This window comes from Neolamprologus multifasciatus, chromosome 3, assembly GCF_963576455.1.
Source record: "Neolamprologus multifasciatus chromosome 3, fNeoMul1.2, whole genome shotgun sequence".
Taxonomy (NCBI): domain Eukaryota; kingdom Metazoa; phylum Chordata; class Actinopteri; order Cichliformes; family Cichlidae; genus Neolamprologus; species Neolamprologus multifasciatus.
This window is the reverse complement of record NC_140441.1, coordinates 28,249,259-28,521,073: the sequence shown is the minus strand read 5'-3', so window position 1 is coordinate 28,521,073 and position 271,815 is coordinate 28,249,259. Positions and strand designations below refer to the sequence as shown.

The 271,815-nt window shown below is 41.2% G+C and overlaps 14 protein-coding genes, 2 long non-coding RNA genes and 1 pseudogene across 23 annotated transcripts; 9 read left to right on the top strand and 8 right to left on the bottom strand.

Annotated features, from left to right (window-relative positions):
- Positions 1 to 18,948: 18,948 nt before the first annotated feature.
- Positions 18,949 to 21,617, bottom strand: LOC146522453 (uncharacterized). The gene is made up of 3 exons (XR_014871316.1): positions 21,370 to 21,617; positions 20,644 to 20,732; positions 18,949 to 19,733 (listed from the first exon to the last, which is right to left on the bottom strand). It is a non-coding gene; the product is annotated as an uncharacterized LOC146522453 (long non-coding RNA).
- A 1,801-nt stretch (positions 21,618 to 23,418) lies between these two features.
- Positions 23,419 to 30,798, bottom strand: LOC146522452 (scavenger receptor cysteine-rich domain-containing protein DMBT1-like). The gene is made up of 6 exons (XM_085154141.1): positions 30,414 to 30,798; positions 30,164 to 30,277; positions 25,801 to 26,112; positions 24,944 to 25,255; positions 24,413 to 24,510; positions 23,419 to 24,157 (listed from the first exon to the last, which is right to left on the bottom strand). Exons 1-6 carry the CDS (start codon positions 30,796 to 30,798, stop codon positions 24,062 to 24,064), a joined length of 1,317 nt encoding a protein of 438 aa, XP_085010267.1. The 3' UTR covers positions 23,419 to 24,061.
- Positions 30,799 to 38,732: 7,934 nt separating this feature from the next.
- On the top strand, positions 38,733 to 42,658 carry LOC146522451 (uncharacterized; annotated as a pseudogene). The gene is made up of 2 exons (XR_014871309.1): positions 38,733 to 41,283; positions 41,375 to 42,658. The product of XR_014871309.1 is annotated as an uncharacterized LOC146522451 (transcript).
- A 28,079-nt stretch (positions 42,659 to 70,737) lies between these two features.
- On the bottom strand, positions 70,738 to 73,828 carry LOC146522450 (uncharacterized). Its single transcript, XM_085154140.1, has 5 exons — positions 73,822 to 73,828; positions 73,522 to 73,707; positions 72,828 to 73,175; positions 72,095 to 72,183; positions 70,738 to 71,230 (listed from the first exon to the last, which is right to left on the bottom strand). The coding sequence occupies exons 1-5, from the start codon at positions 73,826 to 73,828 to the stop codon at positions 71,129 to 71,131; spliced, it is 732 nt and encodes a 243-aa protein (XP_085010266.1). The 3' UTR covers positions 70,738 to 71,128.
- Positions 73,829 to 76,709: 2,881 nt separating this feature from the next.
- LOC146522449 (C-type mannose receptor 2-like) lies at positions 76,710 to 81,380 on the bottom strand. Its single transcript, XM_085154737.1, has 5 exons — positions 81,024 to 81,380; positions 80,526 to 80,891; positions 79,828 to 80,175; positions 79,104 to 79,192; positions 76,710 to 78,016 (listed from the first exon to the last, which is right to left on the bottom strand). The coding sequence occupies exons 1-5, from the start codon at positions 81,058 to 81,060 to the stop codon at positions 77,915 to 77,917; spliced, it is 942 nt and encodes a 313-aa protein (XP_085010863.1). The 5' UTR covers positions 81,061 to 81,380; the 3' UTR covers positions 76,710 to 77,914.
- Positions 81,381 to 82,074: 694 nt separating this feature from the next.
- Positions 82,075 to 93,666, bottom strand: LOC146522448 (E3 ubiquitin-protein ligase TRIM39-like). The gene is made up of 8 exons (XM_085154736.1): positions 93,117 to 93,666; positions 89,975 to 90,567; positions 89,692 to 89,787; positions 84,810 to 85,043; positions 84,440 to 84,587; positions 84,317 to 84,343; positions 83,810 to 83,985; positions 82,075 to 83,719 (listed from the first exon to the last, which is right to left on the bottom strand). The coding sequence occupies exons 2-8, from the start codon at positions 90,554 to 90,556 to the stop codon at positions 83,348 to 83,350; spliced, it is 1,635 nt and encodes a 544-aa protein (XP_085010862.1). The 5' UTR covers positions 90,557 to 90,567; positions 93,117 to 93,666; the 3' UTR covers positions 82,075 to 83,347.
- Positions 93,667 to 98,142: 4,476 nt separating this feature from the next.
- LOC146522447 (CMRF35-like molecule 8) lies at positions 98,143 to 99,259 on the bottom strand. The gene is made up of 3 exons (XM_085141378.1): positions 98,921 to 99,259; positions 98,753 to 98,834; positions 98,143 to 98,569 (listed from the first exon to the last, which is right to left on the bottom strand). Exons 1-3 carry the CDS (start codon positions 99,036 to 99,038, stop codon positions 98,302 to 98,304), a joined length of 468 nt encoding a protein of 155 aa, XP_084997504.1. The 5' UTR covers positions 99,039 to 99,259; the 3' UTR covers positions 98,143 to 98,301.
- A 5,355-nt stretch (positions 99,260 to 104,614) lies between these two features.
- LOC146522446 (nuclear factor 7, ovary-like) lies at positions 104,615 to 111,096 on the top strand. Of its 2 annotated transcripts, XM_085140012.1 has the most exons (10): positions 104,615 to 104,863; positions 105,884 to 106,114; positions 106,204 to 106,297; positions 106,393 to 106,488; positions 107,266 to 107,499; positions 107,654 to 107,801; positions 108,095 to 108,121; positions 108,445 to 108,509; positions 108,922 to 109,044; positions 109,408 to 111,096. In XM_085140012.1, exons 2-10 carry the CDS (start codon positions 105,888 to 105,890, stop codon positions 109,792 to 109,794), a joined length of 1,401 nt encoding a protein of 466 aa, XP_084996138.1. In that variant the 5' UTR covers positions 104,615 to 104,863; positions 105,884 to 105,887; the 3' UTR covers positions 109,795 to 111,096. The 2 variants fall into 2 exon arrangements, with proteins under 2 accessions (XP_084996138.1, XP_084996128.1); XM_085140002.1 differs by lacking the exon at positions 104,615 to 104,863 and having other exon boundaries at positions 104,871 to 106,114.
- A 16,760-nt stretch (positions 111,097 to 127,856) lies between these two features.
- Positions 127,857 to 143,849, top strand: LOC146522445 (GTPase IMAP family member 8-like). Its single transcript, XM_085154139.1, has 4 exons — positions 127,857 to 128,052; positions 131,829 to 132,606; positions 141,351 to 141,466; positions 142,960 to 143,849. Exons 1-4 carry the CDS (start codon positions 128,046 to 128,048, stop codon positions 143,841 to 143,843), a joined length of 1,785 nt encoding a protein of 594 aa, XP_085010265.1. The 5' UTR covers positions 127,857 to 128,045; the 3' UTR covers positions 143,844 to 143,849.
- Positions 143,850 to 156,024: 12,175 nt separating this feature from the next.
- LOC146522444 (E3 ubiquitin-protein ligase TRIM39-like) lies at positions 156,025 to 161,118 on the top strand. The gene is made up of 10 exons (XM_085150425.1): positions 156,025 to 156,309; positions 157,370 to 157,604; positions 158,204 to 158,570; positions 158,711 to 158,806; positions 158,901 to 159,134; positions 159,223 to 159,370; positions 159,454 to 159,480; positions 159,575 to 159,639; positions 159,788 to 159,910; positions 160,630 to 161,118. Exons 1-10 carry the CDS (start codon positions 156,294 to 156,296, stop codon positions 161,029 to 161,031), a joined length of 1,713 nt encoding a protein of 570 aa, XP_085006551.1. The 5' UTR covers positions 156,025 to 156,293; the 3' UTR covers positions 161,032 to 161,118.
- Positions 161,119 to 164,580: 3,462 nt separating this feature from the next.
- Positions 164,581 to 168,655, top strand: LOC146522443 (cerebellin-1). Its single transcript, XM_085150441.1, has 3 exons — positions 164,581 to 164,895; positions 166,768 to 166,887; positions 168,123 to 168,655. Exons 1-3 carry the CDS (start codon positions 164,590 to 164,592, stop codon positions 168,318 to 168,320), a joined length of 624 nt encoding a protein of 207 aa, XP_085006567.1. The 5' UTR covers positions 164,581 to 164,589; the 3' UTR covers positions 168,321 to 168,655.
- A 2,028-nt stretch (positions 168,656 to 170,683) lies between these two features.
- ripk3 (receptor-interacting serine-threonine kinase 3) lies at positions 170,684 to 188,634 on the bottom strand. Its single transcript, XM_085150434.1, has 13 exons — positions 188,521 to 188,634; positions 187,292 to 187,455; positions 187,050 to 187,215; positions 185,912 to 186,067; positions 184,127 to 184,278; positions 183,674 to 183,723; positions 181,522 to 181,683; positions 180,736 to 180,818; positions 180,233 to 180,296; positions 179,089 to 179,153; positions 176,847 to 176,898; positions 176,533 to 176,723; positions 170,684 to 174,035 (listed from the first exon to the last, which is right to left on the bottom strand). Exons 2-13 carry the CDS (start codon positions 187,447 to 187,449, stop codon positions 173,814 to 173,816), a joined length of 1,521 nt encoding a protein of 506 aa, XP_085006560.1. The 5' UTR covers positions 187,450 to 187,455; positions 188,521 to 188,634; the 3' UTR covers positions 170,684 to 173,813.
- Positions 170,684 to 193,021, bottom strand: LOC146522441 (uncharacterized). The gene is made up of 2 exons (XR_014872262.1): positions 190,320 to 193,021; positions 170,684 to 172,875 (listed from the first exon to the last, which is right to left on the bottom strand). It is a non-coding gene; the product is annotated as an uncharacterized LOC146522441 (long non-coding RNA).
- Positions 193,022 to 193,513: 492 nt separating this feature from the next.
- On the top strand, positions 193,514 to 211,379 carry khnyn (KH and NYN domain containing). 3 transcript variants are annotated; one of them, XM_085150398.1, is made up of 9 exons: positions 193,514 to 193,780; positions 195,606 to 195,864; positions 198,364 to 198,498; positions 200,468 to 202,284; positions 204,709 to 204,839; positions 207,283 to 207,379; positions 207,518 to 207,625; positions 207,843 to 207,944; positions 208,031 to 211,379. In XM_085150398.1, the coding sequence occupies exons 2-9, from the start codon at positions 195,643 to 195,645 to the stop codon at positions 208,422 to 208,424; spliced, it is 3,006 nt and encodes a 1,001-aa protein (XP_085006524.1). In that variant the 5' UTR covers positions 193,514 to 193,780; positions 195,606 to 195,642; the 3' UTR covers positions 208,425 to 211,379. The 3 variants fall into 3 exon arrangements, with proteins under 3 accessions (XP_085006524.1, XP_085006537.1, XP_085006527.1); XM_085150411.1 differs by lacking the exon at positions 193,514 to 193,780 and adding an exon at positions 194,425 to 195,131; XM_085150401.1 differs by lacking the exon at positions 193,514 to 193,780 and having other exon boundaries at positions 194,425 to 195,864.
- A 10,629-nt stretch (positions 211,380 to 222,008) lies between these two features.
- Positions 222,009 to 246,981, top strand: LOC146522439 (adenylate cyclase type 2). The gene is made up of 27 exons (XM_085155485.1): positions 222,009 to 222,298; positions 223,899 to 225,125; positions 227,191 to 227,388; positions 227,578 to 227,739; positions 229,778 to 229,927; positions 230,647 to 230,801; positions 232,152 to 232,263; positions 232,381 to 232,508; positions 234,064 to 234,222; positions 234,304 to 234,463; positions 235,291 to 235,428; positions 235,612 to 235,637; positions 235,783 to 235,836; positions 236,553 to 236,616; positions 236,705 to 236,802; positions 236,903 to 236,987; positions 237,581 to 237,718; positions 238,754 to 238,831; positions 239,149 to 239,324; positions 241,064 to 241,148; positions 241,256 to 241,414; positions 242,831 to 242,977; positions 243,094 to 243,201; positions 243,413 to 243,527; positions 243,760 to 243,884; positions 245,140 to 246,814; positions 246,917 to 246,981. The coding sequence occupies exons 2-26, from the start codon at positions 224,244 to 224,246 to the stop codon at positions 245,272 to 245,274; spliced, it is 3,837 nt and encodes a 1,278-aa protein (XP_085011611.1). The 5' UTR covers positions 222,009 to 222,298; positions 223,899 to 224,243; the 3' UTR covers positions 245,275 to 246,814; positions 246,917 to 246,981.
- Positions 246,716 to 262,303, top strand: cyld3 (cylindromatosis (turban tumor syndrome) 3). 3 transcript variants are annotated; one of them, XM_085155499.1, is made up of 17 exons: positions 246,716 to 246,814; positions 247,052 to 247,274; positions 247,764 to 247,881; positions 248,226 to 248,383; positions 251,131 to 251,634; positions 251,831 to 251,936; positions 253,085 to 253,545; positions 254,960 to 255,125; positions 255,279 to 255,420; positions 256,452 to 256,574; positions 257,027 to 257,118; positions 258,348 to 258,411; positions 259,776 to 259,974; positions 260,063 to 260,171; positions 260,257 to 260,375; positions 260,799 to 261,006; positions 261,090 to 262,303. In XM_085155499.1, the coding sequence occupies exons 2-17, from the start codon at positions 247,107 to 247,109 to the stop codon at positions 261,272 to 261,274; spliced, it is 2,922 nt and encodes a 973-aa protein (XP_085011625.1). In that variant the 5' UTR covers positions 246,716 to 246,814; positions 247,052 to 247,106; the 3' UTR covers positions 261,275 to 262,303. The 3 variants fall into 3 exon arrangements, with proteins under 3 accessions (XP_085011625.1, XP_085011623.1, XP_085011624.1); XM_085155497.1 differs by having other exon boundaries at positions 251,831 to 251,984; XM_085155498.1 differs by lacking the exon at positions 246,716 to 246,814 and adding an exon at positions 246,869 to 246,981 and having other exon boundaries at positions 251,831 to 251,984.
- A 719-nt stretch (positions 262,304 to 263,022) lies between these two features.
- On the top strand, positions 263,023 to 269,087 carry emc4 (ER membrane protein complex subunit 4). Of its 2 annotated transcripts, none has more exons than XM_085155507.1 (6): positions 263,023 to 263,180; positions 264,488 to 264,632; positions 265,276 to 265,390; positions 266,016 to 266,169; positions 266,246 to 266,406; positions 268,366 to 269,087. In XM_085155507.1, exons 2-6 carry the CDS (start codon positions 264,529 to 264,531, stop codon positions 268,399 to 268,401), a joined length of 570 nt encoding a protein of 189 aa, XP_085011633.1. In that variant the 5' UTR covers positions 263,023 to 263,180; positions 264,488 to 264,528; the 3' UTR covers positions 268,402 to 269,087. The 2 variants fall into 2 exon arrangements, with proteins under 2 accessions (XP_085011633.1, XP_085011634.1); XM_085155508.1 differs by having other exon boundaries at positions 263,075 to 263,096.
- The last annotated feature ends 2,728 nt before the right edge of the window (positions 269,088 to 271,815 follow it).

The following is a 271,815-nucleotide window of genomic DNA, read 5'->3' as shown; positions in this document are numbered from 1 at the left end:
CCTGACCTGTGGGGTTCCACAGGGTTCAATTTTAGGTCCATTATTATTTTCTTTTTATATGCTTCCTTTAGCTGGTATCATTCAATCTTTTAGCGACCTGCCTTATCATTTTTATGCTGATGACATTCAGCTGCATATGTCTTTTAAGCCTCATCAGCTGGATAGGCTGTTCACCCTAGTCCAGTGTCCAGCCGGCGAGAGCAGCAGACTCCCGGCTTCATCGTTTTCAGACCCCCGCTCTTTCACTACTCAGGTTAAACATGAGTCACTCGGATAACTTAAAAATGTAATTGCTTGCCTTTTTTCGGTGTTTTATTTGTTCCGGAGTAAATCGGTTTGGCTGAGATCAAAGTTATTAGATTATTAGATTAAATAAAACTTGAGATGGTCGAGAATTTACGCCAGTGTCCTGTTATATTTTAGATAGCAAGGAGCAGACAGCCAAGTTTATTAAACTCCACCGAGACAGCGGTGATGCAAATCTGAAGGCTAAACCGTCCCATTTCACAGCCTCGCACTTCCAGGCTTCTCAGTCTTTGAAGGACCCGGCCCACGTAGACCGCGAAGGCTGGGTCCTCCGAAGGATGCAGCCGACGTTTTGGGACACAGCAATGGAAAGGGTTTAAAAAGAGGGGATTATGTTTTTGACCGGTTGCCTGTCTACCAGAGGTCTGCTGTAGAGTTGTCATGGTGATGACTAGACCTCGCGTTTTGGGGGTATACTGTGCCTTTAAGAGCCGCTGTAAGCTAGAGCACGCATGCACTCAAGTTTGTGTCACACACTGAGCGCTGTGAGCGGTAGCACTGGAGAGTTAGAGACTGCAAAAGATTCTGTGGCTAGCTACACAAGAGGTAAATGTGCTAAAAAGTGTAGCATACTGCAAAATATTGTCACCAGTGTTGTAGTAGACTGTAATTAGCTAAGTTTCTTTAGCGAGGACTCCATGTTTGTGACCATTTCTGTAGAGTTCTTAACGCGCGACAGGTGTATGTTTAATGGTCACATGCTGTGAGAGGGACTGAAGAGCGGGTTGGCGTGAGTAGTGATAGTGTCCTAACAGATTTCAAAGTTGTTAAGTTTATACTGTTATTCACTTTGCATAACTCTGTATGTTTCTGTTTGATTCAGAGGGGAGATCACTTGCTGTGTGATTCCTGCGTGTGTACTTGTCCTAGCACAGTAGCTGTGTGGAGAAACCGAAGTGAGTTCATGATGTTCTCCCATAGAAATGTATGTTTAAAAGTACGGAGCCCCGCAAGGGACATGGGAGAAAAAAATTTTTAAGACGGACTTTTGCGAGATCTCGCAAAACTAACTCGGGATCTCGCAAAACAAACTCGGGATCTCGCAAAACTTTTGCGAGATCTCGCAAAAGTTTTAGCCACAGTTTTAGCTCGAAGTTTTAGCTCGAAGCTAACGGGAGGTCGAGACCTACTACAGTCGGGAGGAACACCGCTTTCCCGGCACATCGTGCCTCGACCTCCTGGTCGGCTTCGAGCCAGCGTCCGAAGAATGCGGCTAAAACGTTTGCGAGATCTCGCAAAAGTTTTGCGAGATCCCGAAATGTTTTGCGAGATCTCGCAAAAGTTTTGCGAGATCCCGAGTTGGTTTTGCGAGATCCCGAGTTAGTTTTGCGGGATCTCGCGAAACTTTTGCGAGATCTCGCAAAAGTCTGTCTTAATTTTTTTTTTCTCCCATGTCCCCTGCGGGGCTCCGTATAAAAGAGAGTTTACAGTGTACTTTATTGCCAGTTGAACTGCGAAATTGTGGGATGTAAACAATGTGTTTATTTGTTTTGTTTTCTCTTTTTTTTGTATTTGTTTCTTGACAGGTCACTACTGTTGTCTATACTGTTTGAATTTAACGTGTACATATGATAGTTACTGTTGTCTCAGACCATGAAAGACAGTTTTAGGCTGAGCCAGTGGAATAGTTAAATTTTGCCATATCACTCAAAACTACAGAATTAAAACTGTGCTCCTCTGAGTACAGTCGGAGAATAAAAAAGCCCACAAAAGAGTATTTCCTGTGTCCTGTCTCATTCCCCATGACCGGGCCACATAGTTTGGTGTCAGAAGTGGGATTCTCAGTTTAGTTTTGAGTTTCAGTATAGAGAGACACAGTGAGTGGGGCTTAGAGCAAGAAGCGGGGTACACCCTGAACAGGTTGCCAGTCTGTCGCAGGGCTAACACACAGAGACAGACAACCATTTGCGCTCACATTCACTCCACATTCATACCTATGGGCAATTTGGAATAATCAATTAACCTATCCCCACAAACTGCATGTCTTTGGACGGTGGGAGGAAGCTGGAGTACCCGGATGGAACCAACGCAAACACAGGGAGAACATGCAAACTCCACACAGAAAGACCCTAGACTGATGGTGGAATTGAACTCAGGACCTACTTGCTGTGCGCCAACAGTGCTAACCACCGTGCCACCGTGCTGCCAAACAGCTTTATGACAGTGAAAAGTAAGCAAAATTAGATGTATTACAGACAGCCCTGCTAATATGGAGGAACTACACCAGGAGCAAACAAGACTGGGGTAACAGAAAGAGTCACTCATACAGGATGTTTCCACATGGTGGAATTCAACGCTGGATGTGGTTTCTCATCTACTAAAGAATCAAGAGGCTTATTTTGCTGCTTTAGGCAAACAAAATCACAAGCTGGTTATTTTAACTAGTGATGTGCGATACCACTGATTTCCTTTTCGATCCGATACCAAGTAATATTCAGGGTGGTATCGACGATACTGATCTGATACCGATACTTTGTACAAAAACGAATTTTACTTATTGTATCTCAAATTATAGCATCATAATGATTACAGGACATCAGATTACTTGTTCTTATCACTTAATAATGCAGAGTTCATCACATAGAAATAAAATAACTGAAGTTGTGCACTATTTGAACACCTTGCCTGCCTGCAGCACTAAAGGACTCCGTGAGAGACATCTGTCTGTTTGTGGAGGTAAAATACGTCCGCACATGACTCCAATTACGCTCAGCCATTGTTGTGAGTGCGCACGCCAAGGGGCTGTGAGACATTTACATTATTAATCCCTCGGGTGGGTTCCTCTGGGAAATTCGGTTATTTCGATGGGTCAGGGTCATGGAAAGACTTTCTCTATCAGTTCGAGACCTGTGCAAAGGCCAACTGCTGGACAGAGAAGACCATGGCTGTCCAACTCAGATTCAGCCTGAGGGGCGCAGCTGGAGCCATAATCCACAAAAACCCCAAATCTGCTCTCTGGAGTTACCAGAGGATTGTGGAGGAGGTGGAGGCTGCCTATGGGCCATGTTCAGAGCATGCAGCAGCCATTGGTATTGAGCTACGGCAGAGAATCAGGTGAGGCTCTGCGCACCCTCAGAGATGATATATATGAGAAGGTTTCCATTGTGTATGCCAACACAATACAGTCCTGTTCCTGCTGGAACAGGACTGTATTTCTGTGGAGATCTTCACTAATGCTTTGGCAGATGCTGAAATGGTCCAGAAATTATTGGAAGAACAACCACGCACCCTGGCAACAGCCCATGAAATTGCCCACAAATTCGAGACAACGAAAAGGGCTGCCAGGGCAGTCACGCAGTTATGCAGCCAGGCACACGAGTCTCTGCAGCACAGGGGGCCCCGGCAGCTGCATTACGGGAGAATGTTCATATGCTAAGCTATGAACCACCAGAGAGAGCTCAAAGAGCTTACCAGCGTGGGCGCAAAAGCTGGAGTACATTTAACAAGTCAAGCAGGAAGGAGGCTGTTTGCCATAACTGCTCCGGCATAGGGCATCTAAAGAGGAAATGCCCCTCTCCTCGCTCACCTGCCCAAAGGCCTGTAAAAACCACTAGAGGCCCAGCCCCTGACCCAGGCACAGTGTTCCATAACGGAGGTCAAGATGTGATGTGTGTCCAGATAGTAATACAGGGACGGGAAATACGGGCCTTGCTGCACCCCAGGTGCAGGCATCCATTGCTCAGGCTCTACAAGGCATTGGTCCGGAGGGATTGGCCATCCTGGGGGAGGTCACCCTGCCTGTACATGTGGGGAGCAGTGTTAACAACGTGAATTTTCTCTTGGCCGACATGGCTGATGGCACTGAAGTTGTCCTGGGGCACCCTTTCCTGCAACAATCATGCGCCTGCTTAGATTATGGCCACCAAGAGATAACCCTATTTGATGAAAAGATACCGTGCTTGGGCTTGAGCCCTCAATCCCAGGTGCTTGTTGTTAGGGTGGCACGCACTAAGGTTTTGGAACCAGTATGTGGTCCCCGGATTTTCCAGCTTCCATTGTGCCACTCATAGAGACGTGATGCTAAGCCCCACAAAGGGCTTTGTGGAGAAGCACCAAGTGTTGGTGGCTCAAGCAGTTGTGCAGCCTGGACCTGGAGCTGCAGCTGTTAACTTAAAGTGGGGTGCCGTGGCAGGGGTTCAAGTCCTGGAGGGGTCGGGGAGTCACCCACCAAGGGTCTTGGCAGCCCGCGAGTTTAATAGCACTCCCCCTTCTTCTGTGCCAAGCCATTTGCAGGCCCTTTATGCTGAGAGCAGCCTCGATTTGACTCACGTTGCCCGTTGCGAACTGGCAGGCCTGCTGTGGTCCTATGGTGATGCCTTCTTCACTGGCCCAAATGACCTTGGTCGCACCAGTGTTGTCCAGCATGACATCCTGACCACGCCAGGGCCACCAGTTAAGCACCCACAGCGCAGGATGGCAGGGGACAAACAAATAGCGGCCGACCAGCAAGTACAGCAGAGCTTGGAGGCTGGGCTAGCTCAACCTAGCAATAGCGGCTGGGCTGCTCCAATTGAGATGGTGAAAAAGAAAGATCAGAGTCCCAGACCGTGTGTGGACTGTAGACCACCAAATGAGCGAACTCTTAAAGATGCTTATCCCCTGCAACGCATCCAGGACACCCTTGACACGCTTTCCACTGCCAAGTACTTCAGTACACAAGACCTGACATCAGGGTACTGGCAGGTAGAGAGGACCCCCAGAGCCTGAAAAGCACCTGCATTTTGTACCCTTAAGGGGTCGTTTGAGTGGAATGTGATGCCGTTTGGACTGTGCAATGCACCGGCCACATTCCAAAGGCTTATGGACAGAGTGCTGGCTGGGCTGCAGTGGGAGACGTGCTTAGTGTACCTTGATGACATTATTGTCCTGGGTCAGGATAGCATCCATATGCTGGAGCGGCTGGAGCAAGTGTTCATCAGATTGCGTGGAGCAACCTAAAACTGAAGCCATCTAAATGCTGCCTGTTTCGGGAGCAGGTGGCCTATCTGGGCCTTATCGTCTCTGCTGGAGGTATTTCCACAGATCCCCAGAAAGTCCAGCAGGTGACGAGATGGCCTGCACCACGGACCGTCACAGAAGTGCGTCAGTTTGTTGGCTTAGCCTCATACTACCGCCGTTTTGTGGAGAACTTTGCCACAATAGCCAAACCCCTCCCCGAACTCACTAAGAAGTATGCCCATTTTAACTGGACTGCTGAGTGCCAGGAAGCATTCCAGGAATTAAAAAAGCGGCTTACAGCAGCCCCTGTCTGGGTTACCCACTGGACCAGGGTGACTTGTTCCTCGACACTGATGCCAGCGATTGTGGGATCGGAGCAATTCTCTCCCAAGTGCAAGGGGGCGAGGAGCGGGTCCTGGCTTATGGGAGCAGGCGGCTGTCAGCTACCGAACAAAACTATTGTACGACCCGACGAGAGCTTCTGGCAGTTGTGGCATTCACTTCCCACTTCAGACAGTACCTGCTGGGTAGGCCATTCACTCTCCGGACTGACCATAGCAGCCTCCGCTGGCTGACAAGGCTAAGGAAACCTGAGGGCCAGCTGGCCCGCTGGTTGGAGAAGCTGGCAGAGTATAACTTCCAGGTGCTGCACTGACCTGGGAAGAACCACCAGAATGCAGATGCACTTTCCAGGAGACCCTGCTGTACTTCATGCCCATGCACAGTTCCAGAGCCCACCATCAACAGCGGCCAGTTTGAGCATAAAGGTGTGCAGTGTAACTTAGGGGACTGTCGTACCAGCATAACTCCCCCAGGGCAGCTCCTAGTGGGGGTAGTGGGGCCCGATGGTAGCAATGGGAAAAGCTTGGTAGCAGGACCAGAGTGTGCACCTGTAGCACCTGAGCTTTCCCACCAACTGGTATGGGAGGCTCTTGGTAAATCTGTCGAGTGTGCTAAGAGACAGTACGATAAGAACATCTGCCAAGTTCAGTATCAAGTCGGCGCTGCAGTGTGGCATGTGATCAAAGGAACCAAGAGAGTGCGGCACAAGGTTTGCAAGTTCTTGCCTTCCTATGAGGGCCCCTACTTCGTAGTAGACCTGCTGGATGATTTGGTCTACTGCATTAAAAAGGAGCCCCACGCAAAGGCTAAAGTGGTTCATCATGACAGACTCGAGCCTTATCACTCAAGGACGCCACTGGACAACAGCTAGGTCTTCCAAGACTCCGACCAGGCAGCACCTATCGAGGTGCCTCCTCCACGAAAGTGATTCTTACATCGACTTCGGTCCCCTCGACTTGTGGGAGGCCCCGTCCAGAGCAGATCACCCAGATACCAGCGCTTCCCTGAGGACTGGCTCTCCACCACCCGCTCTGGGAGATGGTAGTGGGTTGCCAGCCAGCCCTGTTTGGCCTTACGTGGATGAGGCTAAAAGACCAGAACATCACCCTTCCTCCAGTTCCACACCACAGCGTGTATGGCAGATGCCGAACATGTTTGGTGACTGGGTCAGTCACTAGGGCTAGTATGCCCACACTGAGTCGGGGTGAAGGCGGATCGCTGCCCTGCTCAGTCATTCGAACATAAAAAAGAAAAAAAGAGAAAAAAAATTGTCCATGCTACAAATGGTAAGTGATATAAGACTGTTGTAGATTGAGTTGTTACAGGGGGCTATTCTTACGTATACTGTTGGGCTTGTTTGTTTTGCTGTTTGCTGGTAATATAGCTGTTGATGGGCTGCAAGTTATTGTTTGAACCATTTATACTAACGAAGTAAAGCTGGACATGGGGGCAAATCGTGTAAGAGAGGGGCAAAAGTTCAGCTGTAACACCTTAATGTCGTAGCACATGGTAAATGGCCTGTATTTGTATAGTGCTTTAATAATCCCTAAGGACCCCAAAGCGCTTTACATATCCAGTCATCCACCCATTCACGCACACATTCACACACTGGTGATGGCAAGCTACACCTCTGAACGCTCATGGGATCAGTGTGATTATTGTTTGTTTTTCTTTCTTTATAAATACAGCATATGTGAAGCACGGAATGTGTACAATGACTTGCACCCTCCTCGGAGTGGACCCGGTGCATTAATTTTTTTGTGCAAGGTATGGACAGTTGTCTACTTGTGTCCTCCTAAGGATCGCCATTTACGGACTGTGGGGGGCGGCGTGAGCGGCATGACTGCTGTCCTGTATAGAATGCTGTATGTTTCCTTGTTAATGGGGTTCATGTGCTGGAATGATGTTAGAGGTTTAATCATTATCCAGAGTGGGGGTAGTGTTACAGGCATGGCCCTTTAAGGGTGAAGCCTGATGGGAAATGTATTCTGGGGTGTGTGTGTGTGTGTGTGTGGAGAGAGAGAGAGAGAGAGAAAGAGGGGAGAAGAAAAAAGTAACAGTTAGCTACAGAAGAGACGGAAAGAAAAGTATTAAAAGAAATATAATAACTCCCTCGGCAGCCAGAGTTGTGTCAGCGATGTTCATTACTGTAAACTGTTTAAGCCCACTGTACACGGTGTTCGTGCCTTGGAGAAGAAATAAAGTTCGGTGAAGCAGTTTTCCTACGCCTCATTCGATCTTTTTTACTAGCGGAGTTGACCTGTACAGTAAGCTAGTTGCCGGCTACGAGCCAGTCACGGAACCTGAAACCAGAGGTTTCCTTACTACGGTTTGGGGCCGTGGATCTGGCGAGGCAACAACAGGCTAGTTTGTCTATGTAACGGGCTGAAAGAGACAAACAGTAAATGAGCATGAAGGTATTGTGAGTCCACAACAATACACATCCTTATAAATTTGGAAAGGTATAGTCATGAAAAAATTATATAATTTGATGAAGTTATTTAATTGTACTGTCTATTATCTCTATGTGTGATATATGGCTGGGAGGAGGAACCTGCAAAACTGGATTCTTACCAGGTTGCTGTGAATCACCATCTGAAAATTGGAAGACAAAGATACATTTGGTAAACCACTGTACTACATATCATGATTTGTATTCCTGATCAAGGAAATATGTGAAAGTTCAACTACTTTTTTGTAGCTAAATATTTCTTCCAACTTTTGGAATTACAGAACAGAATTTTTTGGAAAAACCCAGTCCAGATTGTGGAACAGTTGACTTTTTTTATTAATAATTTTTGCTAGTTTGCTAGTCAAAAAAGCAAATGAAAGCACAACTAAACAGAAAGAGAAAACAGGCATGTTCAGTTTCTTAAAATGAGTATTATAATGATCAGTCTTTAATACTCAAAGTTTTATAAATGGATTTGCCATATTTAAGCACTCTAACTTTATAACCATTTTATAAATACCAGGAATAATTTTTAAATAATCATCCCAATAATGTCATTGATTTACAAACCTAGGTACAGTAAGTAAACTCAAATGAAGTTTAGCCATAAATTTACCCTTTATTAAGAGAGGTTGTTATTCTATTAGTGAATGCAGCACTGACAAAGGAACATGTAGTTATTATGCTGATTTTCCACTTGTGCATATAAAAGTTGTCAAAATGAAATCAAAAGAAAAAAACTACCCTTAAATGTCTGTACTTTTTAAAAATTACTTTCAAATATATGATTTGATCAACTTTGACTCTGATTTCCTAGTGCCAGTGTAGATTTTTTAAAATTTAGACTACTAAAACTTATAGAATGGTAAAAGGTTGTCATATAAATGAGGTAATTAAAAAGTGTCTAATACTACAAATAAAAATCAAACATTCTTTCTCACCTTTGAATAAGAAAATGATCACCACAGAGAAACAGCACACAAACTGTTCAAGAGCCATTTTTAACTACACCCGCTTTGAATTTACTTCAGCTATTAAATTCTGAAAACCCGCTCAGCTCCACCCACAAACTCATGTGTCATAATATGACTTTCCCTTCCCTAAACATATGAGCTACAAAACCAAGACAATAAGTTAAAAGTATATACACACAAAAGCTGCAAACACAAAGAATGCATTAATAGAAATAATCCATTAGTGCTGATAGCAAAATACAAGACCTTAAAAGACAAAATCTGTGAGACAGAACTTTCCACAGTTTCTTTCTTCAGCTGATAATACTACGCTGATGACCTTCTTAATACTTCCCCCAATTTATTTCTGAGTCACATTATTTAAATATATTTATTTACTGCTACTTTGAATCTGCATTGGCAGCACAAAAGTCAAAATTTCAGTGATGTCATGGATGATGTAAGATCCTGCTGCTTGGTGAGCATACTAAAATTTTGATTTACTTCTCAGTGACTTAAAAACTAGTCAGTGCATGGTTATATTTACAAAGTATTGTAAATATAGTTGTACTATCTATTGAGGACATCGAAGACATCTACCTATTTGGAACCATGATAACGGGGTTCTTGCTGATCTGAGCTGACTTGGCCCTGGCTTATTGGAAATTGAAGAAAGCGGTCACAGCTGTTCAAAACCCCACAAGGCTAGCTGCTATGATCAAAATGCTGGGCTGTGAGTACTCAGACTGTTCTTATGGAACGCAATATGGGAAAGATCTTGGAGAAGCTCACGGCTCCTGAACAGGAATTTGATACACCTGCGGACCAGTGACATTAAGAACAACTGTAAAATTCAGATGCAGTCTGTTCGTCGTAAACAACCTAACCACCATCATGCGGACTGTTGATCTTTGCTTAATTGGGCAAACGAACACTTTCTCAGGCTGAATACAGGACACACACCCTCACACACACACGTGCACTGACACAGACACGCGCGCACTGAAAAATAAGGTTTTTGCCTGTGTAAGGGCTCAGATGGTTACAACTGTGAAAGAACAGTAAATCAGATATCAAGGTTGAGGTAGTAAATCTCCTAAAGACCATATTAAAATACACAACTTCTTTCCAATTTTTTGACATTACCCATTTGTTGTGTGACACTGAAAGTAAGCTTGAAAAAAAGTCATTCTTATATTAGCAAATGAAACTGTTATCATCTTGGCCCACAGTAGCACCCTGTTAGTATGCAAATTATGGTAAATTCAAATCCAGTAGAATCGATACCGTAGTAAAGAAAGAGACTTTCTCATGAACCAGACCTTCCAGATATTTTTAGAGGTGTATTGACTAGCAAATGTTTTGAATTTGCATGTTTTTTCCTGGTAACCTAACAAAATACCAAAGCAAGTTGAGGAATATTCTGAGCCTCATGTTTTCCTCTTCATGCACAAGATGAATGTGCCCGAATTAAATCTCTCTTCCAGTTAGTGCTATTTGGTGAGCTGTTCCCTTTAAATTCTGCATTTCTTAAAAGCAGAAAATGAGATTGTAGTTGTTGTTGGCTGAGAAACGCAAAACCTTTTTCCTATGATTATTTTTGATCTACAATGTAAATTTTGTTTCTTTTTTGTTTTTTTTCCCACTACGATAGCTGGTGACCTGCAGAATCACCTGCTCTCACAGTTGGAGACAATTACTTTTACACAGCGCACACACACACACACAGCGACGTCAGGCACATTCACACTCATTTTTTTCATCTGCATAAATCATATGGCCAATGGTATGTGCCATGGTGATCCAAAGGTATGATCACAAGTTTATTTAGTTATTTTTCAACCCAACAACACAAATAAGCAAAAACATGATGCTGATGCTATGAACACTCTACACACATGAGTCAAGATACAGGAAACCTGCTGTGCATCTGAGTTGTGAGGAAGAAGCTGAACTCACGGATAGCTGCATGTTTGAGTTATCATAGTTCTGTTTCCTTCTCTTTGATGAGTTCTCAGCCAGCTCCCAATCTGATAATGTGTAGCTTGCTCATCAGCCCAGAAGAGACCGCAATGCAACCTCACACAGCGGTTGCGTGCTTTGCCCGCAGTGGCAAAGACTTGCACTTTCATATTCAATTCAGCTTCTCCATCATGTAGTTTTCAGCTGTTTTATACAGGGTTCAGCATATTAGTTATTTTTATAGGTGTTCTCTATATATAGCAATGGCTCATAATAGGATGACAGTTTTTCAAAGAGGTCAAGTGCCTCTATGCACTTCATTAGTTTAGCTATTCTTCTCGTGATAGGTTTGTAGCATAAACCTATTCGCTGGAACGTTGATGACAATTCTACTACACAGCAAAAGCAAGACACAAGTCACCAAAGTTCTTTGTGTTACTCATGCATGAGGGAGAGGACTGGACGAGCGCCGTTCCTTTGCTTGACCCCATAAACGACTTCCCTAAACCTGCTGGTCTGGAAGTCCAGCAGTTCATCTAAACAAAAGGCACTTAGACTAAAACAGATATAAATGTGTTTGCTGTACTATATGTCAGCAAGAGAAGATATGACCTCTTCCCGTGACTCTAGGATCTGAGTGTATATGCCAGAACACTCTGGAATGCACACAAAGTCTTTGCAGACTACTAAAGATCACACATCCTATCACTACACAATCGATTATACACCTCTAAGAATATATGGTTATATATTTCTAAGCATAAATGACAATCCAATAATATAAACCTGACACCTTGTTTACTGCATCTCATATGTCATTGCACTGGATTTGAGCAACCCTAAGCTTAATGCAGATTACTTTTAACAATTGGTTAAATCTATGGTCTGGAGCACAGGCTGTTGTTGATCAGGGCAATCTAAACATGTGTGTGTATACTAGTCATTTATTACAGTTGGGGTTACTCAGGCTTGCGGTTAGGGCACTCTCTAGCATAGTGACCCCCCAGACTCCCCAAAGCTGGTGCTAGGAGTCTAGCGGTCCATTTAAACAAAAGGCTCTTATACTTAACCAGATACAGAGTAGGTGTATCTGGTGTTCTGGCATGAGCTTAAGTGTGTGTGCATGCCAGAACACTCTGGAATTTTCTGTTATAATCAAGTATCACCTAATGTGTGTGGGGTCCTTGTAGCAATCCAGCCAAGTGTCCCATGGCATCATTTGTATGCGAAACAAATGCCACAAACATGGAGGATGTTAAAGCAATGGTATACATGCTGCTCAGTGTATGGCTTTTAGTCAGATTCAGGGACCACAATATTGATTTTTGTAGCAATTGTAGCAAAATCCGAGCTCCTCTTGGTCGGCACTAAGTCAACATTATCCAGAACCCACAGTTTCTCTGTTACTATCAATAACTCACCGATCTCCATTTCTTCCTCTGTGAAAAGTTTGGGTGTCATCCTATACAGTACTCTGTTTCTCAATTCACACATTAATAATGTCACTCGGTCTGCATATTTTTAATTGTGCAACATTAATCGTCTCCGTCCTTTGCTCACCCCACATGCCACTGCCATTCTTGTCCACAGCCTTGTTACGTCCCGGATCGATTACTGTAATTCACTTCTTTTTGGTGTTACTCAAAAGTCCATCCACAAGCTTCAACACGTCCAGAACTCTGCTGCCTGTATCATCACCAGGACCCCTTCTATCCACCACATCACTCCTGTCTTGCAGCAGCTTCATTGGCTCCCGGTCAAATATCGTATCAATTTCAAAATACTCTTGTACACATTTAAGACCATTCATCATCTCTCTCCTCCATATCTCTGATGTGGTTCAGATCACCGCCCCATCTCGGTGCCTCAGATCTTCGTCTTCCCTTTCTCTCTCTGTCCCCTCTCCCCATCTTGCCACCATGGGGAGCAGGGCTTTTCAGCTGAACTCACTTGTTCAAAATAGCTTATCCCACATAACCTCTCCACTCTGCTATTTTAAATTTGTTTTATGTCTTATGCTTTTATGATTGTGTAAACTGCTTGCTTTTATGTTGCTTTTATTATTCTACTGTGTACAGTGTCCTTGAGTGTTCTGAAAGGCGCTTTCAAATAAAATGTATTATTATTATTAATATTATTATTATTAGTTTCCCTCATTGCCAGGTTTCAAAAATGGCAGTTTTTATTTTTGTGAAGGAGAGGCTCTCATGACTGATCGAGTGATGCCACTGACCAGCCAGTCGGTGGCATGTAGTCTTTTGACTTCACATTTTCAGGTCACCTGGAACCCTGGCTGAGTAGGTACTAAAAAAGTATCTGGTACCAGGTACTACCACCTAAAGGTAACCCCTAAAAACCATGCCGAACCAACCCGAATCGGTACTAAGAGAAAGGGGCTAAAACTGTCTCAAGATGGGAGAAAAAGACTCTGCTGCCCCACTTGGTCACATGGTCTAACTGTGGATGCTCTTTGTCCTACCAATGCTATAGCAACATTTTCATCAGCGATTTAGAAAAGGTCATCTATGAGGTAATTCAGGGGATGCAAACTACATGGAAATTATCTTTCCTTGGACTTAAATTAAAAATAGTCACAAAGTTTCCTATTTGATTGATCAATATTCCTCTCTGCTTTTCTCAGGTTCATTTCCCTATGACAGAAGACGAACAAACTCAAAGTATGAGTTTTCACAATTTATTATTAAACGGTTGTAGTTATGTGTTTCTATGACATCCTTGTCCCTGTTCATTTCTGTTTGTTTCTATAGGTTGTGGGCAGATCAGGAATATTATGCATATATTTTGGGATTGTCCTCGAGGACGTCAGAATCTCCCAGTGCAAAAGGAGTCTTTGCTATGAACAAAATTACTTATAACTACAGTTAAAAACAGACAGATTTATGGATGAATGGTCACCGGTGATAAGACAATATAAGAAACATAGTTGCCATCTTTTTGCCTTCTTGCCATCTTTTTTGTGTTCTTTTTTTGTCTTTCCTTTCTTCCCTTGGTGATGAACCTTATGAAAAGAAGCCGTCATTAACTATTCAAATGAGGAGAAACAATTATTTATATATAGATTTATATAAAAAGAAGGTTTATGTCACGGACAACAGGCGGAGTAGACTCAATGGCAGGATTTAGAGTTCAGGTTTAGTGTGTTTATTTACAGTGACAAAAACACCAGGGTGATAGATACAGGTAATGGTGAGGAAACAGGGGCTCCATGAATCTGGGGGAAAGGGGGCATCCAAACAATCCAACACTCTCTTCACTCACTCAGCTCAGGCAGTCTCTCCAAATACTCCAGAGAAAGGAAACCAGAGAAGGTCTGTACACAAGAAGAGGGATGACAGTCACAGGTTAAAGGAGCTGGTTTCTACTAACTGCATAGTTTAACAATCCGGCTAAGAATGAGTCTCAGCCACCACCATATGTAGTGGCTTCCTGATGAGGTGATCTGGGACAGGTGGTTGACTACTACAGGTGTGTATAGCCAGAGGTGGGGACCCGTAGTGGGTCTACGAGACTACGGGGCCGCTACAGTTTAATGGCTATCCATCTGACTTAAAACAATTATGATATGTCAAGATTTTCTCACCCAGTAAAGGAATATTTAATACTCTGCACCAGGTTTCTCTCTGCCCTGTCTGGGTCTTGACAGAATGTATGAGGCACACTCAGAACGTTAGGAGGACCAGCTCTTTGTCTGTTGTAATCCTGGGGTGTGGGCAGTGCCTTGTCAATACCAAGGCTCTCCCACTTGGTCATAGATGCCATTCAGCAGGCATATGCATTTTTTGGTACTCCCCTCCCATCCAGAGTATGGGCCCACATGACCTGAAGTGTGATAACTTGATTGGGCTTATGCAGGGGTGCTTCCCTCTTGGGCATCTGTGTGGCTACAACATGGTCACCTCCACCTGATTCTACAGTATTCAGCCAGTTTCTACCACCTTAATGTGTCAGCTAACTCCACCTTCAGAGACTAGATGTTGGGTGCATCTCGATTAAACAGACAACATCATCTGTACAGTTCCTGCACCAAAGTGAGCTGACTGAGGAACATCTAGTGCCATCCCACAGTTTAACTGTCTGCAAACCACCTCAACATCATTTAAGTCCCAGCCATCATCGCAGACTGTTCCCCAGATGTTACTGTGATAAACTTCAACTCTGCCAGAACATGAAGTTGATCCAGATCCAGTTAATCTGATGGTGGGCTTACCTTAATTCAGAACATAAAGATACTGTTAGGATTGGGGCATGCTGGTGTGTTTTACTTTTAGCTTTCAGATGGATATTTGCGTGAATCCTGTGGAACTGCCGATTAGTGATGTGGCATTTTGTGCACACCTGCACTCTATTATCAAGACTGTGTATTTAAGGATTGGCAGTGTTGTGTTTCTCTTCCAGACTGTCTCATTAACTATGCTTTGTTTTGTAAAAACTCTCTTTTGCTTTAGTTGTTTGTCTGGTATACACATCACCTACTTATTCACTTGACCTCATCACTTCACCCGGGTGGCTGTAGCTCAGGAGGTAGAGCAGGTCACCTACTGATCGGAAGGTCGGTGGTTTGATCCCTGGCTCCTCCAGTCTGCATGTCAAGTATCCTTGGGCAAGATACTAACCCCAACTTGCTCTCCGATGCATACATCGGAGTATGAATGTGTATGAATGTCATTAGAACGCACTAAGTATAGATAAAGTGCTTGTGAGAATGGGTGTGATTGGGTGAATGAGGCATGTTGTATACAGCGCTTTGAGTACTCCGGGAGAGTAGAAAAGCGCTATATAAGAATCAGTCCATTTACCATTTACCATTTACCCGCAATCCTGCTGGTGAAGCGATGAGCTGGAGCTGAATTCTCACTGAATTACAATCCAAGCCAGAGAGAACTATCTGGATATCAGTATTGATCTGTAACCTACTGGCCTGCTCACTCTCCACCACAAAGACCTCAGCCTGCCTGCCTATAGATCCTCTCTCAGCCATTCTCCAACACCACTCAATGTCTCTGGGGCGGGGTGGGTGAGGGGTTAGGGCGTGTCCGTCTCAAACCTGCAGTAGAATGCATTCAACTCGTCCGCCAGGTCTTTGTTTACTTCAACAGTGGGTGGGGGGCATCTGTAGCTGGTCATTTCCCGCAGGCCCCTCCACACTGACGGGTCGTTGGCTGAGAGCTGTTCTTTCAGCTTCTGGGAGTAGGTCCTTTTAGCTGCTTTGATCTCCTTGGTCAGTGTGTTCCTGACCTGCTTGTACAGGGCCCTGTCACGGCTTCTGTAGGCATCCTTTTTGGCCTCACGAAGATGTTGGAGTTTAGGAGTGAACCATGGTTTATTGTTGTTGTATTTTCAAGAGGTCTTGGTTGGCACTCACACATCTTCACAAAGACTGATATATGATGTCCCAGTGTCCGTCAGCTCAACCAGATTCTCAGATGCAGCTTAAAAAACAGTCCAATCAGTGCATTCAAAACAGTCCTGCGGTTCCTTCTTTGCTGTGTTAGTCCACTAGTTCACAGTTTTGACTAGAGGCTTGGCATGTTTGAGTTGTTGGCTGTAAACTGGAATAACATGGACCAGGCAGTGATCAGAATGTCCCAAAGCTGCCCGGAGGACAGAGCGATAGGCATCTTTTAAAGTGGTGTAACAGTGGTCCAGTGTGATGTTGTCCCTGGTGGGGCAGTCTATATGCTGTCTATATTTAGGAAGTTTGTGGTTTAGATTTGCTCTGTTAAAATCCCCAAGGACAACTGTCCAAGGAATCAGGGAATTTTCTTTCCAGGGTGGTGATCTGGTCAGCCAGCTCCCACCGTGCATTGTCCGGGTTGGTCTGAGGGGACTTGTAAACTTTGACCAGGATGAAAGAAGAAATCTCCCGCCATGAATAAAATGGTTTGAAGTTAATGAAAAAAACTTCAGGTTCAGGCTGCAATATTTCTGTAACACTGTGACATCACTACACCAACCTTCGTTAATGTAGAAGTAGACTCCACCAACCTTTGTTTTCCCTGAGAGCTCCGTTTCGTGGCCCGCCCGGTGAAGTTGGAAGCCTGGCAGATTTAAGACAGCCCTTTGCTTCAGTGAAGCAAAGAGCTGCAGAGCGTGCAAAGTCCTTGTTAATCCAGTTTAAAAGCAGCAGTTCGTCGACTTTGTTTGGAAGAGAGCGGAGATTCTCGAGGTGAATGAAGGAGAGTGCGGTGCGGAATCCCCGCCGACGTAATTTCACCAGCGCGCCTGCTTTGAGTCCCCTATCTGTGTCTACTCTAACAAAGAGCCGCTGCGCCTCCGACTAAAATCTCCAAAAAACGTTCTGGGTTTATGAAAAAATCGTGTAATATCTACATGTTGCTTGTACTGGGATAGAATGTCAGATTGGGATATGATGAAGGTGGTCATAAAAGTGCAGTTAACTCTTTGTGAGGCTCAAGAAACCAGTGTAAGATCGTTTGAGCTTTGAGACGTTGATAGAAGGCACGGATGGATCCATGGTTTCATGTTGTTTACTCCAAATTCTGACCCTACAATCTGAGTGTGTAGCAGGCCAGTTAATGTTTCCTCAATCTATTGCCATCCAGGTTTGGTGAGCCTATGTAAACTGTATAAGGAGTGGCACCACATGTTGTCACGATCCTGGGTCTTATGACCCAGCGTTTTGAGTTTTAGTTCATTTTGATGTTTATAGTGTATGTTTAAGCTCATTAGATTTCTATGTTCATTTGCTTATTATATTCCCCTTGTGTTTTCAACCCTTGCGTTAAGTCTCCCTTATCCTTCATGTGTTTCATGTCTGTTTCTTATGTTGTCAAGTCCATGTAGTCATGTCAGTGTTTCATTGTTTCCTATTTTATTTTGAAAGAGGTCCTATGCTTCGGTGGTCTGTTTTGCTCTTTCCCTGTGGGCGTCGTTATGTTCATGTTGTGTCTACTTTGCCTTTCTGTCCCATGTTTCAGCTCCGTATGTTCTGTCTCAGTTGCTGTTAAGTTTACATGTTTTGAGTTCAGTCAGTGTGTTTCCTGTTTTACTTTGAAGGTCCATGTCTCATGTGAGTGTTTCTAGTTTTGCTTCCCTTGTCTCGTCCAGCCTGATTACTCCCAGCTGTGCTCTCCTTCTGTGTCTCATTCCCTCGTTATCCCTCTGTGTATTTAAGCCCTGTGTTTCTCTTTGTCAGTGTCGTAGTCTCCCTCATGGCTGTGTTTCCTTGCGTTTTAGTTTACCCATGTCCCAGTTTAGTTTTCCATGCCATCCTGCAATAAAGCAGCTTTTTGAGTTTAATTTCGTTGTCGTGAGTTTTGCGTTTGGGTCCTTCTCCTGCCTGGACACAGCCGAAACATGACACATGTGGCCTTCTGCTGTAGCTCAACATATTGTGCATTCAGAGATGCAAATGAGTTTTTATTTGGTTTACTCACTTATCTGTAAACCCTAGAAAATATCCTGTGTAACAATGCAGGTGTTCCTCACAAAATGACCAGTGATTAAATATAGTGGAGACTGTGTGTTGAATTATATGTTATTGTACCACCAGGTGGTGCCAAAATGAAGCTACAGAAGCAAATCCTTACAGGCCTGTTTGTCAGCAGAAAATAATTGAGCATGTTACTCTGCAGCAGGGCCTGCATAAAGCAACGAAAACAACCAAGGAGATTGTTGAAACTACTAAAACTGGATTAAAAATAGTCCCATGCATCATTAAAACCTGTAAGAATAGCCTGGAGAAATCATCTCTTCCATTTTTTTTAAATCCTTGAATTGTTGTGATGAAAGATCACTTAAATGTTTGGTGAAATCAAATCATTAAAAAAAATCACTCTTTATTATTATTGTTTCATTAAAGAAAGAACATTAAAGAAAGAACTTTTCCTCAAATTACTGGAAACTGATGTCACTAACAGGACGAATCGGAGTGGAAGTGAGCAGCCACCCAACCTGCACACACAGGTTGGGTGGCTCAATAATATATAAATAAAAGGAAATCTGTCCAAGTTGAATCACACCAAAGAATAACTGTATGTACCACACTCTTAATAAGAGAGCAATCTTCATATGATTTAAATACAATAATGAATGAACAAAATGTTAAACCTGGAAAGCTTGTCCTCACCTACTGTTACACAAATTTGTTCTTTTCATTAAAAAGGATTAAATGATTTGAAGGGTCTCGAATTAACATGCAGATTTACACCAAAATGGGCCCGAGTAGCATAATCTCATTGTTAGCTTTAGCATGGCATTAGCCCAGCAGTCAGTTCTAAATGTTCCCTATAGAATGGCTTGTACTTTAATTCTAACTTCACCTCATGACCAATTTAGAAAAAGTCCTCTAAGGCCTGCTTCGATGTATGCAAACTACATGGAAATCCAGTTCCAAGCTCGATTCAAAGTAGATGCTAATTTTCAGATCTGATATTTCTCTCTGATGAGACAAACACAACTCGTCTTCTTTAGTCGTTCATCACCTTAAATAACCCTGAAAGTTTGCATCCCTTCATGTTTATTTATGCACTCCAACAGAAAAAGGAAATATACAAATATAACCTAAGAAATAAAGAACAAATCAATCATGTTTGGTTTCACTTTTGCAAATGATAAAAGTAATATACCAAAGGTATATTAGGTACATTTATGATATTGAGCCTCTTTTATGCAGATATAGAAACAAACAGTGGTAACTATGGGGGGCATTTCTGATGCTTTAAGAGGTATTTCTTTTCTGGAGGTTTCCACCAGCTCACGTTTAGGTCATCAGATGTACCGCCCAGCTTATCTTTAACCTGTGTAAGAGAAACAAAAATGTAATGGTTATATCGGAACTTAAACACTCATTAGCCACTTAATTAGGTACAGTTATTCAGCTAGTAAAGCAAATCTAATAATCCAGTTACATCTGTTAGCTAAGAACAAGAATCCGAGGCTACAGTTCACGCAGGCTCACCAAATTAGGCCAAAAGAAGAATAGAAAAATATTTTCTGGTTTGATTTGTCTCAGTTTCTGATGCGATATTCAGAAAGTGTAAGAATCTGAGACTTTCCGGGAACACCCTGGAAATTTTAGTGCTAGGTAGCATCATTTAAACACCGCATTGTCCCTAAATGTTGTTGCTGACTGTGCCTATCTACTGTACTGCGACATTCAGAAAGTGTAAGAATCTGAGACTTTCCGGGAACAGTTCACTGTATTCAAATGGCCTCTACAGCATGGGTCCCCAATCCCTGTCCAAAAGGGCCGGTGTCCCTGCAGGTTTTAGATGTGTCCTTGATCCAACACAGCTGATTTAAATGGACAAATTACCTTCTCAACATGTCTTGAAGTTCTCCAGAGGCCTGGTAATGAACTAATCATGTGATTCAGGTGTGTTGACCCAGGGTGAGATCTAAAACCTGCAGGGATACCGTCCCTCGTGGACTGGGATTGGGGACCCCTGCCATAAAGAATCCAAACTCCCTGAAGGCAAAAGAGTCCAGCTGAGTACTCCTACTCTGTATGTGATAAACTGTCCAGTGAGAATAGATGGTCACCTTTAAATTTTGTACAAAAGAGTGTAATAAAGTTGTGTCCATTTAAAATGTATGTTGACGTTACAGTGACCTACAGAGTTGATATTCAATCCACCTCAAAAACGTCTGGCAGATGTTCTCATTGCATAAACTTTACTTGGCATTTTATGACTCTTCACAACTTACCCATTTCAAGACAGACTCCCTCACACCCGGGTCTGTCATGTCCACATCAGCACTGAGCTGCATTTGCACCAATGTCTTCTTCCGCAGAGCTGGTAAGATTTTAAATTCCTCTTTAATTTTAGTTCATCATCATTTCAAATGCTAACAGTTGTAATTATACAATTATACACTAATTTTTAAATGAAACTTTTTGTAATTTCTTGTTCTCTACATTTTGATAAACTACACTGTAATATAAGTGTAAAACCTCAACAGTGCTTTCCAGTTATATCTGCCTTTAATTTTCTTTCTCTAATCACCAGAAATCTTTTTACGTGTACAATAAGAGTGAATTTTTTGGGGGGTCAATTTAAAATCAAGCTCCCAAACACCTTTTATTTTTTAATAACAGGAACTGGTCCTTCCAACTTTCTGCCACTACATTGCACTGCAGATCCCACAAGGTTTACACACACTCTTTGAAAATGATTATAAGTAATGTTTATAAATAATAATAATAATAATAATAATAATAATAATAATAATAATAATAATAATAATAAACCTGATATATACCTTAATGGATAACATTTTCTTCGATTTAGGAAAACAAATTTAAAAAGTGATCAAAATTACTACAGTACAGGGTTAGTCATCACTGATAATGATTTTGACTTCAGAGCATTTTTAAAAGGTTATCATACAAATCACGGTTTGTGGTTTATGACAGAAGAAAGAAATGATTACCTGTGTAGCAAATAAAGGGCTGTTTTTCAGCATAGCGCCTTTGGACCATCCCAAGAGGATTGCTGCTGACCTCAAGCACACCACAATCGCTGAGTTGAGCTGACGTTAACACAGAGAGTCCCCAGGGTATGAACGAGGGTTCGCTTCCATCAGACCACCTCCAGGACATCCTCGTCAGGCCGATCCACACCTGCTGGTTTGTCACCAAGGCTTGCAGCAAGTCATTTTCCTGCTGGTTCCGCACTCGGGCCAGACCTGTGTGCGTAGTCCTGCAGTAGCTCTGAGCAGAGAGCCAGTCCATGGTGTTGGTGACCAGGACAAACCTTTCAGAAACGTCAGTGGCAAGTGCTACAGAAAAAAACAGATGTTTGGGGGAATAAATGCTCAGTTAGTCAGGAGAATAATTTTAATATCTCAAATTACATAATGATTATGATCCCGGGGTGCACAATGTTAGATCAAAGGTTTCCAGAATATTATAAAACAAAGTGCAAAAAGTTGCTGGGTTTTTTTTTGCTTGTAATTGCTTCTAATGTGCTTGTTTGGTGTCATAATTTCTGATTTGGTTCTTTATAATTTTCTCACTTTAAGGTTTAAAAGAGTGACTCTCGTTTCAAAGCGGGGGGGGACTGTGGTATGGACTGTGGCTCACACAAAAGGTAAAAAGCACAGAAAAGTGTTAAAAATCTTACCAGTGTAGCAAAAGAAGCTTAAAGTGGAGTTGCACGGTGTAGCAAAACTGCTGGAATTTCCAGACCAGCAGTTTTAGGGAAGTCTTTATGGGGTCACACTCTGACCCCCCCTCACACACACACACCACACAAGCACCCACTGAAGTGTATAAATAAAGGACCAGGGCAAGTCCTTGGGGCAGGTCTCTGAGTCTCACTCTAGGCTGCCCTTGCTAGCAAGAAAATCTGTGTGTTTCTCCTCTCTGATTCTCTGCTGAAGAAGTGTTTTAGAATATATCTCTTAACAAGTTATCATAACATAATTGTTGATGTAGGTTACAATATGTGCCGAAGGGTTGTATTGAAGCAATCAAGTGATGAATAACTGTTTTCCAGTATGTTGTTTTGATATGTTTTTTTTTTTTTTTTGCATTATTGATTTGTTTTTCACTGAAGCAGCTAATACAGCCTAATGGAATCCAATTTTGCCTCTTTCTTGTAAGATTCTATGATAGAATGAAACAATAATGCCAGTTATAGATAAATACAAAAAATTGAATGAATTACAAAACACTCATTTTTTTTCTATTAGATCTGAAAATGTTGTGTAATACTACAACCTGAAACGACAAATAGATTGCGTTGGCCTGTACAGGAGATAAAGGGAAAAAATTTAACAACAGCGGTGAAATGGAATAGTCCAAATCACCAAAGTACACTGGTTCAATCCCCGGTCTCTCTGTCCTGGTCGTTGTGTCCTTGGGCAAGACACTTCACCTACCGCCTACTGGTGATGGCCAGAGGGGCCGATGGCGCGATATGGCAGAAAGTCACGTGGTCTGTCAATCTCCATAGATACCAAAATTTGCTGGTAGCACTTTAGTCATATTCATGGCACATTGCAGCATTTCAGTTTTGCTCAAGCAAAGCATAGGATAAATTAAAAATCATTTTTCATTCTTTACTGTTCTTTGGCGTTACTGTATCCAAGTTCCTATGCGAAGGTCTTAGTAAATGCTGTAGCTCATTAAAGCCTCTGTATTTATTGCGAAATAGGACCATAAGATTTTAAGCAGTAATGCACTTATTCTTGCAGCACTGGTTGTGTGTGTCAACACAACTAGTTATATAAATAAATTACCTGATTCGGTGTTACACGAAAACCATGATTTGTAAATTATTACTGTTAAAATGGGTAGAACTAAACAACTGTAAACTTCATCCTTCTGCTTTTTGAGAATATTTAAAGATATTTGTTGCAACTGTATTATTTTTTAACTTTTTTTTCCTAAACTGTTTACAGTGTACTTTGTTATATTTTTTTATTTCAAGTTCAAAATAAAATAGTCAATCTATCAATTAATTAATCTTTAATAATTCATAAAATGCAGTACAATACATAATTTATATGAATTCACAATAATTAATAATTGATCATTACTGAATCCAAGTAAGTAAAATAAGGGCAAAAAACAAAGCAGAACTACACACTCTCATGAAAAACAAACACAAAGGGAAGAGAAATCATTATCTAACTTAAACACATTATTGAAGAAGACAAAGGTCTCCTGCTATGTGTGTCCTATTTAAGTATTGGTCTCATAAAAAGAAGCGTTTTTCATTAATAAAGACAAAATAATTTGAGGCTTCTTGAATTAATATGCAGGTTTATATTGAAATGGATCCTAACAGAATGATCTTGCTGTTGTGTCTAATATATAGACTTCAATTATAAAGTAAAGTCAAGTAAAATCTAAATTTGATAGTCACTCTCTTTACTGAGACAAACCAAACTCATCACTGTTGAAAATTCATCACAGAAAATATTTGCTAAATCCATTGAAGTTAGCACTCTTTAACAGGTTACGTTTAGCTTACAACTAAATGCAGCACAACAGTAAACAAGCACAAAAAGCAGATATACTTTATAAAAATGTGGAATGAATCAATAAGGTGCTTTTTAAAGGTTTGATATAACATTAGGTCTTTTTTTATACAGTTTTGGAAACAAACAGACAGAACTATGGAGGAGACTTCTCTTTGAGCCTTTTCTTTTCTGGAAGTTTCTGCCAGCTCACTTTTACGTCATCAAATATACCTCCCAACGTCTTTTCAACCTGTGTAACAGAAACGAGGATTTAATTGTTGCCCTGTATTTTACAGATTCTCTGGGTGAAGATTAGAAAGTTGTCTCAGTGGAAAAGTAAGCTGTGTGTTTAAAAATTTGACTGTTTAGAGAAATAAGCATGTCTGTCTGGGAATTAGGCAAGTAAATTACCTTACTTGAACAGTACAGAGAAATCTCCATCAACAAATACGAACATCTTGAAGATGAAACTTTACTCTGCATTTAAGAATTCTATAGACGTTACCCATTTCAAGATGTTCTCCCTCACAACGGGGTCTGTCATGTCCACTTGGGAGTTGACATCAGCCAGATTCAGTTTCACCGAGAACTTTTTTCGTGAAGCTGGTGAGATCATAAAATTCTCTTTAATTTTAGTTCATATCTATACAGTTTATATTACAGTCACCACCAACATTGGCAATATTTCTAACAGTGGTGTTTATGTGGGTGTCTCAGGTTCAAAACTGGTTTGCACTCATTCTTATGTCAAACTGGCAGCATGTTCTTGTTCTATACAACTTACTGAACAACTACATTACAGTGTAATTGATTGTAATGATGACCCGATGGGATGTGAAAGGAAGTGAGCTGAGAGGTGATTGAACATAACTGTAGTAAAGTCTGTGTCAAAGCTGATTGTATTATTTCTCTTTCTCTGTGGATAGAGGTGCATTATAGACAAAATGATTTTCCCAAATGAGATATATGATGAAGCAATGAAATAGCTATAATTACTATTTTTAACATTCTGTGGATGATCCAAAGTTTTTCTCACCTGAACAGATGACAGTAGCGCTCTGACCACGTTCACATTTTTTTATTCCAAATCCACTGTGTTTACAGTCAGTTAGAGAACTTTCATTTCCTGAACAGGTCACATTATCAAGCCAAATCTGTCCAGTTCCTGCACCAAAGTGAGCTGATCGAGGAGCCTGTAGTGCCGTCCCACAGTTTAACTCTCTGCAAACCACCTCAGCATCATTTAAGTCCCAGCCATTATTACAGACTGTTCCCCAGCTGTTATTGTGATAAACTTCAACTCTGCCAGAGCACCGAGTTGATCCAGGCCCAGCTAATCTGATCGGACCTATCAGTTAAATGACAAGAACTATGGTTTGATAGTTTATTTAAATTAAAAAAAAAAAGGAATGTACGAGATACAAGAACAGACTGCATTGCAATTTTTCACTATCTAAAAATGTATCTCACCTGAACAGATGACACCAGCATCCTCCCTGTGATCACAGTCGTGTGATCCAAATTGATTGTGTACACATGTAGTTAGCGAAGTTTCATTTCCTGAACAGGTCACATCATCAAGCCAAATCTGTCCAGTTCCTTGACCAAAGTGAGCTGATCGAGGAGCTTGTAGTGCAGACCCACAGTTTATCTGTCTGCAAACCACCTCAGCATCATTTAAGTCCCAGCCATCATCACAGACTGTTCCCCAGAAGTTATTGTAATAAATTTCAACTCTTCCAGAGCATAGAGTTGAACGAGACCCACCTAATCTGACCAGATCTATGACACAGAGATGAACTGTTTTTTAATCTTTTTATTTCTGTAAATCGTGGATCATACACAAAATCAGATATGGTGGCAATGTCTTCAGGATCAAAACAAATGTCTCACCTGAACAGATGACACCAGCATCCTGACCATGTCCACAGCTGTTTATTCCAAATTCACTGTGTTGACAATCAGTTAGAGAACTTTCATTTCCCAAACAAGCCACATTATCAAGCCAAATCTGACCAGTTCCTGCACCAAAGCGAGCTGATCGAGGAGCCTCCATTGTCGTACCACAGTTTAACTGTCTGCAAACCACCTCAGCATCATTTAAGTCCCAGCCATCATCACAGACTGTTCCCCAGCTGTTATTGTGGTAAACTTCAACTCTGCCAGAGCATCGAGTCGATCCAGATCCAACTAATCTGATCAGATCTATCAAGGAAAGACATGAGGAAAATTTTAATCATATTTACATGAAAAAAATGTTTAAGAAACATGAACAGACTGACTTCCACTTGATTCCATAGCCAAATTTTGCTTACCTGAACAAATGACACCAGCAGTCTGATAATATCCACAGCTGTGCACTCCAAATCCAAGATGTTGACACTGAGTTAGAGAACTTTCACTTCCTGAACAGGCCACATTATCAAGCCAAATATATCCACCTACTGCACCAAAGTAAGCTGAATGAGGAGCCTGTAGTGCAGGTCCACAGTTTATCTGTTTGCAAACCACCTCAGCATCATTTAAGTCCCAGCCATCATCACAGACTGTTCCCCAGATGTTATTGTGATAAACTTCAACCCTGCCAGAGCATCGATTCGATCCAGATCTACCTAATCTGATAAGATCTATTGGGGAAAAGACATGAACAATATTTTTGTTAAGTTAAATATGAGCACACTACGCTGAAATATAGTGGTGTGCAGATCAATATTGAAATATCATTTCCTCCGATACCGGATGTTTATGTTTTAGAATCGATTCTCATTTCAAAGTATCAATATTTTAGTAATTTGGGGAAAACGCATGCTTCTTTACTCAGCTGATAATAATTGCTGATTGTAAGCGGAATCATGTAAAGAACCAAGACACTGTATTTGACACATTTGAAAAGACCACAAACCTTGTTAAACACAAAAAAAAGTAAATCACAACTCATAATATTATGATGAGCTTATGATAAGGCAAATTGGAGAGAAGGAGATGGACAGATGCTGCTAGAGTGAGACAGACTTGACTGGTGGAGTGCTTCGGTGCTAGAGGATGGCACTATCGAGGTAGAGAGGAAGAACATATGGAGCTGTTAGTAATGTGTAGTTCTGGTGCTGAATTTTGGAAAGTGACTTTCATCTAGGATAAAGTTTTTGTGTTGATATTTAAATGGCGGCAATTTCCCACATCCTTGAAACAAAAACATTCCAAATTGTTCAAATGTACATGAATAAATATGTTATGAATGAAAGTAACAAAATAAATACATGCTACAATAAATTTGGCTTGGAGTAATATCTGAGATTACCTCAGATCAATTCAGTTAGGCTAGATTTACTCAGGTATTTTTGTAGAGGAGAGCTTTTAAAATGAATTATAAGCATTAGGTATCATTAACATATTCAGCGTACTTGTAGTAAAATAGTCACTGTAGGCTTTAAAAAATAAAAATACATTTTCAAAATATTTCATAAGTAAGATGGCTAGATAATAACATGTATCTAACAAATGCTTCTCATATGGATTGTTTTTTTTAAGTCATTCACATTTGTTTTGAGTGATTGTTATTCCAAGATTTGTTACCTGAACAGTTAACACCAGCATCCTGGTAATGATCACAGCTGTGCAGTCCAAATCCATTATGTTGACACTGACTAAGAGAACTTTCATATCCTGAACAGCCCACATTATCAAGCCAAATATGTCCAGTTCCTGCACCAAAGTAAGCGTTCTGATGAGCTTTTAGTGCCGTCCCACAGTTTAACTGTCTGCAAACCACCTCAGCATCATTTAAGTCCCAGCCATCATTACAGACTGTTCCCCAGATGTTATTGTGATAAACTTCAACTCTGCCAGAGCATCGAGTTGATCCAGACCCAGCTAATCTGATGGACACACCTGAAAATTAAATACAGAGAATACACATTATGAATACAACATCCAGTATTTTTAATGCTTTCATCACCCATCTTAATTATGCTGTGAAATCATGTAGTAAAAATAATCTTTGAGGTCAAACATTCTTACAAAGTGTTTAACATGGTAATCTGTAATCCTGTAAGTTCCTACAATACAGTAGCTGCTTTGGCTGCTTTGCAGGTTTACAAATCCCAGTCAGTGATCTGCAAGTTAGTCTATAGTGAGCAATCTTCTGCCAAGCCTTGTTAAAATGTTTCTTAATAGTAATTCTATAGCAGGATATTGTTGTAATATACAGTTTTGTTGTTGATGTTGTTAATGATAGAGTAGAAAGTGATCCATGGTCCTTATTTTGTTAGCTTGTCAGGTAACAAACATGTGTCAGTCATTTGAACTTGAAGCATTTGTAAAGTTGTTCTTGGATGCTTACCGGATATCTGTGAATGAGCACCTGAAAAGTGAATCACAAAGATAAACAGGTTAAAACAGTGTGTTGCACATTATGATTCACATCCCTCAACATGTGGCAGAGAGAAAGGAAATATGTGAAAGTTCAACCAGGGCCTAGTCCCACCCATCCATCCATTCATCTTTTTCCGCTTAACTGGGACCGGGTCACAGGGGCAGCAGCCTCAGCAGAGAAGCCCAGACCTCCCTCTCCCCTGCCACCTCCTCCAGCTTGTCCGGGGGAACACCAAGGCATTCCCAGGCCAGCCGAGAAATATAACCTCTCCAGCATGTTCTGGGTCTGCCCCGGGGCCTCCGCCCGCTGGGACATGCACAGAACACCTCACCCAGGAGGCGCCCAGGAGGCATCCTTGCCAGATGCCCAAATCACCTTAACTGGCTCCTTTCGATGGCTCCCTCCCGGATGGCCAAACCTCACCCTATGTCTAAGGTAGAGGCCAGCCACCCTTCAGAGGAAGCCCATTTCCTCCACTTGTATACATGATCTCGTTCTTTCGGTCACTACCCACAGCTCGTGACGATAGGTGAGGGTAGGGACGTAGATCGACCGGTAAATTGAGAGCTTCGCTTTTACACTCAGCTCTCTCTTCACCACAACAGACCGGTACAGCGTCCGCATCACTGCAGCCGCAGCACCAATCTGTCTGTCGATCTCCCGCTCCCTTCTCCTGTCACTCGTGAACAAGACCCCGAGATACTTAAACTGCTCCACTTTGGGCAGGAACTCGTCCCTGACCCGGATTGGACACTCCACCCTTTTTTGGCTGAGGACCATGGCCTCAGATTTGGAGGTGCTGATTTTCATTCCCACCGTGTCACACTCAGCTGCGAACCGTTCTATTGCGTGCTGGAGGCCATCACCCGATGAAGGCAACAGAACCACATCATCCACAGAAAGCAGAGACGAGATTCTGAGACCACCCACGTATAAGATTATTTCTTGAACTTAAAGAATGGCTGAACAAACATTTTGGACAAACCCAGTCCAGGTTGTAGTGACGCTATTTCAAAAATCTGAATGTAAAAAATTATAAATCATTTTTACTGGCTTGCTTATCAAATAGCAAGTTAAAAAAAACCTGAACATTAGCAAATAACAGTATACTAATCAGTTTCAAGTATTATAGTGTTGATCACAACAATCTACTCATTGATTCCCTTTTGATTGTGTTTTTATAGCCTGAGGCTGGAGGGGGCGTGAAGGAGGAGTGGTCCCGCTCCTTAAATTCAGATAATATCTCCACTTCACTAGCAGGGACCACTTCCTTGGTAACGATGGGCGATGAGGGATGAGGAAGTGTGAATAGTGCTGCGGTTTGGGGAAGGTTTTGAAGAAGGCATCCCCTACAGGAGCGAAGACTGGGCATTACGGAGGTCTTGGAGATTGTTGTGAATGTATAACAGGTAGGCTTGTGATGACCATCGAACCCAGGAGCTTGATTAAGTGTTCGGGGATTCCTTTGCGGGAGGCAGAAGTCGCGGCGCCGATGTGGAAAGAATGGCCAGAGAACAGATTTGGAGGAATCGAGAGCACTTGGCGAAAATGTGAGAGGAACCATGTCCTTGTTGGGGCGTGGCCAGATTCGGTGATGAACAGAAGATTTGAAGGTAAGGCGTGCTGAGATTATCTGAGCTGTGAGGCAAAGGAATGCTGGGGGTGGAGATTGTGGGTTTAGAAGGTTCTGGTACAGGCCCTGGTATTGGGTCAAGAGGGAGAGAACAGGAGGACGGCGCAAGGGCTGTGGATCGTTTTGGGCTGGGACTATGCAGGCGGAAGCGGGATGTGATGGGGCGCCGCACAACTTGCAGGAGAGAGAAGAATGGGCGGTGAAGACGTGAAGACTTAAAAACTTAAAAACTTAGGATGCCAAGCTCTCACTTGCTGCCGGTCCCTGCGTGCGCATGCGCCCTTTTCGTAACACGAGGTCGAAAATAATGATCAGATAGGAGTCGAACTCTTGTCTTCGGAAGGGAAGGGGTGCAGAGCACGTCTCTGTATAACGAGAAGGCTAGAGCAAACGGGGCAGCACCACGTATAATAATGGGACCGTCGTGGCCATCTATCACCCTAGGTAGAGCAGGTTGCGTGAGAAGAGGAAGAATGAGCTCAGCTAAATCTATGTATTTACCAGCGATGATTAGTTGGCGAAGGTTAGCAGATACAGGAGAAGGCTTTAGGGCTGGTGGGTTGGGAGGAAGGATTGCCATGGCCAGCGAAAACTTGGCGGTGTTAGCTTGGAGAAATGGAGCCTGGGCAAAAATGCTAGGCCAGGTGCACCTCTGAACTTCACCGATGGGAGGAGGAAAGGCTGCTTGGTAGGAGGGAGGAACAGTCGGACGGCTGGTTGTAGGAATGTTAGCTGAAATACGGTGGGAAGTAGCAGAGGTGAGAGGACCTGGCAACGCTGTGCAGGTGTTAGCTGTGGTGTTTAACAGGGAGGAATGAGTGAGCTGAGGAGGGAGCATGTGGAGTGGTGGCGGGCTGTGGCTGTAGCCGGTGTTCTGGGAATCCATCCTACCTGACAAACCATCCTACCGGATGTTTCTGCGCATGCACACAACACGACATTCAGTGGCGAACCGTCCTACCTTTGTGAATATTGGCTAGAAAAATACTCTGACGGGTAAAATTAGGCAGCACGGTGGCAAGGTGGTTAGCACTGTTGCCGCACAGCAAGAAGGTCCTGAGTTCAATTCCAACATCAGGCCGGGGTTTTTCTGTGTGGAGTTTGCATGTTCTCCCCGTGTTTGCGTGGGTTCCCTCCGGGTACTCCGGCTTCCTCCCACCGTCCAAAGACATGCGACTTGTGGGGATAGGTTAATTGGATAATCCAAATTACCACTAGGTGTGAATGTGCAAATGAATGTGAGTGCGAATGGTTGTCTGTCCCTGTGTGTTGGCCCTGCAACAGACTGGCGACCTGTCCAGGGTGTACCCTGCCTCTCGCCCTATGACAGCTGGGATAGGCTCCAGCGCCCCCCGCGACCCTGAAAAGGATAAGCGGAAGCGAATGGATGGATGGATGGGTAAAATTAAGTGCCAAACCATGCTACCCTTGTGAATGTTACCTACAAGCATACTTTAACGGGTAAAGTGAAGTGGCAAACCGTCATACCTGCTTAAATTGGTGCTGGAATTACTCTGTGACAGCAGAAATGTGCATAAACTACTTACGGTAGGACATTTTGCAAAAGTAGGATGGTTTGTCAGAACACCGGCTGGGTGAGGCTGAAAGGAGCAAGGAAGCGTTGGTAATGGAAGTGCTAGCTTCATTTGTGCCCGGAAGAGAATTAACTCTGTTCGGTGTTAAGAAGAAATGGAATAATGTAGCCTTGTTATCGGATCGACGAAAGCGGATCCCTCTCTCTTTCAGAACGCATTGGAGACGGGCAACAGTCCAGTCGGAGATCTTCGTGTGCAAAGAAGCTTCGGAAGACCTCACCAGAGCGTGGGAACGGCGGCACGACCTCGGAGTTGAACACTGAGATTGATCGTGTTTCCGGGAAACTCTGCGGGGCTGGAGACGTGCCTCAGGGCGATCCGAGTGGAGCTCGCCGAGAACTTTTACTGGGAGGGGATCATCCTCTAGTAGCTGATCGGAGGTTAAAGTTTGGTGGGAAAGGGGGGCGACTGGAGCCGCTGTATTGTTGAATGGAGCGGAGAGAGGTGTTCCGTGGAATGTGAATGACAGAACTGACGGCTGCGTGGCGAGTACGGCTGCTGGAAGGCGCGCCGGACGGGCCGGCTGTAATAGGGCACTCCGCGGCGGCTCCACTAGGAAGATCAGTTTGCAGATCCCGAGCTCCCAGTGGAAAATCAGGTGGAAAGGAATGAGGTCTTGGTACGATGGGCTGAGCCATGGGGAATCCATGGTGATGAGCTGAAGGGTGAGTAGGAATCAAGCTCTTAGAATTTGCGAGGCATCTAGCGACGAGGAGTGTTCGCATGAAAATGAGAACGGCAGCCTGAGGGGGCGTGAAGGAGGAGTGGTCCCACTCCTGAAATTCAGATGATATCTCCACTATAAAATCAAATGTAACGCTATCTTCACCTAGCATGTAGCTCTAGTCAGTAGAATTTTCCATTATGGCTCTACTTCAATTCATTTTAACTCTCCCATCTTGAAGTAATCTAGAGGCAGAATGCCAGCAGGGTTATTTCCAGAAGTGGGAGGCAACAAAGTACAAATACTTCATTAATGTACTTAAGTAGAATTTTTAGACATTTGTACTTTACTTTAGCATTCATTTTTCTGACCACTTTTTAACTTTTACTCTCTTTATTTTAACACAAATATATGTACTGTACTTTCTACGCCTTACATTTTCAAAACTCTATCATTTGTAGCGCACATACTCGACGATTAAAGTGGGCTGGAAGGAGTGCAGGTGTCCACAAGTCCTAGTCAGCAAATAGCTAATGGTACAGAAGAGGAATGAGCATAAAGGGACTAACACTTCTACACAACATAATGTTTCTACAACATTTCTATCAGCTTAACAAACATCAGCAATCACAGTTTGCCTCGGAGTGTGTTGCCAGCTAAGGTCCAGCTGCTGTATTTCACAGGGAGAGAAAAGAAAGAGCTAACTTCACTCAGAGAGAGAGAAAGATGCAAGAAGACATGACAGGAGAGGAAGCAGAGAGGTTAGATTTAAAGGGAAGGACTGATCAGTGATACACAAGTGTAACAGAGAAGACTTTACATTTAAGTTGATGACACTTATTCATTCACTGAATTCAATCATTATACTAACTTTATACAGTCTAGTTTAATGACAACATACAGTGCACTGCTAGTGTAGGAAATGGAAACCAGGCAGGATCACTGTGAAATTGCCACATTTTGTTGAATTCAGTTCTGTAAATCAGCAGAGCAGCAGTTGAGCTGATCACAGCTTGTGTGATAAGAAAGCCTAATGGATCTCTAGCAATGATTGGGAGTTATTAGTATTTTTCCCCTAACGAATCTTAGTGTTCCCCCACCTGCTGAATCCCTCTTTAACGCCTATTTTACACTTTTTCCGGGTGTGGAGGTAAACTCACCCTCTAAGATGTATTTTTTTTAAATAATCGTTTACTGCTTGTGTCCTAAAAAACAGATTCAAGCTGAGTGTATTCATTTCAATTCAAATTTAGATTTGAATAGCATTGGTATTTTTGTATTATATTAAAATATCAGAAGGTTCAGTTACCTGTGCCTAAAAATGGTTAGTATAATTGTATAATTATAAATAATATAAAGGAGTATAATTATAAAGGAGCTACTTTTTTACTTTCTTACTCTGAGTACATTTTTAGACACAAGTATATTTCTACTTAACCTCAGGTTATTTCACAGTATCCAGATAGAGCTTTAAAATAATTTACAGTAGTTTTAAAGAGCTAGGTAATAAGAAAATGTGTACTCCAAATAAAAATCTGACTTTCTCACCTTTATATAAGAGAATGGTCATCACAGAGACGCAGTAGACAAACTGTTGGACAGCCATGCTTAACTACACCTGTTTTAATTTGACTTCAGATATTAGATACTGAAATTTGCCCCACCCAATCCACAGGCTCATGTGTCCTAACTTGGCTTTCCTCTCACTGACTACAGAACTAACACGAGCAACAAAAAGAAGACAGCAAATCTTTTCTGTATAAACATACAGTTTAATATAAAATATATAGCATATACACACAAATACAAAATAGCAGGACAGTATATATATGACCAAATTCCTGAGACAGAATTTTCCACAAACACTTTCTTCAGCCAGTAATCAGATGTTGGTGTGAATTTAATTAAATGAGAAGAAAAATAAGGAGAACATTTTTATTCATTAATGAAAATGTTCTGTTTTATAAATACGGGGCAGTCTGCACAGTGGGCTGCCAGAACATTTTCTGTAATTTTGTGTATTTATTATGTAGAAAAGCTGAGATGTGTTGTTGAAATTCCATTTGAGATATAAGATGTTTCAGGGATTGATGGGTAGTTAAATGTTTTTTACACTGACAGAAAGGGGAGTTTCAGTCATGTGGTCCACTTAAAATTAAAGCCTCTTAATTTCTTGTTAGAGGTCATGATTGAGTATATCTAGTAGTTTCTCTTTGCGGCATAAAAACGATTGCTTGACAACACTAGCTGGATAAAGTACTCAGAACAGTGGAACTCAGTGAAGATCTACGAATGAGTTTTCAAGATTTACACATCGTAAATGTCTGTTGTAGCCAATTCCAAACTACTGCAAATTCCAAGACATCAGTTCAACCAAGTAGTACTGGATATACAGTGGCAAACGCTGTCCATCTAATCTGACTGAGCTGGAGCTGTTTTGCAAAGAAGAATGGGCAAGGATTTCAGTCTCTAGATGTGCAAAGCTGGTAGAGACATACCCTAAAAGACTGACAGCTGTAATTGCAGCAAGAGGTGGTTCTACAAAATATTGACTCAGGGGGCTGAATAATTACGCACACCCCACTTTGCAGTTAGTTATTTGTAAAAAATGTTTGGGATCATGAATGATTTTCGTTCCACTTCTCACGTGTACACCACTTTGTATTGGTCTTTCATGTGGAATTCCAATAAAATTGATTCATGTTTGTGGCTGTAATGTGACAAAATGTGGGAAAGTTCAAGGGGGCCGAAGTAAAATACTTTGCAAGCCACTGTATAAATGTGTGGACTGCACAATTTAAAGGAACTTGTAAAAGAAACAGAATTTCTACCAAAAGAGCAGTCAAATATTCAGCCAGAATTATCGCAAAATATGGTTGATGGATAGCAAAAAACTCTGGTTGAGGTGCAGCCAGCAAAATATTTCTTGGGGTGTCTGCATATATTTGCATGTATATATCTGAGGCTGCATGTATACTTTTGACCCTGTGTGTATTAGAGCCAATCCAAAATAAATTCAGTCGTGTAAATCCAAAATAAAGATGTATGTCGTACAATCATTGCACCCTGAAAGAAGAAAAGTTCAAAGAAATATATTAAAAGCCACAAATTACCATGTTATTCATGTTCATGATCAGTGCATGGAAAGTTCTAACCACAGTTGTAGTCAAAACTAGAGTTTTTGCTCTAAAAGAGTAGTGCTTAGTGGCTCATTTAAAACTCAAAATGGAACAGGATCCAGTATCACCTACAGAGTCAACTCTCACTGATCACTGAGTTGTCAAAGTAAGTTTCTGAATTAATTGTTGTTTGAGCTCTAGACTGTTGTTGTAGCCATTAAAACACACTGAAAAATGGAGACTGGCCATCTCTTGGATTTACCTAAGCATCTTTGGTGTATTTAGAACAATGGCCTGATGTGGGACACACCAGTATATTTATGGAACAGGCCCGTTTATTTGGCTGAAAACAAAACATGAACACAAAACAAGGTAAGGCGAATAGGAGCTAGAACTAAAGTAAAACCTAAACTGGGAAAACCAAACCACATAAACAAAAACACTAGCAGTGATGAACTGAAAAAAACCAACCATTAATAATAACGCAAAACACAAAACAGTGGGTCTCAGACCCAGCCCCTGACAAGGTTTAATTTAACTCAGTTGTTTAAGTTGCTGCAAAAGCAAAACGTCTGTGTTCAACCAATGTCCACTACTGAATTAAGTAAATCCAACACCGAACATTTTTTCGGTGCAGAATTGGGGAAGAATTTTTATTTATTTTCATTGCTATCAAGGATAAAAATAATTTATCAGAGAGGGATTCATGTGAAATCAGACAGGGGGAAATCCCACTTCTTTCCTGGAAGAATTGCTTCCTCTGTACAATTAATACCTGTGCATCACTGAATTTAAATCCATCACAGGCTCATTCATGAGTAGGGATGGGTATTGATAAGATTTTCATGATTCCAATTCCATTTTCGATTCTGTTTAACGATTCGATTCTTTATCGATTCTCTTATCGATTATTTTTTTTTAAAAAAAGGAGAACACTAAGGTCAATTAGCTTAGAACTTTGTTTTATATCTTCTCTTTGAACAAGATAGAAATTTAGGAGTAACATGGCCTTACAAACCCAACAGTGAGATCTTAACAGATCCAACCTACGGCTCTTCAATGGGGTGTCACAGGGTCCCCAGGAAAAAAATTGTGAATGTAAAATAATAAAATAAATATTCTTCTGTAGCAATTACACAAGAATATCCAATAATGTCCCTGCCTACAATTAAACACATTCACTTACCGAAAATCGGGGGCATCTGCTGTGGCAAATGGGTGCAAGCCTTTTACCACAAACTTAGTCACTGCTCGGTGACATTCGTCTATCCTGGCCTGAAAGGAGACGCTACCGGTAGACTGCAGCGAGAACTGCCAGCATCTGAGCCAGACTCTGTCTGTCTCATCATGATCACCTAAATGCACAGTAATGGCAGGTTTTGTAATAAGCAGTGTTGGGACTAACGCGTTATTAAGTAACGCGTTACAGTAACTACGTTATTATTGCGGTAACGCGCACGGTAACTAGTTATTATGCCAAAACCAGGAACGCGTTACTCGTTACTGGGATTTAGATAGGCTCGTTATTCGTTACTTCGTGTGGTGGCTATCGCGGAGCTTCCACAGATTCAATAACATTAGCAAGTGGTGGAAGCCAGCAGGTGGATGAAGGAAAAGGGAGGCAAGAGGAGAGACCCGAAGCGGCCGCTGGTCCGAGAGTGTCAGGTGAACTGAACTTCAGGTAAGAAGTTATAACCTGCAGTCCATCTGGGTCAGATATGAACCAAGTTTAGGTGGAGTTTATTTTCGTTATGCTGACTTTTTCGTACTGCGTGCTAGCTAGCATGACGGAGTTTCTATACAGCTGGGTGGGTGAGCTGAAAAGGAACCCAGTTTGTCCCGGACTTCAGCTACAATGAAAAAGACACAAAGTTGGAGTTATTCTGTGTTTACGCTGCACAGCTGCCTCTTCTTCTCTCATCCTCTCACCCCCCCCCCCCTCTCCTGTTTGTACTTCAATCATGAAACTGATCAATGATCAGCTGATCGGCTTTTCTCTCTTGTTTATTTATCGCCCACTTTGCGCCAGAAAGAGGAAACCAGCGGATGTCACGGTAAACAACAGCAGCACTTTTAAGCTTGATCAGCTGTTGTTAGAATTTATTTAATATTAATTAAGTATCAGCTGATGTTTGCTGGAGCCACAGCTGTAAACCTGCTGGTCATGATATCGGTTTGAATATGTGGTGAGAGGGAAACATGAAGATGAAACCAGGAGATGACAGCTGGTAACTGTGCAGGGGCAGGTCTAGCAAAGTGTTGCCAGGGTTCCATGTAGGGCATTAAAAGGGAAAGGGGGGCACAAGGAAATACTTTTCTTATTCTCATTTAAAATGTCTCACTTTAAAAAAAAAAAAATTATCTGAGTCTTACAACAAACGTTGATAGATTGATACATATATACCATCAGAACAGTGTACATCACTGTCACAACAGTGTTTATTTTCATTCAAAGGCTTTATGATTTTTCCTATAATGGTGGGCCGGTCTCTAGCCAAAATGCCCGGGACGATTTTTTTTGTCCCAGTCCAGCCCTGTATGCAGCTCATCTGCAGTCTGGTGTTGCCTACATCTTCATATTCAGAAGGCAGAATTTCCGAGTTCTGAGTACAATCGAAAACACCATGACTGCAGTTTTTGTGTTGGATGTAAAAAGCGGGCTAGGATAGACTCAGGCGTGGGATTTCTCTCGTGGAAATGTGCACATTATTTTTTCCTTTCTATTGGTAGGTGGCACAGTGCACTTGTGGCAAGTAAGCAAGCTAGAAGACTGGCAATCTTGCTGGGTATCCAGTTACGGAAGCAACACATTAACAAGAGAATTCTGAGTAAAACCAAAGTTACTTTCCCTAGTAACTAGTTACTCTGAAAGTAACGAGTAACTTGAAGTAACTGAGTTACTTTTGATAGAAGTAACTAGTAATGTAACTAAGTTACTAATTTAAAGTAACTTACCCAACACTGGTAATAAGGCAGATCGCGCTAACATAATATGCACTGTTAGTTGATTATTTACCTGCCGTATTAACGGGAGAGGACGTGCAAACGTTACCGCTGCTGCTGGGTTGAGATTCACGAGTCCGGAGCGGAATTAAAAACACGACATTTATTTAAGGTTATCGCGTGTTTTGTGAGCAAATGCTTTTGCATATTCGTAGTGTTTCCTCCATTAAATGAAATATCTACTTTGCAAGTATTGCAAGTTGCCCTGTTGTCATCCGTTCTCGTAAAGTATAACCAAACTTTTTAGCGTTTGAGCCGCCATGTTTCCTGCCAGGTAAATGACGCTCCGCAACGTGGTGACGTCATTCGGGGCGACTGGAATCGATAAGGGAATCGTTTGCAAAAATGGCAAACGATTCCAAGGAATTGAAACAGTGGGAACCGGTTCTCAACAAGAACCGGTTTTCGATACCCATCATTCATGAGACAAACAAAAAAGCCTCTGTTTGCACCTCATGCCATGAAGTCACATATGAGTGTGGAAAGTTTGTTGATTTATATCCAGCAGTAGCCACATAATAATAATGCGGAAGTAGCAAGGGCATAAAAGACCGTTTGAGAAACTTTCAGAGGTGTTGAATTTCATGTAGATGAATTTGCATGTTTTTTCCTGTTAGGAAAACAAAACAAATGAAAGACTATCACCTCTTTTTAAATCTATGTAAACATTAAAAAAGAGAGAGAAAAATACAGTTTGAAAATAAATGTGAGCGGTATCTGTATCCTAGAAGACATGAAAAACTGCATAAGTAAAAAAGAAAAGAGTAAAATAATTACCGTTGCTTGCTTGCTAGCTCAGAGTGCTTTAACAAGTTGAGGGATTTCACCCACTGCCATTCCAACTGGTAAACAAGACACTCTCCTACGCACACCTGGTCTGGTCTTGGCTGTTGGTGATATTTCATTTTTATGGGCTGATGTTTTTTTGTTTGTTCAATTCAATTCAATTTTATTTATATAGCGCCAAATCACAACAAAAGTCGCCTCATATGACCCCCTATGAGCAAGCACTTTGGCGACAGTGGGAAGGAAAAACTCCCTTTTAACAGGAAGAAACCTCCGGCAGAACCAGGCTCAGGGAGGGGCGGCCATCTGCTGCGACCGGTTGGGGTGAGAGAAGGAAGACAGGATAAAAGACATGCTGTGGAAGAGAGACAGAGATTAATAACAGATATGATTCAATGCAGAGAGGTCTATTAACACATAGTGAGTGAGAAAGGTGACTGGAAAGAAAAAACTCAATGCATCATGGGAATCCCCGGCAGCCTACATCTATTGCAGCATAACTAAGGGAGGATTCAGGGTCACCTGGTCCAGCCCTAACTATATGCTTTAGCAAAAAGGAAAGTTTTAAGCTTAATCTTGAAAGTAGAGATAGTTTCTGTCTCCCGAATCCAAACTGGAAGCTGGTTCCACAGAAGAGGGGCCTGAAAGCTGAAGGCTCTCCCTCTCATTCTACTTTTAAATACTCTAGGACAGCGGTCCCCAACCCCCGGGCCTCGGACCGGTACCGGTCCGTGAGTCGTTTGGTACCGGGCCGCGAGAGTTGAGGCTCAGGTGTGAAATGTATGGTTTTCAGGGTTTTTATCTGTTTTCAGCGTTATTTTGTTATCGTTTTTATCGTTAACTCGGTTTTCTGTATAATGAAGAAGGACTACTTCCAATTCTTCAACTTCACTTCAAACCAACAGCTAGACAGTTGAAAATTGTACAGAATTGGGTGTTCTAGCAGGACAATGATCCCAGAATCAGAAACATTAAGTTTCTGGAATGACCTTCCCAACATCTCAAGCTTAACCACATTGAAAATGTGTGGACTGCACAATTTAAAGGAACTTTTACAGTTTTTTCTGATGGCTTTAACCCTAACTGTGATTCTTATAGCACAATTCCTAAAACTATTAATACTTATAGCAAAGCCACTCACTGAGTTTGCAAAACTAAAAGCACAAACACTGCTTTGCACTCAGTTTGCAATTTTGTAACACACACTTTGCAAAACTGTAGGCACAATTCACTGCACAACACTCTTTTTGCAGAACTTTAAACACAACTCACTGCTTACACTCAATTACCAAATTTCCAACACACTCCTAGCAAAACTATACACATTTATGGCTATTATTAACACTATTTTGCCAACTGTCTGGCACACTTTCACATGTGAAAACTGTTTTAGATAATTAGTCCACTTTGCAATCAGCCTAAGCACTATAAACAGGTCACAGGTAAGCTGTCTATGTGGAGTACAATGGAAGGAGCAGTAAGAGTGAGAAGAGTGAGAATCAGAGGAGGCCGAGGGAGAGGACGTGGAGGTGAAGAAGTTGGAGGAAGAGGACGTGGAGGTGAAGAAGTTGGAGGAAGAGGATGTGGAGGTGAAGAAGCAAGAGGGTTAGAGGAAGTTAGAGGAAGAGGACAAGGAGGAGCAAGAAGAGGACGAGGAGGGGAAAGAGGAAGGGTAAGAAGAGTAAGAAACAGAATAACTGATGACATCAGAGCTACAATAGTGGACCATGTCATCAACCATGGGATGACCCTGAGGGAAGTTGGCCAATGGGTTCAGCCTAAACTGAGCCGCTACACTGTGGCAAGCATCATTAGGACATTTCGAAATGAGAATCGGTAAGTACTTTGTAGCACTGCCATGCTCTGATGAGAAACACAACAGTACCATACATGCAAAAATACTGAAATTGTTACTTTACAGAATTGCTTGACGTCCAGATGTTGGGGGCAGAGGCTGAATGTTCACTCCAGAGCAAGAGACCCATATAGTGAACATGGTGATTGCCAATAATGCAATAAGACTGCGCGAAATACAGCAGCGCATAATTGATAATGACACCATCTTTCAAAATATACACAGTGCAAGCATTTCTGCACTAAGTCGTGTACTTGCGCGCCACAGAATAAGAATGAAGCAAATTTACAGAGTTCCTTTCGAGAGAAACACAGAACGTGTAAAGCAACTGCGATATGACTATGTGCAGGTAAGCTAGTGTCATTGGTTCTGAATTTGGAAGTGCATACTGTAGTGCTGTGCATGGGCCTGATGTGTTGCATTTGTTTTGTCTTGTCCAGAGAGTGATGGAACTAGAAGCAGATGCAACGGGACATGAGCTACTTTTTGTAGATGAGGCCGGTTTTAACCTCAGTAAAACCAGGAGACGTGGCAGGAACATTATTGGACACCGTGCCATCATCAATGTCCCAGGACAACGTGGTGGTAACATAACCATGTGTGCAGCTATAAGCCAAAATGGTGTTGTTCACCATCATGCAACCAACGGCCAATACAACACTGCACACATTATTGCATTCCTGGACACCTTGCATGACATGCTCACTGTTCAGAGACCAGAGCAGACCCGATATGTCATCATATGGGACAATGTTAGTTTCCATAGGGCTGCTTTGGTCCGCAACTGGTTTACAGACCACCCATCCTTCATGGCACTCAACCTCCCTCCATACTCTCCATTCTTAAATCCCATCGAGGAGTTCTTCTCTGCCTGGTGCTGGAAAGTGTACGACCGTCATCCTCATCAACAGGTAGCCCTTTTACAGGCAATGGAGGAGGCATGTGGAGATATTGACCAGGCATCATGTCAGGCCTGGATACGGCATTCAAGGAGATATTTTCCCCGGTGCCTTGGACTGGAGGATATCGCATGCGATGTGGACGAAATTTTGTGGCCGGACCCAGCAAGACGACATGATGTAGGCTGATTGTCTTTTTTTTTTTGAAATTCCTATTTTGTGTTCTGACTTTGTCTTGGTTTTGATGAGTGTGAATAAACACCAATACTTGAAGTTTGGATCCTTGTATGTTTACATGACACTATGACAAAAGTGTGACCTCAAATTGACATCTGTACACAGAGAAAGCAAAAGCCAGATGTGTTTTGTATTCATACCATCAGTGTGCAGTTGGCGCATTGTGTGCTTAGTAGATGATGGCTTGTGTGTACTGTTTGATACGAAAACACAATTTTTACGAAGGTGTGAAGAGTTAATCTAGCTGTGTTCGCTTTTGCAAGAGAACTACAATGTTTTGATAATTGGGTGACAGGTTTTCTTATTTGTGTGTAGAGTTTGCAAAAATAGCCAATAGTTACAAAAAATGTGCTTAAGCAATCAGAAAAAACTGTAAAATACACAACTTCTTTCCAATTTTTTGATATTACCCATTTGTTGTGTGACACTGAAAGTAAGCTTGAAAAAGTCATTCTTATATTAGCAAATGAAACTGTTATCATCTTGTCCCACAGTAGCACCCTGTTAGTATGCAAATTATGGTAAATTCAAGTCCAGTAGAATCGATACCGTAGTAAAGAAAGAGACTTTCTCATGAACCAGACCTTCCAGATATTTTTAGAGGTGTATTGACTAGCAAATGTTTTGAATTTGCATGTTTTTTCCTGGTAACCTAACAAAATACCAAAGCAAGTCCTCTTCATGGACAAGATGAATGTGCCCGAATTAAATCTCTCTTCCACTTAGTGCTATTTGGTGAGCTGTTCCCTTTAAATTCTGCATTTCTTAAAAGCAGAAAATGAGATTGTAGTTGTTGTTGGCTGAGAAACGCAAAACCTTTTTCCTATGATTATTTTTGATCTACAATGTAAATTTTGTTTCTTTTTTGTTTTTTTCCCCACTACGATAGCTGGTGACCTGCAGAATCACCTGCTCTCACAGTTGGAGACAATTACTTTTACACAGCGCACACACACACAGCGACGTCAGGCACATTCACACTCATTTTTTTCATCTGCATAAATCATATGGCCAGTGGTATGTGCCATGGTGATCCAAAGGTATGATCACAAGTTTATTTAGTTATTTTTCAACCCAACAACACAAATAAGCAAAAACATGATGCTGATGCTATGAACACTCTACACACATGAGTCAAGATACAGGAAACCTGCTGTGCATCTGAGTTGTGAGGAAGAAGCTGAACTCACGGATAGCTGCATGTTTGAGTTATCATAGTTCTGTTTCCCTCTCTTTGATGAGTTCTCAGCCAGCTCCCAATCTGATAATGTGTAGCTTGCTCATCAGCCCAGAAGAGACCGCAACGCAACCTCACACAGCGGTTGCGTGCTTTGCCCGCAGTGGCAAAGACTTGCACTTTCATATTCAATTCAGCTTCTCCATCATGTAGTTTTCAGCTGTTTTATACAGGGTTCAGCATATTAGTTATTTTTATAGGCGTGCTCTATATATAGCAATGGCTCATAATAGGATGACAGTTTTTCAAAGAGGTCAAGTGCCTCTATGCACTTCATTAGTTTAGCTATTTTTCTTGTGATAGGTTTGTAGCATAAACCTATTCGCTGGAACGTTGATGACAATTCTACTACACAGCAAAAGCAAGACACAAGTCACCAAAGTTCTTTGTGTTACTCATGCATGAGGGAGAGGACTGGACGAGCGCCGTTCCTTTGCTTGACCGCAGTCGCTCTCGTCCGCTCCCTCGTAACACTGCTCTTTTATTGAGGTTACATGAATATACATGGGTTCATTAACACATGACGTCTTACATAGGTATACTTGTGAACAAAGAGTACCGTGTGTGTGTCTGTAAGTATGCGTGTGTGTGTGTGTGTGTGTGTGTGTGTGTGTGTGTGTGTGTGTGTGTGTGTGTGTGTGTGTGTGTGTGTGTGGGGGGTCAGAATGTGACCCCATAAACGACTTCCCTAAACCTGCTGGTCTGGAAGTCCAGCAGTTCATCTAAACAAAAGGCACTTAGACTAAAACAGATATAAATGTGTTTGCTATACTATATATCAGCAAGAGAAGATATGACCTCTTCCCGTGACTCTAGGATCTGAGTGTGTATGCCAGAACACTCTGGAATGCACACAAAGTCTTTGCAGACTACTAAAGATCACACATCCTATCACTACACAATCGATTATACACCTCTAAGAATATATGGTTATATATTTCTAAGCATAAATGACAATCCAATAATATAAACCTGACACCTTGTTTACTGCATCTCATATGTCATTGCACTGGATTTGAGCAACCCTAAGCTTAATGCAGATTACTTTTAACAATTGGTTAAATCTATGGTCTGGAGCACAGGCTGTTGTTGATCAGGGCAATCTAAACATGTGTGTGTATACTAGTCATTTATTACAGTTGGGGTTACTCAGGCTTGCGGTTAGGGCACTCTCTAGCATAGTGACCCCCCGGACTCCCCAAAGCTGGTGCTAGGAGTCTAGCGGTCCATTTAAACAAAAGGCTCTTATACTTAACCAGATACAGAGTAGGTGTATCTGGTGTTCTGGCATGAGCTTAAGTGTGTCTGCATGCCAGAACACTCTGGAATTTTCTGTTATAATCAAGTATCACCTAATGTGTGTGGGGTCCTTGTAGCAATCCAGCCAAGTGTCCCATGGCATCATTTGTATGCGAAACAAATGCCACAACCATGGAGGATGTTAAAGCAATGGTATACATGCTGCTCAGTGTATGGCTTTTAGTCAGATTCAGGGACCACAATATTGATTTTTGTAGCAATTGTAGCAAAATCCGAGCTCCTCTTGGTCGGCACTAAGTCAACATTATCCAGAACCAACAGTTTCTCTGTTACTATCAATAACTCACCGATCTCCATTTATTCCTCTGTGAAAAGTTTGGGTGTCATCCTCGACAGTACTCTGTTTCTCAATTCACACATTAATAATGTCACTCGGTCTGCATATTTTTAATTGTGCAACATTAATCGTCTCCGTCCTTTGCTCACCCCACATGCCACTGCCATTCTTGTCCACAGCCTTGTTACGTCCCGGATCGATTACTGTAATTCACTTCTTTTTGGTCTTACTCAAAAGTCCATCCACAAGCTTCAACGCGTCCAGAACTCTGCTGCCTGTATCATCACCAGGACCCCTTCTATCCACCACATCACTCCTGTCTTGCAGCAGCTTCATTGGTTCCTGGTCAAATATCGTATCAATGTCAAAATACTCTTGTATTCATCATCTCTCTCCTCCATATCTCTCTGATGTGGTTCAGATCACCGCCCCATATCGGTGTCTCAGATCTTCGTCTTCCCTTTCTCTCTCTGTCCCCTCTCCCCATCTTGCCACCATGGGGAGCAGGGCTTTTCAGCTGAACTCACTTGTTCAAAATAGCTTATCCCACATAACCTCTCCACTCTGCTATTTTAAATTTGTTTTATGTCTTATGCTTTTATGATTGTGTAAACTGCTTGCTTTTATGTTGCTTTTATTATTCTACTGTGTACAGTGTCCTTGAGTGTTCTGAAAGGCGCTTTCAAATAAAATGTATTATTATTATTAATATTATTATTATTAGTTTCCCTCATTGCCAGGTTTCAAAAATGGCAGTTTTTATTTTTGTGAAGGAGAGGCTCTCATGACTGATCGAGTGATGCCACTGACCAGCCAGTCGGTGGCATGTAGTCTTTTGACTTCACATTTTCAGATCAACTGGAACCCTGGCTGAGTAGGTACTAAAAAAGTATCTGGTACCAGGTACTACCACCTAAAGGTAACCCCTAAAAACCATGCCGAACCAACCCGAATCGGTACTAAGAGAAAGGGGCTAAAACTGTCTCAAGATGGGAGAAAAAGACTCTGCTGCCCCACTTGGTCACATGGTCTAACTGTGGATGCTCTTTGTCCTACCAATGCTATAGCAACATTTTCATCAGCGATTTAGAAAAGGTCATCTATGAGGTAATTCAGGGGATGCAAACTACATGGAAATTATCTTTCCTTGGACTTAAATTAAAAATAGTCACAAAGTTTCCTATTTGATTGATCAATATTCCTCTCTGCTTTTCTCAGGTTCATTTCCCTATGACAGAAGACGAACAAACTCAAAGTATGAGTTTTCACAATTTATTATTAAACAGTTGTAGTTATGTGTTTCTATGACATCCTTGTCCCTGTTCATTTCTGTTTGTTTCTATAGGTTGTGGGCAGATCAGGAATATTATGCATATATTTTGGGATTGTCCTCGAGGACGTCAGAATCTCCCAGTGCAAAAGGAGTGTTTGCTATGAACAAAATTACTTAAAACTACAGTTAAAAACAGACAGATTTATGGATGAATGGTCACCGGTGATAAGACAATATAAGAAACATAGTTGCCATCTTTTTGCCTTCTTGCCATCTTTTTTGTGTTCTTTTTTTGTCTTTCCTTTCTTCCCTTGGTGATGAACCTTATGAAAAGAAGCCGTCATTAACTATTCAAATGAGGAGAAACAATTATTTATATATAGATTTATATAAAAAGAAGGTTTATGTCACGGACAACAGGCGGAGTAGACTCAATGGCAGGATTTAGAGTTCAGGTTTAGTGTGTTTATTTACAGTGACAAAAACACCAGGGTGATAGATACAGGTAATGGTGAGGAAACAGGGGCTCCATGAATCTGGGGGAAAGGGGGCATCCAAACAATCCAACACTCTCTTCACTCACTCAGCTCAGGCAGTCTCTCCAAATACTCCAGAGAAAGGAAACCAGAGAAGGTCTGTACACAAGAAGAGGGATGACAGTCACAGGTTAAAGGAGCTGGTTTCTACTAACTGCATAGTTTAACAATCCGGCTAAGAATGAGTCTCAGCCACCACCATATGTAGTGGCTTCCTGATGAGGTGATCTGGGACAGGTGGTTGACTACTACAGGTGTGTATAGCCAGAGGTGGGGACCCGTAGTGGGTCTACGAGACTACGGGGCCGCTACAGTTTAATGGCTATCCATCTGATTTAAAACAATTATGATATGTCAAGATTTTCTCACCCATTAAAGGAATATTTAATACTCTGCACCAGGTTTCTCTCTGCCCTGTCTGGGTCTTGACAGAATGTATGAGGCACACTCAGAACGTTAGGAGGACCAGCTCTTTGTCTGTTGTAATCCTGGGGTGTGGGCAGTGCCTTGTCAATACCAAGGCTCTCCCACTTGGTCATAGATGCCATTCAGCAGGCATATGCATTTTTTGATACTCCCCTCCCATCCAGAGTATGGGCCCACGTGACCTGAAGTGTGATAACTTGATTGGGCTTATGCAGGGGTGCTTCCCTCTTGGGCATCTGTGTGGCTACAACATGGTCACCTCCACCTGATTCTACAGTATTCAGCCAGATTCTACCACCTTAATTTGTCAGCTAACTCCACCTTCAGAGACTAGATGTTGGGTGCATCTCGATTGAACAGACAACATCATCAAGCCATATCTGTACAGTTCCTGCACCAAAGTGAGCTGACTGAGGAACATCTAGTGCCATCCCACAGTTTAACTGTCTGCAAACCACCTCAGCATCATTTAAGTCCCAGCCATCATCACAGACTGTTCCCCAGCTGTTATTGTGATAAACTTCAACTCTGCCAGAACATGAAGTTGATCCAGATCCAGTTAATCTGATGGTGGGCTTACCTTAATTCAGAACATAAAGATACTGTTAGGATTGGGGCATGCTGGTGTGTTTTACTTTTAGCTTTCAGATGGATATTTGCGTGAATCCTGTGGAACTGCCGATTAGTGATGTGGCATTTTGTGCACACCTGCACTCTATTATCAAGACTGTGTATTTAAGGATTGGCAGTGTTGTGTTTCTCTTCCAGACTGTCTCATTAACTATGCTTTGTTTTGTAAAAACTCTCTTTTGCTTTAGTTGTTTGTCTGGTATACACATCACCTACTTATTCACTTGACCTCATCACTTCACCCGCTATCCTGCTGGTAAAGCGATGAGCTGGAGCTGAATTCTCACTGAATTACAATCCAAGCCAGAGAGAACTATCTGGATATCAGTATTGATCTGTAACCTACTGGCCTGCTCACTCTCCACCACAAAGACCTCAGCCTGCCTGCCTATAGATCCTCTCTCAGCCATTCTCCAACACCACTCAATGTCTCTGGGGCGGGGTGGGTGAGGGGTTAGGGCGTGTCCGTCTCAAACCTGCAGTAGAATGCATTCAACTCGTCCGCCAGGTCTTTGTTTACTTCAACAGTGGGTGGGGGGTGTCTGTAGCTGGTCATTTCCCGCAGGCCCCTCCACACTGACGGGTCGTTGGCTGAGAGCTGTTCTTTCAGCTTCTGGGAGTAGGTCTTTTTAGCTGCTTTGATCTCCTTGGTCAGTGTGTTCCTGACCTGCTTGTACAGGGCCCTGTCACGGCTTCTTTAGGCATCCTTTTTGGCCTCATGGTTCAGTTTAGGAGTGAACCATGGTTTATTGTTGTTGTATGTGCCAGAGGTCTTGGTTGGCACTCACACATCTTCACAAAGACTGATATATGATGTCCCAGTGTCCGTCAGCTCAACCAGATTCTCAGATGCAGCTTAAAAAACAGTCCAATCAGTGCATTCAAAACAGTCCTGCGGTTCCTTCTTTGCTGTGTTAGTCCACTAGTTCACAGTTTTGACTAGAGGCTTGGCATGTTTGAGTTGTTGGCTGTAAACTGGAATAACATGGACCAGGCAGTGATCAGAATGTCCCAAAGCTGCCCGGAGGACAGAGCGATAGGCATCTTTTTTTTTTTTTTTTTACTTTTTATTTTATTTATTTGAACAACTCACCTGTCCATTACACATACAGTTTCTTCAGAACAACAGAATACAAAGAGAGTCAAACTCAAGACAGTGAGATTAGAAAGAAAAAGGAACAAACAAATATATATATATGTATAAAAATATAAATACATATAGAATAATAATTAGCAAAATAAGATAAAGTAAAACAAAAGAAAAAAAAAAAAAAAAAAAGAGGAAACATGCCTGTGGTGTCAAACATTTCCATTGTTCATTTCACATTCTTTTTTTTTTTTTTTTTCCCTCCCCTTGTATGCCCATCTTCATTCAGTTCAGTCTTTTTCCCTTTTTCTTCCGTTGTACGTCAACCATTTTCCCCAGTCCTTCAAAAAGCGTTCTTCCTTTAATTTCAGTTTATATGTAAGGTTCTCCATCTCCATAATGTCCTCCACAATTGCTACCCACTGCTGTTTTCCTGGTGTTTCTGTCTTAAGCCAGTTTTTGGTGATGGCCTTCTTTGCTGCCAAAAGGAGAATCTTAGCCAAGTAACGATCCTTTACATCTACAGTACCTTCCAAGTACCCTAGATACAAAACAAGGCAGGTTCTAGGAATTATATAACCTAATATATCACAGAGAGCTGAGTGAACTTTAACCCAGAAAGTGTGAATTTTTCTGCATTTCCAGAAAATGTGTGTATGGTCTGGTTCATCCCATCCACACAGCCTCCAACATTGTTGTTGTGTAGTGGTTTGTTTATTTTTAATCTTAGGTGTGATAAAATAGCGAATTTGATTTTTCCAGAGGAATTCTCTCCACCTCAATGAGTGAGTTGTATTCTTATGTTCTTTCCATGTTTCATACCACACCCTCTCAGTGATTTCTTCACTCAGCTCTCTTTCCCATTTTACTTTAACATAGACAGTTGATTCCTGTCTTGATTCCATCAAACATTTGTATAGGGTAGACACCGTTCTTGGAATAACACTTTTATATGCCAGTATAATTATTTTTATAATAGGGTGGATTTTATCTTCCTTTATTTTTATGTTTTTATTAAAGTAATCTCTCACCTGTAAGTATCTGAAAAAATCCTTGTTTTTTAAGTTGTATTCCCGTTTTAATTCTTCAAAACTTTTAATTTCTCCTTTTTTGATTAATAAACAAATTGCTGTGATTCCCTTTTCATTCCAATTTTTAAAACCAAGATCCAATTTTCCTGGTCTAAATTCTTCGTCGAAGGCTATCCATTTTAGCAAACCAAGCTCTTTACCAATTCTGAACTCCTTTACTGTATCATACCATACATTTAATGTAAAGGATATTATCGGGTTCCTATCTTGGTCTTTAGTTATGTATTCAGGGATCTTTTTTAAACCCATGTTTGTTTGAATTGGGACATTGAGTGTGGAGAGCTCCACATCCTTCCAGCGAGCCCCGTAATCATCACCACACCAATATGTTATCTGGCGTATCTGTGCAGCACGAAAATATTCTTTTAAATTAGGAAACGACATTCCTCCTTTCTCCTTAGTAAGCTGTAAAGTAGTGTATCGTACCCTTGGCCGCTTGCCTTCCCAGACAAATCTAGATATATACTTATCCCATTCTGAGAATTGGGTTTGAGGTATGCTTATCGGAAGAGAGAGGAATAAATATAGCAATCGTGGTAAGATATTCATCTTTATCACATTTATCCTGTCACTAAATCCTAACGAATATGTATTCCATCTTTCCATATCCTGCCTTATCCTGTTATTTATATGTCCATAGTTACTTTGATATAGTTTGGCATAGTTTTTGGTTATATTTATACCTAAATATTTAAGGGTTTTTGCCTCCCACTTTATTTCCCATTCCTTAAGATTTTGAGTTGGTGTACAATTAAACATTAGAACTTGAGTTTTAAGTATATTTACTTTGTAGCCAGAAAGGGTACCAAATTTTCCTAACATTTCTGTAAGCTGCATAAAAGAGTTTGTGGGGTTTTTGAGGGCTATCAACACGTCATCAGCAAACAGACTAATTACATGCTCTTGTTTATTGATTTCTATTCCTGTTATTAGGGAGTCTTGTCTAATCATTTGTGCCAATGGCTCAATATACAAGGCAAATAAGGTTGGACTTAAACAACAACCCTGTCTAGTTCCTCTCTCTAGTTGAAATGTCTTTGTCAATGAGCCGTTAACTTTTAGTCTTGCAGTCGGTTTGTCATAGAGAGATTTAATACATTGGATTGATTTTGTAGTGAACCCGAACTTTGCCATGGTTAGGTACAGGAAGTCCCAGCTGACTCGATCGAAGGCTTTTTCTGCGTCTAAACTTATCAATGCAGCCGGTATCTTGTCTTTATGTATTTGGTGTATGATGTGTAGGGTCCTTCTAATATTGTCTTGTGCCTGTCTATTTTTGACAAAACCTGCTTGGTCCTCATCTATCAGGTCTGGTATAAACGACTGGAGCCTATTTGATAGGATTGTAGTATAGATTTTATAATCAACATTTAACACTGATATAGGCCTGTAATTTTGGCAGTATTCTCTTTGTTTTTGTGGTTTTGGCAGCACCGTGATAATTGCCTCCCTCCAAGAGGGGGGAATCACATGTTTAGTGTGAGTCCAATTAAGAGTCTGGTGGAGTAAGGGTATCAATTCTTTTCCACATTTCTTGTACCATTCGGCAGGAAACCCATCACTGCCTGGTGCCTTGTTTGTTCGTAATTTTCCAATCGCTTTCTGAATCTCCTCTATCGTTATTGGTGCTGTCATGCGATCATTTTGTATTGTTCCAATAGAGGGTAGATCTAAGGAGTCTAAAAATGTTTTAATATCATTTAGGCCATTATTAGTAGGTGCATTTTGTAGATACAGGGCTTTATAATAATCGGTAAAGATACTTTCTATCTCTTCTAGGTTATGTGTCATTTGTTCTGTCTTAGAATTATACAATTTATTGACTGTTGTTTCTGCCTGTTGTTTTTGTAAACGTCTTGCCAATAGCCGTGCAGCTTTAGGGCCTGATTCATAGTAGCTCTGTTTTACATACCTTGCTTTTACTTCCATTTCATATAAGAGTAAATTATTAATTTTCTTCTTAATATCTTTCATTTGTTGTTGTATCTTGACATCTACCTTGCGTTTGTGTTTATTCTCCAATTGTGACAATTCATCCACATATTCATTCATTGCTTCATTCTTTCTCTTTTAAGGTTACTTGATATTGCGATTAGTTTCCCACGTATAACTGCCTTCAAACAGTCCCATAGAATACTTGGATCGGTTTCACCATTGTCATTTTCTTCTAAATAAGTTTTGACATCTTTTTGTATTTGTTCTACCACAGATTTATTGTTTAATAGCCCCACATTTAGTCTCCATATTGTGTTTTTTGGTCTACCTTTAAGATAGATTTTTAAGTAGATAGCACTATGGTCCGACACATCTGCCACTCCAATCCAACAATCTGTTATTATATCTCTATTCCCTTTTTGCATAAAGAAGTAATCTATTCTTGAATATACATAATGTGTTGCTGAATAATGACTATAATTCCTCTGTAGCGGATGCAAAGCTCTCCAGACATCAAAATAGTTAATGTCTTCCAATGTATATCTTACTAATTTTGAAATTGAATTTTTATTTTTCTTCAGGCTGGTTGTGTCCAAGTCACTATCTAATATCACATTGAAATCTCCTCCACATATGCATATACCTTCTGCTTCTAGCACAAGAATATCAAAAATTAATTTAAAGAATTCCTTATTACTTTCAGGAGGGGCATACACATTCATCAATGTGACCATTGTTTGATTAATCACACCCTTCACAATGACATATCTACCTTCCTTATCCTTTATTTCTTTGTGGGATTGAAACTTAAGGGAATTAGTTATGAGAATTGCAACCCCTCTTTTACTAGAGTTTGTATGAGAGCTGTAAAAGGTGTTTTTGAACCCAAATTTCCTCAATTTTTCGTGTTCTATTTTTGATAAATGAGTTTCTTGTAGGCAAGTTATCTGTGTCTTCTCCTTTTTCAGTTTACTCATAATCTTGGCTCTTTTAACTGGGTTGCAAATTCCATTAACATTTAAGGACATACACTTTATTTCTTCATGTGTAGTGAGCATTATCCTTTTGTGATCTACCGGCTATCTTTTGAGACCCCCACAGGTACCCCATTGAACCCTTGTTTAAACAAAACATTTTCATCAACAAGTTACAACTTAGTTTAACTATGTACAGATAAGAGGACTTCAATAAAGAGGTACCAGCCACCTTCCCCACTTGTTGTTCCTCTCTTTGTTTTTGGGGGGTATGTCTCTCATATTGAAAGGGCCCCCCTCCAGTAATGAGATATGACTCACGAAAGATTGTCACACTCACACTAGTCATTATTGTGTACTATCCATCCCTAGCCAACTTTGTGTTTCCATATAGCCCTACCAGACACACCTTGAATCCATCTTGTTGTTATACGTCTCCATATACGCCTTTCATGCATTGTTATCGTTATGCTGAAATTCTTGAAGTCTCTCTCGAGCTCGCCTGCTAGCCACCCCAGCATACGTGGGCCGGACCGGTTTCCATGTCGCTGCCCCGATTGACTGACGTCCCTCGGTGCTCTCTCTCTCCCGGCTGTTTATCCCTTTTTCCACGTTGTATCCTCTCGCTTACAGGTCGTTAGCAGCCTCCTCCGCGTTGCCATAAGTTTTCACTCCATTTGGCCAGTGGATTCGCATCTTGCTGAGAGGAGTCTGGAAACGGATGCCTTCTTTCTTTAGTACCTTTTTGATATTCACGTATGCTTTACGTTCTTGCACCATTCTCGCCGAGTAGTCGTGGTCAAAATAAACCCTGCTTCCGTCCAGAGTGACTATTTTCTTTTCCCATGCCTTTTTAAGTATCATCTCTTTAGTTGTGAATTGTTGGAAATTGACAACGACTGACCTTGGGGGGAGACCCGCTGCCGGTTTCGGGGTTAGTGCTCGGTGTGCGCGTTGAATCTGGAGGTTGATGTTAATATTAAGCTCCTCTCTGAGCCAGGCTTCCAGAAACTGGGCCAGCGATTCTTCCTTAGATTCGGCTCCCTCTTGTATTCCGTAGATCCGCAGATTGTTACGTCTGGATCGCAGTTCCAAGTCATCCAATTTGGTCATCATCGTTTTTTGTTCTCTCATTATTTCTGTCAGGGTTTGATTGGCCTCGTGGCTCCACGTCTCTATTTCCTCCGTGCGCGTCAGCGCAGCTTCTAATTTCCCTTCTTGTTCTTTAAGTTCTGTAGTCATGCTCTTAAACTTCTGGTCAATATCTTCTTTGAATTTAGACAGTTCGTGTCTCATTTGGCCAGTAATTTCTTCTTTGAACGTCGTGAAGTCTGATTTCAATTCATTTTGGAGGGATTGAATTTGTTTGCTAATACAGTCCAGCCCGTTTTGAAACGCGGCCATATTAGCTTCAGGTGCTAGCTTGTCCTCGTTGTTCGGATGTTTTATGTCTTTACCTTGGGTGTCCGTAGTTTTTTTATTCTTTGTTTTTGTTGTCCCTCCGCTCATCTTCCAAAGTTGTTTTGTCTCACGCTTCAATTCGTGTTTTAGCGGAGTTTATCTACTTGGCTTGCGGGAGCTCTGTACTTATGCGACCATACTGCTCTACCGTCACACCGGAAGTCGAGCGATAGGCATCTTTTAAAGTGGTGTAACAGTGGTCCAGTGTGATGTTGTCCCTGGTGGGGCAATCTATATGCTGTCTATATTTAGGAAGTTTGTGGTTTAGATTTGCTCTGTTAAAATCCCCAAGGACAACTGTCCAAGGAATCAGGGAATTTTCTTTCCAGGGTGGTGATCTGGTCAGCCAGCTCCCACAGTGCATTGTTCAGTTTGGTCTGAGGGGATTTGTAAACTTTGACCAGGATGAAAGAAGAAATCTCCCGCCATGAATAAAATGGTTTGAAGTTAATGAAAAAAACTTCAGGTTCAGGCTGCAATATTTCTGTAACACTGTGACATCACTACACCAACCTTCGTTAATGTAGAAGTAGACTCCACCAACCTTTGTTTTCCCTGAGAGCTCCGTTTCGTGGCCCGCCCGGTGAAGTTGGAAGCCTGGCAGATTTAAGACAGCCCTTTGCTTCAGTGAAGCAAAGAGCTGCAGAGCGTGCAAAGTCCTTGTTAATCCGGTTTAAAAGCAGCAGTTCGTCGACTTTGTTTGGAAGAGAGCGGAGATTCTCGAGGTGAATGAAGGAGAGTGCGGTGCGGAATCCCCGCCGACGTAATTTCACCAGCGCGCCTGCTTTGAGTCCCCATCTGTGTCTACTCTAACAAAGAGCCGCTGCGCCTCCAACTAAAATCTCCAAAAAACGTTCTGGGTTTATGAAAAAATTATGTAATATCTACATGTTGCTTGTACTGGGATAGAATGTCAGATTGGGATATGATGAAGGTGGTCATAAAAGTGCAGTTAACTCTTTGTGAGGCTCAAGAAACCAGTGTAAGATCGTTTGAGCTTTGAGACGTTGATAGAAGGCACAGATGGATCCATGGTTTCATGTTGTTTACTCCAAATTCTGACCCTACAATCTGAGTGTGTAGCAGGCCAGTTAATGTTTCCTCAATCTATTGCCATCCAGGTTTGGTGAGCCTATGTAAACTGTATAAGGAGTGGCACCACATGTGGCCTTCTGCTGTAGCTCAACATATCGTGCATTCAGAGATGCAAATGAGTTTTTATTTGGTTTACTCACTTATCTGTAAACCCTAGAAAATATCCTGTGTAACAATGCAGGTGTTCCTCACAAAATGACCAGTGATTAACATAACTATGCCTGTAATGTTTTTATTGAAAAAAGGGTCACTAATTACCACGACAAACTGACACTGCAATTTCCACAAGGATGACGTCCATACTTAACCATAAAACTCATAAAATTGACACTAGTCAAACATGGGAAGAATTTCACCCTGTCTCAGCAACAACAGGAGTTTGAAGCCATCTGAAACCATCGAACTCCCAAATTTAAATTATGACAAAGTTTGTGATGACTGCAGTGCCCCCACTATGACAAGGTTGACTGAAGGTTGAGGGACACGAAAAAAATAACAAAGAATCCTCTGTGTTTTATAATATATTGGTAAAAAGCAGTCTTTACATTGTTTGACCTGTAGAATGAGCAAGGAAGTTAATGTCCTGGCCTCTGTCATGGTACATTTCAGTGTCCTTTGTAACATAATAAAAAATTCATTTGCATCACAAACAACTGAAGCTGTATTGGCACCTCATAAAGCCATAAAGTAGCATAAAATACTACTTTGCATGCAGTTTGTTGATTCAGACACAGCAGAGGCTGAATGGTAATAAGTAACAAGTTCTACTCATGGACAGAACTGACCATTAACTTCAACTCAATTTTAACTCAACTCAGTCAAAGAAATTCCAGCAAAAACTTCTTGAATACATAAAACACTAACACGACCTCTAATTTCCTGCTTCTAAATTCAGATAAAACTGAGGTTATTGTACTCAACCATAATTACCCTGGAAACATGGTGTCTAGCCACATGCTTACTCTGGGCATGTAGTATTACATTGGCCTCCAGTAACACTGTGAGGATTCTTGGGGTCGTTTTTGACTTCAGTGCACATATTAAACAAATATATAGGATTGCTTTCTTCCATTTGCACAATATCTCTAAAATTACAAATATTGCATCTCAGAGTGACGCTGAAAAACGAATACATGCATTTATGACTTTGAGGTTGGACTATTGCAAATCATTATTATTCATTATTCAGGATGTCCTAAAATCTCCCTGAAAAACCTTCAGTTAATTCAAAATGCAAGAGTACTGACAGGGACTAGAAAGAGAGAGCATATTTCTCCTATATAGGCTTCCTTTACTGGCTCCCTGTTAAATCCAGAATCAAATTTTAAATCTTTCACCTCACACACAAGGTCTTGAATAATCAGGCCCCATCTTATCTTAAAGACCGTATAGTACAGTATCACCCCATTAGAGCACTTCGCTCTTGCATTGCAGGCTTACTTGTGGTTCCTAGAGTATTTAAAAGTAGAATGGAAGGCCCCTCTTCTGTGGAACCAGATCTCAGTTTGAACTTGACAGACAGACACACAGGGATTATACTTTCTGCGTCCACAAGTCTAATCTTTGATCCCAGTTACATAAATTCAGTCATCAGACAGTTAGCACGAGGGTCTTTGGGGACGCCTGTGTACCTGCCTGCTTTTTGTGATAGTATAGTATAACAGGAATGAGATCTCTACCATTGGGTCTCTAGCAATGTTCCCTCTAATTTTTCATGTGTCTGAGCGAACACACAAACTCCCTGAGCGGTCCCTTGGACCACTGTGAGCGACATCAGACGTGTGCACTGTGGTCACGCCACCATCGAATCCATGGTTTATTAAAATAATCAAATTACAGCATTTACATTTGTGTTAGGCTACTTTTAATTAACTGCTTTAGCCCACTTACAATGAAAATGTAAAACAAAAATGTAGTCATTGACCTGTGTAGTATGTTAACACTATTGGAAGTAAAAATAGCTTGAACTCCAATTTTGAAAACACAACTTTCTTCTTGAATTTCTTTTTTTTTTTTTGTAAAGCCCTGACTTGTATTACGAGTATGAGTCTGTAGTCTGTGAGAGAGTCTGTAACTCTCTGTCTGCAAAATACAGTATATAATGACCAATGTTGGGCAATTAATTATATAGTTACTTCTTCAAAAAAGTAACTCAGTTTGGCAAACAGCAAAGTTTTTTGCACCTATTTTTTTTTAATGCAGTCAAGGCGTTTTTTAAATAAACATTTCAAAATATTTACAGAACAATCAGCTGTTCTGCATCAAACTTGATGCCACACAAATTATTTGTGCCATTCCAAAAAATAATTTCTGTCCACTATGAGATAAAGGTACGGTGGCCCTGAGAGGCCAAACGGACTGCAACTTCAGAAAACACTTGCAAAAAGAAAAATGCTGCAAAAAGAAAAATGCTGCAAAAAGAAAAACGCTGCAAAAAGAAAAACGCTGCAAAAAGAAAAACGCTGCAAAAAGAAAAACACTTGCAAAAAGAAAAATCGCTGCAAAAAGAAAAATCGCTGCAAAAAGAAAAATCGCTGCAAAAAGAAAAACACTTGCAAAAAGAAAAATGCTGCAAAAAGAAAAAACACTTGCTAAAAGAAAAATGCTGCAAAAAGAAAAACACTTGCAAAAAGAAAAACACTTGCAAAAAGAAAAACACTTGCAAAAAGAAAAACACTTGCAAAAAGAAAAAACGCTGCAAAAAGAAAAATGCTGCAAAAAGAAAAAACGCTGCAAAAAGAAAAATGCTGCAAAAAGAAAAATGCTGCAAAAAGAAAAAACACTTGCAAAAAGAAAAATGCTGCAAAAAGAAAAACACTTGCAAAAAGAAAAATGCTGCAAAAAGAAAAACACTTGCAAAAAGAAAAATGCTGCAAAAAGAAAAACACTTGCAAAAAGAAAAATGCTGCAAAAAGAAAAACACTTGCAAAAAGAAAAGCGCTGCAAAAAGAAAAACACTTGCAAAAAGAAAAGCGCTGCAAAAAGAAAAGCCATGTGTGACGACTGCAAGTGTCCAGAGTGAGGACAGACTGAGGGACCCACTGCTGCACATCATCTGTGAGGCTTTGCACCCCCAATGATCCACCAGGACACACTCAGCAGTGTGTGAGGAAGAGGAGGAGGAAGAGCCAGCAGCAGCTGACAGATGGAGAGAATAGACAGACTGTTCCCTGTTTGTGAAGGACTGCTAGGAAAGTTTAGAATAACTAATTGTCTGTCCTGAATCAGTCTTATTAGGTAATGTTCAAATAATGTTATCATCCCAGTGTTTGCAGTGTGGGAGAAAGTACTCAGGGCCTTCAAGTTACACACTATGAAAGGCAGCAACAAGTTTAATGTTCAGAAACCTAAAGTATGTATCAGCAGCTGAATGGAGCTAAAAATAATTGTTTGTTTCAGTTCTATGAAGCTTTGAGTATTTTGGATCAGTAGCACTGCTGTGTTTGTTGCATCATATTGCTGTAATTGTTTATATGCTTTATATATTCTGAGGTAAGTTGATCTATAGTGTTACATCATATTCTATAAGGATGTTATGTGTTTGTAGACTTTCTGCCCAGTTTGACCCATTTAGCAGAAGTCAGCCTGTTTAAGGCTCTGATATCTATTCTGTATGACTTAAAGCAGTTATGACATCTGATTTTCTCACCCAATAAAGGAATATTTCATATATCAGTCTACTCTTCATTCTATCATAAACAGTTATCACAGCTCGTACATTTGCTTCTTCCACACATATATGTAAGCATTGAGCCAAATTTAGTAATGCCAACATATTAAAAGAACAATATTTGTCTCTTATTATTATATACATCTATATATACACTGTCACAGATACTTGTCTTTGAGTGAAGATTTAAGGTGATAGGAAATATAAATAAATGCAACTTGAATCTTTACTGAAGCTCAGTGTTTGACACAGAGTTCACTCACATGTGCTGTACCAGTGTACCTGCACATGTGATGTGACAATAGAAGTGATTTAATTTGAGAGTTCAAGCTCACTGCTGTAATAACTTATAATGATTAATATAATAACTATAATATTGGCCATCTCATATTTACACTGACTTTAGTCTCATGAACAACATTAGCTAATTGTTATTTACTAACTAATCTTAAATGACTGTTCAGTACAGAAATGAAGCCCAACAATCATGTTTTACAGTCCTGTGGTCTCAGCCTCAGATACTTATTAAATCACACAAAGCTCGTGTAGAAACAAACAAACGAACAAAATATGTTAGAGCCTGTGACGTTGTAAGAGTCCAAATCTCGAGATGACATTACTCTGTAAACACTTTAATAAACAAGCAAACAATTCCACCTCTCGCATTATTGCTAAAGTTGACAGCGCGTCAGGCAAATAGGCGGGCTCCATCCCCGGGCTCTAGCGACTGTGGAAGTCGCTACAATGAGTGAACCGTCAGCTCGTTCAAACCCACGTTAAAGTCCGTTTGGCTCAACACCACCGAACAGAGGCAGCAATATAACATAGTTAACATTAACAGTGCAGTGAATCCTGCTTGTGCCGTGATATTCAGGACTGCAAACAGAGCAGCATCACTGACTTTCAGCCTGTTGTGTTTGTGGATATATGACTGACTTTAATTATCCACAAAATCATCACATTCTCTGTAAGTGTCATGGTCCTGGGTCGGTGACCCAGCGCTTTCAGTTCATTATTGTCACTTTTCTAGTTTGTTCTGATTTTGTATTTGTTCTTAGGGTTTGAGTTGTGTGTTCTATCATCCCTACCTGTGTCTCTCCTCTGCGTTCTGATCCTGTCCCCAGTTGGTTGTGTAAAACAGTCTGTGTGTTTCCTGTTTTACTTTGTAGGTTTGTGTCTCGTTATGTCCATTAGTTCCAGCTGTGTCCCCGCCTGTCTGCCATTTCCTAATTACCTGGTGTGTGTATTTATAGTGCGTGTCTGCCTGTGCTCCTTGTCGGCTCGTCTCGAGTTTCGGGAGGAATTGATTGACTCCGTTTCGAAGTTGGTTAATCTGTGGCTTGAGCATGAGGGAGAGGAATTTCACCGCGCTGTAGAAGCCAGGCTACAGCAGCTTATTTCTGCTCACCCCTGGTTACTGGACTCTCTTCACCCGCTCGCACAGGACTTCATTCTGCACGAACTTCACCTTCACCCTCCAGCTGCTACCGCTTCCCGACCCAGCCCGGCGGTGAATGTGTTGCACTGCCCGCCGGGGAATCTGCGGCCCGGCCCGCCGGATGTGGAATTACCCGGCCGGTCGGAGCTATCCCTGAGAAGGAAGCGACGTTCACGCCGCCGCCGCCCATCGCCACAGCCGGGTCCCGAGACCTCTGAGTTGCCGGCTGTGGTGAGTGGAAAAGTCACTCTTTCTGTTTCGCCAGAACTTGTGACTGTTTATACCGGGACTGTGTTTTTTGAGCCAGCTGCCCAGCTGGTAGCTCGGTTAGCTGCCCAGCAGCCACTAGCTCAGTTAGCCGCTCAGTCGTCACCTCCATCACATTCAGCCTCACGACCCATAGCCCAGTCATTACCACAGCCAGACCGACTACAAACTACGTTGCAGTCCATAGCCCGGTCAATAGCTCAGTTGGTAGAAGACTCATCAGCTCAGCCACCTATTCAGCCATCATCTTCACCAACTCCTCTGGTACAGCAAGCCATAACAGTTCAACCCATAAAGGACAGTTCAACAACTTCTTATTCCAAGCAGAGAGACAAACCTAACAACCATGAAAACATTCCTCAAGAGCTGGCCAGTTCTGAGACTGAGACGCACTCCAGGGCCTCCCCAGAGGCTGGGTTTCAGCCCCCAGCAGACTCTGGACCCCTGGAGGTAAAGAAGCCAGCTGAGGACTGCACCCGGCTGTCACTGCCTGAGCTGAGTCAATGCTCGGTGCAGCTGCAGTCAGCTTTGTGTTTGCCAGAGGCCACCGTGCCTGCTGGTTCTGATCTGTTCCTGCCAGAGGCCCGTGCGCCTGCTGGTTCTGATTTGTTCCTGCCAGAGGCCCGTGCGCCTGCTGGTCCTGTTCTGCGCCCGCCAGAGGTCCCCGCGCCTGCTGGTTCTGTTCTGCGCCCGCCAGAGGTCTCCGCGCCTGCTGGTTCTGTTCTGCGCCCGCCAGAGGTCTCCGCGCCTGCTGGTTCTGTTCTGCGCCCGCCAGAGGTCTCCGCGCCTGCTGGTTCTGTTCTGTGCCTGCCAGGGGCCCCTGTGCCCGCTGGTCCTGCGACTGTTCTCGCTGGAGGGCCCGAGGAGCCCGTCCAGCCTCCTGTCTCGTCCGCTGGAGGGCCCGAGGAGCCCGTCCAGCCGCCTGTCTCGTCCGCTGGAGGGCCCGAGGAGCCCGTCCAGCCACAAGACTCGTCAGCTGGAGGTTCAGGAGAACCCAGCCAGCTTCCTGCCTCGTCAGCTGGAGGGCCTGAGGAGCCCGTCCAGTCTTCTGCCTCGTCAGCTGGAGGGCCCGAGGAGCCCGTCCAGCCGCCAGCTGCAGCCTCATCATCCTCGCCGGCTGCCGCTCCATCCACGCCACCGGCAGCAACAGCCTCATCATCCTCGCCGGCTGCCGCTTCATCCACGCCGCCGGCAGCAACAGCGGCTTCATCCACACCGCCGGCAGCAGCGGCGGCTTCATCCTCGCCAGCTGCAGCCTCCGTGTCTTCACCCTCGCCAGCTGCAGCCTCATCATCCTCGCCGGCTGCCGCTCCATCCACGCCGCCGGCAGCAGCAGCGGCTTCATCCTCGCCAGCTGCAGCCTCCGTGTCTTCACCCTCGCCAGCTGCAGCCTCAGCTTCACCCACGCCGTCGCCTGGTCCAGCTCCGGCTTCACCCACGCCGTCGCCTGGTCCAGCTCCGGCTTCACCCACGCCGTCGCCTGGTCCAGCCTCTGCTTCCGCCTCGCCTGGTCCAGCCTCTGCATCAGCTTCGCCTGGTCCAGCCTCAGCTTCCGCCTGGCCTGGTCCAGCCTCAGCTTCCGCCTCGCCTGGTCCGCGGCCGTGTGCACGGTCGGCCCCCTGAACTGTTTCCACTTCGCCACCGCTGCCTTCCGCGCGGTCGGCTTTTGGATCTGAGTTGTCAGCCTCCGGGCCGGCCTCCTGAACTATGTTTTGGGACCCTGTTTGGGAACTCCAGTCTGTGTTGTGTTTTGGACAATTCGTTTGGCCCACTGCAGCTTGTTTTTTGTTTGGTTGTGGTCCCTCCGTCCTGGATCCCCCGCCGCCCGCCCTGGGTTGGTCGTCTGTTTTTGTTTTGGGCTGTCTGGAGCCAGCCCTTGGAGGGGGGGTACTGTCATGGTCCTGGGTCAGTGACCCAGCGCTTTCAGTTCATTATTGTCACTTTTCTAGTTTGTTCTGATTTTGTATTTGTTCTTAGGGTTTGAGTTGTGTGTTCTATCATCCCTACCTGTGTCTCTCCTCTGCGTTCTGATCCTGTCCCCAGTTGGTTGTGTAAAACAGTCTGTGTGTTTCCTGTTTTACTTTGTAGGTTTGTGTCTCGTTATGTCCATTAGTTCCAGCTGTGTCCCCGCCTGTCTGCCATTTCCTAATTACCTGGTGTGTGTATTTATAGTGCGTGTCTGCCTGTGCTCCTCGTCGGCTCGTCTGTGTTTCATGGTGTCCTGTTCCTCGTCTGCGTCTCTCTGCCTCCCACCCCATTCGTATGATCTCAGGTTTGTTATTTAGCTCACCCAGTTTAGGTTTATGTTCTGTCCTGCCCTCAGTTCTGTTATTTGTGCACTGTAAATAAAACCCACTTGCACCTCCGCCACTGCCTGCATTTTGGGTCCTCCTTTTCCTCCACACCACACGGCTCACCCCGCCAGCCGTGACAGTAAGATTAAGGTAGACTATCTAACGGCGTATAAAGTAAAGACTTTAAAACAAAGTAAACGCTGAAAGTACAAACATCGCTAATGTCACATAACTTTGCCGGCATGTGGCCAACAGTAATGTTTTAATGTTCCTCGTTATTAAACATTTGCACATAAATAAGTGACATAATATTCAGAACTTACTTTTGAAAGTTTACTCTTTGGCCGCTCTGCTTCCACTTCGTTGAAGTGTCTCCCAGTCCCAGTGCACTTGTTAGCATGTTTTGGTCAACTGGTCCGTCCGGTTATTGTCTCCCCAGAAACATTTCCGTTGTGTTTTTTCCTATTTCCGTTGTGTTGTGTGTGCTTTTGCAGCGTTTTTGTTTTTGCAAGTGTTTTTGCTTTTGCAAGCGTTTTTGCTTTTGCCAGCGTTTTTGCTTTTGCCAGCGTTTTTTCTGAAGTTGCAGTCCGTTTGGCCTCTCAGGGCCACCGTATAAAGGAGAACAACAGCCTGATACCTGCAGGCCTGACAACAGGAGATGTATCACTCCTGTAACACCTGTAACATTCAGCAGTCGCCTCATTGTTCTGACTGTTGAGCTAGTTAATAGGTATGCCCTCATTGTCATCTGTTGTGATTTTATTTTGAAAGGATGCTTCCTGTTATGCTGCAGAGTGTACGCGAGAGTTCAATAAACAAAGTCACCTTTTGGTGTGATGTTCCGGTGAAAGCCGATGCCCCACGTGTGATTATTCCTCTGACTAAATAATAAGTATCTTCAATATTCATGCAGAGTCTGCTGGAAGACTCGTCTCTGCTAACAGGTTATGGGCCCAGGAAAATATTGAAGCTACTCCAGGGGAAAGTTTACCACCAGAAAAGTTGCAAAGTACAGCATGTTCGGTGAGGACTAGCATGCTAAGTTAGCACCATGAGTAAGCGTGCTGGTGAACCCAGTGGCCGATGGGCAAGGTTGGTTTTTGACGGAGATGAGAAGAATTATGAACTGTGGGAGACAAAATGTTTGGGACATCTTAGATTACAAGGTCTAAAAGACACAATATTGAAAAGTGATGACGAAGATGAGGACGACGAAGATAAGAATGCCCAGGCCTATGCAGAGTTAATACAGTTCCTGGATGATAAGAGTTTATCGCTCGTGATGAGAGAAGCTGCCGATGATGGACGCGAGGCACTGAAAATTTTAAGAGACTATTATGCGGGAAAAGGTAAACCGAGAATTATCAGCCTTTATACTGAACTGACTTCTCTGAAGAAAGCAAGCAGTGAGAGCGTCACCGAGTACATCATACGCGCAGAGACATTTATTACACCCCTGAGAAATGCTGGAGAGACACTTAGTGATGGTCTGCTTGTAGCGATGGTGTTAAAAGGTTTACCAGAAGCATTTAAACCTTTTTCTGTTCACATTACACAAAGTGAATCAGAAATCAAGTTTGCGGAATTTAAAACAAAACTCCGCAGCTATGAGGACACTGAGAAAATGCGCTTAGTGGAACAAGAGGATAACATCATGAAGGCGAGAGTGCAACCTAGCGCGAGACCCGCAGCAGCTGCTAATGACCACAGGAGAGACATGTCAGACATAGTCTGTTTTAAGTGTGGCCAGCAGGGACACAAGGCCAGAGCATGCCACTACAGACAGTGGTGCGGTCACTGTAGAAGCAACACCCATCAAGAGTCGACTTGCAGGAGATGACAACGGAATGATGAAGCGCGCACAGCCTCGGAGGAGGGCGGCAACGCAGAGAGCGACGACACCTATGTCTTCCGGATGAGCGATGACTACGCAGAACCTCAACAGCGACAGGACATCAGGACCAAAGGCCTGATGGTGGATACTGGCGCAACATCACACATCCTGAATGATAAAACAGCGTTCAAGAAATTTAATGAAGACTTCCAGCAGGGAACACACTGTGTGGAATTAGCTGATGGCACCAGGTGTAAAGGAGTGGCTGAAGGCAGAGGAGATGCAGAGGTGTGCTTGATTGACAGCAGAGGGAGACAGTGTAAAACAACACTGAAAGACGCTCTATACATTCCCTCATTTCCACAGAATATCTTCTCTGTGAGAGCGGCCACCGCGAATGGAGCTACTATCATCTTTAAGAAAGGAAGGAACGTCCTTCAACACAGAGACGGTACAAAGTTCTACATCCATGAGCACAACAGACTTTATTACCTTGAAACTGTAAGTGAGTATGATGATAAGTGTAATAATTGTTTTGATGTGCAGACATGGCACGAAATTTTGGGACATTGCAATCATAGTGACATTCTGAAGTTACAAATGTTGTTGAAGGTATGAAAATCAAGGGGAAAACAGACAACCAAAGTTTGAACTGTGAGGTGTGTATCCAGGGAAAATTTGTCCAGACTAGGAATAGAAACCCTGACAGAAGAGCCGAGAAACCTCTCGAGCTGGTACATACGGATCTAGCAGGGCCGATAGATCCAGAATCACGAGATGGACACAGATATGCATTATTGTTTACTGATGATTTTTCCGGGGCAGTATTTGTATATTTTCTCAAAACCAAAAGTGAAACAATGCAAGCAACTGAAATCTTTTTGGCCGATACAGCCCCACACGGGAAGGTAAAGTGTATCAGGTCAGACAACGGCACAGAGTTTATGGCAAAGAGTTACCAGGCATTGTTAAACAAACATGGAATAAGACATGAAACTTCAGCCCCATATTCCCCTCACCATAATGGTACAGCAGAACGTGGCTGGAGAACACTTTTTGATATGGGAAGGTGCATGCTTATTGAAAGTGCCGTACCAAAGGAATTATGGACGTATGCAGTTCAAACAGCGGCTATTGTGAGAAACAGGTGCTTTAACAACCGGACAGGACAGACACCTTACTTTTTGCTGACTGGGCGGAAGCCCAATTTATCCAGAATGCGAAAGTTTGGGTGTGAGTGTTATGCTTACAAGCAAGACAAGGGTAAGCTGGATTCTAGGTGTACAAAAGGGATTTTTGTAGGCTACGACAAAAACAGTCCAGCATACAAGGTTTATTTCCCAGACAGCGCTAAAGTGCAAAGGTTTAGGCTGGTTACGTTTGTAACCAAACGCAATGAGGAAAAGCAAACACAAACTGACATGACATCTAAGGATGAGGACATACAGGTGATGGAGAGACCAAACATGAACAGGGAAAGCCCCAGTACCAGTTCACAGGAACCAGGTACTGACAACCAACCAGAAGTGAACAGTCAGATGCCACTTAGAGATGAGACTGAAAACTCCAAAAAGTATCCTTCTAGAACAAGAAAGAAACCAGATTATCTAAATGAATATGAGTCAGGAGAAGACATTGATGATCAAGTGCTGACTAACATAGACTACTGTTACAGACTGATAAGTAACTCACCCGTGACATTCAGTGAAGCTGTAAAGTCACCCAACTCTAAAGAGTGGAAAGCAGCTATGGATGAGGAAATGCAATCCTTAAAAGAGAACAACACCTTTACCCTAACGAGCTTACCTGAGGGCAAGAAAGCAGTGGGGGGTAGATGGGTATATGTGAAGAAAAACAGTGGTGATGGATCAGAAAAATATAAAGCACAGTACGTAGCTAAAGGTTACAACCAGTGTTTTGGGATAGACTATGATGAAACTTTTTCTCCGACTGCTAACCTGACAAGCATAAGAGTATTGATGCAGTGTGCGATACAAGAAAACCTGATTTTGCATCAGATGGATGTAAAAACTGCATACTTGCATGCACCAATAGATTTTGAAGTTTATGTTGAGCAGCCAGAAGGCTATGAAGTAAAAGGAAAAACAGATGAGAAACTGGTCTATAAGCTGGAAAAAACACTTTATGGGCTTAAACAGTCAGTCCGAAACTGGAACAGGACATTACATGACTATTTGATAGAGAACGGTTTCATGCAGAGTCCTGTAGATAATTGTGTTTACACAAGGAAAACAGGAAAAGACAAAGTGATCATGATCATATGGGTTGATGATATTATTATTGCAGCCAGTGATGAAAGGGTTTTGAAAACTGTGAAGGGAATGCTAACTGCAAGGTTCAAAATGAAAGATATGGGGAAACTCAAACATTTTCTTGGTATTGATTTTGAGCAAACCAAAGATTGTGTAAAAATATCACAAGAGAGATATGTAGAAAACATACTGGAAAGATTTCAAATGCAAGACTGTAAACCAAGATCAACTCCTTGTGAACAAAAGTTGAACTACAATGATGATGCTGAGAAAATGGACAATGTCAGAATGTACAGAGAGGCAGTAGGTAGCCTTATTTACTTGACCTCTTGCACACGACCAGATTTGTGTTTTGTTGTAAGTAAGCTGTCACAGCACTTTAAAGAACCAACTGTGGAACATTGGACTACTGTGAAACATGTTTTAAGGTATTTGAAACAATCAAAAGACAAGACATTGTGCTACAGGAAAAGTGACAAAGATTTGAGAGTACAAGGTCACAGTGACTCAGACTGGGCTGCAGATGTGACTGACAGGAGGAGTACTACAGGTTACTGCATAAGCCTGAATGAAGAAGGTACTTTAGTGTCATGGCGAACAAAGAAGCAGCCAACTGTTGCCTTGTCAACTTGTGAAGCAGAGTACATAGCTTTGGCAGCAACAACACAAGAATGTTTGTACTTGACACAACTGTTGCAAAGCATGTATGAGCATCAAAAGAGACCACCAAAGATTTTTGAGGACAATCAAGGGACTATCGCATTGGCAAAGAATCCTGTTAACAGACAAAGGTGTAAGCATATCGATATCAAGTATCATTTTGTAAGATCAACAGTTAATGCTGAAAATTTGATGTTGGAATATTGTTCGACAGGTCTGATGGTGGCCGATGTTATGACAAAGCCAGCAACAAAGGGGAAGTTATTGAAGTTTGAGAAATATATGTTTGGAGTGTAAACAAATAGTAAAGAAAACCTTTTTCTTTTGGAATGCATGTAAAGCTGACAACGTGAGTGCAAGTGGGGGTGTTGAGCTAGTTAATAGGTATGCCCTCATTGTCATCTGTTGTGATTTTATTTTGAAAGGATGCTTCCTGTTATGCTGCAGAGTGCACGCGAGAGTTCAATAAACAAAGTCACCTTTTGGTGTGATGTTCCGGTGAAAGCCGATGCCCCACGTGTGATTATTCCTCCGACTAAATAATAAGTATCTTCAATATTCATGCAGAGTCTGCTGGAAGACTCGTCTCTGCTAACACTGACACACACAACAAAACTATTGACTACACTACACACTAACTACACAAGATTTGTGCTAAACGTCGCAAATCTCTCACATCTCAAACCACCGCCGTCACTCCTAAAACTTCCCCCCGTTTCTTAACAACTTGCCATATCATTTTTTGATTGGTCAACATGGTACTTTTTTCGACCAATAGGAAAGGGTGGCGGTGTTTTTGGTTTTGCTTTTGCTCACAGGCGGAGAGCGCTTTCGAGCGTTTTTTCTTATAAAACGTTTCTTACGCAGTAAATATAAACAACGATAGTATTCGGGAAAAAAACAAACATTGCATATCTTTTTATCATAACGTGGCCTATCAACACAATTTAAAAACTGGTATAAAGTCCACACTTTTTCCGTCAATTGTTCCGTCTGTCCTGCTCACATCTCCAATGGTTGCACACGTTGTCATTAACGTGGCTTCACTCCACATCAGCCACGCCGCTTTGCTAGCTAAAACACCGGCACATAAGGACGCTGTCATAGCCTGTCAACGACTAGCTGCGTATATACGAGCAGCCAGTCACTTACTGACTAGCACTGCAAAACAGAATAGTAGAAGTTTTCATTTTAATTTCAATTCAGGTTAGATTTTTTCTTTGTGCGCAACGCAGATTTTCTGTGCGCAGAGACCGTGCCAGCAGTGCGCAATTGCGCACGTGCGCAGCTTAGAGGGAACATTGGTCTTTAGCTCTCCGTGTCAGGAGATGAGTATAACTTATGCTTTAGTTACAGTGCAACAGGCCTAGTCTGCTGGGGGCTTCCCATGATGCACTGGGTGTTTCTTCTTCACTCTCCCATCTCCAACTGGTCACAGCACATGGCCGTCCCCACCGATCCAGGTTTTGCAGGAGGTTTCTGCCTGTTAAAAAGGAGTTTTTTCTTCCCACTGTTGCCAAGTGCTTGCTCATAGGGTTTTTTATTTGATTGTTATTGTGTTGTTGTTTTTTGCTTTACAGTATAAGCATCTTGAGATCACTGCTGTTGTGATTTGGTGCTATATAAATACAACTGAATTGAACATGCTCCCTAGCAGTGAACGGACTCTTCCAGCCGTCTGTCAGATCGTTAACAGACTACGTAAGTTAACGAGTCTTACTCCAGGGTATCATGTAGCTCAACAGAATATTGAATTTACAAACACATACTTAGAACTCTAAAACGTTTACAATAGATAAGCCACCAAATAAGTCTAATGAGTTTTGTCTATGCAATGAGTGGTCACCTGGGGTTGCCACTGAAGAACACGCTGACAGGCAGACTATGATGGGGTTCTGGCACGTGCTACAGCATCAGGCCAGAGTAGACCTGGAAGCCGGCAAGGAGTAACTCCATACTCTTACAATGGCTACCTCTCTCTGAATTTTTATTAGCTGTGATATAGTTAGAAAATTATAGCATCACAGCTTAGTTGAAAGCAATTTCAGATTATGTTTCAATAAAACAGTTGCTCAAAAAAGAAGGCATAATCTCAGTTAAATATAGTGGAGACTGTGTGTTGAATTATATGTTATTGTACCACCAGGTGGTGCCAAAATGAAGCTACAGAAGCAAATCCTTACAAGCCTGTTTGTCAGCAGAAAATAATTGAGCATGTTACTCTGCAGCAGGGCCTGCATAAAGCAACGAAAACAACCAAGGAGATTGTTGAAACTACTAAAACTGGATTAAAAATAGTCCCATGCATCATTAAAACCTGTAAGAATAGCCTGGAGAAATCATCTCTTCCATTTTTTTTAAATCCTTGAATTGTTGTGATGAAAGATCACTTAAATGTTTGGTGAAATCAAATCATTAAAAAAAATCACTCTTTATTATTATTGTTTCATTAAAGAAAGAACATTAAAGAAAGAACTTTTCCTCAAATTACTGGAAACTGATGTCACTAAGAGGAAGAATCGGAGTGGAAGTGAGCAGCCACCCAACCTGCACACACAGCAGGATCAATAATATATAAATAAAAGGAAATCTGTCCAAGTTGAATCACACCAAAGAATAACTGTATGTACCACACTCTTAATAAGAGAGCAATCTTCATATGATTTAAATACAATAATGAATGAACAAAATGTTAAACCTGGAAAGCTTGTCCTCACCTACTGTTACACAAATTTGTTCTTTTCATTAAAAAGGATTAAATGATTTGAAGGGTCTCGAATTAACATGCAGATTTACACCAAAATGGGCCCGAGTAGCATAATCTCATTGTTAGCTTTAGCATGGCATTAGCCCAGCAGTCAGTTCTAAATGTTCCCTATAGAATGTACTTTAATTCTAACTTCATCTCATGACCAATTTAGAAAAAGTCCTCTAAGGCCTGCTTCGATGTATGCAAACTACATGGAAATCCAGTTCCAAGCTCGATTCAAAGTAGATGCTAATTTTCAGATCTGATATTTCTCTCTGATGAGACAAACACAACTCGTCTTCTTTAGTCGTTCATCACCTTAAATAACCCTGAAAGTTTGCATCCCTTCATGTTTATTTATGCACTCCAACAGAAAAAGGAAATATACAAATATAATCTAAGAAATAAAGAACAAATCAATCATGTTTGGTTTCACTTTTGCAAATGATAAAAGTAATATACCAAAGGTATATTAGGTACATTTATGATATTGAGCCTCTTTTATGCAGATATAGAAACAAAGAGTGGTAACTATGGGGGGCATTTCTGATGCTTTAAGAGGTATTTCTTTTCTGGAGGTTTCCACCAGCTCACGTTTAGGTCATCAGATGTACCGCCCAGGTTATTTGTAATCTGTGTAAGAGAAACAAAAATGTAATGGTTATATCGAAACTTAAACACTCATTAGCCACTTAATTAGGTACAGTTATTCAGCTAGTAAAGCAAATCTAATAATCCAGTTACATCTGTTAGCTAAGAACAAGAATCCGAGGCTACAGTTCACGCAGGCTCACCAAATTAGGCCAAAAGAAGATTAGAAAAATGTTTTCTGGTTTGATTTGTCTCAGTTTCTGATGCGATATTCAGAAAGTGTAAGAATCTGAGACTTTCCGGGAACACCCTGGAAATTTTAGTGCTAGGTAGCATCATTTAAACACCGCATTGTCCCTAAATGTTGTTGCTGACTGTGCCTATCTACTGTATCCACAGTTCACTGTATTCAAATGGCCTCTACAGCATGGGTCCCAATCCCAAGAGGGCCGGTGTCCTGCAGGTTTTAGATGTGTCCTTGATCCAACACAGCTGATTTAAATGGACAAATTACCTTCTCAACATGTCTTGAAGTTCTTCAGAGGCCTGGTAATGAACTAATCATGTGATTCAGGTGTGTTGACCCAGGGTGAGATCTAAAACCTGCAGGGATACCGTCCCTCGTGGACTAGGATTGGGGACCCCTGCCATAAAGAATTAAAACTCCCTGAAGGCAAAAGAGTCCAGCTGAGTACTCCTACTCTGTATGTGATAAACTGTCCAGTGAGAATAGATGGTCACCTTTAAATTTTGTACAAAAGAGTGTAATAAAGTTGTGTCCATTTAAAATGTATGTTGACGTTACAGTGACCTACAGAGTTGATATTCAATCCACCTCAAAAACGTCTGGCAGATGTTTTCATTGCATAAACTTTACTTGGCATTTTATGACTCTTCACAACTTACCCATTTCAAGACAGACTCCCTCACACCCGGGTCTGTCATGTCCACATCAGCACTGAGCTGCATTTGCACCAATGTCTTCTTTCGCGGAGCTGGTAAGGTTATAAATTCCTCTTTAATTTTAGTTCATCATCATTTCAAATGCTAACAGTTGTAATTATACAATTATACACTAATTTTTAAATGAAACTTTTTGTAATTTCTTGTTCTCTACATTTTGATAAACTACACTGTAATATAAGTGTAAAACCTCAACAGTGCTTTCCAGTTATGTCTGCCTTTAATTTTCTTTCTCTAATCACCAGAAATCTTTTTACGTGTACAATAAGAGTGAATTTTTTGGGGGGTCAATTTAAAATCAAGCTCCCAAACACCTTTTATTTTTTAATAACAGGAACTGGTCCTTCCAACTTTCTGCCACTACATTGCACTGCAGATCCCACAAGGTTTACACACACTCTTTGAAAATGATTATAAGTAATGTTTATAAATAATAATAATAATAATAATAACAATAATAATAATAATAATAATAATAATAATAAACCCAATATATACCTTGATAGATAACATTTTCTTCGATTTAGGAAAACAAATTTAAAAAGTGATCAAAATTACTTATTTTGATAGTACAGGGTTAGTCATCACTGATAATGATTTTGACGTCAGAAAATTTTTAAAAGGTTATCATACAAATCACGGTTTGTGGTTTATGACAGAAGAAAGAAATGATTACCTGTGTAGCAAATAAAGGGCTGTTTTTCAGCATAGCGCCTTTGGACCATCCCAAGAAGATTGCTGCTGACCTCAAGCACACCACAATCGCTGAGTTGAGCTGACGTTAACACAGAGAGTCCCCAGGGTATGAACGAGGGTTCGCTTCCATCAGACCACCTCCAGGACATCCTCGTCAGGCCGTTCCACACCTGCTGGTTTGTCACCAAGGCTTGCAGCAAGTCATTTTCCTGCTGGTTCCGCACTCGGGCCAGATCTGTGTGCGTAGTCCTGCAGTAGCTCTGAGCAGAGAGCCAGTCCATGGTGTTGGTGACCAGGACAAACCTTTCAGAAACGTCAGTGGCAAGTGCTACAGAAAAAAACAGATGTTTGGGGAAAAAAATGCTCAGTTAGTCAGCAGAATAATTTTAATATCTTGAATTACATAATGATTATGATCCCGGGGTGCACAATGTTAGATCAAAGGTTTCCAGAATATTATAAAACAAAGTGCAAAAAGTTGCTGTTTTGTTTTTTTTGCTTGTAATTGCTTCTAATGTGCTTGTTTGGTGTCATAATTTCTGATTTGGTTCTTTATAATTTTCTCACTTTAAGGTTTAAAAGAGTGACTCTCGTTTCAAAGCGGGGGGAGACTGTGGTATGGACTGTGGCTCACACAAAAGGTAAAAAGCACAGAAAAGTGTTAAAAATCTTACCAGTGTAGCAGAAGAAGCTTAAAGTGGAGTTGCACGGTGTAGCATACCATCCCCCTGTTGCTGACATGCTTGCACAGGACTGAACACTGGGCTCACCACTTGCCCAGTTCCAGTATGCAGGTTCTCCTTCTTTGTAGTCATCATTTTCACACAACTGCCCATCTCTGCTTATGTCAGACTCATTAACTGACGTAGTTTGTTACTCCAGGGTATCATAGTTGAGAGGGCACGCGTGCCACAGCTGGCAGGCGAAGGGTTAACTGATGGCACGACCATAACTGGACTGGCCATCGGGCATACGGGCCATTTGCCCGGTGGCCCGATGGTGATTTTTCATTTTTATGGGCCGATGGTTTTTTTTTTTCTTGTTGTTTTTGTTGCTGTAGTTGTTGTTTTTTTGTAACGGTGTAAACAGTGAAAGGTGGTGGATTGGCCGGTGGATGAGGGAAAGGGGAGGCAGGAGGAGGAGAGACCCGAAGTGGCTGCCGGTCCGAGCGTCAGGTGAACTGAACTTCAGGTAAGAAGTTATGACCTGCAGTCTATCTGGCTCAGATATAAAGTTTAGGTGGCGTTTATTTTGTGCTAACTTTTTACAGTCAGTTACAATCACTCATACTGCGCACTAGCTAGCATGCACGGAGTTTCTATACAGCTGGGTGGGTGCTATGATGTTACTGATAGTGAACTTTATTCTATTAATAAGGTTAGTTAGTAGAGTTGCCAACCGTCCCGTAAAAAACAGAATCGTCCTGCATTCAGAGAAAATATTACGCGTTTCGTATTGAGCTGAAAAGGAACACAGTTTGTCCCGGACTTCAGCTAGAATGGAAAAAGACACAAAGTTATTCTGTCTTTACGCTGTCAGCTGCCTCTTCTTCTCTCATTCTCACCTGCTCCCTCTCCTGTTTCTACTTCAATCATGAAACTGATCAATGATCAGCTGATCGTCTCTCTTGTTTGTTTATCGCCCACTTTGCACCAGAAAGAGGAAACCAGCGGATGTCGCGCTAAACAACAGCAGCATGTTTAAGCTTGATCAGCTGTTGTTAGAATTTATTTAATATTAATTTCTAGTATCAGCTGATGTTTGCTGGAGCCACAGCTGTAAAAGCTGCTGGTCATGATATTGGTTTGGTTATCTGGTGAGAGGGAAACATGAAGATGAAACCAGGAGATGTTCTTACTGAATCATCAGAGCTGAACAGGTGATGGAGAAACAGGTTTACCTTTTAGGTGACATGAATGAGTTGAAGGGAAGTTATGAACTGTTTCTGAGAGACAAATAACACCAGGATCCTTTTCTACGTACACATTAAGATGTGTATCTCTGTATTAACAAACATGCAATATTGGCCCAGTTTATTTTTCTTATTATTGTTGTGATGAGACCATAAAGAGCATTTGCATTTTCTGTTGTACAGTTCATTTGCTGTTATGGAGTTCGTTTTATGGATAAAAGTTTCTTTTTTTTGTTTCAAAATAGCTGATAACTATTCGCTGATAGCTGCCAACATCTGCAAACAAATGTAATTCTGTCACGGTTCGCGAGGCAAGCCGTGTGATGTTATTAAAGGACCCAAGATGCGGCACCACTGAGGTGAGGAAGCTTTATTGACAGTGAGATAATAAACAAAGAAAAGGGCGGTGAGAAACAGAATTGAAAACACTCTAAACTGGGAAAACTAAAACTTAAACAGCAAAACCTGCACATGAGTGAGGGTACCTTGCAGGGAGAACAACGCGGGGAGAATGCACAGGAAGACGGAGGAAGATACACAGACAAACCAGCAATGAGGACGAGGTAACACACACTATAAATACACACACCAGGAATCAGGGGATGGGAAACAGGAGGGGAACACACCTGGGAGACATCACAGCTGACGAGGCAGGGGAAACGTAAAGAGAACACACTGACATCAGATAGGGACCTTCAAAGTAAAACAGGAAACACAAAGACACGCAAATACACCGACTCAGAGACTTCGATTAAACACAGAGACCTGACTACACAAGAGGGGATACACAGGCAGGGGTGACACCAAACAGAGAGAGCATAAACTAAACCCTGGGAAACCAAAACACAACAGTCATAATTAGGGAAGGGTACCGGTATCCGGTGCCATGATGGCACCGGTTCTGACATAAACGGTAGTAGCCAGACCGAAAAGCAGCGCACATTTCCAGGTACGTACGTTCTTTTAGAGCAGAGCTACAGATTAAAATGCCCAAGGCAAAGCGGTCAAAAGTCTGGCTGTACTTCACAGCAAAATATGCAAACTCAGCAGCCTGCAACAAGTGCTTTAAGGTGATACTGTGATACTGTCAAAGGAAGTAACACCTCAAATCCAATGAAACACCTGGCGATGCATAGCGTTTTTTTTAAAGCCGAGAAATGCGCCGTATTTGATAACTTGCTGCGAGACCTCACACCGTGCACATCTACTGCGGGTGTGGTGCCTGTTATCGGACCCGGAGTTAGCAACGTCCCCCAAAAACCCAAAGAGTAGAGTCCTGGCCCCTAGCCCTGCCAGTGTAGCAGAAATGATGACGGATGATGATGGCAGCAGCAGCCGTTCTTCTCTGCGTGAGTAGCTTAATGTTGTTCGTGTGTAATTTACGTTGAGTAAGCTAACCACGTTATTACATTAATGCATGTAAGGTGAACTAGCAAACATCATCATAGTTACATGCGGCTGTCTTCTTGTTTGATGGCAGATACTCCCTTCACCCTGGCCAAAAAGGCTAAAATGACCAAAGAAAAAGTGGAAAACAGCTAAACATAAGAGGTTTTTGGACAACGTTTGTGTTTTTTTCCATTGATTAAGCACTGCTTCCACCCAAGAGTGATACCATATATGCCCTATAGCTGCAGAAAAGGCTAACATTGTTATCTTTTAAAAAAAAAAAAAAAAACAGCTGAACATGAGAGGTTTTGGACCAATTTTGTGTTTTCCATTCTTTAAGCACCGGTTTAAGCACCAGCACCGTTTCAAAAGTACCGGTTTGGCACCAGTATCGGATAAAACCTAAACGATACCCATCCCTAGTCATAATACATAACAATGTCAAAAGTAAAAGTACAAAAACCAAAAACACTGGGTCACCAACCCAGGACCCTGACAAATTCTATAAAGTTGTTCTATATAGTGTGTAACTGTTAATATAGAGTGTTTATTTATTTATTTATAAATTTATTGCTAATGCAATTATATGTTATTGTACCACCAGGTGGTGCCAAAATGACGCTATAAAAGCAATCCTTTCAGGCGTGTTTGTCAGTAGAAAATAATTGTAATGGCATGTAACTCTGCAGCAGGGCCTACAAGAAGCAATGAAAACAACCAAGGAGATTGTTGAAACTACTAAAACTGGATTAAAAATAATCCCATGCATCATTAAAACCTGTAAGAATAGCCTGGAGAAATCATCTTCAATTAAGAAATTTGATTTAAGACGTCCTTGAATTGTTGTGATGAAAGATCACTTAAATGCTTGGTAAAATCAAATCATAAAATATCTCCAACAGAATTCACTCTTTATTATTATTGTTTCATTAAAGAAAGAACATTTCCACAGAAATCTGGGAATTTTTGTACTTTTCCTCAAATTACTGGAAACTGATGTCGCTGAGAGGAAGAAGCCAAGTGGAAGCGAGCAGCCACTCAACCTGCACACACAGCAGGATCAGTAATAAATAAATAAAAGGAAATCTGTCAAGCTAAAGTTGAATCACACCAAAGAATTATTGTATGTACCACAGTCTTAACACAAGAGAACAATCTTCATATAATGTAAATACAATAATGAATTAACAAAATCTATTCCTCAACTACTGTTACACAGATTTGTTCTTTTTATTAATAAAGATCATTTGAAAGATCCCCAATTAACATGCAGATTTACACCAAAATGGGCCTGAGTAGCATAATCTCATTGTTAGCTTTAGCATGGCATTAGCCCAGCAGTCAGTTCTAAATGTTCCCTATAGAATGTACTTTAATTCTAACTTCACCTCATGACCAATTTAGAAAAAGTCCTCTAAGGCCTGCTTCGATGTATGCAAACTACATGGAAATCCAGTTTACTTGAGCTCGATTCAAAGTAGATGCTAATTTTCAGATCTGATATTTCTCTCTGATGAGACAAACACAACTCGTCTTCTTTAGTCGTTCATCACCTTAAATAACCCTGAAAGTTTGCATCCCTTCATGTTTATTTATGCACTCCAACAGAAAAAGGAAATATACAAATATAACCTAAGAAATAAAGAACAAATCAATCATGTTTGGTTTCACTTTTGCAAATGATAAAAGTAATATACCAAAGGTATATTAGGTACATTTATGATATTGAGCCTCTTTTTTGCAGATATAGAAACAAACAGTGGTAACTAGGGGGGGCATTTCTGATGCTTTAAGAGGTATTTCTTTTCTGGAGGTTTCCACCAGCTCACGTTTAGGTCATCAGATGTACCGCCCAGGTTATTTGTAATCTGTGTAAGAGAAACAAAAATGTAATGGTTATATCGGAACTTAAACACTCATTAGCAAATCTAATAATCCAGTTACATGGCTGGAACTCAGCGCATTCAGGCATGTAGTTCAAACTGAGCATGAGAATGAGGAAGAAAGGGGGTTTAAATGACACTGAGCGTGGCATTGTTGGTGGTGACAGACAGTCTGGTCTTAGTATTTCAGGAGCTGCTGATCTGCTGGGATTTTCCAACAATCCATAGCTAAGCTTTACAGGGAATGCTCTGAAAACGAGAAAATATCCAGTGAGCTGAAGTGCTCTGGTTGAAAATACCTTGATGTCAGGGGTCAGAGAAGAATGAAAAGACTGCCTTGTTACATCAAGTTATGCAGAAGAGCATCTCTAATATATTAAAGCAGCAGAAGACAACACTGGGTGCCCCATCTGTTAGCTAAGAACAAGAATCCGAGGCTACAGTTCACGCAGGCTCACCAAATTAGGCCAAAAGAAGATTAATAAAATGTTTTCTGGTTTGATTTGTCTCAGTTTCTGATGCGACATTCAGAAAGTGTAAGAATCTGAGACTTTCCGGGAACAGTTCACTGTATTCAAATGGCCTCTACAGCATGGGTCCCAATCCCAAGAGGGCCGGTGTCCCTGCAGGTTTTAGATGTGTCCTTGATCCATCACAGCTGATTTAAATGGACAAATTACCTTCTCAACATGTCTTGAAGTTCTTCAGAGGCCTGGTAATGAACTAATCATGTGATTCAGGTGTGTTGACCCAGGGTGAGATCTAAAACCTGCAGGGACACCGGCCCTCGTGGACTGGGATTGGGGACCCCTGCCATAAAGAATTAAAACTCCCTGAAGGCAAAAGAGTCCAGCTGAGTACTCCTACTCTGTATGTGATAAACTGTCCAGTGAGAATAGATGGTCACCTTTAAATTTTGTACAAAAGAGTGTAATAAAGTTGTGTCCATTTAAAATGTATGTTGACGTTACAGTGACCTACAGAGTTGATATTCAGTCCACCTCAAAAACGTCTGGCGGATGTTCTCATTGCATAAACTTTACTTGGCATTTTATGACTCTTCACAACTTACCCATTTCAAGACAGACTCCCTCACACCCGGGTCTGTCATGTCCACATCAGCACTGAGCTGCATTTGCACCAATGTCTTCTTCCGTGGAGCTGGTAAGATTTTAAATTCCTCTTTAATTTTAGTTCATCATCATTTCAAATGCTAACAGTTGTAATTATACAATTATACACTAATTTTTAAATGAAACTTTTTGTAATTTCTTGTTCTCTACATTTTGATAAACTACACTGTAATATAAGTGTAAAACCTCAACAGTGCTTTCCAGTTATATCTGCCTTTAATTTTCTTTCTCTAATCACCAGAAATCTTTTTACGTGTACAATAAGAGTGAATTTTTTGGGGGGTCAATTTAAAATCAAGCTCCCAAACACCTTTTATTTTTTAATAACAGGAACTGGTCCTTCCAACTTTCTGCCACTACATTGCACTGCAGATCCCACAAGGTTTACACACACTCTTTGAAAATGATTATAAGTAATGTTTATAAATAATAATAATAATAATAACAATAATAATAATAATAATAATAATAAACCCAATATATACCTTGATTGATAACATTTTCTTCGATTTAGGAAAACAAATTTAAAAAGTGATCAAAATTACTTATTTTGATAGTACAGGGTTAGTCATCACTGATAATGATTTTGACCTCAGAAAATTTTTAAAAGGTTATCATACAAATCACGGTTTGTGGTTTATGACAGAAGAAAGAAATGATTACCTGTGTAGCAAATAAAGGGCTGTTTTTCAGCATAGCGCCTTTGGACCATCCCAAGAGGATTGCTGCTGACCTCAAGCACACCACAATCGCTGAGTTGAGCTGACGTTAACACAGAGAGTCCCCAGGGTATGAACGAGGGTTCGCTTCCATCAGACCACCTCCAGGACATCCTCGTCAGGCCGATCCACACCTGCTGGTTTGTCACCAAGGCTTGCAGCAAGTCATTTTCCTGCTGGTTCCGCACTCGGGCCAGATCTGTGTGCGTAGTCCTGCAGTAGCTCTGAGCAGAGAGCCAGTCCATGGTGTTGGTGACCAGGACAAACCTTTCAGAAACGTCAGTGGCAAGTGCTACAGAAAAAAACAGATGTTTGGGGAAAAAAATGCTCAGTTAGTCAGCAGAATAATTTTAATATCTTGAATTACATAATGATTATGATCCCGGGGTGCACAATGTTAGATCAAAGGTTTCCAGAATATTATAAAACAAAGTGCAAAAAGTTGCTGTTTTGTTTTTTTTTTTTGCTTGTAATTGCTTCTAATGTGCTTGTTTGGTGTCATAATTTCTGATTTGGTTCTTTATAATTTTCTCACTTTAAGGTTTAAAAGAGTGACTCTCGTTTCAAAGCGGGGGGAGACTGTGGTATGGACTGTGGCTCACACAAAAGGTAAAAAGCACAGAAAAGTGTTAAAAATCTTACCAGTGTAGCAGAAGAAGCTTAAAGTGGAGTTGCACGGTGTAGCATACCATCCCCCTGTTGCTGACATGCTTGCACAGGACTGAACACTGGGCTCACCACTTGCCCAGTTCCAGTATGCAGGTTCTCCTTCTTTGTAGTCATCATTTTCAGACACTGACCAGCCCCAATCTCTGTACAAACCTAAGTACACAAAGGGACCACCAGACCCCACCAGACCTGCTAAATCCTCCAAGTCCTGCTCATCAGTTACGGTTGCCAAATCAGTGTACATGTCTCTACAGTACTGCTGGGCAGTGAGCCAGTCTTTAGGGTTGTTGATAAAGTGGTACAGAGGACGTTGGTAAGAGAAGGTGAAATGGCACAGACCTGTGTGTAATGCCAAAGATTAAAAAAAAAACTTTTGTATCACAGCTTTTATGCCTTCTACATCCGTCCTTCAACACTTCAGTATTGATGTAGATCAATTAACTTTAAAGGCAAGAGAGAAAATGTACTCACCAGAGAATAGAAAGATGCAAAACATCTTCTTCTCCATGGTCTCTGCTTTAAGAGAGCTTAAAGTATACTCATAAAAACACAAAAAGGTGGATTACATTCAAATGTCAGGCAAAAGATACACAATAATCTAAGCCGTCAATAACTCCAACCTGTGAAGGAGACAGCTCTGATGTGAAAAGCTGGATGCAGCCTTCTCTTGAATCTGCAAATTCAAAGCAGGTGTCTGCCTGGATTTGCGGCTCTTATGTCCTTGCAGGTAGATGCAAAAATCTACTTTTGTTCAAGAAAAAGAGTTTTGCATGTCTGTGACCTCTAGCAAACTCGGACACGTCTCAAACATAAAAGGATTATATTTAACAGTAAGAATTCATAAACAAACTAATTCCACAGTTTTCATCATCTCCACTGAGAGATTGATTGATTGATTGAATCTTTATTTTGAACATGTTAAAAAAGTACAACAACATAGAATTAAAAGAGACAAATAAACAAAGCAAAACAAAAAAGAAAACGAGCAACCACAACTACAAATATCTGTCATGTTCAAAAAGGAGCAGGAAGAAGCATGAGCTTATTTAATCCCACCCCTTTTCCACTATCTAGTAATTTATAGACTCCAGAAATACCTCCTTGCAATCACATTATATGTAATGTGTATTTTTTTTTACTGCTTAAACTGACAAGACTCTATCTCATTAAGTGTTCTTGATAATCTTTTATATTTTCCTTAAGACTGGATTATATCCATCATGTCGAGGAAGAAAGATGACTCGAAATACTGAATGCTTTCATAAGCAGTAACTTTGCCGTAACACCTGTACAAGATAAGAAAGTTTGAATATTGTGCTTTGCATTTGTTCAACATGTGCCAAGCATAACGCTGCAGAGACAATAACTTATCATAGATTTTCCTATAAGCATTTTTTCATATCAGAAGCAGGAGGACATAACTCAGAAGTCCTCGCTCTCTCATACAGGACAAATAATCCCTCCTGCAGCATTTAGCCTTAGTCAGAAGGCCTCTGTGAATGCAAAGCACATGGAAAAACACGTAGTCCTGCTGGGGATGACGCAAACATTTATTTAAAAAACAAATCACCACAAAACACTGATCAAAACATAGTCACAGCCTTAATCTGGCAATTTCTCTCTTTTTTTTTAAATTAACTAACAACAACCATAATAAATAAGCACTAGTAAACAAGTGAAGTAGGGTCAGACTCAAAGGCGTATGTCTCTCCATCACTGTACTGAATTAGTGAGCACCATTAAACATTATAACATTAATTACATTGTGTAACTAAAATACAATTTATATACAAATTCAGGTGTGGCAGCAGTGTTCTGGATCACTGCTGCGTTATGAAAAGGGCAGGATATACAATAAGACACTTTTGTCAAGCATTTAAGTGCATTAAGTTTGTCGCTCATTTAACATTAAAGATGTTTTTGTGCTTTTTGACATTTTTTGCCTCAATTCTTTTTTTTTACATAATTTTAACCCTGTAAAGCCTGAAACATGAAATAATTGCCAGCAAATTCTAATGTTTTGAGGCTGAAGTGTTCATTAAATTTAAAAATAAATAAATTAAATATCAAAGTTTTAATTTTTACTACATTTGGCATTTTTGTCTACAGTTTGTTTATCTTGAAAACTTAAATAAAGAGGGTTAGGGTTCAAAAATCATACTGATGTCTTAAAATGGTATGGACCAAATATAATACATTTGACTTTACAGGGTTAGTGTTGCATGTTTTTGAATGTGTCCCTGTATCTTCATCTCATCTGGCATTTCTGCACCTTATACTCCAATCTGCGTATTAAAATGTTTTATATTTCTTTAAAAAATTATGATTTGATTATGTTCTAAAATACACTCATCAAGCTAAAAAGAACCCGAACACTTTCTGTTCAAAGATGCAAAGATGAAGCTTAGTCAGGGCCAATTAATCCCAAATAGCTAGAAGAAATTAAAAATTGCATCTGAAACAGGAGATTGTGTTTTATTGTGGCTTCTTTCACGTCATGGATGATGATTGGTTAAAAAGACAATATAAAAAAAAAGAAGCATTTCTTGCTGTTAGTGCAACTTTTTTGTAGAGTCCCAAAAAAACATTTTAGAACAACAGCAAATGTATTAGAGAAAGGCTCTTCATTTAAGCACCACTGTCACCATTCACATCAATACTTCAAACCGTGAAACATTCAGATTTATATGTTACATAGAACCCAAATACCAAGAAAGCTTTAATATTAATATTCGAGTTTAGTAAAGATAAAACATCCCTTGCATCTTTAAAAAGCAGGTATAGGCTCTTCCAGTCTATGACTCATGATTGACAGTTGTGATAATCAATGGCCCTTTGTTTTTTCCTTCGTCGCAAACGCCCGGGCTGAAGAAGGGGTAAACTTTCTCAGAGAAAAGGCACCCAGTAAAGGTGTAGATGTGAGATCTGGCCTCCACGTCGAAGAACGACACGGTTCCCTCGTCGTAATCCGTAAAGACCCCCACAATCTCCGGTTTCTCCTTGAGAGGAAGACGGACCGAAGGGGAGTCTAAAGCTCGATACTCATCGCCGTTCCTCAAGCGCACTGTCCAGTAGCCGTTCTCTGGCTTGGAGGTGATCATGCCCTTCCTGTTGACAGACCCTTTGACCACGCCCAGATCCCAGAAGGTCTTTTGACCGACTGAAACCTGATTAAAAACCAAATATGAGAATGAGAGAGATCAAAAACGTGTTTTGCATTTCTAGGATTACTAGGATTTTATAATTAAGTAGTTCACCTGGAAGTAGAACCTCCCCGAGATGTAGCCTTGCTTGGCCAAAACACAGATGACAGGGTCGAAGCGTTGGGGGTTGTCTGGAACAACGTGAAGAAGCTCACCACGACCCGCTTGCTTCCCGTCAGCTGTTAAGACGATGTTTGGATGGGCAGTGTCCGGATCTAAAACCACGTCAACTAGAAGGTAAAATGAAAATAACTTTAGTTTATACAACTTCTAATGGTTGGTATGCAAATCAGACCTGATTGGCTTGCATATAATTAAGGTTTGTTCGCCAAAATCAGCTGAGAAATGCACCAGTCATCCTGCACCCATAATTTGAATAGAATAGAAGAATAGATACAAAAGTTAAGAAAGTTAAGAAAGCGTCTCTAAGCATATGACTAAAAGTATCTTTACAAGCATTCCTATACATAAGCACGCAAAACATGCATTTGCCTAAATATGACAGAATAAGACAGAAAGCAATGCAGTGCTATTTATTTATGCATTTAAATGTGTGCATACCTGCATATTTCTGCATCCTCTTCATCTCTGTCATAAGAAAAGTAAGATGATGAGTTCTGACATTTTTAAGAAGAGCTCCAGCTCAAAAATAAAAGGCTGTTTTTCCTGCTAAGCTTGTGTCACCTTCTTTCTTCAAATTTTCCATTTCATTCATGAGGGTCCGTTCAACTTTAGACAACGCTCTCCACACAGTCCCCACACAGAGCTCAGGTGGTATGTTGATCTCCATCCACTCTTTTGTGGGTGGAGGTGATGTAATAGAGGGCAAATGCTTTATAAGAGAGAAATAGAGCATAGAAAGTTTAATGCTGGCATTTAAAATTTAGTATTTTTATATAACAAAATGACAAAAACTAAATGAATTCCCTTAACACACATTCAATATTTCCTACATATAAAGATGAGATTTTTTTAAAATGTAATTAAGTGATGCCAAAGCCAAAAAAGTTTCAACCGTCATCAGTCTAACTCAAAGTCCTAGTTTAATGTTAACCTGCAGGAGGTGCAGGTGATCCTCAGTATTCTTCAGCTCCTCCATCTCCGTGTTTCTCCTCTGCAGCTCAGTGATCTCCTGCTGCAGCTCACTGATGAGCTCTTCCGCCCTCCTCTCCACTGCCTTCTGCTTCTCCTTTATCTCTGCATTCACTTCGGTCTGTCTCTCCTTGATGGTATGAATCAGAGACGTAAAGAGACGATCGCTCTCCTTCACCTCCATCTCTCCACTTACCTGAATGAAAAAGAAAAGATTAAGTTATGTGTTACATTTGCTGCTGTGTGATCATCTTGGTCTTTTCGATGGTCTGTTTCTGAAATCCTTCCCTGCTTTTCCTTGACAGCTCCACCATGACATTGAAACCACTGCCTGTCTTGTTGTATTACAACGACCTTTGGGTCCTTGAATTTTCATATGCATGTTCCTTTAATACAAGCAGCCCCTCTAAAACTGCTCTCTGGGACAGCTCTGGTCTGTCCTGCTGCACTATGTAGCCCATCACACTCCAAAAACTACACAGGAATGTCTCAAGAAGCCACATGGACTTAAGTCAGTAAATCAATCCCATTACGTGACTGTGCCATAGATAGTATAAAAGATGTGGGGGAAAAAATAGGACCTGAACCTAGAGACTAAGCCCATAGTCTCATCAGGAACGTGCCTACTAAGGTCACAGAGAAAGGGGGGGAAGCTGAAGGCTATATTTGCATAGACCTAAATGCAATCTGATGTCATGGGCCGTGTAGCCGAGGTTGTCTCTATTATGATTAATTATGTATCCTGGCGTTAAGTCTTCAAATAAAGGACCTGGAGGGAACCAACACAGAAACGGGCAGAACAGTTCCAGAGGGTTTCATACTGTGACTATTGTCTACATTATACATGCTTCTCTAAACCCTAACGCTTAGTTACGCTGCAATAGATGTAGGCTGCTGCAGACTTTCCATGATGCACTGACTGTTTCTACTTCACTCACCTTTTTCACTCCCTAAGTGTTTATGCACCACTCTGTATTTAGTCAACAATTTCCCCTAGGGATCAATAAATTGTTCTGATTCTGATTAAGCAGTATCATTCCAAGGCATTGCATACATTTTCACTGCTATGTACAGTGGGGCAAAAAAGTATTTAGTCAGCCACCGATTGTGCAAGTTCCCCCACTTAAAATGATGACAGAGGTCAGTAATTTGCACCAGAGGTACACTTCAACTGTGAGAGACAGAATGTGAAAAAAAAATCCATGAATTCACATGGTAGGATTTGTAAAGAATTTATTCGTAAATCAGGGTGGAAAATAAGTATTTGGTCACCTCAAACAAGGAAAATCCCTGGCTCTCACAGACCTGTAACGTCTTCTGTAAGAAGCTTTTCTGTCCCCCACTCGTTACCTGTATGAATGGCACCTGTTTGACCTCATCATCTGTATAAAAGACACCTGTCCACAGCCTCAACCAGTCAGACTCCAAACTCCGCCATGGCCAAGACCAAAGAGCTTTCGAAGGACACCAGGAAAAGAATTGTAGACCTGCACCAGACTGGGAAGAGTGAATCTACAATAGGCAAGCAGCTTGGTGTGAAAAAATCAACTGTGGGAGCAATCATCAGAAAATGGAAGACATACAAGACCACTGATAATCTCCCTCGATCTGGGGCTCCACGCAAGATCTCATCCCGTGGGGTCAAAATGATCATGAGAACGGTGAGCAAAGATCCCAGAACCACACGGGGGGACCTGGTGAATGACCTGCAGAGAGCTGGGACCAAAGTAACAAAGGTCACCATCAGTAACACACTACAACGGCAGGGAATCAAATCCCGCAGTGCCAGACGTGTTCCGCTGCTGAAGCCAGTGCATGTCCAGGCCCGTCTGAAGTTTGCCAGAGAGCACATGGATGATACAGCAGAGGATTGGGAGAATGTCATGTGGTCAGATGAAACCAAAGTAGAACTTTTTGGTATAAACTCAACTCGTCGTGTTTGGAGGAAGAAGAATACTGAGTTGCATCCCAAGAACACCATACCTACTGTGAAGCATGGGGGTGGAAACATCATGCTATGGGGCTGTTTTTCTGCCAAGGGGACAGGACGACTGATCCGTGTTAAGGACAGAATGAATGGGGCCAAGTATCGTGAGATTTTGAGCCAAAACCTCCTTCCATCAGTGAGAACTTTGAAGATGAAACGAGGCTGGGTCTTCCAACATGACAATGATCCAAAACACACCGCCCGGGCAACAAAGGAGTGGCTCCGTAAGAAGCATTTGAAAGTCCTGGAGTGGCCTAGCCAGTCTCCAGACCTCAACCCCATAGAAAATCTGTGGCGGGAGTTGAAAGTCCGTGTTGCTCGGCGACAGCCCCAAAACATCACTGCTCTTGAGAAGATCTGCATGGAGGAATGGGCCAAAATACCAGCTACTGTGTGTGCAAACCTGGTAAAGACCTATAGTAAACGTTTGACCTCTGTTATTGCCAACAAAGGTTATGTTACAAAGTATTGAGTTGTATTTTTGTTATTGACCAAATACTTATTTTCCACCCTGATTTATGAATAAATTCTTTACAAATCCTACCATGTGAATTCATGGATTTTTTTTTCACATTCTGTCTCTCACAGTTGAAGTGTACCTCTGGTGCAAATTACTGACCTCTGTCATCATTTTAAGTGGGGGAACTTGCACAATCGGTGGCTGACTAAATACTTTTTTGCCCCACTGTAGATGTGTAGATGTGTAGATGTTACTGAGCTTTATCTATCCAACAGTTAGTTAAGCTGAAGGAATATCTTACAGACATGAAGACCTGGCTGACCTCCAATTTGTTGCTTCCAAATTGAGATAAAACTGAGGTTATTGTACTCGGACCTAAAAATCGTGTGTTTTCATGTTGTCTAACCAGATTCTTAATCTGGATGGCACAACCTTGGAGTTGCTTTTGACCAGCATATGTCCTTCAATGCACATTGTGGCGGAGGTGTGGTCCCGGGCGCGGCTGCAGGGGAGGAGTGGTGCAGTGAGCTCAACGGGGCGGTGCTGGAGACGCAGGTGAGAACAGCTGATGGCGTTTTGAACTGATGATGGTTTCCTTCCCCTTTATAGTGACACAGGAGAGGAGCGGAGGGGGGCTGGAGATCAGCTGAGACCGACAGCTGTCAGACTGTGGTCGGTCATAACAAACAACAATAAATAAACTTGGCATCTGAAGACAAAGACCTGGGCGTGTGTGTGCCTGTGTGTAGTGCATTTCACACACATATTAAACACATATGTAAGACTGCTTTGTAGCATTTCCACAATATCTCTAAAATGACAAACATCTTGTCTCAGAGCGATGCTGAAAAACTAGTTCATGCTTTTCTTAAATCATACCCTAAACCAGGGGTGCTGAACTCCAGGCCTCGAGGGCCGGTGTCCTGCAGGTTTTAGATCTCACCCTGGGCCACCTGAATCAAATGACTAGTTCATTACCAGGCCTCTGGAGAACTTCAAGACATGTTTAGGAGGAATTTAGCCATTTAAATCAGCTGTGTTAGATAAAGGATACATTTAAAACCTGCAGGACACCGGCCCTTGAGGCTTGGATTTGGAAACCCCTGACCTAAATCCTCTCTTAGTTATGCTGCAATATGTGTAGGCTGCTGCACACTTTCCATGATGCAAGAAATGTTTCTTCTTCACTCACCGTTTTCACTCCCTATGTGTTTATACACCACTCTGCATTTAGTCATGTGTAATTATTCTCTGGTTTTCTTCCACAGAGTGCCTTTTGTCCTCTCTCCCTTCTCCCACGTGCCTCGTTTCCTCTATATATGTTATTCTCTCATTTGAGTTTTGCATGTGTGCAACATGCTGCATATGCTTGTCTGTGTTCTTCTCCGTGTTGTTCTCTGTGGTTTTGCATCTTCATTTTTGCACACTTTAAATACACCACCTTGCAACGGCAAGGGCTGCCCCTGGTGGCTGTTCAAAAATAAAGCAGGTTCCTCACTCGCTCCACATTTAGGAATGTGAATCTGTCCTATATACGGTCTATGGATTATACATCTTCAAGAACAAATTAGATCCACCAAGGTCCTACAACAGGGGTCACGTACCAGAATCAAGAAAAATAAATCTTTTCTAGTAACTTTATTTTATTCTGATCCACTGAGCCTCTTCTTGTGGTGAAGTCAGTGTCCCCGACTCATTTACTAGTCAAGTATTTCTCAGTTTGAACACTCAAAGCACTTCCTACTATAAATCTCACTCTCTCATTCACACATGCATTGATACAGTGGTTTTATCTATGCTTCATCTAACATTCACACTTTTACACTCTGATAGATCTATTAGGGCAGCGGTCTCAAACCTTTTTTGCGCCACGGACCGGTTTATGCCCGACAATATTTTCACCTTTAAGGTGTCGCGGATAAATACAACAAAATAAAACTAGAACCGGTACCGAAAAAAAGAAGATTTATTCATAACACACGTGAAAAGACCCAGGAAAACCGAGTAAACGATAAAAACGATAACAAAATAACGCTGAAAACCGATAAAAACCCTGAAAACCTTACATTTCACCTCAACTCTCGCAGCCCGGTACCAAACGACTCACGGACCAGTACTGGTCCGAGGCCCAGGGGTTGGGGACCGCTGTATTAGGGGACATTTGGGGTTTGGTATTCCACTCTACAAGTCAAGATTAATTCTACTCTTGGTCTAATTTCTGAACTATTTATACGCCTAGCCTCCTAAAGAAGTGGTGTTTGTGTAAAAGTCTCTCTAAGCTTTTACCAAACTCATGTCACACTTTCTAAACACATTTTTTGACTTTGACCAAAACAAGAAATCAGTAAGAGAGAATCCAACAAACCACATGACAGAAATATTTGCGTCGTGGCTCACCGTGCTGAGCTTCAAACAGTTTTTGATCTCCTCCCCTTTCTTCAGTCGCTCCTGGATCATCTGCTGAAAATCGCTCTCACTCTTCTTAATAAGGACCTAATCAGGCACAAAATAAATGAAAAGGCATTGCTGATTGGCATGACTACAGGAAGTTGAATCATTATTCATTTCCTCGATTCCTCTATTCCTATGGTCAAGTGTTTAAGTGTGTGTAAGAGGAACTATAGATTTATAAGTATACATAAAAAAAATGTTCTGACAGTTTAGAAAGTTCACCACACACCTTCCTCTCCGTGCTCTCGTCCTCTACAGAAACAACCTTGTGATCTCTGTGCTCAGTCTCAGTGCAGAACTGGCACACACACTTCTGCTCATCCCTGCAGAACATCTCCAGCAGCCGCTCGTGCTTCTTACACATCCTGTCCTGCAGGTTCTTCACCGGCTCCATGAGCTTGTGCAGCTTCAGGGTGACCACCCTCTTGTGAGGCTCCAGGTGGGATTCACAGTACGATGTCAGACACACCAGGCAGGATTTCAGTGCTTTCACCTGCAGGGACGTGGCGGCACAGACATCACACACCACCTCACCAGGCTGGGCTGAAGACAGCGGCGCGGCCGATGAGCAGACTATCATCTGTTTGAATGTGTCTGCGAGCTCTTTGAAAGCTATATTTATGCTTATTTCAGGCCTTGAAGGGAACGACCTGTCACACGCAGGGCACTGGCAGACATTAGTGCCTTCCCACTTGCTCTGAATGCAGGCTTGGCAGAAGTTGTGTCCGCAGGGAGTCGTCACCGGGTCTGTGAACACCTGCTCACAGACGGGACAGTAGAACTGTTTTTCTGGTAGCATGTTGGAGGCCATGACCTGCAGAACTGTAAATGAGGAAGTCAAATGATAAGCTGCAGGCAGAGGGAGTAAATGCAAATGTCTGAATGTCGTGATGAGAGGAGAGCTCGATAAAACGTATTGTTCATGCCCGTAAACACTACCAGAAAAAAATTATTTTAGCAACCTTGAGGCAACAAAAGGACTTTATTAACAAACGTTTAGCACTCTTGTGACTTCTGCTTGTGTGCTTGTGTGCTTGTGTGCTTGTGTGCGTGTGTGCGCGTGTCTGTGTAATTGTGTAAATATGTTGAAGCATGCACTTCTTGAAATTCAGGCTGCATACACCCTGCACTCTTCAGTGTGCTTAATGAATGAGTCATTGTTTCCCAAACTGACACACCCATTCTTTCCACATGTTATTACTGTAATATAATAATAGTCTACTCTTCCACCAAAATATCTTACTTAGAGATCAGAGGTATAATTATAATGACTTGCTACAAAAAGCACTTCTGAACTCATAAGTGTGAGACTAGTTTCACAAAGCATGAAAGCAGCAATTTAACCCAAGAAACATTAAAGACTTTTGTAATTTGTTTTTATTTTAAAGGCAAGACTGGAAAAATACATATGCAAAGTCATTTAAGGTGAATCCGGATATTTGGAAATTCTGCAATGAAATGGGTACATTTGATATTAATGGTTAAAATGAATACGTTTTTAATTATTTTGTTTAAGATAAAATGTATCAATTGAAATATGGTATTAAGTTACACAAGTTAACTGCTGTCATTTATGAGCAGTTACTCCGACAAGTCAGCTCTGACAAGTGTTCAGGTTTTTTTGTGGTTTGTTTGTTTTGGGTTTTTAGTCCACGTTGTTTCAGTTTCTTCATGAACGTTGCCAACTTGTCACCATCTCATTGGTTGGTCCTGCTTTGAAGCTTTACTCTTAGTGCTTTTTTGCCTCTATCATCATCTTGGTGTTTCCATAGTGAATGTGAGAAGTGTGATGACAGTCTGAGAAACCAAGGGTGACTTTTCTAGTAGAAATTGGCTCTTTAGAAATCAGAAAGATCATGTCCATCATTTATATACAGTATATGTTTCTGTCTTAACCTTCTGAGGTGTGAGTCCCTATTTGAGCCGACTTTTGTTGTGATTTGGCGCTATATAAATAAAATTGAATTGAATTGAATTATTTCTAACCCTTGTTGACCCTAATTTCACCCTTGCTCTATAATTCGGAGAAAGCAAAAACAGGCTTTGTTCCCTCTCTTGGTTCACATTTGTTGCCTAATGGACAAAATTGAAGAGAACAATTTAATAAAAAGTCCATTTTCTGATTGTCCCAGTTCAGAGTTGGGGTTAGACGTTAATAGCAGGTGGTGAGGGGCAAGGGCTGTGTGTTTTTTTGGGCTTCCCCAATCCGATCTGATATTAATTTGGCAAAGAGGGGAATAAAAGCAATGCACAGGCCATCATATGTCACTACTGGGCCTTGAGTTATAGGTATTGTTGCACTCAAGTTCTTCTTGTGTGTTAAGCAATTAGGGTTGGGGTCCTGATGTAGGCTAGTAGACGGGTTTAATCTAATGACTTAGATGTTAAAGGGTTAAATGCTCACAAACATAGTGGTGTTAGAAGAACTCCTACCACAGGAGAATATGAGGAAAGCAGCTCCTGAAGAAAACCCAACCCAGCAGTTATTACCAAATAACTACGATTAGTAAAAACTGAACTTTACACCCTTTGTTAAAGAACCAGTTTAGCTAAATTTGTGGTAAACAAATGAAAGTTTATTGCCCTTAGCTTTGCATAATTACTGCTTCTCTCCAGAAGTACCAGAATCAGCCAGCCAGCTCACTAATGTAAACTTTTCATATTATTTGTTTAACCTACTCCATAAACCAAGGTGTAAAAACAGCAGTGGTGGTTTCTTATCCAAGTAATGTGAAGCCACAGCGAGACACAGCCAACTTTTTACACCTTTTTAAAATCTTTATAGTGAGCTAAGTTTGACAACTGCTACGCAGTCACTACACAAAGGGATTTATATGAATCTCCCCAGCCAAGAACAGGCATTTTACTCCAAACTCCCTTAAGAACACATTCCAGCGCACACACAGTGAAGGCTTTTAGGCCATATACAGATCTAACTGGGTCAATCATTACAAACTTCAGTCATCATAAAGATTTATTCCATACTTGGAACAAGCTGATCGGGCAGTGAGTGGATTTTAACTACGCTGAAAGCTACAAAACTAAAGAGGAAGCAGCTTATGTAAAGGCACCAATTAAATGCATTCAGTTAACAAGTGCACAAACAAGCGGCTGTTTCTTTTTTAGAGGATAGTCTTAAGCACACAAGTGAAGCTTGTTACATTTCAAATGCAAACAACTAGCAACATTTTACATGTGTTATTACTATACTCTTTGAATACTCAGGATTTAGCTTTGTGCAGCCTATCTAAACAACTGTCCAATAAGGGGTGCACATGTGCTGTTCCTCTTTTGAATTAATTGATGCTCCTTGACCTGATCTGTTTCACAGTTTAAGAATTAAATAAAAAAAACTTTCTGCTCATACTTACAGCTTTTCTTCTGTAATGGAAGTTATCCAACCACTCCTGTGTTCTTACTGACAGCAGATCAGGTGACTCCTGCTGCATAAATTGGCATGAATAGATAACAGGACTAGCTGTTAAACAGGAAAATGTAACGTCACAACTGTTATTCATCAGCCCGGCCCTCCCACTCCTGAGCCCTGCTCCGGTTTCTCTTTACTTCCTAATCTTAAAACGGCAGCATTCTCAGCACAGCCCAGCATTAGTTACATACCACATGAATGTGCACGTTTAGCACATACTTTGTGTGCACAGGAGTGTGTAATAATAGTTTTCATACTAGCAAGGAGTGTGTTTACCTCATGGGTGTGGTGTTTAAGTCCAATGGTTGTCCAATGTTTTCTCCTCACGAAGGCCTTAGACAGCAGAATACTCTGAGGAACGCTGCAGAGCTTTGCACTGGTTAAAAGGACATGTTCATCTTTCATAATCAAACTTGAATAAAAGCCATGAGGAAGAACAGATGGGTACAGGCAAGGCTGGCTGATATCATCTCTGAATGGAGTTACAGTAGCTGTTTCACACCCACTGGGGCTCTTAGATAAAAACTGGAGCCAAACTGGGTGGTTTGAGCTCATTTTCAGATTAGTGATCATGTGACTGGCGTGTGATGGAGCTCCGACTTTAGAACACATTTACTGAGTGGTACAGTTTCATGAAGTTTCTTCTTCTACTCCATTTCAATTTTAACTCTATATTTATCCTACATATTTACTGCTTTATTATTTTAAATTGTTTCATGCAGATGATAAGAAGTGATGAGTACATATCCCATATGAAATATTTTAAAAGTACAGGGTACAGCTGCAAAGTATTGACAGCATTGTTAACTAGTAGAAGGATTTTAAAGGTGTAATGTACTGTGAAGTGATTTTAATACTTGCCTAATACGGTCAAATTTCTGCATAGCTCTAAGGTGTCTGGCTGCTGAATTTCCAATAAGCTGAAGCCATCCTGCTGATGATTTAGATCAGCGGTCCCCAACCCCCGGGTTGTTGAGGCTTGGGTGTGAAATTTATGGTTTTCAGGGTTTTTATCGGTTTTTAGCATTATTTTTTTAATCGTTTTTATCATTAACTGCTTCCCTGGGTCTTTTCCCGTGTGTTGTGAATAAATCTTCTTTTTTGGTACCAGTACTGGTTTTATTTTGTTGTTTTTATCCGCGACACCTTAAAAGCCGGTCCGTGGAAATATTGTTGGACAAAAACCAGCATGTGGCGCAAAAAAAGGTTAGATAATCTGGTATACAGAACGTTTAACATGTTCGATATGTTAAACATTCTCTAAAAGATTTAAAGGTTACAAAATACTTATGTAACTTTTGATATATTTTTAAGCAATAAAAAGCATTTGTGTTAACCTTATTGACATGATTATCAAAACTGAAATCACAGTCCAAAATGATGCCAAGCATCCTGATTTGCTCACAGTGTTTCAGAGAAACTGATGATAAATATGAACCAATTTTTTATCTTTGACTTTCTGGACCATCAACAAATATTTCTGTCTTGTCTCTGTTCAGTTCTTAAAAGTTTCCAGCAGTTCACATTTCATCAAGACACCTCATTACTTTGTGAACAGAGGTTAGATCATTAAAGGAAAGTGATAAGTACAGCTGTGTGTCATCTGCATTAGAACGCTACGATATGTTTTGATTCATTATGACAGTACCAAGTGGGACCATGTAAAAGTTAAAGAGTAATGGACCAAGGACTGACCCTTGAGGAACTCCTGATTGATTTTTTATTTTTGCAGATCTAAAACTGCTAATTGCACCATAAAAACGTTTGCTCTTTAGATACAATGAGAGCTAGTCAAGAACCTGACCTGTTAAACCAACTGAGTCATGAAGCTTTTGAATTAAAATGTCACGATGCACGGTGTCAAAAGCAGCAATGAGATCACCTAAGAATGAGACTTTCTGTCACCGTTGATCTTTAGATCACTGAGCTGTTTCTATGCTATGATTCAATCTGAACCCTAACTGGCACTTATAAAGTCAATAAGTTGAAAATTGCTTATTTAGTTGTTTGTAAGCATTTTTCAAATATTCCACTGAGGAATGACAGATTAGAAATAGGTTTATAATTGCTAATTATAAATAAATCTAGGCTGAGATTGCAGCACATTTGAGAGAAACAGGGAATGCAGTCTGGTTCTGCTGGAAGTTTCTTCCTGTTACAAGGGAGTTTTTCCTTCCTACTGTTGCCAAGTGCTCAAAGGCGGGGTTGTCTGATTGTCTGGTTTTCCTCTGTACTATTTTACCTTACAGTATAATGTACAATATAATAATAAGGGCCTTGAGGTGACTGTTGTTGTGATTTGGAGCGATATAAACAAAACTTAATGGAATTAAACTGAGTAGATTTGAAAAGTTTGGTGGTGTGCATCCGAAATCAGAAAAAGGTTGTATCCACACTGGACTCAAAATACACCCATGTATATACGGTTTCACATTCAATAAGAAAAAAAACATAATTGATGCCTTCTGTCTTAATGTGACTATTTACCTGCATGCAAAGCACACGCAGAACCTTGTGCTGCTGTCATTTACATGCCTGCAGGCATGCTCACATCAACAACTGCTGACATGAGTTGTGAGTTGTGTAGCCTACAGGAGTCATACCACACCCATATTAAAACCATTTAAAATCCTCTTTTTCCAGATGTCATCCGCATTACCATAAATGTATAAGAGTTGGACTAGATGTTTGGTCCTCCTGGTGTCTGTCCTGTTATGGAATATGTTTGAAGTTGATAAAAAAAATGTAAATATCATGATTTGCAAAGCCTTGAGGGAGTCACAGCTCCTTTTTATCTCGCTCTCTCTTTTGTTAGGCAAAGCATTTCAGTGGAAGGTTTATCACTTCATATGACATGTGAAAATTAAGTGAGAGAGAAGTAACACCACTTGATGCTCAAGGCCTTAAAGATACAAAAATAAGAATAAAATATTGAATATAAAGCTCGTTACACTTTAAGTAAGAAAGCACACTTATAAATGTTAAATACAGATAGATTTCCTCTCAAAGGTCACATTTATTGTGCTTTCCTCCTTTCATTCAAAAGGTCACAGAAAACAGACACTGGAAGAAAATATTTATTATTACAGAGAATTATTATGATTGAGAATGCAACAACAAACAAAACAAGTAAATGACCAGAGGTTCAAACACAACACATGTAATGATATCATATAAAACAGGGCTCCTGCACACCTACTGGTCTAACAGAGCTAAGGCTGCTGACTGCATCTTATGGGGCCGACATCTCTGCTTTGTAGCTTTAAACACACACAGTGTCAGCTTGCTGCTATAATAAATGTGTGGAAGACTATTTAATTGATTGATTGATTGGTTGGTAATTTATTTCAACATGTGAACAATATACAAGTACATTTAGAAAAGAAAATAAGAAAGAAAAAAAAAACTTTTTTCATGTGTTGGCTTCAAATTTGGAATTCAAATCCGAAACTGGCAAATTTTTAATCTACTGGTTCAGCAGTCCAGTTCGCAGTTACAATAGCACAACTGCTTTGGTACACAAAACAAATCCATTGCTCATTATTGCTGAACCACAGCTAATGAGTCCATTTGAATAAGAACATTTTAAGCAAAACCATAGCTATGAAAACATTGCTCAATTATAGCTTTTTAAACACTTAAAGCACAGCTCCAGCAGAGACATGATCAGGTTTAGCAAAGCGTCCATGCAGGGAGTGAAATACTGTGCCTGTTCTCGGTCAAGTTTTTTGAATATTGTCTAATTTATTTATTTTTTTAATATGCATTTATACAAAAGGAAAGAGTACCCAGATGTCAGCAAACTGTTTGCATCAGGCATGAAACTTTGCATGTGTTTGCATGGCTGAACGCAGCTCTGCACCACAATCTATGACCTCATACCTCTGCTTTGATCGCTTTTTGCCTATCAAGATTCTTCATAAATGGTTCAAATGACTCAGTCAGATCTGCAGTTTGAAGAAAGAAAATAAACAAATGAACACGCTATCACTCCAGCTTCAGCTCCGAGTTCAACACAAGGTGATTTAAAAGCTTGGCATCGCTGCCCTTTAAAGCACTGCATACATCACTGAGCATAGGCTGTACCTAGTGATGGTGAGATGAAGCCTTGTGGTGAACTGAAGCTTTCCATCCAACTGGTCGACTCCTGGTTTGAAGCATTGTGATGATTCATTTGCTCTACTGCGCCATCAAGTGGACAATTCAAGTGAAACAGGCTCTGTGACTTTAATGATGTGTAAACCTCTAAACTGAATAAATAAATTGTTTTCATGGTTATTTATCATGAATATTGTCTCAGTATGTCTGATACGAAAGAGAAAGTGGAAACTATCAGGACAGAGTTTTGGTATGATTGTGTAACTGTGTAATCATGACACAAACTAGTGTGTGGCGCTTCACTCTTTAATAAACTGAAAGACAGAAATCAGATAATAGGAATCTGTGGTGTTGTTTATTTATATTATGGTACTTATCATTCGTGATATTTATTACTGTGCGCATACTTTATTAGGAGAGATGAGATGAAAATGTTGCCAGACAGGGGAAAATCTTCTCTTCCTTGCTTGTTCCATCAAGTAGAATTGCTCAAGTAACTATGTAGCACGTACGTAATCCAATTCCACAAAACAAAGTGATGGGGAATCTGCTGTGTTTTGCTGCCCATTTTATGTCTAATCTGGCGCGAACCGGCAAGCCAGTTCCTAAATCAGTCACATGCTACGGACTGCCCGCGAGGCCTCGAACGTCACTGTATACGTAATCAAAGCAAGCCTCACAAAAACTTCCCCGAGATTACTCGACAGACGCTTCAAAGCTTCAACACACAGGACACATCACTATCTGTCACTTACTATAGAAATCTCTGCATTGAATCACACTTGTTATTAATCTCTGACTATCTTCCACAGCATGTTTCTTCCTGTTAAAAGGCTGCAGTTCATAAACAAAAGTATCACTTGTAGCCACAGGTGCCCCGGGGCGCACTGACAGAGGCGAGGCTGCCGGACACTGGCGCCACCGGGCCCTCTGACCACCACCAGTAGGCAAACATGGGGTTAGTATCTTGCCCAAGGATATTTGGTATTGCAGCCAGGAGGCAGCCTGGGATTGAACCACCGACCTTCTGATTAGTAGCTGACCTGCTCTGCCACCTGAGCTACAGCCACCCCAGTAGAAGCATGTGGTCTGACCTGAACCTGCACGGCTACTTGCTGCTGCCCTGCAGAACATAAATACCAGCCAGCCTCTCTCATCTGCAGCTTCTTTAAGGTTACAGTGAAAGCCCCAGTTCTGTCATCGCTGATGGTCACTGAAGTATCTGCGTAACTCCCTTCAGAACCTGTCGACAGACAGGAGCTCAGGTCTCCGCTCCGACACCACTTCTTCTCACTTAGTCTGTTGACAGGCAGTCACAGGAGAATCAGTGAATGCTCACTGTCCACCAGCGTTTGATACCAATGAAAGTTTCTGGACAAATTCACACATTTACTGAAGTGTGATCAGTGCTTCTTTAAGGACAGTTCTAAGGGTTTTAAAGGATAAAATGTGGATAAAATCCTCCAAAGGAAAACCAAATACCTCAGTCTCTGAGTGTAAAGGCACTGAACTGTGAGACTACTTCCTTCTTCCCCACTCACAATGCTGTTCACAACTGACACACCTGCAGAGATCATGAAAATGCAACAAACTTCTTTAAAACTGTGGGTCAATGAATGTTTATCATTTCAAAATTTCTCCATTACTCACCATAAAACACTTTCACTTCAGTGTAAGCAATGTCATCAGCCCCTGATGCTAATTCCACACCACATGAGTACCACCCAGAGTCTGTCTCTTTCAGGTCGTTCATGGTCACTGTGAACATCAACCCGGCCGGGTCGTCAAAAATGCTCACTTTGTCTTCACTTGGATTGGCCGAGAAGGTCTCGTCAGTTCAAGCCAAGATCGCGCAGGAAATTCTCGTCCCCCCATGACACCAGTATTTGACATGGTCAGCACAGTGAGAACCATATTGACATTGGACAGTGAGGGATCCACCCTCCGGGCCAATAAACTCCTTCTTAGTGTTCACTCAGCAGAGAACAGCTGACAAGAAGTGGAAATGATTAAATGTTAAACACCAATTTGAAATTTAATTTTTAGTCATGACACAACTTTAACAGAGCAGTTGCTCACATCGGACACCTGTTATCTATAAATAAAAGGTGTGGCCTTTGGCAACACTTGCACCATATTAACCCGCTTCAGTTTCCTTTGTTACAAAGCACAGTTTCCTGCTTTAGTCTAAGGACTCATCCGAGAAGCTTCTTCAGTTCCAGGGTCAAATGGTGGGGAGTCCCAGATTTAAACCCAGTGGGAGTATCCCCCCAAAGAGGGACAAAAGGACCCCCTGATGATCCTCTACCTAATCACCCAAGCCAAGGTGTGGAAACGGGTGTGGGTCACAATCAGCCAGGGTTTTGGGTGAGCTCATTGTGAAACCTGGCCCCACCCTATCATGTGACTTCCTGAGGTCAGATGGCCCAGGATGTGAGTGGGCGTTAAGGTCATCTGGGAAGGGAACTCAAAACTGGATTATAGATGGCAGACAGTTGGTGTCGTAAACCACCACCTCTGTTCAAAGATGGTCGCTATCTTTTCACACCTTGGCTCGCCACCATCTTTCATTGTTTATACCGTTACTAAAAGAAAAAAGAAAAAAAGCTCATTACCCATAACAACGAAAAATCACCATCGATGGTGGGCTGGACTCAAATGTTACTGAACTTCTCCAGCTATGGTCGTGCCATCAGTTAACCCTTTGCGTGCCAGCTGTGGCACGAGTGCCCAGGGTTGCCGACCCCTGACGTATCATAAAAGAGTTACTAATTTATTTTATTACTACCTGTAATTTATTGCAGTTTACTTGTATTTGCTTAATTTTTTACTAAATGTTTGAGGTGTGAAATAAACTGCAATGGAGTTTGAAAGCAAAATATGGGTGTGTGTGGTTAGAGGATGTGTTTGTGTGGGGGGTGTTTAGGTGGTGGTGGTGGTGGGGGGGGGGGGGGGGGGGGGGCAACATTTTTCTTTTAAAACAAAGGGGGCCTAGCAAAAAAAGTTTGGGAACCACTGTCTCAACCTGTGAGAGAAACTTCAGTTCTTACATGTCAGCAGGAAGGGGACTGATCCTGCATGGATCTTTTACTTGAAAGTTTAAAGCGGGAAGTGAAAAATAAATGTTGTTGTTTATGTTTGTTTGTTTCTTGGCTGTTTCTTATCATGCTTGTTCACTTTCAGTACTTGTACCTGACCATCTTCAGAGGAATGTGTTTTTATTTTTGTTAGGTCACCTAACAATGAGCTGTGACTCATTTTTTAATGAGTCATTCACTCATTAAACAATATTGACGTCACCTAGTAAGAATACGTAGTTGATTGTTGTTCATTTGCTGTATCATATGTTTGAAAACCCACTTTTATTCCTTGGCTTTTAAATCAGAATGAGTTTGTATTACTTTTATTTATCTTATTTCTCACTCAAATCTTCTAATTTTATGATTCTTTTTCTTAACTCTTGTCATATGTTTTTATTTCTTTTAATTATCTTAATTGTACAGCACCTTGGTCAACGGTTGTTGTTGTAAATGTGCTATATAAAGAAATTTGACTTTGACTATATGCTATCATTTTTTTTAAATGCAGTTGCGAACTTTCAGAAGAGGTTCAGTAACATTTGAGTCCGCTGATTTAATTGATGGTTTTGATTAGAAAGAAGTAAATACAATATTTTAGCTCTTTCTTGTTTTCTAAATTCTGTCTACTGCCTTTTATCCACAGAGTCCAACATTGTTCATTTTGGGACAAATACTGGCGTCCAAAGTGATGGAAGAGTGTTTGCTTTTGTTGTTCTTGTGTTTTTTCTTTGATGAGCATAACCAATATGTATAATAATAATGAAAGTACTTTGTTGTGTCTCTTTTTCCATGTCAATTGCTTTAATCATGTAAAATCCCTTTTTATCTACTTGCATTTTTTTGTCCATTCTGGGTTTCCTTTTTTAATCATTTATAGTTATTAATATTGAATCGTTGCTTCCTTTTACACAATCACACTGGCATAATGTTGACAGGAAGCAGGTTTGAACTGATTTCACGGGCATCACTTTTACAAAGACTTTTTTAATTTAACTCAAAAATCTGTTCTGTATTTTATCAGGTGCTTTTCACATCAGTTAGGGAGGACGCCTCAGTGTTTGAAGTCATATCAACCATTAACTTGACCCAAACTAGTTGAGACTGGAATATTTGGAGTTATCATAATAGCTTTCTTAACAAAACAGGCAGGTTGTACTCCTTATTCCAGAATGGAGATAGTATATTGTTTGTTATGTCAGGTTAGTCTGCTTTGAAAATCAACAAAGAAAGTTTGTTAGCGTGTTGAACACCGAGAATTCCAGACTTTATATTTAAGTGTGTTACACGTAAATAAGGCTTGCATATTTGTGAGCAGCACAACAGGAACAGTTAGCAAGGCTAAAAACATGGGCGTAACAGCCACGTGAGAAAACATTTACAAGATGATTTATCATTCTGTCATCGTTCCTGACAGCTGTGTTGTGGATCAGGGGAACACGTGTGGAGTTTCACTTTAGGCCTTTCAGAGTACCAGGAAGTACTTTAACACCAAACTGTGATTTTTTTCTGGTAGTTGTAAGGGAAGTAAGTCAACTAAGCCAAATAAAACTTCACTAAAAACTGAAAAATTAATACTAATAGCTCAAACAAATAAAACTGTGTCATCCAACTGGAAGTGAACTTTGACGTCCACATGAGCTAATCCTTGTGTTTGTCACTCTTTTCACTACGTGGCCTAAATTCCCAAAGCCTCATTCTTCCTTCTCGTCAAGGATTTGGTAAGCATGTCTGTCATGTTTTGTCTGGTGAGCGTAGGAGGAGCCTAACCAGAAAGGCAGGATTAAAGAACCTGTCTCCTACACAGTGCCAGGAAGAGTCAGTTGCTGAAGGAGCTGCTCAGGGCCTCTGCAGTATCATGCAGGGGGTTAGCAGTGTTGTCCATAATAAACCTTTGCTTGGCTAACATCCTCCTCTTTGGAGTCTAGGGGACTGGCCAAGACAGAGCTGGCCCTCTTTACCAGTCTGTTATACCCACAGCACTGTTCAGTATATTTATAGATAGCACGTGAAGAGCTGAATAACAAAAAAATACCAGGAAGTTTTACACTAGCAGTTTCACCTGTCATCTCTGTTGGGGTAACTGTTTTAGAAAATTACTGGAAACCAAAATTGTCATTGTAAAAATGACTTGCACCTTCCTAGTTCAAAGTGCAATGCTGTGACAGCGTGCCAGCTTTACACACGTGCATATTGGCAACACTCGTGCAGAGAACAAGCAAGAACAATAGAATTAATACTTATTGTACTGGAAGTGTGAAACACGTGAGTTTGGTGTGGCATTCAGCTGAAAGGTTAAACAGGACGCGTCCAGCGGGAACCTGAATGAGTCATGACACAGTATGAGTGTGACCCAGTGAAACAAAACAGAGCAGAGTAGGAACAGTGATATTTCTAACAGAAGCAGGAGCTGTAGCACCTCATTTCTTCTTCTACATAAACTAGGAACAATTTAAGCTTTAACAGATGCTGGTATCAGGGAGCCAGTCTGTGTGCTGGCTGCTGATGGTGTTTACTGTCTTTATTTGGGTGTGTTTATACCGATATGCCACTACCTAATGCAATTACTGTAAATGACCTGAAAAGCATTCCTGCATATTTTTAGCTGGCTATGTGTCACACAGGATGGATTAGAAAAATCCAGCTCTGACCTGGGAATGATTCATCCCAACAACCATGGGTGTGTTCATCAAGGCCTCTGTGACACAGAGCTTCCTCGAATGAATTACTCTGTTTGCAGATTTAAAATTACTACAAACTTAACAATGAAAGATTTTACCATTTGTGGCATCTCGCAGCAACATTACTTAACACCCTGGATCATGTCTACAGCAACATACACGGTGCATACAGGGCTGCACCACATCCCCACTTTGGACAGTCTGACTACATCTCTCTGTTCATGTACCCGGCTTACAGACAGAAACTGAAACAATCGAACCCTGTCATCACACCTGTTAAACTGTGGGCCCCAGAGTCTGAGAGCATCCTACAGGACTGTTTTGCCCAAACAGACTGTTTCAAACTGCAGCCACCAAGGAGATCTGCTCTGTCAATATACAGGACTATGCTGAATATGTGACCGGGTACATCAGCACCTGTGTTGACAATATTGTGCCCACCACAGATGTCACAAAGTTCCCCTGTTGACTGGATCAGCAGTCAGGTACGACACATGCTGCGTACTCGGTCTCTCGCATTTAGATCAGGCAATGAGACCGAGTACAAAGCTGCGAGGTATGGACTGAGGAAAGCCATTACAGCGGCCAAGAGGCAGTACAGAGAGAAACTGGATGGCTTCTATTCTTCTGCTGACCTCGGGCGGATGTGGCAAGGCTTGCAGCACATCACAGAGTTTAGGACCACCATCAGCACCATCAGCTCTGCAGGCAGTCTGTTAGCAGCTAGATGACCTCAATGTATTGAGGCAGCAGGACCAGATAGCATCCCAGGACGGGTCCTTGAAGCATGTGCTAACGAGTTGGCTGATGTTCTCACTCCCATATTCAACCTCTCCCTCAGCCAGAGTACCGTCCCCATATGCTTCAAGACCACAACCATCATCCCTCTTTTGCGCACAAATCTATTTAACACTTCAATTTGTGTCTCCATTTATTTATTTATACTATTTGTATTTCCATTGTTCTAGTTCTATTTGTACATTTTAACCGGCATCTGTGTGTGGACAGCAGAGAAAGAATTTCATTGCACAGAGAAATGCTTTTCTTCATACACATGACAATAAACGCTTTGAATCTCTTGAATCTTGAACTGCTTAGTACAGGGACAAAGTTGACAACAGGGTCCAAAGACTCTGGCAGGGGTGGGGATATGAATTTTCCCACGGGGTCACATGAGAAGCTGGGACAGTTGTTGAGGTCTGCACTAATAAGCTTTAGACAGCGGCCCTCCACAACAGTCCCAGCTACTCATGTGACCCCGTGGGACTATTCACTCCCCATCCCTGCTCTGGAGACTGTGCCATTGACCTCCTTTGGGTTTTGTCTTAAACTATATTATTTACATTAAGGAATTATATACCTGATCCCTCAAAGCATTGTTTTTTATACTCTAATTAAGTTTATATTGCTGAATTTAGGCCTATTTTTGTAGCCCATAAATAAATATTTTCTGTTTGAACCCTTTTCATGTTGATCATAAAAGGAAACGTATGTCCAATGAAAGACAATAGGAAGGTCGATTATTTCTGCACCAAAGCACACGTTGTTGTCATTCCCAGCCTGTATTTATTAATTGCTTGGATTTAATCTGTAGTTAAATTGATAACTGCATACAAAAACATTTGCAACAGCGAACAGCAATTAAAATGTAGAGTAAATGCAAGGAAAAGCTAACAGGGAGAACAAGAATAACCGGTATAACTCGTTGGGAATTTCCACTGTGGGAGGAACTTTGTACCGTGTTTTACTTTTTAGAGAGACGAGCGTGTTTTTGTGGGCATTCGTTCTGCGTTCATCACGTCTTTCAAGACCGTCTGCTTGCATGACCTAAACAAGTAAGTGATTATTTATACCAAGCAGACAGCGTAGAGAATAAAAATACATGAAACAAGACATCAGCTGCCTTTTCTTCAAGATAGACTGACTTTTGATCCAAATATTGACAGCAATATTTTTAAATAGAGGCACAGAAATAGTAAAAGTGGATATCTCAGAGATGATGTGTAAAATGTAGGTGTGTGTATTGTGGATGTAATCTCAGGTTTCAATCTTTAAATTAGAGCAACAACTACTACTACTTTTACATTTTTAACACGTTGACTGGAGTGTTAGAGAGAACTCAGGGAGAGCAGTGGCTAAATAAAATGCATTAATAAAGAGCTGAGGGCTGATTTATTGGGCAAAAATTCAAGTAAGTGAGTAAAATAGTTAACATAGTGATGAAATTGTAAGAAAAGGTTCAGAAACAATTTCTCTTTATATTGTTTTCATTTGAATTTTACCCATTGTCTCAAAATTTCTTTCTTTTAATTTAGTTAATCTACGCTGAAATAATGAGCATTTCTTTGATTTTAAATTTGACTACAAAGAAAATTATTGTAGTCAATAATTCAGTCAATGAAAAGTCTGAGATTTTCTCCTTCTATTGCCTCTTTCACAGCCATTTTTTGATCTGATTTACTGGTAAATCCATTAGATTCATAAAAATGTAACAGTATGTTTCCACTAGGACTTTCAGACTCTGTTTGTGAACCCTTGTATATTTGCAGTCTGCAGATTAAACTTAAACATAGTTGTTGTCTTAGAAGCATCTGAAATAAATCTGTCCACTTTTCTCTGTGCTACAGCATGATGAGCTTTCATGTGTTTTGCCCTTTTCTGTGAAATACACTGGACGCTTTACTTTGATCTTATGTTTAAAAATATCCTTTAGTCTTCTTGGTTTGCCATTTAGATTTTTTTAAACTTAGATTTATAAACCTGCATCTTTACAATCTGACCTAAAGAGTTTAAATCCCAGAGTGTACAGAAGAATTTCAACATGTGTGGGTAACAAAATGTTATTTCTCTGTCAGAAACATGGCCTCCACATTGTCTGAGGAGCAATTTCAGTGCAGCATCTGTTTGTACAGCTTCAAAAACCCTGTCTCTATCCCGTGTGGGCACAATTTCTGCCTGGAGTGCATCAAACGTTATTGGGATGTGGCGCATAAGTCGGATTGTCCGCTGTGCAAAGAATCCTTCAGAAGTCGCCCCGAACTCAGGGTGAATTGGGCCTTAAAAGAAATCACTGAAAGATTTCAAAGGTTGGTTGACTAACTATACTATAGTGCTTTATTTCAACGTTTTAGCACATTTGATTGAAACTAATCATATGTACATCATCATCTTAAAGCTTGTTAAAGGAAATGCCAGGATTCAAACCAAAGAGACCCATCATTCCACAACAGCCATCCACGTCTGGAGAAGAGAAGGACATCAAGATCAAGGTGGGAGAAAGATAACGATGCTGATGGATTATCTTGTAAGGAACTCCAGATAATCCAAGATGTAAAATACATGTTTTCAACTTCAACCTCTGCAGACTCGGATAAAGAAGACCCAAGAGCAGTATCAACAGATGATCCAGATCCGAATCAGAAAGACCGAGGAGATCAAACAGTCAATGGAGCTGAGCAAAGTGAGCATTGCTTTTTAATCATTTACAGACATGAACATTTCTCGGCCTCTTTGCTCTCTAAGAAACAAAAGTTCAACTAATTTGTTTGGAGAAGCTCACACCAGAAGAAAAACAGCAGTGTTGTTCTGCTTCATGTAGACTTTATTTAAAAAGAGGAGACTCCCCCTGCTGGTCATTTTAAAAAATGCATTAGCTTCACTTTTCAAGCCTGGAATCCACTTTTGGCTTTTATTTGCAGTTTATCCTGCTATTATATCCATGCAGAGTGTAAGTAACCTTGTGCACAAAAGACTCTGATTACAGGGCAGAGTAACTATAGAAACTCAAAAGCTAAAATCCTTGCATATCTTCTAAAGTCAGGATTACTTCAGGCAAAGTATTTTTCCATCTTTAGTAATTCATATATGGCAGCGTGGCTCTGTTTTAAGAGCTCTTTTAAACTTTTATTAGTTGTTTTTATTGATATAATAAACCTTCATTATGTAGACATAAAGAGACATGGAAAAGCAGGGCTGGAGGTGGGTTGGGACAATAGATCCACTGTTATCAGAGGTCTGCAGGCTGGTCTCACTGAGATCATCTTCTTTTTGAAGTTATGTCTTCTTTTGGGGGGAAATGTGTCAAATTATGGGCATATTAATAAGAATCATCATACATAAGCAGTTTTTCCCTAAGTTTAATTTGTTTTGCGTTTCATTGAAGAAGGGGTAGCAAAGTACAAAGGTGGTGCATTTTAACATATTTCACATATTAATTAAACTCTTTTCATATCTGCAGAGAAATAAAGAAAGAGAGATACAGGCCAGCGTTCAGGCTGCCACAATGATGGTAAGTGCCATTGAGAGAAACCAGGCTTTGCTCATCGAGGAGATCGAACGGAAGCAGGAGGTGGCTGAGAAGAGAGCAGAGGAGCTTCTCAAGGAGATCAGCCAGGAGATCAATGAGCTGCAGAAGAGACGCAGTGAGCTGCACCTCCTGGAGCACATTGAGAACCCAGTTCAACTCCAGCAGGTCAGAATCAGTATTTATGTTTAATATTTCTGCGCAGCCAAGCAAGTTTAAAGCATCTAAAGCGATTGTAATATGATATGAATACACACCGGCCTGTCTGCTTGTTAGTGAAATCTTTTATTTGTGCTCATTTCTGTCACTGATGCTGTTTTAGAACTTTTTACATCTGGATGCTCCGATGTCCGTCAAGCACTGGGCAGACGTCAGAGTCCAATCGGAGAGCTACGCACGGACTGTGAGGAGAAATTTCTCCAAACTGGTCGACATCTGCCAGGAACTGGAGAGGAAGCTGTGTGCAGAGGGTCTGTAATCCTTATGATGACATGACATTATAGTCTCTGATTTTAGAACACAAAACTTTCTTTGCATCACCAGTTCCTTTGGTTTTATCATAATCCTGCCATTTTTTGTATTGCATATATATTTATATCATATTTTACACTATAAGTCTGCACATAACTAACTTTAGTGATACACTTAGGGTGCAAAAATAAATCTTGTAACATTCGCTAAAATATTAGTGAATATTTTAATTGTTCTACGTTAATGTTTAATGAAACTAAAATGACACAGTTTCTTTTCTGATCTTTTGCAGAGGTAAACAAGATGAATAAATATGCAGGTATGTGTATGGATATGATATTTATATTGTGATTACGTTATATGGATTACACAAGATTGAAAATTTGTCACCACCATGTCTAATAAAGACTGTTACTGATGTCAGTAGAAAGAAAGTGGCTCTTCACACTTATTCAAATAATCTTTATACATGTACATGATTCAGAATACAGATACTCTGTTGCCAAAAAAGGTGACTTCAGTAACAATATGCTTCAAAACAACGGGGTTATTTTTTCATATTATTTCTTTAATCCTGAAAATTTGAATAAATATGAAATAGCAAATCTTTTTATGTGTTTTTTTTTCTGTCTCTGTCTCCAGTGGATGTAACTCTGGATCCTGCTACTGCTGCTGGCTGGGTGGTCCTGTCCCCGGATAATAAAAAGGTGAGCTGTAATTATCAGCTGCATGATTCCTGACTGTAACACCTTAACAAGAGCTCAGAGTTAAACAAAGTCTTGTCCTGCTGTAAAAAATGATCCAACAAAGTGTTGATACATGTGCAGCTGTTTGTATAATTAAGTGTAAAGTCATTTGCTTAGTTAGTTATACACACCAGTTCAGTTTAGCCCTGTAATATTATTGGGAAAACACTTATTACAATACCTATTATTGGGAAATTGCATTCCTTGTCTGTGAAATTAGAGTCTGTGAATTACAGACAACAGCTAATGGATGACAAATATTATGCAGGAACTAAAATGACGGAAAGTGGATCAGAAGTCAGGAAGATGCAAAATAATGACAAGTACGGCATCAGTAGTTGTTGTGAATGAATGTGATCGTGGCAATTCACAGGTGAGCATGAGCTACCAGCAGTGGACGACCCCGCTACCTGACGACCCCCGCAGGTTCAACTCCTGCGTCGCCGTGCTGGGAAAACAAAGCTTCACATCTGGGAAACGTTACTGGGTGGTTCAGGTAGGATAAAAGGATAAAATAAATAACTGCTAAACAGCTTATAGTTGTGATCAGTGTGAATATTATCCAAAGTGGAACACAACAGCTTTATTTAGAGTAAGATTTGGGTTAAAATACACCAAAGAAAATTACACATGAACACCAACACACAACCTGTGACTAGGACTGTATAATGTATATGAAATAAATAAGCAGGAAAATAAAACTCTTTACGCCCCCTGGTGGCTACATGATGTTCACTTCTGATTTTATATCTGCTGTGTTTACTGTCAGTAAAAATTTATTATCATTTAAAAAGCAACCTAAAGAAATGAAGCTCTACTCTGCAGTTTAGCATCATTTTTGTCCTTCTTTGTGTTTCAGGTTGGGGATAAAAGAGACTGGGATCTTGGGGTGGCCCGGGAGTCCATCAACAGGAAGGGCGCCATCACAGTTCGCCCTGATAACGGTTACTGGGCAATATGCCGACGCAACGGTGGTAGCCTGTGTGCCTGCGCTGGGCCCGCCGTCACTCTTCACCTTAAAGAAATTCCTCAGAAAGTCGGTATATTCCTGGACTATGAAGAAGGCTCGGTGTCCTTCTACAACACAGAGGCAAAGACTCACATTTATACTTACAGCGGGCTCACTTTCACTGAGCCGCTGTATCCGTACTTTAACCCCTGCATAAATGACAACGGGAAGAACACGGGCCAGCTGGTTATCTGCCCGATCGAGGCTGGGATCACTGTAGACACTTCAGCACATTGAGCGAGAGACTCGGAGGATCCTTTTTAAAACCTTGAGAGCATCCACATTCATTGTCTGGATAAGTTGTAATCTGTAAATGCAAACAAAAGGCACTGGGAGCAGAACGAAAGACCAAGCTTAGCTCCTGCAAGGTGTTTGGACATATTATTTATTTATTCCAGTCAAAAGCTATAAGTTAACCACAAGGTTTGCTAATGTCTCTTAATCTTCCTAATGATATCTATAAAGAGTTTTTTTAAAAAGAGCTAAAGACCCAAGCAAGGGTTCATCTGAACCATCCACTTATGTCTACTAAGGTAGGACAAATGTATGTAAATGAGGATAAAACTTCCACTGATAAGTCCACAGTTATCTGACAATGACACATTAGTGATGGTTTAGGAACTATAAGATGCACCTATACACGATCACTACGGTGGATAGCACTGCATGAATCCTGCCTACATTTTTACACTACTCATTCTTTGGTAATTTATTAATATGGTATAACTTAGATTATAGCTCAAGACCTGATTTAAAATAACTTTATGACTCCAACCAGACGCCTCTATCAAGGCGCTTTATATTGTAAGGTAGACCCTACAATAATACATACAAAGAAAACCCAACAATCATATGACCCCCTATAAGCAAGCACTTTGGCGACAGTGGGAAGGAAAAACTCCCTTTTAACAGGAAGAAACCTCCGGCAGAACCAGGCTTGGGGAGGGTCGGCACATAGCACCACAGTAGTATATTAACATCAGTATAGCTTGTGTGTTGTTACGATATAAATATATATTCTTAATGCTTATTTTTTGTTTATATTGTTTTAGAGAGCCCAGTGTAGGAATACGCCCTTTTGAGTTAGAATGTATGCCAAAAGTCACAGAGTAGACTGCACGTCTTGTGCAGAAAACAGGAAGTATAGAAAAAGCGGAACTAAATAAACTGTGTGTGTGTGTGTGACGTGCAGCAGAACTATATAACCATGCTGGCTTCTAATGCTTTCAGATCTGAGCTTGTGTGTTCGTGTGGCGGGTCTCCATTTGCGGAAGTGTAAAATAAAGATTCTTTTTTGAGCTTGACCACTCCAGTCCAGTCTTTCTCTGTCGCCAAAAGAATTCAAAAGTACGGAATTTAATAGCGCCTAAGATATCAAGTATATATAATTACTTCTCATTATTGTAAAAATTTTAATTATTGTGACGTATTTAAGCTGAAATAAATGTGAACGGAATCCCTGAGAGTCTGCTGTGTTCTTTTAACTTGCAGTTTTTATCCCAACGCAGAGTTTAGACAAATTCTAAAGGTAGAATTAACCCTTGTGCGGCCTGGATAAAAGAAGGGGGGGGGGGGGGGGGGGGGGGTCACGCAGACCCCGGCAGCACGGACCCAGGTCTCGTCGCGAAACGGGGCTCTGGCTCGGGGTCTGGAGGGACCCCCAAGCGCCACGGCAACAACTCTCAACTTCACATCATCATCATCATCATCATCATCACCGTCTCCTTCTCAAGAGTGTTTGCATAAACCGGCCTAAGTGAGGACCTCGGACTCTCCCTGCCTCCCCGTCCTCTTTCCTCCTTCTTCTTGGATCTCCTGCTCCTAGCTTGCGATTGATTAGCCGGATGGGCCCCAGGTTATGCGTAAACCGGCCTAAGTGGGGACCGCGGGCGCTCCGTCCTCCGTTGGTACTCTGTGACCCTTTAGTGATCGCAATGGGGTATTTCGCCACCCCAACCCACATTCATAAGTTATGATGGCAAACACTGGAGTCTGGAGGGACCCCGAACCGCCGGAGCAAACAACTCACAACTTCACATCATCATCATCGTCGTCTCCTTCTTGGCAGTGTTCGCGTAAACCGGCCTAAGTGATGACCTCGGACTCTCCCTGCCTCCCAGTCCTCCTTCTTCTCGGTTCTCCTGCTTCTCGCTGGCGAGCGCTTAGGCGGATGAGCCCCGAGTTATGCGTAAACAGGCCTAAGTTGGGACCTCGGGCGCTCTGTGTTCCGTGGGTACTCTGTGATCCCTTAGTAATCGCGATGGGGTATTTCACCACCCCAACCCACATTCGATCGTAGGGTGATCGTGGCTCAAGAGTTGGGGAGTTCGCCTTGTAATTGGAAGGCTGCCGGTTCGAGCCCCGGCTCCGACAGTCTCGTTCGTTGTGTCCTTGGGCAAGACACTTCACCTGCCGCCTACTGGTGTCGGCCAGTAGGGCCGATAGCACGATATGGCAGCCTCGCTTCTGTCAGTCTGCCCCAGGGCCGCTGTGGCTACAACTGTAGCTTGCCTCCACCAGTGTGTGAATGTGTGTGTGAATGGGTGGATGACTGGGTGTGTAAAGCGCTTTGGGGTCCCTAGGGGGGACTAGTAAAAGCACTATACAAATACAGGCCATTTACCATTTACATTCGTAAGTTACGATGGCAAACACTGGGGTCTGGAGAGACCGCCGGAGCAAACAACTCTCAACTTCACATCATCATCATCGTCTCCTTCTCGTCCTCATATTTCTCCTGTTTTGGCTTCCCTTCATTGGCTTCCTGTTAAATCCAGAATTGAATTCAAAATCCTGCTCCTCACATACAAGGTCTTAAATAATCAGGCCCCATCTTATCTTAATGACCTTGTAGTACCATATCACCCTATTAGAGCACTTCGCTCTCGCTCTGCAGGCCTACTTGTTGTTCCTAGAGTATTTAAAAGTAGAATGGGAGGGAGAGCCTTCAGTTTTCAGGCCCCTCTTCTGTGGAACCAGCTTCCAGTTTGGATTCGGGAGACAGACACTATCTCTACTTTTAAGATTAGGCTTAAAACTTTCCTTTTTTCTAAAGCATATAGTTAGGGCTGGACCAGGTGACCCTGAATCCTCCCTTAGTTATGCTGCAATAGATGTAGGCTGCCGGGGGATTCCCATGATGCATTGAGTTTTTCCTTTCCAGTCACCTTTCTCACTCACTATGTGTTAATAGACCTCTCTGTATTGAATCATATCTGTTATTAATCTCTGTCTCTCTTCCACAGCATGTCTTTTATCCTGTCTTCCTTCTCTCACCCCAACCGGTCGCAGCAGATGGCCGCCCCTCCCTGAGCCTGGTTCTGCCGGAGGTTTCTTCCTGTTAAAAGGGAGTTTTTCCTTCCCACTGTCGCCAAAGTGCTTGCTCATAGGGGGTCATATGATTGTTGGGCTTTTCTCTGTATCTATGAAGCGCCTTGAGGCGACATTTGTTGTGATTTGGCGCTATATAAATAAAATTGAATTGAATTGAATTGAATTGAATTGAATTGAATTCTTCTCCTCAGTCCTTCTGCCGAGGGCAGTGTTCGCGTAAACCGGCCTAAGTGAGGACCTCGGACACTCCCTGCCTCCTAGCCCTCCTGCTCCTCGCAGGCGAGCGCTTAGGCAGATGGGTCCAAGGTTACGCGTAAACCGGCCTCCATGAGGAGCCCGGACTCTCCGTGCCCCCTAGTCCTCCTACCTCCTTTTCCTCGGTTCTCCTTCTCCTCGCAGGTGAGCTCTTAGCCGGATGGGCCCTGGGTTACACGTAAACGGACACGTAAGGAACTCTGGCTCTCCGTTGCTCCTCGTCTTCCTTGCTCCTTCTCCATCGTTCTCCTGCACCTCCCTAGTGAAAGAGCAGCTGCTTGGCCTGCCTATTACGCGAACACTGCTCTCCGTTTGGACTTCAGACACTCCTTGCCTCCTCCTCATCCTTGCTCCCTCTACATTGTTCTCATGCTCCTCGCTAGCATACGCTTAGGTCTGCGGAGGGCGGGTTTCGCAAACACCCCCGTCTGTGAGGACCTCGGGCTCTGCGTTGCTCCTCGTCCTCCTTGCTCCGTCTCCACCGTCGTCATGCACCTTGCTCGTGTAAGAGCAGCCGTGTAGCCTGCCTATTTTGTAAATACCGCCCTCCAGTTGGACCTCGGGCACCCTGTGTCTCCCCGTACTCCTTGCTCCCTCTACATTGTTCTCAAGTGCCTCGCTAGCGTACGCTTAGGTCTGAGGAGGGTGGGTTTCGCGAAAACCCCCATCGGTGAGGACATCGATCCCTCCGTTGCTCCTCGTCTTCCTTGCTCCTTCTCCATCATTCTCATGCGCCTCGCTAGTGAAAGAGCAGCTGTGTGGCCTGCCTATTACGCGAACACTGCCCTCCAGTTGGACCTGGGGCTCTCCATGCCCTCGTCCTCCTTGCTCCCTCTCCTTCGTTCTCATGTGCCCCGATAGTGAAAGAGCAGCTGTTGGGCCTGCCTATTATGCGAACACCGTCCCCCAGTTGGACATCGGGCTCTGCGTTGCTCCTCGTACTCCTTGCTCCCTCTACATCATTCTCAAGTGCCTCGCTACTGAAATAGCAGCTGTTTGGCCTGCCTATTACGTAATCACCACCCTCTTTTTATGCTTCTCACTAGCATACGCTTAGGTCTGCGGAGGGCCGGTTTTGCGAACACCCCCTTCGATGAGGACCTCGGGCTCTCTGTTGCACCTCATCCTCCTTGCTCCTTCTCTACCGTTGTCAAGCGCCTAGCTAGTGAAAGAGCAGCTGTTTCGCTTGCCTATTACGCGAACACCGCCCTCCAGTTGGACCTCGGGCTCTCCATGCCTCCTCATCCTCCTTGCTCCCTCTAAATCATTCTCATGCTCCTCGCTAGCGTACGCTTATGTCTGCGGAGGGCGGGTTTCGCGAACACCCCCTTTGGTCAGCACCTCGGGCTCTCCGTGCCTCCTCGTCCTCCTTGCTGCCTCTACATCCTTGTCATGCTCCTCGCTAGCGTACACTTAGTTCCGCGGAGGGCAGGTTTCGCGAACACCGCCCTCCAGTTGGACCTCGGGCTCTCCGTGCCTCCTCGTCCTCCTTGCTCCTTCTCCACCGTTCTCATGCACCTCGCTAGTGAAAGAGCAGCTGTTTGGCCTGCCTATTACGTGAACACCACCCCCCAGTTGGACCTCGGGCTCTACGTTGCTCCTCGTCTTCCTTGCTCCATCTGCATCATTCTCAAGTGCCTCGCTAATGAAAGAGCAGCTGTTTGGCCTGCCTATTACGTGAACACCGCCCTCCAGTTAGACCTCGGGCTCTCCATGCCTCCTTGTCCTCCTTGCTCCCTCTACATCGTTCTCATGCTCCTCTCTAGCATACGCTTATGTCTGCGGAGGGCGGGTTTCGCGAACACCCCCTTCGGTGAGGACCTCGGGCTCTCCGTGCCTTCTTGTCCTCCTTGCTCCCTCTCCTTCGTTCTCAAGTGCCTCTCTACTGAAATAGCAGCTGTTTGGCCTGCCTATTACGTGATCACCACCCTCTGTTTATGCTTCTCGCTAGCATACGCTTAGGTCTGCGGAGGGCGGGTTTCACGAACACCCCCTTCGGTGAGGACCTCAGGCTCTCCGTGCCTTCTTGTCCTCCTTGCTCCCTCTACATCCTTGTCATGCTCCTCGCTAGTGTACGCTTAGTTCCGCGGAGGGCGGGTTTTGCCAACACTGCCCCCCAGTTGGACCTCGGGCCCTGCGTTGCTCCTCGTACTCCTTGCTCCCTCTACTTCATTATCAAGTGCCTCGCTAGTGAAAGAGCAGCTGTGTGGCCTGCCTATTACGCGAACACTGCCCTCCAGTTGGACCTTGGGCTCTCCATGCCCCTCGTCCTCCTTGCTCCTTCTCCTTTGTTCTCAAGCGCCTCGCTGGCATGCGCTCAGGTCTGTGGAAGGCAGGTTTCGCAAACACTCCCTTCGGTGTGGACCTCGGACCCTCCGTGCCTCCTCATCTTCCTTTCTCTTTTTCTCTTTGTTCCTCGCTCTCACACGCCTCGCTGGCGAGCCCTTAGCTTTGCGGAGGGCGGGTTTTGCAGCCACCACCGTCTGTGAGGTCCCCAGTACCTCCTACACACACACACACACACAGGAGGCAGTCGCGAAACCAGGGCTCGTTGTGTGTGCGCCCGGAGCAGCTACGGGGGAAACACATGGGACAGCCAACCAGTTTGGGGCCATGGTTTATTCAATGTGTATTTTCAGTGTCGTTTAACTTGCTAATCTGATCTGAAAGAATTCCCTTGGATGTCCTTTAATTTCACTTCTTTTTTCTTTCTTCTTTTCTTAGCTTACTAAAAATGTTGGCGACCAAAGGCCGGATCCAGGGTGTGCTGCTTGTGATACTCGCATTATGTGGGCAAACTGCTCGCTGTCAACATCGATACAAAGATAACAAAAGAATAACCTAGTGTAACGTAGTGCTTTTTTTTTTTTTTTCTTTTCTCGAATGATTCAAATGTTACCGTCATTTCCCCAACCCCACAGGCTCTGCGACCCGTGAAGAACTGAGACTCCTTCTGGTCAGTAAAACAGGATCGGGAAAGAGTCCGTCCAGAAACACCATCCTGGGGGGATGCAACGCTTTCAAAGAGGACGTTTTGCCCAAGTCTGTCACCGACGGCTGTCTAAGAAAAGAGGTAGAGGGCGAAGACGGAAGAAAAATCGCTGTGATCGACACTCTGGGGCTGTTTGACACGACCAAAACGCGAGACGAGGTGAAAACAAAAATCGAGGAGTGCGTCGAACTGTCGGCTCCCGGACCCCACGCTTTTCTTTTAGCGGTGAGCCACAAGTCGAGGTTCACGCAAGAGGAACGTGATGCTGTGAAGGGGATTCGAGACAACTTTGGTGAAGATGCCTCCACCTACGTCGTAGTTCTGTTTACGCACAGGGACCTGCTGTGGGATAACAAGTCAGTGAAAGACTACATGAAAGAAAGTAAACATCTACAACGACTGATAAACCAGTGCGGAGGAAGGTACCGTTCACTCATCAACAATCGTTATGATACACCCCAGCCCAGGGAAAACCGGCGTGCAACATAAGGAAAATAAAAATAAGGAGAAATGGCCCCACACTCCCTGCTCTCAAGGAAGACAAACCAAAAAGACAACTGCCACGGATTTCACAACAGCCAGTCAATTTATTAAGGCCCAAAAGGTAGCGGGCGTCAGGGTGAGCATGGCCAAAACAATAAACATAAAATAAAACTCTAGAAAACCCCAAAAGAAAATTACAGGTGTCTTACCTAACTACCCCTAACCAAAAACAGGAGAAAAGGTTCCCAAAGAAAAATGGCTTCTCACCCCTACAGCTACCAAGTAAAAAAAAAATATATCGACAACTATTTACAACACGGCAAAAGCTTCCAGAATACAAATTCACATGCAGCCACATGCACAGTTTGTTGGGAACAGGAAGTAGATAGCGTGCCGGTTGACAAGGGTCCTCATTTATAGCCGGCCTCTCCCAGTCCTCCACCAATGGTCAGCCTCCACCCAGAACTCAGATAGCAGCAATAACACAGGACACAAACTATGCTACAGTACAACAAAAATATCCATAAGACTGAATCATAACACAAAGTAGAAACCAAGTCAAAAGTCTTCTGGATGAAATAGATGACATGGTGGATTTCAATGGAGGAAACCACTACACCAACAAGATGTGTAAGAAACTCAAAGGAGAAAGGCTAAAGAGAAGAAAGGAGGAAGAACAAAGAAAAGGGGAAGTGAGAGGCCTCGCTTCCCTGGGATTATTTGGCGCAGGAGCGTACTTTACATCTTATGTTCTCATGGGGCTCGGTGGAGCCCGTGGATATTCTCAGTTAAATTGTACACTGGCAATGTTCGCTTAGCTAAACCCCACCCCCGTTTCGCCTTGTTACACTATGAAGGTTGAGTTTTATTTCACCTGTTTTCTAGGATTTCTATTTCTAATGCAATCTATGTATTACTTACTTACTCACTGAATGTTTGCCTATGCTGTAGCTGTTCTATGAAGTCGCTATAAAACAAAGAAAAAAAACTAAGCCCCCTTTCTAGTATTTTCAAAAGAAGGCGATTGTCTCGTTCATTCTGAAACTTTTTTTTTTGTCAAAACCATCTCCCTCGCTCAAAACCGAGGGAGAGAAAGAAAAAGATGGACTCTGCATCTGAATTGGTGATCCCCTGACTCTTGGTGGCGCTGTCATTTGGTGTTCGTGGTTCTTGGTATTCTGATTCTGATTCTGATTCATTGTGTCAGATGTTTAGTTACTCCTCGGCCTCCTTTAGTAGCAAACAAATGTAGCATATTTGCAGCTCTGGAGGCCAGGATTACTGAATTGGAGACTCGCCTTCATTCACCCGTAGCTAGCCAGGCCCCTGTAGCTGGTGCAGCCGAAGATAGCGTAGGCCCCGCTAGCTGTTCCCCGGCAGACCCCAAGCAGCTGGGGAAAGAGGGCAGCTGGGTGACGGTGAGGAGGAAGCATAGTCTTAAACAGAAGCCCCAGGTACACCACCAACCTGTTCATGTGTCTAACCGTTTTTAAAATCACCCACAATAAATAACTTCGTTACGTCCCCACATGAAAGCTAGGCAAAGAGGGTGGGGGACAGTAACAGTTGGATCCAGGTTGAAATGAAAAGAACGCCAGGCAGAGGTATTTAACACAAAATAAATCTTTATTATAATCAATTAACTCAATATTCATATAAACAGTAACAACAAAAATTTAATGATGAGATGGTGACCCCTTCAACAAAGAAAACAACTATAAGGCTCCAACAGAAAAAGACAGCAATGCTGCTATTAGCAATAACTCGGCAGGCCAAACATAATAATGGAGGCCACCGACACTTAAGGAAAACCACTGCTCAGTTAAGAGCTACTCACAAAGAGCCACGCACGGTGGGGCTGGTCACACACAGCAGGCCTTTTCCACACCTAGACCAGTATCACACACTGACCAGCACAGAGGAAAACCACCAGAAGCCTCTCCCACCTGCTCCTACCACTCCACGCTGTAGGCAGGACAATCACACACCTAGCACTCAAAGCGGAGACACCAGAGAAAGCCACCCTCTTCTCCAACAACCCAGACACCAGAGCGGCCTTCAGCTCCGCTTTGCGTAGACCAGCGGAGACACTGATCCCGTAATATGTTGCCACCTCATGCAGATCCCTCTTCCTACATCCAGCAGGGCAAGCGACGGCTTTGCCGTAAATCCAGCAATATCAAAAGTGCCCATGAAACACAAAACACAAGCAAACCACTAAAGGGCCACACAACACCTTCACTACACAACCAAAAACAGGCGAAAGAAAATGTGTTGTGTCAAGTCAACCATTAACTAAAATTCTACCCACACTCCCCCAGTCCTGCCTACTCAGAATTTAGCCTGACTTAGCTTCTGGAGCGTACCAGGCTCGAGGCCACTTTAAAGGCAAATCATCAAGTGCCAAAGGCACCGAAAAGCCTACCCCCAACAGAAAATTAATCTCCACCTGGGTTTGCTCTGAAAATAACAAAGGCAAAACAAAAAACGAGTGTCCGAAGGAAGAGCAAACGCTCAACTAGACACTCCCCTGTGCTAGCCGGGGAGAGCAGCAGCTAGTCAAATGACCCTCACACAACACACAAACACCTGTTCACACTCGTAATCAACTCAATTCCTTTCATTCAAATCCCGTACGAGCCTCCACTTGCTAGGACCAATTCTGTTTACATTATACATGCTTCCCTTAGGCAGCATCATTAGAAGACATAGTATACATTTTCACTGCTATGCAGATGACACGCAGCTCTATCTATCCATGAAGCCAGGTAAAACACACCAATTAGTTAAACTGCAGGAATGTCTTAAAGACATAAAGACCTGAATGACCTCTAACTTTCTGCTTCTAAATTCAGATAAAACTGAGGTTATTGTACTCGGCCCTGAAAATCTTAAAAATATGGTATCTAACCAGATTCTTACTCTGGATGGCATTAATTTGGCCTGAAATCAAATCAAATCACTTTTATTATCACATCACATGTGCAGGTACACTAGTACAGTACATGCGAGTGAAATTCTTGTGTGCGAGCTTCACAAGCAACAGAGGTGTGCAAAAGTACAATAACATAAGAACAAGCAATAATATAAGAATGGCTAAATCTGAGAATTATATGAATAAATATATGTACAATATAAGAGTGTATGCATATTACTGAATGTGTATACTATGTGTGTGTATATATATGTGTGTGTGTGTGTGTGTGTGTGTATACATATTTTGCAAATTACATTGAGTAAAACAATAAAATAAATATATAAAATATACAGAGGTTGGTAGTTGGACATGTGCAAAACAAGTGGCATTTATATACATGAAGCGCCAAATCACAACAAAAGTTGCCTCAAGGCACTTTATGCTGTAAAGTAGATACAGAGAAAAACCCAAAAAATCATATGACCTCCTATGAGCAAGCACTTTGGCGACAGTGGGAAGGAAAAACTCCCTTTTAACAGGAAGAAACCTCTGGCAGAACCAGGCTCAGGGAGGGGCGGCCATCTGCTGTGACCGGTTGGGGTGAGAGAAGAAAAACAGGATAAAGACATGCTGTGGAAGAGAGACAGAGATTAATAACAGATATGATTCAATGCAGAGAGGCCTGTTAACACATACTGAGTGAGAAAGGTGACTGGAAAGGAAAAACTCAGTGCATCATGGGAATCCCCCGGCAGCCTACGTCTATTGCAGCATAACTAAGGGAGGATTCAGGGTCACCTGGTCCAGCCCTAACTATATGCTTTAGCAAAATGGATGGTTTGAAGCCTAATCTTGAAAGTAGAGATAGTGTCTGTCTCCCGAATCCAAACTGGAAGCTGGTTCCACAGAAGAGGGGGAGAGCCTGAAAACTGGAGGCTCTCCCTCCCATTCTACTTTTAAATACTCTAGGAACAACAAGTAGGCCTGCAGTGCAAGAGCGAAGTGCTCTAATAGGGTGATATGGTACTACAAGGTCATTAAGATAAGATGGGGCCTGATTATTTAAGACCTACAAGTAATGTAACTTGCAAAACAACGTTGTGGAAAGCCTAAACTGAAGTTCATAATAAATTAAATCCAAGACTTTGTGTCACTGTAAGATTATAACAATGATGGCAGTATAATTGTTTGTTGTTCAGCAACAGTGTCCAGTATGTTGGCTGATATACTTTTTGCTGTGTGATATTTTACACTGTCTTATGTTACATTATACCTCTGATTTAAGCTTATAAAATCATTATATTATTTTAGGTTGCATTATACTCCTGAGTTAGAAGAAGGTGAAATTATTAGATTTATTAGACTGATTTGTATTACATTATACTGCTGACTTACTGTGAATGAATTACACTGTTTAATGATGCATTATTCTGCATTATACACATTGGGTCTCGTTAGGACAACTTATTCACTGAATAGAATGACGCTCCTGGCGGTAACACACATTCCAGCTGAGAATTCCAGCCCTAACCCTAACCCTATTCCTAAACTTAACCATAATCTTAATCATATTAGACTGTCTGAACCATTAGGGTGGCACATGCCACCCCAAGCCACCCTTCTAGATCCACCCCTGTTTTAGACTATTAGTGAAGAAAACCGCACTTGCCTGACAACTGATTAAGCTGCTGTTCCGTTTCACTGTGTTTCCATGTTCTACCACGTAACAATCAAGAGGAAAACCACTCTGACAGATTAATTTTTTTTTTTAAATCCTCTATGCTCTTTATACAGAGTTTGTGGGGTGCAAAGTGACCTTCAACAACAACTCAGAATCAGAATCTTTATTGTCATTGTTACAGGTACAATGAAATTAAAAATGGTCCCAGATCATTGCATCATCTCTAACAATATCAAAATAGAAATAAAACAATAAAATTCAATAAGTAAAATCCGTCTTCCGTGGACCGGTTTGCTCTGTAGGCAAACTGGTGTGGATCCAGGCTGCGAGGTAGGGCTGCTTTGATGTGTCTGCGGACCAGCTTCTCAAAGCATTTCATTACCACTGTGTTGAGTGCCACTGGTTTATAGTCATTCAGGCTGGTGATGTGGGGCTTCTTAGGCAACGGGACTATGGTGGAGGACTGGGACAGTCGCCTGTGCGAGGGATTTGTTGAAGATTCTGGTGAAGATCCCAGCCAGCTGTTCTGCACAATCCCTCAATATTCGACCTGGCACACCATCTGGACCCGCCACCTTCCTTGAGTTAACGGCCCGCAGCGTACGCCTCACCTCGTGCTCTTCCACCACCCTGGTGGGGTGGAAATGGACAAGTTAACTAGGTTTTTATCGGACATGAGTTGCTGTGTTGCATTATTGTTAATATTTTAATATTCTATAGTGTTTTATTTTTGTTTTATTGCATGCTTTTATTGTATTTATTGTTGACTTGTCCTGGAGAGACTCCACCCCTCCCTGATTACAACTTGGCACACCTGGGAGGTCACATAGGCCCAATAAGAGGGCCTGGCTGGTCAGGAGCAGGAGAGCAGCAGAGATTGCGGAGTAGATAGTGGCAGGCAGTGGCGGCCACAAGCGGAGCGCGGCGTTGGTGCGGGTTGGTCTACCAGTACGCGGCGAAGACATACAACGGCCAGTGCGTGGAGAGTCAGCGAGAGCTGTGCTGTTGCTGGACTAGCTTGAGGCCAGAGGATTAGTTAGCAGCAGGACAGCACCCTACCTCCTACGGTGAGACCATAGTGCTTTTGTGCCACAGAAAAGCGTCAGGCAGAGTTAGGAGCTCTGCCCATCCGGGGAAAGTACCACTTGTTAAGATTCATGCTGGATGCCCTGCCACACCTGCCGGCTGTTGTTACTCTCCAGATGGTCCTCCTCCTCCTATAGTCCACCTTCGCCTCTCTGATGCATCTCTTCTGGTTGGATCGTGCTGCGGTGTAGTGGTCCCTGTTGCCAGACCTGAACGCGATGTTCCTCTCCTTCAGCAGCTGTTTGACCTCCCGGGTCATCCAGGGCTTTTGGTTGGGATAAGCCTCTATACATTTGTCTACTGTAACAGTGTCTATGCAGTGTTTTATGTAGCAGAGAACACTGTATGTGAACATTTCCAGGTCCTGATGTTCAAAGATATCCCATTTAGTCCTGTCAAAACAGTCCTGCAGCTGCTGAGAGGCAGCCTATGGCCATATGGTAATATTCTTTGTGATGATAGGAGCAGTTTTCTTGAGAGGGGCATATGCAGGTATTAGCAACAGTGACAAGTGGTCAGACTGACCCAGATGTGGCAGAGGTCTGGCCCTGTAGCCCATTTTGATGTTGGAATAAACTTTTTCCAGAATCGTGTCACCCCTGGTGGCACACTTGATGTGCTGGTGGAGTTTGGTGATTGCTGTTTTTAAGTCTGCGTGATTGAAGTCGCCTGCTACGATATGTACAGCATCAGGGTAAATGCTCTGTTTATTATTGATGTTTGCGTGCAGAAGTGTGATCGCCGAGTTAGCATTAGCATCTGGTGGTATGTAAACAGCTTTTATTATGACAACGGTGAACTCCCTAAGTAGGTAGATGGGCCTGCATTTGACAGTCAGATATTCAATGTCCGGTGAACAGTGACGGTCTGTTATCACTGCTTCCGTTGCTGATTGGAAATGACATCATCCAACCTGTAGCTTTGATTAAATAAAATAATAGAATTGCCGTATTGACAAGAGAAAAGATAGGTTTACTACATCAGTGTCTCAGATGTCCTGTGAGTCAATGTCTTTATTTAATTAATTTAGCACAGTAATAAACCAAAGCTTCCAAATTTTAAGTTTTTGATGTCCTGTTATTATTACGCAATTGTCATTTCATTTGATAACATCCAGTGATTTATTAGTAGTAAACATAAGTATGTTCTCTTTCTTTCCTTTTTTTGTTTAGCTCATCGGCAGGAAACAGCCACCTGATGATGTTAAAAACTGATGAACAGTTTTTAACATCTTCAGGCTTGGCCAGTCATGATGTACGTTTCCATTTTTCATCAATCTCTTCTTTTTCCCTCTGTAATGGCTTCAGATTGACATTGTTTTCTCTGCTTTTTTTATATTTTGGGGCTCAGTTGGACCAGATAATATTCAAGGATGCAAAGCAGTACAGAATATGACAGATTTATTTAAATTAAAATACTAGAGTCTTGTCTTGTCAAAAGGAGTGTGTTGATATAATTTATGTATGTGAGTGTTTGTCTGAATATGAGAAGAAATGAACCATATACCATCAATGACACAACTCAACTTCCCAAATGGAGATTCAGGGCCACAAACATCACTGTTTCACTTGGAGAGTACAAAACAATGCTCATAATTTGTAGAATATGACATTAAGCTATTGTATAAATACTTTGTACACTGATGCCTCTTAATAATATGAACCTTTATTCAACAAAGAAGTTACACTCTTTTTTCCTGGGCTGGGCTGACATTGACAGCATTAACATTTTCATGGGTTTTATTACAATTGCAGATGCCCAGCACAGTGGCCTGACTCTAATCGTGTGTGTGAAGCCTTTTTTGTCAAACTCTGTGAGGAGTATAAGGGACCCCAGCAACTGGCTCCATTTCCTTGCTGTCATTTTCTGGTTCTTGAACCCACCCAGCTCCACAACCTCTCCTGCCAGTACCATAAACTACACTTCCTTCCTCCTGTTCTCTTCCTCACCAACCTGCATGTGCTTTGCTGGTAGATGTGCCTCACACCACCTAGCAGTTTTATAAAAGGAAATAAAGGATAAGAAACACATTGGGTAAACGAAGAGGAGTTGTGTAAGGAAGACTAATACAATCATGTGTAAACAGTGTCAGCAGGAGAGGGACCCTACCACACACCAGCAGTACTTTGCCCATTGGTACTGCCAAACCACAGCTGCCATGATTCTGGAGGGATGGACTTGAAGCCCGGGGTTATGGCAAGAAAAAAGATGCTCCACACTTGATTGCACAGCATAATTATTGTAAGTTAGTTATATTTTATCTTAGTGACAATAGAAGTATTTTTTGTGTTGTGTGTTTGTGTACACCCACAACCTAGATTTTTTTTACTGTTCAATTTAACCATTTCTTTGTTTGCGTCTGTATTTATCTGTCACGGACCGGCTCTGGAGGACTCAGAGGTCCGTGAGCAATGGTTATTATTATTATTATTATTACGACTATTATTTGGGGTCTGTGTCATCTATTATTCTGTCACGGTCTGGCTGGCAGACCGTGGGGATGAGGAAAGTAGGACCCAAAACGCAGGACTCTGCGATGCCACAGTGCACTTTAATTACAGTGAATAGACAGGTAAGTCCAACAATTAACTCAGAGATGTAATTTGCCAATGGTGCTCATCCCTTGCTCCCAGTGCGTCCCGTGCTGTAGCTCCCTTAGTTTGTGTGCTCCCCAACTCGCTTCTTCGCTCGACTTTCCTGGAGGAAGAAGGAAAAACCACAATTAGCCACACACGCTAGCCGACTACCAAGACCACACGCCTAGCACAGACTATACCGGTCAAGAGTAATAATCCCACGTCGACTGTCGCCGCGAGTCCAGGTTAAATACCTCTTCCTAGCCGGCAGGGATGATTACCACCAGCTGGTCAAGTAATCAGCTGCAACAGCAAAGAGGGACTCCCAGTGACGACAGTCGCCCGGACACGCCTCTCCCACGACGCGCGCTTCCGTCAACAGCCCCGAGGACCGGGGGGAGAGAGAGAAGCAGACACACGCACTCTACATACAAACGTGGACAGAACAGTAGACGACACAGACCCCAAATAATAGTCGTAATAATAATAACAACAACAATAATAACCACTGCTCACGGACCCCTGAGTCCTCCAGAGCCGGGTCCGTGACAGTATCGGTGTTTTTAATGCTAAAAATGTAAATTTTAAATACAACAAAGTAATACTAAATAACTACTTCTGTTCTGTTACATTTTATATTCCTGTTTGTTTATTGTATACATTTCAATATAGTTATATCATTCCAATCAACAACTACTGTTTTTTTTTTACCGCATTTGATATATTTGATTGTAATAACGTTTTTGAAAACAAACAAGTTGAACAGAGAGATTTTTATAAGAAAAGGTATATGTTATAACACTGGTGTAACCATTTCAAATAAATGTGTTCCATTTTACAGAACGACAAAATAAAATGAGACAACATTAAAGCGGAGAAAAAGCTAAATAAAAGAAAGATAATAACAGTTTATGGTTTAATTTTTTTAACTGGTAGAAATAGAGATTTGATTATCTAGCTTAATTAATATGTTTAATTGCTCCAGGATAACAATTATAATAATAAAGGTAACAAGTGAAGCAGAAAATACAGTTATGAAAATGAAGACGTCAACAGCCATAAAAGATCAAATGCATTGCACTACTTAAGGGAATTTTAATGTTTTCTCAGGTTATCTATATTACAGTCACACGTGTTTTACAGGTGTAGCATTACTGTACGGTAGAACCATTTTTCCTATAAAGTTTGCAAACCTTTAATTGAACACGCTTGGACAAGATGAGATTCAAATCACTGATTTCAGATTGGGTTTGTGGTGCTCGATACATATATAGATACGACCAGGGGCGATTTTAGCCCATTTTTGGGGGTGCTTCAAAGCACCCCCAAACTTGAAATTTATACAGCCTATTTAAAATCTAAAACTTAAAATTGTCCGTAGCCTGCTGTTGTTACCACTGTCCTGTTTGAAATGGAATGAAAGAAGCTGGTTATTTTGTCATTTGTGCCGATATTAAACCCAGGAGCCACATTCAGGTAAAAGTGTAAGAACAAATGATCCGTTAATAAAGGATAATGTTGGATCAATGCTTCAATATTTATATCTTTTATTAGATGTTCATGTGGTTTGGTTATTTAACTTTTGGTTGAAAGTACACAGAGAGAACTTTTTTATTAGTGATCTTAATAATATTTTTTTCATATTAATGTAATTTTTTCATCTAATTGAATACAATCTATTTGTGTATGATTATCAGTCCAAAGAGGGAGAGAGGAAAGAGGGGAACATGAGGAGAAAGTGCAAGGTCAGGAAGAACCAGGTAAGAAAACAGACAAGGAACAGTGACAGGCAAAACAGAAACTGTTAAACTGCTTGAGAGAGTTGACCACCAAAAGTATTTGCCAACTTCAAGGTGAGGCGACACAGGTTAAAATGAAAGGAATAAATCTGCAGATCCATAGTAGTATCTGCAGTAAAGATATTTTTCATACATTGTACCATAGGCAAAGTTGCCTCCATTTCTATAATTTTTTTTTTATCAATAATTTGTAGATTTCAAGGACTCTGTTTTTGGAGTCTATTTTCATATATCTGTATTGTATTATACATACACATTAAAAGTGAATCTCTGTCCAAAAAATGCACTCAGTTTACTTCTTACTTACTATGATCACCATTCATCATTTTCCACCAGTAAAGTAATTAAGGTTAGGATGTGTGTGTTGTTTTTTTTTGTTTTTTGTTTTTTAATTCCAATCCATTCTTCTTTTGCAGCATTTAAATAACCTTGATCATTTTTGATGGTTTTGTTACAGACTTTTAAAAAAAAGTGTTTTGCTTTTCTTTCACAAATGTGGGGATTAAATTGTGTTAAAATGTACAAAACAATGATATCATGTTTTGTGACGAGGACCCAGGCACAGAGAGACTTGATGAATTTAAGAATCTTATGATTTAATAAAGAAATTTGCAGACTTGCATAGAGATGGTAAAATTATGATGACTAATAACGGAGATGAAGACAACAGATGATGAGGCCAGGGAGGAACAGGGGTTTAAATGCACCAAGGAGACAGCCAGAGGGAACTCAGGACAACTGGAGACATTTAAGGATGCAGGGACTAACAGAGACAGGGAAGAAGTCTCATCGTGACGAGTAAAGTTTGTCTTGCCCGGCTGAGCAGCTCTGGGTGCTCAGCACCCTCAAAGCTCTGATCCTAGAATCGCCCCTGGATATGACAATATTAGTACAACAAACAGCCTGCTCCCTCATCTTATAAAACCTCGTGGACTCAAGGCCACTGAAGCAATAAAAACCACAGATTTGCAAACATAAATGAAACTCCTGACTATGTGAATCAAGTCTTTTATTATGAAACACATCAATCCAGTGTATTTTTGTACAGCAGCAGTACAAAGATAAGAATAATATGAAAGTTGTACTCTATTTTGCAGACATGAACTGTTGAATAAACTTTGGAAACCTAACAAGAAAGACAATAAACGAGTGGAAAAAAACAGCCTGTTCCTCTTTTTTTATCTGTGGGTGGTTCACTGACTTCACTTGTGGAGTGCAGTCAAAACGAAAGTGAAACAAAATTGTCATTGAGCCAGTTTAACCGTGGAGCGCACAAGAGCAGACAACAAGAAGCAACAAATAAACAAAGGACGACACAAAACCTGAAGTCAACCTGATTCGTCTGCATACTGTATTTCTTTTCATCATGGATGGTGAGTTTTCAGTGATTTACTCCTTTGTGTCGTTCTCTGCTAACACTCAACGCTTACTCTGGACATGAGAATCAATAACGGAGACTTCTGGGTTCTCATAATCTTTCATATCTCTTACTTTGACTAAAGTTGCGCATACAGTGTGCGATTTTTTTCAGTCGCGTTATTCAGCTCCTGCTCAAACTGCACGATTGACTCGCAGGGGTTAGAAGTTCATAGGTCACGATGCATGGTCTCACACTATATGGCCCGATGCTCTGATGCGATCTGAGTGCTCACACTGTGCGTCCATAACATGAAGATTATAACACAAAATCTGTCCCTCGCTCTCCCTCTCTGTCTTTCACTCACACAGACACACACACACTAGTGATGGGTCGTTCGCGAACGAAATGGCTCTTAGAGCCGGGTCTTTGAAGTGAACGACGCGATCCGGCTCCGTGAGGGTTTTTTTTTCTTTCTCTCACCCTCTCTCTCGCCCTTTTTTCCGCTAAAGTCCGCAGGCGCGGCCTGTACTTTGCGCTGGGCAGAGGGGGGAGGGGCGTTAGTTACATTTGCAGTAGCACAGGAACAGAGCCAGAGAGAAAGAGAGTGAGGGACAACAACATCACAGTAGAAAGGTATAGTAACCATCCACTATTTTCAGTTGCAGGTGATAAAGGATTCAGAAATCATGCAGGCCCATATGACAGAGAATGTGCATCTTCTTTTTGTTTTAATATTTTAATTTATATTTAATTGTGTTGTGGTTTGCAGTGTTTTGTGTTGTTTCACGTTAAATTTGTTTAAAAGGAAAAAGCTGAAAATTTAAATAGTTAAAAATTTAAAATGTAAATATTTGTTTTTTGTATTATATGATTTATTTATTACATTTTATATGGAGTGAATAAATAAAGTATATTTATGTTGGCCCTTAGAGACAAAGCACGTACAAACTCCAAAACACGTACAAACTCCAAAACACGTAAAAACTCAGAAGCACGTACAAAAGACAACCAAAGTGCTCCAGGATGCTACGGCGCAGTGTTGAGCTTTTGTTTCCTAGTGGCTACACAAGACAGCAAGTACCAACAACCGGATTTGGTGTGTGGTAGTAACAGGTAAATGAACTTTTTTTTAAATTATTTGAATAAATATGAGTGCTTGTCTATAAATACACAAACAATACACACATGCTTTCAATTGTGTAATTTAAGTGATCTGGGTAGCTCTGTTTTGGAAGTTCAGTAAACGCTAGAAATGTGTTTTGGAGTTTGTATATGCTTTAGAGTTTGTACGTACTTTGTCTCTAGGGGCCATATATAAACATATATAAATAAAACCACTTTTTTAAACATTAGTAATTCCTTTTCTGCATAATTTTATATTATTGTTAATGATTAAATAATTAAAGCAACAAAACAACCTGAAGAGCTGGTTCGGAGCCGAAAGAGCCAGCTCTTTTTAGTGAGCCGAGTCGAAAGAGCCGGATCTCTAAAAAGAGCCGGAAATCCCATCACTAACACACACACACCACCACCATCAACTTTGCTAAATTGCTAATGAAAAACATTGATCAGGCAGCTGTGATTGAGCAGCAATGTAAATCCAACTATTTTCACGGTTGTTGCGGTCGTGATAATTTTGTGAGGCCACATCGGAAAGGCTCGGATGAGCTTTCCAAAGTTCTACAAGTGCCTCCATCGCTTGTGTCCAGATCACACGCTGCACTACCGTGCTACTCGTCTTTTTCACAGGCGTTTATGTGTTTGCGCGTGCGCAGTGTGAAAGGCTGCGTTGACACCCTCACGTGGGCTGACAGGATTTCAAACAGGTTTGATTTTCTTGCGACCAAGCGATTGATGATCAGGAGCTGGTCGTGAGGTGTTAATTGCTTGTCGTTACCTCAAGTATACTACACGATGCACGACACAAGATTAAGGCAAAACTCGGGCCGATCCCCAAAACGGTCATACGACTGAAAAATCGGCTCAAATGGGCCAAAAATTGCACTGTGTATGCCCAGCTTTAAGCTGGGCACAAGCATGGAGGCACAACTTGTAGAACTTTGGCAAGCTCATCCGAGCCTTTTTGATGTGGCCTCACAAAATTATCACAACCGCAACAACCGTGAAAATAGTTGGATGGACATTGCTACTCAATTGAAGCCGGCTGGTCAATGATTTTCATTAGCAATTTAGCAAAGTTGATGGTATGAGTGTGTCTGTGTGAGTGAAAGACAGAGAAGGAGAGCGAGAGACAGATTTTGTGTTATAAGCTTCATGTTATGGACGCACAGTATGAGCTCTCAGGTCGCATCAGAGCATCAGGCCGTATAGTGTGAGACCCTGCATCGTGACCTACGAATTTCCTAAGCAGAAGCTGAATAATGCGACTGAAAAAATTGCACAGTGTATGCCCAGCATAAGAAGGTAGATCGTTGAAACACATTTTTACAGAGGATTATCTTTGAAACTGAACATCATAATATTCTTCCTGACAATCTTATTAGTATTAGCCTATTTAATGTCTTTCTTTTGACTTGGGCTCTATTGTTAGTGCCGCCATTTTGTAAAATGAGCCACTCTGTTCATATGTCTGTACCTCGTCAATGATCCTCAGACAGGTTTATCGAAACAGTCTGAATAAAATGGTTTGATCCTCTTTAAATCTCTCACGTCCTGTTTACAAAGCAGCATTAAACTAACAAGTGTGTGAAATACCATCTGATCACTAAAAACACCTTATTTTCAATGATCCACAACACTAAACTCTGAAATAAATATTGATTCAAAACATATTTTCTATTCTGATTTGCTAATTTTTAAATGTATTTCTCATATTTTCTAATCTATGATAGCCCACCCTGCCACCACCACTATTCCTTTGTTTCTAACTAAAACAGTTTCTAGCATACTATAAAATTGCCCTCTCATGCTTGAGTAAGACAACTCAAAGGTCATACATTCAAAATTCATAACTGACCTGTAACAACAGCAGCTGCAATAGCAGGAAACAAACGTATCTCTCATTTACTCTCTGAAAAATGTCAAAATAAAATGTGAAAATATAAGTTACACCTACATTTTACAATCTTTGAGGTTTCCATTTTTACTAATAGAGTTTAAGGTATATTTTAGGATGATCACTTGTTATATTAAGTAACAATTGTACTTCTTTATCTTCTTATTAAATATCTTGTACAGGAAGTCACAACCTTTGTTGTGTAAAATTTGTATTTATAACACAATTTATTTACAATAAGAAAATGACAAAAATCCAAGCAAATGTTTTCCAGTTAGTGCAGTTGCAGGTCCACACACATAGTTCCATATCAAGTCCTTCCACAACATGTCGCCTCTCAGTTCCTCCTCCAGAAAATCACCAGGTAATCTGTAACAGAAGAAGACACAGGTAAAAGTTTCACAGAGAATTTAACTGGCTGCCCTTTCATATTTGTCATTAACCATTTAAGTGAATTATTCAGTCAGGATAAAATGAAAAACATGAAATTCGGGTATTAACACTTTAAACTCTGTACTGTGAGTGGTGTTATATATGATGGCATTTCTGTTTCTGAATGTTTTCTCTTCTAATGAATACTTATGTGTGTCTGTACACAGAGGATATGATTTTTGGTACTAATTACCCTAAAGTAGTTCACAAAGCAAATTTCACAAAGCAGAGTTTTCGTGCTGGTTTTTGAACAGCACAGTTAAGAACAGTGACATTCATGAAGAATAAGAAAATGCACATTGTTGATAATAGTGATTTTTGTGTGTGTGTCTTATTGCCAGACACAATGAGGATCGTCTTGCTGGGAAAAACTGGAATTGGGAAGAGCAGCCTGGCTAACACCATATTTGGAAAGAATGTGTTCAAAGTCAAATATTTTTCAGACTCACAAGCAGTTTGTGAAGCAGCAACATCTGGATCTGTCAGCGGGAGACACCTCACTGTGATCGACACTCCTGGTTTCTTCAGTCCAGAAATGTCAGAGTGGGAGCTGAAGCGTGAGATACAGAGGAGCATCGCAGAGTGCCCTCCTGGTCCTCACGCTTTTCTCATCGTGCTCAGAGTGGAGAAATTCACAGAGCAGGAGATGGCTGTCATTAGAAAGATTGAAGAATATTTTTCTGCAGAGGTTTTTAAATATTCTGCAGTTGTCTTCACATGTGGCTCCCAGTTATCTGAAGGAATGAAAATTGAGGCATTCATCAAAAAAGAAAAGCATCTGAAAGATCTGGTGGAGAAGTGTGGCGGTCGGTGTCACGTCGTCGATAATCAATACTGGAACAACAGCAACCAGCAGCATGAATATGAGAACAACCGCTTCCAGGTGACACAGCTGCTCAACACAATAGAGAACATGGTGAAGGGAAATGAAGGAGGCTGCTACACCTCTGAGGTCCTGAAGAGACACATACAGTCAACAGCCTTTCTCCCCAGGGTCATCACATTTATTAAAAGAAATGCAAGGAGAACATCAGTGAAAGTCTTTTGCAATGTAGCGCTGCTCATAGGAGCATACTTCTTTTATAGAAGCTTCATAACTGTAGCAGTTATGATTCAGTAGCTTCAGAAGTACAAACACCTTTCTGAGTCACTGGAGCAAAAACATTAAACTATTTTAAGTTATTTTACTGACATCACGTGCTTTGCTGCCATCTGTCATCAGCTAATGCCTCCTTACAAATAAAGTCATTATTTGATATCAGACATTGTTGAGGACATCCAAATGTTTAAAATGCATCACTTTTAAATTTTTGCAGCTCTGGGTTCTCTGCAGTCAGTCTCAAATGTGAACATATAGTTTACTTCTTGACAATGCCCACTGGTTTTAAAATCCACAGTCACAAGAGATTTCAATATGTAGCCCAGTGTAGAGTTAGATGATTTCACAACTTTGTGTGCATTTGTGGTGTGTTGTTTTTCCACAGTGACTTAAATCTTTCTGTGCGAGTAGTCACATGATTAAAAAAATGTCCATTTTTCTGCAATAAAGGCTGAAATAAACTGAGCTGATGCTGTTGTGTGTTTTCTGAAACTGGCTGTTGTGAAATCAGACTGAAGTGTTGGAAAATCAGTCAAATGTAAGATTAAAAGGTTGTCCATTACAAAGTTTACTTTAAAAAACAATATTTTCCTTTCACTAAAATAATGCAGCTTAAAGTCAGTGATGCCACAAGGACTGAGTTATTGCAATGAATTTGTTAATGCACTGAAAATCTCTCGATATCAGGAGGTTTATTGTGATTGCACACACAGTAAGTGCACTTAGTACTCAGATTTTATACAATCCGTTGAATTAAAAGACTGAAATTCTTGTGTCTCCAAGTGTTTCATATCAGCTGATTTTATTTGTATTATGCTGTAAAATAAACCTGGTGTTCCCATAATTTTAAAAGAAAAAGAAAATAAGACACCTATCTAACAAAGAAAAAACATCCTGTTCAAAAAGGAAGCTGAGTTTTTTTTACTCATCAGGTCCAACTAATCACGGATAGCTAGGAGAATGTCATGTACATACCAATGAATGCATGACTCGAGGTAATCGCAGTCAGTGCGCATTTATTTACAGTATAAATACCACAATATGGTATATACAAAAGTTATTTTTCACAAACTAATTTTTCAATACTTCATTGATGCTTTGTGTTTGTTCCAGTAGCACATGTTAAAATTACAAGTGGACATACTAAACATTCTATTGATATAAATTGCAGCATTTTACGGGATTATCTTTCGTGTCCCTTCTTTGGTGTTGGTATCACTGCTGGTTAGACTATTTTAGTTTCATCTTTGATTTGTCCACAAATCAAAGATGCAAACTATCACCATCACCGTTAACTGACAGAAGGGCTGAATCACGAGAAGTTTGATTGGCTTGACAACATTTTTCAAGGGCAACTTTCATGAGGCAAAGACCAGAGGTTATTACAGCTGCCGAATAACCTGCAAGTTGCTGCTTTGACTCTTTCTATACACTATTATCCAAAGATTTGAATAATAAACATCTCAAACTAAATTAATATTGAAAACAGCAATTTTGTTCTATTTCATCTGCAAGATTTAACACATGACAATAAAACACTGAAATACAGCACTCACTGTTCTTTATCTTGAATAAATGTCCAGATCAGGAATCAAGATTTAGACTACAACTATTCTCTATAAGAATAACATAGTTAGACACACACACACACACACACACACACAAATTCCTTTTTCAGGAAATGGTGAGCTAAAAAAGTTATTTTGTGAGCTACACAGTCAGCAGATTACTGTCTGGATTTTTACAGGGCAAGGATTCTTCTCAAAAGAGCCTCTCCACATTACAAATACAGATAAATTAAAATTTGTTACTGAAAGGAGTTTGAAATGGGTTTACCCAGTGGGTTATTATGAAGCTGCTTTGCAAAGGTAAACACAAAATAAATATCATGAGATGCCATTTGGTATCCGGACTTGAGCTGGAAAACTCAAACTGTTTAAACCAAGTTTCCATTTTAACAAACGGCAACAAGGACAATATTTTTTTAAATGCCCTGATACTCATTTGTAATTGCGGGTGTTTCACTGACTGGTGGAGTGCAGCTAAAGCAGAAGTGAAACAGAAAGTCCAGCCAGTTGTGATGCAGACAAAAAAACAGCAGAACTCAATGAGCAGTAAATAATCAGAGAACGACACAAAACCTTTCATCAAACTTAATAATTTGCACACTGTATTTCTTGTCACCATGGATGGTGAATTAGTTTTACTTCTTCTCATCATTTGGTGTGAGCGCTATATATTAAACTTTGTATCCTGAATTTTTCCTCTGAGCTCACATGTGGACATGAGAATCAGAAAGAGTCTTTTACTCAAATTAAACAAGACCCATGATTGCCAGAACCTAAGAGTGTAGAGTGATTAAATGTGTTATTATAGAGAACTATCTATCTATCTATGTGGAAATGTTCTTCCTCAGCTCGCAACTGTTCAAAGTCTTGGGCTGAAGGGTTAGTGCCACCATTTTGGGAAATACACCACTCTGCTCATTTCTCTACGAAGGAGAATTGTGGCCATATTGATCATTTTGTGAATAAAGTCAAAATGTCAAGAATAAAGTCTTAATTCTAGTTCGAGAAAAAAAAGTTGAAATGCACAGATTATGGTTGTTGTTTCAAGACAAACTTCCACGTTTGACATATCCTCTACAAAATGCCTCGTGGGGATGACTTAATGAAACAGACTGACTTGTGATACAACATATATCCTCTGTTTTGCACGACGGTGTAACCATCAATAATCTTACATCTGTCCATTACCATCCATTTCATTTTGTTCAAATCCACTGTTATGGAAATTTCAACAATAAATTGCAACACACCCAGTGAGCTCGATTTGAAGTGGTTTAATTAACACATTGCAATGTGGAGAAAACATTCAAATAAAGGAACACTATTAGAGTTTATTATTTTAAGATTGTCATTTCTACAAAGTCATGTGACCATTACTTTTATGTGTCCTAATATGGTTGTTATTGGGCAGGAAGAGCGAGATGATTAGAAGCTTTATTTTCAGCTTTAGAAAAGTTCCATTGCTTGTATTTGTGCTGATTAAAATGTTTAATGCACCTTTGTGAGACAGGAAGCTGTGTAGTCGCTATAATTCTACGTTGCACACAAGTTCCTGTTTTCATAAGTTTAGCAGCACTGCCTACTTCTGCTTTTGCACATGTTGGGGTGTTAAAAGGGGTCATAATTCTCCCTCACAGAGGGAGACCTTGACCTTGTTTTCTGCTTAGCCATCACCTAAGGATTTACATCCCTGATAAGGAGAAGGAGTCCCACTATCTGTTTAACGTCTCCCATTACAATGGCCTCACTGTGTGTGTAGAGCATAAGACCCATCTGTAGTGCACATGCATACAACTAAGTGACAGGAGTTCTCTTGCTATAATAAAGTGATATGATTAAAATATGTGGTCAATACATGAGAAAATAAATCTGCTTCCATGCCACTCTTCCAAGTTTGTGTGTGTTTCCATCTGATCAGATGCAACTTTGTGCACCATCTTTATACTCATCACTACAATGACTTTATGCGCTAACAGAGAAATCATTTCCTTCGTTGTTACTAAAAATCATTCTGAAATAAAAACAGTTTCACTTACTCGGAGGATATAGCAACCATGGTAGTTTGTCTTGAAACAACAAATGTAATTTGTAGATTTAAACTTTTTTCTCAAAGTAGATTTTCAACTTTAATCTGTAAATGTTGACTTTATTCTCAAAATGATCAATTAATGTGGCCCTAACACTCAGTTGTATTTCCTTCTCTCCATCATTAGTAATCCTCAGTCATGCTGATCAAGACAGTCTAAATGAACCACTTGTCCCCCTTCTTAAATGTATCATTGTCTGCTGTTTACAAAGCAGCATTAAACTGACTAATGAAGAAAAAAAGTTTATACACTAAAGCTCATCCTTTTCACTGTATGAGAAGTCCTTAGTCAAACATTAATAGTTATTCATAAATACCCTATGCTCCCTATACTTTGTATTTTGTAGTCTTAATGCAGTCTTACTATAAGTTACACTTTTTTAAACATTAATTCATGAACATGTTAGATATGTGAGTCTAAAAAGACTTTAATTAATTTAATAGTGACTTCATTGATAGCATTATAATCCTTGAATGCATACCTAAATAACAGGAAAAAAAGACCTGGGAGACCCAACTTTGTGTCAACTTATTGCTTTGCGTGGAGCGCAGATGTGTCTCCTGTAGAAAGACAATGTCTGGTTTGAAAGTTGACAGATGAGTGAATATCCTTTTACGTTTTTTATAATTGCTTAGACCTTTCACATTCCATGTAATAAATGTAGCAGAATGAGGTGTAGTTGCCGCATATTTGGTAACATAGTTAGCCATAATCACACTTTCAAGACAATCATGAAAAGCAAGCTGAACAATAATTTGGGTTAAGTATACACAAAACTGCAGCCAACAAGGGGGAAAAAAAGTAAAAGTAAAAACCCAGAGTAACTACAAACGTAACTCCCACAAACCGGGAGCAAGATACACCTTCCCCCCCAAAAGAGCTTATATCCAACATGTCTCTTCACTCCCTAAAACAGAAGTTGCCCCTAACAGGGAATGGCAACTATAACATAACGTTTAGACAGAGTTGATAGGGCACGTCCCAGTCTCAAAGTGATCCCTCACGCTAAGTATTCGAATGTTGCATCTGCGCTCCCCTCAAGGTCTTCAGTCTTGTCCGAAGGAACTGATACAATTTCTTTCAGATCGTGAACTTGCTTCTCCAAGTCCACAACCCGGTCCAAATACGTGTTTGCAGCTTCTTCCAGGCTAGTTAGCCAGCTATGGTGGTCAGTGCAGGTAGTAGCTAGAGCAGTGGTTCTTAACCTGGGTTCAATCGAACCCTAGGGTTTCGGTGAGTCGGTCTCAAGGGTTCGGCAGAGCCTCCGCCGTGACATGCACGGCTCATTTTGTGCACCAGTAAAAAACATATCTATGTCTTGAATTTGAAAAAAAAAATCAATCAAATATTTTATTTTTCTCTAAAGAGGGGTTCAGTCACTGCGCATATGAAACTGGTGGGGTTCAGTACCTCCAACAAGGTTAAGAACCACTGAGCTAGAGCATCAATCTTAGCACAAAGTTCAGTCCGCACTTCATCTTTTTGATCAGAAACATTGCTGCGAATCGATCAGGTCATTAAGAGCTTGGCACTTGGTCTCAACTTTTGCTTCCAGTGTAGAAATTTTTGAAAATTTCTCCGAGCTAGCTATGGCAGCCATTAGCGCAGCCGTGTCTGGGGATGTAGCATTGCTATCAGTGGCCTTGGCTCCATCAGTCTTTCTGGTATTTTTAGATCCTGACATTGTTTCAAAGTTCCCTTGAGTGATGCGCACGTTTGCAGCGGTAACTCAGCTGATGACAGATAACGCCCAATGTCACAGTATTTATATGGAAAAATAGCATACCGATGCAGGACAAAGACGTCTCTTCTTCATTAGATGTCAAAAAGCTGACAGTAAATACTGCAACAACATCTGCAATAATACCAGTCCTGGTGGAGTAATCAGTTACAAGTGAAACAGCTTCTCAACAAGCTACTACAGCAAATAAATGCTTCAGGCAGTGTGGAAAAATAAAAGTCAGTGGGGCACTGAAATGCTTTTGATCACTTTTGCTAGTATTACAGCAAGAGTACTGCTGGGAGGATTCCTTGTACCAGTAGGTGGTGGGATTGTTGCTTTTGTTGTTGCTTATAGGTCATGAAAAATAAGGATGGTGACCGTTTACATTGCCATAATATTAAAATCAGCAAATGACCTTTGTGAAAGTTGAGATTCAAGGCAAAATCCTGTCAAAAAACTATTGGTCATTCTGGATGGCTGAATTTGAATGTAATGTGCGGTGTTTAAGAGTGTATGAAGCAAGGGATTTGGTTTTGAAGGGTTTTGAAAGGATTAGGCAAAGATTCTGGTTTTCTTTTAGATGTTAAATAACAGTCAGTAAAAAGTCAGTTATTCCAGTTCAGACTGTCTGAGTGATTATCTGTATTTTACCAAACATTTATCTTTTCTCTTTATCAATCTTTGTTTGATATTTTTCATTTTCAAACAGCCAAAACTAACAACAGACATAGTGATTTTATTTTGGTTGTTATTACTGAACGTTAAAAACTGTATACTTTACATTCTCTGAAATTAGGCTGATAATGCAGGCAAAGTTTATCTCTTGTATTATTGCTGTCACTTTCTTAAAATCTGTAGCCTGTGGGAGAATTGTAGATTCAAACCTTGAAACAGCGAGAGAGAAAAAAGTTTGATCTTTTGTGTTTTTCTGATTGATAGTTTAAAATTCTTTGATGTGTGTTAGTTGAATGTGTCTTCATATAGTATGTTTATACAGAGTATCATGTACATTGTCTGATAACGCATTAGCATTATGGCAGCAAAACGTAAGAAAACTGATATAAACAAGTGTTTTTTTCCTGTTGCTTAATAAAAGAAATAACTTGCCAAAAGCAAATCCTGCTCTATTATATTTGTTACTTTATTTATTTGGATTCCAATAATCATTTCAAAAACAACAAAAGTAAATAACTGAAAAGTTTCAAAGGATTATTTGTTAAACAGGTAATTACTCAAAAGTGTGATTTTTATTTCATCTGTGCATATGTGTGTACTACACTGATACTGATGATATTAACACTGAATACTAGGTTCTTTATTTTATTATTTATGTCACAAGTCGTGCAAAAGCACACGTAGTCATTACCACACGTATGTGAATTCAACACGTAGAACTCAGCAGCCAGGAGCACAATGAAGCCAATGCACACGTCAGAGTGAGCATTGTGCACGCAGCTGCAGTTTCACACTCTTAGATGAACACTGCTCATCAAATCAACTGACTTGTGACTATTTGGAGGGAAAGCACACACAAAGGAAAGAGGGTGGGGGTTTCCTGTGCAGCAGTAAAAAATACTGACAACTGTCTCTGGATTACTTTACTGCTGAAGAAATCTTTAAACCAGAGGATTCTAAGGGAAGTTCTGAAGCCTCTGCACTGCTGTCCCAATAATCTATTTTACACCATCACTAATCGGTCATGGTCCTGAGTCTTTGACCCAATTTTGAGTTGATTATGGTTTTGTGCCTTAGTCTTTTGAGTTGGAGGTTTTCATATTCTAGTTTCATATCTGTTCTTTGTATTAGTTGGCCAAAAATATGAAGAGCAACTTTAATCCACAACTTGAAATGAACTGCTTCATTATCATTGCCCACTTTACAGATCTTAATTGACAGCTTCTGTTTAATATACTGTGAGAGTTCTGTATAATATTGGGCCACCATTGTGGTGCTTTGAACATAACAAAAATAATGTTATGTTTGTTTGATAATACATTTAGTTGATAATACATTTTGAAATTTTTGAATAGACCTTCCTTGGTTTAACATCTCCCTTTGCTTGTGACTTTTGTATTTAAAAAAACAATATTATATATAATATTCAGGGGTTGAAATTTAACATGTTAATAGTGATTAATGAACTTGAAAAAAAATTAACACATTTAATCGCACTTTGCATTCCAAGCAAAGGGGAACTTTTGTCAATGCACAATTTCCTGGTATATCAATTACACAAACGTACAAATTCTCTCGTAAACTGGATTGCTCTGGGCTGTAGACTACTATCATTGGTAAAGATAGGGGGTTAGAAAATGTGCTACAGTTGGCGTCAGGTGATCCAACTTTCCATCTGCCGTGCAGAAGGACTATTTCAAGTAAAATTCAACAGCTTTATGACCTCGAAAAACAATCAAAATTAGATGCATTACAGAAAGCACCGTTTTTGGTTTTGACTGGAGATCAATGGACTTCCGTTAGTAATTCTAATTACATGGGAGTCACAGCACATATTGTTGATTTAAAAGACGTGAGGTGGATTCTAGAGTCTTTTGCCCTGACTGTGGAGAAGCCAAACACCAGAAACCACGCCGAAAACTGAACTGAGCAGTTTCTCTCTGTGGCAGGAAAATGGGAAATTCAACAAAAGGTCACCACAATTGGAACAGACAGTGCACGATCCATGGTGGCTGCAGCGAGACACCTACCATTCCAACACATGCTTTGTGTTGCTCACATCTTGCAAAGAACCATCACTGTTAGCCTTGCTGATAGTAGGTTTAGTGATGCATTAGCAAAATGTCGCAAGATAGCGGGTCACTTTAAACACAGCCCTGCTAATATGGAGGAACTACACGAGGAGCAACCAAGACTGTCGGTCTGTGAATGTCCGGATTACAAGTTTGGACGAATTTCCAGGAGATTTTGTCTGTCATAGCGAACATAAGAAAACACAAAGTTGAGAAGGACACTGAACAACAGGAGTCATCTTTTATATGTGTTCAAAGATGCTCTCCATGCAAGTGAAACAAGCCATCCTTAAGCTGCGAAAGCAGAAAAAACCTCCAAGGACTTGCTACACTAGATCTAAATCTACACTTTGGAACATCCTGAGAAATAAAAAAAATGCCATGGTGAGCTCAGCAACACAAAAAGACCTGGATGTCACTGGGCACTGAAGCAATAAAACCACAGATCACAACAACAGATTTACAAATGTAAATGAAACTCCAGACTAGGGAATCAGTTTTGTAGACAACCTGGAAGTTGTTGAAACCTGGCAACAAAGACAATAAGTCAACAACAAGCCTCTTCCTCTTTTTTATCTGTGGGTGGTTCACTGACTTGACAGTCAAAACAAAAGTGAAACAAAATTGTCATTGAGCCAGTTTAACCGTGACGAGCATAAGAGCAGACAACAAGAAGCAACAAATAAACAAGGACAACATAAAACCTGAAGTCAAACCTATTCATCTGTGTACTGCATTTCTTTTCATCATGGATGGTGAGTTTTCAGTGATTTAATCCTTTGTGTTGTTCTCTGCTAACACTCAACGCTTACTCTGGACATGACAATCAGTAATGGAGACTTCTGGGTTCTCATAATCTTACTTTGACTAAGAGTGTAGAGCGTTGAAACGCATTTTTACAGAGGATTATCTTTGAAACTGAACATCATAATATTCTTCCTGACAGTCTTATTAGTATTACCCTATTTATTTGCCTCTCTTTTGACTTTTTCTGTATGGTTAGTGCCACCATTTTGTAAAATGAGCCACTCTGTTCACATGTCTGTACCACGTCAATGATCCTCAGACAGGTTTATCAAAACAGTCTGAATAAAATGATCCTCTTTAAATCGCTCACGTCCTGTTTACGAAGCAGCGTTAAACTAACTAGTGTGTGAAATAACATCTGATCACTAAAAACACATTATTTTCAACGATCCACAACACTAAACTCTGAAATAAATAGTGATTCAAAACATATTTTCTATTTCTTTTTTATTGTTTTTCACATTTTAAATCATATATTTAATTTTTTTTTCAATTTTAATTTTTAAATAAAAATACTTCAAAAAGTAGTTAAACATGTCAATTTACAAACAGGTCAGATATTTTAGAATGCTTTTAGTTAATCATGCATTTAATTTTTATCTAAATTGTCATGAAAGGCTGTGTGCCGGAGGCAGGAAAGAACCCAAATGCAGACTCGTAGGCGAAATGTAAACTTAAAAAACACAGCTTCATTTGCTGAATGAATAAACAATACACAATTAAACTGGGAACCTCATGAACTGAACACACGGGGAAACACACGGATTATCACACAGCCACGAGGGAGATCACGACACAGAACCCAAGGAGACGCTGACATAAATACACAGGAGGATAACGAAGGACGTGAGAACAAACAGGGAACACAGCTGACACAAATTAACATGACGCCACAGGGGAAGCACACCGAACATGAAAACATGAGACCTTCACAATAAAACAGGAAATGGAGGGACATGACACAGGAGCAGATGAGAGGGAGCAAGGGAACATGAGGGAGCATGGGAGGGAGAGAGAGAGAGAAGACTAGAGGGACATCTAGGGGGAGATAAAACATCATAACATGATATGGGGACTGGGAGGATAGAAAACTCAGAGAAACAGGAACATCTAGGGAGATAAATAAACACAATAGATGGGGAAACATGGAATGGCACACACAAGAAGGGGAACACAGGCACAGAAGAGGGAAATAAGGCACAAGGACTAACACACCTAAACACATACACACAGCAGGGGGAAAACACAAGGGGAGCCTAAATATACAAAAGCTAACATAGAATAAACTCAGGATCACCTATATGAACCTTAAATAATAAACCACAACACAAAATGTCATAAAAACACAAGAATATGACATAACCATGACATAAATAAGAAAGAAAGAGAAAAAAATCTGTAAACAAAGAAAAAAAAGTTAATCTGTTTGGTTCTTTTCTAGGCTCAGATGAAAGAAGGATTGTCATCCTGGGAAAAACAGGCAGTGGGAAGAGCAGCCTGGGAAACACTATACTGGGAGACAGTCTGCTGAAGGCGAAAGCGTGTCCAGAGTCTGAAACAAGTTGGTGTCAAAGTGAATCCAAAACTGTTGACGGCATACGCACCACTGTGATCGACACTCCTGGCTTCTTTGATACAAACATGTCTGAAGAGGAGCTGAAGTGCGAGACGGTTAAATGTATTAAAGAGTGCGCCCCAGGTCCTCATGCTTTTCTCATTGTGCTCCAAGTGGGCAGATACTCACCTCAGGAGAAAGACGTCATCAACAAAATACTTGGATGTTTCTCAGAGGAAGCTCTGAAACATGCTGTGATTGTCTTCACGCATGGTGGTGACCTCCCTGAGGGAGTGAAAATCAAGGACTTTGTTAGTAAAAGTAAGGATCTAAGTGATCTGGTGAAGAAGTGTGGTGACAGGTGTCATGTTTTTGATAATAAATACTGGAACAACAACAATCCTGGTGACTACAGGAATAACCAGTACCAAGTGAAGCAGCTCCTCAACACTGTGGATAAGATGAAAGAAAGAGGATGCTACACCAATGAAATGCTTCAGGCAGTGTACAAAAATAAGTGGGACTTTAAAACACTTATGAAAATCTTTGCTGGTGCCACAGTAGGAGCAGTGTTGGGAGCATTGTTGGGAGGACTGTTTGGTGCAATAAAATGTCCAGACAATGTTGTCTTATCTGCCGTCGTGGGAGGGATAGCTGGATGTGTTGTTGGTGTTGCTGCTGGATATAATGCATCAACACCTATGGAAGCTGTAACACAAACAACTGACATTGCCATAAAAATAAAACCATTTATTACTGATATTGGTTAAACTGGAGATTCAAAGCAGAATCCCCCCAAAAAACACGAGTAATTCTTGATAAGTTGAGTTATTTGAATCTGCTCTGTGGTGTGTTTAAGAGTAAATGAAAGAAAAAGCTGGGCTTAGGAAGTCGAGTGCTTTACTTCTACACCTTATTAGATGTTAAATAGCTGTAAGTAATCTTTTGCTTTGCTTCTTTTCTCTCATTTCAGGCTCATGCTGTTTTATTTTGAAAACGTGCAGTTAGAGGGAGAGTTGCAGATTCAAGCCTTTCCCATTGTCAATAGCAGATTTCAGCTCTCAGCCTGTTGCACTGATCATTTCTGTAATATATGAAACTCAACATGACATGCTGAATTTGAATTGTGTTTTTTCAGTGAAACTTTCTGTAAGCAATCAAGGCTTTGTGTGTTCATCACCAAATTCATCATCAAAGATCTCAAAATGTCCTGGACTATGATAGTTCATGTCAACACTGATGAATAGATGATTTAAGTCTGTATGTAGAATTTTCTCAGGCTTCTTTATGTGTGATTAGACAGAGGTGTTGGAAAATCTTTTTAAAATTCTTGTGTGTATTATGTTTATAAATCATGTAAACTGATTGAAGGATCAAGGAAGCAACACTTTAATGAGTTGATCTGAACAAGGTTCTTTCCTGTTATTTAACAATAGAAATACTTTGTTAAATTTACTTCTGCTAATTGAATTATATTTGTTTATTTGTATTCAAATAACCACTTGAAATGCAATAAAACAAATAACTGACACATTTCACAGCTTGTAATTTTTCAGCACTGTGAATTTTGTTGAATTTGTTTAAAGTTCATCTGTGAACTGACATATACATGTCCACAACATAATAAATAATAACTCAAACACAGAGAGACCTTAAATTAAACACAGGTGTATTGTCGTACTCCAAGAAGAGACACTTCCTGGCTCAAATTGCCATGATAAGGACTATGGTGTCATCATGCGGCCAAATAAAATTACACCATGGCGGCAGTGTAACCCAGTGTGTCCAATTATGAATCGAGATATTATTGTCTCCTCTTCCCTTGTTCTCCATGTTTTTCTCATGTTTTCTTTTGAATAGAGTAAAACATCTCCCTGTCCTCTCCTCCTCATTTTGCCATCTTTCCCCTCATTTTCTGTTTTATCACGCTCTTCATTTCAGCTTTCCTAACACTGATATTTAAATCAACTTGATCCCGTTTAGCAGCTTCCTTTGCAATTTTATTTGCGACCTCTAATTTTCAGCTCCTTAATTTAGATAAAACTGTGAAAATCGTAGAAATATGGTAGCTAACCAGATTCTTACTCTGGATGGCATTACCTTGGCCTCCAGTAACACTGTGAGGAACCTTGGAGTCATTTTTTTTTTAAATACTAAATTATTAAAAGAGCATGATCGGTAAGGATATGTGAGACTAGATGGTACTGGAGGGAGACAGGAGCAAAGTAAGGAAAGCATATATATTTTGGTTAAGTCTGATAAAGTAAAATCAAAAAGTACCATTACATTAAGAGGAGCAACATGAAATCAAAATATGGAAATTGTGTATGAAGAACATGACTGATAACTGTTCTGTCTTAAGTTTTGTTATAACACAGATTGCATTACAAGTGGGAAAATTGAGTTTTAAAAATGGAGTTAATGTTAACACATAGGTTTTGTTTCTAGGCAGCTCTGAATGGAGCCAGGAGTTCAAAAGATTTAACATGATGATTAAACTGATTTTATTATAAGAGAGGGCCAGCTCTGAGTACAGTCTGAGCCAAAAGTACTGACAGGAAACTGCATGCTTTTGCAGAGCATATGAGGTGCAGGCAGAAAGTGAAACTAAGCAGAGTGTTTGATCGAAACTTAAAGTGTGCGTGACGTCTAGAGGAAGTATATAAATAATCAGGCTACCTGCTGCTGCTTCAGACTTGAGCTGGCGTTTCTGTGTATGCTCAGTCTCCATATTCCGGAATATGTAAAATTAAAGATAATTTTTTGAGTTAGACTACTTTGAGCTGTTTGTCTTTCTTCACCGCCGAAAGTATGTGAAGAACCGAATTTAATACTATACAGCACTTTGACTGGAAATGTTCTTGTGTTACTTTTGCAAGATACACCACACAAGTTGCTCAGTGTTATTTAGACATGTCAAGTTCCAGCATGGTTTTTACCCAGGAAAGTTTTTACATTTGACCTTTGGACAGCCTAGATATTAATTTGTCTTTTACAAGCAACACCTCTTCAACGCACATGAAGACTTTGTTGACTCAGAGGTCATCAGTAATTTTTTGAGCCTGCACCTTATGATGGAACCTCTGTTCTACAGCCTGTAAATGTGGCTCATCTTGTGACAGGCAAATACTAGACATGTATAGGACTGTTATTGCTCAACTACAATTCGTTTAGTTGGTTCATTGGAGGAAAGGGTTAATAACAAACAAGCACATGCAAAACAATCTGTTGTTGAATGTTTGTCATCAAGAGAAACCTCAGAAAAGTTGAATGTTTTGATCAGCCTGAAAATCCATTCTCATATCTTAACAGAATCTAAAAGGATGAGACATTTTGAGCAAAACTGGAAAATTGTTGAACCTGTAGAGCATGTTTTCTTGTGTGCGTTTTGATGTACTTAAAGCCGCTTGTGCATGCTCTAAATAATTTAGAGACTGAAGAAATGATCAACGGTCACTTAAATTTATTTGTTATTGAGGATAAACTGGATGCTGTTGCACTGATCTGTGTAGATAATGTGGTGAATTATAGACCTTACAATGGGCAATTTTCAAATGGCACTAATGACAAAATGTAGATTGTCCAATATTGTAGTTTTGTATATCTTTATGTGCTGTTTATTTGTGGTGTATCTGCTGTTTGAATACAGAGTATTTTGAACACTGTCCTGTTGTTTCTTTAATGGGTAGAGTGTCTGTAGCTGTGAATACATTCTAATGAATTGTAGCAGTAGAGATATCAGAGATTAATGGGAGTTTATTGTAATCTGGCTAGTACTGATGATTTGACTGACGCTAGTGTTAGTATTAGACAATCAACACTATTCAGTGTTAAATTTTTAAACACCAGGGGTAGTGTAAAGTACTACCAACACTATTTGGTGTTAATGTTTAACACTTAACACCAGTGTAGAATATTGTTGACACTGGTCAGTGTTAGTCAGTGTTAATCTTTAACTCTGTACAGTGTTAAAATAACACTGGGTCATTGTTAAAAATATAATACTTTGAAAAGTGTTAATTTAACACTCAAAAGAGTGGACACATATAGACACTTTTCTAGTGTTAAATGTAACACTCACAGTGTCAATTTTACACTAGTGATTTTGCTGTGTACTGAGAACTTGTGCTGATCAGCTGAGTGGGATTTTTCACCATATTTTCTCACTTTCTTTAGAGCTACAGACGGTACCTAAGATTTGGAAACATGCTGTCATTGTTCCTATTGCTAACGGCAGTTTTTCTAAGGTATTGAATGATTTTAGGCCTGTGGCTCTGACTTCTTTAGTGATGAAGTCATTTGAGGCGATAATTAACAAGGAGATTTTAATGCATGTTGAACACCATCTTGACCCCTTCCAGTTCGCCTATAGAGCAGGAAGAGGTGTGGAGGATGCTGTTGTCACACTCCTGCATCTCTTGTATAAGCATCTTGAGGCGCCCCCACACCCATGCAAGATTATTATTTGCTGACTTTTCATCGGCATTCAATACAATTCAACCCCTCTTACTTGCTGACAGGCTTTACAATCATTTCAAGCTTGACACAGTCTGGTCGGCTGGGTGACAGACTTTACTAATAGGTCACAATGCGTGAGGGTGAATCATGATGTGCTCTCCTCCTCTACTGATCACCCCAGGGTTGCTGCCTGTCTCCCCTTCTGTTCATTCTGTACACAAATGAGTGTTGCAGCAAATTCACGAACAGACACATCCTGAAGTTTGCTGACGACACAGTGATCGTCAGTCTTCTACTGGGGGACGAGTCAGGCCATGGACAGGTTGTAGATGATTTTATGAATTGGTGTGATCAGTCCTTCCTTTCACTTAATTTTTCAAAAACTAAAGACATGATTATTGATTTTAGGAAGTCTTCTTATAGCTCATCACCTATATTAAAATGCAGATACTGGGATAGTTGAGAGTTATAAATATCTAGGTGTGGTACTTGACCATAATCTGTGTTTTGAATCTCATGCTGATGCCACTACTAAAAAAGTTCAACAAAGACTGTTCTTTTTAAGGAAAATGAGGTCTTTTAATGTCTCATCTGAGATGTTGTCTTTGTTTTATAGAAGTTTTATCGAATCTGTGATGTCTTTTTGTATCGCTGCCTGGTTTGGTAACCTGCCGGTGAAGAATAAGAATCGGTTGGGACTTCTGGTAAAAACTGATAGCAAAGTTTCAGGGAGCTGGCAAGATGGACTTTTGGCCATTTACAATAGAAATGTGCTTAGAAAGGCTCATTCTATTATTAATTGTCTGAACCATCCACTTTACAGTGAGTTTAAGTTGTTGCCTTCCAGACGCCGTTTTAGAAGACTGTGAGGAAGACTAAAAGACTCCAGGTCTTTTTTATCCCCACTGCATCTTGTCTCCTCAATGGCAAATAACTGTCCTTGGACTTTCTATCACTATTGTTGTCATTATTATTTTATAGTATTGTTCTTATTTTTATCCTGCTGCTAAACTAATTTCCCCTTGTGGGACAATAAAGAAATTGAATTGAATTGAATTGAATTGAATTGAATTGAATTGAATTGAATTGAATTGAATAAAGCGCCTAGAGGTGACTGTTGTTTCGAATTGGCACTATATAAATAAAATTGAATTGAATTGAAGATTTCCCCTGTGTACACTGAAAGTCCCTTACTGAGCCTTTTTCCTACACCGTAAAAAAGAAATCCTAAAAAAACAGTAATATTCCGGCAGCTGGGGCACCAAAATAATAACAGAAAATAACAGAAAATAACTTTCTCATGAAAATACGGTTATTTTCAGTAATGACAATACAATTTGTTGCCCTAATTTTACATGGGATTTTGCCTTTTCAAGTGCTTTTAAACATTAAATTAGGAACATTTTAATGTGATTAAACAATGAAATTACCTATAAACAAGGTCAATGAATGCGGCAATAATTTTTTGATGTAAAAAAAAGTTTATAAGAATCATTTTATATATTTTTCCATAGCATTACATTTGAATTTAACAGTTCAGTCTTTCAAATAACAGACAAATATTTGTGAAATTATGATACATTTGTGAATGTATTTTAACAATCTAAATATGCATATGTACAGACAAATACATTTACATAACAAGAAAATTATGTTTTATTACATTTACAGTGATTTTACGTCAATTTACATTTGAAATGTAAAATCACAGTCTATTTATGTAAATTTAATGATATTCTAGAAGAACAGTACAAAACTGTAAAATACACAGTAAAATACTTTTATATTCCAATTTTTTTTACAGTGTACCTTTATCTGGAATTCTGGAACATTAAATGCCACACCCACATGATTGCCTTTATTTTTTTTAATTATCTGTATAAATTTGTTCAAAACCATAAAACTGATTAATACAATCTTGTACTATATGAGTACTGTTTTACAACCTATGGTCTACTTTTGTATTTGGGAGTATCCATGGTGGTACGACTGGTAATGGGAGAACTGGGCTAATATTCATTTGATCTATTTGGATTTTAATTGCTTTCCAGTTTGCTATATATCCAAAACTCTCTGACTCCTTTACCTCTTTCTGCCAACAAGGTTTAATTGTTTCCTGTGTGGGGTGATCCTGTCCATGCCCTTGCAAATTCAGCCCGTAATTTAATATGAGCTTCTTTAACTGTGGTTGTGATTTGGTACTATATAACTAAAACTGAATAAACTGAGCTGATGCTGATTTAGTGTTTACTGAATCTAACTGTTGTGACATCCGACTAAAGCGTTGGAAGATCATTTGCTGTAAACCAGTCAAATATAAAATTAAGAGGCTGTCCATTCTTAAGCCTATATTAACAAATGTTATTTTCCTTTTACTAATTTAAAGAAGTGAAATTTAAAGTGACTGACACCATGACTATGTGAGTTATTTCAAAGATTTTTCTGATTTACATTAAATTTCTTGATATCAGTAAGTTTGTTGCTCAACCCACCTCAACCCACCTAGAAAAAAATAATGATTTATTTTTATACACTATGTTCCTATTATTCCAAATTGAATACGTATGGGGTGTGAAGTTGTGTTTATATATAAGGGACCAAGCTAATAGAACTTGTTTGTGAAACATCGAAAGGTTTTCTGGAAGCTTATCTATATTATAATCACAACCTAAGATAAAACTTAGACCACCAAACTTAGAGGAAATGTAGTGAGGAATAAAATTCCAAGTGGATACCGGATTTTTAAGAAAATGTTTAGCCCAATTAATCTTAAATGTATTGTTTAGAGTAGTAAAATCCAAAACATTGAGACCACCGTGTTCATAGTCATTCATCAATGCACTTTTTCTGATGTAATGTGTCCCGTTTTTCCAGAGGAAGTTGAAGAGCATTCGGTCAATATCCTTACAAGTTTTGCCGTCCACATGCAGAGAAATTGCTGCATAAGTCAGTCGAGACAGACCTTCTGCTTTTGAGAGCAATACCCTTCCTCTTAAACTTAAATCTCTCTGCAACCATTGATTTAATTTGGTTTGAGATTTTTTAATAATTGTTAGAATTATTAAAAAAATCTAATATAATAACCGTTGGGCATTATACTAACCATATCTGAATTTGTAGTCAAATGAATGAAAAGGGGCTCAAATGCAGGAGTCCTGAACAAAAGTTCAAGAGTTTATTTACAATGCAGCTTACTTAGAATGAGAAAATATGAAGATAAGATAGCGTTTTGTACTAATTACCCTCGAGTAGTCTCAGACCAAAAAATACTCCTTTTCTCATTTTCTGTACACTAATAGTTTCTGAACAGCACAGTCAGGTACGGTGACATTCTGTCAGTTCAAATGTGGATCGTTTTTGTGCCAGTTTATATTTTCTTTAAGTGTGGACCTAAAAAACATCTGTAGTCTGAACTGTGACTGAATGAAATGAGCAGCAGTTTGTCGTTCAGTGGAGCACACATAGGAGCAGACACTGACCCACAGTAACTTTTTTAATGACCACTAGGTGTCGCTGTAGCCCTAAAATTCACATAGAACTTATTGATCGTAAGCACAGAATGAAGCAGTGATTGAAGCTTTCTGTTGTCTCCACTAAAAGCTGCTGATGACTGAAACATTCGGCAGGTGGCGTGATTTAACAGATAAACCCACGCGAAGGATAAAAGTCCCGGAAACACTGGCTCTGCTCTGCCTGTACATCTCTGAGTGTGTGGGTGAGGTGGGGAACAGACTGAGGCATGAATACTGTCCACTTTGCTGTCACTGCTTCAAGGCTGAAAGCATTTGGAGACAATCGAGCTCCTGTCAAAATAAAAATATTGGTCACCGATCCCAAACAAGATGTTGCACATCTGTGACAGCAAAGGGTTAAAGATTTTTATTTTATTTTTTAATTTATTGCAGCTTTGACTAAACCTGATATGTTTGGTTTCGGTTACAGCTGACCATCAACTGACTGCCACACTAACAACAGTCTCCAGTATAACAGACACTGAGGAGAGCACAATTATACAGCAGCTGTGATAAATGTGGACAAAAGCACTGAAGGGGCTTTTGAAGTAGACAAGGTAGTATCCTCTTGAGACCCTGAACTGGGATGCACAGATCGCATCCTGACTGTCTGGCATAAGAGTCCAGACTGGCATCTGTGAAAAGAAAACTGTTGTATAATAATGCTGTGGAGGGACAAAGCACAAATATGTAGTATGTAGAAAGCTCTCCCTTTTTAGCCATGCTTTGATTTGAATGCCACCGTCTCTGTGATGCTTTAGCACAAGATTTGTTACAGACTTTCAAATCTTTCCCAGAGGAGCAATGATGCCAGTTTTGCTGATTTCCTCACCTTTTATCAGGTTGTATCACAAGAACCAGTTGCAAGTTTTTTTTCCAAGATTTTGGCTGCGGCTCAAATATGTTCAGAAATTTCAGATTTTTCCACTACGAGAGTGAGAATCGTCGTGTCCTCCTTCTTTTTTTCCAGACGCCTGATTGACACAGGCCAGGACATCATCCCAGGCTGCTCTGTTTGTGCAGATGATTACTCCTTATTTTGTGTTTCAGCTCATGTGTTGGACTGGATGGATTCTGGGCGATCTGTAAACTATTTGCTGACTGAAGTTTCTCGGCAGGTCGAAACAAACCTCAGGTCACCAAGAAATAAACTAGTTCTCCCTGTGGCCACTCCAGCCCTGCCTGGGACAGAAATCTACTCCCCACCAGATCCACTCAGATCACCATAACAACACTTTACACTAAATTTACAGTTTACAGTGATATTTGCATGAGCTGAAACTTAGCTTCCTGGATGCGAGTAAACATCTTAACAGCCTTAAAAAAAAAGTCCAGTTGCCTTTTTGTTCAAGTTGTTCAACAGGAAAGAAGCAAAAACATTTAGAGCATTCACATTCATCCATCCTGTCAATGACCCGTACTACCACACCCCACTTCTGGGATGAACACAGACACTCTCACAGTGAACTCATTGTCCTGATCATGGAACCAGTTTTAGACTTTGTGGAGTCACCAGTTTGTACACTAAAAGTTAATGTCAGGCCACCACACGGCTGTTATGCCTAGTTGATGCTTGACAACCTAATAAAATCTGGACTTTTTACATTTGGTTGTGAACAACTGTGTTTTAACTCATACCTGTGTAATTTACAAACCTCATTTTGTTGTTTAAACCAACTAAATCAGCTTGTGTGTAAACCCAAAACTTACGCCGCCCCTCTGACCTCCTCATAATACCTTTAGTTGCTGTTTTTAGAGAGGAGGAGTTTCAGTCGTCTTGTTTGCATAATCAAAGGAGGTGATAGCAGTCTCCCGAGTCTGCTAATAGGTGAAGGAGTCCACCAATATTACCAATATCTAGGGGAGAGAAAACTGATAAAAGCCACTTCAAATTGACTGATAACAAACTGACTGTGATATTCAAATCCTTGTTCACTGACATTAAGGTGATAAAAATGCTTAAAGAGCTTTACAGCACCACAGCCTCGGTTATGGATTTGTACTGCTGATGTTAAATGTTGAGTCACTTCTGTCACTAATGATGAAGTTTCAGTCGGCGATCTTGTGTTTTCAACTTTCTGATCTTGGATGTGAACATTAACTGCAGCTCTTCACGTCTGTCAGCAGGAGTTTAGGACTCTCGGTGCTGCCACATGACTGCATCAGTGAGCAGGTGCACGTGTGTTTCTAATAAAGTGGTCTGTAAGTGTACAAAGCTTATTATTGGTTAACGAAACATGATGTGTTAATGGTTAAACTACCAGACTGAAGGCCAGAGTCTGTATCCTGTGTAAAAATGCAAAATATAGATATTTTCTTCTTAGTTAAGACAAGAAAAAGATTGTTGCTTGGATTAAATATAATCTTGTTCACAACATTAACCACACGTTACATGCTGAGAACATTTATCTAAGGTCTTGTGTTTGTTTCAGATAATAAATCTGTATTAAGACTCAAGGCTCACACCAAAGGCCCTCAATCAGGAGTTCTCTCAGGTCACCTTGACCATGCCTAAATGCCTAAATGCCCTCAGTTACTCCCATCTGATTGGCCAATTAGATCCTTGCGTTAGCAGTAGAGCAGGTGTGTAAGTATAAGAGGTCTGAGAGGCAAAACCTGCTCTCTCTTTACAAGTTTGTTTCTCTTATTCAGGTGAGCTAACAACAAATGACACACCTGATCTAAACAACATAAAAGCTGGATCTAAATTAAGAAAAGGCCCAGAGTTCATTTCAACTTGGTGATAATGTCTGCTTCATGTTGTAAGGTAGGGATGTTTCCTGATCTGTAACCACGACCAGGTATCACCTAATCCAGCTGGTATGTGGAGGTTTTGGCAGCGCGGGGAAGATTAAACATTCTTCAGATGTGAGTCAGGTTAGCACAACGCTGTGGGCTGTTTTATGTACGTGCCTTTTGATGAGCTCTTATGTAACAAGGAAAAAGTGCGTGTAATTAAATGTAAGAGCAATGTTGAAGTACTTCACTTTGCGCTTACTTGTGTTCAGAGTTTTCTTCATCAGCTGAACTACTGCTACTTCACACTGAACCAACATGAGGCTGCACCGGTGGTTTGTGTCAACAAGTATTGAATGGACTCCTGAAAATTGGGAGCAGCCGTTCCTCTCCGGACACCGTGCAGCCTGCTTTGGTCATACATCATTTCCAAAAGGTAGTCATGTGCAGAGCTTGGTCAGAGCACCTTAGCATCACATTTTAACAAATAAGGTTCCTGTTCTGTTCAGTGACAATTTAGTAATTCAAAAAATGCTCCTTGTCCCACTTCCTTCCTGTTACTAAGATGTTTAAGGATCCAAACACACTGGTGTTGCTGTTCCTAAATAAGATATGCGAACAGGGGTGTAGTTTATTGTTACTACTTGAAGGATACATACATATATATATATATATATATATATATATATAGAGAGAGAGAGAGAGAGAGAGAGAGAGAGAGAGAGATCTATAGATATATATATCGTTTCAGAAACTTTATATATATAAATATATGTAAAGTTTCTGAAACAAGTTAAAATTTTTATATTTTTTGTTGTAGTATTCAGTGGCATCTCTTATATAAGATTATGTAAGAACATTATTATGTGTAATACTGAGTTCTGTGTACTTCATCAAGATGCAAACAGTGAAACGTTGCTTATGTAATAATACAACAAAGACACATTAATAATTAATCTGACCGTTTATACATAACAGACTTTTAAACACTCTTTACACACAAGACATTCAGCTGGACTCATTGTGTGGATGTGACTCATTTATTTGAGCACAGGTGTGTACATGTGCATAAGTGACTTGAATGATTGATAAATGAATGCAAATGAACACTTACTGTGTCTTTCCTAAGGCTGGCCTGAATTTTAGGTTTTGATTTTGAAGGATTTTGTTTTTCTGGTTGATCTTAGATTTTGTCCTCTGAGCTGACGATGGAGCGAGTGTTAACCAGAACAAGAGAAAAGATTTAGTGCTAAAGTGACAAAAGGACACAGAGAGTTGTACAAGATTTTAATATTAATTTAAATTCGATGTTATTCAGTGTAAGAAATCTCATCATGTTGCACAGATAGCTTTGGTGTGTACCAGAGTAGCTAGAAGTTTCAATTTCATGTGAATTGAAACTAAACTAAGAACAGAGAGAACACACCTCTGAAAAAGCCAATATTGGGAAATATTTCCTTTTTTTTCCCCTAAGCGCTGATAAAACTTTGTGCAGGACACTTGATAAATGGCACTTGCAACATCATGAAGTTACTAATAATTACTAATATTAATGATTAACTTCAGATTAATGCACAATACGCATCATTAATCTGCAACTGAGTCTGCTGGAACTGACAGACACATTGTATGATCTGACACACAGAGAAGGACCAACGTTCCCTCCAATGTGTGACTGAGTCGGGGTTATTCTTCTCTCAAAGATAAGATGGGGCTCTTCAAAACCGGTTTGGCTCTCTGAAAATCTTTCTGCAACTCGGAGCTGATAAGCTGAAGTTGCCACTTGTCACCTGACAAAGCAACAAATCTGTGATGTGCATGCTCATAGACGGCTCCTCCTCCTCTGCATCGATTTTCAAGATCCCAGGTTAAACGAGCTGCGGGTGCAAAGGCGAACTTGTGTCATGTGACAAAAATGCAAGTTAGTTAAAACTAAAAAGCATTTAAGTTCGTTAACTTTATATGAATTACACAGAAAAGAAGAGAAAACTATTCTGAACAATATTATTAAATTGTATTTACTGAGATTTACTGTGACAGTACGTTTTGTTTATTCTATATCTTTATGTTTAATCAATATAAACACGTGATAGTAACTTCACAAAGTAAAGTTGATGCTACTATCATGTAAGGTGTTCACTTGTATTTTCTTGCTACGCTAAAAAACTGGGAATGTTTGCATGGTGTAGTGTAGCTGGCAGCAGATGAAACTTTGTCAGTGTTACAATAAGAGTTCAGTGTTGTGACACAGAACGTCCCTGCTTTAACCTCTGTTTGCTCAATCACTGGGCCTTATTTCTTACTATGGATTACCTACAGTGGAGTCAGCAGCTGAAGCTGAAGAACCAGAAACACCAGACTGACTGCAAAACCTGCGAGAATGAACTCAGGGAGGAGCTCGTGTAAATAATCTTAGCGCAAACAAAGAGCACCTGTGAGGAGTATTTAAGTCTCTGTAGGCTGAATGTGAACTACACAGTACAAGCTGCATCTGTGAGGATCGGGGCTGCCAGCATGTCCACCCAACCAGGTACAATGTTATTATTATTACACTGCAGAAACTGGAAGATGAAACTGTAAACTGTGAGAGGAAACAATGTATACCAAGTTGAGGCTTTTCTTTAAATGTAGTTACTGGGTTATAGTAAATGGCATGAATGGTTAGAAACATGTTTTAAAACAACACAACAAAAATGAGCTTCTTAATCAGTCGCATTTAGGTTTTTAAGGTCAGTTTTCTGGTGTGGGAAACAGGAATCTACAACAATCTGTCTGAGTTTCAGTATTTTATACTCATTGGTAAATATAGAAAATAATTGTGCTGGATGGGTGATCCCTCTGTGGTGTCTTGGAATAATGAGCAGTAAGAAGTCGGACAATCAGCACAGGGAGCTTAAAACGACTGAACCTGTCCTGAAAAAGAGACGATTTGCAAAGTATGATTCAAAGCGACATATTGTGCTAAAAGTGGAAACAAACTAGTCTGTTAAGTGTAAGTGGTGTCAGCCTCTGTAACATGACACACTTTTATTGCAGTATTCACACTGAGTATTTGCAAAAGTGCACTTTGTCTTGATTTTTTGCTGGTGCAACATGTTGGAATATTTGTTGGAAACAAATAGTCAGATTTAGGTCCCCTCTAGACATCTTCAATGATGATCTTAAAATCCATTCTGCAGCTTTTTTGGCTTGTAGAAACAGAACCAGACGTTACATGATCACAGCTCAGTTAACACCATTAAATGAGGTTCAGCTGTAGTTTGCAGAGTCTGTGTTGGGACTTTTTATTGCTCTGTAACTGCGAGCTTTCGTTCCTTTTTGACTCAAAAACAAAACTGGATGTTTTAAATTTAATGAAAGGATGGATAAAGCAGCAGTTTCAGACTTCAGGTTTTCAGGAGTCTATTATCTTGAGCAGACATGTGATGTCACATATTTGACACGTGATTCAAAACAAATCAACCACAACACAAAAAAAGAAAAAGGCTGCCAGGATCTGTCAAGATGTTAAATATACTTTTGAACTATGCCTCCAGCTACCATCTGCAAACAGGACAGACAGGACTGATTCTTTTTGTGGTATTTTCCAGTAACAAACATGGCCTCGGTACAATTGGAGAACCAGTTCCGGTGCTGCATCTGCCTGGACACCTACACGGATCCCGTCTCAATCCCGTGTGGACACAACTTCTGCCTGGATTGCATCGAAGGCTACTGGGACACGAAGGACAAGTCGGAGTGTCCGCTGTGCAAAGAGACGTTCAAAGAGCGACCGGAGCTGAGGATCAACCGAGCTTTTTCCGACATGATTGAATTCTTCAAAAGGTTTGTTTTACTTCCAGACTCTTTGTGTCCCAATCCCAGTATCTTTATTGCCATTGTACAAGTGCAACAAAAGTGAGGGCAGTAATGTACGGTGTTAAAAATAAATAAATAATAATAATAATATACAAAATGAGAGACGTACAGCAAATGTGTGTACACCAGTCCCTGCATTCACGATGCTGAATTAGAATTAATTTCTTAAAACTGCTTTAATTGTGTGTGATTTCATGGCTGTGGAGTAGGAAGCAGATCCAGGATCAACTGACCAATCACGTTGTCTGCCCATTTAGTTAGCATTAGCCAAGAAGTTAGCTCTATTAAAAACTTTCACAAGGAAACCGACATATCTTAATTTGGCTAATATCCAACCTAACTTGATTATAGAGCCTTACTCTACCTTAAATGCCACATATATTGACCATTACCTGCAATGTCACATACAGTGCATGTTTACACCATGTCCAGCTGGCTATGCATTGTGTTTCTGGCACACCAGAGTCCCTTAATTTGAATTTATTGTCTTGTACCGTTTTGTGTTCTCTTCCAGATGGCAGATATATTTGAATATATTCAATGATATTTAACATTATCTTCAAAAGGTCTCTGTCACCCACACTGATGCATGGGGAGGACGTCCAGCCCCCTGCACACCAGCTATCAGACCGTGAAGACGTGCCCTGTGACGTATGCCACGGGAACAAGGCGCCCTCGGTGAAGTCGTGTCTGGTGTGTCAGGCGTCTTACTGTGAGATTCACCTCGTGCCTCACCAGAGAGATCCAGCGCTGCAGAGACACCGCCTCACAGATCCAGCAATCTTCAACACCAGCCACCTGTGCAGAAAGCACAACAAGCCCCTGACGATGTTCTGCAAGCAGGATCACACACCTGTGTGCTCGAAATGCACAGAGGGCGACCACAAGCACCACAAGATTGTCCCCATGGAGAAGGAGAGCAGGAGGGTGAAGGTGAGGGAAAAGCTTCTTCCTTTGAACTGCGTTTTTTTTTTTTTTTGGGGGGGGGGGGGGGGGGGGGTTTCCTGAGCTCACAGATTTTTGTGCATTCTTCTTCTCACTGTCTCATTTTTACATTGTTTGATCTTCTCCAGATGAATCTGAGGGAGACAAAGTCCGGCATCCAACAGATGATCCAGGACAGGCTGAAAAAAATGGAAGACATCAAAAGTCCAGTGGATCTAAGCAAAGTAGGTCGTTGATTGGTTCAAAAAGTCAGGCTTGCAACCAAGCAGTTCATTTATCAGTTTATTTATTTATCTAGTTGATCATTTTAATCAATAGAGGGCCACAGAGAGAGAGATCCAGAGCAGTTCTCAGATCTGCAGCATGCTGATAACCGCCATCGAGAGGCAGCAGGCCGAGCTCGCCAAGGATCTCGAGGAGAGGCAGCTGGAAGCTGAGAGGAAAACTGAGGAGCTGTGCCAAGAGCTGGAGAAGGAAATTCACGAACTTCAGACGAGGAGCAGCGAGCTGCAGCACCTGGAGCTCACGCAGAGCTCGCTTCACCTCCTACAGGTCAGATTTATCTGCTGCATTTTACCGTCTCTCTGCTGCATCTGCATCTTAAAGCTGGTGCTCACAAAAAGCTCCCTTCTGCTTTTAGAGTTTCCCGTCTCTGAGCAGGCTCCCGGCCACCAGAGATTGGTCAGAGGTGGCAGTGCACTCCGATAACTCCCTGGGGATGGTCAGGAGAGCCGTTTCTATGCTGGGGGACATGTGCCAGGAAGTTGCAAACAAACTCTCAGCAGAGGGTGAGTAACCCTACAGCAACATGAACAACAAATCATTGTAAAAATAAATATATTATCTAATTCTTTAACTTTTTGACATGCAGAAGTGGACAAGATGAGTGCATATGCAGGTATGATCACAAATATATAGTTAGACATTTTTTCCTATAAATTTATTTGAGCTTCATCAGTACCTGACCTGCTGTTTTCTTCTTGTATCTGCAGTCAATGTGACCCTGGATCCCGAGACAGCTTCAGGCTGGCTGGTTCTGTCCCCAGATAAAAAGAAGGTATCACCCTATAATCACGGACTCTATCAAGCACACTTAGATGGACATGCTGATTTTGTCAGCTTTTTATGCTCAATTGGAGAAAGAGATTCAGAATGAAGTAAAAACTTGCTTTGGCAGCGATGATGAGCCCATTGTTGATCCTCAGGTGAGCCTCGCCAGCCAGAAGAAGAAGACGCTGCTCCCAGACAGTCCCCAGCGGTTCGACTCCTGCGTCTGCATTTTGGGGAAACAAAGCTTCACATCTGGAAGACGCTACTGGGTAGTTCAGGTGGGATCAGGATCTGAAAGTCATGTCCTTAAGAAATAGAAAAAAATCCAACAAATACCAGAGATGCCTCTAGCCCTTCAGTTGATCCATCAACAGTTCACTGAAGACTCATCGGAGATGGTGTCAGTTAAAGGGTGGCTGTCAAGGAAAGGCTAAGGTATGCCAGGTTAGACAAGAACTGGACTGAAAACCAGTAGAAACAGGTCTGATGGAGGGATGACTCCAAATTTCCAAATTATTGGTCATTACTGTCATGGCTGGGGCTGCATTTCAGCCAGCGGTGTTTCAAATCTTGTCAAAATTGAACCCTCAGATTTGCAATGCCATCTTGGAGATGTATGACTGCCAATAGCTTCAATTCTTATCATGAGAATAAACCTTGGATACACTGCCAGTGCAGTAAAAGCTTACCTGGATAGAAAAACACACAGTGAAACAGTGAGTCATGGATTGGCCTCCCTAGAGCCCAGACCTCTACTTTGTGGGATTACCTGAAGGCAGCCAACATACAAACTCTGTTTTTGCATTATATACTGTATTTACATGTATGTTTGCACAATTTAATAAATCCCTTCACCAATGTCCCATTTTCTTAGCAAAATATAAAGAAAGTAATGTCATTTTCAACACAACTGGGGGGGAAAGCTATTATTCATAGTGGTTATTATTTTCTCTTCCTCTTGCTTTTTCCATCTAATTCTTTGTACACTGTGTTTCAGGTTGGGGATAAAACAGACTGGGATCTTGGTGTGGCCCAGGAGTCCATCAACAGAAAAGGTGCCATCACAGTTCGTCCTGAAAACGGTTACTGGGCCATCTGCCGGCGAAAAGGTGGCAGTCTGAGCGCCTGCACCGGACCCTCGGTCACCCTCAACCTTCACGAAATCCCCAAGAAAGTCAGCATATTCCTGGACTATGAGGAAGGGTCGGTGTCCTTCTATGACGCAGAGGCAAAGACTCACATTTATACTTATGGCGGTTGCAGCTTCAGTGAGCCTCTCTACCCGTATTTCAACCCCTGTGTTCAAAACAACGGGAGAAACGTGGCCCCGCTGGTTATCTGTCCTCTCGAGGGAGGTGTCAGGGAAGAACAGGACACAGCCATCGATTTAACTGTATGATGTGACGTTAACTAATGCTAACTCTGAACCATTTTTGGGTTAAACAAGTGCTTCCTCTGGACGATTAAAGTGGTTGTCTCAAATATAGGAAGCGTTTTTGGGTCCTGTTATTTTGAAGGAAGCTGATTTGTTGGATATTTAAATGTGAGGTCTAAATAAGCTGCACCTCACCATTATATTCATTATGTATGATGATCAGGCTTCAGATAGAGGAGAAATCCAGCTTTAATGTTTGAACATTAAGGCCTTGAATTAGTATTTGTTTCTTTTTTGCAGACTCTGGGAATATGTTGACAAACCTGTCATCAGACAGAATATACGTTTTCATTTTTGGTTTGTTTTTGGCATACTGGCATACTGGGAAGGCATACTGAGACGTTCTGATTTTAAAAACTCTTGCGTTTCATCAGATTTGTGCTGAAAGTACCTAAAGCTCACCCTGAAACATATCCTATATCAGTGCCCAGACAACAAACTGGGCGACTTACTTTCCTGCACTTGCACACAGTAAAACATAAATCCCGGCACCTCAGAACACACACAGATCACATCAACAGAGGGCCCTGTGAGTGCATGATCCAGAAGGCCTCATAAGAGCTCCTCTAACTACTTAAAAACATGCTTTAGTGCTTCCTTTATTACCTCCTTAGAAACACTGAACCATATGATAGAGATCATCCACCATCAGACCCATCATGGACACAAAAAAATGTGCACAGGTCATATAACTGTTAGTTAAAAGTTTCTTTAGACCCTGTTAACAGAAAACGGATTAAACAGATGTGGTGTGTGTTCAGTAAAAAAAAAATGACATCAAACATTTTATAATAAACAAAGAGTATTATAAATATTTAAGCGATTCTGAGTCCGACGTCAGAGCACAGTTCTGCTGGATGTGAGCAGACGTAAGTACTCGCCATCTTTATGGTTTTGTTCCTCCCTCCTTCAATTGTTGCTCTGCTCATTTTACTAGGCCTGGGTGCTGTTCTGAATCAGAGTGAGCAGATCCAAATAATGGAAAATACCCTGAGTATGCTGAACCTAACATTGACAATCAGGATAAGCGGACACACAAAGCTGGTTATCAACACGATAAGTTAACTCAGTGTTTCCACTGGGCATGCACATGAAAGGTGTCAGTATGTGACCAATCACAAATGGTGGTGTAGAGGTTAAACACACAATACGGACTGAAAGACAAAGCTGCAGCGTGGGTGTGTGTGCGAGGAAAAGCTCTGTGCAGTAGTTTAGTATTAAAGACAGAATGAATGTGCGAACGCTTTAAACACTTTGGTGAGAAAGACTGGAAGAGCGCCACTATGCTAATACATAATACAGCTTTTTGGAAGCCAGGAAAAAAAGGGAAAAATACAAACTGTGTAAATTAACATATCTCTCTAACAGAGCTCTCTCATTTGGACAAAGCACAGTCTGATGGATTACAGTAAAGTATGTAATTAAATTAATGTCGAGCAAGTTTTACTTTTTATTCTCGGCTGCAGGCTTGAGTGTCTTTAATGATCTGAGAGTAAAGAATAAATGTAACTCTCTGAGTGAATTCGATCCACAACTACATAAAAATACTGGAAGTACCTGCTCTGTTTTAGGATATTTATGGAACAATAAAGGAAATAAAACCAGTAAAGTTGGGAATAAAGATGTGTCTATGAATGTTTATTACTGATGCTCATCGGGAAGACATCAACACTTTAGATGCTGTTAAAAATTTACACCCACTCAGAAGTCTGAGGAATCTTCAGGGATGGTGATTTTCTGGAGCACTGGTCCATCAGTAGGCAGTGATTTCATACCTCTTGATCTCTAATCCGAAGCATACCCTGTTCACAGCATAAGTTACCATGGCGATATACCTGTCTAAATTGATGAATGTTTAAAAGGGGAAAAAAGCCATTTGTACCCGCTATCACCCATTAATAGTCATTTACTAATTAAAAAACAAAACATTTTTTAATTATAGCAGGGATACGCGTGAGTTCGTGATGAATCCTTTAAGTCCCAGCGCATTTTCTGTAATATCTGAGGTTAGATGAGAAGGAGGGAGAAAAAGGTAGAGTGGGGATGGGTTTGAGGAACAGTGAAAACAGAAGGATAGCAACGCTTGTGATGTGATTAAACGTCTGCTCGAACACAGGGGTCCCCTGGAACAGAGATGTAGTGAGAGAGAGAGAATGAGAGAGAGAGAGGGGGAGAGGAGGAGAGATAAAGCTGAAGGTGAGTGTGAAACGAAGCTCTAACTTTACTGAGCCAAGCTGGCTTCTGTATGTTGCTGCAGGAGGAACGCTGACGAAGTGAAAGGTGGGTGATTGAGCATCTGCAGATTCTTTCTTTGAGGGTCACTCTCGTTAGAGCGATTGTACTTTTTGTCATTGCACTTATTGTCTATGCTTTTGAGGATTTTTCGGGGCAACATCTCTAATGTCACACAAGGAAATGCTAAAAGGTTCTTTTATAATTTATCAAAGTATTGTCTGTATTCTTGTGTTTGCTTCTTAAAACAGTGGCTTTTTTTTAATAGTAAGCGTGTTTGTGTAAAGGAATGCAAGTGCAAAGAGCGAGAGAGGGATTAAATTGGAAAGATGCACAAGGTGAATGAGTGGGAGTGTTTACCCACAGATGGCCTCTCGGCGGTGGGATTGTGATAGTCCGCTGTACCCCCCTCCTGAGTCCAGCTGGCGTCACTCACGCGGGCCTCTTCCTGGCCAAAGCATTACCTCATCACTTCTATTTATTTTCTGCTTCAATATAAAGTGGTTTTCTATTAATATTCTCACCGTTTAATTAAGCGGCGATGTGGCAGAGCTCCGGGATGGGCTTTTAAATAAAATTTACAGCAGTGCAGGTTTGATAGATTTTAACTGTGCTGAGGCACACGACTTTTCTCCAGCAGCACCGTGCTGTGTTTTCAGCCTGTTTTCAGAGTCGTCATGTTCTCTTATTAAAACGCAGAACAAGAACAAGCATAGTGGGGGTTTTTATACTTAATATTTTGATGCATGAACTTGTTTTAAAGGACTAAACATATATAAAAATGGTGGATTCTCCAACAGTATGAGTTGCTGAAGCAAACTAGGGGCAGGAGGCACCAAGGTTCAGGTTTTTTAACAGCTGTTGCCATTGTTCACCAGTAAGTTTATTTGCAAACTAAAGATGATCAGGTCGTCCAGTCATATTGAATTTTGTGCAATGTTTTCATGTGAATAACTGTGTCATGTGCACTACTGACTCGCAGGCCTGAAGCTTCAATCCAGTCTGGACTTCTGACTCAGCACACTTGGCCGATGGCCACTCCTGCCCTGGTGTGAGGGACCGGACGCCACCACTTATTCCGTGCATTTATGGACTTCCTGTCAGTCGTAGTAAGCCAGCTGAGGAGTCCCTGAATTGTTTAATCTCCAAAGAGATGAGACGAAGCCCTGGCTGATGTTTTCTTTCCAGGTGAAATTATGACCCTGCTGGTAAAGTGAGGTGCGCGCCAAGAAGAGTCTCGCTAAAGAGCTGTGGTGACCATTCTGCAGTAGAAACGCGAAGAAAAAAAAGATGTCTTGTCTGTCGTTTACCCCTGCACTCTACCTTGATGCCCACTCCGTCTTTGTCGTTGGACTGCTGCTGCTGGTCCACCGGGGGCCCTCCGAGGTCAGCTGCCAGAATGACACAGAGCCGATCGTGTTGGAGGGAAAGTGTCTGGTGGTGTGCGACTCCACCCCATCGGCGGAGCCATCAGGTAATGCCCTGGGCATGTCAGTGAGGTCAGGAACTGGGCGGGTGGCATTTTCGGCCATTCGTAACACCAACCACGAACCGTCAGAGATGAGCAACCGAACCATGACCATCTACTTTGACCAGGTGGGTTTTAAGGCTTGTTTTTGGAATAGTGTGGTGCAAGTTAAGGTTTTGGTTGAATTTCATGAGTTCAACCAAAAATGACGCTTCACCTTCTGCTGCACTCTAAAAACGGTCAACAGACACTTATGTTTCAAAGGACATAGACCACATTTTGTATTGAATCTGGAGAGGATCCAAATCCAGGACACTGCAGGCAGAAAGCTAGTATTTTATTTTAAAAAATATCCAAAATGTCAAACAGAAGTCCAGTCAACGCAGAGCAACATGCAGGGAAGCATAGACACTGTGACAAAGACTGAGAGCTGATTAGGGAATGGCCAACAGGACAAGGAAGGACAGTAAACAAAACTAACACAGGAGAGGTAAGAAAACAAACTTTCAAAGTAAAACAGGAAACAAGCAAAAAGGAATGATACAGAAATTAATGCAAATATTAAATAAGCATCACACAAGGAAACAGCGCAAATGAAACATGCTTTGTTTGGACACAGAAAGATGGAAACCACCGACGACACATTTGTATACCAGACCAGATTATCTTTGTTTCAAAATTTCCAACTTAAAACTAAGGAAGCTTTGAAATAAAATAAAAATAAAGCGTATTTCTAAACCCCCTAAATTAATAAACCTGTGATTCTAAAACCAGCAGCATGAAGCAGTCTTATTAAGCTCTTGTGGCAGGGCCACATGTATGTGTAGGTCATTCAGCCTCTGAGCTTATGTCCCTTTGTGCACAGGTGAATTTTCATAGTGGAATAAAAAAGTAAAAATATAAATAAACTGCAAACCTGGGACAATAGGTCCCAACTAAAAACTAAAACCCTCTGTGTAGAATCTACGTCAACTCCCTTATTTACAAGGAGCCACCACAGCAGATAGCTCTGCATGTTTGATTTGGCAGATTTTTACACCAGATGCGCTTCCTGATGTAACCACAAAGAGATTTGTGTCTCCACCCAGGATCAAACGGAGATTTCTGGCTTGTTAGATGTAAACCTCCTTCTTCTTTTGGCTGCTCCGTTTAGGGGTCACTACAGTGGATCATCTGTCTCCTCCTCTGTCTCCATCTCACTCCATCCTTACCATCCTCCTCTGTCACACCAACCCTCTGCGTGTCCTCCTTCACTGCACCCACGAACCTCCTCTGTGGGCTTCCCTTTCCCCATATTCATTCCCTGTGTCCCCTACCCCTCCTCTGCACAAGTCCAAACCATCTCAAGCTTGTCGTTTTAATTTTGTCTCCAGCTTGTTAGGTAAACCACTACACTAAAGACCTCTATCCATATACATAGAAATAGCAGGTCAGCTGGCAAATTATGCAAGTTACATTTTGCATGACTTTCAGGACTCTCAAATAAGACTACAAGAAACAGTCGATAAAAGAGGAGCATTGATGTCTGTGAGAAAATCTCATGCATAGACAGTTTACTGAGAAACCAAAGTGGTGAACTGACCAACCAGCCAGTTTAATAATAACCAGAACAGACTGCCATCGCCATTTATAGATACAGCCTCTTCTGCTGTTACTAAACTTGATTTATTGCCATCAAAGTCCCCAGTTACTGATCACACTGTACAAGCAGAAAAAAGGCCTTCACAGAAAAGCATTATTACGACGGAGTAACTCACTGCCAGTTCTCTCCCTCCTTTTCTTGTTCTCCTGCGAGGACGAGCAGACCAACTTTCTTGTAAAAGAGAAACATTAGAAAAATTTAGGTCAGAAAAATAAAAATAATAAACCACAGTGGAGGCTCAGTGAAAGCCACAAAAAGACTTCCAGTGATTACAGATCTTTGATTATGGATTACACATTTGTGGCTAGTTGGTTGGTTGAATTTGTGAAATTCTTTGCTTCTCTCCTTTCCTTCTTAGATCATAGTGAACGTTGGCAGCCATTTCGATCCAGCAACAAGCATCTTTGTGGCACCCAGAAAAGGAGTCTACAGTTTCAGCTTTCATGTTGTCAAAGTTTACAACCGGCAGACGATACAAGTAAGAACAAAAACGTAAAACACGATGTAACACTGAACGGATCTGTTTGTTTCTCAAAGAAAAGTTAGATTTATTGCTGTTTCTAAGGTTTGTGAATTAACAACAGACAGAGAGGTGCTAAAGTCTGGTTCTTCTGTGATGTCCACACAGTACTAGATGAGCTGGGACCTGAGAAGTACTGACAGGAGTCCCAGGAAGGGGCAAATCTGAGAATGTGTTTAAAAACAGCTGTAATTCATTAACCATTTGTGTGAGGTTTTTGTCCCACCCCTTGAATTAAAGCTTGAAGCCTGTTCTTCAATTTAAAATTGATTCTACTGATGTATAGACACAAAATCATCAAAACTGCATCAGCGTCCAAACATACCTGATTCTGTTTTACATGCACTCATTCACATGGCCACTGTGGGTTGTGTTCCTTTAACCTCCTAAGACCTGAACTCTTCCACGGCATGCATTTTTAATTTCTCTTTGATATTTGGGCTGATTGGGACCTGATGAATGTAAAAACAATGAATTACCAGATTTTTCTTTTTACCTGATTTTTGTTTCTAAGAAAAATGAGAGCCACACATGAGGATATTCATTTAAAATTTCGATAGAACAGTAGCAGCATAATGTCCTCGTAAGTGGATATCAGGCCCATGTAGAGCAAAATTGAGTATTTTGATCTAAATAACCCAAAATGTGATGTCCACATATCTGGATGCCAGGTCCTAGGAGGTTAAAATACAACTATAAATAAAAATAACATCTTTCACCACAAACAGCCTCAGTCCCCTGACTTAATATCTGTGAATGAATTTACAGTCATCTCTGTGTTATTTCAGTGGAGTTGGTTGTTTCCCTGTGTAGCTTTACTTCTAATCGTCCATTTAGGGACGCTATTCTCACTTTCGCGATTGCGCTGTACAAACATGAAGTCGCAGTTGTACACATCACATTGAACTTTGTGCCTCTGCCTCCAGAGTTGAGGACATGAGTGCAGTTTTACTTCTTACTGCTATTTTAATGATATCAGTGCAGAGAGAATAATTCACAGATTATACAGAGGAAGAGTTTCTAGGGGGGAGGGGGGGGAGGGGATTTCATTCAGTTTTTACTTCTTCTACTCCTGTACCAGCACTGATGTGGAGGTTTTAGGATACAGTACATACAGGATTCTGTATTTACTGTAACCAATCACTGTCTTCTAACCAAACTTTCCGTACAAATCTTACATCCTGCTTTCCCAGGTGAGTTTGGTTCTCAACGGATGGCCTGTGATCTCAGCCTTCGCAGGCGACCAGGATGTGACCAGGGAAGCTGCCACCAATGCGGGTCTGGTGATTATGGAGAGGGGGGACAAGGCTTACCTCAAACTGGAGCGGGGGAACCTAATGGGAGGGTGGAAGTACTCCACCTTCTCTGGGTTTCTGGTGTTCCCGTTGTAGGGTTGACTGAGGTAGGATTATGAGAGCTGGTGTTCTGACCGTAGTCACAGATGTGGAGGGGAGGGTGGGTGTAACATAAAGAGTTCTTTGTTACTTTCACTGCCATCGACACAAAGGAAGAGGAATTAACTGATACATTGAACTGCACTGACGCATCTTGATGTGTATCGATGAATTGGTGAATTCACCTTGCACCAAATAATCTTGGATGTATTTTCCATTTCCATTGCATTTTTATGGCTTATTGTGTGTTTTTCTGTCATTAGTCTGTGGTTGCTTGCAGTTTTCCTTTTAATGCATGAAATAAGAAACGGCCAATAAAGAAAATAATTGTGTCTACTGACTGCATCAATCTATTAGCACTAACAAATTAATATTTTCAGTGCTAGCTTGCCAGTTAAAATGCTTTATCTCAGAAAGGTACGAAGGAGAATGAAGGATCCAAGATACTTCACTTTCATTAAAATGTTCAGTGTAGCACTTCATTGTTGTCTTAAGTATACAGACTGCTATAATAAAGAGGATTGACAAATTTGGGCAAAGTTAGAAGTTAGCAGTATGCAAGCTTGCTAGCTAGCAGACATACAAAGATTAGATGTTTTTGTGAAAATCCAGTCTGAAGCTTTTCAATGTTCTTTGTGTTTTGAAATGGGATGTGAGCAATACGCATCTTTGACTGAGAAACAGCACACTCATTGGCTAACACTGACTTCATTCTTTTATTCAACCAGGGCACCGTGCAGTCACTCACACGGCCATGAACTCCTCTGTATACCAAATTACCCTCAAGTCAAATGTGAGGCTATCTGTCTGACAGCTAAAGCCTAGCCTCAAACTAGCTCATCTAAAAACAATTGAAAGAACAAATCTGCAACAGAATGGATGAAAAATATAATGGCCAATTGTACAGATCTTTAAGTTCTTACTGCTAAAACAAGTTTTTGAATCAAGGACCATAGAGATTGTAGCTTTCACTTAGGCCTATGCTAATTAGTGCTATATATCTATATAATAATATATATTCTATATAATAACAGAAGTTAAAGTGATGCATGCCAAGCTATAATATGAGTCAGATTTTTCCATAAAAATACTCCAAAAGTAGACATTGAGATGTCCAGCTCAGTGACTCGAATTAGCACAGGTGAGGCCTTAGAGCAGCTAGCTACAGCTAGCTTGAGTTACAGAAAAAAACACTGATGTGACTCAAAGGAAGCTGTGAAACTGATAAGCTTACTTTTTTATTTAGAAACTACAGCTAGACTACATCAACTAGCATTTCAGTTATAATATCCATAATTATCCATAATTATTATTCAAATAAACAGAGGCCCATACAAGCTTGTTAACCATTCTTCCGTTTATTTAATGAGCATACTGTTATCCTTTTCTTCACAAAGGCTGCATTTTGCTTACCACATATGTCCTTAGTTAAATACTGGCACAATTGTGGCCCCCAAACACCCTCTATCACACTTTACATATGCTCTATAAATCGCTCTGTACAAACAGAAGGTTGTTCTGAAAATAGCAGGCCTCCCTGCTGTTTGTCCCAAGAGCTGTCCTGAAGGTAAGAGATATTGTAGTATTGAGAGTTTTACTATGCCCATAAAAAATTCAGGTACTTTTCTCACATAGAAAAGGTGTTCAGTCATGAAAACTGCAGCTTTTTTTGTAAAAGTCATAAATTATACATGAATTTCTGTCTGTATTCGTCGCTCCCTCTGACGCACAGTGCGCACAGCGACAGTGCGCCTCTCAGCGGTGGATCCGGTGACAGATGGAGGGCTGGCAGCAGAAAATGAAACCATTGCCAGGAGCCTGCTGAGTTCACACTGGACCTTCACAACCTATTAGTGTCAACGTCCCGGTGCACAGCAGAGGCCTGTGTTAGCACTTTAGAGAGTCGTGTCTGGAGTACAAAAACAACATGAAGTGAAGACTTTGGTTCCAAAAGCGAGATAAACTCTTCAAAGTTAAAGACAAACACAGAAAATGTGACAGGGAACGTTCATAAAAACACCACCACAGCTAAAGTACAATTACTGATGTAGATTACAAAAGACATGGCTATACATCAGTGATTGGGCTGAATCACTGAATAAAAAAACAGCAGTGCCCCCTACAGACAGGGGAGGCATGGTAACATGGTAACAGAAATGATAACAGAAATACAAAACTAAGACTTAAGAATACCAGTATAAACGGAGGGATTACAACTATAATAACCAAAACTAGGAACAGAATCCTAATCAAAAGTCACAGACCAGGACATAGAATTATTGTTGTCATCTATAAATTTTCCAATACACTATTTTACCAACCAAAAAAAGCTGTAAAATAATAGTAAAGCGGATTATTTATTTTTTTTATTAGAATTATAGTTATTTACTCATGTTTATTAAGAGAAACGTTAGTTTTAGTGGTTGACTCATTTCTGACACCTCTCATATGTAAGCCCACTGTGTTCGCTCAAATTTGGGTGTGAAAACATTAAAAAAAATTCCCTTGCTGGATAAATAACAATATAATATTTGTTTTAAACAGGTTTCCCTGTTCTTGTTTTATGACAAGTGGTCTAATGAATTTGTTAAGCATGGTAAAACAAAATAAATAATAACCTAAAATAAACACCTATTAAAGTCTTAGTGGATTTTTTAACTGTTTAAAATGCTTAATAAATGATTCTATATACCTGATGTGTCTTAAGAAAAATAAATGCAATTTTGGGGCTTCTGTTTTTCACATTGTAAAGAAAAGCTACTGTTATCAGTGCAGCTTATATAAAATCACATAGAAAATCACTTATTGCCTTGATTTTATTCTATAATAAATGTTAAAGTTTACAGGTGTTGGTGATGTTTTTTTATAGATAAGATTAAGTTAGCAGTTCAGATGAAAATATAGTGAAAACTCCCGAATCTGTGCCTTCTTTTGTAACTTTCACATTTTGCAATGCCATCCACATGACTGTATTGGACCCTGTAGCAGTTCTGGTCTCTGTTCAGTATGTTCGACATCTCAGGTTTAACAGAATCAACTTTTGGAGAAATACTTTCATTTTTCTCAAGGTGGACCTAAAAATCCTCTGCAGAGACATTACTCAAAGCAATATAAAAATGAAATACTTAAACAACTTTCTGACTGATAGCTTAAAAATTACCTTACCTGCATCGTTCAAGAACTTGCTTATGTTGGTGTCTGAAATAAGAAAAGAGCAGATAACAAAACATAAAAAATGTAAAGGAAATACAACACCAATAACTTCTTAGTATAAATGAAGTTTTTATTAAATTGTCAGATTTTTCTTTAAAGCAACATCAGATTTTTTTCCTTTTTCTTTCACAAAATTCACAGGAAAAAAATTAAGGCTGAACATAAGGTTTAACATTTCAAGTTATTATCTCAAAATTCAAACTTTTGAATAAGTAGAAATTTTGAGACATTTAACTGTAAGTTTTGAGAAGAAAATCTGAAATTACAACATATAGAACACAAAAAAAGAAACGTTTTTTGCGTCCTGTTTCCTAAAAAGTCCAGTTTCTGGACATTACCTACCCATCATTTAAAATAAATCAGATACACATTTGGATGATTTCAGCTAAAAAGTGGTAAAGTTCAGATAAAAACCATCCTAATATGAGAACATTGTACACATACAACACAACCGTACCAAATAAATATTTCACATAGCATTGTTCCAGCACTTCATTGAAGCTACATCATGCTTCTGCGCAATGAAAAATGTGTTTCTTGAGCAAGAAACAAAAACAAATTCTTGATTGAAATTTAAGTTGAGGTGACACTTTAATATAACTGATTATTAACATGTAATGAAGGAAAAGCATGTGTATAAAAAAAATTTAAATAATGAGGACACTGTACATGCAGTTTATCACTGTGAAAGAAAAGTTTCAACTTAAAAATCACTCTTTGATTTAACAAGAGAGTGGATATCCCTAATGTGGTCTCAGACACACTTCTCTGACCCACCTGCTATTCAAACCTTGCTAAGGGGAGATTTGCTAAAATGGGGGGTCTTCACCAAGGCACAGTTTAAGATAAATAAAGATTATTTTGAACTGTGAACACTGCAAAGCTGCCCTCTTAAAATATGGAGGTTGGACAGTCCATAATAGGCCAATTTTAATGCAGCTCCTTTATTTTTTAACATCTCGGCTGCACTTAATGCGCCAACAAAACAGCATGTGTAAGCAAGCATACAAATACAGTACAAAACAGGTTTTTGCACATACTGTATAAATATAGACTGTCTGTCTATATTTATACTAAACAGCAGTGCTGTTTGTAGGGTTACTGAAGTTTGGCTAGGTATATAATGATGCGCTACGCTAGCAACGCAGCTATGTTAGCATAGCATAAACACAATGAAGCTGGAGGGTGAACGCTAACTTTTTTCCACTCGATAAAAGTTAATGTGAGGGTTCCTGATGCTGTCAACGGACCAAACTTCAGTCAGGAGAACAACTAAAATAATCCATCCACAACACAAAGTTAGTCATTAATATACTGCAACAACACGGGAATAGAGCAGCTGCGAGAGAATTCAACATTAATGAATCAATGGTACGGAAGTGGAGGAAACAAGAAGAATGAGTTGAGTAAAGTTTGATCTGATTTTGTTTTGCCTAATGCGCCTTATATTCCAGTGCACCTTAGTATGAAAACAGACCCATTCATCAACAGTGCGCCTTATAATCCGGTGCACCTTATGGTCCGAAAAATACGGTAATACAAACAGTATATGCTGAAAGGCATGTGTTTAATTTTAACCTCCTTGACAAGCCAAAGAAGTCCCACCCGTATCCATGGATTATTGCAGGGGTGTCAAACTCCAGGCCTCAAGGGCCGGTGTCCTGCAGGTTTTAGATCTCACCCTGGGTCAACACACCTGAATCAAATGATTAGTTCATTACCAGGCCTCTGGAGAACTTCAGGACATGTTCAGGAGGTAATTTAGCCAATTAAATCAGCTGTATTGGATCAAGGACACATCTGAAAACCTGCAGGACACCGGCCCTTGAGGCCTGGAGTCAGAGACCTGTGCATTAATGCAAATCCTACGTTTGGTTTTAAAACACATATTAACTTGTTGTGATTAATAGTCAGTCTGTCGTTAAGGCAATTTCTGGCTCAAGATGATCTCCTGGCACTGTGTCTTTGGATATTTGTTGACCACAGTAGGTGAAAAAGCATCAACCATATGACCAGACTTGGCCCATAATTCTACTGCTGACAGTGCAAAAGAAAGGTGTGATGTTTTTTTTCACTGGTTTCAGCATTTCAAACAAAATAAACAGAATAAATACAGAAAATAATAGAAAACAAAAAGCTTTTTCGGAAACCTGTCCAGATATAAAAATCAACTACAACAGATTAAAAAAAACAAACATTCAAAAAAAAAAAAAAATTAAATATGATCTCAAATTTGAGAAGCTAAAAAAAAAAAAGAGGGAAGATTAGACAATACACTCAGCCAACTCCTCCAGCCTTGTTCCCCCAGCCTCCCAAGTGCGGCGGAGGGACGTTAACGGCAGATGGTGCTGTTGGGTGCCTCTTCCGCTCTAAAGGATCTGTGGCGCAGATGTGCATGGTGTTGTTGTCACCAAGTTGTAATCCAACTACGTTGCAGAAGTGCATGTTGATTCTAGGTGTGGCAGGATAGCAGAAATTACCAGGGCTGGAGGACTGACGCTGCAGAGAAAAGAAGAAGAATATTTGTTTAAAGCGGTTCAGAATAAAAGCAAATCATGTTAGTTTGAGCCGCTGTAAGATTGAACAAAAATGTTTACATTCATTTTCCAGCACTTAACATTCAGTCTTTTTTTGTCTTTGCTAAGAACTATTTTGGAAACATTTCATTTGGTTTTCTTAGCTTCAGACAGCTCTTTTTGTTTTTGGACCTCTATGATGTCACTGAGAGCCAACGTCCCTAATACAGTAACCCCACTGAACCCCCAAAACACTTTCTTACTACAAGCCTGATTCAGTCATTTAGGCTACGTTCACACTGCATGCGAAAGCGCATCAAATACGATTTTTTTGACCCTATGCGACCCATATCCAATCATGGTATGACAGTGTGAACGGCACAAATCCGATATTTTCAAATCCGATCTGGGTCACTTTCGTATGTGGTACTGAATCCAACACATATTCGATGTTTTAGAAAGCGACTGCTGTTTGAACGGTCATGTCGCATTAAATCCGTCTTTTACGTCACTGACACAAGACAGACGCCAATTATCAGCGCCCGAGAAGCGGACGAGAAGACATCGCAAATGCTTCCTGGCCATCCAGCGTAGATGTCAGTGAAACTGTTGGGAAGACAACGTTGGAGAAACGTGAACATTTTATTTGTACTGTGTAATCTGCAGATTCTGACAGAAATCAGCAACTATCCTTTGAAGCACCGCTCCTCTAAAACAGCAATAAGGATCATTATTAGGTTATTTACATTATTATGTAAATAACCTAATAACTTAAAGCAAAAATTGGGAAACGTAAAGTCCGAAGTCTTTATATTAAGGGCCATCTGTCAAACAATACTGTTTGCTCTGGGTCTAAACAGAGTGCATTGTGTGTGACATCTTCTTTTGCGCATGCGGGCCGCTTTGAGCGTTCACACTAGAGCGCGTTTGCTGTCGCATTTTATTTGTAGTGTGAATGAGCAGACAAAAAAATCGGATTTGATCAAAAAATCGGAATTGAGCATTAAGACCTGCAGTGTGAACGTAGCCTTACACACACATTCATAGAAGCACTTTTTTCCTACGTTCACATTCATTGTTCAGTGGATACATCGGGGGTCAGTATTTTGCTCAAACATACTTCTACATGCAACCAACAGAAGCCTGAGATCAAAACACCAACCGTCCGATTGGTAGACGACCTGCTCTACCTCCTGAGCCACAGACACCGCTGTGAACTGTAAATGATACAAAGTTAAAGTAAAAATTTGAACATGAAGCTGGAATGGAGCGTACCATGTTTCATCTTGGGGCTAAAAATTGTGTATCATGCAGTAAACCTTTTAATCTTTTTTTTAATCAAAACATTTCTTGGCATAAGAAATGATGACTGAAGCTCAAATCTAACTGAAGATTTTGGCCCTCTGTTTTGGCCCTCTGTGGACAAAAGTAATGGGACACCTTCACATACCACATACAGGACCTGCTCAGACATGGAAACACGTGCTATGCAGCTCCTGTTGTATAATGTTTGTGCTGATATTAGTGCCAGATGATGTTTGGAGCTCTGTAGTTGTTGAGTCAGCAGAGCTTTGGTCAAGTTCGCTCTTTTCGGGTTTTTAACTACTGCCTACATATATTTTTACTAGAATTGTTTTTATTTTGACACATTTTAACATTTATGAGGCACAACATGCAAGAACATTTGGGTTATGTAGCTGCATGCTAAACAAGCAGATCTTCATAAAATAGTTATGGAAATTGGACTAGTTCTCATATATTGTTTTTCTACTGTACTGAAGGACCCAAAGTGCTTTATACAACATGCCTCATTCACAGCCATCCATACAACCGCTTTTTTCCTTACTATCTAACATTCACACACATTCATATATTCATTTGGCCTTCTGAGATTCCAGACTGGGTGTACCATATAGGAAAAAAGGGTAGACATGAACATAACCCTTACCAGGTCACTGGTGACCAGTGCTGGTCAAGTTACTTGAAAATAGTAATTAGTTACTAATTACAGATTATTTCTCCAAGAAAGTCATCCAGTTACTTTACAAATTACTTAGTTTCTGCAAGTAATTGGTAACTTCATTACTTAGTTACTTTTTAAAAACATGATACAAAACTTGAATATGTAACAAAGCAATGGTCCTTTCAGCCCAATTCTTTTTTTCTGCATAATCCATCGTATACAATTGAATTTTGAGTAACGCAGTAACACAGCGTGCTTATGGGAAAGTAACAGTAACTCAATTACTTTTTTTGCAATAATAATCCCTTTACTTGTTACTTGAAAAAAGTAATTGGATTACAGTAACATACTACTTTTAACACGTTACTGCCCGTCTCTGCTGGTGACCTGGTAAGTGTTGAATTAGGTTAACTTATGAAGTTAATTAGTATATTTAAGCTCTTTTAATTGAAAAACATTAGACCTGCTCATTGTGGAAAAAGTCTTTAAGTCAGTGAAAAACGATGAACACACACACCTGGTACTGAGAGAAATGGTTTTGCTTAAAAGGTGGGCAAATGCTTTTCGATGATCTATTTTGCGGCTCCCTGGAAGGAGCTGACGGGGGCTGCGACTGAATGGGCTGAACAGAGGATGGTTTCATTTTATAGCCTGCTGAGTGGGGATGGTCCACCTGAGACACATTGGCAGTTCGATGTGAAGGTGATTCTGGAAGGCAACACATTTATCCTCAGACATGAAGCCACAACAGACACTTTATTTGACTACAACAAAAGGTTCCCCCTTCAGTCAACCGTTTCTGTTCTGCTTCAGCAACAACTTCCTTCTTACCTTTGACTCTAGTGTTGTCTCTTTGATTTGCAGGCCAACTACCAGCCACTTCCTGTAAGAAAAGGAAATAAAAGAATTGCTCTGTTGGTTTTCTGCGACACGGTTTAAACCTTCGAGTTACAGCAAAGATGAAGAATGTGGAATAAAGTGAGGATAAACAATCTTTACCGGCCTCATTTTCTTACAGTTCTTACAGGGTCTCAATGGGATCCGAGCGTAGTGAAAATTATTTAGATGGTTCCTGTGGCTTTGGTGTAGTGACAGTGTGTAAAACTGTGACGACAGTGGCTGATGAGCTTTACCGCAGTGTAACTTCCCTTGGATTAGGGCTCAAGATAAGTAACACTGATACTAATAATGGTACTAAAAACACACATACTTTCCACTAAAAGTCTCTCACGATTGTCGTTCTTTCACAAGATATGCTAAAAATGTACAAACAAGATTAACGTATTTCTTTTATGAATAAATCTATAAAATACACATCTTGGAAAGCATCTACACTTACTGTAATGTTTTAAACTTTAGATTTTTCTTGTTTTTTTCAAGTGAAACAATATAATTAAATGTGTGGTAGACAGAGATCTACATCTACACCCCTCTCATTACACAACTATGATTACATGTATGTGATTCATAGTCAGCGTTACATTTTGGCTTAACGTAAGAGTCCATTTACATCTCCCTCATATGAAAGTCCTCTACTTAGATGATTGCACCACTTGGTCTTACTTCCTATATGGACTATTTTCTATTATGAAATTTAAACCACAATGTATTGCAGAAGTCTAGTTACCATTCAGACCACTTGAATTACAATATGTTGAAGGGGTATTTTGGATTTTTTTTTTTTTGTTCAGTGATGGCCCAATGTGAACCTTAATATAAAAAAAAAAAAAACACTAGACCAGCAGTTCTAGATATTAATCATTAGTTAGTCCTTCAAGAAAAGTACGCTTTATGATTCTAATACAAATGTAACCTGAAGTGAAAGTCTATCAGTCTGTTATGGGGAAGGGAGCAACCATAGTCACTAAGGGATTTTTCCAGGTTGATGGCTTCTTAAACCAGGGGGCGGGGGAACTCCAGGCCTCGAGGACCGCTGTCCTGCAGGTTTTAGATGTGTCCTTGATCCAAAGCGGCTGATTTAAATGGCTAAATTACCTCCTCGACATGTCCTGAAGTTCTCCAGACGCCTGATAATGAACTAATCATTTGATTCAGGTGTGTTGACCCTAAAACCCGCAGGCCCTCGAGGCCTGGAGTTCGACACCCCTGTTGTAAGGAAAAAACCCTAAAATAATCCAAAGAAAAACCAAGCCATCAGACAACTCCTTACAACCAAGCACATGGTAACAGTGGAAAGGAAAAACTCCCTTTTAACAGGAAGAAACCTCGGGCAGATCCAGGCGCATGGACGGGCGGCGATCTGCTGCGACCGGTTGTGGGTGAAGGGAGGAAGACAGGACAGAACACACATGTCCTTAATTTTAAAATTAACTATAGTGAACAACAGTATTGGTCTTCACCTCTTAATCTTTGAATTCAGGTGCTTTCAGTCTCATGTGCGCATGTATATAAAGTCCTGCCTCTGGCCATAAAGTCTGCCTTTACAAACATATGTGAAAGAGTGGATCATTCTGAAGACCTCACTGAATTACAGTGTGGTGCTGTTAACAGGACGCCATCGTTGCAACAAGTCAGGTTATGAAGTTTCTTCCCTCCCAGTTAGTCAACAATCCCCTGTGTTTAAGAACCACAGTACCTCAGACCACGTACCGTTACATAGCGGGGTCACTGAGTCTATAAGTTGCAAACCTCCTCTGGCATTACCGTCAGCACAAAACCTGTGCACAAGGAGCCCCATGCATGGGTTTCCATGACTTGTACATGTAATGCTTAGGTTGTCGTGCTTATTTTACATTTTCTGTGTTCAGGATTCCTCTTTGAAAATTCCCCTAGTGCAGTAGGAAGTGTTGCACACAGTATTTCCCCGTGACTGAAGAAGCGCAGTGTTGAAACAATACTGGATTGGCCAATTCATGACAAAAGGGAAAGAAATGTCATAGAGCAAATTTTGAGTATTTGAATGTTGTTTTTTGCCACTCAGCTCATTCTGACTACAACACTGATGGTTGTTTTATAATTTCAAACCTACATGGTGTTTGGAGCTAATCCTTTCTGACAACTATGTATAATTTGTCAGCGTTGAACTCAAGCAAACGTGGCTCTTTCTGCTCACCTGAATGGGCGGGCGGCCTGTAGGGACATCTTCACAAATGTTTGCAGGTTTCACTATGGTGCTCACTGCAAAAAATATACTGCTATTATTATTATTGTTATTATATAAATAAAACAAGCAAACTTTTTTTTATTGTAGTTTTCTTTTTGTAATTCTGTAGCATCAGTTCATTTTCTAGCCGGAAAGACAAATAGAGTTCACACTGCTACATGTTGAAGACAATTAGAAAAACATGAAAGCTGTAGCGAAGTTTGGTTTTGACAAATCTGTTGGGTTTTTTTTTTTTTTTTGCTCCGTTTCACACAGAAACTTACGGAGCCCCGCAGGGGACATGGGAGAAAAAAAAAAATTAAGACGGACTTTTGCGAGATCTCGCAAAAGTTTTAGCCGCCAGCTCGAAGCCGACCGGGAGGTCGAGGCACGATGTGCCGGGAAAGCGGTGTTCCTCCCGGCTGTAGTAGGTCTCGACCTCCCGTTAGCTTCGAGATGGTGGGTGTCAGATCTCCAAAAACGTTGGAGCACTTTTGCAAATATGTGATGTCTTGTAAACTGAGCAGATATCTGACGTTTACACAACTACATTCACGCCTCAAAATATCTTAAAAGTTTATTTTGTGACCCAGAAAGAGTAATATTACAACTAAGTAGCTGCCACCATTGTTGGAATTCAACTTTTGCGAGATCCTGAGTTTGTTTTGCGAGAACTCGCAAAAGTTTTGCGAGATCTCGCAAAAGTCCGTCTTAATTTTTTTTTTCTCCCATGTCCCCTGCGGGGCTCCGTAGAAACTTTAAGTGGAAGCTTTAGAAAAAAATCATGTTTTAGACACTAAGTGAGAAATTAGCTTATCTTTGCATTGACTTGAGTCTCTAATCTGACAACAGACAAGAAAAATGTAATGAGTGCATTTTCAAATATTGTAGACTTTTTCTTTAATGCACTCATTCAAAAATATGCTTATTGGCTTCAGATATTGGCATAAATATCTGAACCAGGGCGTATTGCTCTTCTTGCTGTGACACCTATTAAATAACCAAGTTGTAATGTATTCACAAGTACGCTTTAAATGTGTGGTGTTAAACATGGTGCGAAACATACAAAACAATATCACAGAATCTAATATACGCTGATTATGGTAAAACAGACCTGCAGACTGAGCAATAGAAAACCTCTCAAACTGCTCAGTCATTTCCTCTGATTCCGTTTGGTCCTGGAAAGAGGAAAAGAAACAAAAAATCAGTCCGTGACGTAAATTAACCTCCTAAGACCCGAACTCTTCCACAGCATGCATTTTTAATTTCTCTTTGATATTTGGGCTGATTGGGGCCCAATGAATGTAAAAACAAAGAATTACCAGATTTTTTTAACCTTATTTTGGTTTTTATGATAAATCAGAGCCACATATGAGGATATTTGTTTAAAATGTTGATAGAACAGTAGCAGTATAATGTCCTCGTAAGTGGATATCAGGCCCTTCTAGAGCAAAATTGAGTATTTTGGTCTAAATAACCCAAAATGTGATGTCCACATATGTGGACGCCAGGTCCTAGGAGGTTAAGAAAAAACAAAAAAATATGCTGCGTCATGTCAAAGTTTCACATAGTAACAAAATGACTTATGTCTATGAAAACAAGAGGTTTGTCCCTCACCAGTTTCTTCAGCACTCCATGAATGGCGTCAATAATTGCACGTTTGTGCATCTTATACAGCTCTTCTGTCACAATTGTGCACACTGCAGAGGGTGTGAAGACAAAACATTAGGGCCAGCCAAGCTGCTCTGGTTTTCTTCAGAGTTTAGATAACCAGGAAAGATTTCTTCAGCAATTAAAAATGTGAAATATAAAGTAAATACTGTCCTTAACAAATTTATTAGTCCACCCGTTTAAAACTAAAAGTTATGCTGTTATTTATTAGCCAAATAATGAACTGAATTCACAAATTTATAATCAAATTTACCCAAAGTTGAGCTTCTTAAGGAAGCTGGGTTTTGTGTGCATGTAAAGCACTTTGGTTTAAAATGTGTTATAGAAATAAAATCTCCATTTCTTTGCTTAGTCCTGTTCTAATCATTAACAAGAGTCTCCAGCTATGCTAGATGCTTTAAGAACAATGCTAATGTTCAACCTCTGTGGTTCAAAAATTAGATACATAAGTAATACTGACTACTTTACTGCATTAAGTATAAAATAGCATAAAAATGGATAATACACATAAGAAATTTAAAAAGCAATAAAAAGGGTGAACAGAAAGACCGCATGACATAAAAGGAAGTTTATAAAACTGTTTCACTGATTCTGCAAGCCTCATCTCCTCAGGCACATCATTACAAATCTGAGGGACCCTGATGACCAAAGGACCTTCAGATTTAAGCCTTGGCAGAGTCAGTAGGGCCCCGCCTCAGGCTCTAAGACAACCATCCCACCCAGTTTTCTTACCATGAGAAGTGGGTCTTTGAGCAGGTTTAGTCTCCCAGCATTTCTGCATGAGCTCCATTAGTCGTGCTAACCCGGCACGCCCTGCAGCCAAAAAACGGATCTCGTCCAGCGATGGACGGTCCCCCTGCGGGATGCGGAGACGAACTATGCTGGACAATGCATCTGCATCAGAGGGATGTGTGCGTCAGGAGAGCATCAACATTTTACGTTTCTGCACTGATGATTATTTTAAAGTGATGTGTTCATTTATCTCTAACAAATAGTTTCATATAAACAAAGGACTAAAAGTAAAGTGTTTTTTGGTTTGGTAAATTTAGCTTACTATTATGGGACACTCTCTGCCCTCTTCCAGGGCAGAGAGTATAACACTGCATGAAGCTTATTGAGTGGCCAAAAGCATGACTTCAAATAAGCCTGCTATTAAGCTATTGAGTTTTGCAGACATGTGACTCCTAACCATGTACTGTTAACTGTGAGCCACTTAGAGGTGTGAGAATAAGGTGACATTTGGTGAAGAAAACACCAAATGAGATGCTGCACTCTATGTGAGAGAGGGCATCTTGGAGGACCACGATTGCCAATGCCATCCTACAAATCACTTAAGAAGAAGAATATTGCTGCATAGTTTGAATGGAAGCAACAGATTTATCTACAAACACTGTCCCGCTGCTCTCAGAGCTGTAATGAAACTGAATTGCGACACAAAGCGAGGTTCGCTTACAAAGTAAAAGCTGCATGTTTTAGACTATGATGATCTGGATGACTGAGAACCTGCACAGACATACTTGTTATGATGTTGTGATACAGAGCTGAGACACAAGTTTTACTAAAAATTCCTGAACAAAAAATTTAGGTTTTTTTTTTAACAAACATGAAAAACTAAAGGAAACTATTGCAATCTGCCAGCAATCAAGGCAATCACAGCTGAACTTTCTTTGCAACTGATTTCACTCACTAACAGAAACATTCAGGATTCACCAATTTTGCGAAATACACATTTTTCCCTAGCAACCAGTGGTTCTATGATGGCCAACTGGGCTTCACTTTTTAGACTGGGAAGTAACCGCCATCTGTTAGGCTACGTTCACACTGTCTTAATGCTCAATTCCTATTTTTTGATCAAATCCGATTTTTTTTGTCTGGTTGTTCACACTACAAATAAAATGTGACAGCAAACGCGCTCTAGTGTGAACCGTTCACGGCCCTCAAAGCGGCCCGCGTGCGCAAAAGAAGATGTCACACACAACACGCTCTGTTTACAGAAGTTAAAATGGTGGCTACAGAGCTAGCAGGTGTTGTTGCAGCAGTCTATCAATTTCTGCACAGTCGTAACCAACAGAATTTTGACAAATTAATTAGAGAAAGAAGGACACTGAGAAAAAAGAGAGTGAAGTAGTGGCTGCTACCTCCGTGCAGAGGTATATATGGACACGGAGTCCTTTAGCTTGAATAGAATTGTCTCGCCATAGGCTAATCAAGTCCAAAACCACAGTTTCTGTCCATTGACTCCCTCCGTCTCCAGTTTCCACCGCCATGCTTTCTCGTTTGTCTTCTCCGGCGCTGATAATTGGCTTCTGTCTTGTGTCAGTGACGTAAAAGACGGATTTAATGCGACATGACCGTTCAAACAGCAGTCGCTTTCTAAAACATCAGATATGTATCGGATTCAGTAGCTACCACATACGAAAGTGATCCAGATCGGATTTGAAAATATCGGATTTGTGTTGTTCACATTGTCATACCATGATCGGATATGGGTCGCATAGGGTCAAAAAAGTCGATTTGATGCGCTTTCACCTGCAGTGTGAACGTAGGCTTAGACTCTGTGCGGATCACAGACAGCCATAACAGCCATCCCTCAAGAGTCTCTCCATCTAAAGCAATGCATTATCAGGGACTGTAACATCTAGTCCTTTTTACTGAATCATTGTCTGAAAACAGTCAGTCGAGTCTTTAGTTTAGTTATTCTATCTTCTGGTTACACATGGTGAATTTCCACTATGTGGCTTCAGTTTGCTGCCAGTTAGAATCAAAAACACTGGCTATAAAGGGGGCTCTGTTAATATGCATTCAATCATGTGATGCTCAGAGTTAAATAAGGATAGAAGCTGTTTTTGAGCCAAGGAAGGCGAAGATTATGGAAGCTACCTACGTGGATATGGTTCTTTTCCTGTGACGATGGACCACAACAGTATACCATAGCTGAAAGAGAGATGGAGAAAATCAAACACAGCAATTATAATAATGTACATCTGCAGTCATTGTCGAGTTTGGCTATCAGTTTGTCAGTCTGCTCCATGACATCAGTAACAACAACACAATCAGATTACAGAGGGAGGACTTAAGCAACTGGCTGCAGTTCGTCAAATGAGGAAGTCACATGATTACAATTACGATAAATTATTCCTCAGCCAAGTTCCCTGGAACCTGTTTACCTCGTGTGTTACCACTCGTATTTTTATTTACCCACCAGCAATGAGCCTGTGGTTAATGGCTGTGGATTAGAATGCAAAGTTCACCATCTAATGTTTTAAGATGAGTGTGAAGGTGAAATTTGGCATTGGTACTAATTCCTAAATATCAAAGGAAAAATTGACTCTTTTACCTGTAGATATCAGATGCCCGAGTTGGGTTGTATGAGATGCTAAATGCCTCTGGTGGCATGTAGCTGATAGTTCCCCCTTCTTCTTCGTCGCTGTGCTTCTTAGATTTCCGTGTGACACTTTGGGAAAACTTGGCAAGGCCGAAATCTGTAAGCTACTCGGAAACAGAGGGAAGGAGAAGACAATCAGGCAGTTTGTTTAAAAATATTACTGCTTTATTAAAGACACCTTAAAAGAAACTGCTCAAACTGTTATCTATCTCATTTTACTGCAATCTTTCTGGTCTTTGATGTTATCCATGAAAACATGGATAATTATTTAAAATTACATTCATGACTTGTGGAGTATGTAAGTTGCACTTGAGTAACCCCTGAAATGACAAAGCAAAAAATCCATGTGAAATGCTGAAGTAAAACTACATTGTAAAAAACCCCCAAAATTAATTATATTGGCCAACTTTCTGAAAATCTTACATTTTAATTTTATAAACACATCACAGAACAAATGTTTTTAAGAGTTTTAGAGGATATTATTAATTAGAAAAAAATAATAGTAGTAATAAATTCATATGTAAGCTAATTTTAAACCATTTTTATTCACCAAAAACCTTTTAATAACCCAATTATTACAGAAGTGATTCGTAATAAAGTAGTCAAATGGTCTCAATATTAAGCTAAAATGAATTTAAAACCCTTTATTCAAATCAATCTAATATCTGCTAACATATTAAAAAAATAAACCCATCTATCCACCAAAATCATCGAAATTTAGCTTCGTTGAGAAAGTTGGACCTATTGCCGCTGTCACAGGGTAAGAGGTAGTCTAGACTCTGACTATCATTATTGTATTTGTAGAGTCACCAATAAAACACTCAAACATGTAATAAACGTGTCCATTTCATGCTTTGTCTCTTCAAAGCTTGCAAAGGACCTAAATTTAATCATCAACAGATGAACACAAGGTCACCTTGGTTGGTACCAAAGGAGATTTATCAAAGAAATAATTGTTGGCTATTGGCTTGTGATTGACAAGTGTTCAGTTGTCTGGGTGGATGCTCTCCATCGCGAACAATCCTGCCAACGTCTTTACTCAAGATACTTTGGAAGTCCTGTTTCTCATCACATCTCTGATTCAGTCACAGTAAATACAGTTGGATAAGGTTTGGGACTCTTTCAAGAGGAAACTCCACCAGTTTTACGCATTAAAGTCTGTTTACAGTTGTGCAAAGCCTTTTGTGGTAAACACCATGATGTCATTGTGGTTAGGCAAAAGCCTGTGGCTCAAAGTCAGATGGAAAGCATTAGAGAGAAATGACCGTGTAACATAGGGTGACCAACCGTCCTCTTTTCCCCGGACATGTCCATTTTTCATGTTCTGTCCACGGTGTCCAGGGGGAAAATTTCCCTCGTGCCGTCCCAGTACTGGTAATTTTTCTTATACAGATGAGGTCTTATTTCTGTACCGTTATTTATTTCCAGAGGTTTTTACATTATTTTTTGCACTTGTTGACTTTTATTTCACCATTCAAATTAACTGTTTGCTTAAAGAAAATACAATTTTCTTTAAGCAAATAGTATTATTAAACTTCTTTATGACTGGGCCAAGTGTCCCCTTTTTTGGAAATCCAAATATGGTCACCCTAATATAAGACCTCTGCTGGTGATTCAAAGGTTTGAGTTTTCAATGTGAAGAAGAAAACGCAGCTGTTTGTATTTTTCCTTCCAAAATTGATAGAAAATAATTACTTCTAAATCAGCAGAGCACCATTTTAAAGCCTAAACAATCACCTTGGCATTCAGAAAGGAGTCCAGCAGCACGTTGCTCGGCTTTAGGTCCAAGTGCAGCAGAGCAGGAGAGAGATTGTGGAGGAAGTTTATACCTAGGGCCACCTGGTGGGTCAGTCTGAAGGCCAGCGGCCAGGGCGGGGGTCCTTGTAAAGTTCTCTGTTAGAGTAAGGGCAGATCATTTTGGCTTTACACGTTGACAATCTCTTGTCTTACATTTTTCTCATCTAGCTCAGTATAATCTCCTACTCATACATAATTTCTCAATTTAAACCCAGGTATTTGCAACTGGACTCTTCCAGTTCAGCTGCTTTGTTGTTTAAAGATGTTACACATGAAAACCAGCCTAACCTTTAATCCTTATAACAATTTTAAGAAAGAGAACAATCAATATTAGTCTCAAGCCACCCTAATGGCTCTTTGAGGTTGAGCTTAAAGACATGATGTCTATATGATTGCAACTGACATGATAATTTAGCATGTTAGCATCACCTAAGGTAAAGCTAATTATATTGTAACCAGACATACTCATAAAGTCTGAACTACTGACCGTAAACTGAGTCACAAATATGTGTGGATTTCCCTAAAGGTGAATCCCAATAGACTTCCATGTTATAATGCTCTACTTTTAAGACTTGAAGTTACAGTATGCATAATTAGCGAGTGCTAGGGTTAGCTACAAAGTCCCCTTGTCTACTCTCCTGTCCATATGGATAAAAGACAGAATTTTTGTAATGAAATAACCCACACTGCCATAATCATTATTGGGAGTTGTATTGTTCAGCTGAACCTAAACAATATCAAACCAAGATTTATTTACTATTAGCTAACCTTGATTTTTTCTAATGATTATTATGAGTGGTTCCTAGCTTTAAGCACATGACTTGTTACCATGATGGCAATGATTCTTGTACACTGAAAAAAACAATTTATATCTAAGCTCAACCAAACAAGCCCTTAACTTAAAACATGACATTTCCCTGACCCAAGTAGAGGTAGTTTACATGTTGAAAAAAACAGTACAGCATTTTAGAAGGGCTTGTTTAGGAAGTTTTAGGCCAATCTATCCAATAAATTTTGAGACACTATAATTCGTCAAGCCTTTTGGCCTTCATCTAAGTGGATCAGGTATGTTGTTTACCTGCAGGTTGGCCAGTGATCCTCTCTCCATGAACTCCATGACCAGCCCAAGCTTTACTGGTCCAGAAGAGGGACTATGACCTTTAAAGACCCCAAGGACTGGAATGACGTATGGGCTGCTTCCTTTACACATCATTCTGACTTCACGCAGCAAGGATGAACTGGTCCTGTGTGTGTCGGATTCCCCCGTCAGTAAAATCCAACTCTTGTTATTATCTAAAAACAGTTTGGGTAACCACTTACCCATCGTCATCGTGGAGCAGTTTAACGGCCACATCGCAGCACCACTTTTGATGTCTGGCCTTGTAGACTTGTCCAAAACCACCAGAGCCTTTTACTTCCCAGTCATCCAGATCAGAGTCTCCAATCTCTGCGTGGGTGGGAGAGCTGCGCAGTGCCATAGTTCACTAGAATATTATATAAATGAAGACAGCAGGGAAATTTCTTTTGTTATTATACAACTGTAGCTTGCCTCCACCAGTGTGTGAATGGGTGGATGACTGGGTGTGTAAAGCGCTTTGGGGTCCCTAGGGGGGACTAGTAAAAGCGCTATACAAATACAGGCCATTTACCATATAACTGATCTTTGTAATCTTTGTTCATTTTAAAGAAAAATAATTTATGATTCTTACCGAAATGCATCAAAACACTTTTGCATTTACAAAAAAAAAAAACACTAAATCTCTAAAACACATTAGGGTTACTACTTAGACCTCAGAGGGTTAAACGCAGAGGTGTGTGGCACTGCTTCATTCAACATGCCTACCCATATACAAATAAGAAGTAGGTAAAATAAATACTTTTCTGGGTTTATTTAGCTTGAAATGCCAAAATTGGTACCCAAAGATCGGAAGTGTTAGCTAAAGACTTTGATGTCCTGGAGTTTTAATGTGTTCCCCTTTGAAAAATGTTTACTTCTGTCAGGTGTTACCTTGTTATGTGGTCATCTGTTCAATTTGCTGCCAGCAGCGTCATAAATACTGATTTTCTTTATTGCTTCAGTCATTGAGGAAGTTGAACCGTATGTTAGGAGGAACTAAAGTGCCTCTGGTAATGTCCATTTTAAAAGGTGAAATTCAGGGAACTAGCTTTTCAACACACACCTCAACGCCTACACAGGAAACCACACTCTTTGTTTTTCAGGCGCCTTGACACGCTACAAAAATTCCAGAAAGTCGGCAAAATAAAAGAAACGTGTCAACAATGCAGAAACACGACAGCCCTGCTGTGAAAGCTACCTCTGTGGACTTTGTTTTAGTGAACACTGTGAAGTATTAGAGACTTTAGTAGCTTCTGTTGTTCCCCTAAACTGCAATTTATACTAATTTAAAGGATGCCTAATGTTGTGTCTTCTTTGAACCAGACTGACACTACATTAAAGTTTGAAACCATTACAAACTCGTTGCAAGACATTCACATAAACACTAGTAAGAGAATCGAGTGGATTTTTCAAAACATGGGGAATTACTCACCCTTAGTTATTCGCTCCTCTCCGTCATCATTCAATCATACCGAGTAAGTGTGAAAACCCTTGTGCTCATTCAGTGACTTTCTACTCGCTACTAGAGGCCGGACCTGGTGGAAGCAGAAGCGAAAGTTCAGCTCTGACCAATAAATCTCTTTTTTTTTAACTTCTGCTTCTGTCCTGCTCCTTTTTTATTTTTTTTAACCCTAGTTTTATTTCACAGATTTAAATCTTTAAGTGTTATTTATCACCAAAAAAAAAGGGAAGAGGAGAAAGAAACAGGTGAAAAGTTACAAAAGACTTTTTTGTTGCTATGAGAGTAATAATCATTCTGTAAGATTTATTTTTAATTTGGCCAGCAGATGGTGCTCAACTCAGTGTGTCAGTATGTCAGCTGAGTTATAGTAAATGGGAGGGTTTTACTAAATCACAACACCGCAAGCATGGGGGACTGACAAAACAGGCATCACACGTTTTTGTCTTGGCCTGAGCTTCTTTATGTGGATGAATCAGGGCTAAAACACAAATGAGACAAATAAAGACCAGGAAGTAAAGATAATCCTGAAATTAAAGTGAATAAATACAGATAAAATACCTTTAAAAATAAAACAGGTAAGAAAAGATAGTGTCCTGTGTTGATCTTTTTTTTTCTTGGGGTAATTTCGTTAAAGGTTGGTTAAACATTATAGATGCAGGTTAACTAGCCCTAACTTTGTAACACGATCAATTAAAAACACTGGCATTAAAAGCCAAACACGTCATTATGTAATGACAACAGTTTATAGGTTCGCATCAACAGGCTTTGTTTCCAGATGATTAAAATAATGACAACACCGCCCCAGTTCAGACATTCCTGTGTCTTTCTTTTTTATTACAGGTGTGTCTGAACACACACCTGACATGTTGTCATTCGATGTAAGCCTGAAAGCAAGACTGATAATTTGCTCTGCAATCACATGCTAAAGAATCAGGGTGTGTGTGCTGAGCAATCTTGTCCTGTAGAGCAGGAATGTCAAACTCAGGTTGAGTGAAGGCCATGCTGAATCACAATCACATACAGGGACATAAAGCAAAACTAATCTATAGTGACATGATTTATGTTTAGACCCATTGTCAAAAAAGACTGAAATTTCTATAGCAGATTGTAAAAAAAAAAAAAAAAAAAAAAGTGCCTTTTTCTGTCCTTTAATTGTTTATCTATTAGCTAATTGCTTTGGTGTAGCATGACTGGATTGGACGATTGGAGTCTTCGTCCAGCCAGTTCTGGCCCACGGGGGTTATGTTTGACAAACCTGGTCTAGCAGAAAAAAACAAGCAAACTATTCAGGTTAAAGTTCTAACTGTTAGTTCAGCTACTGTGATCATCTTTGGGTTGCTTTTTCAAACTGACCTTCATAAAGTGTACGATCACGCTGGGTACAGCCAGCCCTTCAAGTATGAAACTAGCTGCACATAAAAGTGTTCAAACAGGCTTTGCTCTTGAAAAACAAAGACTGCCTCAGTGAAAAAGAATCTACTGAATGTTCCTCACTATCAAAAACCATCACCTTGTTTGTCACCTTTCATTTTTTCAAGCCTTTTTGTGTTAGCCAGGTACTGAGCATGCAGGTGTGCAGAAGGAGCACCTCTCTGTTTGCACAGCTGCAAATGTTTATTGGGGACATGAAGGGGGATGTCTCACCTGAGGAGGGCAACATGAGGTGTCATAGGTGGACAGAAATAAAAATCTAGAATTTTCTGCAAAACCAATGGGTTATAATCTTTAAACTTCAAGTTATTTTCTTAATATTGAGCTTTTTCTCAGACGTTTAAGTAGGGATGGGTACCGGTATCATGGCACCGGTTCTGACATAAACGGTAGTAACCAGACCGAAAAGCAGCGCACATTTCGGTGCTTTATTTCGGTGCTTTTTTTTCCTGAGCTGTGATACACTTTAGATTCTAGCCAATCATTTTACGTTTCCGAGGATAGTAGGCAGGCCCAGGTACGTACGTTCTTTGAGAGCAGAGCTACAGATTAAAAATGCCCAAGGCGAAGCAGTCAAAAGTCTAGCTGTACTTCACAGCAAAATATGCAAACTCAGCAGCCTGCAACAAGTGTTTTAACCTGATACTATGATACTGCCAAAGGAGGTAACACCTCAAATCCGATGAAACACCTGGCGACGCATAGCGGGTTTTTTTTAAAGCCGAGAAATGCGCAGTATTTGATAGCTTGCTGCAAGAGCTCACACCGTGCACATCTACTGCGGGTGTGGTGCCTGTTATCGGACCCGGAGTTAGCAACATCCCCCAAAAGCCGAAGAGGAGAGTCCTGGCCCCTAGCCCTGCCAGTGTAGCAGAAATGATGAGGATGATGATGGCAGCAGCAGCCGTTCTTCTCTGCGTGAGTAGCTTAATGTTGTTCGCGTGTAATGTACTTTGAGTAGGCTAACCACGTTATTACATTAATGCATGTAAGGTGAACTAGCAAACATCATCATAGTTACATGCGGCTGTCTTCTTGTTTGATGGCAGATACTCCCTTCACCCTGGCCAAAAAGGCTAAAATGACCAAAGAAAAAGTGGAAAACAGTTAAACATGAGAGGTTTTTGGACAAAGTTTGTGTTTTTTTTCCCCATTGATTAAGCACTGCTTCCAGCCAAGAATGATACCACATATGCCCCATAGCTGCAGAAAAGGCTAACATTGTTATCTTTTTACAAAAAAACAGCTGAACATGAGAGGTTTTTGGACCAATTTTGTCTTCTCCATTCTTTAAGCACCAGTTTGAGCATCGTTTAAGCACTGGCACCGTTTTAAAAGTACCGGTCTGGTACTGGTATTGGATAAAACCTAAACGATACCCATCCCTATTTGTGAGTCAGAATTTTCAGATTGAAACTCAAGATTTTGGGAAACATTTTAATCAGGTCTGCAGGCCTGACAAGGAGGATGTGCACTGCTGTGCTGTGTTTCAGTCCTCCATACTTCATCTCTCACTTTAAACAACAGAGCAGAAACAGTGTAAAACTAAAAAAAAAACTGATCTGGCTATCAAACCTACATAAGAATGACACAACACGTGGTAAATGTTGCAGCACGTCTAAAACAAAAATGATGCTTACCAACATAAACCACTATTCTCTGAACAGACACGATATAACCACTGATAACAAGTGTTTGTCTTCCTCGGTGACGTGTCATGCAGGAGATAAATTAGAGATAAACGCAACACGTGTACGTGCACTTCGTGTTGCAGGAAGGCATTGATTTTCATACAGTCGTGTAGTTGCATCTGTGGGGTGGAAGAATCTAGTGAGCATGCTCAGTTGTTTCTGATTCTTTATCCAGATGTAAAGAAGAAAAAATGACTTGGAGGGGAGTTGATTGTTGATGCACAAGTATCTTCCACAGGAACTGCTTAACACATATCATATGGGGGTTCTAGTGTATACAGAGCTCATTATGTCACACAATGGAGGTTATGGTTGGTGGTAACTCCAAAGACGTGTCAAACAGTGATTCTGTGAAGTAAATCATGAGAGCAAGAGAAATGTATGAGGCTGTACAGTAAGGGGTAGCTGTTAGCTGTCACTCAGCAAATAACAGAGGGGTGACAGAATAAAGGGAAAACATAAACCTATGAGAATTTGAGACTAATCGTGCAGGTAATGTTTTTCAATCTTCTCTCCTCCAGTTTTGAACTGTAGCCTCAGTTTCCTGCTTTTAGCTGACAAGAATGACACCCGCTGCGGTCTTCTGCTGCTGTAGTCTGCTGCCAGACTGCTGTGCATCCAAAGATGCTTTTCTGCACACCTTGGTTGTAACGAGATGTTATTTGGGTTAGTGTCGACATCAACAAGGCATTTTCACACACAGAACTGCCGCTCACTGGATATTTTCCCTTTTTAGACAGTTCTCTGTAAACACTAGAGATGGTTGTGTGCAAAGATCACAGTAGATCAGCGGTTTGTGAAATACTCAGACAAGCCTGGCACCAACAACCATGCCATGTTCACTGTCACCCTAAAGCCCCTTTCTTCCTCATTCCTCATTCTGATGCTGAGTGATTGGCCGATCAGACATCTGTGGTAACAAGCGGTTGAACAAGCGTACCTAATGACATGGCATGTGAGTGGTAAAAAAGGGTCTATGTACAACAGCTGTTGAAGTTCTTTGCTTGTTTTTGTTTTTAAATAAATGTCATGGTAGAAAAATGAGTAAAGCTGTCACCTCATCATATTTTCTGCTATTCAGCAAATCTTACTTCCTTTATAAACACAGTTTTCCCAGACTTAAGGATAATAAATGTATGCTTTTGTTTTAGGGAAGCTCCTCAGCTCAGCGATATGACCTAAATCAGACTTTACCCACACACGCTTTAAAGGGGATGAGCTCATTGTCATTCATTTTGGATTTGTTGACACCGGATGTAGTGTAGGAGGTAGCAGCTCTCTTCCTGTCTTCGAGACAGACAAACTACCCCCCTTTTTTCCACCTCGAACCGTGGACGGAGACTTTTATTAAAAACCTGCAAATTTAAAAACAAATAATTTTTTTTTTTTTTAATTTGAGCTACTGAAAGAGAAATGCGTTACCAAACAGCCCAGCTTTCCACTTTACAAAGCCTGTCAGTGAGCAAAGTGAAAAAAATTTAGAAAAACTAGAAAAGGAGCGACAGAAAAACCCGTTCTGACGTCAGTGGAAATCCCCTTTATCTCCATTGTGACTCTGACAAAAGTCAACACCTAAATGTATTTTAAAACACGTGTTCCGGTGCGTGGTTTAATCACACAGTCGTATATTTTTCTCCAGCTTCACGTAAACAAAAGACAAAACCTATTAGCCTTCCTTTATTTGAATCAATAAAGGAGCATACCGTAAATTCTTTCTGTGTAATTCTCCCTTGCAGCCGCGCACGGCCTCGGCAGGGTTATTATCATCAGGGTGTTACTACAGGTGACCCAGTAAGAGGTAGCCACCCGGGCCTCGCTCGCTCGGAGCTGGTTTAGTTTCGGTTTTGTGCTCGGGGGTTTTCATCGGTTGGTATGATGTCCCTGCCCGGCGCTCACTGGCTTCCTCATCCGCCCGGCCCCTGCTGCCGCCGCCGCTGCAGGGACGTGACTGTGAGCTGTGCTTCCGAGCAGTGAGCGTCGAGGAGCATGTGGTAAACTTTGGACCGCTTGCGTAGTTGTTTTTGTTTTACGGTTGCGGAAGACTGAAGGGGAGCTGCCGCCGCTGTCGCTGCTGGAAACGAAACTTTAACGCCACGGATCGAGCTCACGTAAGAAAACGACACCGACGCGTTACTGTTATCGTTATTATTTGATGCTTTTATATGTTTAGAAAACATTTTTTGTGTGTTCCGCTAAGAGAAGCGAGATCGTTTCCTGGAATTCAGATCTAAGAGAAAAGCGTTTCCCAAACACTCAGGCAGGTCCTAATAGAGCCGAATCATCGGGCCATTGTTTACAGGCTGCTGCTAGATTACAGTTTATTTCTATAAATTAGATCTTTGGCTGGGTGGGAGCTGGAGTGGCGGATTGGCCGTTAACGCGGATGTTTTGTATGGAGCTGGTAATACTATATGAGTCTTGTTTACATGAACTCCGACGATTTCAGGTACAAAGGTGGCGGAGAAGTATTTGTAATGCTTTCAGTCTGTGCCCCCTGCTTTAAAATGTGGGTAAGCCTGCATTACAGCGGGTGTTCCCCTAGCCGTTTGACTTGTTGCAGATGACTGTGAGTTACTATATGAGTATTTCCACAAAAAAAGGGGAAACGGTTCCCCTACAGCCAAGACCTGCTGCATTCAAACACTGCCTCGGTGTCACAGGGCTCCTATTATTTCCAGCTTCATATTTAGACTCTTCTAGAGCGTGTTTGCATCAGTTATACCCGTGTTTATTGATAACAGGCCATTGGAGCATCCCTCAGTTTAGGATAGCTTTCTTCTCATTGGCTACATCTGGCAAACAGAAGGCTTGAGCAGAAAATATACACGTAAATGTCATTTTGAGTACACTGTAGTTGTTACATTTATTGGAATCTGGCCAAATGACATGTACTTGAATAGTGAGGATATTTTCCTTGATTTCGTATTATTTAAAATAAATGAACTGTTCATTTTATATATTTCACTTGCATTTTATTCAGAATTATTGCATCATGTTTATGAATTGTGTTTTTGAGTCTGCTTGAAATCTACACCCAATGAGCAAGTAGAAATTAAGTGATTGCAACCGCACAGGTATACATGCTGGTACCTGGTTGTGTCAGTTATTTTGTAGGTTCTACACAGGCCCGACGCAGGGCTCTATGTTTAGGTTGAAGATAGATGCTAGTGACCTGCATCAGGTTGAGGTAGGGTTAGGTTTTCATAGGTCCTCTTTTTATGGATAAATGAGGAATGAGTATATAAACATGGACAGCTCAGCTTGAGAGGTTTGGACACGAGCAGAGGAGGAAAAGAGGAAGACCGCAGAGGACGTTTTGGATAATAGTGATGGAGAACAGGCAGAAAGAGGGAGGCAACCTCTAAAGAGAGCATCTGAAGTAGGAAGAAGAAGAGTTATCCAGCTGATTTACACCTCAGAAGTCTAACAGTTGAAACCACAAGCTATACTCTGAACTGGGTGAGCCAAGGCCCTCAGGTTCCATGTGCAGTTTCAGGCTTGGAATAGGCTGACAACATTTACTAACCAGTAACTATTTTGATGGTAAACTGATTATGTTTAGATTTTGGACTATTGAAATATTTTTAGATATTTCTTTACATCATTAATGTTCGGAAGAGAGAAAAGGTCAGCATGTGACTGAGGTGTGCAAAAGCTGCACTGACTTGAATCTCCTGTCTTTCGCTGATGTCAGGAAAGATTCCCAGCAGAATGAAAAAGAGGAAATGACAAGCTTCCCTTAGACGGGAAAATTCGTAACTGGTTTTCAGCAGGAGCTGCTTAATAATAGTTAAAATCTAAAAGCCAGCTGTAGTTATCCAAAACACCAGACACTCTAATAACTAAGATACTGACTGGCAGCAGTCTTAGTTTGTATGTTTTCTTCCTTTAACCTTTTTTAACCCGACAGATACTGAAATGTGTTTTTCGCAGTATGTTCGACCGTCTGTCACCAATTTAAGAAGAAAGGATGGATGACGAGAGAAGCGACGGAGGCGGAGGAGAGGCGGAGTTGGAGGATGAGTTTGCGTGCGCCGGGATGCTGCGGGGGTCTCTGACCTCCCTGCACAGCACGGTGGAGCGGATATTCAGTGTGGCGTTCAGCATCGGGGCGGACGATTTGCCTCACGGCAGCAACGGCCAAATATGGCTGAAACTGCGAGGGCCGAGCGCCAATGTGAAAGCCGCCAAGGTGAGGCCCTGCTCTTGTTTATAATGCCCTATCAGTCCAGAACAGAGATAAGTTATTAGGCAGTGTGGCTCATAAACACGATGGATGTTGACTTTGCGAGAGGTTGCTCACTGCAGTAACCTCTGGCCAAGTCCAGTTTCACTTATCGGTAATTCTAACTGGTAACTGGACTCGTCCCATCTGACAAGATGAGTTCACATTAGTGGTGCTAACTTTTCCTTATCCAGTGTTACTGCATTGATTTTAAGCTTTAGTTTAAAAAGGTGCCACAGCAGTGAAAGAAAACAAGCCAGAATACCATTTATGAAGCTTTAGCAGTTAAGTAGTAATCATCAGCTGATACCTCAAGCGCCACTCTGTTACCAGAGTGGGAGGGGCGTGGCGGTGGGAGGGGCGTGACAGTGACCCATATTTGCTTTATAACCACAACAAACTCATTGTGATGAATTATACACCTTCTATTTAGAGCTGGATCAGGTGACCTTAGTTACGTGTTTCTTTCTATTATTGTATCATCTTTACATTACAAAATAAAGAGTCTTGAGGCCACTGTTGTTGTGATTTGGCCCCATATTAATAAAACTGAACTGAATTAATGTATGTGCTGTGACTTACTTAGAAGTACTGCAAAGAGAGCCAGAGAGACATCAAAATGTCCAAAAAGCACACCTCGCTGCTGCTAATCAAGCAGGAGGGAGGTGCGAGATAAAGTGTGCGTCTGAGTAGTCAAATATTTGTGGACGGTAGCTGGAAATTATTTAACAGCTGTGAAACTGAAGCGCTTTCATCACCCCTACTCTCATTTCTCGGCAATATCCCTTTTAAGGAATATTTGCCCGTTCGTTACTTTGAGCTCCTCATCACGATCTGTCAGATCAGGAGGCCTTTTCTTTCTCTTTTAGTGTTTAATCTTTCTTGCATCAACTTTCACGGGAAATCTTTTCTTCTTTATCCGAATCACAGCCATTATCTCAGGGGCCGCCCAAGCCAGTTTTTGGCTTTTTTTTTTTACCTAATCACTCAAGTAAACAAGTTTCCTGTGCAATCATTCTGATTTTACTGTTATTTCAGTATCGTCGACCGCCCCGCTTTCTCCATTGTGCGCCATATCTCTGCATCCTCGTGCAGGGCTAACCCACTTTTGTCATTAATCCAGCTGTAAATTTAGTTGGGTTTTTTTGTGTCTACAGTCTACTGAGTGTTAAGGGACCATTCCCAGGTAATGACTCATCAAAGTTTTTTAAGTGTTGTTTCACCCGTTAGGTTTCAGTCCACATATGCAAGCGCCTGTTGACACATGCAGTCAGAAAGATTCGTTCACTCATACAAAGACTAGCAGACTGATGCACTGCAAAGTCAGTCGCTGTAGTGTAACAGTAGCAGCTGTAATCACACCACTGTCGGGCATATAGGCAGTTTGAGAAGACATGCAAATCATACGTAGGTGGACTTCCTCTTTGCTAAAGGCCATTTTGGGAGACGCAATTATCAGCTTGACTGAGTGATATGTCAGTGTATTGTGTTTTATTTATTTTTATATTGTTTTACTGTCCTGTTTTAGCTGTTTCTAAAAAACATTCTCCTTCATGTGCAGACCACAGCTGTGGATGTTCAAACGAGAATAGTAGGTGTAAAAATGACCAACAGAGGTGGAGATAGAGTGTCAGTCAGTGGATCTGCTGCAGCTGTTGTCAGCCAGATGATTTTATAAACATAAACTATAATAAACTGCTTATTACCTTTCCTGCTTTCTTTAACGTCCGCAGCTAGATTAGAGCGTGGACGTTGCAGACTTTGAAACTTTAGCACAAATAGGGGGAGATGGATCTCCTGTGGATGGACTTCAGCGGGTTCAAGGTTCAGCCATTTATGCTCGCCACAGCTTTTGCAGCAACAGCAAATGGTAGGAGGTTACAAATCTAGAGGTTCATCATCAGCCAAAACGACACTGGAGCGCTGCTTGTGCTTTTGTTGTGAGACGATTAAATCGAACTCTGGTTTGTTTTCCCCCTCGGTGCGATTCGTTTGTACAGATGTGAACACGGTGATCACAGCAAAACAACTGCACCGAGACCATTTAGAGGAGGTGGTCTTGGCTCGGTCCCAAACAGACTACAAAGCGTGTTTATGGTGAGAACGTGATCTGACCTCAATCTGACTGCATGTTTGAGCTAAACGCCTTCACGTAGCTAGATATGCTTTACAAAATGTAAAGTATTTCCCAGATAAACACAAATTTATCCATGTTATCCACTACGTAGTACGCAATACCTAGACACATCCTGCTAGGAAGTGGACCGACCGTTCTCGTGCAGTCAGTCCTTTGGTGTCTCTGAACTTCCACCTTTCTCTCTAAGTGTAGAAAATAATCAAAACCTTAAATATTCCCAGCACGATGCATGGACAGAGCATTCAACTCTGGCTCTTCCCATGGAGCTTCTTTTTCATAATTACTAAAGTTTAATAACACTATTTTGTTTTTTTGTTTATTTTTTTCAGTTATTTGTGAAAGGAGTTGTGAACCAGGAGGAACAGCAGGAGATTAAGTATCCTGGGGTGCTTCACTGTGTCTTCTGCGGAGCCAAAGGCCTGTTCATGGACAGCCTGATCAAAAGCACCTCAGCACATATAGTGGTAAGAGCTCAACAACAGGCCGGTTTCACAGTAAGAGTTACTATAGAGAGGCATTTGTTACACCTTTGTTTGTCTACTACATTGGTTCTCTAACCTTTTAATAACTTCATTACTGAATAGATATTTTTATTCAAGATGCACGAATTGTAGAAATCTGAGCTTATATTGATATTAAAATAACAACAGTTTTTTTTCTTTTTTTGTATTTATTTCCACTTTTGCCCCAAATAAGCAAAGAAATCCTCCTTATAAACAATACCTGATCTGTTTTAAAGCCTTTCAGTTTGTCATTGCCCAATTTTTAACGGGTAGCAACCAATGTGACACAACTGATGTGCATATAATTATGGGTATTAATGTCATGGTCATTTGGGGCATTTAATGATTTCTTTGAGGTGTTCTTTTTCCAGGGTGGGATAAGCACAGCATACATAATCTTTAATGACTTAAAAACAAGAATTGTGTTCACCAGTTTCAATTTGTTATGGATTTTCTCTAGTCATGATATCTAGAACCCATTGGGAGTGTACAGAAGTTCATTTCTGGGTCTCAGAGACTTATAATGAAAAAAAAAACACATTAAATGAAAGTAAAAAAGGTTTAAAGGGTGTAATACATTAACAAGTATTAGTGTGCCATTATTCACTGATGATGCAACAAAGTGACTAATAGTGTGATATCAAGAGATTACAGTCCTGTTATTCCAATAAGAAATCACATTATTAGTCAATATCAGTTTTACGCCATCAGATGGAAATGTGTCACACGCCTTCGACAAGTTAAAAACTGCCTTCAAAACTAAGACCGTGAAACAGTTTTTGGGAACTTCTGGTCTATTCTTAAGACGACTTATAGAACGTAAAAATGCAACTCTGCATTCTGACAACTTTCTTTTTCAGTATGATTTGTTGCCCGTAAATTTCTTGGAACGTATCTTAATAATCTTACTTAAGAGGAAACTCCAGTAAGAATATTTTGAGGTCCCAATTTTAATGTGTGTAAATGTTTAAATGAAGGCTTAAGGAGTGAGTTTTATGGGTGACTACCTGATTTCCAGGTAGGAGATAATTCCATGTCCATGCAGGACCGGAGGAGATGTGGCCCGGTAGTTTTGTCCATATGGTGCACTTTTGCTTTACTATGAGCTTGAGGTCGTCTGGCCATTCTCCTCTGACATCTGGCTTTTCAAACCACTGGCACCAATATCCATGCACATTCAAAATCACTTGCTTGGTTGATGCTTGGTTTGAACTTGAATGGGTCATCTTCTTCTACATGCCTAAATGCATCGAGTTGTTGCCATGTGACTGGCTGATTAGACATCTGCTTTAATGAACAGTTGAACAAGTGTACCTAACAAAGTGCCCTGTAAGTGTATATAACTGCATTGGCAGATTTCCGCACCTGGAGAAGCTATAGACTGTAATGAAAACGTTGCCACCCTGACACCTACCATTGGCCTCTCCCATGGGTTCATAATTCCATGACTTAACTTTACCATTACAGCTGTCACCATCCTGCTTCCTTTTTTTTTATTTTCTCAAATTTGTAGGCGAGAATGGTATTTACTCTGTTTGGAGTCTGCTTATAGTCAGGTTTTGGTTGCACGCAGGTGAATCATCCAGTCTTTCAAGTAGTGATGGTTTATGTTGAAATGCAAATACTGAAATACTCATTGGATACTGTCAGACAATGATTTGTCTTTCTATTAAGTTTTTATTGAATTTTCTTGCATTGTGTGATATAATGGTCAGTGGATACAAGACCTGAAAATTAACAGTTGGTCCACAATCCATTAAAGGAAACAGCAAAGGCAAAATAAATAAATTAAACATTGATCTGTTTAAGTAGAACTCTTTTATTCTTTTGTTTTGGTCTTTTTTGGTCTAAATGATCCGTTATATTATTATTTTTCAGTCATTTCTAGAACTCTGATTAATGCCTTTCTGTCTTTCTCCTACCAAATCAGGTCGGCTCTCCAGGATTCCTGCTCATATCTGGCCTGGTGGAGCCGGTGGTGCGAGCCTACTCTCTTATTACAGACCTGGTAGAGAGGTATGAGGGCACACAGTCCAAGCGCATGGGGGACGGAGGCTCAGGTGAGTCCCTGGATTCACGACGGGCCTTTAAAACTCTGGTGGAGAAGTGGGAAGACAGGCACATCCTGGATCTTCTTGTGCTGCCAGGATCAGTAAAGGAAATCCTGTTGGACTTGGTGAAAGAAACGGGACTTGGATCAAGCCCTAGTTCATCACTGACTGATGTAAATACAGAGGCAAGGCCACATGGGGATTCAGAGGATAGGTCTAAAATACCCAGTGCCCTAAAGCAAACAGTCCCTGATTCTTCTACCACTACTGAGCGATGGGCTGAAGGGATGGCTGCAGGCGCAGGAAATGACTTTGCAAATAAAGACTCCTTCCAGGCTTTTTCCATGTCTGCAGGCACCCGAGGGAGGGCAGAGGGTGCTGAGGAAAGACCCACGCATTCACCACAGGAGGTGGGAGAAGAGCACTTGGGCCAAGCAACAGCATCCGGGAAGGAAAAAGAGCAGGAGATGCAGCTGTCGATGGGAAACAAGGAGTTTTGGCTTCTTTTGAAATTCTTTACCGCCATGGGATACACAGAGGAGGTTGTGAAACGAGTGCTTGCCAGAACAGGACCTAAAGAGGCATCGCAGATTCTGGACTTAGTTCAACAGGAGCAGGACCGCAGTGACCAAGAGCAGAGAAATCGGGTTCTCCCAAACCCAAAGAGGGAAGACGCTGTCGACCTGAATCAGACAGAGAAAAACCGACCCTGTGAGACAGAACACAGAGAAGATGGGGGAGAAATAGCAGGAGGCGGTGGAGCCATACGTAGCGATGGAGAAACTGAAGAAGGACGAGAGGGGGAAGACGCAACAGGGGATGCGAGACACAATCAGGGAAAAGTCAGCGCAGACGTAATGAATAAAGAGCAAGAGGAAGACTTTGTGCTGGGGGTGTTGAAGAAAGCGGCAGCCAGCTGTGGGTACCCCGAGCAGAACGTAACCAAACTGTACAACTTGTTGCCTGATGGATCGACTCACCAGCTGCTCCTGCAGCTGCAGAAAGAGGGAGTCAAAGAGGCAGGAGCCTTCAGAGAAGGACCGAGAGAGATGGATGATGTGGTCTTGGACACTGGCGGGTCAAAACTTCAAATAATACCAGAACTTCAGCCTTATAAACCTCCAGAAGAGAGAGAATTCGATGGGCGAGAAAAGATAAGGGTGTCAAGGATGGATAGTAATGTCCCTATTGAGGGACGAGATATTTGGAATAATGAACCCCAGCAGTCGCCGGTGACCTTGTACACCTCACAGCAAAAGCAACACCAGCCTTCAAAGTCACAAACTCCTCACCACATCATCCTACCTGGGGTCAAAGGGCCACCAATGCCTACTTATGCCTCATCCATGGATCCTCAGCTCACCAATTTCCAATCTCATAAGCAACAAGGCAACACCAACTACTTGCCTAATCCATCTCCCACAAAACAGAATCATCATGCTCAGAACAATGGCTCAAAGCACTCCTTTAAGCAAGCCCTTCAAGCTCCTCAGCCTTTATTCCCTGGCACGAAGGACTCGTCTCCCACCAGAGCGAGGGACAAACGGGGTTTCGCGTCTACTCCTTCAGTGGTGGTGACAGGAGAGCAGCGATTCTTGGAGAGCCTGCAGATCCCCTTTGAACTCAAGCTGACAGACCAGCCCGGAGACCCAACACTGAGGACGATCATAATTGATGGGAGTAACGTGGCTATGAGGTAAGAATTACAGCAAATAAAGGCCATACTGGGAAAATGCAGTAAAGTATACAATAGAGTAGAAGATTTATTTTGGTGGGGTGTTTATGAGAAGGAAATATGAGAACAGGAAATATAGATAGTCCTAGTAGGCCAAATGTGAAGGACTTCTTGAGAATTTGAAAACATATTTAGAAATGAGGATCTACTCTTTGTGTCCTTTTGCTTTAAAAGTGAAAGCTTAAAAGGAAAGATATAGTTATTACTCCAGCTTAGTGGTACATTATGCCACAGTTTATGAATGTGCATGATTAGTTGAGTGCATGTTTAAACATTTAAACATGTTATAACGATGGAATTGTGCATTAATAAGATACCCATGCTGCAGTGGGCCTCTGTAAACTTTCCAGGAATGGTGAGTGTATTTTCCTGATTGTGGCTACGTCCACACGTACACGGGTATTTTTGAAAACGGAGATTTTCCGTTTTCGTTTTAAAAAATAATCCCGTCCACACGTAAATGCAGAAATGAAGGAAAACTCTGCTAGGAACATGCCAAAGCAACAGCTGACAATATATTCCTAACCGTGTAGAAATGTTGGCCAATCAGAAGTCTAGAAGCCTCGGTGGGAAATAGTAAACAAAGCTGGGGCATAGAAGCAGAACCGAGTCATATGTGTGGAGGAACAGTAACTGTGTGTGTATATGTAAGCATTTAAACACTGCAGAGAGTACAATTAACAGTAATAGTATTGTAGAAATTAATTTCACCAAAACAATAATGTGGAGCACAGTGTGACATCAAAAAAGGCGCACACCTTTGACGCTGCGTTTTCTCCGTTTTTCTCGTCCACACGTAAATGCAAAAACGGAGTTTTCAAAAATATCCACCCTGGCCGGAGTTTTTAAAAATCTCCATTTTCAGTGACCGAAAACGCCGTTTACGTGTGGACGAAAGGTGCAAACGCATAGAAAAATCTGCGTTTTCAAAAATACCCGGGTACATGTGGACGTAGCCTGTAATAGATGGTAAAGGAAAACCTGTGGCTGATGTGTAGACTCTGTTTAAAGATTTATAAAGTTGTGATGGCAGTGTGTTCATTAATAATTGTAGTCTGTGATGGGCTTACCTACCCAGCAAGTGTGAGCAGGAAGATAAACCAGAACTATTGGCGAAGCATGACGCTTACACAGAAACACAAAGCGAAGGGAAGGAACAGAGATCAATGCATGTAGGTCCTGAACAGTTTTTTTTAAAAAGGGTTTGATGGGTAAGAGTAGGTACCATCAACAAATGCATATGCTGCAGTCATTTTTACCTCAGAGCTGGTCCCGATTTGACCGTGTTACACTGTTACGACCCGGCTCAAAAGCCGCAACAAAAAAGAGAGGAGACGAATACCAGATTGTAGGTGAGAAGAGGTTTTAATCCTAAAATGCATAGCAGGTTGGCTAACATGGCTGGTACCACCAAGGCACGGCTGGTGAGGCTTTTTGAAAGCCTGCCTCAGATATGCTTTTATCAACACCTGACTAGGTGTGGCCAATTACCACCAGCTGAACACACTGAGGAGATTAGGGGCTGCAGAAGGACGTAGCAACACATTTTGGTTTTTGGAACTGCATGGGTAAAGCCTGATGCTCTTCGTATGGCTTATTTGGTGAACCACAAATACACGATAGTGGTAATAGCGAATGCTAGTTTTCCAGTTTCACTACTGTTTTGCCATCCTGGATTGGGAAGTCTGGTTTGGAGGGCCTTCTCTGACTTTTCGAGTGGAAAATCCAACTTGAAGGGTGTAGCGTTCGACCCGATAAACATACGCTGGGGCGATTGTTTTGACAGCAAGGCTTTTTATTTAGAGATGTGGGTTTATTCACAGCCACTCCCGCTCTCTGCAACTGTCACGTCCGCTCCCCCTCCGACTGTCACTGTCAACATAAAAAGACACACAATCAGTGTCGGAACCCAGCACACCTGTCGACCCCGCCCCTGCGCCGCCCCGGGAGCTCACTGTGTCACCCCTCCTCTGCAGCTGGCCAGAGACCACACCCACGCCACAAAGGGTTATTCTGGTGGAAAATATGAGTGCAACATATAATCAGAGATACAGATGTCAAACAAAGGGGTGATAGGGGTGATAGGGTCACAAGGTCCGATACTGCAGGGGATTAGGAACTATCTCGTGATTAGCAAAGTGACATGTAGCCTAGTTCCTCTTAGATGTGTTTTTAACTGTTGTTTTTGATTGGACAGCACAATCATCAAAGGTCAGTGGTTCCAAGAACTGGAAGTCAGCATATTATTCTTCACTGCACTTCAACTTCAATGTTAATGTTTGTTGGAGACACACATAGTGATAAAAGAGAAAGAAAGTCCAGTGAACTGTGACCATATGAAGCATTATTTGTAACATTTTAATGGCAATCTTCATTTTTCCACAGTCACGGACTCGGTCATTTCTTCTCCTGTCGGGGAATCGCTCTGGCTGTACAGCACTTCTGGGACCGAGGCCATCGTCAAATCAGCGCCCTAATTCCACAGTGGAGGCAAAAGAGCGACCCCAGGGTCAAAGGTAACGCTTTAAATCTTAATGTGTTGCTGAAATTGAACTCTTGTCAGTGTCAGGAGAGTGTCATAAAGTTATCACATAATGATGTTCTCTTTTCTCACACGTAGCACACAGCAGGAAATGTGAGCAGTTTTTTTTATTACTGGAATATACTTGGTTTAAGTTTTGACTTACAGTGATGTGAAAAAGAAAGTCTTTCACATGACTGTGTGAATAATTAGGTACACCCAATGAATTGTTGAGTTTATCAGTCTCTCATTCTGGAGGAATTTTGGCCCACGTTACAAAATTGCTTCAATTTTTTCAGGCATGAGTTGATGCACAGCTCTGTTAAGGTCTATTCACAACATTTCAGTCAGGTTAAAGTCTGGAGTTTTTTCACAGCACCTTGATTTTTTTCTTTTTCAGCTATTTTGTTGTAGATTTGCTGCAAGTGCTTTCTATCTAACATTCACATGCATTCATACTCCGATGGATGCATCCATCTATGGATGTTAGCATCCATAGATAGAAGCTTGGGCAACATGCCCAAGGGTATTAGCAGATGAGCTGCTCTACCTCCTGGGCTACAGCATCTACACCAGAAATCTTGTTGTTTTTTCAGATGTAGCCTTTTAAATCTAAGCTGTGCTGTCATGTTCTTTTTAGAGAGATGAGTCTTTCTTCTGGCTGCCCTTAGAAAACAAGACATACTTATTTAGTCTTTTTCTAACTGTGATGTCACGAACTTGCTAACTGAGCCCTGTAGAGTCTGAGATGTGGCCATTGGTTGGTTTTTTTGTGTGTGTGTTTTTTTTTTTACAGTTTCTCTGGATAAATTATTATTAATAATGGATTGGATTTATATAGCACTTTTCAAGGCACCCAAAGTGCTTTACAATGCCACTATTCATTCACTCTCGCATTCACACACTGGTGGAGGCAAGCTACGGTTGTAGCCACAGCTGCCCTGGGGCAGACTGACAGAAGCGAGGCTGCCATATCGCGCCATCGGCCCCTCTGGCCAACACCAGTAGGCGGTAGGGTAAAGTGTCTTGCCCAAGGACACAACGACCAGGACAGAGAGCCCGGGGATCGAACCGGCGACCTTCCGGTTACAGATACGCTTCCCAACCCCAGGGGGGTCATTACATTTTTGTCTGACTTTAACTTATGATGACATTTTTGTCATCATAAGTGGATGCCTGGCTAATCTCGGGGTCATGGGTTTGAGCCCCATGTTGGGCAGTGTGTTTTGCGACAGAACTTATTAAGGAAGTTTGCACACAGAATAAAACAGTCTGACCTTGCAGTAAATTAGGATGTCCTCTCTTTGGAAGACTGTGGCTGCGTCAGATGAGAAAACTGCCCACACTTGTTGAGGAACAGTCAATCGAGTGCGCCTAATTAGAAGCACCTGGCTGCTACTTAATCTTGTGGCAGTGGAGTGAAGTTTTGGCTCAGCTGTAGAGCAGAGGTTTCAGGGGGCAGTGCCAGGAGAGACTAGTATGCATTTTCGGTGTCCCATTTAACACAGTATCATCCTCGGGCTGGGAGAGAACCTCACGGGTGGCAGCTGGAGAAGCCAGAAGGACTGAGCGAAAACTGGGCATTATTTGAGAAGACAACTTTAAAAAGTGGAAGTCAACAAGAAAATAAAGAACACAGGCAAAGCCAAGCACTGTGTCCAAGTGTTTGTGTGCTGGGAAACCCACAGTGGCAAAAACCTGCTAGACTATGGAAGCATGAAGGGTGTATTTAATTTTTCAGAGGACTGGTGTAGGTAGGAGATCTGTGTAAGCCGAGAGCATGCAGCTCTCAGCTTACATGACACCTTCCTGCTTTTACTGCCAGAGTTTACTGGCCAATACTTCTGTTCTCACATAGTTGCCACAAAGGAGCTGACAGGTTAAAGTCAGATAAATTTAAAGCACTGGAAGAGTGACGTGTGTAGACTTTAGGGCCCCAGCTAAGAAAAATCTTGATTTATGATTCATTTCTTGATAATTTTTTTTGTTGAAGTAAGAAACTTAGTCAGAGGTAATAAATGTGTTGTGTCTCAGATCACAATCGAACCAGCAACTTTTGCTTGCTAAGTAAATGTGTTAAACTCAGTTAATAAAAACAAAGCTTTACTGTTGATGAAGCTCAATTTAAATGAGTGATTGAAACTGCAGCTTTAGAAAATATTTCACTAAAAGGTTTAATTCCAAAAATTCTACTTCATGGCTATAACTTCCGCTCTATGAGTGTGTAGCTAGCATCTCATTGGGTCAGGCTGTGACCCCATTGTTGTGCGTGTTTGCTCCTTGTTCCTGCTAACTCTGGATTCTGCAAAAGACTTCAAACGAGAAAACAAGTCATGCTTGGTGAATGCAGACTTCTTGTGAGCTTTCAGCATGCATGTGGGTGTTTCCCCTCATAGCAGACTGCTTCGTAAACAAAGTGTTGTTTGTCTGTCTCTCAGAGAAGCACTATCTGACAGAGCTGCAGCAGCTGGGCCTGCTCTCCTACACGCCATCCAGAGAGGTCCAAGGCAAGAGGATCAGCTCGTATGATGACAGGTACAAGACACTGACATATTGTTTTGTTTACACAACCCATCACATTTCATGTGGTTTTGTTGCTGTACACACTCCAGTCTATCTGGATACAGTTCAGATAAGCCAAAAACTGATACCCATGTCTTTGTGTTTATGCAGAATGATACTGCAGCACGCACAGAAGACAGGCGGAGTGATCGTGACCAACGACAACCTGAGGGACCTCTTGGACGAGTCCCCCGTATGGAGGGACATCATTAAAAAGAGGTAGGGCGGTGCTGCGAACTGGAATTTTGATTTGCACTGAAATGGTTTCACTCACATTTACCACATTTAATAAAAAAAAAATCATTCTCTGGACGTTTTTGTCCATTTTTATCTAAAAGATCCAAAACGTTGGGTTGACAGAAAATACTGTCAATACCCTACACAATGTTTTTCACTAAATACATTTTTCCTCTGTGATCTGTTGCTGCTCGTCCAGTCTTCTTCAGTACACTTTTGTCGGGGATCACTTCATGGTCCCTGATGACCCTCTTGGAAGAGGAGGGCCTCACCTGGATGACTTCCTGCGTTCAGAGCATAGGTAACAGACCCAAGATATCCGATCTTAGCCAATCCTTTGAGAATAATTTCGCATGATGCTTCATTTTCCTTCTCAACATCTTTCAGGAGTCCAAATCCAGGAAATCACTCTTTTGCTGGTTCGGCCTCATCTTTCAGTTCCTCCAAACAGCCCCGCTCCCAAACAGAGGTCATCAACTTCCGTGACCGAACGCTAGGGGGCGCACTGGACGTTTTGGGAGCAGGCGGTAGGGGGAGGGGGAGGGGGCAAGGAAAGGGATGGGACATGGGACAGAAGCAGAAGCAGTATGGTGCTACAGGTCATGGCCAGGGGGTCCGGGCCGAGAGGAGTCCTGACGAAACAGCCAACCTGAGAGAGCAGCTCTGTCAGGTTTTCCCTAATCAGGACAACATGGTGACGCTGGTGCTGCAGTGCCACTCGGCAGAGACGGACATCAACGTGCTGTCTGATCTGATTTTGGAGCAGCAATCAACAAACTAGAAATCTCTCAGTTTTAGCGTTTCACCATAGTTTTCTCACAGAGTTGTTATTCATTTTCTCGTGTGACTATAGACCAGTGGTTCTTAACCTTTTTGGAGGTACCGAACCCCACCAGTTTCATATGCGCATTCACTGAACCCCTCTTTAGTGAAAAATAAAATAAGATTTTTTTCAAATTCAAGACATACATATGTTTTTTACTGGTGCACAAAATGAGCCGTGCATGTCACGGCGGAGGCTCTGCCGAACCCCTGAGACCAACTCACCAAACCCCTAGGGTTCGATCGAACCCAGGTTAAGAACCACTGCTATAGACTCTATGTAAAAGATGGATTTTAGCAACTGTGACATCATCCATTGGTTTGTGGTTTGTTTGTTTTCTTAATCAGAACCAATGAAGGTGAAATGGATTTAGCTGAGAAAATTAGAATATTGTACACTCAGTTTTGGCCAGTGTTGCCAACTTAGCAACTTTGTCACTATATTTAGCGAGTTTTCAGACCCCCTTAGCATCGTTTTTTCTAAAAAGCGACTAGCGACAAATCTGGCAACTTTTGGTGGTGTTATTAGGAAGACTTAGAACCACTTTTTGACGTGAAAGCACGTATCACTCTTTCTCTCAACAAGCAGCAGATGCTGCCATGGGCACCTCGCCTGTGTCAAAGCGCTCACGGGTGACGGATTGTTGTCACGCAGCAGTCGCAACCCAGCTGCTGCCAGAGCAGGAGATGTTGACCCCCTACGCCTCCAAAACTGCAAATGAATCACGCATGAGTGACTGAACACAGTCAGTTCTTCTTTTACTCCAACTTTTTGCAAATCACAAAGTTTAAAACTACTTAAAAACACACACACACACAAAGTAATTCTGCCAGAGTGCCTATTTCGGGTCACTTTTGCCAGTACCCAGCCCAGATACAGGAGGTGGGTTAGAATTGTGACATAAAAAAACAATAATTGCTAAAGGAAATTTAATTTGTAGTTCTAAATATATTCTAAATTCATTTATTGTGTTTTTTACTCACTTTATGTCTCTTCCACGATATTTCTCTCTCCTATGAAATAGGTTACAATTACATAAGCATGACCAATTGTGCAAATTAGGCAATGACGTTATTTAGCAACTTCTAGCAACTTTTAGGACAGCCAATGGCGATTTTCCTTACTGAGGAGTTGGCAACACTGGTTTTGGCTTCAAATTTCAAATTCGGAGGTTACATCCATCTCTCATATACAGTCTGTATGGATATAGCACAACAGCAACTACAAAGATAGATAGATAGATCCTTAATTAAAGCTAAAACTAGACCAGCTCTGTCTACTGAACCAGAAAAATCCCTCAGTGATTGTCAGTTCATTATTTGTGTTTGTTGTTTTGATTTTTCTTTCAGAACTATACAGATGTATTATTCTTCTACATTTATGCATTGCTGTCAGTGTTTATTGTATATTTTATGTTAGTCTGATTTCTGTCAAAGCACCAGTAAAACTGAAGACATTCCAGTGTAGCTTTAATGCTAAATACTGGCATGCTAACACACCAAACTAACGTGAATATATGGTTAATACATTAGTTAGCATTCTGACACATTAAATTGACATCCAAAAATGTGGTTAAGACATAAGTTAGGATGCTAAATCACCTAATTGACACACAAACATATTGTTAACGCCTTAGTTAGCTTGCTAATTGCCAAATTAACACATAAGCATGAATATATTAGCTAGAATGTTAACATACATAGTTAGTATTCTGACACACCAAATTAATGTAAATATATATAAACATATTGGTTAGCATGCTAATATTGACATTTAGCTTTAGTACAGCTTCCTAGGTTTAAGTTGGTTTTATAGTTGAGCAGAGGTAGCAGGGACTGCCCATCCACCTGCAGTGAGCGCTGTTGTCAGATGGAGGCAGTGTATGTTACCGCCATTGTGTGGGCTACTTTTGTTTGTCTGTGAGCGAATTTTTTACATACAGAGAGCTGAAGTGAAACTAGTGAAATGTTAAAAGCTATGAAAATATCACTGCAGCCACTGTCTGTGCTATTCGTGCTTTATTTTTTTAGTCATTTTTCGAGGTTCTCCCATTCCTGGTGAACTCTTCTATTGCTCCCTTCTCTAGTCCAGCCCACTTGTCAACCAGTCTACATTCTGCAGTTGCAAATATCATCCACTTACAGCGACGTGCAGTCTAGATCTCAAAGGACTGCACGGGAGAGCGTCTTGGATGGGGGAAAAAAACCCTGTTTGACCAAAAGCTGTACGCAGATGGACACATTTGTGACCATAAAACCAGCCTTAGAGACACTAGCTCAGCAACAGAGTCTTATTGTTATTTTTTTGTATTTTTATAAGACTAATATAGTCATTGTGTAATGACACCTATTAACTATCTTTCTCCAGGTAGTTTTAACTCTGGGAAAACAATTGTGAATCCCATATGGTATCATAACAGAACCATTTTATAAACAGTTAGTCTGCCTTGGGTAATATAAAATTACATATTTTGTGTATTTTTCTGTTGTTTTTCCTTTAATTTTACAGCCACCGGTTTACTTAGAAAATAGGGTGAAAGGTTTCTATCAGAGGCACATGGTTGGCACTGAGAATACATTTTTGGATATACAGTAACTGGTGTAAGAGAGTGTGTCGTGCTGAGAAAGTAAAAACCCAACTTTGCAAAAATCTGCACAATTATATATTTTAACTTATTTTAATTAGGTCTTTTGTTTCGCATAACTTTGGTTATGAGTCTATAATTATATCTTTAAGGTATGTCTGGATGAAGAAATTAAGAGCAAACCAAAACATGGAAAATTCATTTTTCATCCAAATGTCATTGTTAATGTGGGCTACTTCAGTGTGAGTAAATAGCCGTAATCTTATTTGTATTGTTAATATTTATATATTTTATTCTTGTTCTTAATTAAAATATTTTTTTAAATGGTGTTTCTATTGTCCTCTGTCAATTTCTGTCCTGTGTCCATCAGGATGTATTGTCCTCCAGCTAAAGCGAGGGAGTATGTAATCAATTGCGTTTGTTTGTCTGTCCGGCTGTTTGTTAGCAGTCTGGTTTTTGAGATATCATTTTTGAAATTTTGTGTGACGGTAGATTGCTAAAAACAGCTGTATATTACCCACAGCTTACTCGATCATCTTCAAACCTCACAACAATAATCCAGGCCTTGGGAGATGTAAGTACCTAGGAGGGCTAAGCATTTGATCTTAACCTTCATTGTTCGTCCCCAAGATCAAAGCTCACCTTCAAGAAATATATGAAGAAACCGTCCATCCATCTTCGTCCTCTTTATCCGGGGCCGGGTCGCGGGGGCAGCGGCCTAAACAGAGAGGCCCAGACCTCCCTCTCCCCAGCCACCTCCTCCAGCTTGTCCAGGGAACACCCAGGCATTCCCAGGCCAGCCGAGAGATATAATCTCTCCAGCGTGTCCTGGGTCTGACCGGGGATTTCCTCCTGGTGGGACATGCCCGGAACACCTCACCCAGGAGGCGCCCACAGGGTATCTTTGTCAGTTGCCCGAACCACCTCAGCTGTCTCCTTCCAATGTGAAAAACAGCGGCTCTACTCTGAGCCCCTTTCGGATGGCCAAGCTTCTCACCCTATCTCTAAGGGAGAGGTCAGCCACCCTTCGGAGGAAGCTCATTTCCGCCGCTTGTGTCCGCGATCTCGTTCTTCCAGTCACTACCCACAGCTCGTGACCATAGGTGAGGGTAGGGACATACAGTGGCTTGCAAAAGTATTCGGCCCCCTTGAACTTTTCCACATTTTGTCACATTACAGCCACAAACATGGATCAATTTTATTGGAATTCCACATGAAAGACCAACACAAAGTGGTGTACATGTGAGAAGTGGAACGGAAATCATACATGATTCCAAACATTTTTTACAAATGAATAACTGAAAACTGGGGTGTGCGTAATTGTTCAGCCCCCTGAGTCAATACTTTGTAGAACCACCTTTTGCTGCAATTACAGCTGCCAGTCTTTTAGGGTATGTCTCTACCAGCTTTGCACATCTAGAGACTGAAATTCTTGCCCATTCTTCTTTGCAAAACAGCTCCAGCTCAGTCAGATTAGATGGACAGCGTTTGTGTACAGCAGTTTTCAGATCTTGCCACAGATTCTCGATTGGATTTAGATCTGGACTTTGACTGGGCCATTCTAACACATGGATATGTTTTGTTTTAAACCATTCCATTGTTGCCCTGGCTTTATGTTTAGAGTCGTTGTCCTGCTGGAAGGTGAACCTCCGCCCCAGTCTCAAGTCTTTTGCAGACTCCAAGAGGTTTTCTTCCAAGATTGCCCTGTATTTAGCTCCATCCATCTTCCCATCAACTCTGACCAGCTTCCCTGTCCCTGCTGAAGAGAAGCACCCCCAAGAACATGATGCTGCCACCAACATATTTGACAGTGGGAATGGTGTGTTCAGAGTGATGTGCTGTGTTAGTTTTCTGCCACACATAGCGTTTTGCATTTTGGCAAAAAGTTCCATTTTGGTCTCATCTGACCAGAGCACCTTCTTCCACATGTTTGCGTTGTCCCCCACATGGCTTGTGGCAAACTGAAAACAGGACTTCTTATGGTTTCTGTTAACAATGGCTTTCTTCTTGCCACTCTTCCATAAAGGCCAACTTTGTGCAACGCATGACTAATAGTTGTCCTATGGACAGATTCCCCCACCTGAGCTGTAGATCTCTGCAGCTCGTCCAGAGCCACCATGGGCCTCTTGGCTGCATTTCTGATCAGCGCTCTCCTTGTTCGGCCTGTGAGTTTAGGTGGACGGCCTTGTCTTGGTAGGTTTACAGTTGTGCCATACTCCTTCCATTTCTGACTGATCGCTTGAACAGTGCTCCGTGGGATGTTCAAGGCTTGGGAAATCTTTTTGTAGCCTAAGCCTACTTTAAATTTCTCAATAACTTTATCCCTGACCTGTCTGGTGTCTTCTTTGGACTTCATGCTGTTGTTGCTCCCAATATTCTCTTAGACAACCTCTAAGGCCGTCACAGAGCAGCTGTATTTGTACTGACATTAGATTACACACAGGTGCACTCTATTTAGTCGTTAGCACTCATCAGGCAATGTCTATGGGCAACTGACTGCACTCAGACCAAAGGGGGAAGAATAATTACACACACCCCACTTTGCAGTTATTTATTTGTAAAAAATGTTTGGAATCATGTATGATTTTCGTTCCACTTCTCACGTGTACACAACTTTGTGTTGGTCTTTCACGTGGAATTCCAATAAAATTGATTCATGTTTGTGGCTGTAATGTGACAAAATGTGGGAAAGTTCAAGGGGGCCGAATACTTTTGCAAGCCACTGTAGATCGACCAGTAGAAAAAGCCAATATGAAGAAACCATATTGAGTAATATATCATATAAAAGAGAAGATTTATTTTTTCAATATCTTGTCCTATAATGTCACATTGGTGCCATAAAAGCTGATGTCATCATATTGTAATAGAAAAATCGCAAAAGACAAGTTTTTGTATAGTCCTTGCCCTATGAGGGAGCTGCACTCTCTTCTTTTTCTTCTTTTTCTTACCTTCTATCATTTTTACACTTACAATTTTGGAACATGGTTTAAGTGAAACAGGGTACATGTAATGTGGATGTAATCTCTGTAAACAAGGAGCTCAGCCTTCAGAAGGCTATTGAACTTGTATGTATATGCACATAACTATCATGATGTGCTACTGACACCTCCTATTTGTGAGGACCAGCCAATGAGAAGAAGGCTGTCTTAAAGGAACAGAGAACATATCCATACCAAGGCCCAGGAATAAATCGTATGGGAATCATTTTTTAAAAAACACAACCTAATTGAGTGTTATTGCTGATCACGTCCATCCCTGTATGACCACGGTGTACTCTCCTCTGATGACTGCTTCCTGTAAAATAACGCACCGTGTCACCAAGTTTAGATAATCTCAAACTTATTTTTGAGCATGAAAATTGGTTCACTGTCCTCAAAAGGCCACCACAGTCACCAGATCTCAGTCCAACTGTGTGATGCTGTCATGTCAGTGTCGAACAAAGCCTCTGACGAATGTTTCCAGCACCTCGTTGAATCTATGCCATGAAGAATTAAAGCAGTTCAAATTGTAGTTTATTTTTAATAAAGCATTATGCTTCATATTTCTTTGTAATCTAGAGTAAAAGATAGGTCTCATGTTGGATTTGTTCATATTTTTTGAGTACACAAACACATGTTGTAAAACCCAAATAAGGAAAAGCTGTATTTTTTTATCTTTCCCAAATGAATCAGATTTATAGACTTTTATATCAGCAGCTATAAACAACAGGAATAACCCAGAGGGGAATTATTAATTTTGATAACAACGGCTCTGTTTCAGAAATGAGAGGAACACAGCCATGGATATTAGTTCCAGCCCTGTTTGAACAAACCAACCATTCATAAACTTAAAAGCCCTGCATCTCTGCTTCACAGCAGCTACACAAGTCCACACCTGCTGCTTACTTAAATCTACACATAATAGTTTCAATTGTGTCTTTACTTTGTTACTAGCAGCCTGTCACAAAACAGATCATTTGTTCTTTAACTGAAGAATGAAGAAGACGTTTAAACTTGATAGAACTGTACAAACTCTGTGTTTGCCCTATTATATACGGTATTCCCAAGTATTTTGATGCATTCTCAATCATCCAGGAAAATAAATCTCCAAAAGTTGATTCTGTTCATCTGGACGTAGCGTTTTCTGGGAGAAACGTTTCGTCACTCATCCAAGTCACTTCTTCAGTCTCAGCTGACTGCAGGTTTCCCCAAATCTTATAAACAGTACATTTGCATAATGACTGAAACCAGCCCACTGAAGGAACAATGGACTGTGAGGTCAGTTCCTTAATCCTGGACAGGGAAGAACGCTGGTTTGAGCGTGGAGTCAAGGAGGCCATTTACCTGAAAAGGGAAAGACCATCTCTGAATCGAGGAGGGGGCCTAAGGGTACATCTTCCACCATCTTACAATGCTGTGATTGCAGCCATTCCCCAACTCTCTGTGAATGGTACTCATGTCCATTGATCAGTGGGTTTTGGTCAGTGGGTTTTGGTCAGTGGGTTTTGGTCAGTGGTTGTCGATCAATGGTCATGAGAATTTGCATAATTATGATTAAGGAACTGACCTCACAGCCCATTGTTCCTTCAGTGGGCTGGTTGCAGTCATTATGCAAATGTACTGTTTCTAAGATTTGGGGAAACCTGCAGTCAGCTGAGACTGAAGAAGTCACTTGGATGAGTGACGAAACGTTTTTCCCAGAAAACGCTACGTCCAGATGAACAGAATCAACTTTTGGAGATATTCCCAAGTATGTTTGCACATTTTTCAATAAACTTATTTATTTTTATTTTGCTATTTTTACAGCAAAATATAAAGAAATATTAAGGTGATGACAGTACTGCATGTCGCTTTCAGTTTACTCCAACTTGATTCTGTTATCATCCACCTCGTCAGGGCTTCTTTAAACATAAAAACTTTCATGCCTTGCGATAAAAATAAAAATTCAATTCAATTTTATTTATATAGCGCCAAATCACAACAACAGTCGCCTGTTAAAAACATAAAACATAAGATTCAGATTTACTTTAAGCTGGTGAATCACTTCATTAATCTCTATTTGAAATAAACTAGCAGTTTGCAAGAGTTTCCACCAGAGGTCGCTCTCTGGTCACGTTTTGAGACCTGATTCAGCCGCTATCATGCCTGTGCACACGAGGCTTGGATCATTGCTGCAGTTTCAGGTTCATATCGCTCTGCAGTGACTTTAAACAGATGTTGTGTTTTTATCAGTGTAATTAGTCTTCATCAGAACCAGCTCTGCTCTACGTGGAGCTGCAGAGTTATAGGGCAAGGTTTCACAAACTTTCTACCCTGAAGCAGCTCGATTTTGGGATGAAGTTCAGACATGTTTTCTCTGGGATAGTTCAAAAGGATAAAGATGTTGGTTTTTGTTTTGTTTTGTTTTGTTTTTCCAAAGAATCCTGCCCTGTTTATTGTATTGCTTTTTTGGTTTCTTTCCCTTCTGTTACTTCCTTTTCCGCTATTGTTAGTTTGTTTAGTTGCTCTCTTGCAGATAAGAAAACTAAAAGACTCAACAATGCATATGCTCTCTTTGTTTGTATACAACAAGAGGTAGAGATTATGACTTGCTACTTTTTTTGGATGTGTCATTCACCTGTTACTGGGAATAGATGCTTTTTAAACTGGTTGGTTGAGTTTGGAACAATAGAGAAAATACACAGCACATCTATTTTAGGATCATACTGAGCAACGTGGGGAGCGTTCTCACACAGGCCCTCGTAAAGAGAGAAACTAAAGGTCACTTAATTAACTTGCCTGTCATAAATTATTCAGCAGTGTCTTAGTCACCCCTGCAGGAGCTTAAGGTAGAGACTGTAGGTTTGCTCAGCCTTTGCAAAACCAGTTTAACCCATCTCCCTGCATCCCAGTGACTGACAGGTTCAGACAACGTGACAAAAAAAACTGTCAATATTGCGATAAACTTTACTCATAATGCATAAAAAGTCAAGCGGTTCACTGCTGTTCTAAGAAAAAGAGATACAGCAGCATCATCGGCTGTAACTTTCCACCTCGGTGTTTCCTGATTTAACTTGCACAGTTTCATTTCATCAGATTGTGTCAGTTCCACTAAAATAAATGTGAGCTTTCATTTGCTTGAATCAGCAGCACTGATGGAGTGACGCTGGTTAGTGAATCACACGTCGCAAAGGTCTCCTGAAAGCAGCTTGTTTCCTGTTGGCCTGTTCTGAAATCCTGCTCTCTCCATGACCGGCTGCCATTGTGTTGTATGTTGGGCTGTATCCAGGCACAAAAGACAGGCATTGGTTAGGGGAAAATTAGCCTCTATGGGGGAACTTTTCAGCACTCGCTGCCTTTTTGGACACCTGTCACATGATGGTGGACACGCAGATGGTTTGAAATCATATCTAAGTAAGACAATAAAGTAATGACGTCCTTGTGGACAATAGTAAGTGGAGTTTAAAGTAGAGTGGCTCCGTGAATTACTACATATAGCTATTTATCATTAATATTCACTAAGATCAGTGACATTAGTTAACCCTGTAACGCCATGTGTATCACGTGTGATGCATCTTATGGTTCTCAGGTTTTTTTCCTGTGTTCTTCATCCAGTTCGGAGTTACTGTGATTATTTTCTCGTCCCTCACTCTGTATTCTCCTAGTTTAGTTATTTGTGTTTCTAGATGTTTAATTTTGTTCCCTTTCATGTCCAGTCTGTCTTAGTCTCATCTCCGTGTGTCCTCCCTTGCGTCCCCCGTATGCAGTCAGTCTTGTCTCCGTGTTTGTTTCCCTTTCTGTCTGTGTGTCAGTTTGTCTCTGTAGTCTGTACTTCCTGTCTTACTTTGTCACTTCCTTGTCTTGTGTGCATTGTGTTTAGTTAAATTTCTCTATGTCCCCTTCCTCCTGTGTCAGTTCCCTTGCATTTACTCGATTCGTGTGTGTGTGTGTTACGTTCCCATTTAGTTATTTCCCTTCTTGTTTCCTTTGTTTCTTCCCCATGTTTCATCTGTTTGTTTACGTTTCATCTCTGTGAAGTTTGTGCTTTGGTCTCTGTCTCAGTGTTCATGCTTTCTGTTTTATTTTGGCGATCTCTCATCTGGTGTGGGTTGTTTCCAGTTTTGCTTCCCTCGTTATCATTGAGTGAGTTCCTTTCTTTTAAATTTATATGCCATGTGGTGTTTTTGCCATCAGTCACATTAACAGCTCACTTTGTGTTAATCACCGTCGGGGGTTTTTGTATCTGCTCTTTGGGCCTCGCCCTCTCCCACAAACAATCAGATTGTGAAAATATTAAAGTTTTTTAAACTTCAGCGTCAGTGTTTTATTTTTTCCACTTTACAAAAACCTAAATTTAAAGTTTCACAATACATGCTTCAGCAATAAAATGCACCAAAAATGCAAATGTAGTAAATACGATACAAATTAAAACTCGTCAAGTTGATATTTAACTTGGTTCAGGTGTTAAAGGGTTCAACAGAAGCGCCAGACGCACATTCACGTCATTCAAGGTGTGGTGCGCTTAGGTGATGCGTTATAGAAACCACAGGTAGCTTGTTGTTAGCTCTCTAGTCAGTTACGTAGTGTCTGTTTCATTTATTTACATTTATTTAAATCATAAATTCAGGTTTATGTTAAATTCTTTGTGACTGTTCTGCCCTTTGGGACATTTCAAAAACACTTAATTTGTTTTAAAATTGCACTCTGTTTATTTTATTTCTTTCTAGCACACTAGCAAGCCACGATAATGGCTGTATTTAGCTGTATAATACACAAATGATCAAGTATGGACAATGGTGGATGGTAATAGGTTTCGATAGAGGCAAGGGCTGCAAATCAAGTTCACCTCTGGGCTCCATGAAACCTTGGGCTGGTTCTGAGTTCATCTTATTTATATAGCGCCAGATCACAATAGCAATCCTCTTACACCGATTTAGATAAAGCCAAAGAATAAAACAAATCTATATGTGTAAGCACTTGGTGACAGTGGGGAGGAAAAACTCTCTTTTAACAGAAAGAAACCTTCAGCAAAACCAGGCTCGGGTAGGAACGACCATCTGTCGCCAGCAGTAGTGTTGGGAGTGCATCATGCAAGATAAAGCTGTAATCTGAACCTACAGCAACGTGACTAAAAAGTTGATTCAGGATCCCCTGATCCAGCCCCAACTATAAGCATTATCAAAAAGGAAAGTTTCAAGCAGAATTTCAAAAGTAGAGACAGTGCAAATTCCCAAAATCTAAACTGGGAGGTGTTGCCACAAAGCTGAAAGCTGTGCCTCCCATTCTGCTTTTAAAAACTCCTTCTGAGAGGTACAAAACATTTTTTAAAAAGGGCTTTTTTAAGGGTAGGACCTTGATTCTGCTTTAACAGTTGTGTCAAGTGACAGATCGCCTCATTATCAACTCAGCATTTTCACCCCAAAACACTTCAGATTCTGAGTCGTCTTGAGACTGATTGGTGTTTACATAGAGCTGATCAGAAGTGCCATCCGTCCAGCCTACATAGGATACACCAAATCTAACCTTCAGCTACATCTTTGGATGGAGGAAACTCATGCAAAAGCCAGAACAGCTGCACCACAGTGTCACCTTTAGCACATAAAAAGTTTAGAAGAAAAATAATCATTCTTTATTTATTCCAGAAGCCAAAAATAAGTCACACAACACAAAAAACAAGTTAAATAAATCTCTCCATAATAAAAACCGATAACATTAACCTGATATCCATCAGGCCCATGATGATCCCGTTCTCAAAAGTGTTGAGCCTGCAAACTTCAAATGTGCTGACATGGACTGTAAATTGCATACACTCAAAAAACATGAAATCTCACTGTTGCTGGTTTAAAGAATCATCTTTAGTTTTTATTTCTAAGAAGTTTTTAAGAAGAAACCAACTGCGTTAAGCAACTCCTGTCAGTTAAGCAACTGACTGCTTTTATGGAAACGTTAAACTGGCTCAGCAAAAAAACTAAGTTTCACTGAAATAAATCAAACACATCAAGTAAACTTCTTCTCTGTTTCTTAGAATTCAGATCAAGTCAGTTAATTTTTATAATGTAAGGTAAAGACCCTACAATAATAGAAAGAAAACAGAGAAAACCCCAATAATCCTAGGAGCCCCTAAGAGGAAGCACTTTGGTGAAAGTGGAAAGGAAAAAAATCCCTTTTAAGAGGAAGAAACCTCCAGCAGAACCAGGTCAGGTCTGCCACCAGAGATTAATAACAAGTAATGATTCGATGCAGAGAGGTGTATTAACATATAGTGAGTGAGAAAGGTGACTGAGGAAGATACACTCAGTGCATCATGGGAAGTCGCCACCAGTCTAGGCCTACTGCAGCATAACTAAGGGAGGATTCGGGGTCACCTGGTCCAGCCCTAACTATATGCTTTAGCAAAAAGGAAAGTTTTAAGCCTAATCTTAAAAGTAGAGATAGTGTCTGTCTCCTGAATCCAAACTGGAAGCTGGTTCCACAGAAGAGGGGCCTGAAAACTGAAGGCTCTCCCTCCCATTCTACTTTTAAATACTCTAGGAACAACAAGTAGGCCTGCAGTGCGAGAGCAAAGTGCTCTAATAGGGTGATATGGTACTACAAGGTCATTAAGATAAGATGGGGCCTGATTATTTAAGACCTTGAATGTGAGGAGCAGGATTTTGAATTCAATTCTGGATTTAACAGGAAGCCAATGAAGGGAAGCCAATATAGAAGAAATATACTTTCTCTCTTTCTAGTCCCTGTCAGTACACAATTAGCACACTGCTGTGTGTTTGTAATTTGAGATTTAGTGTTATCGTGCATACCTGATCTTAGCACCCGCATTCATCACATACGCTCTGCAGGATTGTAAAACCAGCAGCTGTACCATGGTACGAACGTGTGTGTTTGCTGATGTCATAAAATGACTGGTTTGCCAATATAGAAAAAATATTAGTCGACCAATAAAGCTGATTTGAAAGATACTAGATTTAAATGTATATTACTTACGTACTATATGTGCGGTGTGTGCCTTTCAATCTATTATATCTTTGGCTTAAAGGTACAATTTAAAATTGGTTCTTTGCTAAGTTGTCACAACACTGGTTCATCCCTGTTTTATGCTTGAATGATTCAGAGGTCAGTGTGAAGCGATTCAACAAATAGCAGAAATATTCCTCTGAGAGGGGTCAACAAACAGGCTCTATGTATACCTGCAAGTTGGTGCAGTGATTTCGACCTCTTACATCTATGCAATGAAACAGCTGTGATGTTTTCCCTTTTCGTTGCATATTTTTACTCCTTGTGAACTATTTGTACCTCCCATTTTCTCTCTTTTCCTTCATCTTTGCTGTTTCTGCTGAGCTATACTGTTTTCATCATATATTTGCGTTTCCTGTTAGCCACTTTTTGTCACCAGACAATGGAGTTTTTTGCACTGTTTTCATCTCATGTCTCCAGTTGTTTTGCAGTCTACAGTTACAAAAGAAATTGAAGAACCATTTTTCTGACCAAAGAGAAGATCCCATCTGAGTTTCTGCATGAAGTGTGGATTCAGTTTTGGTAGCTTTTGTCTCTAATAAATGAATCCGTAATTTAAAAACAGCTTTTCTTAATTACTTGTTATCTTTGTCTTATATTACAATTTGATTCATGATCTGAAACTTGAAGTCATGATAAATATGGGGGGGGGGGGGGGGCAGCTGTGAAATCCACACAGGAGTCAGAATTCAGTTATTTTAAACAAGAATCCAAAATTCCAGAGCTGAGGTTTGCTGAAAACAGTCCAGGTTCACTGCAGCTCTCTTTAGCTAGTATCGCCTCTAAAACCCTGAAACAGCGTCAGATCTTCAGCTTCCACGCGGGATCGCTGAGGAAAACACGACACACCTGCAGCCTGACCTTTGACCCGTCCTCCTCGGCCGTCTCTGCCTCTCTGTTTACCTTCATCATATTTGCATAGCTGCTGCTGCTTGACCGGAGCGCTCGTCCTCGCGTGCTCACACACGCCCCCGCCCCCGCTCACCTGCCTGCCTCGCGCCAGAACCAATCCAGCGGTCGCTCGATGCGCACAGACATACAGCAAGTTTCTGACGTCTGTTCTTGAAAAGAAAGGACTAAATTCACAGGATATTTTTCACCTTTTTTTATTTTATTATTAATTTTTGTGAACTTCTGTGAAAGTGAAGCCTGCGTGTGAGCGCTCCGTGGATGAGGGAGGAAGTTACGCGTAAAGGGGGAAATGAGGTTTACTGTGTGTGGGGGATCTAAGGCTGTAAGTGACAGTGAGTGAGACGTTAACATCATTAAAAAATGAGGTAAGAATCTCACCTGTCTTTCTAACACACTGACGCCGTTTAAATCGAGTAACTGTAGCGCGGATGTTAATGCGCAAAAGTGCCTTTTTTCCGCCTTGACGCACAGTTCACGTCGCCGCTTTAATTTATTACAGCTAAATCGGTTTTAAAGCGACAATAACCACCCAACAAAAGCAAGAGCCGCACGTCAAACGGATAGACCTATTTTAAACTGTTCTCAGCCCTTAATATTTTATCCTTCTCTGTTTAGCCAATTACCAGTTTATTAAACTCTGACAGATGCTTCCATCATCCATCAGAAACAGAGACAGAGGTGGCTTTGTTACCTTCCCCCTTTTATCTTTTTTTGTCTGAATTTGCTTTTAAAGCTCTCTACAAACTCTGATTTCCAGGTTTTCCGTGCAGGTAAAATCTCTCTGTGGGAGGCTCTTTCTAAACTTCACCAGCTGCCCTTGAACTTGTGGGAGAAATCCTAAAATTGTGGGAGTTTCTTTGGCTTGACCAATGATTTTTAGTCGCTAAAGTCAAGACAGTGGGTCGAGTTTGTGGCATTCAGCACACAGAATTAAGTTTAAAATAATTTTGTAACGAGATTTTTTTTGTACGCTGTCAAATTGCCTTTCTTTGTTATATAACCTAAAAAGGTGGTTTAAAAATGGCTTTAAGTGTCCTGTAAGTGTTAAAAAAAAAAACTCCCATTTGATTAAAAAGAGTTTCCAAAGTTGGTTTTCATCTTAAAGAGATCCTGTTTTGTACACTTCATTAAACTGTCAGTCTTAACTATGAAATAGTCTTTTACACAGTTTTGAGAACCTGGACCAGGTATCTGCATTGATTTTCTTGGAAAGCCCCTTCTTCTTTCTGTAAAGTGCTTCACAGACACAGAATAGAGTAGTGAAACCAGCGGGCATGGGAAAAGGACCACAAAGTAAGAACAATAACTGCACTGTCTCTGCCACATGAGCAGACACAGTGCTCCTGTGTTAGAGAGTGAATGAAAGAAACCACGCTGTTGTCATTCAATCTCAAAGTGTGCAGCTTAAAGCTGACCTCCTGCGCCGGGTGCAGGTTGGTCAAGGTGAGCGGTTTGAATCAGATGAATTACCGGGTAATCCCTCCATGACTCTGCTATTAAATCTGATATCTGATGGTTTTTTTGCAGCAGACTGGACAGATCCAAATGATATTTTAATCTGTGAATTGATGGGGACTTGGAAGTGGCAGTCATGATGTTTTGCATACTAATCAGATACAGTGAGGAAAGGAGAAGAGGCAGATCAAAGCAAACCACTGCATCTAGGTGGTGGCTTGAAAAAATGTTTCCAATGCTCAGTGAGTGCGTCAGCTGCGTGTCATTCCAGTACACACCTGAACAGGGTGCACACATGAGTGTGTTACTGGGGAAGTGCCTGCAGCCAGACTAACAAGTTTTTTTGCATAATGGGCAAAGGACTAGAAGAAGTCGGTCATTAAAATAGCATTAAAACCGAGGGCAGGTATAAACTGAGTGCGCGTGTTATCAGGATTTGGAAGCTGAAGGTGAAGGCTTGGTTTAACCTTTGCTGAATGTGTGGTCTTTTTGTGTTTTTCTTGTTGACAGGGAGACCCTTCTTCCCCCCAGTATGGATCAGAGCTCATCTAAAGAGGTTATCTTGCAGTTTAAGATTCCTTATCGACAATCTTTGGGTCCGTAACACATCCAGAGGGAGCGTCTTCAGCCTCATCGCCTGACTGCAGAGTGCTGAAAACAGAGGAGCTGGACTCTCTCTGAAATACTCTTCTCCTTGCTGCTCAGACGTTAACAGCACCCGACAAGGGAAAGTAAAGACAAACAAACACTGTTCTAGTGTGTTTTTGTCATGCAGAGGAGCTGACGGGCACAAGGGGAAAAGCAAAGTGACAGGTTGGCAGACTGCGAAAGCCCTCGCACTCACACTGGGTCACCATGCCAGACGAGTCCCGAGGTATCCAGGACGGGGGGAGGCCTGGAGCAGAAGCTTCGCAGCTGTCCTTGGTGCCAAATATTGTTGTCGTCTCCAACGATGGGGAGGGCAAAGTCAACGGGCGCAACATCATTGAGCTGGAGGACTTCACAGACAACTTAAAGCGCTCTACTAAAAGCAGAAATGGTAGCACAGGCAGCCTCGTCATCGGAGCCGAGTCAGGACTTTCCGTAGAGGTGGGAGTGGCCAAGACTACACAGGCCCCCGAACCAAACAAAGCCAACTCTTTGGTGAAGGGAGCAGGTGCAGATCGTGATAAGCTACAAAGTGACAGCAGGGCTTCGATGCAAAAGAACAGCTGCAGTGATTCGGACTACGGCAGCTCAAAATCCCTTCCCGGTTACGGCGGCGCGAGTTTAAGCGCTGATTCCTGTGACGAAGAGCTGTCTGAGCTCGATGGAAATGTATTCGAAAAGGCTAGCCGGATCTCTCCCATCAATCTGTCTGAATCCAGCTTGAACACCTCTCAGCTTGAGCAAACCCCTAAAAACAGTCATGACAACTATAACACTGATTCTAAAACTGACGTGACTACTAAAGCAAAAACAAAAAATTCACTGAGTGAAAGCTCGCCAGAATTACCCAGTGTTTCCCCCAGGGCCAGCCAATCCGGGGACAGCATCGACATCAGGTGGGCCAACGAAGACGACGACCGACGAAGCAACCTGTCCAGGCAGACTGTGATAGAGGGCGTGTGCTGCTGCTATCAGGCCACCCACAGGGCTTGTCTGCAGTGCGTGGAGGAGACTCCGTTAATGGTGTCTGGACTGGTGCTGACATTGGTCTTCAGTTTGGTCATTATCATCGTCCTCGCCGCCACAAGGGTGAGAATTAAAGTGAACACGAACCAGCCATGCTTCAGTTTGGGAAATGCACCCCACTGAGCACAGAGGTCCATTTCCTGGTCCCTTTATGTCTGATTTTGATGCAAGAGGGAAGTAGATGTCCACATCACACACAGTTGCTGTTTCCAAAATAAAAGCATGTGGATCTGTAGTTTCTTGAGTTCAAAATTTGATTGAAATTGTAGATCAGACAACATAATCAGTATCTTATTCTTATCGTATTCAGAGTTTTTTCTAGTTTTTGCTATGTAACTTTGCACTGTCCACTTTCTGCTGTAACAGAACAAATTTCCCACGTGTGGGACTAATAAAGGTTATCTTATCTTATCTTATCTTATCTTATCTTATCTTATCTTATCTTATCTTATCTTATAACATCCACTCCAGATGCAAACAAAAACGCAGAGTAGCCTCATTGATGGCTATTTTAGTCCAAGTTCCCCTGGGCAAGATACTTCACCCCAAAATGCATCCATTGAGGTGTGATAGGCTGAGAGATTTAAAGTTCTTAGAGTTCAGTAAACAGTAAAGAGCTCTATAACTGTGTGTGTGTGTGTATCTGACTTCTGCTGCGCAGATGGTTGCCAGTAGGTGGCCTGTGACTGAGACCTAAAGCAGCAAAACATAGCCAGCATATAGAGTCAGATAAGTGCAAGTCAGGTAGATGCCAAAGAATTAAAAGAAAAGATCAGAACTACCACTTTTGAGAATATCAACATGAGTGTAAGCAAAGGAGAAATCTTACAGCCAGCAGCACCAAGAAAATGGAGGATTAAACCTGTTTCACCAAAATGCAACAGCATTCCTGTCGCACTTGACTTAGACCACATGACTTCTTACAATTGCAAGTCACTGTTGTACATGAAAGCCGTACATACAAGTATTACCTGCCTTTGAAAAGTCTGTTTTAAGTACTGTTTTCTGTCTCTAAAAAAGGGTGATCTGTAAGAATCAGAAAATAAAACGTCAAATTATCTAAAAAGCTAATTTTTTAAAATTATTTTAAGATAAGATATCCTGTATTAGTCCCATAAATGATAGGTAGATAGGTACATTCATATCATTACAGCAGTAGATTGGACAGAGCAAGAATAAATAGATCCAGTATAACCAAAGAACAATAATATTATACAAGATCAAATGTACATATATGCAAGGTAACATTTTCGCTAATGGTATTTACAAAGGCTTCCCTTTATATCTAAATTTTGGGGGGGGGGAGAAAGTTGATTAATCACCTTTTTAGGCTTGAACAAAGGCTTTCACTCAAGCTTATCCCAAACATTCACTATTCACGTTTACCTACTCAACAAGTTTTCTCTTTTGAGGTCTAAAAGACGTCTAAGAAGTTAAATAAAATATAATCACATTTTGCTTCTCATTTATAGCCCAGATAAGCTATATAATGACATAGGAGAAAGCACTTCTTTTCATTGTACTCATGAATTTCAATTCACTTTATGTTCTCTGAAACACATAAACCTACATTCTAGTCAGAATACTGTCCAGTCTTGTGTTTGCACGGCAGTATTTAGTGCTAACGCTAGCCGCACACTGCATGTGCATCACCAAGCTAGCATGCTAATCTCCCTCCGTTTAATTTATAAATACCAACTTTTAAAGTGGATAGATGACCGTAACACTCAGTCAAAACTAATATTTCCATTTTAAAAATAACCAATCCTCCCTGTCATTGTGAAAATTAAAATACCTATACTTCCTGTGGCTGAAGCAGATTAAAAACATGGCACCACCTGTTTGAAGCTGAGCCCGGCTTTCACGTCTGATGAATAAAAGCATTTTAATTTTGCTCCTTTGTGCTAAGCAGGCAGGTGTTTTTTGGATATAGTAAACAGCAAAGTAAGCTCTTCCAAATGCATTAATATTAATAGGAAGTGCTCCTTTCCCAGCCACTGTTAATGCTGTGCAGGAGTTTGTGCAGGAGCAGACAATTTAGTTTTCTTTTAGAGCATTTTTTAAACTTTTAAACAGCTGAGATGTTGGTGACATTAAAGAACTATTTCACTTTTCTGTCTCTTCACAGACAATAAGCGAACATGTGGGCGCTCTGTCCATTGTTAGCATTGTTCTTTGCCTGAGCACGATGCTGCTCGTCTGCCTGCCCTGGCTGGCCACGGTGAGGCGCTGTCGAGGAGCGCTGGCCCTCTTCGTCTGGGGGATACTATACATCACTGCGATGGTCTTCGTCTTCACGGGCGGACAAGTGACAGCGTGGGAACAGGTGAGTCCCAATGGTCCTGAGCACAGATAAATGGGAGGGTTACATCAGGATGGGCTCCGGTGTAAAATCTGTGCCAAATAAACATACACATCTATCCGTGGTGGCAATTCCTTGGGAAATAAGAGAGTAGTTAAAAGTGAAAAGACGCCCAGGACAGCTCTAAAGTGCTGCATGTTTCTTTCTTCTTAGGTCGCGTTCTTCCTCTTCCTCTCTCTCAGCGTGTACACGGTGCTGCCTCTCTCGCTGACCTGGGCCCTCATGGTCGGGATAGGGACCAGTGTTTCGCACGTCATCATCATCAGCGTCTACGTTCCTGTCACCAGACCAGAGACACCAGATCTGGCTGTGCAGGTTCACACATGTCATATTTGAATATATTTAAACTCGTTTCTAACGGCACGAGGGTCATGTTAGCCTTCCTCTTGTGACGTTAATTGTTTTTCCCTATTTCTTATTCATGAAAAGGGTTTGGTCGTGCTGAAATTATAATTGGTGTGTGCTTTGGAAGTTCATATGTAAATTTTGGAGAGATGCTTCCTTTTGCGTGAGCCAGAAAAGAAAAAAACAAACCTCAAATTCAAATAGAGTGATACAGCGGTATCAACAGGGCTCAGTTACTTTGGAAAAATGTAAATCACCCGTTGTTATTATTAGTGAAGTCATAAACACATGCAGTTGTGGTCAGATGTTCATATTCACTCATCATGTGCGTGACTTTTAATGATTTCTTTTGGATTTTCAAGGGTCAGATATAGACACACCCCCCACTAATATTTGGGTTACTGTGTCTTGACATGTTGGGCCTCAAGAAAACGCTTTTGATATCCATCAACAAGCTTCTGGCATAATTCTGGCTAGATGTATGACTACTCATCTTGGCAGAATCACTAGAATTCATTTAAACAAGTTGGTTTCCTGGCACAGACCCGGCTTTTAAGCATAGTGAGGATGGGGACTGGCAGCGGCTCCCAGGCCTGGCAGATCCCCAAAGAAGGCATCCCCTAGAAAGCAGTAATAACTGTGTGTTACAAAGGTCATGGACCTCTACAGTAATATAAGTGGTAGGCCTGCTAGCGAAGATAAGTAGCCCCTGGCCTAAGGTGGTCGAGGGGACTTTTGAAGGTCTTTCCAGAAGTTTAATGTTAGCCTACTCTATCGGATCCAAAACCAGTTTTTATGTATGTTTGGGATCATTGTCCTGCTGCAACATCCAGCTGTGTCCAAATCTCAGTAGTTAGGGTTACTTGATGTCAAGTTGTTTCTAAGTGGCTTAGCGGCCCTTCTGTTTTGTTTGCTAGTCTTTTGCCTCATGTACATTGTGTTTAGTTTTCCTTCCTTTCCTGTCCTGGTTTAGGTTCATCTGGTTCTTAATTGCCCTGCTGTTTGGTTTTTCCCGATAACTCTCGTGTCTATTTAAAGCCTTTGTTTGCCTGTGTTTTTTCTTACTGTTTTTCCTCCTCTGTTTCCTGTATATTGCCTGCATGTTTCCGCATTTGGATTTGAGGACTTTGTTTTGGGGGTTTGGGATTTTTCTGCTTCTGTAAACAAAGGTCAGTGTTTTGTTTATTCAGCTCAGCTTTTGAGTCTGTATTTGGGTACGTGCTTTGCAATTCATAACAGTCTCATCTGACAAGAAAACTTTTCTCTGGATGGCATTTGGCTCGTCCATGTGGAGAGCTGCAGATTCCTGTCGAGATTGAAGCAGAGGCTTCTCCCTTGGTCGGCGCCCTCTCAATCCATGATGTAAAACTGGCTTCAAACTGTGGACAGTGATGCTGGTGTTCCGGCAGTTTCCACTTCATGTCAGTCTTGAGCCTTGGTGGTTCGTGGGTTATTCCTGAACATCCGTGGGTCTTCTTTCAGGTCTTAGTGGTGACACATGGAATAACTTGTACTTACATAAAATCATTTAAACTGATGAGCTTTTGTAAATCTACAATCTTTCCTTCTCAGATCTTCTCAATGAGTTCTATCAAACAAATCATTTTTATGCTGCAAAGAGAAACTACCAGTTGGAGTCAGTCATGACCACTTACGAGAAGTTAGTGAGAAGACACTGTAGAACATATTAAATGTTTAAGTGAGTGCATGTATATATTTGAGCCTATATGTATACTTTTAAGCAGTATATGTTCAACCTTGTGCACCCTGGACAAAGAACAGCTCAAAGAAATCATTAAAAGTCCAAACATTACCACGGCATTCATTCAAGCTCATGATCCATGGATCAAATCAAATTAAATGTGTTTGTAAGCAGCTGTGCAGTTTGCAGTTCTCAGTTAGTGAAACATATCTCGTGCTCTGTGTCTCTAATTTTCATATAACAGCGCATATGAGAGGACGGGTAAAGTATAACCACCCCCTCTCCTCTGACTGTTTCTTCTCTCAGCTGGTGGCGAACGCTGTGCTGTTTGCGTGCGTGAACGCCGTGGGAGTTTTTCACCTGTACAGGACTGAGAAAGACCTCCGGATATCCAATCAGAAGCGAGAGGAGTTCAGCGCCATACGCTCCCAGAAGGAAATAAAGAAATATCAGCAGGTCAGCTTCTCAAACAGACGTGACACATCAGGCCCACGAATTCCATTCAGACCCGTTTCATTGTCGTTTCGTTTGGGCAGAGCATTCGTCCGCTCTGCTTACCTTTGTTTAGTACATTGCAGTTATTTGCTTACATGAATGACACAAAACTAAAGTATCTGACCCCGCCCTTTATTGATTTTGGCTTGGAGCGTTTTATTGCCTTTAATGAAATATAATTTTGTTTCGATATCTCTTTCGCTGCCAGAAAGTTAATTTTCTTCGCTCCTGCTTCAAATTTCCAAAATAAAGATACAAGAGTGTGCTTTAATCCACCCTACAGCTAAAGTAGTAAAATAAACAAATGAGATAATTTGATAAATGAATCTCTCCTCCATTCCTCTTGGGGGCAGCTCATTTAATTGACTCGTATGTGTAATCGCTCTCATTAAAGTCCTCTTTATGTGACACTGTATGCTTTTCTTGCTATTAGTCCAATAGATTAATCATTCACCTGTCTGAAGTCGAGCAGCGTATATAATAGGCGAGCCTGAATGGGAACCATTTACAGCAAGTAAACAAATAGATGAAACTTGATCCACCGAGTAAACATGGCAGCGCTTCAAGGAGGCTTTTGATGGCCATCTCTTTCTTTTACAGCCATTGTGAACTCCTCACCCCCCTTCTCTACACACACACACACATGTAACCCCCCGTCCTGTCTGTTTCCCCGGCAACAGGAGCAGCTCCTGCTGTCCGTGTTGCCACGGTACATCGCCGTGGAGCTGAAGACAGAGGTAATAAGCAGGCTGTCGAATCCCAAGAGCGACGACGAGAATAAATCAACCTCACACAACTTTCACAGCCTGTATGTACGGCAGCACAGAGACGTCAGGTGAGCATCGCCGGGAGAAAGTGCTGATTGTCCTTTCGTGATGTCGACTGTGATATCGTTCTATTATTCATGTTTGGTGGGATTAACTATCTCAAGAAGTACACAAAGTCCTGAAAATGTAAAAATATGCAGTGAATGACATCTGAATAAGAGGTAGCAGACATTTTCAAGCAGGTTAGTGGGGCTGTATACACATGTACCAAGAAAAGACTTCAAAAGTAGGAAATCAGGAATGTCAAGCTGATTTTGCATCGTGGGACACAAGCACTGATCTTAAGGGGGTCAGAAACTCTGCTTAGAAGAAGTTTAACTACTCTTTGAATCGCTGACATACCTTAATATAAGAAAAAGAAGGTTTACATGACAAAGCAATGCTGCTGTAATAAATGAAAGAAATCTAATAGGAATAAATGTGTCAAATATCAGAAAAAGCTCTGGGTGGTCATTAATGAGACTGACCCGTAATTATAAAACAGAAGGTTTTTGTTAGTTGACAGAAAAGCTGTAAAACTCATGAAAATACAGTTAAAAGTGGGTCAGATTGGATTGGAGTCTTTACCAGCCCAATTCCGGCACACCGCCCTCATGTTTGGCACGCCTGTATTAAATTGTCTCAAGTTCAGGTGTGGACAGGTGAGGTCACAGTGAAAGTTTCCAGCACACGGTTCTGCTGTTTACACCCCCTCCACAAACAAATGTAGCAGTAGCGTCATCTGTTTGTGTCTGATGTCTGCTCAAATGACATAATGCTGACGTGAGAACAAGGCCCGGGCCCCTTCCTGAAGACAACACAAACACAGCGCTGTGTTTGTGAACCACTTTGATCTGGAAAAACATAATCATCTGTAACCACATAGCACCAACTTTGATATGGCGTCATATATGTGATATTTACGTTGTTCTTTAACATTACCGCAGGGTGCTGTTAGTTCAGACTTACCAAATTATGACCAAATGTACAATCTAAATATAGAAAGGTCTGTATTTAGATTGTACAATAGGGCTACACCTTTAACATTTACACACCTGTTCTTATGTGTGTAAAAAGAGTTTGAGTTAGCTGATAAGGTATCTTAGCAGTTTTATCTAAATGCTTATAAAACATCCTGATTTTAGCTTGGTAGCAGGCTAACACAGTCTTGCATTGCACTTGTGTGGAAACCTCAGAGGTAACGATGAAGGCAGTTTATTCATTAGTCGCCAGAAATGGGAAGGTATGAGGGTGGCGTGCAATGATTATGATGATTAGAAGGACTTTAAGGCATAGAACAGATCCTTTAATGAATGGATGAGTGTCAACTAATAAGGCTTAAAGTAAAGTGGTGTGTTTGTCTGTGTGGGTTCATGTAGCATCCTGTACGCCGACATCGTGGGCTTCACAAAGCTGGCGAGCACCTGCACACCCGAAGAGCTGGTCGCTGTGCTCAACAAGCTCTTCGGCAGATTCGACGAGATCGCCAAGGTGCAAATGCCAGCTCACCCACCCCGAAATAACCCTTTCATTTCCCCACAAAGACTTGCTTTGTGTCAGCTCTGACCTCCCGGACTCACTTTCTCGTCCCTTTCTTTCCATATGTAGAGGAATGGTTGTCTTCGCATTAAGATCCTGGGGGATTGCTACTATTGTGTGTCTGGTCTGCCTGACCCCATTCCCACCCACGCCAAGAACTGTGTTAAGATGGGGTTGGACATGTGCACTGCCATAAGGTCAGTTTATCTCAAGTTATTTCAAGTTTTACTCATATTTAGGTGTATTTCAGGCGATTTTTTTCTCTCTCCACACATACAGATGACTGTAAGAAAAAGAAATGTGCTTTACGTTTGTTTAAAACGTCTGACGTGCCAAAAATAACTTTCCATCTGAGTGATGCACGTCGGTTTTGTGAATTTGCATGTGATGTACCCTGTTTAAGTTCCTCTTTGTGCTTGTTGCGCTCATATTCAAATGTACGACTGAAAGCAGACTTTATCCTGCTGCTGGGAGCATACAGTAACTATAAAGAGTCCATAATACACTGGTGCTGCTCATTTCAGTGAGGTCTTGTGTGATTTTGTCCTACAATGTTCATGAAATGTCGAAATATCTGGCTTTGTTTGCAGGGTTTTGCTCACATTTGGATAAAAATAGGTGTATAAATTTACATTACAGTGTCATGGGTCAGTCTGATGGGAAGATTAGTGATTGACATTAATGATTGGGGGTTATTTTAATAGTCTTTCATTTTTGATTTCCCCTCTAAGGCATAAATTAAAAACAACATTTTGTACAGAAGCAGCTTCTACAGGGCGGTCAGTGTGGGTTATTGTTTAAACTAACGAAACGTTAACATAAGATTATAATGTTCTTCAGCTGCATCACCATCTTTTCTTGCGTTTCACTGCACAAACAGGGGATTGCCACTTCTGCAAAGTATTTGCAGCCCTTTGTTTCTTATTTTTGTTGCTTTCATCATTAGCAGTTCCCAAGAACAGAAGTTTAATAAAATACAGTGTAAAAAAATAGAAATGGAAGTAGAGAATAACAGAACAGAAGTTTATTTTTTTTAAACACAATGGAAGAAAAAAACAAATAAAAAGGAAAAAGCACAAACACACACAATGGATGTTTTAAAGATAAAACACAAAGAAACGGAAGTGCTGGATGTTTTTGATTTTTGATTTCTTCTTATTTTCCTTTCTTTTGTTTCTGGGTTTGTCTGTCTCACTGGCTCCTTGTTTTACTTTGAAGGTTTGCTTTCGCATGTGACCTGATCTGGTTTTACTTTGTATTCCTTCCTCTCCCGTTTCCCCCTCACTCATTGTTGTCACCCGTTGATTTGTCTTTCCATCTCTGCCCTTTATTGAGGTTGTGCTGCTGTGATGTCCACAGTGGTGCACTATGAGATTAACGGCTCAGCGAGCTGTGTTGAGCTTGACGTCAGAGTTTTCCATGTCAGGAAAATTGCTCGTTTTTGACCTAGCTAAATCACCATGGTAACTGATGCTGAACACAAAACCTAGTCTGGAGCAGGTCCGCAGTTTTTCCTTCCCACTGTCACCAAGTGCTTTCTAATACGGACTGTCTGATTGTTGGGGTTTTCTCCGTATTATTGAAGGGTCTTTGAAACAATGTATATAATATATATATATATACACTTATATATATTGTTTTATTTGTCCTTTGGTACTTTTTCTTGTCTTCTTAACACTGTGGACGAAACAAGGCCAGAAAGGATCAGGGCTGAATGTTTCTGATTTGATTCATGCCTTTGTCTCCCTGTAGTAACCTGCGAGAGGCAACCGGGGTGCAGATCAACATGCGAGTAGGCGTTCACACGGGCAACGTGCTCTGCGGCGTAATTGGCTTGCAGAAGTGGCAGTACGACGTGTGGTCAGATGACGTCACCTTAGCCAACCACATGGAGTCCGGAGGTCTCCCTGGGTGAGAGACGCTTAAAGTCAGTTTAAACATAATGAAACTCTGAGCTGTGTGTATTTTATTATTTCTACTGTTCATCTATAGGCGGGTCCACATCACAGAGGAGACGCTCCAACACTTGAACGGAGCGTACGAAGTTGAGGATGGGGACGGGGGGAGTCGGGACCATCTTCTGAAGGGCAGAAAAACATACCTGGTGATTGACCCCAAGAAGCCACACCGTCCTCCCAGGAGGCACGGACTGGTAGGTGTCTGCCCGTCTGTGAGACACGGGTCAGGTATTTTTCCAAAAATATCAAACAAATGTGAACTTCATCCTACTCCTTTCCAAGTTTATAAACTATGTGGTAAATACAGATATTCACAGAAGCTGTTTGTTTTTTTCTTTTACTTTGGTTTTCAGTTTACAGTGTGTTATGTTTTTACTTTATCAGTCAAATTTTTGTTGTATTTTAGATCCCTGGTAACCTTATTAATACCCACATTAAATTTTCCTGTTAAAAATACTGCAGCTAATCAAGCTGAAACACCTTTCATTTCCTCGAACCTTGGAAATCCCAACTTCTGACTTCAAATAAAACACGTGTTTGTCTTCTTGTGAATTTCTTTACAACTGCGGGGAAATCATCTCAAAAGGACTCTAAGTATACTTATATAAAATAGCCTTCACTGTTCCCGCTCACATGACCCGCGACTAAACAAACTTGTGACACGTTGTCTTTAAAAGGCAGAAGGTGCCAGATTGAATCTTTCGAATGTTTTCTCACTCTTGTGCCGCGCGAGAAGATCAAACGTGTTGTGCCTCATTCCATGTTAGGAATTTCAGCTGTGTTTGTGCCCAGCTTAAGGAATCAACGCGTTGCTGAAATATGTTCACAATGTGTTTATATTCACAACAGCAACAACAATGTAAACCATTACGTGTAAAAAGGGAAGCTGTTAGATTAAAAGCTGTTAGGAAGATGATAGTGGTGTCCCCTCTGGAAACCCTCTGTTGCGTGTATTGTATCTGTTAGGAAAATGAATCACAGTTCAAATCATGTTAAGCTGTAATATTTGCCCCAATTTCAGCCCAGCCATCTTACACCAGGGGAGAACAGGCAGCGAGCGTCACTGCGGATGTCTCAGTACCTCCAGTCCTGGAAGAGCGTCAACCCCTTCGAAGGCCTAAGCAACCCCGAGGCCAGACGGCCCAAGAAGTCAACCACCGTACGTATCTGTGCATTTGTGCTGTTGCTGCTTAGTTTCTCCCTCAGAAACGCAGCGTGTCACATCACCTCCTTTGCTTGGCCTCTAATCAGCGTTTCATTATTAACTCCATTGTGCATTTGAATAAGGTGTCAATCTATTTCTCACTGTGTTTATGTTTGTTTGTTTGTGTGATTGATTCAGGAACGCCCGGTTTCACAAGATGACTGGTTAGTAAAAGATCTCCAAAGATCACTAGAGAAGTCATGCAAAAAAGCATTAGTTGTTTATTCAAGTTTAATAGAAATAAATAGAACAGTAACATCCATCCTTTAATCCCTGGATGTGTCTAACATGTTCCTCTTTCTTTCCCAGTTTGGTCATTGATAACAGTGTTAGGGGATCGCTGGACACGCTGGACATTAAAAGGTAAGATTTATTGTTTTTGTAGAGTTAAAACGGTTTTAACAGTCCTCTGAAAAACTCAGCACACCCCACGATTCAGTCGCTCGTAGAACTTTTTTGGTCCACTGTTCAGTCAAGATCCCACTTAGGCATTTGTTTCAGGTTGAGGTCTGGACTTTGCTTGGGACCAGTGTTGTGTTGCATCAACCAGTTTCAGCCAGGCTTTAGGTGACTGATAGATGGCCTCAAATTTGACTCTAGAACACTTTGGCAAACAGAGGAGTTCGCGGTCGACTCGGCGAGCACAAGTTGTCCTGTGGTTGTAAAACAAGCCCAAATCATGACCCCTCCACCACCGTGCTTCACAGCTGATATTCTGTGTTTGGCTGCAGCTTTGTAAACCTAACCTGTTCATTTTTGAGAGAAGAGGCCTTCCATACATGTTCAATCTTTTTCTAACTGTGCTGTCATGAACTGTTAACAAACACCTGACTGCTCCAGAGCAGCAAATTAGGTGCTCTGACACCTGCTGCTGTTCAGTTAATTAAGGACATTTGACATTAACAGTGCCTGACTCCAACCTTACCCTCTTAACTCCTGTGGACGCCGTGGGGGTGTATGTAGTTTTTCATAAGACTGCGTGACTGTTAGTCATTAAAATTAATTTAAGAAACTTGATTTGTTGAATATTTCTGGCTTCTGTGATTCGTCCTCTGATTGTTTTCCAATCTTTCATTCAGGAAGAGAGCAAAGAAGCTCAACTGTTTGACTCTGCTGTTCAACAATATCAACTTAGAGAAACAGGTAGATTCATTCAGGTCAAAGATGAGATTACTGGACTTTAAGGTTCTATTGAGCATTTTTAAGCCATTTACACTATGTTTGTTTTCAGTTCCGCTTTTCAGAAGTGGAGGGTTTGCACCACTCAATGAGCTGCTTAGGTTTAATTTTCGTCGCTCTTTTCACCGTCCAGATGTTGGTCTCTAAGACGTGAGTAATACTGTTTCTTGCTTGCCGTCTCACAAGCGCACACGTCTTTTATTATTTGGGGAGAAAGCGGTGTGAACTATGAATTTTCACTCTTCCACAGGAACTTCGTGATGGCGGTGTCCTACGGTGTGACCTTTGCAGTGATGGTGGTGTTTTTGTTCATTGCTTTCACTGGATACTTGGAGGTAAACAAACCCAGGCGGGCTGTGTTTAATACATATCAACAGGTGATCCGCCTTTTATCGACAGTCCAGGTTTCAGTGTCAGTGGTTCTTCAAATGAAGAGAAAACACGCGTACGTGCACCTGCGGTGTGAACGGTCCAGGTTCAGGGTTGACTGACGGCTCCAGAGGAACACACAGGAGCTTTTGCACATTTAGTCCTGCATTTTTTATTTTTAATACAAGACAAAAGCAAAGAAAACAATGAAAACCAAGCCATGCACACCCCCAATCTTATACCAACTCTCATAAATGCCTGAATGTAAAAATATTTCTTTGCTTTTAATAGAAACGCTCGCTGAGACACATTTAACACGCCTCTGTCCATCTCCTCAGTCCGTTTTTGCACAAGAGTATCCCTTCACTTTTACCGAGTGTTATCAACGTTATCATCTCACTTTAATTCTGAAAAGAGCAGCGATTTGAATTAATTAATTTAATTAAGTAGTGCTTCACAGTTTGAATGAAAAGTGCAAACGTCTCAATATGCAGACACTTGTTTAAATAGCTTTATTAAGATAGGTGACGTAATGAGCATTTTTTTTATTGTTTCACAGAAATGGCGTTCCAAGATGCCGGTGGGTGTCCAGTGGATATCTGGGCTATCCCGCGGCGTCGCCACCAGGGCTGTGCTGCGGTTGTTTGTGATCATTATCTGTGTGCTCATCATTCTGCTGATGGCCATGCTCAACCTTGTAAGTTCCTTCATCGGTCGTTCTGCCAGTAATGTCTCAGAGTAAAAAACAACTCTCTTTTTGTTTCATTTTTATTTTTTTTTTTTTTAAAGTGCTCTTGACCAACAGTTCTCCAGGCTTTCTGAAGTTCTTTCAAAGTTGGACATCGGGTGCTTTTTCGTTCATTTTCAGTCCAGTTGTTTTACTATAAGAGGAAATTTTCTGTTTTCTACTAGCAGCTGGTCGTAATAAACACATTTGTTCCCATTTCTTCAGTTGAATCTATTAAAAATGTGAAAGATGACTCAGTCTGACAGACTTAAAAATTGTGTTTTTGTATCAACAAGGTTATTGACAAAGAGCTGAAAACTTGCTATATCTCATTATGAGTGTTACCTTTTTTAAGGACACACTGGACGCCAGCAGATGACCATCATCTGAAAGTAATGTCCTTAGAGAAAAAGTCTGCCAATCTACTTTTCTCTGCATATTTCAGAGTGGCCTTTTATTGTGGGCAGTCTAAGGCACACCTGTGCAATATTCATGCTGTCTAATCAGCACCTTGACATGCCACACCTGTGAGGTGGGCAAGTTCTCACTAACACAGATTTAGACAGATTTGTGAACAGTATTTGATAGTAATGGGTCTTTTGTGTCTGTAGAAAAGGTTTCAGATCTTTAAGTTCAGCCCATGAAAAATGGGAGCAAAAACAAAAGTGTTGTGTTTATATTTTTGTTCAGTGTAGAAACAGTATCAGCCATGGATCGGCCTCCCCAGACCTCTCCCAGATCTCAACATATGCCCTATATAATGTATTTCAAAGCATGTTTGCATCTGTTTCAGTAAATAACTGCAATTATTTCCTATATTCCTCACAAAATAAAAAGAAATTAGGGGTGACTCAAGACTTTGGCACAGCATAGCGTTTAGCTATAAATTCATTCATAACAAAACAGTTTATGGCTAAATAATTATTGATCTTTTGTAGATTAACTAAATGGGCCTCTTTACTCTGTTATATCTCATTTACTGTTTTAAATTTAAATTTCTTGCAGCACTTCCTCCCTGGAAATAACTGCACCAGCATAGCCAACAACACAGAGTGGGAAAGTTTGAAACTCCAAACGCTGCCTGTGAGTAAATAAATGCTTCACTGCGCCTTTATTACATGTTAAATAATGTACTTTATCATTTCTTTGGGGCAGTATGATAGTTTGTTAGATTTCTTAATAACATTGTTATTTATAGATCTATGTGACTTGTTTTTTTGTCTCTGCACAGACTTGAACATTGCTAAAATACTTGACATTTAGCTCCTACATTTCTGAAAGATATTTGGCCAAGAGAGCTACATAGCTGCTTGAACATTTCACTCGAAGTATTCTAAGTCACGCCTAACCTGTTGTACTCACATATTTCTCCTGCTACCTCCCTCTGTCCAAACATGCAGTATTACCTGTACTGCTGCCTGCTGGCCATGCTGGGAGTGATTGTTTTCACCAGGACGTGCATGTCTGTGAAAACACTGCTGCTCACGCTGGCTGTCGTGGTTTACCTCGCCCTCTTCCTCTATGTTTTCGAGTCAAGATCAACCTGCCTCATCGAACTGTTTTATAATGGTTCCAAGTGAGTACATTTCACTTCTCCACATATGGAAAAAGCCAACACTGATAAACAAGCAAAGCACTCGCCTCATTCTCCACATTTCCCAGAGCAATGGTTAAAATAACTTTGCAAGGTTCAAGTCCTCCAATATCTCATGTTTGTAGCAGATTTTAATAAATAGATTTCAAAAGACACTATGGCATCGGTTGATACCATAGTGAAAAAAAAAAATCTCGAATGAGTTTGAATCTTAACCTCAAGGTCAATCTCAGGTTTTCAGAAAATGCTGTGAACACGATGACTGGAGAAGGAACGATTTTCAAATAACAGGACATGAGGGGTGGTGGTTAGTATTTTTAAATGTTGGCAACCAAATTTAAGCTGTAAATGTGATTTTAAAGACAGAACTTTTCCTCTTATGTTAAACTTTTCATGATAAATCAAGCTGCAACTAATATCTACATGTGTTTTCATGTGTCTTTTTCAGGCTTTTTGTGTTAATAAAAAGCCAAAAATGAAAGACAAGTGTAACTGTATTTTACTAACACCCCCCAGCCCCACCACCACCACCCTCCCCTCCACAATAAGAATAGTCTAAGCAGAGAAGCCCAGACCTCCCTCAACCCCCAGGCTGCCTCCTCTAGTCTCAGTTTATCCCAGTCAAATACCTGAACCACCTCAACCGCCTCCTTTTATGTGGAGTATTGGGTCTACTCTGAGCCCCTGAGCTCCTAACTCTGAGGCTACGTCCACACTCGCCCGGATAGATTTGAAAATCCACACTAGCGTTTTCAGTCATTTTCACAGAGTTGTGCGTCCACATTGAAACGGCTGAAAAGGCTTACATTCCAGTACAGCGCATGCGCAAAAGCGAGTGAGGATTAAAGAATTTGAAGAAAAGCTATCCGGAGCATGTGCAAACTGATGTTAATCTTTTTTAGGGCTGTCAAAATTGAGAGCAATCAAAACAACTGCTGTGTAATGCCCTTTGCTATTGTTGCTTAATTGGTCACATGACGGCATCACATGACTAAAATGTGTCATCGTTTTAGAAAGTCTCCATTTTCGAGTGTCCACATTGCGACGGGACAGCTCCGTTTTCAAATGTATGTGTTTTCGTGAGCGTTTTCGAAATGCTCAATGTCAATGTGGACGGGAGGCCAAAACTGAGAGAAAACGATGCGTTTTCAAATGAAAACCAATTAGTGTGGACGTAGCCTAAGTCCTCCACCCTTTTCCAGTTGAGAAGCATGACCTTTTTGAAAAAAAAAAGGTAAACACATCACCAGGATAAGCCTTTGATTTTGGTTTATAATTGATCGGACACAAATCAGCCGCTCCACTTTAGAAGTGTGCTGTTAATCTTTAATAGGGGGGGTCTTAATTATCCACTTCAGCTTTAAGCTATTTGTTTTAGAACAGCACTGAATGTGGACGAGCCTCCACAGGAAGCAAAAGTGTGCAGGGAGAGGGTGTAGGAGATGAGGTGGATCTGGGCCATAGTGTGCTTTGCCAAGCCAAAGTGTTGGATTTCCTACTCTTTGTCTACCTCTGAGAGTCCAGATTGTGAATCCTGGTCTGGAGTTTCACATCAGCATTACTTATTCATCGGCTTTCTATAGAATGAGGCGCGCCTGGGGGCGCCGGCCGCATCGGCTGTGTGTGATACAAGACACTGGTCTTTGAACATATATGTAATGGAAACATGTTAGAAGCCTGTACGGTTCTACATATAATAACATGCATGGGATTTTCCACAGGCCCGGAGTCCTGAAGGACCCTCAAATCATGTCTGGGATTTGGCTGTCCATCTTTTACGTTGTATGCATCATACTGGCCAGACAGGTGAGTGTGTGTGTTTGTGTGTCCGTGTGCAAGAAGTTCTTTAACAAAGGAAATGCCGTGCATGTCACATCCGGGTTTAAACCAATGCTTCTTCGCTTCTCTCTCAGGATGAGCTGAGCTGCCGTGTAGATTTCCTGCTGGAGCGCTGTTTCAAGACAGAGAGAGATGAGATGGAGACCATGGAGAACGTCAACAAGCTCCTCCTGCAGAACGTCTTGCCACTTCACGTCGCCTCTTTCTTCGTGGGCAAAAACATCAATAACCAGGTAAGTAAGACATTCCCAAGGTGCACAGCTTCTGTCCTTTATCTGTTCAATACAGATCCAGTTGGAAACAAGCCTGATATTCATATTTATCTTCCACTGTGTGACATTCCGAGGAATTTAATGAGGAAATATGAAAGTGGGCGTGTAAGGATCATTTGCAGCACCACATTTTTGTCCTTGGAGCTTTGCATGATTCACAGTTCAAAATAATTCGTATTTATCAAGAACTGCTCGATTGAGGCAAAAATCAATTATCCTGTTTGATTATTTGGTACAATTGAACATAGATTTAAGGAATATTTTTAACAAACCGGCACGGTGGTACAGTGGTTAGCGATTTAGCCACACAGGAAGAAGGTCCTGGGTTTAAATCCACCATCTGGTCTTTCTATGTGTGGAGCTTGCATGTTCTTCCCGTGTCTGTGTGGATTCTCTCCGGGTTCCTGCTACAGTGTAAAGCATGCAGGTAGTGGGCTGAGGTGGTTCCGAAAGCAGCCATTGGTGTGAATGGTTGTCCATCTCTCTATATTAGCTCTGTGACAGGTTGGTGTACCCTTCCTCTCACCCTGTGGCAGCTTGGATAGGCTTCGGCCACCCACCTGCAGCCCTAAATTGGATAAATGACAGAAGATGGATGGATTGATGGGGGAAAAAAACTTTATTTGAAAGCCAAAAAGAGAATAAATGTGATCTGAACCGAATTTCATCTGGATGTGTTGACAAAATAAAAATCCTGGAGTCACTGGAAGGTTTAAATCTAGTCGGTTGCACACCCCTATATTTGTCTTTTATCGGGCTTTGGTGCAGCTCCTCAGTTCATCCTCTATCAAAGACAAGCTGCTTTATCTCTGCCTTTAAGCCAGTTTTCTTCTGATTGGCTGTCCCCTGCAAACAGAAGGTTTGTGAACGATAGGTGGGTGGGGCATTCTTGGCTGAGATGGCCATATTACGGTTGTCCACTCTGTTTGACATCATACAGTGAAAGAGTAGACGACAATCTCAAAAACAGTGCTTAGAGTGGTTTTAATTCTCATGGCCTTTACTTGTACATACTCTGACCTCGTGTGAATTATTGGTTAACAGCACATATTTGACAGGAAATAAAGGGAAAAAAGTTTCTGCTTCATATATTTTTCTTACTATTTGTACCACCTCAATCATTCAGTCAGCCATATTTGAGAGTAGTTAGTCTGAAAACACTGTGGAGGGAAAAAAATCAATGATTTTTGGATGTTGAGTGAGTTGAGTGTTGGCACCAACACGTTAGTTTCGAGTTATGAAACCTTTTTGGAGTTTCACGTGCAAAAAGCAGCAGAACAGGTTTGACTTTTGAAGGCTCCTGCATGCAAATTGGATGAAAATAGGCTTATGCTGAAATTATCTTTTTAATCATAATTTTATTTTACATCCTTTCAGGACCTGTACAGTCAGTCATATGACTGCGTGTGCGTGTTGTTTGCATCGGTGCCTCAGTTCAAGGAGTTTTACAACGAGACGAGCGAAAACAACGACGGCCTGGAGTGTTTGCGATTCCTCAACGAAATCATATCAGACTTCGATGAGGTATGAGGAAGCCGACGGTGTGAAGTCCTGCTGCTGTCAGCACCAGCCTGCTGGAACATTTAGTCTTTTCTGCCTCTTTCTCACTCTCTCTTCCTCTTTGTGTCTCTTTCACGCAGCTTCTTTCAAAGCCCAAGTTCTCCTCGGTGGAGAAGATTAAGACCATCGGCAGCACCTACATGGCCGCTGCAGGGCTGACACAGTTGGCTCCGGGGGATGAAAGAAAGGTTTGTGACCCTGAAGTCACAGCTTTAGGTTATCACCGTGCTGCAGGTCATTACCTGCAGGTTGCACACAGAATGACTGACATACTCAGGAAAAGAATTTGGATTTGCAAATCCAGGCTTGCAAAGCTGTCTTCTGGTCTACTTTTAAAGTGTAAACAAACTGCACACGCTCCCTCTGACTGAATACTGTGATCTCTGGCTCCCCCTACAGAAATTTGACATGTCCTACAGCCACGTGCGCTCCATGGTGGAGTTCGCCATCGCTTTGATGGCCAAACTAGAAAACATCAACAAACACTCTTTTAACAGCTTTAAATTGAGGATTGGTGAGTCTCTGCAGAAGAATAATGCAGATGTTACAGATTATTTATAGTCTGGTTATTTATTGTTATTTTCAGAGTCGAATCAGAAGTTGCATGATGTCTGTTTATTTTTCATTTTTATAAACAGCTAAATGATTTAAAGAAAGACAACAAGGGTGCATGGATGGTGCTGATCTGACCTCCTCAGACAGTCTTGATAACCCTGAAATAACTTCTGTCTGCTGTTCACCTTCAGGGATCAACCACGGCCCAGTGATTGCAGGAGTCATCGGAGCCCATAAACCTCAGTATGATATTTGGGGGAACTCTGTTAACGTGGCCAGCAGGATGGAGAGTACAGGAGTACTGGACAAGATCCAGGTCAGTTTTGTTTTTTGGAATATATCCTGAGTCTGTTTCTCTCACCAGTGTTTGATGGATTTGGTGTAACAAGCCTATAATATGATAATAAAATATTGTATGGTGGTTTATTGATGTTTGTAAAGGCATTAATGCATTATTAAAGGATGCCAGTCTGATGAAAGTTTCAATATTGTTCAGTAAGATAAGATAAACTTTATTTACTGACTCTCAAAGGTTAGGAAAGTCGTTTACAGCAGCTACAAATCAAACACGACCTAAAATAGCTTATAGAAGAAGAACAAAATATATAGCTCAATAAAATAACATAAGGACACAATATGACAAAACAAATATTTCAAGGTAAAATTAAGTTCTATTAGATAGAAAGAAAATCTAATAAAATTTTAATGGAGACTATTTTTGTTGTGTTTTTTAGGGGTATTTTTAGTTTTCTGGTAAGAATGCCACACAACAACACTACAATAAATGTAAGAAATCAATGGTTTTCTAGGCCTGCAACTTCTTCCTTTGTCCAGTTTCCTCAGTATTTTAAGGACATCCCGCTCATCAGGCTGAGATATGCCAAGTTTTCAGCTAATCGCTCACTGTGAATCACCTTGTTGGTCCAAAAACACTATTTCATGTATGTCAAGCTGCCATGTGCTGGTTGTGTGAAGCAGGCAAGAGAGGACTCAAGCGCAGACTCAGAGGCAAATAATAAATTTTTTAAGTTAATAATAATGTATTGCAGAACATCAGACAATGCAAAACTAACTAAAACTGGAATGTACAAGTAACTAAACAGGCAGGTAGGCAGAACACACAGCAGGGAATGAGGGAGACGCAACACTGGACAGAGGGAGACAGAGGCTTAAATACACAGTACAACGACGAGGGAACAGAAAACACATGGGAACACAGCTGAGACAAATTAGACATGACGAGACCAGGGAAGCTAAACTAAGCACACTGAACATGGAACATAAGACCTTCACAATAAAACAGGAAATGAAGGAATGCAAGACTGACACACGAGTTTGACAGAGGAGTGGAGGAACGGCAGACGAAGGGGGGACATGACGGGCTGGGGGAAACGTAGAGTGGAACTCCAGAAAAACAAGACACGAGAGGGAATGGTTCTCGTTACAATAAGGTCTTGACGTCTACTCCCCTCATCATTGGTCGCTTTTCTGTTGCCTCAGGTGTGGTAGCTTAAAGGTGCCTGGAGAGACATATAACCTAACTCTTTTTATTGTCATTTTCTGGCTCGCAGGTGACCGAGGAGACGTCCCAGATGGTCCAGACTGTGGGATACGGCGTCACTCTCAGAGGAAAAGTGAATGTGAAGGGGAAGGGGGAGCTCACCACCTACTTTGTTAACACGGATCACACGTCTCCTGATTTCTGATCAAGCCTTTACTGCAGGCCACGGCCCAGACACAAGCTGCAGGTGCTTGTTGTTTGTCTGTAGCAGCCAAGCTCACACTTGCATGACTCATTCTGGGGTTTTCTTTTTTTCTTTTTCCACACGGAGAAACACAATCAGTGTGAAGGACTTAAAATAAAACACCACTGTATGTTCAGCCAGGCCGGCAGTCATTATAGAGACCTGCACGGCCTCTGTGTGATGTAACGGCAAAGGTCAACACCCGGCAATCATTCACATTCACCGAAGAGAAGCCACCTCAGACTGGTCAAAGGAAGGCGCACAACTGCAAGCAAGCAACCAAAAGCAGGGAGCTTTCCACGCATGCTGCCTACTGTTTCTGTACTGTATCTGTGTTTCATGTGAAACTGCTGCAGACACTTTTCATTGTATTATTATGAAAACATTAAATGAAATATGGGTTTTTTGGTACATTGGTCGTGGCTGAATCACACAATACTCGTGTATGAAGTTATAAGGTACCAAAGATCACTGCTGTTATATGAAGGATCATATAGGATTTACATTTAGAGGATTTTATTTTAGATTATTTATGTTTTTCACTACAGACATTTAGGTTTTAGCTCAGATATCTTTACATTTTTCACTTTTGTTTTTTTTTACTGTATTGCTGCATTTGCTGTCTTCTGATATAATGACTAGTCATTGAAGGAAAAACACTGGCACTGCTCATAACTTTAGCTACGCCCGTGAAAAGGGTTTATATGTGCAGCTGGAAACAGGTTTGGTAATATTTTTGCTTTAACCTGAGGGAATCACAAGCTGTTCCATGGGATAGGAAAGAAAAATATTTGTGTAAAATATATTTATTTTTGTGATTTTTTTTTAGTATTATTGTTATCTCTAACCTGTGGTTTTATTGTGAAATTCTGAAAAAAATAAGGACTGGCTGGTCATATGTCCTCACTGCTGGAGCCAGAGAGATTTAATAAAACCATATAACTCTGAAATATGATTTATTTATCGAGTGTGGCCCCATAGCTGTCATTAATTATGCTGTAAAACATCAGAATATCAGTATAATTACGCCATTAAAAAAGAGTCACATGATGCACATTTGGAAATTTTGCACTTTAAAAAGACTTATTTTATGTTTTAAAGGATCCTATTCTGATTGTGCTCAGAATATTTCTTCGTCTTCTTTTTTTGGATGTGTATTTCTGTGTAAGTTGAAGAATTCACTCTATTTATAAGCTAATAAAAAATTACAAAAAAAAAACACACGTGTCTCTGTGGTGTGTGTGTGTGTGTGTGGAAGCTTCCTACGTGCATCAGTGAGCACTTTAACAAGAACTGTGGAATTTCCCCCTTTGCCTAACATGGTAACGCCCACAAGTGCTCTGATTGGTCTACGCTCCTCCCTCGGTTATGGCTTCTAACTTGCTATTGGCCCCCGCCGGTGTCAGTCAGCCCGCTTCCTGTTTCACAGTATGGTTTGTTATTGCAGCGAAGCTCCTTTAAATGTGAGGGGAAATGTTGACGGTCGGAGCCCATGAAGTTGGTGAGTTTCTGATAGACGCCTACGAAACTAACCGTGTGTCTTTGTCGGTTGAGAAAATGACGGAAAGTTAGCCTTTTGTCATTTCTTTTGACAAACCTTCAGTTTGAACGCCAGTGAGGAAAATTTAAACGTTACCTGCCGCTGCTGCCACTTGGCCCGACAAACAGGTTGTTTCTTCTTCTTTTTTTAAACCCTCTTTACGTATCTTTTAATTAACTATTCTTCTCAAATTTTTAGAAAAATGAAGGGGTTAATTCGACTGTGAACCAGCCACACTTCACACACACGTAAGATGTCAGGGGCCCATGAGCAGATCAGGAAGCGCCGCCCCCCAAAAACGTTTTTGATCTCGACCGACATAAAGGTGCGCGACCAGCTGGAAGGTACCATTTCGCTACAGCGGGGGTTCATCTGCCAGGAGCAAGATTTGGATAGAAAAGGGGACAGCCCCTGGGTTAAGGTATTAACATATATTTGCATTCACAGATTTACACAAGATTTGACACATAGAGGAACTTGTTGTGTAGTGCTAGGAGGAGAGTCTGAAAGGTGCTACCATTTGTCAGCGTTAACTTTACTAATACAAGCTGTTTTTATTTCTCTTACTTACTTAGAATGATTAAAATTAATTAACATTGGTGGAGTAATCTTGAGTATTTTGTGATAATATTTCAAAAAGACTTTTGAAGTGGTGTTTTTGTGCAATCTTAGTTAATTATATACATTATGCATCACTTGGGTGGCCCATGTCTTATGTTGCTCCTAACACATTCACTATGTTGCACTTCAGATTCAAGCATCCACCAGCCGCTGCTGAGTTCCTGCTTTTAAAATTGTCAGAGTTAAATTTCCTGTTCTTTTGTTCTTAATTTTTCTTTCATACTCCACACCACCATCCCTCCTCTCCTTGTTTCTTTCTCCCACATGTGTTTTTCCTCTTTTCCTGCAGGTGTTGGACAATGACTTCATGGGAAAAATAGACAGGAGAGTCTTAATTGATGTCCCAACTGACCTCACTGGCTTGCTGGAGGCTGTTACAGATCCAGAGGCTCGACTAAAACTTCTAAGTAAGAAGCAAAATACTGCAGATTTTACAGCTGCTTACTTACTTACTAAAATGTGCTCGAAGCTTGATTTAACTCACTTTCTAAGGAGAGAGAGTTCAGATTTGTGTCTCTTAAGTGCTGCCAGTTACTCATAAGCTGCCCTGTTTTTACTGCACACTGTGCACACAGTAATGGCTGTTTATCGCAGTAATTGTAGAGCACACTGAAGCTTTTCTCTATTATAAGTACATTTATGGCCTGAAATATGACCAAAAACTGTCCCAGAGGATGTTAATCAAATGTAATTAGAAGTTTGTAATCTGCTAATTATTTGTTTGTTTGTTGTATTGTTCTGTGTTTTTCAGACCAGCCTGGGAAGCTGCAGCAGTTGGCTTCTCTGCCGTCTGACTCCCCGCTGTGGGTCCAAATAGGTCAGCAGGATGAGCTGGCAGAGGCAGAGCTGAAGTACATCGGGCCCTTGACCAGAGGAAGCAGCGCTGTGTATTTTGGAGTCCAACTCAAGGTTGGCTTAATCATTGGATTGTTTGAATTTTCAAATATTTAAAGTTGCTTTAATCAGCAGTTTGAACTACTTATATGCGTTGCATGGTATAGCTGATACTGTTGAACCTGCTTTGCGGTTTCTCTCACTACCTACAATACCTGTTCGTTACCAAACCTGGGCAAAAAAAGATGGCAGCTAAAGAGCCAGAGTATAAAATCATCGCTAAAAGAAGAGACTTCCCGGGATCTTTTTTTGACTCATTACCCAGAAGCTTCACACGATCAGTGCTGATATTGCTCTGTGGGTGCTAGCTGTACACCAGTCAGCTACACTGTTAAAACCACCCTCCACAGCAGAATATTTACAGTTATGGTCAGAAGTTTACATCCACTCTTCACTGGAATGAATGTCAGGGTAATTTTGGACTCATAATTATATCTTTCAGTTGTTCTTTTTCCAGGGTGGGATAATTGTACAGCATACATCTTTAATGACTTAAAAAAAAAACAAGAATTGGGTGCACAAGTTTTAAAAAATGTTTGGATTTTCTCTAATATGCACATTGTCAAAAGTATAAATACAGGCTCAAATATATACATACGCCCCACTAATATATAGTTAAGGATCGCTTTGCAAGTTGCACCATGACCAGACTCTATTGGCAGCCATCAGCAAGCTTCTGGCATTATTCTGGTTGAATGATTGGCCACTGTTCTGGCAGAATTGGCAGAGTTTATTTAAACTTGTTGGTTTCCTGGCAAAGGCCCAGCTTTTAATCGTAGTTCATAGATTTTCATTAGGGTTGAGGTGAGAGATTTGGGAATGCCATTCAAGAAGCTCAGTGTGAGCTTCATTCATCCATTCCAGTTTTAATGTGTGTTTGGGAACATTGTCCTGATGACACCCAACTATGTCCAACTTTCAACTGTCCAGCTGTTTTGAGGGGAAGTTGAAAAATTTGGAGGGAGTCCTCCTTCATTATTCCATCCACTTAGGACAATGTATCAGTATCACAGTATCACATGGCAGTAAAACAGCCTTAGAGCATGATGCTATCACCACCATGCTTTACAGTTGTTACAGTGTTCTTTGGTTTGAATGCCTGACTATAAAAAAAGTTCCCCATTTCAATCACGCTTGAAGGTGTTAGTTATGGAGCTGGGGCTTCTTTCTTGGTCAGCAACCCTCTCAGTGCATTGTTAGGTCAAGCTGTCTTCACTGTGGACAGAAGCACTGGTCATGCAGCAGTTTCCACTCCATGTCAGGCTTGAGCCTTGGTGGCTCCTAAACATCCCGACCAATTTCCTTCCATCAGAGGTTTCTTGTTTTGTTTTTTTGTTTTCCATCTTCTTCCAGACATTGGCAAAATGGTGACACATCTGAAATCCTTGTACTTAAGTACAGGAAGAAATTAAATTAGAAATGAATGGGGTTTTTTTAAAAACCTATTTGGAAAATATCCATTTTGAATGCTGGTTATACATGTTGTCCATTGACTGTATTTTCCTCACATCAGATTACATAAAATAACCACTGGATCCTCACCCCTGTGTGTGAAATCAACCCACAGATATTTATAAAAATCCTTCCTAATGTTGTTCAAGTTGCCCCTGTGCTGCCAAACTATCTGCAGACCCTTGGGATGTGAACCTCTGGGAGTGTCCTATACCTTCGGCAGTGTGGTGTTGGCAGCTGATTCTTTGTGTCCTAAAGGTTGTTGTTGTTGGGTGAGGCCTCCATGGATAAGGTTCGTTCAAGCAATGCTTGATCAGGCTGCGATCTGGGCAGTTTGGACCTTGTTCATCTGACAAACGCTGTCACAGCATGAGGCGCCAGGTTGCCAGGTTCTGGAAGAGCTTCTTCCCACAGGCAGTCAGGATTGTGTACTCATTTTAAATACACATAATCATGCACTACAGACACACAATCCTATAATTGTTTGTATACATGAAAACACACAGTCATCCTCCACAATGCTTCCTTTTTAACTGTTGCTTGCTTGTGCAATAGTTCTGTTTGCATAACTTTAGTTTAATATTCATCAGTACAGACATTCACATATGATGACCAACCTTCATTGCTGTTGTGCTGTGTTTTCATATTTGTAAAGCTGTTGAGTCCACTGTGCAGTCCTCGTGTCTGCTGCAGTAAAGTTGACTCTGACTTTGACTTGTAGCTAACTAATATGAAATATGACAAAAAGATACAGGTATCAGAAATACAAATAAAAACTAGATGTGTACTCACTAAAATAAAACAATAATACACATGAACGCTCTTCAGATAATTATGTCAACCTGTGTGAGGAGGCTTTGGGGTGACTTTAACTCAAGTGTTTATGTTGTAGTACTTGTTATTAGTTTCTTAAATGTGTTCTATTGAACATTTCAATACAATAAAAGCTAAAATGAACAGGGTGAATCCATGTTGGAGACTAACCAAAGCTACATTTATCTGAAAAGAAACATTTGGAAGTTGATAAAAATAAATAATGTAACTCATTAATTCACACTTTTCCTACAGTTTGCTGTCCTGATGGGGAGGCTGCTGCCATCAGGGAGTGCCATTGCCAACAATAATCAGTGGCTGGCACAATCATCACAATTACTGCATACATAAAGCTCCAAGGTTTGCGAGCATAAAGCTGCACCAAAATATCCGGGGAATCAAATCATAGGTTTATATACAAACCACAGATGTAGGAACTGAGTTGCTGTGTCACTTGCAGTGTAACTATGTTAACTGTGTGTGTAATTGTCCTCCAGGGCTCAGCGGTGGGTAGGGGAAAAAGCAACGGCACTTACAAAGGCCAGAGGTTATTCACCTGCCCCGAAGCTTGCGCCCTCTTTGTCCCAGCCAGTCACATCAGGCCCCGCCAGTGGTCCAGCAGCTCAGAGGGACACCAGCGACCCCGCGAGCGAGAACACCACCGCAGCAGCAACGGTCACCATAGCAGCAATGGCCGCCCAAACCATTTTCAGCTGCCGCCCCAGCAGCAGCAGCATCAGCACAGTCGTCACATTAGTTTCCACCAGCATCCACCCAACAGCTCTTCTCAGGTGTCCCCCTTTAGCATCCTTCCACGAACTGCAGACTCGGCACCCATCACAGCTCAAAACCATGCCCGAGGCCCTGCGTCACCCCCGCTGTTTCGCCCTGGTCAGCGTGTGTGTTTCCCCCTGGATGACAAAGTCTGTGCAGGGGAAGTAGTGTTTTGTGGGCCCCTGCCAGGCCGGGCCTCATCAGGAATGTACGTGGGAGCCATCCTGGTCAGTATGACCCATGAGAGAGAGAAGATGTTTGTTTGTTTGTTTGTTTGTTTGTTTGTTTTGTTTTTTGTAGAAAATAGGACATGTTTTAACTGTTAGCAAAAAATATTTTCCCTCGCTTTGACGGTCTTATACAATGTAATGGTGAAGCCGTTCTATTTGCATTTAATGTTTGACTCTGTGTTATGTACATTAGGACACTCCTGATGGTAACTGGGACGGGACTTACAAAGGAGAGAAGCTCTGCCACATCCCTTCAATCCTTTATGGAGCCCTGGTGTCAGTCAACAAGGTTTCCTTAGGTAAAGCAGCTGTTTACACTCAGAAGGTTCAGGCCTCAGTTATTTCAGGTAACTCAACAAATTTAGATTTTAAACTTTAGATTTTAATCACTCTTCTTAACATAAATTGACTTCTATTTATGTTAAATTTATGTAATTTCTTTGTGGCTTTTTCAGCACTGCTTCCATTTTTAGATTCTGTGGCTGAGTCAGAAACGCAAACAAAAAACCCTGTATTACACCTGACTTTGTTAACTTTTACAAACTATGCAAATCTAGCTTTTTTTCTTTCCCTACAGAAAGTAAGTCATTACAATACTTGTATTACTTTTGTGTTACCTGCATCACATCAACCATATAAACCTTGGGCCTACATAACCACACAGTATCTTAAGGGGGATTCTTTTCATTGGTTTACTAAGACACGTTTAAACTGTTTACATGCAGTGATGAAATAATTTTGCTTTTCCCTCCTCATAAACTGAAGTCACCAAGAGGGAAAAGACAAGTGCCTCTTTTCTGTCCACCTAACGTGCACAGATCGACCTGGCAGCAGTTCTGGTTTCTTCCTGTTAAAAGGGAGTTTCTCTTTCCCACTTTTGCCAAAGCTCTTGCTCGGAGGGGGTTATATGATTGTTGGGGTTTTCTCTGTATTATTGTAGGCTCTTTCACTTGCAATATTGTTTTTGTGATTTGGCACTATATGAATAAATATGGAATTAAAATGAACTGTGAGTCAATACACTTCCTAAAATGAAACAAAGCTCGATAAGTCGCTGTCTTTTTTCTTTATGCTAGAAGAGCTAGAAAGCAGCAAATGACAACTTTGAAGGAGGCACTTACCAAGTTTACATCAAATTGTGAAGTGTTTTTGCTTGTAATGGGTCACTTGCCACATTTTTTTGACCTCACCTTTTTATAAACATCTTGCAGAAAAGAAACAATTAACACCAACAATCACCAAGTAAAAGCAATACAGAGATGTGTAAATGAACCAAATGAAAACGCAGTCAAAACAAGGAATTGTGTTTTGTCATAAGGGCTGAGTGGACGTGAATGAGGGCTATGTGGACACAACTGTGTTTACACCTGAGCTTTGTAGAGACGAAGCGTTGCAGGAGCATAACAGTAAAAATAAACATCTAACATCTTCACTTCTGCGTCCTCAGAACCAAAGTCCCATCGAACCAACCCCACTCAGAAATCTTCCAGAACCATCCTGAAGGTGGCACTCCCTCCAGTTACTAAATCAGTCCCTGTATCGCCGCCTGCCTCTGCTCCAAAGATAGCCCTGATGCCCCCAATCAAACCAGCACTTAAATCTCCCCCTCTGCCTCTGCCAAAACCCGCTCAGAAACCCGGGCTTCCTCCCCCTCCTCCTCTACCTCCTCCCAAACCGCAAGGCCTGACAGTCGGCCAGCAGCAGCACACCAATGGCACTCACGGACCCGCCTCACCGCTGAGGGCTCCGGGTAACAGTGACAACGCAGCAGAGAATGGAGAGGTAGGATCGGGCAGCAATCTGGAAGTCGGGTCGATGGTTGAAGTGAATGATCCGCCGCTGTTTGGAGTTATCCGCTGGATTGGATGGATAAACGGGATTTCAGAGCCAGTGGCAGGAATCGAACTGGTAAGGACAGTTTGTGCCTCAGTTTTTATGACTTTAATGAGATTGTACACTCATACAGAGTTTTCTACTTCAGTTTTTTACTTCCCAGACGGATTGAAAGCAGGTGCCACTTATAACTGAATCATTGTTTTCTTATGCCGGTAAAGTCGTGTTAGCATTATTATTTAAACAAAAATGGGTTATTTCCATCACCACATTTGTCACCACATATCCTTTTTCATTATTACACAATCTTCCTGTTAACTTTTATGAGGGCAACGGAAAAGGAAGCCACAGTTTGTTTACACTTAAGAAGATCATTCACTCTTTGTTAAAAGATACCTTTCATACCAAGCATTCATGTTTCTGCATGTTCTCTTTTCAAAGAGACTGTTGGCGGTTCTTGTGGATTGATTCCTGATAAAGTCTTGCCTGTTCTTGATCCTGTTCTGTTCTGCTGGCCGCAGGTGGTCTGAGAAGCCTCTGCAGAAGTGCTTTAATGCTGCGTTTTTGGAGGACAGCTCCTATTACATAAATACTCTGTATATATTATTCTTGTCACTTGATCCATGACCTCAGCAAATTTTTACCTGGCGGGTTCATGGGCCCAGTCTTTAGTTCAGAGTTTGAATTACTACATGATGTCCATTTTGTAAATTATCGTCCCATTAAGAGTGAAATAGGTCAAACAAAGCAGGGTTTGAGTTGCTGAACTCGCGGATTCAAAAGAGGAAATACAAATGTGTGACATCACAATACCTACACATGCACAGAAAAGAAGATAGATGAAGGCATCAGGAACTCAACTACTTAGCCCCCTGCACTTGAAGTTGCAGTATGTTGCTCACTGTCTGTGGTATCTGGTGGTCATGTGACTATGAATCACTCCAAGTATAGATTAGCTTAAGGTTATAGAGATAGATCTGCTATGTAGGAGTCTGTGGGGACTGACTCATCCTGAGAGACAGCCTCAAGTGGGCATTAGAGGTACTGCAGTTTTTGGCACTTGTGCTGTGGTTTCACCTTTTTCTTACAGAGGTTACGGCTTCAGCTACATTAATTGTTTGTTTGTTTTTTAATCTATAGCAGTTGTAATGGCGCATCAAGCATCAGAACAGAAACTGATTTCTTCCAGTATATTGTTCCAGTGGATTCATTTTTACCATCAACAGCTGAATCAAATACTTTGTTACAGCAGCAGAGGAAACTTGGAGTTTGATGTGTGGGCTCTAGACACAAATATGCCGCATATCACACAGGGGGGTGATATGAGCCCCAGAGGGAGGATGTCTTTGATTTGCAAGGCAGGTCAGTACGTAGGGCTCAGGCTGCCTGCCTGAAGCAGGTCACAGGTTTCACTCCATTAGTTTAATGACCTTCTACCATACTGGTTTGCACTAGGCTAATAAATTCCCACCCTCTGTGTGTGTTTCAGGAACAGGAGCTGTCTGCTGGAACGGATGGCAGTTACCTCGGGGAGCGTCACTTTCGTTGCCCGGCCAACAAGGGGCTTTTCGTAAAGCTTCGCAACTGTAGACGGGACTCCAGATTCCCCGCCCCCGAGATGCCTGTCAATCAAGTGGAGCGATGCAACTCTATAGGTAAAGTAGGCTGTAATCTGACACAAGGCCACGCCAGCACCCCGCCGTCAATGCTCTCTGTTTCATTTTTGCATACGTGCTGATGATCGCTGTTAAAGCAGCATTTATGACGCTCTGATATCTAATACCATCTTCTGTGTCTGTGGCTGCCAGCCTTTGCAGAGTGGGGCAGTGAGCGCGTGGAGGAGCACACTCCTCCTGTGGAGGGGGATGAGGCCCGGGAGCTCTACCAGGGCTGGAAGAAAGGCATCCAGGGTCACCTCAACTCCTGCTACCTGGATGCCACGCTGTTCAGGTAACACCTGAGACATTAGTTACTCTCCTACATCTCATAGAAAGAAAACTGTTGGTGTAAATATGTTGTTTTGACAAAAGCTGGTTATATACCAGATCTTTCAGATAGTTCACAAAAAGGCTGATAATGAATGTGTTTTGTCACTGTGATCTACAGCAGACATGCTGTGCCTCTGCTGTGTATACTGTTACAATACTGTACATACAATACAATACAATACATATTAAATGTGACCATTAGAAGTGAAGCATGTGACAGGCTTATTTCTGCTGCTGGATGAGGAAGAGAGTAGATATGAGTAAGACTGTCATCTCACAACTCCGCCCACTTGGAAACCAGTGACTTAGAGGAAGGTCAGCAGTCTAAAACTGCTACCTTCAGTTGAACATATCGAAAGCAAAGACATGAAAGTGCACTCGCATATGATGTCACATGTCCGACTGTGGAATATGTTCAGTGTTATAAATATCTTGGAGCAGTTATTGTGAAGCTGTGTGCAAGAATGTTTGAGAAGGCTTCTTTGCTTCCACGTTGATAAAAACAATGATGATTTTATTTTATTGCGCTTTTACTGAATCGTTCTTATCTTTTTCTTCTTGGTGTCCTGGTTTGGATATTTCCATGTAAAGAACAGAATATCGCTCAGTCAAATGGTGAAGTGGTCTAACAGGCTGATTAGTGAAGCACAGCTGAACCCAAGCATCCCTGCACGCCAGACAGTTACAGCGGTTCACTGGTTCGATTTTTTTGCATAGAGTTTCAGTTTCCTCCTTCTGGACAAAGATATCTGGTTTAAAAAAAGCTTTGTTTATGCAGCCGTCACGCAGATAAACAAATTATAGCTTTGCCAGTTTTGTGGGCTATATATTTGTTGCATTGAGAGTGTGCACGTGAGGATGGATGACTCACCACTGCTGAACAAATCTACCTACAGGTAGAAATGAAGGAGCCTGGCATGAAATGAGGGGCTGCACCAAGATTCCACCCAGCTGCTTGTTTTATACCCCACCTGTGTGCTTTTGTCTCCACAGTCTGTTTTCCTGCTGCAGTTCAGCTGACTGTGTGTTATTCTGGCCCACCGACCCTGAAACCGACCAGAGCTCCAGTCAGGCTCAGGACCTTCTACGCTGCGACATTGTCAACCCACTGCGGAGGTCTGTGCTGTTGTCACTGCTCATTGTTTGGTTAAAATGAACCCGGGAGGTCTGATGGAAGGGACTGTTGTGCCCATTTCCTGTCTCTTTACTATCAGTTTCTGTTGTCACCATCTCTACAACAAAAACTGAAGTTTCTCTAGTGACCACATGAGACTGGCTTTAAAACACTGGGTCAGTGGCCATGGTTATCTGATAACAGTACTAACACTACTGCTACTTATCCAGAATAGTGACCTTTGGATTAAACTTCACATGCTTGATACCAGTGTTCTGTTTGTGGTCGTTAAACACAAATGTCATTCTAATAGGAAGCCCAAAAGGTTGCAGTCATTAAACACCACATGTTCACGTGTCGCTAGAATGGGCTGAAGCGCTCATAACTTTACATTCACATTCTTGTTATCTGTGAGACGTGTCTGAGGCGTTCCTGTGCTGCCGTGTTTTTAAAGGTACGGCTATGTGTGTGCCAGTAAGACAATGGCGTTGAGGCGACTGCTGGAAGCTGCGAACAGTGATATGGGCTTCACCAACCAGGAGAAAGGTATGCAAGTGTTCTCCTCCACCAGGGACTGTGCTGCAAACATAGTTAAAGACTTTGAGGAATGCTGTCATACCTCTCTTGTCAAAGGAGCTTGCAAAGAAAAGCGTCTGGACTTCTTTAAGTTACTTGAAGACGTTTCACCTCTCATCCGAGAGGCTTCTTCAGTTCTAAGGTCAAATGGTGGAGAGTCCCAGATATAAACCTGGTGGGAGTGTCCCCCCACAGAGGGACAAAAGGACCCCCTGATGATCCTCTAATCGCCTGAGCCAAGGTGTGGAACTGGGTGTGGGTCCCAATCAGCCAGAGTTTCTGGTGAGTTCATTGTGAAACCTGGCCCCACCTTATCATGCGAATTCCTGAGGTCAGATGGCCCAGGGTGTGAGAGGGCGTTAAGGCGTCTGGGAAGGGATCTCAAAACTGGATTATAGATGGCAGAGAGTTGGTGTCGTAAACCACCGCCTCTGTTCAAAGATGGTCGCTCACAGTGGACATAGATGGCTTCTTTCACTCCTCTTTCAAACCATCTGTCCTCTCTGTCCAAAATGTGAACATTGGCATCCTCGAAGGAGTGTCCTCTATCCTTAAGATGCAGATGGACTGCTGAATCTTGTCCTGTGGAGGTGGCTCTTCTGTGTTGTGCCATGCGCTTGTGAAGTGGCTGTTTGGTCTCTCCAATGTAGAGGTCTGGGCATTCCTCGCTGCACTGTACAGCATACACCACATTGTTAAGTCTGTGTTTTGGCGTTTTGTCTTTCGGGTGAAACTGTTTCTGTGCCATCTTTGAACAGAGGCGGTGGATTACGACACCAACTCTCTGCCATCTATAATCCAGTTTTGAGATCCCTTCCCAGACGCCTTAACACCCTCTCACACCCTGGGCCATCTGACCTCAGGAATTCGCATGATAAGGTGGGGCCAGGTTTCACAATGAACTCACCCGAAACTCTGGCTGATTGGGACCCACACCCAGTTCCACACCTTGGCTCAGGCGATTAGAGGATCATCAGGGGGTCCTTTTGTCCCTCTGTGGGGGGACACTCCCACCAGGTTTATATCTGGGACTCTCCACCATTTGACCTTAGAACTGAAGAAGCCTCTTGGATGAGAGGTGAAACGTCTTCAAGTAACTTAAAGAAGTCCAGACGCTTTTCTTTGCAAGCTCCTTTGACTACGATGACCTGGATGACTGAGAACCTTCACAGTCATACCTCTCTTGTTCTTTCTGTCAGATCCTGAAGAATTTCTCAACAAGCTTTTCCAGCTTCTCCGAGTCGAGCCGCTTCTCAAGATCAGGTAATGTTGCCGACACTTCCTGTTTTTTCTTTTCTTTTTGTCTGCATGGATGGTGTAAAGTAGGACAGTTTCTCACTAGACTGTTGTTCCTGCACACAGTCATTATCACACACACACACACGCAGGTTAGCTGTTGCATCGACGTGGTTGGAAGTTGAATTTGGATGACATTTTTCCAACACAACCGCTCTTCTACATTTCATGCATTCCTCTGTGAGAACACAACCTGCCGCCAGTTCACTTTTGTTCAAAGGTTATGGAAATATTTGCCTGGTTGTTGTTTGTTGTTGTTGTTGAAGTTCACACTGTCTAAATCTAACTAAAGGAAAAGGGACTTCCAGCCTGGAGGTCAAACAGACTGTGGCTCTTCCTAAAACTATTTGACTTGCCTCTTGTGTCTATAGTGTCCCTGTGAAGACTACGTTCAGTGTTTTCATGCTTGTCCATGTTGTTATTTGCTTAGAGCTCCATGAAGTGTTTCACCTTCCTTTTATGTACTTCAGTGACTCAACGGATCTCAAACTTGACCTCTGACCTTGACTTCAAGGTCACTGTTATTCAAACTTGCCAGTGTTTTTTAATAGATGCACCTGTTTTATGAATTTGAAAGTCCTGTGTTGCACTGATCTTGAGTTATCGTGACCACGCTGCCCGCCCACCTGTCTATCGTTGGCAGGGTAATGACAATACCCCATCAGTCTTTTATAGCTGAAGGGTAAAAATGGCTGCAGGTCCTAAAGAGTTAATGCAATACTGTCATTGAACCCCTTGAATTAAAGCTGAAAATTGGCTCACATCTTGTTTGATTTAAAGTCTACTGTGAAGGCGTGCAGAGACAAAAACTAGAAGGAAAATTGTTATTATCCAAATATTTATGGATAACTATATGCTTACACAGCCAAGCATCAAAGGTGGTCATTGTTGTAATGCCTCCTCTGTCAGTGTTTTAGGATTGTACCCGGTGGCTTCGATCTGGTGTTAAACAAGGTCTCGAGGGAAACAATAACAAAGCAACACTAAACGAGACATGATCCACAGTGCAGCCAGAGGGCAGCATAATTAGACAGCTAGATCTCACAAGCTTGGCTTGCAGACTGCATTTAAAAACCGTACACACACATGCTGGTATTTCATTGATAAAGCCTAAAGCATAGACGTGTTGGATGGTCTGTACCACACAGAAAACCACATGCTTCAGGAGGTAATATTTGTTTATAAATTCCACAACAATGTATCGAACGTTAAAGGTTTAGCAGTTAAAGGTCAAATTCAGTAGCTCAAGTTAGAGGAGCTGAGGCTTGATCATCACCTAAATCTTGAGCTCATTCTACATATTTAATTTCCTGCCTTCTTCCTCTCCTCAGATCGATGTCTCAGCAGCCACAGGAGTGTCACCTCTATCAGCTCTTCCCTCCTGCCCTTCCCCCCTCTCCCTCCTCGCCCGAGTCTCTCCCCCCAGTCAACTCCCCGATCCCCCTCTCCTCAGCGTCATCCATGAGGGTCGCCAGCGTCCAGACCCTGCTGGAGTCCTCCTTCCTCCACTCCGGCCTCAAGTTTGTTGAGGTGGTAGAAATAAGCCAGAGATTTCACATCAATATGAGTAAAAAGGAGTTGCTATATTTTCTTATGTGTGGCTTGATGTGCCCACCAGGCTCCCTCTTGCCTCTTGCTGCTCATGCCGAGGTTCGGGAAAGACTTCAAAATGTTTGACGCCATCTTGCCGACCCTCAGCCTGGACATCACAGACCTGCTGGATGACAGTAAGGACGATCACAGGGAGTGATTTGTTCCTGCTCATTGAAGATTTGAATTAGCTTAAGTTTTATGTTCTCCTTTCTCTTGCAGCTCTGAGGCAGTGTACTATCTGTCAGGCTGTAGCCGAGTGGGAGTGTCTGCAGTGTTATGATGATGTAGACATCACTCCTGGACATCTGAAACAGTACTGCAAGACCTGCAACGTTCAGGTAGCCCTTCACTGCTTCAGGTTTATAGAGACATGCACCAAAGAGCCTCTGCTTTAAAGATGGAATCGTCTGCAGCAGTCCAGCTTAATTCAGCCCAGTGTTGTGGTTTTCTGGATCGCTGATACTCTGTAGACTCGCTCGGTACTCTGTACATGATACCAGATCAGATTAAGATTGTACCCTGTACTGAAAGTTGGCTGCCAAATAAGCACTCTTATTTTGTAAGTGTCTTACTCTGCACTAAATATCAGATATGTTTATAACTGTAACTGCTGGATGCTGCTGCTTGCTCCTAACATAATCTCAGCACTCCACTCTGTCATCCAAGTATGGGCACTTGTGATTCAGTGGTTGGCTTCATGGTAGCTGCTGCCTTCTTTTATATACAGTCTGTGTTTTTTACTCATTGACTTTGATCACCAGGTCCACAGTCACAGGAAACGAGCATCCCACAGCCCGGTGAAGATTGGCGTCCCCGGGGAACAGTGGACAGGCCCCCTGCACTGCACGCGACAGCGAATGTCTCTCTTCGCTGTGACGTGCATCGAGACCAGCCATTACGTGAGCTTCGTCAAGAACGGGCCCCTCGACACCGACTGGCTGTTTTTCGACAGCATGGCGGATCGGGAAGGTGAAACTCAAACACGATAACCGAATCTTACATTCAGCCAGCGAGGAGCACGCGCTCATGTTTCTCCATGTGCTCTCACACAGGTGGAGAGAACGGCTTCAACATCCCCCAAGTGAAGGCTTGTCCTGAGGTGGGCCGCTACCTGAGCTTGTCAGAGGAGGAGCTGAGCAGAGTGGACCCCAGCTCCTTGAGGGAGGCTGCGCGTCGCCTTCTCTGCGACTCGTACATGTGCCTGTACCACAGCCCCGAGCTCAGCCTGTACAAGTGACACGGACACTCAGCACAGACGTGCAGACTGAAGTGGACGTGTTGTCCTCAGGTTCTTCACTTCGCACAGCTGTCCGAATAAAATGTTGCACTTCAGAATATCAGGTGTAACATGAAATCTGCCTTATTCTCACCATGACCAGCATTTTTTTTTATTACTCCCTCCTGTGAAGTGGGGTTAGAGACTGAAGTTCCCAGTGAGACGGGAATGTTGAGGTGCAGCTTCTTTTCTTTGTGAGTAATGTTAGACACACAAACTGGCCTTCATGTACAGACCCAGGAGGTTTTTTGCAACAGAAACTTTGCTCATCACCAGGAACACTCTCCAGTCTTGGTTGCCCGCAGCTTCACACACTCAGAGATGTAAAAATAGCAGATGTAGCAGCAAGAGTCCAAAGGTTTTTAAGAAGATGGTATAAAACAGCAAAGGTTAAGCTGGTTGACATTTGTTTTACATCTGTAGGTCTGTTATTGGGGCTAATATTTTGGGTCATCCATGTTTAAAACTGCTTAAATGCCAAACTGCTGCAGATTTATGGCACGGCCTTAATGTTCACATTTTCTGTATATCAGGAGTTGCAGTTTGTCTACAAACAAGATGCACTTTAAACTCTTTCGGGAAGTGTTGCCTAGTAAAGGACGACGAGTGGTGAGGGTCTGAGAATAAACCACCGTCCATCCAGAAAACAGTCAGCCATACTTCCACACTTCTACTGTGCCTGTTGAACAAAGAGCCTTATGTTTAGGTAAAGAGCTGTGTACACTTGCCAACCTGCTGGTGAGCTTACCTGTGCCTTAATGATGCTCTCATACTGTATGAAACCACTGTGCCTGTAACATGTAACACTTGTACTCTGCACAGTTCAGTTTGCACTGCTTTATTTACACGTCAGTTCATCTGTATATAATAGCATTCCCTGTAACTGACAGCACAGATTGCACATCGATGTTTAAACTGTTAGATTGCTTACAGGTTCTTTAATGCAATCCAGCTACACGCAATGAGATTAAAGATTTGACATTGTTCCTATGTTTTAGTGTTTTTGCCTCCTTTTTTTTTTTTTTTTTTTTTTTTTAATTGTTCAAATTTGTCAAGAAATCTTAAACATGTGGGACATGTCCATCTATCGTCTTCTGGTTAGGGTGGATTTAAACCAGGACCTTTTTGCTGTGAAGCAAAAAATCCACACCGCTGTGCTTCCCAACTCTTAAACGGCTGAGTGAGAAATAATCATAATTTTCTCAAATCTGCTCCTTAAAAACATGGGTTCTGTATATTTTCTATACTTTCTTCCAGTGAAGCTTTCCCTAAATAAACTATAATATATAATATTTAAACGGGAAACAACAAGAAACATTATCAATATATCAAAATAAAACAAAAAATCACTGACCCATCATACCTTTAACACACTTGTGTTCTGTGGATTTTCTCTATCGACCACAAACAGAACACTGGTATCACAAGCATGTGAAGTCTACATTATATACTATATTGTCTACACCGCCTGGGGGGAAAAAACTGCCGTTCAATTTTCCTCAACTTAAATAGTCTTACCATAATTAACCATCCATGTTATTTAAATGAACATTCACTTTAAATCTTCTCCGTACATGGTAAATTTTTTAACCCGCAAATTATTTTCTATAACTTAAAAAAAATGTAATTAATTATTATATTTTCCCCTTGAGTATAAATATTTTATTTTATTTTATTTTATTTTAGCGGACGTATGACGTAATATCCGTATCAGCAAACTGCGTCATCATTTAGAGCCCCGGAAACAGCGAGAGAGCGACGAGGGGGTTATCTAAACCTGAGCGTACGTCGGAAGCTAACTTTGACTCTTTCCGTTAAAAAGACACCGATTAAAGAAGCTCCTGAGAGTGTTGGATGTTTCTGTAAGGTACAATGTTTTTTTAAAATAACGCTCCGCTGCCTCATTCACCTATAACGTGCTGCTTAGTGACAGCGTTGTGAGGCGCTGGTGACCTCCTGCTTAGCTTCTGGTCGGCTCGCTTGTATTTATAGCTGGCAGTGTGTTGTGTACACACTTGAACCGTTAATGTTAGCTCTCCGGGAAACTGTGTTTAGTGTTTTAGGTCTATAACAACAGAGGTAGCCGCTGTTAGCAGGTGCAGAGACACCGAAGCTGTTCCGACATTTTATCAGCAGAAAAAACAGAGAACTGGCTGTTATCCCAGGATCGATCTGTTACAGAAAGAACGGGATGGAGACAAACTGGGAACTCTGATAGTAATAATTTCTGTTGTTTAGGGGCCATTCCTCTGTTAGAGCATGTAGAGATCAGAGTGTGTTCACACACTGTTAGTTGCAGAGTAAGGTCTTCTCTGTTTCCCTTATTTGACAGCATTAAAACACACACACACACACACAAGGTGACTGGTCACTTTATTAGGTGCACCTTTCTTTCTCCATTGCCTTCAATACATTAGACAAGTAGGAATGTCAAGACGTCCTGCTGAAGTTCAAACTTGAGCATCAGATAAGAAAGTAAGTTGATTTAAGTGGCTTTAAACGTGGCATGCTTGCTGCTGCAAGACATGCTAGTCTGAGTATTTCAGAAAATGCTGATCTGCTGGCACACAACCATCTCTAGAGTTTGCATGGAAAATATGTAGCAAGCCAAGTTCTTTGAGTGAAAATGCCTTGCTGCACTTCAAAACTAGACAACAAAAAATGTTGCCAGGTCTGATAAGCCTCCATTTCTGCTGCGATGTTCAGATGGTAGGGTCAGAGTTACTAGTAAACAGCATGAAAGCATGGATCCATTCTGCCTTTGTCTGCAGTTCAGGTGCTGGTGGTGTAGTGGTGTCCATAACATCTTCTTGGTACCAACTGAGCATCTTTTAATCTATTCTGTGAAGATTTAAAACAGGTCTGAAGTGACAGCGACTGTATAGCTGCTGCTTCTGCAGTAGTAAAGGTGGCTGTGTGTGGTTAAGGCACTGTTGCCCGTGTTGATGGATTTGTGGGTTCTATTTTCCTGATTAAATGTAACATTACTTTGTAATAAGTGGTTAAAATGTTTTCCTTTTGGAGAAGATAAAAAGGATGAAACCCATTCAATGTCTGAAATCAATGACTTCCATTTATCGACTAGTGTTTTATTCTCATATTTTGTCTTTGGCTTTAGAGAAAGCTGCACAAGCCTTTTACATCTGCAGTTATTTATGCATCCTATCTGTGCAGGTGCTTTCTGTCTCTGAGATCCAGCAGTGTAGTTGGTTGCCATGGCGTCTCCAGGAGGACAAGGAGGAGGAGCTTTGTCAACAAGAGGAGGAAGCAGTGCCAGGAGGATGAAATGGGCTCTGGAGCTGAGCCTGGGCAACACCAGGTAAATGGAAACTGACACGTACCCTGAACATTTGTCCACACCACCAGGAGGAGCTGTGAAAAGCTCTGGCGTAGAGGTGAGAGTAGTGCAGGAAACAGGTCTGTCCAGGTGATCGAATTTACATGCAAGATATGATTCTGGCTTTAACGAATTATTAAGCAACAAGTCTGTTATCCTGTAATGGTTTCACTTTTGAGCACGTCCCTTTCATTATTTCTGCCTCCCTCCATTACCAGACTGCTGTGTTCCAGGTGTAATTAAAGTTGAAAAAAGTCCATTCAGTTCAATACAGGTCCCTGCTTTTATTTAAAGTTTCATAAACTGAGAATTTAAGTAATTGTGTTACATGCAGTATTGCTCAAAATCTTTCCTGGCAGGTAATTGTCCCATTCCCAGTGAACAGTTTGGGATTGTGTCCTGCCTAAACTTAGAAGTTTTACATCGAATGCAACTACAGATTATTTCTGCCTCCAAACATTTTAGAAATCAGCTAATCCAGTTTCTCTTTGTTTACCTGGGCGTCCTCACAGTGTGTGCATGTGGGCTTTACACTCTTGTCTTGAGAGTGTATTAAATTAAACGGCAGAGCTTATGAGACAGTGAATAAAGGTTAAATCTGTTCTTTTCTTTTTTCCCACTGCAGGAGCCGCGGTGACCGGCAGGGCGGTCAGGGAGATGTGGTTTACCCCATCGGCTACTCTGAGAAACCGGTCCCCGACACCAGCATCCAGGAGACTGACAAGAACCTGGTGGAGAAGGTGAGAAAAGCTCCAGATACACACACATTTTTCCTCCTGTTCGAATGGTCCCAACCACCAGTCTGTGGATTTAATGTCTATTTAACTTCATAGGTGAAGCTACCATTGCTGAATTAGTTTTGCTTTACTTTGTGAGAAATAAACACAATAACAAATCTTTTTATAGTGACCATCCAGATTTTGTTTTTACTTTAGTTTTATAGTTTTTGTACTAGCTTTATAATGACTATAATAACCATGGTGTACATAGTTTATTCTGTCAAACATGTGGAATCAGTACTTTGGGCAGAAACTGGATGTGGATTTTGGAACTGGCACAGAGGAGAGTCTGTGTGCCTTCTCACAATGAGTGGTCAGCCCTCAGCCCGTACTTTGGAATAGGTGCCTTAAAGACAGTCGCTTTTATTTTGATAGGACATTTAAAACAACAGGACTATAGTCAAAATGTTTCCTCACAAAAGTGTTAGAATGAAGGTGATCTGCTTAGAATGTAAAGAAAAGAGCTCAGTAAAGAAAGCGAGGCTTAGTTTTGGGTGGACGTAAGAGGGTCTTTAGCAGGGATTTAAATCAAACATGTGGTACTTGGTCTGACCCCCGCCCGCTCTCTCGTCTTGCTGTGGTGCAGAGGTGCTGGGACGTGGCCCTTGGGCCCCTGAAGCAGATCCCCATGAACCTGTTCATCATGTACATGTCGGGCAACACTATCTCCATCTTCCCCATCATGATGGTGTGCATGATGGCCTGGAGGCCCATCCAGGCTCTCATGTCCATGTCTGCCAGTGAGTATCCAGCGCTCAGACACCGTTTATGTTCCTGACCGGATGCTAACTGCTCCTTTCATCCTCTCCGCCTCAGCCTTCAAGCTGCTGGAGAGCTCCAGCCAGCAGTGGCTCCAAGGCCTCGTCTACCTGATCGGAAACCTCCTGGGCTCGGCGCTGGCCATCTACAAGTGTCAGTCGATGGGACTGCTCCCGACACACTCGTCCGATTGGCTGGCGTTCATAGATCCGCCGCAGGTAAGGTTGTAAACGTGCAGCAGGGATAAATAGTTCTTCAAATTGATACCCTAACTGTATCTACTAAAAATCTAAGATGAGTTTGACCTTGACCTGAAGGTCAGAGGTCAAGTTTTCTGAATATCTTGTATATGCAATGACTTGTACAAGGGCTGAGATGCAGATTCTATAATTGATACCATAGATGTGTGTACTAGGAGGCTGACAGGTAGCACTGCTGGTATCCAGTGTTTTTAGTAGTTGTAGTAATATTAATAATAATGATAGTAGTAATAAGAATGGGTATAATGGTAGTAATAGAAAAAATTGATAATAAATGATGATGTTAACCTTTAGAATTGTCCCTTCTGTTTAAGTGTAAAGTTTAAGTACATTCATATTTATAAAACTTGTCTCAGTTTGTCCACAAAGAAATCCACTGATGTTTGGGCTTAAACTTTATTAAATTAGATAAAGGTTTCTGCAGCTCATTACCCCAAATTTCTGTGGACCCCCTGCTTACAAATAAAAAGGGAAAGCTGTAAGTGGTTTGTTTACAGGGGGGAAAAAACACCTCATTGTTTGTCATGACGGAGCAGTACAATCTGCCACTGAGCAGATTTTCACACTTTGTTCACATTTTGAGTAATTCTAGTTAAAAATACAGCCAATAAAATGAAGTAAAGAGTCTGACACAAGCTTTTCATTAGCTCAGCTTTTGGCTTCATCGGACTGTTTGTTGATAAAAGCTGCTGTGATCAGCTCTACATGTTTGATTTGGCAGATTCTTTCTAATGCAGCCCTTAAAGGGATGTGTGTGGAAGTGGTGACCCTTCACTTGTTCTGTGAATGTGTGAACCACTGCGCTGTCTGCCAGAAACACAATACCTGAAAAATGGCACAGTAGGTTTGGTCTGTAAAGTAATTTTTTCATGTTTTCAGGCTTTTTGGCTTCTTCATTAAGTTCTTATAAGACAGACGTGTCACAATCCTCAACCTGCTGAACTACTGTTTCTAGCTCAGTAGGGGGCAGAATTGGCTTAGTTTCAAATTTTCGTGAGATCATGGAAGAAACCTTGCATTATCAATGATGTATTTATTTGGTCATCAGAAACATCTTTGTAACATGCAGGAACAAATAAAATCTTGCACATCCTTCTGGATTTCCCTCAGGAATGTTCCTGAATCAAACATATAGAGCTAGTTGCTATGGCAACCGCTTGTATAAGTGCACAGCTGGAAGTAACTTTGTTACCAGTTTCACTTGGTATTACCCAGCAACCTCCTGCAACCACTTCCCAACCAGTTGGGGAATACACATTTTTTTTCCTTAGCAAACAAGGGTTGCCTGATTGCTAACTGGTGTGTAGGCCTGTGTGAATTAGTCAGAAAACAGTCAGACTTGGGCATCATTTACATCTTTACCCCTTGAAAGCAGACTTGGAGTAACATCTGAAGTTCTTTTCTGAACTGAGTGGTTTGTCATATTTAAGGCCTGTTTACGGGAGATATGAATGACTGTTTGCATCAGACGTTAGTGAGGGTGGTGTCTGCCTGTGGAGCTACCCAGAAAAAACCCAGAAAGTATTCTAACGGTGGTCAAAGCACATTTTTATTGACATATGCTGAGGTGTCAGAGGGGAGGTCTTCAGATGTCGACTGTATGGGGAAAAGAGCTAAACGAGGTTAAACATTGTCTGTATTTTACACTATTAGTGAAAAAACTCCTTCTAGTGTCCACTCATTTTCCAGCTCGCAGTGTTTGAGGCTTCTTTATTTTCCTGTCACAGTGACAGCCACGTGTTCCTGACTATAAGAGCTTGAAACCAGCAGCTAACTGCCAATTAATTAAGTATGGGTAATTAGTTTAACCGAGTAGTGTTTCCCAGTTTTAGTGTTTCAGTTGTCACGCAGGTCCCTGCGGTGTTTTGTCACACTGGTTACTGCCTCTCACTGTACCCACATTTGTCTTCTCCACAGAGGATGGAGATCATGGGAGGAGGGATGGTGTTGTGAAGAGGACCACGTGTGCATGCAAAGGATTGATATGTTGACCTTCAGAGGTTAGATACTGTAAATACTCCACCTGAGCCGCACCACCGAGGCCGCCCGGCAAAGCTGACATGGAAGAAAATCCAGCTGGCTTTTTTTCCCGTCCTCAACAGATCCAGGCTCGACCGCAGCAGTTAAAATGGCACCGCCAGGGTTTCATCTCACACACACATACACTATTTGCCTTTTATCAGAGAAACATTACTTCCGCCAGCTGCTCTGCTTACATTTGCCGTCACCTCTGACGTTCTTCTTTTCTTAAAGCCAGCTGATCATCATATGTACTGCTGTTCAACTACTGTAATTTCACTTCCACGTGATACATACTTCACATGCTAAAAATACGAGATTATCGACAAGGTTATTTTTGGAGGGTAAACATCACTAATGGCAGAGTGTTACCTGTAACTCCCGAGGGAGTCCCTGGGAGGAGGTCATTTCTCATGAATAGTAGAGTAGTTTTCTTTTTTGTTTTCTTCCATCAGTCGTTCAGTTTGTTGTGAACGCTTCATTATGTTAACATGAACTCGCCAAGCTAGCCCACAGCATTTTCTAACCTGTTTAATTTATAGGTTTGTTTAATTTATGCAGATTTGTTTTTTCCCTATGAAAATATTCTAGGAAATAAATCCTTATTGGTTGAATTCAAATGAGTTTGGATGTTTGATTATTTTTGCAGTGGTTTTTTGGTAAGTTGTTTCATGAAGATACTTATTGTTCAGTGGAATTACACAGAAACTAAACTATGAAACTTCTAATGAAGGCTGTAGCTCAGGTGGCACAGCAGGTCAGCCACTAATCAGAAGGTCGGTGGTTTGATCCCAGGCTGCATGTTGGGCAAGATACTAACCCCATGTTTGCCTACTGGTGGTGGTCAGAGGGCCCGGTGGCGCCAGTGTCCGGCAGCCTCTCCTCTGTCAGTGCGCCCCAGGGCAGCTGTGGCTACAATGTAGCTTTCCATCACCAGTGTGTAAATGTGTGGGTGGATGACTGAATGTAGTGTAAAGCGCTTTGGGGTCCTTAGGGATTAAGTAAAGCGCTATATAAATGCAGGCCATTTACCATTCATGTTTTTGGTGATTTAGGTGTGAACTACTGGGGACCATGTCAGACTTTGGATCTTCTTGTCCAACATGTTTAAATCTGGAGGAAAAAACTTCAGTTTATTTGCTCAGTCATGACATTTTTCAGCCATAAGCACGAGAGTTGTTTAATATGTCAGAGTGATATGATATTACACAATATGACTGGTTGCAAGAGAAAAATGCACACCTGAAGGCACGGCCGATAAGATTGTTTTTAGTCGGATATTTAGGATATTTACCGCACCCTGTCCACAAACCCAGTTCAAAAGGTCTGAATCAGATTTAGTTTGTTGGATTTTCTGAGATGTCACAAAGCCTCCCAAGTCTCTTTTTGTTTTTTTCAAATGTTTGTCTATAATAGTCATAAAGAACACTTTAAAGGATTTCTGGATTTATACTGGGGTTGGCTTCAAATGTTAATCACTTTCAGTTAAGTCCCACTGTCCTGAATGTTTTCAGAAATCCTGGAAATAAATAACCTGAACCACAGTCATGAATTCAGAGGTAGCAAAGATATTCCTTTAATGTAACTGGCTTTAAAAGATCCTTCAGCGAGATTAGTCTCCGGTTCAGAAGCAGAAACCACTTTGAATCCATTTCAGCTGTTTTGGTGCAAATGAAGGTACTGGTTGGAGCAGAGGCTCCTGCTGGGCTAAAGTCGCTCTACAGCCCCACCCAGCTCTCCTCGTGTGGCGGCCTGTCTCAGGGTAACTCCTCTATACTCTTGATATACCTGACTGTGCTGCAGGAACTAACAAAAACACTAACAGAGTAAAACCAAAGAACATTACATTAGCTCCTAATCCTTCTTTTACCACCTGGACCACTTTGGGCTTCACCTTCTACCTCTGATATATGTATGTACACACTCAACTGGCTTGGTGGAGGGATTCAGAAAACCACTGAAGCCCCGTCCTGGAGCCAGGCCTGGGAGGGAGCTCAAGGGAGAGTGCCTGGTGCCAGGGTCTTACCCCATGGCACCAGCCGGGCCCAGCCTGAAGAGGAGACGTGGGCCCACCACCTGCTGTAGTGAGCAGGATGCGTGGGTGTGTGTCTGCTGGCTATCAGGACATATACTTATAGGTCCCTGATGAGAAGATAAAAAATGTGTGTTTTGTTAAATCATATATGTTTAATGGGAAAATAAGAAATACATATATATATAACATAAATGATACTGGTAAATAATTTTTGAATGGATGCTTCAGGCTTCACACAGAGCCGTCTTGGTGAATAACATTTATGAGCCTGTTTTGAAAGCAGGCCTTGACAAAGCGCTTGTATCAACATTTAGCCGATTACAGGAAGCAAATATCGAAATAAAAGTTCAGCTCAGCCGGCAGTGAATTTAAACTTCCATCTTTGTCTCATTCCAAACTTTTCCATTCCTCCATTCCTTTTGCTTCTTCTTGTGGGTGTGGATTTATCAGCAGGAACACCCAGAACAGAACAATCAGGTATGGCAGAAACCCCAGAGGCCATGAGGGCGGCTTTCACAGCGTTTGGTAGTCATCAGTGAATAAACATGAAAGCTTGGCTCTTAATGTAACATCTGAGATTCAGAAATGTGCCAAAACATATTAAATATATATAGTCTTCTTCACAAGTATCTTCATCTTATCACAGTACTGCATCACAGTGTGCATTGTATTTACAAACAGCACAGAGGACACACAGAGAGGGTAGCATCGTCTGCATTACTGGTACAGAGATGATGTTTAAAGAGCCAAACATGATCTGCAAACTGCAGAAACAAGCCCACAAGATAAATAAATGTACCAGCACAATGATTAGAAAACACATTTATTGTGTCTTTTAGTGTAAATATGTTAATAAGCTGTGTGGTGGACAGTGCACACATGGTTTCTCATGTCTTACCAGCAGAGCAAAGATGAAGCTCTGCAGCCTCCTGCCTGAGGTGAGGGGGGCAAACAGGGTATGTGCTGGATGAGTGGAGCTCTTCAAGATCCAAGAGGTTCTTATCCTCCACCTGCCGGTGTAGATGTCCCTCAGCAGAGCCTTCTTCTCTGTCAGGGAGCAGCTGCCATGCCACACAGTGACACAAAGTTACACATCTGGACACTCTCTCCTCCACTGCACATCTTCAGGACTGAGCAGACTTCATCCTTCTGAGAGATTGACGGACTGGTGCTTACACAGCACCTTCCTCCTCTAACTGAGCTGTCGAAGCGTTTTGTACTACCAGCTTCATTCACCCAGTCTCGCACCCTGTCTAAATGTGTCTAAATCCCTTGTCCAACATCTGCACACCCCAACCTGAGACTAGTATAAA

Bases quoted from the DNA above. Each gene is read 5' to 3' on its own strand.
- LOC146522452 (XM_085154141.1), bottom strand. From the start codon at position 30,798: ATGGATTCCCAGAACACCGGCTACAGCCACAGCCCGCCACCACTCCAC. The intron at 25,256-25,800 runs GTGAGACATTTG...TTTAACTGATAG, and splicing joins TGCTGGTGTCATCTGTTCAG to GTCCGATCAGATTAGCTGGG. The intron at 24,511-24,943 runs GTGAGAAAAACT...TGATCTCACCAG, and splicing joins CGCTACTGTCATCTGTTCAG to CTTCACGAAAAAAGTTCTCG.
- LOC146522450 (XM_085154140.1), bottom strand. The intron at 72,184-72,827 runs GTAATCATTTCT...TAACCTTACCAG, and splicing joins GCCCTTTATTTGCTACACAG to CTCCGCGAAAGAAGACATTG. The intron at 71,231-72,094 runs GTAAGTTGTGAA...TCTCTTACACAG, and splicing joins GGGAGTCTGTCTTGAAATGG to ATTACAAATAACCTGGGCGG.
- LOC146522449 (XM_085154737.1), bottom strand. From the start codon at position 81,060: ATGGAGAAGAAGATGTTTTGCATCTTTCTATTCTCTG. The intron at 80,892-81,023 runs GTGAGTACATTT...CATTACACACAG, and splicing joins TTGCATCTTTCTATTCTCTG to GTCTGTGCCATTTCACCTTC. The intron at 78,017-79,103 runs GTAAGTTGTGAA...TCTCTTACACAG, and splicing joins GGGAGTCTGTCTTGAAATGG to ATTACAAATAACCTGGGCGG.
- LOC146522448 (XM_085154736.1), bottom strand. From the start codon at position 90,556: ATGGCCTCCAACATGCTACCAGAAAAACAGTTCTACTGTCCCGTCTGT. The intron at 85,044-89,691 runs GTGAGCCACGAC...TTTTTCATTCAG, and splicing joins ACTGTTTGAAGCTCAGCACG to GTAAGTGGAGAGATGGAGGT. The intron at 83,720-83,809 runs GTGAACTACTTA...GTTTTTAATCAG, and splicing joins CGGGGAGGTTCTACTTCCAG to GTTTCAGTCGGTCAAAAGAC.
- LOC146522447 (XM_085141378.1), bottom strand. From the start codon at position 99,038: ATGTTCACAGTGACCATGAACGACCTGAAAGAGACAGACTCTGGGTGG. The intron at 98,835-98,920 runs GTGAGTAATGGA...TGATCTCTGCAG, and splicing joins TGAAGTGAAAGTGTTTTATG to GTGTGTCAGTTGTGAACAGC. The intron at 98,570-98,752 runs GTATTTGGTTTT...GCCTGTCAACAG, and splicing joins CTTTACACTCAGAGACTGAG to ACTAAGTGAGAAGAAGTGGT.
- LOC146522446 (XM_085140012.1), top strand. From the start codon at position 105,888: ATGGCCTCCACATTGTCTGAGGAGCAATTTCAGTGCAGCATCTGTTTG. The intron at 106,115-106,203 runs GTTGGTTGACTA...ATCATCTTAAAG, and splicing joins ATCACTGAAAGATTTCAAAG to CTTGTTAAAGGAAATGCCAG. The intron at 107,500-107,653 runs GTCAGAATCAGT...ATGCTGTTTTAG, and splicing joins ACCCAGTTCAACTCCAGCAG to AACTTTTTACATCTGGATGC.
- LOC146522445 (XM_085154139.1), top strand. The intron at 132,607-141,350 runs GCTTCAGAAGTA...TCATTGAGCCAG, and splicing joins GTAGCAGTTATGATTCAGTA to TTTAACCGTGACGAGCATAA. The intron at 141,467-142,959 runs GTGAGTTTTCAG...GTTCTTTTCTAG, and splicing joins ATTTCTTTTCATCATGGATG to GCTCAGATGAAAGAAGGATT.
- LOC146522444 (XM_085150425.1), top strand. The intron at 157,605-158,203 runs GTTTGTTTTACT...TATCTTCAAAAG, and splicing joins ATGATTGAATTCTTCAAAAG to GTCTCTGTCACCCACACTGA. The intron at 159,135-159,222 runs GTCAGATTTATC...TTCTGCTTTTAG, and splicing joins GCTCGCTTCACCTCCTACAG to AGTTTCCCGTCTCTGAGCAG.
- LOC146522443 (XM_085150441.1), top strand. From the start codon at position 164,590: ATGTCTTGTCTGTCGTTTACCCCTGCACTCTACCTTGATGCCCACTCC. The intron at 164,896-166,767 runs GTGGGTTTTAAG...TTTCCTTCTTAG, and splicing joins TGACCATCTACTTTGACCAG to ATCATAGTGAACGTTGGCAG. The intron at 166,888-168,122 runs GTAAGAACAAAA...CTGCTTTCCCAG, and splicing joins ACAACCGGCAGACGATACAA to GTGAGTTTGGTTCTCAACGG.
- ripk3 (XM_085150434.1), bottom strand. From the start codon at position 187,449: ATGGCACTGCGCAGCTCTCCCACCCACGCAGAGATTGGAGACTCTGAT. The intron at 180,819-181,521 runs GTAAGAAAACTG...CACCCTCTGCAG, and splicing joins TCAAAGACCCACTTCTCATG to TGTGCACAATTGTGACAGAA. The intron at 176,724-176,846 runs GTAAGAAGGAAG...GTTGCCTTCCAG, and splicing joins AGACAACACTAGAGTCAAAG to AATCACCTTCACATCGAACT.
- khnyn (XM_085150398.1), top strand. From the start codon at position 195,643: ATGGATGACGAGAGAAGCGACGGAGGCGGAGGAGAGGCGGAGTTGGAG. The intron at 202,285-204,708 runs GTAAGAATTACA...ATTTTTCCACAG, and splicing joins GGGAGTAACGTGGCTATGAG to TCACGGACTCGGTCATTTCT. The intron at 207,626-207,842 runs GTAGGGCGGTGC...CTGCTCGTCCAG, and splicing joins AGGGACATCATTAAAAAGAG to TCTTCTTCAGTACACTTTTG.
- LOC146522439 (XM_085155485.1), top strand. From the start codon at position 224,244: ATGCCAGACGAGTCCCGAGGTATCCAGGACGGGGGGAGGCCTGGAGCA. The intron at 225,126-227,190 runs GTGAGAATTAAA...GTCTCTTCACAG, and splicing joins TCGTCCTCGCCGCCACAAGG to ACAATAAGCGAACATGTGGG. The intron at 230,802-232,151 runs GTGAGCATCGCC...GGGTTCATGTAG, and splicing joins CGGCAGCACAGAGACGTCAG to CATCCTGTACGCCGACATCG.
- cyld3 (XM_085155497.1), top strand. From the start codon at position 247,107: ATGTCAGGGGCCCATGAGCAGATCAGGAAGCGCCGCCCCCCAAAAACG. The intron at 257,119-258,347 runs GTATGCAAGTGT...TCTTTCTGTCAG, and splicing joins CTTCACCAACCAGGAGAAAG to ATCCTGAAGAATTTCTCAAC. The intron at 261,007-261,089 runs GTGAAACTCAAA...GCTCTCACACAG, and splicing joins CAGCATGGCGGATCGGGAAG to GTGGAGAGAACGGCTTCAAC.
- emc4 (XM_085155507.1), top strand. From the start codon at position 264,529: ATGGCGTCTCCAGGAGGACAAGGAGGAGGAGCTTTGTCAACAAGAGGA. The intron at 266,170-266,245 runs GTGAGTATCCAG...TCTCCGCCTCAG, and splicing joins TCTCATGTCCATGTCTGCCA to CCTTCAAGCTGCTGGAGAGC. The intron at 266,407-268,365 runs GTAAGGTTGTAA...TCTTCTCCACAG, and splicing joins CGTTCATAGATCCGCCGCAG to AGGATGGAGATCATGGGAGG.